The sequence below is a fragment of the Mustela putorius genome, unplaced genomic scaffold, assembly GCF_011764305.1.
Source record: "Mustela putorius furo isolate JIRA1106 unplaced genomic scaffold, ASM1176430v1.1 tig00003898_pilon_pilon_pilon, whole genome shotgun sequence".
Taxonomy (NCBI): Eukaryota; Metazoa; Chordata; class Mammalia; order Carnivora; family Mustelidae; genus Mustela; species Mustela putorius.
The window spans coordinates 6,974,510-7,261,206 of NW_025422047.1; the positions used below are offsets into that span (position 1 = coordinate 6,974,510).

The following is a 286,697-nucleotide window of genomic DNA, read 5'->3' on the forward strand; positions in this document are numbered from 1 at the left end:
TTAAAAAACCCATTTCCAGTGTTTAAAATTAGTTCTTAGTGTCCAAACATATTTTTCAAACCCTTTGCACTATAATCATTACAAAACAAAATGTAGTAGTCATTCACCAACACCCAGGACATTCCTTTAGGAAAGGTTGAGGAAGAATGTGCGTAAATGAGTTGTTTAATAACAGTTGTAAAAATACCTCTTTACCTGCCACTGCTTATTTAAAACTGCTACGAAGAGCTGGAATAATGATTTAGGAAGCAGGGATGCCTGGTTGGCTAAGTCAGTTAATCATCTGCCTTCTGCTCAGGTCACATATCTGGCTCCTTGCTCCCGGAGGGGGCTGCTTCTCCTTCTGCCTGCAGCTCCCCCTGCTTGTATACTCTCCCCACCCACCCCCCAACCAACAAATAAATTTTAAAAATCTTAACCAAAAAGAAATGCAGAAAATAGTCAATTTTGTAGATGTAAAGGGTTTAATAAAGCAAGAAATCTTTCATTTTTTTATTCTAAAAGAGATACCAGTAAATTCTCTACAACCCCTAGATTGGTATTATAACCAAACTAACCTGAGTTAGTTCCTTGGTGAGTCACAGATAGGAACTGATGTGGGAAACAAAGGCAGAAAAAAAATTATTAGATTTCCTGACTACCTACAGCCCACTGACAAGTCCTTAAAACAGGCAGAATGACATTTTGACTTTGCTAAGGACAAAAGACAATCCTAGCCCAATTTCCCCCACCCCAGAATCCTGTAAGTCTATTTTAACTTATAAAAATTCCTTTAAAATTTTTCTTTATCCCCAAACCCCCAAAGATACATGTTGGCAATCACCCGCCAAGCATATGAACCAGTGACATATATCTGAAAGTTCTCATTACTAAGGCTTTATTACACAGTAATAAATGACATTTTCCCAATAATTGGCTAGACCCCTCAAGGTCCCCGAAACCTTGCTTCCAAATTCCTTAGAGACTTAGGCTATCCCCAACTCCCTCCCAACTTGAAAGTATATAATGGTCCACTTCTCTTGAGCCCAGTATGGCTCTATCTGCCCATAGATCCCGTCCCCGTGCTTTAATAAAACCACCTTTTTACACCAAAAAGGTCTCAAGAAAGAACCCTGAGGTTCTTTCTGCATCAGGAGCTATACCAGGTGAGTTGTCACACAAAGGAAACTTTATTTGCTGCAAATAAGGAAATCATGGGGAATAACTTCCAAAGCCATGGCTCCCAAGCAAGGAAGAATGGGTTCCTTGTATCTAGGGTTAGGATAAATATTTAGATAAGGGTGCCTTAGTGTTACATGTAGAGGTGGGCATAAGATCTCACATGCACCTCAAGAAAACACACCTATACATACACTGTATGTTATTTAAATGAGGCTTGTGCTGCTCCTTGGGTGGAGATTTTAGTATTAAAATGAGGTAAGCGTAAATAATAATAATAATAAGATGATGATGATGATGATGATAAAGGTAACTATTGGTCACTCTGTGGGTCACATCATGGTCCATTTCCACAGGAATGAGTCGCGGTTAAGCTCAAACAGGTCTGGGTGGTCTAGGCCCGCTCTTTGTCAGGGCAGTTATTATTGCTTGAGGGGTAGTTTCGGTTTCCATCACAGGATGCTATGTGTATAGGGTCTTTTGCCTGAGTTAAGAGCTTAAGGAAAACTACAGGACAAAGGTTGGTGGTTAAAAACAGGTGAGCAGGGGCGCCTGGGTGGCTCAGTGGGTTAAGCCGCTGCCTTCGGCTCAGGTCATGATCTCAGGGTCCTGGGATCGAGTCCCACATCAGGCTCTCTGCTCGGCGGGGAGCCTGCTTCCCTTCCTCTCTCTCTCTGCCTGCCTCTCTGTCTACTTGTGATCGCTCTCTGTCAAATAAATAAATAAATAAATCTTAAAAAAAAAAAAAAAAAAACAGGTGAGCAGTGAAGATCAGGTCTTAGGATCTAGGTGATGACACTGTTAGGGTATAGAGTTAGTAGAATCAAGAATTGACTTGAGGGGGGCGCCTGGGTGGCTCAGTGGGTTAAGCCTCTGCCTTCGGCTCGGGTCATGATCTCAGGGTCCTGGGATCGAGTCCTGCATCGGGCTCTCTGCTCAGCAGGGAGTCTGCTTCCTCCTCTCTCTCTCTGCCTGCCTCTCTGCCTATTTGTTATCTCTCTCTGTCAAATAAATAAATAAAATCTTTAAAAAAATTTTTTTATCTGCTATAATGCCTATTTTACCTTTGTCCAAAAGAAAAATAAAACTCCATCAAAAGGAGTTTTAGATATATCGATATATCATTTTCCTGGAATTAAACCTGAAAAGGTGAAAAAAACACAAAACATTAAGGGGCATCAGGGTGGCTCAGTCTGTTAAATGTCTGCGTTAGGCTCAGGTCATGATCCTGGGGGCTGCTCCCCTGCTCTGCCTACTTGTGCTCTTGCTCTCTCAGTCAAATAAAAAAATAAAATCTTTTTTCTTTTTTAAAGATTTTGTTTACATGACAGAGAGAGACATAGCGAAAGAGGGAACACAAGCAGGGAGAGTGGGAGAGGGAGAAGTAGGCTTCTTGCCAAGCAGGGAGCCCAATGTGGAGCTCGATTCCAGGACCCTGAGTAGAAGGCATACGCTTAACAACTGAGCCATCCAGGTGCCCAAAAGAAATAAAATCTTAAAAAAAAAATTAATTGGAGTCTGTCCCTGTTGTTTATCATGTATAGGTATTTCGTGTATTTTAGCTGAAGGCAGGTGGTAGGACTACCAACCTACATTTATGTGCTAGTTTATTTTTTCCCCCAAATTTCTGGAACTACAGTAAAATGTAATGATGATGCAGGCTGGCTGAGTCTGAGGACCTAGAGGGATTCCCAGAGAATGAGCCAGGAGGATCCTCGGCTTCAAGCAGGGTAGAAATCAAACACAGGCCGAGAGGAAGTGAGAGCAGAGTTTATTGGAGATATATACTGAGAGAGAAGATACAGGTAGAATTTCTGGGAGACTCTGGGAGAAAAGAGAGAGCCTTGTCTTTGCTTGGGGTCTTTTTTTTTTTTTTTTTTTTTTTTAATTAAGAACAGGGCCCTAAAGAGAGAGCCTTGTCTTTGCTTGGGGTCTTTTTTTTTTTTTTTTAATTAAGAACAGGGCCCTCCCAGCCATACCACGCCCTGGGCAAAACAAGGATGAGGGCTCACGTATCCTCCATAAGTCACTTATACCCTGGAGCTAGGGGTCTTGGCATCACGTTACGAGGCGAGGTGTCAGGGGTCTTGGAAAACTTTCATAATGACCTCACCCAGTCACTTTAGATGCTTTCTATTGTGCCAGAAGTCTCCAAAGTAATCATTAACTCCTTGACCTTTACAAGGAGGAAATACATTAAGGTCTGTGTGAGGCGGTAGGCAAGTCCTAGCAAAAACAGAGGCAGCAAGGGGCTCCTGGGTGGTACCATCTGTTAGACATCTGATTCTTGGTTTCAGCTCAGGTTGCGATCACAGCATCATGTGAGTCTGCTTGGGGTTCTCTCCCCATCTCTGTCTGCCCCCACCTCACTCCACCCCATCCTCCACCTCCATGCTCTCTCTCTACTACCTCGCTCTCTTAAATAAATAAATAAGTCTTAAAAAAAAAAAAAAAAAAAGGAGGGACCTGGGTGGCTCAGTCAGTTGCGTGTCTACCTTCCACTCAGGTCACGATCCCAGGGTCCTGGGCTGGAGCCCCATGTTGGGCTCCCTGCTCAGTGAGAGGCTTACTCGTCCCTCTCCCCCATGCTCCTGCTTTCTCTCTCTCTCTCAAATAAATAAGTAAGATCTTGAAAAAGGAGTAGAGGTAGCAAAAAAAATCAGTCTTTTATGGGGATTTCAGTTTCCCTATCTCAATGGGAAATGGAGTAGAAAATAAGCAGCCTCTGGCTCTTAGAAAATGCTATTACAAGGAACATTCTTCTCCTGTAATGAATAATATAAGAAAGCCTTTTCCCAGTTTAAAAACTCCCATGTTCCCAAAGTTTTTAAGTCCTTTTTTAGCATGCAGGGGCCATTCTCTTTTTGAAATAATAAACAGGATGATAGGGTTCTTAGGCAGAATTGGGACAGAAAGAGGGAGTAAGGTTCTCTGGGGATTAAAGACTCACAGGGAGGTCCTAGTTGGTCTTTCTGTCTTCCTCCTTAAGTCTCTACAGCATTTAAAAGAGCTACTCTTCTTTTGCCAGTAATTCACTTATTTAATAAAGGTTAATACCTTTGTGCTAGGAAGGCAGAAAATACAGTAGTGTGAAAGAGAACAGATTCTCATAGCTTTCTCCATTTAACTCTCTTAATCATATACCAACTGGGATTTGCTTAGGGATTTTCCTTATTGTAACCATGGGAAAATAAATATGATGGTTAATTTTATGTGTCAACTTGACTAAGCCACTGGGGTTATGCAGATATTTGGCCCAACACTATTCTGGGTTTTTCTATGAAGGTATTTCTGGATGAGATTAACATTTGAATCTGCAGACTGAGTAAAGAAAATTCTCTTCCTTACTATGGGCAGGTTTCATCCAATTAAAGTCTGACAAAAAGGTAACAGGTAATTTTTAAAAGCCTATTATCTCCTCTGTGTTTTTCTCTTATACTACCGTGGTGTGGTGATAGGCAAAATTTACATACAGGTGCTAATATCAAATCTTTCAATATTTACAGAATATAGTAAGATTCATCTATGTTCAAAAGAGCCCTAGATTCCAACTTTCTTGGGCATTTATTAAAGAGCAGGGGTGCGGGGGGTGGCACCTGGGTGGCTCAGTGGGTTATGTGTCTGCCTTTTGGCTCAGGTCATGATGCCAAGATCCTGGATGAAGCCCTGTGTCAAGCCCTCTGCTCAATGGAGAGTCTGCCTCTCCTCTCCCTCTGCCTGCTGCTCCCCCTATTTGTGCTCTCTCTTTCTCTGTCAAATAAATAAATAAAATTAAAAAAAGAAAAAGAATAAAGAGCAAGAGGGGGCTTGGGTCAGGGGAAGAAGAAATGGAATAGGATTTAGGATACTTGAAAAGCCCAAGGTTGGGGGAGTGAAAAGGAGCCTCTGGGTTTTATTTCTCCCTTCCTTCTTTCCTTTCTTCATTGAGGGTGTCCTCTTCCTTCCTGTCCCCTAGACCACACCCTCACATTCTCCTGTATGGCCCCTCACTAAAGGTGAAGAGAAAAGAAAACCTGGAGCAATGGGAGCATTTTGCCTTGGTAAACCCAAAGAGCAGCATGTTGAGGGAAGATGGCTCCTGATGCCCTCCGCCCGCACCGTTACCTATCTGGAACAAGTGGTTCTATCTCCAAATGGCTGTTTCTATGCCTATATAAGACACAGATAATGCAGATTTATTATGTAGCTATTGTAAGCATTCAACAATATCTTGTTCTCTTCTGTCAGATACACAGATGACTTTTTCTCAGATGCCCTTGCAAGTGGGCAGGGTCATGTGATGATTATGACTAATGCTATGTGGGCAAAAGTGACAAATCATTTCTGGGCTGCAGCAGTGTAAAGCTGTTTATGATTCTCAAATCTCTCTGGTGCCTGATCACCGCAATAGTGGAAGGCGCTTTAGGTTGAACTGGAAGAGCTAAAACATGGGCTCAGAAGTAGACTATGTTTCTGAGTCACTACAGTGGATTGGGGTAGGAGGAAGGAGGGGAGGGAAGTCCTGGTGAGCCACCCAGACCCATAACAAATTTCGTGTGAGCAAGAAATAAACCTTAATTGTACCAAACAACCAAGATTTTTGGAGCTTCTCATTATCACAGCATAAACCAGAGTATCCTGCCAGATGTAATTACGAAAAGTGGGGCCTGTGTATTTAAAAAAGCACAGACTTGTGCTTGCTTCAGCAGCACATATACTGAAATTGGAACAATATGGAGAAGATTAGCATGGACCCCGTGCAAAAATGACACACACATTTGTGAAGTGTCCCATATTTAAAAAAAAAAAAAAAAAAAGCACAGACTTGACTTTATTTCTAGGGAATGGAAGCTACTGAGTCAGGACTTTAAAAAATCTTTGTGTACACTGGTAGTGGCAACAGGATATCCTACATCCTTGTAAAATAAAAATGGTGGCTGATAATAAAAACCTCTGGGTATCTTTGAATCGAGCTATTGGCCTTATTCATGTCAAAAAACATATTGGCCTCTGATAAATTTATGTCATTTAAATGACTTTTTTGGAGAGATCTTAAGCTTAACATAAGTGATTTCTTTTTTCCCTAGAAACCAGATTATCTCTTTACATTGGCAAACCTACCAATTCCCTCAAGATAAAAGATTCTAATATAGTGAGGATCAAGGGGGCAGCATGAATGTTGGGGTCAGCAGGACCTGGGTTTGAATGCCTGCTCCACCATTTCCATTTGTGACACTGGGCAGTTACATGACCTAAGTTTAATTTCCTCCTCTACCAAATATGGATAAAAATGCCTATTTAGGGAGTATCTGGCTGGCTCAGTTGGTAGAGCATGTGACTCTTGATCTCCAGGTCTTAAGTTCAAGCCCAACACTGGTTAGAGAGATATACTTTTTTTTTTTAAGATTTTTTTAAATGTTTTTTTTTAAAGATTTTATTTATTTATTTGACAGAGAGAAATCACAAGTAGGCAGAGAGGCAGGCAGAGAGAGGGAGAGAGGAGGAAGCAGGCTCCCTGCTGAGCAGAGAGCCCGATTCGGGACTTGATCCCAGGACCCTGAGATCATGACCTGAGCCGAAGGCAGTGGCTCAACCCATTGAGCCACCCAGGCGCCCCGAGATTTACTTTTTTAAAAAATGCCTATTTTGGGGGCACCTGGGTGGCTCAATGGGTTGGGCCTCTGCCTTCGGCTCGGGTCATGATCCCAGGGTCCTGGGGTCGAGTCCCGCATCGGGCTTTCTGCTCTGCGGGTAGCCTGCTTCCTCCTCTCTCTCTGCCTGCCTCTCTGCCTACTTGTGATCTCTGTCAGATAAATAAAGAAAAAATTTAAAAAAAAAATGCCTATTTTGTAAGGTTGTTTTAAGGACAATAAAATACTGAAATAATGAAAACTTCTAACAGGGGGCCTCCTGGGTGGCTCAGCTGATTAAGCATCTGCCTTTGGCTCAGGTCATGATGTCAGGGTCCTAGGATTGAGCCCTGTGTTGGGTTCCCTGTTCAGTGGGGAGTCTGCTTCTCCTTCTGCTTCTCCCCCTATCTCACAAATAAATAAAATCTTAAAAGAAAAAAGGAAACCTCTAACAATATCTGGCGCACTGGAGGAAATCAATAAAGGGTAACTATATAAGATATATTTCTGTTCTGCTCATTTACAATTAAAAGACACAAATATCAAAGGGAATATAGTTTCACCTTTCAACAAAGAATTCTCTGTATATTTAAATAAAACAGTATCTATCAAGCCTTGTATTTCAAAAAATGTGTAAGAACTACTTAATTTACAATTAGCAAAAAACAACGTAGCTTTTGGAAAATTTTACTTGAAGATTTAGAAGTCCAGAATTTAGCCTTTACATTACGGGGCTCAGTATGTTTACTTTCTGGTTCTTAGTTTTTACTATGCTAAGTTACCACCAAAGCAATTATCTGCTTAAAAGATTCTAACACAGTCTTTCCATGTATCCTAAATTATCTCAATATGTCGTTTGGGAAATGTCATTTCCTTCTGACATGAATCTATGAATATATCTATGAATATATCTCCTCATTCAGTTTCCCAATTTGTAATAGTGACCCAGAACTCCCCACCTATGGAAAATAATCTTTAGGAATGAAGGGAAAGAGGATTGTGGTTTTTAAGATTTGGAGTACAACAGTAAATCTGGGAGTTTTTCCTTGGGAAATTGAGGGTAAACAGATCAGGAGATGTACTTTGGGGAAGCAGGGAGTACACAAGGGAATAGAGGCTCTTCCTCACAGAATTGATCTAAGGGTTTAGAGAGGGGTTGGAGAATAAGAAGATCTTGGGGTATCCTGTAAAGTTCTTTGTAAACTCCACTTATACAATGATACTCTTATCAGGATGGATGCTCCAATGGCTTGGAGGTTGTCTCCCAGGGGCCACTTATGGGCCAGTCTTTCCTTGAAAGGTACAGAGTTTGTATGTCCACAGCCTGCTGAGCTGACGCTTTATTTGACATAGAGCAACCAAATGCGATGTATGGACTTTGTTTCGACCTTGATTTGAAAAAAGCCACTGTAAAACAAAACAACACAACTTTTGTCTTTTAACAACCTATTAAGGTATAATTGGCATATAATAAATTTCATATACTCAAATTGCAGTTTCATAAATTTTAATATATGCATACACCTGTGAAACTATACCACAATGATTCAAATTTTAGTATATGTGCTACCAAAGACAGCATACCATCATCACAATCAGTATTTTTTTTTAAAGATTTTATTTATTTATTTGACAGACAGAGATCACAAGTAGGCAGAGAGGCAGGCAGAGAGAGAGAGAGGGAAGCAGGCTTCCTGCTGAGCAGAGAGTCCAATTTGGGGCTCAATCCCAGGACCCTGAGATCATTACCTGAGCAGAAGGCAGAGGCTTTAGCCCACTAAGCCATGCAGGTGCCCCATCACAATCAGTATTAAAGCATATTCTTCAGCCCCATGAGTTTCTTCTTGTCCCTCTAGAATCGCTCCCTCAGGCCTATCCCTATTCTCACTATCCCAACTGATCATTTATCTTCTATTACTAAGTTTGTACTCTTTAGAATTTATATAAATGGAATCATATAAAAAAAAGTAAATGGAGGGGTGCCTGGGTGGCTCAGTTGATTAAGCAGCTGCCTTTAGCTCAGGTCATGATCCCAGACTCCCTGCTCAGCTCATGTGAGTTCTCGCTCTCTCTCAAATAAATAAAATATTTAAAAAAAAATTAATGGAATCATAAGGTATGTACTCTTTTGTCAGGCTTCTTTTAGCATAATTACTTTGAAATCCATCTATTTTATTACTCCATGGATAATGTGTTTCTTTTTTTTTTTTTTAAGATTTTATTTGTTTGACACACAGAGACAGCAAGAGAGGGAACACAAGCAGGGGAAGTGGGAGGAGAAGCAGGCTTCCTGCTGAGCAGGGAGCCCAATTTGGAGTTCGAACCCAGGACCCTGGGATCATGACCTGAACTGAAGGGAGATGCTTAACAATTAAGTCACCCAGGTGCCCCAGTGTATTTCTTTTTATTGCTGAGTGTATTGCACTGTATTGATATATCTCAATTTATTTTTACCTCAACTTTTCCAGCAGATGACATGATACCATAAATAGAAAACTAAAGACTCCACCAAAAAACTGCTAGAACCGATAAACAAATTCAGTAAAGCTGTACAGAAATCTGTTTTATTTCTATGCATTAGTAATGAAGCATCAGAAGGAAATTAAGAAAACAATCTGATTTGCAATCACACCAAAAATACTAAGATACCTAGGAATAAACCTAACCGAAAGGTGATTCGTTACTCTTGGTTAAATATGTAAGAGTGGAATAGCTGTGTCATATGGTAGGTACGTATATAATTTTTAAACTAAAATCGCATAATAGAACCTCAGTGTAAAACCCCAATTATAGAACTTCTAGAAGAAAACATAGGGAAAAATCTTTGTGATCTTGGGTTAGCCAAAATTTCTTGGATATCATAACAAAACATGATTCATAGAAGAAAACACTGAGGAACTGAATTTCCTCAAAAGTAAGAACTATATGGGAGGAGAAGACATTAAAAAAAAAAAAGAACTGTGCTCTTTGTAAAACACTATTAAGAGAATGAAAAGGCAGGATCAAGCCCCATATCCAGGGGAGCTTGGGAGCAGGGAGCTTATGTCTCCTCCTGCTTCTCCTGTTTCCCCTGCTTATGCTCTCTCTCTAATAAATAAATAAAATCCTATATATATAATATATATATAAATAATTTATATATATATAATATATATACATTTATATATAATATATATACATTTATTTATATTTACATTATATATATTTTTATTTATTTATATTTACATTATATATTTATATATATTTATAAATATAAATGTATATATATTATATATATAAATGTATATATATATATGACTGAGAATATCAATTACTGGTAAGGATATAGAATACCCAGAACTCTCATAAACTGGTGGGAATATAAAATGGCACAACCACTTTGGAAAAGTTTGTCAGTTTCTTTTATTGTGACATTTAGACTTTGAAATATCTTCAAACTTATGTAAAAGTTACAAGAATCATCCAAAGAACTTTCATATATCCTTCAACTAACTTCTCTAATAGTCAATATTCTACATTTGACTTATCATAATTTCTCCCTTCATTTTCTGAACTATTTGGGAGCTTATCACATACTGCTATTACCCCTTAAAACTGAAGTGGAAATTTCCTATGATCTTTGCCTGTTAGAGATACATCCTTAAGTATTTATAGAAAAAAATGATATTTGAGATTCTTTGAGATTCACTCTTACAGAGGTGGGGTGGAGGGTGAGAAATGAAATACTGTCAAGATATCTATAATTGTTGAAGTTTGGTAATGAGTACAGGAGGGTTTACTTATTTATTTAAATTTATTTGTTTGTTTGTTTAAGTAGGCTCCAGACCCAATGTGGGGCTTGAACTCACCACCCTGAGACCCAGAGTCAGATGCTCTACTGACTGAACCACCAAGACACCCCAAGTATAGGAGGGTTTATTAAAATATTTCTTCTATTTTGACATATGTTTCAAGTTTTCTGTAATCAGAGTTTTTAAATAAAAGACCATTGGAGAAATTGAAGGATTTAAAGATTGGTGTGAGATCATATTTGTGATCATTAGTGATCCTATCATATTTGTGATCAGAGTAACATTACTCTGACTGCAATAGAAAAAATGGCTTCAAGTGGATCAAGAGTGAAGACACCATTTTTCAAGCTGTTAAGGTCACCCAATGAAGAGATGATTGTGATGTGAAGTAAGTTAGTGATAATGGGATGGAGGGAAATGGATAGATTGAAGAAATGGACTACCTGAATGTGAAAGCTGAGAGAAAAGGAATCCAGGCAGAGTGGCACCATTCACCTAGAGAGAGATCGCTGGGTAAAGGACAGGACCCAGGGGAACAAAGGAAGGAAGAGGACAGTTTGAAGTGTCCTTGGGTCAAACTAATGCATTTGTGTTATCATATTATCTGGGCCAGATTATCTTCTGTTAACTGGGCCAGCACTGAGTGAATGGATGATAGCCAGATACTTAAGGATCATTATTTAGCAAATAGTATAGGTGTAGGAAAAGTAAATAAAGAAAAAGTCATTTGAAAAATATGCTTGGAGGAAAAAAAAGAAAGAAAAATATGCCTGGAGGGCACCTGGGTGGCTCAGTTGGTTAAGCACCTGCCTTTAACTCAGGTTATGAAGCCAGGGTTCTGGATATCGTCTTGCATTGGGCTCTCTGCTCAAAAGGGAGCCTGCTTCTTCTCTCTCCCTCTTCCCCTCCTCCCTGCTTATGCTCTCTGTCTCACTTTCTCTCTCAAATAAACAAAATCTTAAAAAAAAAAAAAAAAAGAAAGAAAGAAAGAAAAAGAAAGACATGCATGGAGGCAGGATTATAACAGAAAGACCTCCTAAATTCACATTAAGTAAACATGCATGAAACATACTTCTCTTCATGGAACAAGTGTTACAGGACTTCTCCTTTGGTGCCAGTGGGTCTTGATCACAATGCTTTCGAGAATGAAGAAGTGGACCAGATGAAGAGTGGTGGGCAGCCAAGCAAAGTTTATTGAGGGACAGTACAGTTTACTGAGCAACAGTACAAAGCTCCCCAACAAGATGCGGACCAGAGAGGGTTGCCAATTTGCCCTTTCGATCTAGGGGTTTTTTTGGGCTTCTTGGCCCATATTATGGGCTGTTTTAATCTGATTAACCCTCCTGTCACCTGTCACCCAATAAGGTTTTTGTCATCTACCTATCACATAGGAAAGGGTGGAGGGCTCCTTCCAGGATGGTGTAAAATCCTTTTAAGGGTGGTTTCCTCTTGGCAGGACCATGCGGCACCAGCTTGTCTCTGACTGCTTTTCTTCCAGCTCTTCTTCACTAGTAGTTCATACAGCTAGCTGACGGGAAGACATCCTTCATTTGCACTTTTTTTTTTTTTAAAGATTTATTTATTTATTTGACAGAGAGAGATTACAAGTAGGCAGAGAGGCAGGCAGAGAGAGAGAGGAGGAAGCAGGCTCCCTGCTGAGCAGATAGCCCGATGCGGGACTCGATCCCAGGACAGATCATGACCTGAGCCGAAGGCAGCGGCTTAACCCACTGAGCCACCCAGGCGCCCCCCCCCTTTTTTTTAAGATTTTATTTGTCAGAGAGGGAGAGAGTACAAGCAGGAGGTGGCAGAGGGAGAAGCACGCTCCCTGCTGAGCAAGGAGTCCGATAAGGGGCTAGACTGAGCTGAGGGCAGATGCTTAACTGACTGAGCTACCCAGGCATGCCAGCATTTTTCAGTTTGATTTTCAGGGTGATAATGGAGATTCTTAAAGGTGGGAAGGTAGGAACAAAGAGCAGGTGAATCCATCCTTAAAGGGATGAGTTTGGGGCCACAAAGCTGAGGGGACGCGGAATAAAAGTCAAGATCTTTACTCCTAGTAGTCTTGTGGGAAGCTTCAAGGTTAGAACCTAAACGAGTTGAAAACCCATCCAAGTCTGCCCTTTTGAGTTTCCTCTCACGATCTGTGCTGGAGTAAAGAAGTCCCATGCACTTCGTGAAAACATCTGGCGTTATCATTCCATTCTGACTGATTTATTTTCCCACGTCCCTGCAGATTTCTTTGCTCTAGTTCGCCCGCAAGAAATCGGCAAACCCAAAACCTGGCCTCATTGCCCTGTTTCCGCGAGCGGGTCCTCGCGTCAATGAAGCCAATTCTGGGCGCTCCGGTCCGCCCCCGGGACCCGCCCCCCTGGACCCGCCCCCGGCGCGCAGTCCCGCCCCCGGTACGCAGCCCCGCCCCGGCGCGCGGCCCCTACCCACGGACCTACCCCCGGCGCGCGGCCCCGCCTACGGGCCAGTCAAGAGAGAGGAGCCCGGACCCGGAGCCCGCGGTTTGCCCACCACCGCCACCGCAAGGCCGTCCGCCCTGGGCTACCGCGTCGCCATGGCTGGGGGCCGTGGGGGCCCCGGGCGCGGCCGGGACGAGCCGCCGGAGAGCTACCCACAGCGTCAGGAGCACGAGCTGCAGGCTCTGGAGGCCATCTACGGCGCCGACTTCCAGGACCTGCGACCGGCCGCGGGCAAATCGGTAGGAACGTGGCTGGCCCGGGCGGTGCTGGGGTGGTGCGGCCCAGGCTTTCCTCTGTGCGACTTCCCCCCGGCCAGGCCCGGCCTGGCCTTGCCGACGCCGAGCCACCGGGCTCTTTTTACTATTCTTCAGTCCTGTAGTCCCTCCCGGTTCCACCCACGCTTACTTTTTGTCCTTGCACCGGCTCTGCGGGGTCTCCGGAACCCCCACCTCGGCCGGATTCTCTCCCAGCCTTTCGTCCAGGTCGGCTCCTCCGTCCTAACCAACACTTCTCATTTCCACTGACACGCCGAAACATCCTTACCTCCTCCCAGTCTTCCCTTCCGACCCCCAGCCCCCGCCCCAGCTGAAAGCCCTTGAATCTGACACAACAGTGCAATGAGAGATCCCATTGCAACTTTGTTCGGACAAGGCTTTGCGGGTGTTTGCACCGACCTTACTGATTCCCCCGCCCCCCCCCCTTCCCTATTCCCTGCAAATCTCACCTTCCCTTATGTTCAGGACTAGAAACCACGTAAACCTCGCTGTACTCTCCAGGTGTCCTCACTGTTTTGCGCATGGAGGAACTTCTTTAAGGCACGTGGACAGTATAGAATACGTTCATCTTCGCCATAATGGAGGAGAGTGCTGCGTTTAGACCTTTTAAATGACATGAGATTTAAAGTATTACTTTCCATTTTGTCTGGGAGTAAAGAAAGGCTCCTTATAAGCAGTTGACACTGACGGTTTGTTTCTCCCCCACTCTTGAAGAATTATCTCTGAATAGTAACATTTAAAAAGTCGTCTCTTCCTTCACCTGTCATTCCTGCATTTCACATTTCCTCAACAGATAGGATTTTCTGCAGCTGTGAGAGCAGCTGTCTCCCTCTCACTCATAGTGCTTCTTCGTTAAATATTTATTGTTCTAGGCATCAGGAGCATAGTCCACGGCAAAGCATATCAAACCTCTAGCCCTCAGGGAGCTTTCTTTTCTAGTGCCTAATTTCAAGAGTTTTTTTGTTTGTTTTTTACCTGAACTAGTAAAAATGTGAACATTCCCCTTCTACATCCTGACACTAAAAGTAATATAACTTTCTGGTGGTCTGGTAACTTGTCTTTCTAAACATTGAGAACCAGGAAGTAGACCCATTAAGCAGCCAAAATGGGAGTTGGAGTGTACCCATGGACTCAAGGCAGAGTCTGTAAGACCTCCTTCAGAGCCACTTAATGAAAAAAATATTTATTTATTTATTTATTTATTTGACACACAGAGTACAAGCAGGGGGTGGGGTGGGTCAGAGGGACCAGGAGAAGCAGGCTCCCTGCTGAGCAGAGAGTCCAGCCTGAGGCTCCATCCCAGAACTCCCGGATCATGACCCAGGCTGAAGACACTTAACTGAGTGAGCCACCCACACGCCCCCAGAACCACTTTTATTTATTTTATACATGCTTAGCGATCTAGTTCCAAGGCTACAGAAAGACAAAGTAAAAAGGAGCTGCTGCAGGTAAGGATATCAATAATGGCAGAATTTATAGTTGGTGACCTTTCTAACAGAGAGAAGATGGACAAAAGCAAACAAAAACTATAAACAGGAGGCAGAAGAACTCTAATAGCTGTCTGGGGTTCCTAGCACGGGGTGGATAGCCTGAACACTTTCATCGGCCTTACAGGCAGGTAACTGCTGGCCATTAGCAATGAATCAGACTGTGGTCATTCAACAAGTACTTATTATCACCTGTGTGCCTGTCTGCAGGGAAGAAGGATCGTGCAGGTTCACAACTTTCTATCCAGAACCCTAGAGACCTGTCCAGTTGCAAAATTCAGAAGTGTTTGTGTTCATGTTCATGTGTGCACATTCCATACCTTACCTAACACCTCACTTGGTGTAGGGGGTGAGGGAAGCGGCATCGAAAATAAAATGCAGTGAAACCTGTATGTTCAAATATTCACAAGGCTGGGTTAAATAAAAGCTATTAATAGCTCCTTGTCAGGTTAAGCCAAATTTGTTGTCCAGGTCAGAATTTATTGACCTGAATAAACTCCAGGTTTCTTTGACTTCTTTTAGGGGATGCATTAGCATGTAGGTTTCAGAGGTCACAGTTTACTAGCATTTGTAATATTTGTAAATAATAAAACGTTTTGGGAATGAATGCTAATTATGTACTAAACAAGTTTGGACACTACTAGGTTAAAATATAATTTACTCTAGAGTTATGCATGTATTACTAATTATCTTGGCTTATCTTTCATGTCAGCAAAGAGTCTCTTAAAAATTAATTTGATATCTATTACAAAATTCACTCCCAAAGCTTGATTCTTCTGTGTCTGGGCGCAGTGGTAGTGTATGAGAGTCCCTATTTTCCTCTCTCTTCACCAACATTGTAAACAGCAGACTTTTCATCTTTCCAGTAAATGAATGAAGCACTTTTTCCTTCTATGTTGTCCGTTTTCTTCTTCCTACTTTTTTTTTTTTTTAAGTAATTTCTATTCCCAGCATGGGGCTCAAACTCAAAACTCTGAGATGAAGAGTAGCATGCTCCATCAACTGAGCCAGCCAGGTATCCCATATATTATCTGTTTTTCTTTGTTATTTGTCAGTTATTTTATATTTTAAAAAATTAGCATTATGGGTCATATGTTGCAGATGTTTTTCCCTGTTAAACCATGTGCACTTTGATACTTACATAATTTATGCAATTAAAAAAACTTAATGTAGTTAAAATGACCTATTTTTTTTTGTTTTGTATTTCCCCCCTTTTTTTCCTAGCAAAGATATCCCTACTTGAGTATTACTAAAAAATGAAGTCTTTAAGGTTTTCTTTTAATTCTTTAATGACTTTGTTTCCAACCTTTAAAAAACTTAAAAAAAATTTTTTTTAAAGATTTTATTTACACATTCGACAGAGAAGGAGAACACAAGCGGGAAGGAGGGGCAGAGGAAGAGGGACAAGCAGACTTGATTGAGTAGGGAGCTCAACATGGGGCTCGATCCCAGGATCTTGAGATGATGACCCAAGCGGAAGGCAGATGCCTAACTGACTGAGCCACCCAGGCACCCCTGTTTTCAAACCATAACCAAATAAATACAGAAATATTTTTTAAAAGATTTTTATTTATTAGGGAGAGAGAGCACAAGTAGGGGGAGAGGAAGGCTCCCTGCTAAGCAGGGAGCCCAACCTGGGGCTCAATCCCAGGACTCCAAGTCGTGTCCTGAGCTGAAGGCAGTTGCTTAACCAAATGAGCCACCAGGCATCCCTCTTTTTTTTTTTTTTTTAAGATTTTTATTTAATTCCGCTAGCTTTTTTTTTCTTTTAAGATTTTATTTATTTATTTGACAGATAGAGATCACAAGGAGGCAGAGAGGCAGGCAGAGAGAGAGGGGGAAGCAGGGTCCCCGCTGAGCAGAGAGCCTGATTCAGGGCATGATCCCAGGACCCTGAGACCATGACCTGAGCCGAAGGCAGAGGCTTAACCCGCTGAGCCACCCAGGCTCCCCTATTCTGATAGCTTTTTAACAAAAAGTTCTTAGCTCCATCTAAGTATGTATCTAGCCTGCCTTCTTCCACCCCCCAGCTAGCTAGTTAGACTAACACAACTTTTTTCAATTTTTCCCACTATTAATTTGAAGTACCACCTTTACATTATATGAAACCATCTAGTTTCATAAGGACAGGGTCCCTGTATTTGTTCATGACTACATGTCTCTCCTTGGTAAAAGCTCTCAACATTTTTCTTTGCATGAAATAATTCCCAAGTGTACTTAGATCTATTGTTGATTCTTTATTCTACCCCATTAATCTGTTGAAGCAGTACTGCCACATTGCTTTAATTACCAGAGATTTGTAACAAGCCTTCTTTGGTATTCAGTATGGTCACCATTTACTTTACAGAAGTTTCCTGGCTACTTTTACTGTAGTCTTTCTTTTTTTCTTTCTTTCTTCCTTCTTCCCTTTAAGATTTCATTTTATTTGTCAGAGGGGGAGCAGCAGGCAGGGAGAGAAGCAGGCTCCGTGCTGAGCAGGGAGCCTGACATGGGCCTCAATCTTAGGACCCTGAGATCATGACCTGAGCTGAAGGCAGGTATTTAACCAACTGCACCCCCTGGGCGTCCCTGTATTTTTTCCCTTATGAATTTTAGAATCAGCCTGCCTAGTTCAGAAACTTACGGTGACATTCTTAGTGGAATAACATCACATATATTTAATTTGAGGTGAGTTCAGATTCTCAATATTTTCATGTTCATTTTTTTCATTGAAAGATAATTGACACAATGTTACATTAGTTTCAAGTGTACAACACTGATTCTGCACTTCCCTGCATTATGCCATGCTCACCACAAGTGTAGCTACTATCTGTTACCATCTAACCTACTAGAATATCATTCACTATATTCACTATGCTGTACTTTTTTTTTTTTTAAACTAGGCTGAATGCCCAGCATGGAGCCCAATCTGGGCCTTGAACTCATGACCCTGATATCAAGGCCTGAGCTGAGATCAGGAGTCAGATGCTTAACAGACTAAGCCACCCAGGCACCTAGGTATACTGTACTTTTGATCCTCTTTTATTCCTGTATTCTTTCCATACCTGGAAGCCTGTATTTCCTACTTCCTTTCACTCAGTCTGTCCATTCCCCTACTTTCTTTCTTTCTTTTTTTTTTTTTTAAGATTTTATTTATTTATTTGACAGAGAGAAATCACAAGTAGATGGAGAGGCAGGCAGAGAGAGAGAGAGAGGGAAGCAGGCTCCCTGCTGAGCAGAGAGCCCGATGCGGGACTCGATCCCAGGACCCTGAGATCATGACCTGAGCCGAAGGCAGCGGCTTAACCCACTGAGCCACCCAGGCGCCCCATTCCCCTACTTTCAACCCCTCTGCCAACAACAGTTTATTTTCTGTATTTATGAGTCTGTTTCTGCTTTTTGTTTATTATGTTGTTTTTTAGATTCCACATATAAGTGAAATGATAGGGTTTTGTCCTTCTCTGTCAGACTTTACTTAGCATAAGGTCATCTATATATTGTCGCAAATGGCAAGATCTTGTTCTTTTTTATAGCTAAGTAATACTCCTGTGTGTGTTATGCACATCTCCTTTTGTATCCAGTCATCTGTGGATGGACACATGGGTTGCTTCCATATCTTGGCTACTCTAAATAATGCTCTGGTAAACATAGGGGTGTGTATATCTTTTTAAATTAATGTTTTCGGGGCACCTGGGTGGCTCAGTGGGTTAAAGCCTCTGCCTTCGGCTCAGGTCATGGTCCCAGGGTCCTGGGATCGAGCCCTGCATCGGACTCTCTGCTCTGCAGGGAGTCTGCTTCTTCCTCTCTCTCCCTCTCTCTCCCTGCCTGCCTCTCTGCCTACTTGTGATCTGTCTCTCAAATAAATAAATAAATAAAAATCTTAAAAAAAAAATGTTTTCATTTTCTTTGGACAAATACCCAGGTACTGAAATTACTAGGTCAAACGGAATTTCTTTTTTTAATTTTAGGAGGAACCTCAAAAAATACTGTTTTCTGCAGTGGCTGCACCAGTTTGCATTCCCACTGACAGAGCACAGGGTTTCCTTTTCTCCATATCCTTGCCAACAGTTGTTATCTCTTATGATTTTTATTTTAGCCATTCTGACAGGTATAAAGTGATATCTTGTGGTTTCAGTTTGTATTTCCATGATAACTAGTGATATTGAGCACCTTTTCATGTGTCTGTTGGCCATTTTCCTTTTTTTTTTTTTTAAAAAGTAGACTTCATGATCAGCGTGGAGCCCAGTGTGGGACTTGAACTCACAACCCTGAGATCAAGACCTGAGGTGAGATCAGGAGTTGGATGCTTAACCAACTGGGCCACCCAGGCACCCCTTCCATTTATACGTCTTTGGGAAAATGTCTGTTCAGGTCCTCTGCCCATTTGTAATTGGATTATTTATGGGTTTTTGTTATTGTTGGTGTTGTTGAGTTGCTTAAGTTCTTTATATATATTTCAGATATTAATCCCTGTTTGATGTATCACTTGCAAATACCTTCTCCCAGTTAGTAGACTGTCTTTTTGTTTCATTTTTCACTGTGCAAAAGCTTTTTTTTTTTTTTTAATTTTAATTTTTTAAGTGATCTCTGTTCCCAACGTGGGGCTTGAACTCACAACCCCAAGATCAAGAGTTCTGTGCTCCACCAACTGAGCCAGCCCGCTGCCCCTGAGCAAAAAGCTCTTTGTTTTGATATAATCCCAGTAGTTTATTTTTGCCTTTGTTTACCTTGCCTGAGGAGACATATCTAGAAAAATGTTGCTAAGGACCTCTCACATTTAGGTCTTTAATCTGTTTTCACATATTCTTACAATGGAGCTGTAGGTTATTAAATTCTAACACTGTTTAAAAATGCTTTCCCAACCAGACAGATAAGGCAAATACTTAAGAGAGAAGGTGAATGAACTTGGTGATTTTTAGAGTTAGTTACAGAAAATCCTCATTTTTAGAAAAGGAGATATGGGAGAAATCAGTGAAAGACAGATACTGTCTTATATGTGGAATCTAAAAATACTTAAAAATTTAAAAATAAGCCAAGCTCATAGATGCAGAGAACAGATTGGTATTTGCTTGCAAGGTGGAGAGGAGGATGGATGAACTGTTTTTTGTTTTTAGTTTTTTTAGGTTTAAATAAATCAAATTTAAAAAACATAAAATATAGAAGAATGTTACCTAATTTCCTTTTTCTGAGCTTTTACTATCATTTTTATTTTTGACTTCTTTGCAGACTTAAAACCAGAAACTTACTCAGATTATCTTGCTTGCACTTGTTACTTTATTTCTAGATCTATTTTCACACAGAATAGTTTCTTTCCACTTTACAGATTGAGATCTAAAGCATGTGAGGAAGAGGCCACATTGAGCCAAGTCTGGCCATCAAAATTTTAAGGAGGATGTGATTAGCAGAGTCCTAGGTAACAGTTCTAGGCCAAACACCTGAAATTGGTTTGAATCATGTAACTTTTTAATATATAATTGTAGTAGATAACACGTAGCATAGAATTTATCATCTTAGGGCGCCTGGGTGGCTCAGTTGGTTGGACGACTGCCTTCGGCTCAGGTCATGATCCTGGAGTCCCGGGATCGAGTCCCGCATCGGGCTCCCAGCTCCATGGGGAGTCTGCTTCTCCCTCTGACCTTCTCCTCGCTCATGCTCTCTCTCACTGTCTCTCTCTCAAATAAATAAATAAAATCTTTAAAAAAAAAAAAAAAAAGAATTTATCATCTTAACCATTCCTCAGAGTACAGTTCAGTAGTGTTAAGTGTATTTATGTTGTTATGTGACAGAAAACTTAGTAGTTTTTATTAATTTCCCAAACCTTGTCATCGTCTGCTGTTTGTCTTATAATCCAGTGAATTTTTGTAAAGATTTATTTATTTGTTAGAGAGAGAGAATAAGCATACAGGAGAGGGAGAAGCAGACTCCCTGCTAAGCAGGGAGCCTGATGCTGGACTCGATCCCAGGACTCTAGGATCATGACCTGAGCTGAAGGCAGATGCTTAACGGATTGAGCCACTGAGCCGCGCTGCCCCCCCCCCCCAACCAAGCCAGTGAAATTTAAATCATGGACTGCCATTACCCTCATGCTTGAGCCTTGGAACCAAAAGGTTTACTGCTATGTGGCATCACTAACAAAATTCTCAAGGTTTTTTTTTTTTAAAGATTTTATTTATTTATTTTTAACAGACAGAGATCACAAGTAGGCAGAGAAGCAGGCAGAGAGAGAGGGAGGAAACAGGCTTCCTGCTGAGCAGAGAGCCTGATGTGGAGCTCGATCCCAGGACCCTGGGATCATGACCTGAGCCGAAGGCAGAGGCTTAACCCACTGAGCCACCCAGGTGCCCCAAAATTCTCAATTTTTAATAGTCTTCTTATTCCAGTACTTTTTTTTTTTTTAAAGGATTTATTTATTTATTTATTTATTTAAATGTCAGAGAGAGAGAGAGAGAGCACGCAGGCACACGCACAGACAGGAAGAGAGGCAGGCAGAGGTGGAGAGAGAAGCAGGCTCCCAGCAGAGCAAGGAGCCCGATGTAGGACTTAATCCCAGGACCCTGGGATCATGATCTAAGCCAAAGGCAGTGGCTTAACCAACTGAGCCACCCAGATGTCCCAATTCTAGTACTTTTAACAGAAACAGACAATTCCTTAAACCAGTTTATTTTGTTGGGCCTGAGTGTTAAGGAAATGTCCAGAGAAAAACAGGTTCAGACTGAATAGCAGGCATGTCTGACGGCACTGGCAGGGGTCTCTTTTGGGAGGCATGCGTGCGTTGTGCTGGGAAGACACACTTGAGGTTATTGTTCATTACTTTGGGGTATTTTAAGATCCTTTGGTTTTGTTTCTTGAAGAGTGAGCGTTTGTTTCGATGAGTCCAAATGAGCATTATCTGTCTTACTTTTTAGAATTGAGTTTGCATCACTTTTTCCCATCTTTTTACATCACAGTCCAGGAACGTATCCAGCTTCATGATCCCAAGAAGAACACATACAGGTCACATCTTATTGTAGTAATCGGTGATATTACATAGATTACTTCTTGCCGTGACTTCTCTTTATGCTGCCTTTGTGTCACTTGCTTCTTCAAAACAAATTTATTTTTGTATGAATTTAGTCACAATTTTTTAAATTTATTTTCATTAACATGTATTATTTGTTGCAAGGGTACAGGTCTGTGAATCATCAGTCTTAGACAAGTCATAGCACTCCCCATAGCACATGCCCTTCCCAATTCCCTCACCCAGCCACTCTATTCCAGCCCCGCCATCTCCCTTCCAACAACCCTCAGTTAGTTTCCTGAGATTAAGAGTGTTATAAGGATGCCTGGGTGGCTCAGTGGATTAAGGCCCCTGCCTTCAGCTCGGGTCACGGTCCTGGGATCGAGCCCGGAGTTGGGTCCTCTGCTTGCTAGGGAACCTGCTTCCCCCTCTCTCTCTCTGCCTGCCTCTCTGACTACTTGTGAACTCTGTCAAATAAAAAATTAAAAATCCCCCCAAAAAAAGTCTGTTATGGTTTGTCTCCTTCTCTGGTTTCATCTTTCATTTTTCGTCCTTTTCCCTGTGATCCTTTGTCTTGTTTCTCAAATTCCTACTTTTAGTGAGGTTATATGATAACTCTTTTTTTGATTGACTTAATTCACTTAGCATAATATTCTCTAGTTCCATCCACATCGTTGCAAATGGCAAGATTTTTTTTTTTTTTTGATGGCTGCATAATATCCACTGTATATATATACCACATCTTTATATATTCACCTGTTGATGAACATCTAGGCTTTTTCCATAGTTTGGCTGTTGTGGACATTGCTGCGATAAACGTTGGGGTGCCAAATTGGTTTTATTAAGGTCAATTTTGTAATATGTACATTTTGTACTGCATTGTGTTTTCTTCTTTAGTGCTCTCAAAAAAAAAATTTTTTTTTTGTTATCCCTTACCTTGTAAATACTTGCCTGTAGGTATTCTAGGAATTCATTCTTTCCTTGTATAAAGTCAGAATTTTATCGACACTGTTCTGATGACCATTTATCTTCTGAACGCATGAAGGAGGCCCTACCCACTCCACTCCCCAGCAAATCTTGGTTGTTACCATCATTTTTAATCAAGTCTTGTTCAGCTCCAGGACTCCTTGAATGCCCTAATGTAAGCTCATGCATGGTATCCTAAATATGGCTTGCACAGAAGCCTCTCCTATTGAGAAGCCCCTCAGAGCCCCTGCAGACTCTGCAGGCTCAAGGAAAGCTGACAAGTATTCTGCTCTTATCTTAAGTCCTTATCTCCTAACTGTCCTTTTTTTTCTTTCTTTCTTTCTTCTCTTTTTTTTTTCCCTCCATGTGTCTATATTGGTTAGTATCAAGTTTGGCTACATATTACAGAAAATGTGACAACTAAGTTTCTTTTTCTGCATGCAGAAGTCTGGAATCTAGGGCTTTTTCTGATTTATTGTTCCACCATCCTTAATGTGCCCTTCATGGTCCAAAATGGCTGTCTGAATGCCAGCCATCATATCTGCATTCCAGTCAGCAGAAAGGAGAAAGGGACGAAGTTGCATGTGTTAGTTCTTTCCTCTTTTTTTTTTTTTTTTTTTTAAGATTTTCTGTATTTATTTGAGAGAGAGCACGCACATGAGCATGAGCAAGCAGGGAAAAGGAGAGAAACAAGCACTTCCTCTGAGTGTGGAGCCTGACGTGGAGCTTGATCCCACGACCCTGAAATCTTGATCTGAGCTGAAGTCAAGCCAGAGGCTCAACCGTCTGAGCCACCCAGGTGCCCATGGTTCATCTTATTAGCCAGAAATTTGGTGGCCAGAGTTAGCTGCGAAGGAGTTGTATCCAGCTTAAAAAAAAAAAAAAAAAAAAAAAATCAGGGGTTCTGTTGGCTAAGAAATAAGGGGAGAGTGGATATTGGGGGAGCAGCAGTCTGCTGAGAAATGCCCTGACGTTTATACCCTGTGGAGAAGAATATCCTGCTGGTCCAATTAAATTGTCAGCCAGAGATAAAGGCCTTGAAAGTAGCAGACACCCACTTCCTCACTGTGCTGTTCTTTTGAGTTAGTTCCCCCTGGTACTCAGATCCAGACAAGCTCTTAGTTTTTTGTCCAAGAGTATGTCCTTCCTCAGTGGCCTTGGGTCTCTTCCTTCCTCCAAGCTGCCATCACTGGGCCCCTGCACCTCCTAGAGCTGAAACCTTCATGTATCCAGGAATCTCTTCACTTTGCTTCAGAACTCCTTCCTCCTTCCTAGAAGTTTTGGCATTACCTGGGCTTATTACTCTTATTGCTTTTCCCCTGCTGTCATTTCCATGTTGTGGAAATAACCGGAACACTAGACGTACATGGTGTTATATGGCTGGCCCAGCCTAGGAGCGTTTGTGGAGTGCTTGGTACTTCTTTAGGCCCCAGTGTTCCTACCTATGCATGTTCCCTATGGTGGTCCTGGGGACTGGCCCAGAGGCCTTTTTCCCTGAGGCTGGCCAGCCATCCTTTACTGGATTCATTGTGGTTTATTAGGCATTCTCTTGAGTGAAGAGATCTTCAAGATGTGTAATCCCCCAGTTGGCCTCTATTTTCTGAAGCTTGTTTTCTGTTCCCAAGACTCTGGACATCTGATAAAGAGCTCTCTGTACCCTTTCCCTGTAAAGTCTACTTACATTCAGATACACGCTTCACTTCCTACAGAAAGACAAAAGGGAAGGTGAAACTGGATTCTCTGTCTTGCCTCTGCAGGGATAACTCACTTCATGTGGTGTATGTTGTCTGTATGTTAAAAGTTGGTTTCCATCCTGGGCCTAGGAAAGATATCTCCTTTGGTTGATATTTGTAGTTTCTACTTATACGGCTTGTTGATAATTTTATTTATTTATTAGTTTTTAATTTTTTTAGAAAAGATTTTGTTTATTTATTAGAAAGTGAGAGAGGAGTATAAGCTGGTGAAGGGACAGGCAGAGGGAGAAGCAGACTCTCTGCTGAGCAGGGAGGCCGACGTGGGGCTCAATCCCAGGATCCTGGGATCATGACCTGAGCCAAAGGCAGACACCTAACCAACTGAGCTACCCAGGCATCCCTTTTTTTTCTTTTTTTCTAAATTAAGTTCCACACCCAATGTGGGGCTTGAACTCAACAACCCTGAGATCAAGAATCCCATTCTTTACTGATTGAGCCTACCAGGCATCCCCCAGAATTATTTTCTTGATAAAGTTATAAGTTGTGATGCATAAGATTTGCAACCTGTGAGATGAAAAAGCCTGTAAAGGTTTGAGCTGGTGGGGAAAGCATTGGTAAAATTTTGAGTCTAGCTAGCCTTTCTTTTAGTGTTTACATCTGTAAAATGGACATATATAACTTTCCTATGGAGCTGGATTCTTGTTAGAAAATGAGTAACAGGCACCTGGGTGGCTCAGTCCTTAAGCACCTGCTTAAGGTGCTCTGCAGGACCTGCTCAGTGGGGAGCCTGCTTCTCCCTTTCCTTTCCCTCTGCCTGCCACTCCCCCTGCTTATGCTTGCTCTCTTTCTCACAAGTAAATAAATAAAATCTTCAAAAAAAGAAAAGAAAACAAAATGAATAACACAGCAAAAATGGGTTGGTAGGATTTATTTCAAAATAATTTCAGGTGATGTTTGGGAGTAGAGGTAATATAGATACACAATATTGGCCGTAAGTGGGTGATTGTTGAAACTGAATGGTGAGTGCATGCAGTTCATTATGTCATTATCTACTTTTGTTTGAAAAAAATTTTTTATGATTTCATTATTGAAAATTTTTATAATAAAAAGTTCTTCTAAAAGAGAGAGTGTTTGAGACTGGTCAAGGTCATAGTCTTTATTTTTCTTCCTAGTGAATACCTGTTTCAACTGGTTTTAGCTAGATGTTTCTTATGCAGAATTCTGTCTTGGATATAAAGCAGAGAACAGCTGGCCTGCCCTGGTTGGAGGGGGACAGGAGGCCGGGGACCCTGTTAGTTCATTCTCATGCTCAAACCTTGGAGGCTCCTTGGAGGAAACCCACCAGCCTCTATGTGCTTTTTCTTCTCATGTCCTCTGTCTTTCTGGAAAAGGGCCCCTCCTCCTATGTGTCTCTCTGTGCCCATTGCTGTCTGTCCTCCAACAGAGCCTAATTTTGTCTCTTTCCTCCTCTTCCATAAAATTCCCATCAGCATCCTTACATGCTCTAGTGTCACCCATCTTGAAGACACAACAAGAGCTTTCTCTCTTGATCTCACATCCTCCTCCATCTGTGGCCCCCGTTCTCTGTCCCCTTAATGCCCAAACCTTCCAAAGGACTTGTCCAGATGAGGCGAGTCCTTCTCCCTTAGTGTTCCCTCCTCATCACACCAGGGTCTGTGTTCAGTGCCCTCAGAGCCAGCTCTTGGCAAGGTCACCTGCAGTCCACATAACTCCAGCAGTGGATGCTCTCTGTCCTCCACCTCCTGAGCCTCAGAAGCATCAGTAACAAGACACTTTTCCTTTTGTTTCCTTCCATTGAGGCCAGTCTCTTTGTCCACTTTATCTCAGACACACCTTTCTCCTGCTTTACTTGGTGTCCCCCCTCCCTCCTGTGTTCCAGAAAAACACTGGCCTCCCTTGGGCTTTTTGGAACACATCAACCTCTTGTTCATTTCGAACCTCCTCATGTGCTCTTCCCTCCTGGAATGCTTGGTCTCTGGCTTCTGTTGGCTTTAGGGCAGCGTGCTCAGGTCTGCCTGATGACCACGTCCAAGGATGTTCCCTCATACCTGCTGCAAGTTATTCTTGAAGTAGAGCGTAGGGAGACAAGATGTTACTCTAGGTCTCTGGCTAGAATTAAAAGGGTCTCTGGCTAGAATTAAGGTGACATGAGACAGACTGACAGGAGAAGAGCATGCAGATTTTTACATGTATGTTGGAAACCCCATATGGAGAATAAGACCTGAAGAATTGGCCAGGCCTAAGTGTTTACAGGGTAGGTTGAACAAAGAGGCAGTTGTGAAAAAGTGATGAACATATGGGGAAACTGAAGAAAGATCAGAATTATTTGGCGGAGTTCTGTTTGCACAGAATTCTCTTGGCCTCGGTGTTCTCTGATAATATTTATTTTATTTTTGAATATTTCATTTATTTGACAGAGCATGAACAGGGGTAAGGAGCAGGGGAGAGAGAGAAGCAGGCGCCCTCCTGAGCAGGGAGCTTGACTCAGGACTCGATCCCGGCACCCTAGGATCATGACCTAGCCAGAGGCAGATGCTTAAACCACTGAGCCACGAAGGCATCCTAGGCTATTTCTTTCTTTCCAGTGTAGGTGAGCATCTTTCACACAGGTGTTTTATCTCCTGTTTTCAGGAAGGAAAGAGGGTTAGAGGGCCCTTCTCGTACCTTCTGTTTTTAAGTACCCTTAGCTTAAAAGAGTCCTTACACCAAAGTGGCATATCTTGGGGCAGCTGATTCTGTCATGTCATGTATTCTCTTTGGTAGTACTTTTTGAACTTAGGTATTAATTGTCCACACACACCACCCCATGAGACTGGAAGTTCCATGACACCTGGAACCACATCTGTTTTCTTACTTCTTGGTGCTCACAGTGCCTGACAAAGTCTGTGCCCATCACTGTGGGCGATGACGTGAGACGGCTGAATGAGTACATGGAAGACCTCGTGGGTTACTGGACGTTTCTCTACATTCACAGAACTGTGCTTCCCTGGAGCCTGACTCCACGGCTTCGAGGAAGCATTAGGATAAAGCCCTATGAAAACCGAGCTTCCATAGATTACACACATCGTTGATGAGAATTTTGTTTGTTATATAATTCAGGGTACTGTAGGTTGTAAATACGTGTTAGAATTTAGTATTGCTGTGTACTTCGTTGCCCCCTCCCCCAATTTTTTTGATACTTTTCCTTTTCTGTGAAATGTGAAAGAAATAACAGTCACATTTCCCTTTTTGCTTTGGCCACCTGGATGTTCCAAGATAAAGTCAAACAAAGCCCAATCACAGCCCCTCAGAGTTGGCAGTAAGTAACAAGGGAGCGGGGATGAAAAAGACACAGGTTGGGAGCCAGAGTTGGATCTGAAATCCAGCCTTGTCACCTGTGTCTTTGGACAAACAGCTGAAAGGTTCTGAGCTTGAACTGCTTCGTCTGTAAAACAAACAGTGTCCACCTATAGGGTTGATAAAGTGCCTGGACCATGAGAGTGAATATTTCTTCCCTCAGCCTCCCTTCTCTCATGATATACAGATAATATAAACTGCCTCGAAGCTTTTAAAAAAAAAAAAATATTTAATAAAGAGCAGTAGAGGGGCGCCTGGGTGGCTCAGTGGGTTAAGCCACTGCCTTCGGCTCAGGTCATGATCTCGGGGTCCTGGGATCGAGTCCCGCATCGGGGTCTCTGCTCAGTGGGGAGCCTGCTTCCTCTCTCTCTCTCTGCCTGCCTCTCTGCCTACTTGTGATCTCTCTCTGTCAAATAAATAAATAAAATCTTTAAAAAAAAAAAAAGCAGTAGATGGAATATTTTGTTTTTTTGGTGAAAAGCAGTCAACTGAGAGTGTACCTACGTTTAGAAGAGCCTTGGGTTTCCATGTGGTTGTCACTTGTCATTATCTCAGTAGTCATATTTCAACTGAAGTTTCCTCTACTCAAGAGGTGCCTGACCCACCTGTCTGAAAAATCTCCCTTACCACTCTGTTCCATCATTCTGCCTGATTTTCTTTATGGCACTCCTCACTATGGAGAATACTCCCTTGTCTTCTCGTGTGTTGGCTAGTTGGGCCTGTGTTTGTCCAACTGACCCCTGTACTCCCAGCCTCTAGAACGTACCCATGCATAACCACGTGATTGGTACGCTGTAACATATACTCAGACAGAAGCTCCGTGGAACGTTTTGCTTCACCTCTTAGATAACTTCGAAAAGGAAGATGCAATCTCTCTGGCATAGGCCTTGTTTTTATTTTTTAAAAGAGTTTATTTGGGGCGCCTGGGTGGCTCAGTGGGTTAAGGCCTCTGCCTTCGGCTTGGGTCATGATCCCAGGGTCCAGGATTGAGCCCTGCATTGGGCTCTCTGCTCAGCGGGGTGTCTGCTTCCTCCCTTCTCTGCCTGCCTCTCTGCCTACTTGTGATCTCTGTCTGTCAAATAACTAAATAAAAACTTAAAATAAAAGAAAAGAGTTTATTTATTTATTTGGCAAGGGACACACACTCAGAGAGAGAGAGAGAGAGAGAGCACAAGCAGGGGGAGAATGTAAGGCAGAAGAAGGCTTCCCGCTGAGCAGGGAGCCTGATGCGGGGCTCCATTCCATGACCCCGGCATCATGAGCTGAGCCAAAGGCAGACACTTAACAACTGAGCCACCCAGGTGCCCCTAGGCTTTGTTTTAAAACCGTGCTTTAGGAAAAGATGACCAAATACCTGTATAAAAGCACAATTGCACGGAATATTTAGAAAGTAGAACATTGCCGCTAAGATGCTCATTATCTTAATTGCTAACAATTGACGCTCTAGGTGGGAAAAAAAAAGTCTTTTTTTTTCTTTTAGGTCACCGAGCCCCCTGAAATCAATTTAGTTCTGTACCCTCAGGGCCTGACTGGTGAAGAAGTATACGTGCAAGTGGATTTGAGGGTTAGATGCCCACCGACCTACCCAGACGTGTGAGTACATTTATGAATACCTTCCATGTGATACCACTTCTGTTTTCACAGCATAGAAACAGACACGTTAATGGTATTTTCCCCTTCCTGCCTCTGTTTCCCTTAAAACTTTATGTCCTATCCCATATATCATTGAAACCCACATCAGCAGTAGATATTTTCATGAAACCTCATGGTCTCATGGTAAGTCTGCTTATTGTTGTAGAATAGTCACTCCAGATACTAATAATTTCTTCGTGATTAAGTATTTGCTTTCTCTACTTTGTTTAGATTTTATTTATTTGAGAAAGAGAGCATGAGCAGGGGGAGGAGCAGAGGGAGAAGGAGACTCCCAGCTGAGAAGGGAGCCCAGTGTGGGACTTGATCCTAGGACCCTGGGATCATGACCTGAGCCGAAGGCTAATGCTTAACAGACAGCCACGCAGGTGTCCAACCCAACACATTTTCAGATCTCCACCCACCTCCCCACCACCCTATCCCTGTACTGCCTCCAGATGAGAACCACCGACAGCAAACGCATTGTCAGTCTGTAGTCAAGGATTGTCTCTTTGAAGTCTGTGTGTATTCCGGGGAATCTTGCCTCAGACATTCCACATGGAAAGGCAGATGGGCTTGGATGATGTTCTGTGGTTCGAGCTTACTGTGCAGGGAACAAGTGAAGGAAAAAGACACAGAAAAGGAAGCCATGCCTTACAGAGTGGGTAGGAAATTTACAGAATTTGTTATCCTAACAGCTGCTGGAAAAGGTGAAAGTCCAGATAGGTCAAGGTGAGTTTCTTGAATTTAGTAACCCTCTTTACCTATAACGCTGTGCCTGGAGTAGATACAATAGGTGTTTAGTATTTAATTACTGAATTGGTTAAAGGGTAATTAAGTTTATGAAAGAAAAATAAGGCCACGCCTCTTTGGGTTTTATTTTTCCTGACACCAAATAGGTGGTATGTTTTCGGACTGCTGGGTGCGTAGCAATTCACTTCCTTTTGGACATGAAATAGCATAGTTACTGTAGATCTCATGTGTTAAGGGCTCAGTTACGCAATATTGCAAGTGCCAGTTGCATGTACCATATTTCTGATCAGTTGACCAAGAATTTGTGAGCTCCTGCAACCCCCTCAGTGGGTTTGATGCTGTGTTAGAAGAGCCTATAGAACTCAGGAAGGCACTTGACTTATAATTACCAGGTTACTATAAGGGATATAATGCAGGACCAGCCTAATGAAAGAGGCATGTTGGGAAGGAATGTGGTGAGAGTTATGGAATTCCTTTCCCCTGTTGCCATTGAATGGTATCCCCTGGGGGCACAGTCACCCCTGGTTGGGAACCACTGGCTGGAGGGCCATTCTGGTGAAACCCTGATGTGTCCAATTGGTAAAAATAATATGGGATTTTTTTTTAACACCATGGAAATGATTATGAAAAGCTACAAAGCAGTCATTATAATATCAGCTACATAAAATTACAAATTTTGTGGCATGGGCATCAAGAGAAAGCTGGAAAAAATTTTTTAAGTCTAATTAGTATTGTAGATGGATTTTTCATCATTCTGTTGATATTGCTATGTAATGACTGCTGAATTAAATTATGTAAGGCTTGCCTTGGGGAGAACATTCTTACCCTTTGAGAAGACATGGTATAGGAAAACTTTCTTTTTCTACAGAATAGTCCTTCATGTCACCATGTGAGAGTCCTGGGTTAGATCACATGTAGACTCACGACTCTATGGCACTTCTGTTCTTTTTCTCACATATATATACTTCATTCTCTCAGATTGCCATCTGTTTGAGTAGATCATGATGGTGGTAATCTGTGACACTGGAACATTGAGAGAATGCAGAGACCTGATTTGTAAAGGCTTTGCTCAGATAAAAATACCATCAGTTTCTCAGAAATGCTTGTAGGACATAGAGTCATATTCTCTTCTATAAAATTAAGCAAAGCCTATTTGATCTCTTGATTTGTTACTGGATACTATTAACTGGGAACCAAGGGGGTCCTGAAGACCGGCTGTTTGAGCTTTAAATGGAGGGTGTTGAGTGTCAGTTGTGCTGGGTGAGGAGAAGTGGGGTGTGCCGGGCATCCTTCTTCTTTTTTTTTTTTTTTAATATTTTATTCATTTATCAGAGAGAGAGAGAGAGGGAAGAGAGCGAGCACAGGCAGACAGAACGGCAGGCAGAGGCAGAGGGAGAAGCAGGCTCTCTGCTGAGCAAGGAGCCCGATGTGGGACTCGATCCCAGGACGCTGGGATCATGACCTGAGCCGAAGGCAGCTGCTTAACCAACTGAGCCACCCAGGCGTCCCCCTTCTAAGAACAGAATGGGCAGAGCTTGCCCAGATAGATTCTGCTGTGAGTGGGTGAGCAAGCATTTCCACCTTGTTGACAATCAGGAGTGATGTGATGGAGCACATAGTGGGAATGCTTGAAAGGATCACTGAGGCTTCATTTTTCTTTTTTTTTAAACCTTAAAGATTTTAGGTCCTCTCTACACCCACCATGCGGCTCCACCCACAACCCTGAGATCAAGAGTCACATGCTCTACTGAGTTAGCCAGGTGCCCCATCCAAGGCTTCCTCTTGCCTGGTTGTCTTGCTTTATGCTGGAGCACAGGAGTGAGTCCAGAGCACATGGACTCTTGTGGGTGAATTGTGAAAGTTGGGTTAATTGATGTTGGGGGCAAGCCAGGATCAAGCCCACTAAATCTGGTCATCTGGGGGACTGGATTCTCCCCCAGGGGCTGCAGGTGACCCCACGTGAAGCACTGTGTTGACAGAGTTGCTGGGTCGCAGTTGAAATCCTTGGAAATGGAGGAATATGGTACTAGGGGTGTAGAGGCCTGTATGAAATCCCTGTGTTCAGTGCTTGGACTTAACAAATATTTATTAATACAAAGAAGCCATACTTCTTGGAGTAACTCCTTTTTGTCTTTCTTTTCCAGAGTCCCTGAAATAGAGTTAAAGAATGCCAAAGGTCTGTCAAATGAAAGTGTTAATTTATTAAAATCCCATCTAGAGAAAGTGGCCAAAAAACATTGTGGAGAGGTAAGATATGTTTAACTGGAGTTGTAAGAGGACAGTGGAAACCTCATCCCCCTCACCTGTGTTTGCCTTCCTGCCTTCTCTTGGGCTTAGAGGCTGTTCTGTGGCACTTCCAACCTAATGTTGACTAGAATGTTTTGTTTCTTTAATGTACAGTTTTTATGAATGACAAATTGTAGAGTATATATGGAGGGTACATTGCTGATTCATAATTTTTCCATTAAGAGTCCATGTGACCCTGGCCATACTGTTGGCCCAGTTTGGATTGGGCATCGTAACCTGATCTTGACCTGAACCTTGACGTTGGAAAATGTGTGTGGGCAAATGATTTTGGATTGAATTTTGCCACCTCTCCCTGTTGCATATCAGAAGAGCTCACCGTTTCCCTTCTCAGTGATTAGTGACATACTCCACTCCTTCAACGTCCATTTTGTACTTGAGCATTTCCATTTAGTTCAGCATTCTTTTGTAGTCCTCTGCACATCAGGGTATATGTGAGTTCTCCCTTGGGTGACAGAACTCTCTGGAAAGCTAGACTAGGTGACTTCCTGGGGCAGCAGGTTACTGTGGGCTTCTTAGGTCAAACCAGTTCTCTTCAAATATGAGCCATCTTTCCTCACTCAGGCAGCTCATGCTTAAGGATCCCATCCTGTAAAAACAGAGAAGAGTTAAGTAATGACTTACCCCAGGTCTCCATGTCTCTTTTGGACCTCTATGAAAGTGACTGGACTGTTTTTTGGTTGCATTCTGGAACACAGGAGTCACAGCAGGACCTACCCCTTGGTTACTGTTTCCAAGATTTCTGGTAATTTCTTGAGCTACAGAGGGACTGAGGAACAGCCTGAACAAAAAGCTAGGCCCTGGGGATTACTGCAGAGTTCTTTCTCATGCAGTCTGCTATTCTCAATGAAAAATAATATGGAGTTATACTGAAAATTCAACTATAGAATCCTTTGGTTTCTTGGATTCATGATGTGTGATTTTTTTTTTTTTTAAGATTTTCTTTATTTATTTGACAGATCACAAGTAGGCAGAGAGAGAGAGGAAGGGAAGCAGGCTCCCTGCTGAGCAGAGAGCCCGATGTGGGGCTCGATCCCAGGACCCTGGGATCATGACCTGAGCTGAAGGCAGAGGCTTTAACCCACTGAGCCACCCAGGCGCCCCTTGATGTGTGATTTTTTTTTTTTTTTAAAGATTTTATTTATTTATTTGACAGAGAGAGATGACAAGTAGGCAGAGAGGCAGGCAGAGAGAGAGAGGAGGAAGCAGGCTCCCCGCTGAGCAGAGAGCCCCATGCGGGACTCGATCCCAGGACCCTGAGATCATGACCTGAGCCGAAGGCAGCGGCTTAACCCACTGAGCCACCCAGGCGCCCTGATGTGTGATTTTTTAAAAAATATTTTTGCCTTATTTATTTTTCATAATTCAGTGTTAACTATAATCACTGAGCTGTACATTAGATCCCCAGAACTTAGTCTTTTTTTTTTTTTTAAGATTTTATTTATTTATTTGACAGACAGAAATCACAAGTAGGTAGAGAGAGAGAGCGAGGAGGAAGCAGGCTCCCTGCCGAGCACAGAGCCCAATGCGGAACTTGATCCCAGGATCCTGGGATGATGACCTGAGCCGAAGGCAGAGGCTTTAACCCACTGAGCCACCCAGGCGCCCCCCAGAACTTAGTCTTACTCTTTGTACACTTTGACCAGGATCCCCTCTTTTCTCCAACCCCCTGGCTCCTGGTAACCACCACTCCAGTCTCTGTTTTTATGGGTTTGGTTTTTTTCAATTAAGTGAGATCATACAGTATTAGTCTTTCTCAGTCTGACTTATTTCACTTAGCGTAATGCCCTCAGGATCCATCCATGTAATTGGAACAGCGGGGCATCCTTTCTTATGGCCAAATAATGTTCCATTGCATTGATATACCACATCTTCATTCATTCATCTATTGACAGATACTGTATTGCTTTCATAACTTGGCTATTTTAAATAATGCTGCAATAACATGGGAATGCAGGGATCTCTTCAAGATCCTGGGGGTGCCTGGGTGGCTTAGTGGTTAAATCCTCTGCCTTCAGCTCAGGTCATGATCTCAGAGTCCTGGGATCAAGCCCCACATCGGGCTCTCTGCTCAGCGGGGAACCTGCTTCCTCCTCTCTCTCTGCCTGCATCTCTGCTACTTGTGATCTCTGCCTGTCAAATAAATAAAATCTTAAAAAAAAAAAAAAAAGGTCCTGTATTCACCTCGTTTGCATATGTACCCAGAAGTGCGAGTTGCTGGATCATATCATAGTTGTTTTTGCTATTGGTTTTTTTTTTTTGGAGGATCCTCCATATTGTTTTCCATAGTGGTTGAACCAGTTTCATTCCCACCAACAGTGCATACGGGTTCCCTTTTTGCCACATCCTTGCCAGTATCTGCTATTCCTCGTCTTTTTGATGACAGCCATTCTGACTGGTGTGAGGTGATAGCTTATTGTGGTTTTGATTTCCATTTCCCCAATGATGAGTGATGTTCAGCATCTTTTCATGTGTCTCTTGGCCATCTTAATATCTTCTTTGGAAAAATGTCTATTCAGATCCTCTGCCTGTTTTCTATTTGGATCATTTGGGGGGGTTTGCTGTTAAAGTTCTGAGTTCGTTCTATATTTTGGATGTTAGCTCTCTCTTTTTTTTTTTTTTAAAGATTTTATTTATTTATTTGACAGAGAGAAATCACAAGTAGACAGAGAGGCAGGCAGAGAGAGAGAGGAGGAAGCAGACTCCCTGCTGAGCAGAGAGCCCGATGCGGGACTCGATCCCAGGACCCTGAGATCACGACCTGAGCCGAAGGCAGCGGCTTAACCCACTGAGCCACCCAGGCGCCCCGGATGTTAGCTCTTTATCAGAAACATGTTTTGCAAATATTTTCCCCCATTCCATAGGTTGTCTTTTCATTTTGTGGATGGTTTCCTAAAATTTGATGAAGTCCCACTTGTTTACTTTCACTTTTGATGCCTGTTCTTGGGCGTTATTTTAAATTATATTTTTTATTTTGAGCTAATTACAGATTCATATGCAGTTTTAAGAAATAATACTAAGAGATTCCATGGAGTCTGTACTGAGCTTCAAGGCTGTTATATAAGTGGAATCATGTATTATGTAACTCTTGGGACCAGCTTTCTCTTCACCCGGCATAATGCTCTGGAGACCCATCCAGATTGTTGGAATGTAACTTCCTGTTACTAGGTAGTATTCTGTGGTATAGATACACCGCTGCTGATTTATCCATCTACCAGGTGAAAGATATCAGTTGTTTCTAGTTTTTGGCTATTAAAAATAAAGCTGTGGGGGCACCTGGGTGGCTCAGTCAGTTAAACGTCTGACTCCTGATTTCAGCTCAGGTTACGATCTCAGGGTCTGTGAGATCAAGCCCCGCACTGAGCGTGGAGTCTGTTGGAGATTCTCTCTCCCTCTGCCCCCTCTCTCACATTCTGTCTCTTAAATAAAAAAGAAAAAAGAAAAGATGCCTGGGTGGCTCAGAAGCCTCTGCCTTCAGCTCAGGTCATGATCTCAGGGTCTCTGGGATGAGAGCCTGCTTCCACCTCTCCCTCTGACTGCCTCTCTGCCTACTTGTGATGTTTCTGTAAAATAAATAAAATCTTGAAAGAAAAAAAAATCATTATAATCATTCACATATGTTTTTATGGGAACATAAGTTTTCAATTCTCCTCAGAATAAATGCCCAGAAGTGCAGTTGTTGGTATACGGAAGCTGCATGTTAAATTTTTGAAGCAGCTGTCACACTTTTCCAATACTACCTTACATTCCCAGCAGCAATATGTGAGTGATCCAGTTTCTCCACACCCTTGCCAGCATTTGATGTTGTTACTTTTTTTTAAATCTTTTTTTTTTAAGATTTTATTTATTTATTTGATAGACAGAGATCACAAGCAGGCAGAGAGAGGAGGAAGCAGGCTCCCTGCTGAGCAGAGAACCCGATGTGGGCCTCGATCCCAGGACCCTGGGACCGTGACCTGAGCCAAAAGCAGAGGCTTTAACCCACTGAGCCACCCAGGCGCCCCATTGTTGTCACTTTGTAATTTCAGCTGTGTTCTAATAGATGCGGTGGGTGGTTATTTATTTATTTTTGATGGTGGTTATTTTTATGTGTCAAACTTGCTAGACTGTGGTACCCACAGCATTGCCCTAGATGTTTTTCTTTTTGTTCTTTATTTTTAAAGATTTTATTTATCTGATGAGAGAGAGAGAGCCAGAGAGCACCAGCAGGTGGGGAGGGGTGGAGGGAGAAGCAGATTCCCTTGTGAGCAGGGAGCCCTATTCGGGTCTCCATCCCAGGCCCCTGGGATTATGACCTGAGCCAAAGACAGACACCCAACCACCTAACCCACTTAACCCACCCCTCTAGATGTTTCTACGAAGGTATTTTTTAGATGAGGTTAACCTTTAAATCTGTAGACTTTGGGTTAAGCAGATTATCCTCCATAATGTGGGTGGGCCTCATCTAATCAATTGTGGGTTTTAACTGAGAAAGACTGGCTTTTCTGGAAGCAGGGTAACTACCAGAGGATGGCTGTTAGATGGGACCTGCTGGGTCCCCAGCCTGCTGGTCTACTCCAAATATTCTGGACTCTCCACCCTCTATAATTGCATGAGTCAGTTCCTTAAAATCAGTCTCTCCCTGTGTGAATGGCATGCGAGTGAGCGTGTGTGCGCACGCCCCCCCCCCCATCCTATTGGTTCTGTTTCTCTGGAGAACCCTGGCTAATACAGATGCATATCCTGAGGCGATGGTGGAGTGAGGTCACATTTGAACAGGGTGCTGAGAGGAGCAGGACAATCAGCTGGGTAGCTACACAGGGAGAGAAGGACAAGAGCCAGTTTGGAAAGTAGTTCTTACTTTCATCTAGTCTCACATATTGTATCTGATGTGTTTGTACGAAAATGCTAGTCATTTAAATCAATTGACAAAAGAAGAACCCTCCACTGTGTGGCTCCTGTCTCCTTTCTGGTATAGAAGTGGTTTCTCCGACAGAATAGGAACTGCCTACTTACCCCAGCTTTTCTTTCTTTCTTTTTTTTTTTTTTTTAAGATTTCATTTATTTATTTCACAGAGATCACAGGTAGGCAGAGGCAGGCGGGGTGGAGGACAGGGGGGAGCAGGCTCCCCGCTGAGCAGAGAGCTGATGTGGGGCTCAGTCCCAGGACCCTGAGATCATGACCTGAGCCGAAGGCAGAGGCTTAGCCCACTGAGCCACCCAGGTGCCCCTCCCCAGCTTTTCTTAGAAGAGCTCTTTGAAGAACTTGGCCTCGTAGACTCTGGCTTAGTGTTTGTCAACTGTCAAGTGAAGTTCATCCAGTGATTGGCACAGCTTCTGCTACAATTAAAAAACATACGAACTTCCCCCAATAATAGCTGTAGTGTCTTTGCATGTACTCTTTGAGAGAAAGGTGGCATGAACACCATGTGAACGAACTTCATATTCTTGTGCATAGTGACCTTTATTACTAATTATCACCCTCTTTTAAGTCCTTTTAGAAATAAGACTTTTTAAACTACTTTATTGTGATTGAGGAAAAAGACATTTCAGAATGGTGGTCATCATCTGTGGAAGGAAGGAGCTTGGCACTCTTGACCTCTCTGGGGTTGGGGCAGTCAGTGTAGGGTCCCAGAAACCTTTGTTTTATGAGTTTACCAGCCCAGATAAGATTTATGACTCCTCCAGGTATGAGAAAGTGGCTCTAGTGTTCCCATAAACAAAGTCTGAGACGGGGGCATTTTTTCCTTCTGGTGGTGTCCATGAATGCTTCCCTCGGTGGAAATGGAATGTTTGCTTAGTAGTTATTGATCAGCTTCTACTCTTGTTACTCACAGGGAGCTAGTGAGGCCTTTACGTATTTGCCTCTGTACCCCAAAGAATGTTTTCAGTACACTGTATGGAGCGATGAAAGTTCTCACTGTGGCAATGATTCTTCTGCTATCATTTCTTAGACGGGTCTTCTAGTTGGCAAAGTACTTTATTTTTATGCCGTGTTAAATATTTTATCAGATTTATTTGTACACTAAATACTTGTCCAGAAAAATAGTTTGTCAGATTTACGGTACAGAAGATGCCAGTAAAGTTGAATAGGACCGTAAAAGAAGAAGGAAGCTTTTTATTTAGCTAGGTAGTGATTTGTCTTGATAGCAGCACAATGGGGTAAGTCTTATAAAAGCTTTTTCCTGCTGTGATTGCATCAGATATGGAATTCAGCAAAGGTCCTTTCCAAGTTGAGTATCACTGTTGTAAGTGGGCCTCTGACTGCCTGCATCCTTTCCTGAAGTCTCCTTTGGGCCCTGTCTTCCCATTACTTGACCAGTTGTGGTTGACTTTCCTCTGTATGTTTAGGTGATGATATTTGAACTGGCCGACCACGTGCAGTCATTTCTCAGCGAGCATAACAAGCCCCCTCCCAAGTCTTTCCATGAAGAAATGCTAGAAAGGCGGGCTCAGGAAGAGCAGCGGAGGCTGTTGGAGGCCAAGCAGAAGGTGGAACAGGAGGTGAGACCCTGGTCACTACCAGTGGCCAGGCCCAGAAGTCGACAGGCTTCTGTCAGTTTTAACTCTGTCTCTGCCCACACACTAATCTGTATTTCAGTTTTGCTCAGCATGTGCTTCGAGCAGTGGAGATTCATGTGAGAGGAGGCCCAGAGAGTAACTGAGAAATATGGTGGTGGTTTCCTCCCCCACAGATACCAGTGTTGCTCCTAGAACCCTCCATCTAGTCCAGGTCTTTAAAGAAAAGAAAGAAAAAACGTTTGTTTCACTAAACTTCTTGTGGTCTCTCTGAGCTTGTGAAGCTGTGCAGGAATTCACTGAGCTTTACAGGCTGTTTTCTTCCCTCGGTGACATACGAACCTACTGTCCAAATGAGTAGCAAAAGCCAGAGATAGAACTCTTTTTACGTGCCCTAACCATTTGTATTTTTATTTCAATCTCTTTTTGTATTTTTTCTTCAATCTCTTTGCACGAGGATGTGCACTCCTATATTATATTTTTAAAATCCTTTAATGAAAGATAAAAATACATATCCAAGGTTTTTTCTTTTTTCTTTCCTAAGTTTCCTTCTTGATTTTAAAAATTTTTTTAAAAGATTGTATTTGTTTAACAGAGAGAGACACAGCGAGAGAGGGAACACAAGGAGGGGGAGAGGGAGATGGAGAAGCAGGCTCCCACCTGAGTAAGGAGTCCTATGCGGGGCTCAATCCCAGGACCCTGGGATCATGACCTGGGCCGAAGGCAGAGGCTTAGTGAGTCTGTCACCCAGGTGCTCTGTCCCTCTTGATTTTTAACTTATTCTCTGTTCATTCTTTTAATCAACTTACCTAGAACTTTTTGGGGGGTGGTTTATTAAAATGAGCATCTGAAGTGGCCCCCACCCAGACATTTCCTAGTACAATAAATAATCCTTTATCCTTACTTAATTTGTAATACTTCCTGAAAGGTGTATTTTAACTATATATTCATTTGTGAATTACCCATTTTGTTTAGTTCATCTTTTTTTCTTGAGTCCCTACCACATTCTGAATCAATGTATCTTTTTTGCTGTTTTAAGATGTGGAAAGTCGGGGACCCTGGGTGGCTCAGTGGGTTGAAACCTCTGCCTTCGGCTCAGGTCATGATACTGGGGTCGTGGGATCGAGCCCCGTGTCGGGCTCTCTGCTCAGCAGGGAGCCTGCTTTCTCCTCTCTCTCTGCCTGCCTCTCTGTCTGCTTGTGATCTCTCTCTGTCAAATAAATAAATAAAATATTTTTAAAAGAAGATGTGGAAAGTCAAGTCCCCTTCCCTTCACCTTCCATTATACTTTTCTTTTTCCCCTCAGCCATTCTCACCATTTATTCTTACAGATGAGCTGCCGGATCGCTCTCTCAAATTCAAACCAAACTCTGCCCTAGACTTACACATTCACTTAGGAAGAATTGACACCTTGGCAATACTTGGACTCTATCCAGGATTGTTGGTCTGCTTATTCTTAGCTCTTGGTGAGGCTTTCTAGTTTTCTTCCTGTAGATGTTACTGTTTCTTAGTTACTTCCAAGGTTTTGTTATTCTGCCTTTCTTAGGTTCTTGCTCTTGGTTCTTCCTCACCACCCCCCACTTCATTTTGTTCATGGTAACACATGTCTCGTTGTGGGCGCCATTCATGTGTTACTTCTGATCTTCTAGTTAATCCTGTAGCCTAGATAGATCATTTAGAGTTTAAAGTTCCTTATTTTCATTGTTTTCAGGAAGACATGTTTTTATTAGCTAGTGAGTATTTAGCCAGCTCTCTTGTTTTGGTATATTGTTTACTTATAATTTGGGGGTATTTTTTTTATTTTGTATTATTGCTGATACAGTTTTCGGTGAGTCTCTTAATGGTTTTGATATCTACAAACTAGAATTTTAGGGGACTCATAAAAAAACAAAACAAAACAAAAAAAACAAAATCCCCCCCAACTATTTTTCCCAACCTAAATTCAGTCTCACTTGAGGAATAGATACGTGAGGCAAACGGATGCAAATCAAAATACCACTTTTATTTTATTTATTTTTTAAAGATTTTATTTATTTATTTGACAGAAAGAGACAGGAAGAGAGAGAACACAAGCAGGGGGCGTGGGAGAGGGAGAAGCAGGCTTCCTGCCAATCAGGGAGCCGGATGCAGGGCTCGATCCTAGGACCCTGGGATTATGACCTGAGCCTAAGGCAGACGCCTAGTGACTGAGCCACACACACATCCCCAAAGTACCACTTTTTTGTTTGTTTGTTTTGTTTTGTTTTGTTTCCAAAGTACCACTTTTAATACTGAGAAAACTAGAGCATCGAGCTGAGGGTCTGTGGCATGTGGGGATGGTGCCTAAGCCACTGCCACCCCAGGTCCTGGCACTGATGACAGCTCAGCCCACCTGCAACAAGGGGACCTCACCCTCTGTGGTGGGGGGAGCAGACCCCAGCGCTTGTTCTCCACAGACAGGGAGACATGGAGGAGGAGGGGCAAGGTCAGGATGGGAGGCTGCTGTAGGGGAAGTCTCTCCAGGTGGAAGCATGAGAAGTGCTGAGTCCCTCCCCCACACAGTCCAGAGACCTCACTAACCAGGAGCAAGTAGTGCATAAGAGCTGATGAAACTGCGTAACTACAGTTTGTTGTAAGATTCTGTATAATCAGGCCCTTTTGGAAGGGAGGGCTTGAATCCTAGAGACGCAGAAGGTTTTGGGGGTGCTCAGTGGGTTGGGTGTCCAACTCTTGCTCTTGGCTCAGGTCATGATCTCAGAGATGAGGTCTGTGTCAGGCTCCGTGTTTGTCATCGAGTGCGTTTGTCTTGAGCTCGCTCTCTCTCTCATAAATGGGTAAATACAATCTTAGGGGTGCCTGGGTGGCTCAGATGGTTGAGTGTCTGCCTTCGGCTGATGTCATGTCCTGGGGTGGAGACCCACGTCAGGCTCCTGGCTCGGTCTTCTTCTCCCTCTCCCTATGCCTCTCCTCCTGCACATGCTCTCTCTCTCTCTCTCAAAACAAAAACAAAAACAAAACTTAAACAGAAGTGCTAAAGGTTTTTTGTGATTGTAGGATTTATATGTTGTCTGGGTTTCAGAGATTGGCATTTGATGCACTGTGATTTATTTCAGCAACGTGAGATCCTTCATGAGATTCAGAGAAGGAAAGAAGAGATCAAAGAAGAGAGAAAAAGAAAAGAAATGGCTAAGCAGGTACTCTGTGAATTGTACCACACTAAAATAGTCTACATTTTGCAAAACATAAAATGTTTTTTCCATCGATGATGTTTTCCTCTCCTGTGTTATTACCAATAGTAAAGCTGGAAATGAAGCACTAAAAAAAATCCCCCAAATACCATTCATTGTGTATTTCAGATTCCCCAAATGGAAGTAAAATTTAGAGTTGTATGTTATCTGTAGATGACACAGGCTGAGAGAATGACAGTTGTTTATCAAATGAATCGGGGAGAACAGAGATGGAAGCTTTGATAATTAACCCAGATCGGAATTCTTAGAGCATACTTGGAAAATACAACTATTTGTTCAGCTGAAGAGTGAATGGAAATCCTATGGATATGCTGGCGATTTCATTCAATCATGGAAAAGAAGGATCCAACAGGGGAGGTTTAAAAAGCAGTGATGGAAAAAGATAAAGTCCTTTTTCTGTATTTTTCCTGAGTCCGGCTTGGTCAAAACACCAGTTAGAATTATGCCATTTAACTTAAGGGCAACTCTGAGGGGTGGTGGGAGGCACTGATGTCTGAGTAAGCAGTATCTGGCTTAAAGCTTTGGTGTTTTGACTGCCAGCTCTGTGACTTTGACAGGTGACACTAAATGTGACTCATTTTCCTCATCCCTTAAAATGGTTATGCCAACTGTTGATGCCTCCCTTCCCTCTCTTGTAGTTATTCCCATAGATAAATGTCCTGTCCTCAGTGAAAGTACAGAGCCATACACAAATGTAAGGTGATCTAGGACTGCTTCCACCAGCCCTGTCTTACTCTGATCCCACCCACCCAGCTATATGCTCCCTCTTTCAATGCCTCCTCCCTCTGTTCACCCCCTCTTGCACTTTTCCCTGACTTGTCACGCATCTTGTAAGATTCTAAGCATTTTTCATTTATAAAATTCACATTCTCTTCATACTGTGACCTGGTCTTCAGTTCTTGAAGCAGTACATGTCTGGACGTTAAATTTTTAAAAGTTCAAGTTTATTACACCTGAAAGCATTCAGCTTAAAAAGAGTCACACTCCCTACTGAATTAATGTTTAGGTACCATGATTTTCTTTGACTTATGACTTGTATTTTAAGTAGGTTTTACTTTTCTTTCTTCTAGGAGCGTTTGGAAATTGCTAATTTATCAAACCAAGATCAGAACTCTAGGAAAGACCCAGGAGGACACAGACCGTCTGCCATTCTACATGGAGGCTCTCCGGACTTTGTGGGAAATGGCAAACATCGGACCAACTCTTCCGGAAGGTCAAGGTACGTCCCTGGGATTTCTGATTTCTTTAGAAGGATGAAGGCTATGGTACAGATAAAACGGCTTGCAATGACATGTGATGGAATTTTCAGGGAATAGATTTAGTAACTTTTTCAAAGCCTCTACGTCTTAATGTATTGGCAATATAAAATAAAATTTTCATTTGTTCTAACTCATTCCAAGTATCCTTCTTAAAAAAATTTTTAAGTTTTTATTTTAATTCTAGTTAGTTAACATACAGTGTTATATTCATTTCAGGTGTGCAATATAGTGGTTCAGCAGTTCCATACATCACCTGGTGCTCAACACCAGTGCCCTCCTTAATCCCCATCACCTATTTTATCCATGCCCCCACCCACTCTCCTCTAATTACCATCAGTTTGTTCTACGTAGCTAAGATTCCTTTCCTTCTTTTTCTTTTTCCTTCCTTCCTTCCCTCCTTTCAAGATTTTATTTATTTGAGAGAGAGAGAGCACAAGTAGGGGGAGCAGCAGTGGGAGGGGGAGAAACAGGATCCTTGCTGAGTGGGGATCCCGACACAGGGCTTGATCCCAGGACTCTAGCATCATGACCTGAACCAAAGGCAGACGCTGAACTGACTGAGCCACCTGGGCACCCTTAAGATTCCTCTTCTTGATTTGTTCTCTTACTTTTTTCCTTTTGCTTGTCTTGTTTCATAAATTGCACATATGAGTGAAATGGTTTCTATCTTTCTCTGACTAATTTCGCTAAGCATTGTATTCTCTAGCTTCATCCATTTGTTACAAATGGCAGGATTTCATTCTTTTTTTAATGGCTGAATAGTTTTTCATTTTGTATACATACCACATTTTCTTTATCCGTTTGTCAACTGGTGGACACTGGGCTGCTCCCTTATGTTGGCTGTTGTAAATAATGCTGCAGTAAACATAGGGGTACATGTATTCCTTTGAATTAGTGTTCTTGTATTTTTGGGGTAAATACCCAGTAGTATGATTGCTAGATTATAAGGTTGTTCTATTTTTAACTTTTTAGGGAACCTCCATACTGTTTTCCAGTGTGGTTACACCAGTTGGGTCTTCCCAGTGCATGAGGGTTCCCTACTCCACATCCTTGGCAACACTTGTTTCCTGTGTTGTTGATTTCAGCCATTCTGACAGGTGTGAGGTGATATCTCACTGTGGTTTTGATTTGCATTTCCCTGGGGGGGGGGAGTGATGTTGAGCATCTTCTCATGTGTCTGTTGGCCCTCTGGATGTCTTTGGAGAAATGCTGTTCATTCGTGTCTTGTCTTGTGACCATTTTTTAAGTGGATTATTCTTTTGGGGGGTATTGAGTTGTAGAAGTTCTTTATATATTTTGGATACGAACTCTTTATTAGGTATGTCATTTGTCAATCTCTTCTCCCATTTAGGAAGTTGCCTTTTATTTAGTTCTGTTGATTGTTCCCTTTGCTGTGCATGAGGTTTTTATTTTTGATGTAGTCCCAAAGACCCTGGGATCATGACCTGAGCCAAAGGCAGACACTTAACCAACTGAGTCACCCCCAGGCACCTCCCAGTAGTTTGTTTTTGCTTTTGTTTCCCTTGCCTCCAGAGACATATCTAGAAAAATGTTGCTGTGGATGGTGTCAGAGGACTACTGGCTGTGAGCCCTCCTGTGATTTTTAGAATTTCAGGAATCACATTTAGGGCTTTAATCCATTTTGAAATTATTTTTGTGGATGGTGTGAGAAAGTGATCCAGTTTCATTCTTTCGCATGTAGCTGTCCAGTTTTCCCAACACCATTTGTTGAAGAGACTGTCCTTTTCCCTTTAGGTGTTCTTTCCTGCTTTGTCAAAGATTGACCATATAATTGTGGGTTTATTTCTGGATTTTCTCTTCTGTTCCTCTGATTTATTGTCTGTTCTTGTGCCAGTACTGTACTATCTTGATTACTACAGTTTTGTACTATAACTTTAAGTCCAGAACTGTGATGCCTCCAACTCATTATACATATCTTTAATTAAACTAGTTTTATAGCTCATTCCTCTTTATAATGGCCTATAACGCTCCAGTCTTGCCCCCAGTGCAGCTCCATCTGACTTCTAATGATCTAACTGCTCAGTAAGTGAGTTTTAAAATTTTCTTCCGTTGGAATCATCATCCAGTGAAATTTTCACACTGTATGTGTTTTCAGTCTGTAACTCAGTAGGTCCCACCACAGATATTCCAAAATGGGCACAGGTATAGAAGATCCTCTACATGAGAATGGGAACCCCAGTTTGCTGCCATGGCGCCCCTCTCTGACTGCTGAGGACACTGGGCTTCCCCCTTGTCACAGGTGTATACTGGGTTTCTTTCCTTTTACCAGAGATCCCATGAAAGATACTACATCTTCCTCTACATCCTTTTCTACTGAAGAATGAAGCTTCTTTGTTTATTGTAACCCCTGTGGGCAGGAGGGAATTTTAGTGCAGAACCCATTTATAAGTGGTGGGGGATTAAAACCATGTAGTTACTATAAATCAGCTTCTTTATGTGTTTATCTCTCACGAGACTCTACGCAGCACTTAAAACTAACATGTTTCTTCAGTGAAAAGAAACATTTAGGTACCAACGAAAGACTTGAATAAACTTATAGTCTATTTATAAGAAAAAACTATTTCAGTTCTTTCCCTAATTACCTACTTTATAATTTCTTTCCTAATTATCTACTTTTAAAAAATCACCTTAGAAGTAATTTTGGTATTGTTTAACCACCTGCTGTTAAGGTAAACTAAATGTTTTCTTGAGTACTGTTTCTGGAGTCCATTCCATTTTAAGATTGTAACTCCTTATACCAATTTAGAGTATTTTTGCTTGCAACTGGGCTTCCAGTAGGCAACATAGTTGGAAGTTGTCAGAGTGATTCACTAGGAAGTATTTGACCAATTCCTATTGTGTTAGGAATGGGAATAAATCAGTACTACGGAGAAGTCTTTCTGGCTATACAAAAAGCAGTCTTTTAAGGTTGAAACATTTCCATTTTTGTGGCAGTTACTGGGTCTGAGATTGGACTTGCTTTTGAAATCAAAGATCATTAGCACGTTTATTTAAGAAAGGATGGGAAAATCTCTCTCCTTGACATAGGTAAAATAACTTTTTACATAATGCTTTGGAAACATTTGTATGTCTTAGATAGAAGCATATTCCATGAGCATCCAAGAAGGAACATGAGAAGATATTTTTTTTTAATTTTTTTAAAGTTTTTTTGAGAGATTGTTTTCATCTATGATTTGCCAAAATTGTTGCACATACCTGCATAGAACTCAGTCACTGTGTTGGCTACTGAGTAGGGAAGGAGGAATCCTTTCTTTCAAGTTCAGTTGAGTTGCTTTTTTTGGTTACAAAATAGAAAGCCCTAGATGAACAAAAGTACTTCATGATGTACTCTTGATTCTCCTTCTTCTTGCTATTCATTGGTCTCTTGTGGTTGAAAAGCCAAAGGAAATAAGCAAAGCGTTCCATTTTATTCTTTCAGTTAGTGGATACATTTAGTAGAGATGGTAGAGAAGACCTTGTCATCAATACTGTCAGTAGGGCAGTACTTGAATTGGCTATGACTAAAGGCAATAACATCTAGAACCATGTTTGTCCATTCATTGAATAGATAATGAGCACCTACTAAATGCCAGACACTGTTGCGAATCCTGGACATTCAGTAAACAAGATCAAGAAGGACTCAGGCTTCATGGAGCTTCTATTCCGGTTGGAGGAGACTGTCCAGAAGCGACAAAGAAAATGTCAGATAGTGACTAGTGCTCTGCAGAGAAATAGAGTAGTCCATGTTGAAGAAAAGCTGCATAGCTACTTTAGATTGGGAGTTGGGAGGAAAGAGTACATGAGTGACTACAGGAAAATGGTTTTAGGTTGGGGGGTACCAGAGCTGGATGATGAGGAGGCAGCCAGAGTTGGAGGGCAGCCACTGTAGAAGACTGGAGGCTGGCATGGGCTTGTTGTGCACAGAGCTCATCAAATAGCAGAACAGTGTGGATAAAAGTAGGGCGCATGGGGCAAGCAGGTCCCAGAGGGCTTTGTTGGCCAGGTCAGGAGTTCAGGTGTAATGAGAAGCTTTGGGGGTTTTTACGTAGGAATAAGATCTCATCAGAGTCATAGTGTGGGAAGTTCTTCCTGGCTATAAGCAGAGAGTGAATAACACAGAAGCAGTGGTGGAGGAGTGGTTTTCACATCTTGCTCCATCCTGCTGTGTCCTAGTCCTCTCCCTCTGCATTGCAGTCATGTTCATCTCTCATCCTTTGAGCACACTGGAATCCTTCCCATCTCAGGGCCCCTCTTTGTCACTGCCTGGGACACTGGCCCACTGTACTTCATGGGACTGGCTCCCTTTTATCCTTCAGTTCTCCCCACAAATGTGACCTCAAGAGACCCCACTTCCCTGGTTAGGCACTTGTTCTGTGGTCCTGTTTTTCTCCATGGCACTTAGCACTAGCTGAACATCTCCATTTGATAGCTTTTTTTGTGTCTTTCTCCTTTCATAAGAGCCTAAGTTCACAAGAGCAAGGGCCTTATCTGTGTTTTCCTGGAACAGACCCTGGCAGGCACACAGTAGGTGCTCACTAAACATCTGATGAAGGAAGGCAAGATTGGAAGGAGGGCAGATACTGTGTTTTTGGCACTTTGAGAGTCTCCAGCCTCTTTAACCAGGGCAACTCTGCTTTTCCTTTTCTATGGGTTATATAAAACAAACAAACAAACAAAAAAAAAAACAGTAACAAAAGGTTTCTGTTGATTAAAACAAAGGACAGAACAGAAAACCACTCACTATTCTAGTAGAAAGAACTTAAAGGCTAAAAAAACAAAAGCCCCCCAAAACAAAAAACTTAAAGGCTTCAGGGGCACCTAGGTGGCTCAGTTGTTAAGCATCTGCCTTCAGCTCAGGTCATGATCCCAGGGTCCTGGGATCTGGCCCCACATTGGGCTCCCTGCTCAGTGGGAAGCCTGCTTCTGCCTCTCCCACTCCCCCTGCTTATGTTCCCTGTCTTTGCTCTCTCTCTCTCTGTCAAATAAATAAATAAAATGTTTTAAGAAAACAGACGTAAAGGCTTGATACTCAAGGGCCTGGCCTTTTTTTTTTTTTTTTTAAGATTTTATTTTTAAGCAATCTCTACACCCAGTGTGGGGCTTGAGCTCACAACCCTGAGATGGAGAGTCGCACACTCCGCTGACTGAGCCAAGCTAGCGCCCCAAGGATTAGTCAGCACTTTTGTGGAAGAACTTCATTTTTTGTGTGCTTTAAGTTGTCTTTTTCCCCCCTTGAAAGATTGAGTTTAAAAAAAAAATCGAATAACATAAAACTAAACATGTTCAAGTATACAGTTCAGTGTCAGAGCCCCACATCGGGCTCCCTGCTCAGTGGGAAGCCTGCCTCTCCTTCTCCCACTCTCCCTGCTTATGTTGCCTCTCTTGTTGTGTCTCTCTCTGTCAAATAAATCTTATAAAAAAGAGAGAGAGAGAGAGAGAGAGAGGGAGTGGGGCGGGGATAGAAGGAGGAGAGTGAGGGAATCTTTTTTTTTTTTTATCATTTTTTAAAGATTTTATTTATTTATTTGACAGAGAGCACAAGCAGGGGGACAGGCAGAGGGAGAGGGAGAAGCAGGCTCCCTGCTTACGGGACTTGATTCCAGGACCCTAGGATCATGTCCTGAGCTGAAGGCAATGGCTTAACCAACTGAGCCACCAAGGTGCCCCCGGGATGGCTATTTCTGATGGAGCTCAGAAGCTGTTTTACTCATGAATGAATTAGGTTCCTAAAGCTTGTTCTAAACTCCATTCTGGGTGAGTCCAAAATAGATGATATGAGCATCCAGTATATCTACATTTCTTATGTGGAAATAGGAAACATCAGTAACATTGGATTTTGTCTCTTCATTCCTTCTCCTCAAACTTCCGTGAGATTTACTTTTTATCCTTCAAAATGATTACTACTATTATTAATCAGAATTATTACTACTATTGTAATGTAATGATTACATTTTATTCTTGTTGGTACCACTTTGTTCGTTTTCTTGATACTTTCACTTTTAAAATTCTCTTGATTTTTATTTCACTCTTGATGGTAATATATCTTTTCATACCAGAACTCTTGAAACTCTCATTGTGTTTGTACTTAACAGTCATCCTATGGTGATTGATTTTCTAAAACATTGTTAAGAAATGTCTGTTAGCACCATGTTTGGAGAGAGCAGAGTGGCTATGGAGGTGCTTCTGGATAATTTATGTTATTAAGCCTCCATATCCTTTTAAACCTTTGCTTTTATGTTTTTCTTCAAAAATTTTAGTGTCTCCTTGGTTTCACAAAGAACTTTAGAAGCAGAAGTTTAAATAGAACTACAGTACATTAGTCATTCCCTAGTGTTTCTTTTTTTCTTTTTTTTTTTTTTAAAGATTTCATTTATTTATTTGATAGAGAGACAGCAAGAGAGGGAATACAGGGGGATTGGGAGAGGGAGAAGCAGGCTTCCTGCTGAGCAGGGAGCCTGATGTGGGGCTTGATCCTAGGATCCTGGGATCATGACCTGAGCCGAAGGCAGACGTCTACCAACTGAGCCACCCAGGTACCCCTCCCTGGTGTTTCAAATACGTAGACACATGTATGATACGAGACACTCAAATCATAATAGGTCTTGTCAAGAGCGTGGGAGGGGTTTGGGGTAGGGGAAGACTCATAGGGCTGGAGGTGGAGAGAGTAGTGAATAATGGAGTATTGCTTGTGTCCAGGAGAAAGTCGGTGATGACCCAAAGAGGGCAAGGGAATTGGAGAGGAGAGGGTGGTGCTTGGGGATCAACTATATGGAGATCTGGTTGCTCAGGGAGGTGCACTTGTTTCTGACCGCGGACAGAATGGATGTCTGAGCCACCAACCGAAATAAAAGAAGCCAAGGGGGGAACCAGATTGAGAGTGGGTGGGAGGGTGGTGGTGATTTTATTGACATTGCAGCAGAATGAGGAATCAGGAGAAGGCACAGAAGTAGAGACAGCAAGTAAAGAAGTTTGAAAATGGAAAATAAAAGGGGGTTTGAGCACAAGATTGAGGAAAGGGAGTGGGAGAGAGCTGTAGTCTGAGGGCCTGGAGCCTAGATGGAGGGTCAGATTGAACATACAGGAGGCAGGGCATAGCTGATGGACCAAGAAGATCTCAAGGAGGCTGTAGGGAATGGAAATGAGGACAGGATCACGGTCCTCCTTCAGAGTCTAGGAAAAAGAAAGAATGGTGCAGATGCCAAGAAACGTTAAAGGGGAAACAATAGAAAGTGTGGACTTGGGCACCTGGGTAGCTCCGTTGGTTAAGCGACTGCCTTCAGCTCAGGTCATGATCCCAGAGTCCTGAATCAGGGCCCCTGCTCAGCAGGGAGTCTGCTTCTCCCTCTGACCTTCCCCCGTCTCATGCTCTCTCTTTCACTCTCTCTCTCTCAAATATATAAATAAAATAAAACAAAACAAAAAAAGTGTGGGCTTCAGTGCCCACTGCTCCATGTTCTCAGGGAAAGTAGAAGGCAAGATCAGGCTTAGAGTGAGGAGTCTGTTTTCTAGAGATCTCTCCCTGTGCCTCATCAAAACATTTTGTAGAGGTGTCCATTCCTGACCATCAGGAGCTCTCTCTTTTGCCTCTTCCCTGCATCCTCTGCCAATTTATTCTCTTATATTCATAATCTCCTGAGTATTTTTGCATTATCATCTAGCTTCCCAGCTACTGCTTCTCACAAAGAAAAAAAAGCAGAAAATGGGGAAGAGGGGAGGACAGGGTGGACTTTGAGTATTATGGAGAAGTCATAAAGGGGAATGGCAGCTTTCTTTACATGTGCAGGTGCACGGGAACTCAGAGATGTGGAATCGCTGTGGGACTGAACTAAATCACTGCCATAGGATTGTGGAAATGGTCCTTATCAGTGCTGTCCAATAGGGTGCTCTCTAGTCACTTGTGGCTGTTGAGTACTAAAATTTTGGCTACTGCTATTGAAGAACGGAACTTTTAATTTCTTTTCTTTTCTTTTCTTTTTTTTTTTTTTAAGTAGTATTTGCCAGAGAGAGAGAGAAAGAGCAAGAGCACACAAGCAGGGGGAATAACAGGCAGAAGGAGAAGCAGGCTCCCCACCAAGCAAGGAGCCCAATGTGGGACTTGAACCTAGGACCCTGGAATCATGCATGGTCTGAGCCAAAGGCTGGCGAGATGCTCTGAGCCACCCAGGCATCCCTGAACTTTTCATTTCATTTTAATTAAATCTGAATAGCCTCATGTGGCTAGGGCTCCCCTTTTGGACAGCACCAATATAGAATTAGGGGGTTTGTAGAGTTCATATGGAGAAGACCTCCACAAAGTAGAGTGCTAATGATCCCATTAGCGCTTCAACTCCATTCCTAGTGGAGATGGTGAATGGGCTGGTAAACAGGAGAAAATGGAGGGGCAAGAATTTCCTGCATTAATCGTTAGTTTAAAAAAAAAATAAAATCATGTCCAAATTTGTTTTTAAGGCGAGAACGTCAGTATTCTGTATGTAGTAGTGAAGATTCTCCCGGGTCTTGTGAAGTCCTGTATTTCTCCCTGGGTAGTCCTGATCAGCTCATGGTTTACAAGGGGAAATGCATTGGTGAGTAAACTAGCTAAATTGATTTAAGCTATTCTAACAACAAAAGTTAAATCATGAAGGAGGACGGTGGTACGGACACTGCATTGTCTGATGCAGGGAGAACTATTAAGTCCATGAGTCGTTCTGGTTCCCATTGCCTGAGGACCAGAATGAGAAAGCGCTCAGGTTTTCCCTTCTGTGAGATGGAAATAAAAACCTAAGCCCTTGGAAATACCATTAGTGTAAAGATAATTTAACATTTGTCCTTATTCTCATTAGTAGAGCTTTTGGAAACCAAAATGGTTGACATTGCTGATAGAATGTGTGTAATGAAATGAGTTCTAATGCCTGTAATCTCTAATGACCAAGTCTAATTTTCTTATATTGATACTCATCTGAATAGCATTTTCCTGCTTGGCATTCCCGACCAGGAAAAGCACTTTGTTTTCTGTATGTCTTCCTCAGCAATTTTGTCTCCTGATGGCTATTTGGAGTAAAGCTGGTTTAGTTATTTGTGATTTGAATTGTTTATGTCAAAATCAGGTTTTCAGTATCTACCTCTTTTGTACGTGTAAATGTACATCTTTTATCAGCCACACAGATACATCTGCTACTTGGTGTAGGGATCACTTGCATGTAGTGAATTGGACAATTTAATTTTCAGCCCATGACTGTTCTTACCAAAGCTAACAGCCAAATTATCTAAATTGAATTTACTTTCTTTTGGTGTCTTTTTCCCATCTCCTTTAAGGAGATACAGATTGGCAGGGGCGTTGCCAGGGAGCAGCAGATAAGAGGGAAACCAAATATTTGAATAGTCCATGAACCAGACAGTTAACCTTGGCTGATGGAAAGCAGCCTGAACAGTACAGGACCATGTGTACAGAGTGTGTCGTATGCAGACAAAGCAGCCATTCGAACAGCCTCACAACCTTGAACCTGAGACTGTCCTTGACTCAGAGACATTTCAGACTCCCAAATTGGCAACCTAAAACTCAATGGTTTCAATAATATGGGGAAACCAGGAAGGCAAATTAATTCAGCTGCTTATTACCTTTGCTCGGTCTCTTATTCCCACTGGTACGCGTTAGATCAATTTACCTAAGTTAGTGCACTCATTAGGGACACATTGGCAGTTGGAACGTTTTTTAATAAAACCATCAAGTAAATTACTTATTTTGCTTTCTCACAACAGGTCTGAATTTTTAAAATATGCACTCCTACGAAATGTTTTTGTAAAAGATGAACTCATTAACATTTGTTTTTCAACTCAGAGCTGCCATAGAAGCAGAGAAAGCTGATGGGCAAGCATGTAGACCATTGGTGCAAATGATCATTAGCACATAATAGAGGCTCAATCAGAAATCTCCTGGGAACACACTTCCTTCAGTCTCATTGCAGTGTGTTCTTTTGTCCCTTTTATTATCGCATCACAAAAAAGTGACAAGAGGAGGTTGGTGATAAAATGACAATACCAAAAAACCTTGCAGTCAGCAATTAGGAGACCCCCACCGGGTTCCAATTAAGGAGACACATATTGCAAGACCTTGTACTGTGTAATGCACACATTTATTAGGCTTTCTATAAATAACATCACATTCCATCCCATAAACATTAAAATCAGGTGTCTCCACGTGTGTACTGCATAGACCCCCCCCCACCTTCCACAGGTGGAATTGGGTTGACAAATTTTCACATATGAAGGTTTTTTTCCCCTTAGGCTAAGAATGTCAGGAATTATTTAAAACTAGCGTAAGAGATCATTTGCATTAAAATTTCTTATATTGCCAGCATTTCTAGGAGGGTAAAAACTGCTATTCAGTTAAAAAGTCTTTGAGCTGTTTCAGCCACATTCCCTCAATGTCTTTTTTACTCTAACTCTGTCTTATAAATATGGGTTACGTTTTGTTTTTAAATGGAAAAAATGTTATTTGTTTTAGAACTTTTTTTGTTATGAAGACAGTGTAGCAACGTGGAAAACAATTATTTATATACTAAGAGAAAAAGACCAAATACTGTATAACAGTGGTTCTCAGTTGGGGGCGGTTTTGTCCCCTGGGGGATATTTGTGGATGTAAGGACATATTTTCCGTGTTTAAGATCAGGGTAGGGGTACTGCTGGCACCTAGTGGGTAGAGACCAGAGGTGCTGCCAGATATCCTACAGTGGACACGGCAGCCCTTTTCAACAAAACATTTTAGTCTAAACTGTCCCTAGCATCAAGGGTGAGAAAGGCTGTTATATATGCTATGAGTTGGTAAATTAGAATAAAAGTAGAGGGATCTGGAAGAGAAATAAAAGAACGATATCGTGGGTGATACTTTTCTCCATTTCTAATTTTTTGGTCATTTCTATCCTAGTCTTTAATGAAAATTGGTGTTAAAGAAATTTTGCTCTCCCAGGTACAAGTGGAAACCATATGCCCATCACTGAATGAATGTGTTGGTCTTTTTAGCTTCAAATTGAAACGGTCATTTCTGGTTCCTTACCCCAGAACCATTGGGCAGTTTGTATTTGGTGAACCTACTGAAATTTTGGAGTCAGAAGATCATTGATCTATTCAGATTTCTAGGTTATTTATTAAGACTTGTTTTTAATACTCACCTTCGTGGATGGAAAGATCTTGATGGATTGGTCCCATTTCCAAATTCCTTTCATCACAGTGGTTGGTATTTAGCTCCATGAGGGTGGGCAGCGTCATCAGAAGTGAGCCAGTTATGGAAGGAAGATCGTGAATAATGGCTCGTAGAGGAAAACACCGATCTGAGACTAAAACCTCATGGTTGATTATTGTCCCTTTGTAAAAATGAATACTTGAGGGTTCAGAATATGTTGTTAAATACTAAAAAATTTGGTTACAAAAGAGCATGTATTACATCCAGTCGTATTTTTTATAGGTAGCATATGGTATCCACTGTTGAATGGATGCATGAAGATACAGACCCTCTTTCTTTACCCCCACAGAAAATAGACCAGTGAGATTTCATCACATTTTCTTTAAATGTGCAGGCAGTGATGAGCCCCTTGGAAAGTTAGTTTACAATGCTTTGGAAACAGCCACTGGCAGCTTTGTCTTGTTGCACGAGTGGGTCCTTCAGTGGCAGAAGAAAATGGGTCCGTTCCTCACCAGTCAAGAAAAGGAGAAGATCGATAAGTGCAAAAAGCAGGTGGGCATCCAAGGTGGCCCCTGAGCAGAGCCCCCACCTTGAACTTGACAAGATGACAGGACAAAAGAGCTGTGCATTTGATTGGCTAGCAAAGATGATCCAGAGTGGTAGGAGATCTGTTTAACCAGAGGGATGGTGGGGGGCCGCTCCCCTTTCCAGAGTTTTCTCAGCCCCTTGCTGCTCCTATCATAACACTCACAAAACATGGTCAGACTGTTGTGTGCACCGCCTTTCTCTGCCTCTTTTGTGACATGAATAGCTGTCCCCAGCTGGGGCTGAATATTCTTCATTCTCATGTTTTCTGTAATCTTTTGGATTCTTTGCATCAGAACTGAATTTTAGGGGACTAGACAGTTTTTTGTTTGTTTGTTTGTTTGTTTGTTTTTAAAGATTTTTATTTATTTATTTGATAGATCACAAATAGTTGGAGAGGCAATGAGAGAGGAAAGCAGGTTCTCCGCTGAGCAGAGAACTTAATGCAGGGCTCGATCCTAGGACCCTGGTATCATGACCTGAGCCAAAGGTAGAGGCTTTAACCCACTGAGCCACCCAGGTGCCCCAGGACTGGACAGTTTTAACGTTAATCTATAATTCTGAGTTTAAGAAGAACATTGAACATTGTATATCACACAGTGACATAAAGAGGTTACAAACAGTAGGAAAGCACTGTGTTTAGAAATGTGTATTTATGATAGAAAAACTGGAAGTAAATACACTGAAATCATAATGGTTGTCTTTGGGTAGTGACTGTATAGGTCATTTGTGGGTTTTTTTCCATTTGTGTTAGAACTTACTAAAAAGATTAATGCTGATGCTTTATAATCAGGAAAGGATTTTCTTAAGATCTTTTTTATTATTTTTAAGTAATCTGTATATCCAACATGGGGCTTAAACCCACGCAACCCTGAAATCAAGAGCTTTACGCTGTGGCAACCAGGTACCCCATCAGGAAAGTTTGTTTAAAAAATTGTTTTTTTCTTTTTTTTCTTGTTTTGGTTTGGAATAGTTTTGTTTTTGTTTTTTGCTGACCTTACAGCAAGAGAAATTGCTTTTAAAAGCCGTTGACACAGGCTCCTGGGTGACTCTGTAGGTTAAGCATCTGACACTTAAGTCTCAGGTCTTGATCTCAGGGTCTTGGGTTCAAGCCCCATATTAGGCTTCATGCTGGGCATATAGCCTACTTAAACAGAGAAAAGTGATCAATTTTGGGGTGTCCAGGTGGCTGAGTTGGCTAAACGTCTGCCTTCAGTTTAGCTCACGATCCTTGGGAAGGAGCCTGGCATCAGGCTCCCTGCTCAGTCGGGAGCCTCTTCTCCCTCTTCCTCTGTAGCTCCCCCTGCTTATGTTCTCTCGTACTCTTTCTTTCTCTGTCAAATAAATAGGTAAAATCTTTAAAAAAAAAAAAACAACTGTTCATCAATTTTATAGTATTTGTATGCTAGATTTTGAGATCACAGTAGTAGAGAAATAATTAAATTGCTTTGATCTTTATGAACCATTAGGTTGGCCTTATAATTTAGGGGGGGATACAGTTCAGAACATATTCCTTCTCCTTTGAAAGTACATTTTCTATTAAATATTTTACATTTTTTTTAAGATTTTATTTATTTTTTTGACAGAGAGAGACAGCAAGAGAGGAAATATAAGCATGGGGAGTGGGAGAGGGAGAAGCAGGCTCCCTACTGAGCAGGGAGCCTGATGCAGGGCTCAATCCCAGGACATTGTTCCAACTGAGCCAGCCAGATGCCCTTAAATATTTTACTTTTGAAATGAAATACCAGTGAATGCTGATCAATGCAGTATTATTTGGTGATTTTTTCCTCATCAGATTCAAGGGGCAGAGACGGAATTCAGCTCACTGGTAAAACTGAGCCACCCAAATGTCATACGCTACTTTGCAATGAATCTCAAAGAGCAAGATGACTCCATCATAGTGGACATTTTATCAGAGCACGTGAATGGGGTCTCCCTCACCGCACACCTGAGCCACTCTGGCCCCATCCCCGTGCATCAGCTCCGCAGGTATGCAGCTCAGCTCTTGTCGGGCCTCGAGTATTTGCACAGCAATGACGTGGTGCACAAGGATCTGCGTGCATCAAATGTGCTGGTGGACGCAGACGGCAATGTCAAGGTTACGGACTACAGCATTTCTAAGCGCCTAGCAGACATTTGCAAGGAAGACGTGTTTGAACAAAGCCGAGTTAGTTTTAGTGATAGTGCCTTACCTTATAAAACGGGCAAGAAAGGGGATGTTTGGTGTCTTGGTCTTCTGCTGCTCTTCCTCAGCCAAGGACAAGAATGTGGAGCGTACCCCGTGACCATCCCTCATGACTTACCAGCTGACTTTCGAGATTTTCTGAAGAAGTGAGTATCCTTAAGATTCTCCCTAATTGCACTTTATTCTTGAACTTTTTAAAAAAAAATTTATTTATTTGAGAGAGAGCAGGTGCATGAACAGGGGGAGGGGCAGAGGGAGAGGAACAAACCAGTTCCGTGCTCAGAGTGGAGCCTGAAGCTGGGCTTGATCCTAGGACCCCAAGATCATGACCTAAGACCAAGGCAGATGCTTAACCGTCTGAGCCACACAGGCGCCCCTACTCTGGAACTTGTAATTGTGCTTAAATGTGCTCAGCATCTAAGTGATGTGTTCGAGCTTAAAAGTGAGGAACAGGATTGAAGTTTATTCTTCATTCTTCCAACCCTTTCTCTGCCATGTAGGTTCTGATTTCTTGCTGACTGGCTGACCATTATCATTCCCTTCACTTGCACATCTCCTAAATTCCCCCAGGCTTAGTAGTAGCTTTTCAGACTGCTTCTGGGGAGTGCCTGGTAAATCTAGGAAGTTAACAGGAATTGCTACAGGGAGAAATACCCCAGGTACTCCAAATGGAAACCCTCTCTGTCTACCTTACCTGCTGGGTCCTTGTCCAAAGACAAGACCTCCTATCTAAAAACAGCTCTAAGAGAATCACCGTTCTGCCCCTTGTTCTTCTAAACCATTCTTGATTAGCCATGTCTTCTTCAGCCAGCTGATAGAATGCAGTGACTTCCAAGCACCAGCCATAGGACTTTTGACACCTGTAAATTCCAGGTGCACATTTTATTACAGAGCCACATCTGACTGCTTTGAGAGACTCCTTACTGAAAGGTTCACGCGGGGCCTAAAGTTTTTGTCCAGGTCCTTCCCTTCAGTGCTTTTCCGCTTAGCCCTGCCTCTCAGCTCTGTCCAAGCCAGACCTCGGTTCTCTCAGTTTCTCTGTTAAAGAAGAAGTAAGATCCTTCAGTGTGGGTTTCTTCAGGCACTGCCCTGGTCCAGCCTTCCTGTGGAAGGTGAGCTGGACTGGTTTCCTCCCTTCCCAGCGCTCATGTCTTCTTTCTTACTTTCTTTTTCCCAGCCATTCACTTTTATCCACTTCCTACATCTTTTACCCTTTACATTGTTTTTCCTATTCCCAGCCATCCCAAATGCCACTTGACCCGAGCCAGAGTGTTATTTGCTGTCCCTCATGACCTATTACAGAAAGTAGTTGCACTTCTGTTTAAATAAGATAGTTTCTGTGTAAAATAAAAGCAGCCGTGATACACATACAGTCATGGAAAGAGGGCAACTTTGATTCTTTATACTGTGTTCTCTCCTTTGAGTATATAAATATAAGATTTCTAAGGAGAAAAAAAAAAAGATTTCTAAGGAAATCTTTTTCAATTTCTTCTAAATGCAAAAGAACTTTAAAAATATTTATTTAGGGGCGCCTTAGTGACTCAGTCATGAAGTGTCTGCCTGTGGCTTAGGTGGTGATCCCGGCGTCCTGGGATCAAGCCCCGCATCAGGCTCTCTGTTCAGCGGGAAGCCTGCTTCTTCCTCTCCCACTCCCCATGCTTGTGTTTCTTCTCCTGCTGTGTCTCTCTCTGTCAAATAAATGAGAAAAGTGTTTAAAAAGATTTTTTTTATTTAAATGCACGGATGAAGTTGACTAAAAGGAAACCAATAGAAATACAGTAATAGAACCAAAGATAGGCACATTTCATTCTTCAAAATGTCACCTTTGGCTTCTTTATTGGTCAAAGGTAATTTAGCAGATAGCATTATGTATTTTTAAAAAACAACACTAGGAAGTTGATGTGCAACGTATCTCTTACATTTAGCCGAAAAGTGACAGATTCCGTAGCTCATTTTCTTCTTAGAGAATTGCTCAGCCCTCGGGCTGTTGAACCTGAGATTGGCACTATTTCTCACTCTGTGTAACATGGTTGTCCTTTAGACTTTTTTGTATATTCCTGTCTCATCCTAGACTGATTCGATGGATGACTAGGTGAAGGAGGGGCACATATGGTATTATTTTACTGCCTTTGCTGTCCAGCCCCAATAAAAAAAGAAAAAAAAATCATTCACCAACAACATAAGCATAGCAACATTTCATTTGTTGTTGCCTTTTTACTTCTTGGTGACTATCCTCTGGAAAAAGGTTTTGCTCCGTCATCAGTCTCTGACAGGAAGGACCCCAGCCTGGAAGCAGACAGCTGGTTTCAGGTCCCACCCTCACCCCTTCCTAGCTGAGTACTTCAGCTCTCTACCTTGAGGTTTGTCCTTATAAAATGGATCATTTTACTTATTTATCTATTTATTTGAAAGAGAATGAGGCGGGGAGGGGCAGCGGGAGAAGCAGACTCCCCGCTGATTCCATCTAGAGACTCCAGGGTCATGACCCGAGCCTGGAAATAATCTAAATGACCAACGGTAGGAGAATGTGTATATAATGTGAGTAAATTCTGGTAAGCTCAAAAAGATCTTGAAGTACTGGCTTGGAAAGATCTCTAAGACACATAGTATAATACCGTGATTTATAGTGAGAAATATATATTTGGTCTTCATCCCTGTTTCAAGCACAGAGCTCTTTTTTTCTTTTTTTTCCGGTTGGCTCGGAAACTTGAGGCCAATAAAAACCTCAGTGCCTTTTTTTTTTCTTTTCTTTTTTTAAGTTTTTATTTAAATTCCAGTTAGTTAACATATAGTGTAGTATAGAACTTAGTTCTAGGTATAGAACTTAGTGATTCATCACACTTATAATGCCCAGTGGTTGTCACAAGTACCTCCTTAATACCCTTCACCCATGTAGCCCATCCCCCACGCACCTCCCACCAACCCTGGATTTTTTTCTCTATATGCTGTTCTTAGTAACATTTTGCAATTGACACAACTGAGACAACTGAGACACAGAACTTAATGACTGACTTTGTTAAAGCTCTTAAAACCATTGTCTCTTGTTAAGTTAATGAGGTGAATTTTGGAACTCACCTGAGGACCAGGGCTAGTTGCCCGGACTGCTGACAGAGAACCAACCCATCACTAGAGCGGTTGAACTTCCAGTCCCTCTTCCCGACCTGTCGGGTAGAGAGAAGGGCTGGACATTGAATCGATCACCAGTGGTGATTTCTTCAGTGATGCCTATATAATGAAGCCTCCATAAAAACCCCTCCAGAAGGGTGGGGTTTGGAGAGTTTCCCGTTGGCGAACACAGAGGCGCTACCTTTCTTCTGTCTGGCTGTTCCTGAGCCATATATCCTTCCATAAGAAACTGGTACTCTGGTAAATAAAATGTTCCTCCGACTTCTGTGAAGCACACTATCAGACCAGTTGAACCCAAGGAGGAGGGGGTTGTTGGAATCTCCAGTCTCTAGCTGGTTAGTTGAAAGCAAGGTTGTGATTGGCATCTGCAAGGGGTTGAGAGTCAGTCCTAAGGGACCGAGCCCTCAAGTTGGGGGTCTGATGGTCTGATGCTATCTCCAGGTAGATTGCGTCAGATTGAGTAGAATTGTAGGACACCCAACTGGCGTTGGAGGATTGCTTGGTGGTTTGGTGGTTCCCCCCCACCGCCACAGCCCCTCCAACGTGGAATTGTGTACAGAACTTTTGCATGATAAATGAAAAAAGCAAGTTGAGGATAATGTAAGATGATGTAGTTTAAAAAAAAAAAAAAAAGATATCCACAAAGCAATTCTGTTATTTTTTATAAGATTGTGTTAAATGCATAGAAAAATGTCTGGAATGACAAGACATGAGAGGAGAGGAATTGGAGAGAGATGGGGGGTTATCATTATCAGTAATATTTTAATATTTGCACAGAGAAGGTTTTTTGTTTTACTGGTGGAGTTAAAATTAATCTTAAATTTTTGGGGGGACCATATCTTACACAAATGCTTTTACTGTGGTCTTTTCCATTTCAAGGTATGCAATTAGGAGTGCTTTGCAGTGGTAACTGCCATCACTTTATAGGTGATAAGTACAGAATTCACAGTGATAATTGGTTCTTTGAAATACACTAATTGATAATTAGGGTCAGGTGCTACCGGGTGGTGCTACTTGGGTCATTGTCATAAGAGACAAACAGTTTAGGTTAGTTAGAAAAGTGGTTCCCAGACTTGAGCTTGGATTGAAACCATCTGGACACCTTGGTAAAGCACAGATTACTGCCCCGACCACCAGAGTTGCTGATTTCCTAGGATAGGTTTGGAATAGAATTTTTAAGAAATTTCCAGGTCCTACTGGTACTGATGCGCCTGGTCAGGGACCCCACCTTGAGAACCACTGGGTTAAAGGTGTGGCTTGTCTTCATTAGAAGGCAAAAGTGATTTAATAGAATAACAAACAAGGTTCAAGGAATGAGGTATATGATAAAATGTGGGGCTTTTTAAAAGTAGTCCTTAACTGTTAACAAGTTACATCCTATCATGATGTTAAGTTTCTCATTTTGGGGCCCAAACCTGTATCAGCCGTCAGATTTGCTTTCCTTTTGGAAAGCTTTGTTTTTCACTGGTCCCTGGAGAGGCTTAATGTAGGATGGGAGGTCATTACACTATTCAGTGGGCGTGCAAATTCCTAACTTGTGCTTTTTTTTTTTTTTTTTAAGGTTTTATTTATTTATTTGACAGAGATCACAAGTAGACAGAGAGGCAGGCAGAGAGAGAGGGGGAAGCAGGCTCCCTGCCAGGCAGAGAGCCTGGTATGGGGCTTGATCCCAGGACCCTGAGATCATGACCCAAGCTGAAGGCAAAGGCTTAACTCACTGAGCCACCCAGGTGCCCCTATAAGTTGGGCTATATTAAACCTGTAAAAAAAAAAAACCTATTCCACAAGGTAAGTCTTCCTGCTTCTAAAGACTATATATTTTTTGATACCCCACTTACTCCCAGTGGTCAGCATGTATTCGCTTAGGAGTGCATTTTGGTCTGTAAGCAACAGGTGTTCTCTAATGTATACTTAACCTTAAAATAAACCTATAAATCAAAAAATAAACCCTTGGATTAACGAATCCAGTGATTATTTTCTGCATCGCTGAGATACTCTCTGCCCTCTCACTGAGGTGTGTGTGCTTGGACGACAAGGAGAGATGGAGTGCCCAGCAGCTGTTGAAACACAGCTTTATCAATCCTCAGCCAAAAATGTCTTTGTTGGAACAAAGTCCTGAAGGTGAGTCTGTTACCGCTCTTTCCGTGAACGCCTGTTTGACCTAAATTATTTTGAAAGTATGCAGAAACCTAAGACTGGAACGGACTGCCTGGATCATTTATTTTAACTATTTTATGCCAAGCTGTACATAAATCCATTCATTGAATGTGTACTGTGTGCACGGAACCGTTTTTGCCATCCTGGTTTCCAGCCTTGACCATTGGATTGTCCGTTGGATTGTCCGCCGGGATAGCCTCTTTCGGTGTTGGGTACCCTTCGTGTCCTGTCACCTTCTTGCCATGGAACTAGATTTCCCTGTTGCTACTCACGAACAGATTAAGGAACCCCAGTAGAGCTGGTTGGGTTCTGGCTCTCCTGTGCAGTCATTCCCTTACTGGAGATCTCACTCAGCACCTACTGTATGTTCTACCTCCTTGAAGGAGAACCAGGTGAAGAAAAGGCTTGAAGGGTCTGTGCTGGGTGGGAGGTCCCTGTTCTAACTACGGGTTGGGTCGCCTCCTTCCAGCGCCGGCTTTGTTGTTGAGTTCTGCACCTCTTGCTATTTTTCTCATGCCTTGTTGCCTCTCGTTTTATCTCAGATTCTGGAGGACAGGATTATGTTGAGACTGTTATTCCTAGGAAGCAGCTACCCAGCGCAGCATTCTTCACTGAGACCCAGAGACAGTTCTCCCGGTATTTCATTGAGTTTGAAGAACTACAGCTTCTCGGCAAAGGAGCCTTTGGAGCTGTCATCAAGGTGAGCTACAGAGTTGTGCCCCGGCCCTTTCTGCAGACTCAGAGCTCTCTTTTGAGCACGGGTAGAGACATACATAGGATCATTTGAAACCACAATGCTCATCACCTTCGCAGAGTTAAAGGCTTTACTTTGAGTCTCAGTGGACATGTGACCATACATCATCTCCTCCCCCTTGCTCCAGGCAGCACATTAACATGCACATTAACATGAAAACCCCACAATTACACCGGCTTCAAGTGGAGCCAAGCCCTTGGTGTGAAAACTATCTTTCTGTGCTTTGGTTCAGAAAGCAAATTGTCCTTTTTGTCCCATTTTCTTTCAGAGGTGCTGTAGATTAAAGGACTGCGAGGTTAGAGCTAGGGTGGACCTCACTAGGAAATGGCCCCAGATGGTCTCAGTGGCTTTTATTTTCCATCTGTTACTGAGAAAGAAAATGAGTGGTGCATTATGAAGGCATGCTATCATTAGGTCTTCTCTTCTGCTTTCTGGTCTCTTTGGGTGACTTATGATTACCTGCCCCTTGAGAAAGAGATTTCAGCTGTTCTTGTGTAATTTTAAGTATTTTGACCTCAGGAGGTCCAGGCTAATCATGTATTATTAAATCCATATAAGACATGTTACCTCTCACAGAATAAAATGGCCTACCATCAAGAGGGCATATGCCTGTTTAGGATTTGAGAGTGTTATTAGGGAGAGTTAGTGGGATTATTGTGGAAGTCCTTTTATAGCAACTCCCCCAAATAAAAAGATTTTCTATGGTAATCAGAGACAGAAAGATAATCTTAAGTTTGCTGAGAGGAAGTTAGAGGATTATGGAAGATTTTCAACTCTCTTCATGAAAGTATAGACATTATTGTTAGATGGCTAAAGAGACCTACTGTGGGCAGATAGTCCTGATTAGAGGATCCCAGTGCTGTACAGAGGAGTGGGTGACTGATGTATATGTTACTGCTTTAACTCACACCATAATTTTGATCAAGTCCTTTAACTTGTTTGTGTTTTCATCCTTGAATGTGAGACAGTGTCAAACTCCATTTCCTTACAAGTACTTAAAAATAATGAGAAGGCTCATATAATAAAAACAACTAGTAATTTAAGCCCCTGAATTTTCCTGTGTTTTTTCCCTCTGAGAGGCTACAGCCCTCACACTCCCATCTCTCTTTCTGGGTTAGGGTCGGGCATTTCTGTTCAGTCATCTGGCATTGCCTATGCACTTGGCCCCATTATGGTTCAGGCACCTTTCCACTGTCATCAGTGAATCCCTGGGACGTTGCAGTGTAGTGAGCTCCACACCCCAGTCAGTGACTCCAGGCCTTCATGATGTGTTCTGAGACTCAAGGTCAAAGGCAATGTCAAGACTTCCCACTATTTCCTACTCTATTAATGATGTAGCAGAAAGAGAACACAGGGCCATAGCTTTTTGGAGCACATTCCATATTTCAGGTTCTGTGCCAGATGGCTCACAAACCTTGTCTTTCAGTTTCGTGACATTGTTATGAAATAAGTATTATCCTCATTTTTCCAATGAGGTTACTGACCTTCAGAGAAGTTACATAATTTGTATGAGGTTACATCCATGCAATAAGAGAGGAAACCAGCATTCAGACTTCTATCTATTCTACTCAAAAGCGTATTTCTTACCACTGTTCCCACACAACAGTAATCTGAAACTCAATTTTATAGTACTCCCTTTTCATTCTAATTGGAACCTATGAGAATGATGCTTTATTTTGTATTTTATAATCAACTGGTTGTTCCCTCTGCCCGTGGGAGGTTGCTTTTCATCACTTCAGTTGACTTGCACCTTGGGTCCAGAATGTTCTGTTGAACAAAATTTGGTAAAAGTTAACTTCAGTCAACCGAGTGGCATCCTGTGACTGCCCAAGAAAAAGTGTCTCTAATGCAGAATGTGGAGACTTTGAAACTTTCTCTTGTCTTTATTTTTTGTGTTCTTAATCACATTGTTCTGGTCTTAAAACATACCATCAATCATAAATTTTTTTTAAGATCTATTTTATTTAATTTAATCTTTAAAAAATTTATGACTGATGGTATGTTCTAAATATTTATTTTATTTTATTTATTAGAGAGAGAGAGCATGAGAGGGGAAAGGTCAGAGGGAGAAGCAGACTCCCCGCTGAGCAGGAGCCCCATTTAGGACTCAATCCCGGGACTCTAGGATCACAACCCGAGCCGAGGGTAGTTGCCTAACCAACTGAGCCCCCCAGGTGCCCCAGTTAGTATATTTTTAAAGATTTATTTATTTGACATAGAGGGAGACACAGCATAAGTAGGAGGGGCAGAAGGAGAGGGAGAGAGAGAATCTCAAGCAGATTCCCTGCTGAGCATAGAGCCCCACATAGGTCTCGAGCTCACAACCCTGAGATGATGACCTGAGTGAAAACCAAAAGTCCTCACTTAAGGAACTGTATCACCCAGGTGCCCTCAAAATAATTAGCATTTTACAAAAAAAAAATTTTTTTTTGAAGATTTTATTTATTTATTTGACAGAGAGAGATCACAAGTAGGCAGAGAGACAGGCCGGCAGGGGGGAGGAAGCAGGCTCTGTGCTGAGCAGAGAGCCCGATGTGGGGCTCGATCCCAGGACCCTGGGATCATGACCTGAGCCGAAAGCAGAGGCCTTAACCCACTGAGCCACCCAGGCACCCCAATAATTAGCATTAAAAAAAAATATTTTGCTTATTTATTTGACAGAGACACAGCGAGAGAGAGAACACAAGCAGGGGGAGTGAAAGAGGGAGAAGCAGGCTTCCTGCTGAGCAAGGAGCCCTATGTGGGGCTTAATCCCACTGCCCTGGGATCATGACCTGAGCGGAAGGCAGACGCTTAATCTGCTGAGCCACCTAGGCGCCCTCTCCAGGTCCTAATTAAGCTAAATATACATGTTGTTTGGGGTGAGATGTTTTCTAGGGATTTCGGCAGTCAAGACTTTGTTCAGCTTAAGAGACTAAAATATGTGGCTCTCTACTGTAGTAACTGTTGCTTCTCCCTGAGAATTCAGGGCTCCCCAGGGACGGCTTGGGGTCATGGGCTACAAATACCAGTCCGCGAGGCTCATAGCAGCTGACGGGCACCTGTTTCCTTCCTCTCCCGTGCTCCACGGCAGGTGCAGAACAAGCTGGATGGCTGCTGCTACGCAGTGAAGCGCATCCCCATCAACCCGGCCAGCAGGCACTTCCGCAGGATCAAGGGCGAGGTGACACTGCTGTCGCGCCTGCATCATGAGAACATCGTGCGCTACTACAATGCCTGGATTGAGAGATATGAGCGGCCGGTGGGCTCGGCGATGCTGCCCCCGGACTCGGACTCGGACTCACGGCCCCAAACATGGGATGCGCCAGCTCCGTCCCAGCAGCCGGTGTGCTGCGGCGGGCCTAATGGCCCCGGCAGCGTGGAGGCGGCCGCGCCCCCGCCCATCCTCAGCTCGGTGGAGTGGAGCACGTCGGGCGAGCGCTCGGCCAGCGCCCGCTTCCAGCCCGCCGGCCCGGGCTCCAGCAGCGACGAGGAGGACGACGACGATGAGGACGACGACGAGGACGAGCACGAGGGCATGTTCCGGCAACCATTCCTGTAAGAGCACCCGTGGGGGTGCCAGGCCCACGCCCCGGGAGAGGGGATTCAGTTAGAAACCCAGGCTGTCACCATGTTGAAGTGCAGAATTGTGTGTTTAGAGGGGAACCAGATTCAATCCAAAGGTTTTATTCCCTGTTGGCGTCTTCAAAAGCGCTCTAAAACCCAAGCCCCGAAGAAAGGATAAATAGAAATTCCTTTCAATACTTCGTCTTCTTAGTACCATTGACAGCAAGTTTTTAAAAGAGCATTCTTTTGGATAGGGGCTTCCAACTCCGGGATATTTAAAAACTAACCTGGAAGCTTGACATAGGGCCAACTGCGGTTCTGACAAGTCAGGAATTGTGATCCTAAAAGTTGGTGCATCTCAGAAGACACCCTGATCCATCTTGTTTTTCCTGGTTTGATTTCATTCTGTCCAGTGAGAGACAGTCAATCATGACTCTTAGCTGTGGAATTCTAACAGAGAATTTGATTTCTTTAGTATTTCTCTGTTTCTCTTTTTAAGACCTGCTTCAGATTCTGACAGCGATATCATCTTTGAAGATGAGAACAGTAAGAGTCAGAATCAGGTAAATATATAAATAGAAATTACACCTTTTTCTCAGGGATGGCCATGTAAGAAAACTAGTGCTTGATGTTAAAAACCCTGGGTGGAACAGTAAAGCCTCACTCTAATAGGCCGATATAGAAATTATCAATTTTAAAACACGATAGTTTAATTTATTATTCATGGGCCTTATATTTTAGATTGTCCACATAACCACACATACCTGTTTTTAGAGGGGAGGAGTAAATTGACATGCTGGGTTTTGTTTTGTCTTGCTTTTTTGAATGAACACCATTTCCTAGAAGATTTGGGGAAACTTGATGTGGTTGGAGATAGGGATCGATTTAAGTAATTAAAGAGCCTATTAGAGTTATGTTGGTCTCTATGACCAGTTAATCTGGATTACTGTCTAGCACAGTGTTTTAGCACTGAGTCATGATCCTGAACCGGCAATGAAAGAGGTTTTCAGGCCTGCAGCCAGCTTTATTTAATTTTTAGTGCTGTAGGGAAGAGTGGAGACCATGCATCACACTAGGAAAAGTAACCTGTGTGTATACCATGTCTCACATGAGTCTGTGAATTGGGTATGATATAAAATATATTTCTTCATGTGGGTCACGGTCTGAAAAGTCTTTTGAAAAACACCGTTTGAGGCCTTGGACCCCACGCAGTCCTGCATCCTCCTCTGCCCAGACTAGCAGAGCCCCCGATCGCCGCTGCGTGGCACTGACAACTAGGACTGGCCGTTGTTAATGCAGAGGAAACTTCCATGAGAGGGGGTAGAGTGCCACGACTTCATTTCTAGGAATAAAAATAGAATTGTAAGCCATTATAAGGGTACATTTGTAGTAGATAAAAGTCTACATGTGGGCCCTGATAAGCAGCTAAATTGATTTGAAGGAGGTTTGAATGCATTCTCTGGCATTTTTTAGAAATGTTTTTTTAAATTAAAAGAACCTTAAAGTCTTCTTAGTTTAAATTTATAAATTATAGAGGCATCTGCTTGACTCCGTCAGTTAAGTGTCTGCCTTGGGCTCAGATCATGATCCTGCAGTGCCAGGATCAAGCCCTACATCTGGCTCCCTGCTCAGGGGGGAGTCTGCTTCTCTCTCTGCCCCTCCCCTGCTCATACTCTGTGTGCTCGCTCTCTTTCAAATAAATAAATAAAATCTTTAAAAAATATATAAATTACAACCTACTGCTTTTATTTGAGCATTAGCTATACGTTTAATTATTACAGGAGCACCAAATTTACAATCCTGGTTTTGCTTCTTAAGGGCAACATCCCATGAGCATTCTAATTGATGAGTAGAAGCCTCCAAGAGATTAACAGTCTTCTACAGATAATCTCCAGGGTATATAAATGATTCAAGAGTAGAACTTGACTGTTTGCAGAACAGAGCTGCCTTTTCTTTTTCTTTGCTAAAGGAAAAATGTTGAAAAATGCTTCCACAAACTAAATCATAAACCGTCAAATAAGATCTAATGCTTTTTCCTTAGCCAATCCTTTTCCCCCAGGTGGTTGTGTTGAGGGGAAATGCTTAAATACATTTATGAGAAGAATAAAAGAACTTTTTTTTTTTTTTTAAGTTTTTATTTGTCGGAGAGCACGATCAGGGGGAGCAGCAGGCAGAGGGAGAAGCACGTTCTCCGTTGAGCTAGGAACCCGATGTGGGACTTGATCCCCAAACCCTGAGATCATGACCTGAGCCCAAGGCAGAGGCTCAACCAACTGAGCCACCCAGGCATCCCTAAAAGAACTTTAAAAAAGGGGGTGGGGCACAAGAGTTAGAAATGACCTGTAGGGGAAGAATAGAGTGGAAAAGCATTCTGGACGATCGGTCACAGTGAGTGGCAGCCGAGTGCCGGTTCCTCAGTGGCACTGCCCAGAGGGCAGTGTGCCTTTCAGTAATATCTTCCCATTTAAGTTGATTGAGCTGAAGATAGATCTCTCTTCTTCCCAAAGTAAGCCTACCATCAAAGAAAGGTATTCCATTTCATCTGAAACCTTTAAAATACTAGCCTGTAGACAACAGTTGACTTGGAATCTTTCTGTCGATCACACAACCGTAATAGGTACCTACTTCCTATTTTCCCCCATCATTATTCTATATAGTGACATACCTGTAAACTCTACAGTAGATTCTGGTAATAGCACAGTTGCCTTTGAAGTGCTGGTGGTGTCTAAAGGACAGAGGCTGCGTCCTGCTTGGTCCTCCTCTCTGAGGCGATAGGATGTTGGCCTGTCGGGTGAGGGTGGGCACAAAGAGCCTGAGGAGGGTGATGATCGTGTTACCATTTTTTTTTTTAAATATTTTATTTATTTATTTATTTGACAGAGAGAGAGAGAGATCACAAGTAGTCAGAGAGGCAGGAAGGAGGGGCAGGCTCCCCGCCAAACAGAGAGCCTGATGTAGGGCTCAATTCCAGGACCCTGGGATCATGACCTGAGCCAAAGGCAGAGGCTTAACCCACTCAGCCACCCAGGTGCCCCCCTGTTCCCATTTTTTGAGTTCTCCCGTGTTCCTCTTGGATTAGAATGAAGACTGCAATGGGAAGAACAGTTGCCATGAAAGTGAGCCATCAGCTGTTGTTGAAGCTGTGCATTATCTGTATATCCAGGTGAGATCCTGTGCGCCGCGCTCGTTCACACAGCGCCTCCCGGTGGTCGCTGGTGGGAATGTTGTGGGAGGCTAGAGCAAGACACAAGGCAGAGGAGGGATCAGTGGCACGGCCAAAGGTGAATTGAGGGGAGATAGTTGCAGCCCAGACGCCCTGACCCCCAGCCTTGAACTCGTGTTTTCTGTACCATAGCAGGGGATGGTATAGGGCGGTGGGTACAGGCTCTGGACTCAGTCTGAGTAAGTTCTCCTTCTGGATCCCCCAGTCACAGCTGTGGGAGCTCAGGCAAGTTTCTTTTGCATTCTGTGCCCATCTAGCTATTCAGTGACTTGTGAAGAATAAGAAAAGTAACACTTTTAAGGTCACAAAACCATGTCTGAGTTCTGTAAGCGCTAGACTTGCACGTACCGAAGTTCCACTCTAACAAGCTGGATCTGGACAAGTAAGGTGTGATGCAGACATATCCTGCATGTGCAGAAGAAACCCCAGGGTAGCCTCAGGCCAAGTGCCTAAAGTCCTAGAACCTCTGGGTGACAGGAACCCTGGGTAAGCCACTTCCAATGGGGCTTTACTAAAAGGAAGCAGACTTCTCTGCCTGAGGGCCAGAGTCCCAGACCCTGGTGAGCCCTGCTAGCAGAGGCACAATTGCAGACCCATGAGGAACATTCTGCCTCTGCCCCAAGTGAATAGGACTGTGGGGCCTTATTAGTATTTGCAGTCCTATCGGTAAGTAGGCAGATCTGAAATGTCAGATGCAGTAGTGTGTTCCAGAAGGGAAGCCTCAGACAAGTAGATGTTTCAAAAGACACTAATTAGGTGGCTGCTTTTAATTTTTCCCTAATATAAACATCGCCAATGTACCACTCACACGCAGAATAAAGCATTTGTCCTCTAAACCACTAACTGAAGTCTGTACTCTGTGCGTTCAGTCTCTAGACAGTTATGAGTCAGAGGTACGCAGGGGAGGTGTGTCTGGAGGTGTGATAAGATCACAGTCTGAGAGTCCCAAGCCCTCGTGAGGGCTCAGCGATGAGTCAGAATCTCGAGGTGGTTATTCAGAGCATGAAGCACTGGTTTGAAACCCATAGGCCAGTTGCATAAATCAAAGGCTACATGCTGATTGAAGATTTAAATGATACTGCATTGTTTTCTGATCCATTAATATTTAAGAAGGGATGAGAAAGACCCTTGTCCTGGATGTTTGGATATTTACAGCATTTTACTCTGGACTTGAAGGTCACTGTCACTAGTTCAAAGTACAAATGAGGAAGGCTCATGATGTCGTTAGATTTTTAATTAGCCTTTCTTGGAAATTTGGGTTTGGAAATGGTCATGTGAAACAAGTTTACTTAATTCTCAGTTTTTTCATTATTTGAAAAAGAATGAAATCATTTATGACAAGGACTTTAAACAAGTCTTATTTTTTAATGAATGATAATAAAAATTAAAAGGGTTATGTTGAGGTGCTGTGATAATGTCTCTCTCTCCCCCCCCCCCAAATTTTTTTAAATAGTTGGATTCTTTCCTCAAAAAAAAATTTAAGCCTTGCCTTTAAGTACTTAAAATCCACAGCACATGTTTTAAAATGGAAGATTACGTTAATCGCCATTGTCTGCCTTAATTGAAACCGTATACAATCAAATGCTGCCTGGTTTGTTCTTGTCCCCAGATGGAGTACTGTGAGAAGAGCACTTTGCGTGACACCATTGACCAGGGGCTATATCTGGACACTGTCAGACTCTGGAGGCTTTTTCGAGAGATTCTGGATGGATTGGCATATATCCATGAGAAAGTAAACTTTACAACATTTCATACCTGAAAACTTATGCTTGTATAAAACTGATGACAAAAAAAATATTGTGAGATTAGAGAAAAACAGAAACAGAGGGAAAATTATGGGTATATTGAAATTTATTTTTATAGGTCAGACATATCAAAAGACATGTATATAGTATAAGGTATCAGAGTTCAAAGAAAAGATTGAGGGTTAGGACAGGGGTCAGCAAACTGTGGCCATGGGGTCAAATCCAACCTCCATCTGCTTTTATATGAACTGTAAGCTAAGAATGTCTTTTATAATTTTTTTGTTAAAAGATGTTATTTATTTATTTAACAGACAGAGCACAGGGAGGAGAAGAGGCAGAAGGAGAAGGTAGAATCAGGCTTCCCACCAAGCAGGGAGTGGAATTCCATCCCAGGACCCTGGGATCATGACCTGAGCTGAAGGCAGACGCTTAACCACTGAGCCACCCAGGCGCCCCTACATTTTTTTTTTCTTTTTTTAAGTAGACTCCTACACCTAGCATGGAGTCCAGTGCAGGGCTTGAATTCACAATCCTGAGATCAAGATCTGAGCTGAGCTCAAGAGTCAAGTACTTAACTAACTGAGCCACCAAGGTGCCCAGCTTTTACATGTGTAAAGGATTATTTAAAAAAAAAAAAAAAAATCAGAAGAAGAATATTCCATGACACATGAAAATTCTGTGAAATTCAAGTTTTAGTGTCCACAATAAAGTTTTACTCAAACAGGGCCATGCTCATTTGTTTACATATTGCCTATGGCTGTGTTTGTGTTACAGCTGTGGGGCTGAATAGTTGTGACAGAGACTGTGAGGCCTGTAACGTGTAAGATATTTATCTGACCCTTTAGAAAGAGTTCTCCAACCTCTGGATTAAGCAAAAATGTTTCAACATACACGAAAAGCAAGGGTGGTTACTTCAGTTACTTAGAATAAAGTGAGTGTGGTGAATACAGACCCAGTCATTTGATTCTACTTGGCTTATTGCGGTCCTTCCTAGGACCATGGCGAAATCCAGAAGTCATCTAACAAGGGTAGAGATGAGACTGGAGACACAGCCCACCACATAGTATAAAATGTCATTTTATAAAGCTAGATATTGTCATGACAATGCAAATGCTAATGGACTTAGCTTCAGGATGAAACACTGCTTACATTTTAAAAATGGGATTATCTACCGCATTGGGCAGTGTACATGTGTTTTTTTCCTTTGCATAATTTTCTTTAATCTAAAATGTTTAGACTGTTGTATATTTATACTGAAAAGCCAGGACTGTGATTTACATATGTTAAGTTTATAAATGAGTTGGTGGAGTAAGGTTTGCAGGGTTGGAAATCAAAATGAATTTTAATGACAGCCATTGGAGCTCTTTGATATCTCCCGGGATCCTAGAACTGTGCCCCACATGCACTCTTCTCTACATCTCATTTGCTCAGCTTCTGCTAATGATCTTCTGGGTATCTTATGCTCTGCCACACCTAGAAATGCAAATAGTCACAAGCATATAACAGACCCCATACTTGAGAGGGACTTGTTCTTTTTTTGAAGGAACCCAAATTCATCTTCGTGTAACAGTAAGATGATACCATAAGGTGTTTTTATTATTTTTTAAATTGTTTCCTGTATTATAGTACCTGAAACAGTAAGCATCATGAGGCTGCCATCAGGAAGGGGAGAAAGCCAAGTTCACGTAACAGTTAATCATTGAGCACTTAGGTGTGTGCTAGGGATGCAGATTGAATTAGATTCGCTGTGGAAGGCATTGAAGGCAAGTTGGTACTTGGAAGTGTTGGCACAATTCAGATGAGAGGAGAAAACAAGAATTTATAAGGCAGGGGAATAGGGTGAAGAGAAGAATAGGAGAAGGAAGGAAAATGGTGTGTGTCTTCTCGGCATGGATACAGCTGAGGGTTGATACAGCAGCGTTTTGTGATTCCACAGAGAGATTGGGAACCCGGTGGAGGGAGCCCTTGGATGCCCCCAGGGAACAATTTGGGTTTGACCTCCTCCAGGACCACCAGCAGGTAGACTGGGAGATGTTGGGAAGGTCATTGGCAGGACGGTCAGGAGACAGTGCAGAGGCCAAAACAGCCTGGACCAGTCTGAGGGAGAGGATCTCCTCTGCATCTTGACATTAGGTTGGCCTTTGAGATTAGGAAACAGGTAAACTATAAACTATGCTTGGGAAACAGTTCTTTTTTCTCTTCCATCAGGGAATGATTCACCGGGATTTAAAGCCTGTCAACATTTTTTTAGATTCCGATGACCATGTCAAAATAGGTGATTTTGGTTTAGCAACAGACCATCTGGCCTTCACTGTGAGTATTTTTCAGATTGGACTATGCCTAAAAAAATGAACCTGCATGTCGATTATCCTGTCTTGCAATACTTTCATGGTTATGAGTTGATTAAACTCTGCTCTGTAATCCCCAGGAAATTCTGCAAGTCTGAAGGGGTGAGCCACAAATGATCCCTTAGGCTTAGAAAGGAAAAATACACTATAGTGAGGATGTTCCACCTGAGAGACATAAAATTACTGGTTTCTGGATGATACTGAGGTCAAAGGCATATAATACTTTTTGAAATAATTTGGTCATTTGGCCCACCATTGCCAGGCACTGGGCTTGATGCTTTACCCTTGAGGGGCTTTTCGTTAATTTAAGGAAATAGAGCTCAAAATACCATGGAACACCTGAAGATCCAGTCTTAGTCATCATTATAGAATAGTTGTTCAACATGCAAAGCTAAAATAATGTGAAGAGAAATAGCGATATAAGAGCAAAAGGCAAGAGAAACTTGACATGTGGTTATGAGGACCCAGAAAGGTGGTATAAAGAAACAAAAGAAACAAGCATTTCGGATGGGACTTTAAGGATGGGTGAGAGTCCAGAAGGCTGAGATTGAAGGCAGATCAGGGCAAGAGATCCGAGAGAGAAGGAATAGCATAAGCAAAGGCCGTGGGGTGAATAGATATGACTGTTGGGAGGCCAGCATGTTGTCTGTGACAACACATGACTGTGACAACACATGACTGTGAAGCCTTAGGGGAGACGAGATGATGCTGGAAAGTTGGGGGTTTTTGTAGGTGGCAGGCCTTAAGTGCCCGAGGAAGAGTCTTTTCATAAGATGAAGTTAATAGGCACAAAATCTCTAGTACATGCAATTAATTCCAAGAGTGGTCAGAGATTTAGATCAGTCATAGAACAACCATAGGGACAAAACTAGAAGGTGAGGTTAGGAGTGGAGAGGGAGGAAACAGAAGGGGAACAATGAGAGTGTGGTCCTAAGCAGAACAGCGGGGCATTTTGAAGAGCGCTGATCCCAAGCAAGGAAGGGCCTGATGGTGCGGTCTTGATCCCCAAACGGAAGAATTTAACCTAATATCAGAGGCTGTAATATAGTGAGTAGACAGAGGCACAGGCTGCGGAGGCTCCCTGACCAGGGCTACACACAGTCCTTTCCCTGCCCCTTTATGGCAGTGTGACCTGGGGCAGGTTAAACTCTCCGTACTTCAACTGTACAGCGTGCCTAATGCTAGAACCTACTTCCGAGAGTTGTTGGGTAGATAAAATGAGAGGACAAGGCAAGCCCTCGGAACAGTGCCTGCTGCTGAGAACATGAGAGATGCTGGTATGTGTGATGGTGCCTGTGACAGGACCCTGTGGAGTGGTGACTCAGGGTGGTCTGTGAGATGGTGTCGGCACGGATACAGCTGAGAAAGGCGGGGCTACCTGAGAGGGGCTCATGGTGACAGTGGAGAAGCTGTGGTGACCAGCCTCTAGGAATGAGGAGTAAACATGGCCCCACATGAGGGAACAGCAGCGGGGAAGTTAGAGAGGGAGTTTGTAGTGGTTGTTAATATGCTCTGAACTTTCCTTGTCAGTGGATTTCTGCTTTGGCATTTGCAAACGTGAAAATAAATGGGTTTCTCTTTCGGGGCTTTCTGCCCTGAAGGAGGAGTTCCTCAGCAATGAGCCCTTCTCCTTCTTGGTCTCGGGGGTTTCCAGGGAGTCCCACTTTAGCAGGCTAAATAAACAGACACTATTTAGAGCACAGAAAAAACATTATTGTAGTTAATTCTGTTTTCTGTGGGTAAGTTCTCTGTCGGTCTTGATTTAGAAATGGAGAGGCCATTTCTGTGGAATAACATAACATTTTAAAAGTGGTATTTGACTGGCTTGTATTTTTTTAGGCTGATGGCAAGCAAGATGATACGGCAGATCACTCGATTAAATCAGACCCCTCAGGTAAATCCAGAAGACTGTATGTTTAATTAGTGGATTAAAAAGCAGACCACAGGGGTTTTCTTCTCTGATTCTCTCTCTCTCCTTTACATATAAAAAGCTGTGCAAATATAATGTATACCCCTGAGGAGCTTGGAGATACATATATACCCATGAAACCATCCATCTCAACCTATGTTATAAACATATCCATAACCTCCAGGGTTCCTCCTGCCTTCCTAATTATTAAATTTTGTGGTAAGAACACTCACCATAAGATCTGCTCTCTTAGAAAATTTTTAATATGCCATACAATACAGGTTTCTTAATCTGAAACCTGTTTTTCATCCATAAAGATTTTATTCTAAAGCAAATTACAATTACTCATTAAATTGACAAAACCGTGAGCATGCTTCAGTTATTTTTTTCCCTCTTCACTATCTTAACTAAATTAGAGCTATAGTTAGATAATTGGCTGTCATGGGTAGACGGTTACACTTTGACCCCACAAGCTAATGTGAGGTTACCTCATGACCTGGGATGTCTGGGGTCTTCTCTCTGCACCACCCCTCTGCAAGAGCAGAGACCTCCCATGTGGAACAGAGTCTGTGGCCATACGTGACTTCTGGTTAAACCCTCGGTGAAGTGTGTACTTCGCCTTCCTCTGAAGGCAGTGAAGAGTTAACAGATCATGCCTCATTCCTAAGAAGCTCCCTCTCCTCCTTTTTTCTTTTAAATAAAAATTTGTCTTACCTCCTTAGTCCTCTTATTAGAAAAGTTTCACTTTGTCTTTTTCCATGCAGGCCATCTGACTGGAATGGTTGGTACTGCTTTATATGTAAGCCCAGAGATCCAAGGAAGCAGTAGACCCACGTACAACCAGGTAAAGGGGAAGGTTTCTGGAGCGAAGGGGAGGTCTCAAGGGTAAGATCGTAGGAAGAACATCGTGATCGAGATCATAGCGTTTGGTGTTAATTGCCGCTGCAATGGGAACATTCGTTCATTCATTTATACGACATATCCACATGTATGTCGAGTTGATGACTCCCCTGAAGCTGGCACTGTTGCTGCTAAGGACCTTACTGTCCATCCATCCAGAAAGGATTTTCACTAACCTCGTCCTAAGCTGGGCCCCAGAAATACAGAGAACAGGACAGCTGACTGATAAGACAGGTGTCTTATTCCAGCCCTGGAAGAGCTTAGCCTTTGGTGGATGAAACAGACAATAAATAGGTGAAAACATAAAATAATCACAAATGGTTAAGAAAAGAAATCGACTCCAGAGAGCAGTAGAGGGGCATCATGTCCAGATAAACTGACCAGAGAAGGCTTCCCCAAGAGGATGGCTTTAAGGATAGAGAAGGGACAAGCCACATGAAGTTGGGAGCTGAGAGGAAAAAAGGGTAAGCAAAAGAAATAGCATGCATAAGGAGAAAACCGAGCCAGCACTGGCTTGCCCATTGGAGACCATCAAAAAGAACATCCATGCAGATACAGCCTGGTGAGCGCTGGGGGAGAAAGGCATGAAGCTGGAAAGGAAGATCAAGGTCAAATGATGTAGAGCCAGCTTGGCCTTGAAAAAGGGGTGTGCACAGGGAGCCACTGCAGGGTCTTGAGCAAGAGAGTTCACTCCAGCTGCTGCTGGAGGCTTTGCAGAAGTCAGGTTGGGTGGCTGCTAGCTGGAACCGAGTGGTGGCGGCTGCTGTGGGGAGAAGTGTGCTCAAATAAGACACGTGGTCAAGGGGAGGTTGGGTGGAGATAAGGTAGGGTGATAGGACAGTGCCCAGGTTTCTGCTGGAGCAGTTGGGGGCGGGCTAGTTGTCCAAGATGGGAGAGACAGGAGAGGACAGCAGCAAAATTCTGTTTGGGGGTCATGTTAATTTGGAAATGCCTGATGAGAGATCTACTTATAGATGTTCAGTAGGTTATTGAAGACTCGGGACTTGAGTTCAGTGGAAAGGTTGGAATCAGGTATAAATCCAAGAGTCATCCTCATGGGATTTAAAGCCATGCAGCTGGATGGGATCCCTTAGGGTGAGTGTAGAGCAAAATTTCAAAAATATATTGGGCAGGCAATTCACATCAGAGCATATTTTCAAGCTTACAGTGAACCCCAAACCTGGGTTTCCATTCTGATAAGGAGCACCAGGCAGTGACAGTGGAATTCTATACAGATAGCCAAATACCCAGCGGGGCTGTGGCATGGCGCAGACTCCCTTAGTGCAGCCTCTCCAGAGTTCAGTTTGCCACATGTAATGAAATGCAAGAGGCTCTTTCCACCCTTTGTCCCAGCAATTACCCTTCTTGAAATCTACCCAGAGGAAACAACAACATCCAAAAAGATGGATATAAAAGGGGATTGTCACAGCATTATTTAGAACAGTGGAAAAAAAACTGGTGTTTAAAAATGAATGGCTAAATAAATTACAGGACTTCTGTATAATTGAATACAATATGTCATTAAAATCATGTTTTAGAAGCCTGGTTTGGAAAAATAATACACTAGCTGGAAAATATTCATGCTCTCTTAAGGGAATAAAAATTACAAAATGTATGGTTCTAGTTTTATAGAGTGTGTGTGTGTGTGTGTTTAAAGATTTTATTTATTTATTTGACAGAGAGATTGTAGGTAGGCAGAGAGGCAGGCAGAGAAAGAGAGAGGGGAGAAGCAAGCTCCCTGCCGATCTGGAAACCTGATGCGGGGCTTGATCCCAGGACCCTGAGATCATAACCTGAACCGAAGGCAGAGGCTTAACCCACTGAGCCACCCAAGTGACCCTATTGTGTTTATTTTTAAAAAACGTGAAGGGGGCAGCTCTCTGATATGAGTAGGAAATATACTGGAGCAGTGGGATGATGAGTGAGTGCTGTTTTTCTTGGTGCTCTTCTGGATGTTCACATTTTCTACAACCAATGTGTAGGAAATGCTACAGCATTTAAAACTTGGGAGGTCACTTGGTGATAATTAGTCTGTCCTCCTAATCCTTGAGTCCAGATTCATGCCAGAGTCGCCCCTGAATGTGGCGTGTGTGCCTGTGAGCAGTTTGCTGTGAACAGCCTGCCCCTCGGGAGGACCGTGCTGGCTGCCACACTGCCTTCTGCAGATGGTCCTCTCATCGGCAGCTCCCCGCCTGACCTTCTGCGCTGACTCGCCCCACTTCTTTTTTAGTTGCATTTCCATATTCTGTTAGGATTAGTCACGTCATCTTTCTGTGGTGCCATTATTCTGTCTTCATTGATGGGGCTCTGCAGTCAGTAGCTGACCTTTGCTGTCAACTGCAGATTTTGGTCTGTGTTCCACTATTGAGATGGTTTGTAAAGGTGCAAAGCAAAGCAGATTCCTTTGACAGATCGCAGTTGTCCTTTAGTGATTACTCTCATTGTTTGGCCAGTGATTTTCTATGTCTGTATATAGCTAAACCAGTGACCATGAGTTTTCAAGGAGAGTGTTGGGACATCATATCAAATATTTTATCAGTACTCTAGATCTATTTCTTTTTTTTTTAAAGAAGAAATCAAGTTTTTTCCTAGTATGGCCTATTTTTCCCTTAGGCAGACTTTTTTCCCCAGCTAATAGTGCTTGTCCTGTAATTCCCTGATAAATGACATATTCAAGGCTGTCTAAATACAGTTTCTTCTCCCTAGAAAGTGGATCTCTTCAGCCTGGGAATTATCTTCTTTGAGATGTCCTATCACCCCATGGTCACGGCCTCAGAAAGGATCTTTGTCCTCAACCAACTCAGAGATGTACGTATCAGATATTTTAACGCCTCAATTTTGAGCAACCAAGATCTTAGCGTGGACACCAGAACTTAATGCAGGGTATTTTTCTGGTATTTGTAATATGAAAGAGTCAGTCTTACTATTACCTATAGTTCTATTTTTTTTTTGTAAGATTTTATTTATTCATTTTAGAGAAGGAGTACCTGCCCGAGCAAGTGCAGGGACGAGCAAAGGGAGAGAGAGAGAGACTCTCCATGTGCGGTGCAGAGCCCAATGTGGGGTTCGATCTCAGGACCCTGAGATCACAACCTGAGCCGAAATCAAGAGCCGGATACTTAACTGTGCCACCCAGGTGTGCCACCCCCACCTTGGTTTTAAAACAAAGGAGCGATCCCAAAACTTTGCACGTATCAGTATAGTTGCAACAGTGGAAATAGGTTATAAGAATAATGGATATTTAGTTCTAGAAATTAAAGGTTCCAACTGAGTTGACCTAGTGGTTTGCCTTAACAGTACCCCCATGGCCAGAAGTTAAAAAGGGTCTGAGGAAGATAACAACCCCTTGACTTTTTTATTCCCCCAGTGAAACCTCCCTCTATGCTCTTGGGATTAATCCTTGCCTCAGTTATTGCCCAAACTAAAAGCACGTGAGGCCAAGGATGCCCACTGGAAAGGGCACTAGGATGAAAGTGGAGAAAAAGGTTTGGGTGAGGGTGATGGAGACTTGTGATGCATGAGCCAGAGATGCGAAGAGCCTTCCATTTTCCTGAGCTACAGTCCTCTACACCGTCACTGAAGATGCTGCTCTAGATATTTTTGAAAACTGTTGAATTCTTTTATACCCAGTACAGCATGGACTGTGGTGTTCACAAAGTTTGGAGATAAATGAAGTGATTACCATGTCCTTGCCTTGGCTTGGAATGCTCTTAAAAGATTATATCCTGGATGAAGTACCTTTCTTTAGTCTAAAATTCATGTTTGTTCCCTCATTTCAAGAGTATCTAAACTGTAACAACAAACAAACAAACAAAACAAAAAAACAAACTGGCAAGTTAATGTTCTGATTGTGATCTTATTGACCAGGAAGGTGAGAGCTTTTCAGCAAGTAGAGGTTTCAGGATTAATGTTTTTCTTTTGCTCTTTGTTGGTGCTCTGGTGGGGGGTTTTTTGGCTTCTTTTCCTCTGTGTGTTTACTAAAGCTACTTTGTCTTCCTCTAAAACCATTGGATCTTAAAATACTTTGTCCTCAGCTGAGATGCTTTCTGTCTCCTAGGCAGTCATTGGGGTCAAGCTTGTATGAAAATAACATGTATGTACTTGGAACAATGGGTGTTGGGTTTCAAGAAGGTATCACTCTGAGTCTTAACTTGTTTTCATTTCTGTCCTTGATTTTCTTACCTCTGGGAAATAAATGTTTTCACTGTGGCAGCTTGCCAAGCATGTGCTGATTTTAATATTGTATTCTTTCAGCCCACTTCGCCTAAGTTTCCAGAAGACTTCGATGATGGAGAGCATACAAAGCAGGTAATTTTCTCCAATGCTTTCATTACAGTGTCTTCACTCTTGGATTTTAATTACTGTTTTTCTTCTTTTTCGATTAGTCATCTTCTGCCACTCATTGTCTTGTGCCCTGAGAACAGTTTGGGAAAAAATATCAAAAGATGAAATGCTTAAAATGTTATTAGACTTGAAACACACCAAAAAAAATGCCAGGGACTGGCACAGAAAATAAGCAAACTCCAGGGTTCTTCTGCGTGGTTCATTGTGTTTTTGAAGTGCTGCTTGGAACCTTGGCTTAGCTACTGGAAAAAAAGAATGCTTTTAGATTTCATTATTTTAGAGAAACTTTGGAACTTTTTAAGAAAAGAAAAGAAAGAGCTTGGGACTTTTTAAGAAAAGAAAAATCCAATTTAAAACTATAATCTTGTTCCATTTTGTAGTTAAAGTAGCTCAGATTGTAAAGGGGAAGACTGGACAGTCTGATGTTAACAGTATTTTTTTTTTTTTAAGATTTTATCTATTTATTTGACAGAGATCACAAGCAGGCAGTGAAGCAGGCGAGAGAGAGGGGGAAGCAGGCTCCCTGCTGAGCAGAGAGCCCGATGCGGGGCTCAATTCCAGGACCCTGGGATCATGACCTGAGCCGAAGGCAGAGGCTTTAACCCACTGAGCCACCCAGGCGCTCCTGGTATTATCAGTATTTTAAAGTAAAACACTTTCTTCTCCGTACTAGAAATATCTGAGTGTGCGTGTCTGTAACTCATGTCAGGGATCTGTGGCACCCAGCTGATTGGAATGAACAATGATCAGTGGATTTGTGTCTTGTGCCTTTGGTGTGCGTTGCTTCTTCAGGCTTGACAGTTTGTCATGGTGAAGCCTTCTGTGGTTGATACTCTGGGCATATAGAAGTTTATTCCTGAAACTAACTTTTCTTTCTTTCCTTTATATTTATTTATTTATTTATTTATTTTAGTATACAGACAATGTACTTTTTTTACTAACATATAATGTATTATTTGTTTCAGGAGTACAGGTCTGTGATTCATCAGTCTTAAACAATTCACAGCTCTCACCATAGCACGTACCCTCCCAGTGGCCATCACCCAGCCACCCTCTCCCTTAACCCCCCACCTGTCAGCCATCCTCAGTTTGTTTCCTGAGATTGAGAGTCTCTTATTTGTCTCCCTCTCTGGTTTCATCTTGTTTCATTTTTCCCTCCCTTCCCTTATGATCCTCTGTCTTGTTTCTCAGATTCATTGTATCAGTGAGATCATACGATAATTGTCTTTCTCTGATTGACTTATTTTGCTTAGCATAATAGCCTCTAGTTCCATCCACATCATTGCAAATGGCAAGATTTCTGGGGGTTTTTGGATGGCTACATAATATTTTGTTTTATATATATATATATATCATATCTTCTTTATCCATTCATCTGTTGATGGATATGTAGGTTCTTTCCATAGTTTGGCTATTGTGGACATTGCTGGTATAAACATTCAGGGGGCACGTGCCCCTTCGGATCACTACATTTGTATCTTGGGGTAAATACGTAGTAGTGCAGTTGCTGAGTTGTAGGGTAGCTCTATTCTTAACATCTTGAGGAACCTCCATGGTGTTTTCCAGAGTGACTGCACCAGCTTGCATTCCCACCAACAGTATAGGAGGGTTCCCCTTTCTCTGCATCCTTGCTAGCACCTTTCGTTTCCTGACTGATTAATTTTAGCCATTCTGACTGGTGTGAGGTGGTATCTCACTGTGGTTTTGATCTGTATTTCCCTGATGCTGAGTGATGTTGAACACTTTCTTATGTGTCTCTTGGGCATCTGGATGTCTCTTTGCAGAAATGCCTGTTCATGTCTTCTGCCCATTTCTTGATTGGATTCTTTGTTCTTTGGGTGTTGAGAAACTGACTTTTCTGAATTATAATCAAGGCATACTACCTTATTTAAATCATTAATGTTGAGGACAGAAACCTAGCTAGAGCATGACATTAGTTTGCGATTTCTTGCTTATGGGTGATATATCTGGTTGGATGAGTCACTAAACTTATCAAGACTTTAACTTTCATCACCTGTCAAATAAAAGGATTAAGTGCTCTTTATTTATGTCAGCACGGGCATCCTATGATTTAGTAGTATTTAACATGACGTTTATTGATGGTGAAAGGGACCTGTTCTGCCTCGACTGTCCTATTAGTGAGGGACTACTGGACAATACACTGTGTTACGTTTCTGCTTCTTGAGTTAGCTGTTACTGCTGATTTGTATGGAGTCGTTTCCTGTGTTTTCGAATGTCACAAGTAAGTGTTCATTTCAGAGTCTCTCCCTGTGACAAGGGCGGTCTTCCTCAGCATTCCCACATGTTGGCAGCTGTGGGGTCTGTTTTATTAAACTACAGACGCAAGAGCAACCATATAAACCATTTCTCTGGACGACGCTGGCCTCTCATAGATGTGCACTCAGTGTGTTTGAGCTGGAACAACTTGGTCCATGGACCATAGCCCCTTCTACCCCCCACATCACAGTTGTTGCTTTTTATCTGCAAGGAGGCAGAGTAGAAGGTGCTCTGTACTGAATATAACACAATTGCTGCCCTACAACAAAAATGGAGTAGTGGAACAGGATCTTTATTGCCGAATAGGGTATCATTTTTACTAGTTTTAATTTAATACAGCTTTTCACAAAAGTTGTATCTTGTCAGTTCCTTTCTTTGCATGTGTGTTCATTTTAGCTGAAGACAGAGGTAGGCGTTGGGAGGCCCACTAGGAGAACGTGTATTAAAAATACATAATTAGAAAATACTTAATAAGATTCGTCTAAAAGTTGAGATGTTTCTGATCCTAGGTATTCCTCTCTTTGTAAGTCCTTACTGTAAACGAGAGAGTTAAGGACACATGAAGAGACGTTTCAAGATTAGGGGTTATGAAGCCATGGTAAATGAGAAACATAAATCAAGGCACTTCCAGGGAGTGGTATTAATTCAAATAGCATAATGGAGAAGAAAAAATTAAAACAAGATGCCATCAGCTACTATGCATTATGATTTTTACTAAAATTAGTCATGTAGAGGTAATTGTTTTATGTTCCGGCACCTTTTTTTGAAACAGTATTTTGTGTGTTTATAAGGCCAAATTCTGCCTATATGTAGTTATTGAGTTGAGGGTTTTTTTAGTTGTTTATAACAGTAAGATATAAAAAGGGCAGCTGTCATATATTTATTGATTTGAGAGAGAGAGAGAGCTCATGAGGCGGGGGAGGAGGAATACAGGGAGAGAGACGACTCTCTCCACTGAGCATGGAGCCTGACGGGGGCTCGATCCCATGACTCCGAGATCATGACCTGATCAGGAGTCAAGACATTCAACTGACTGAGCCACGCCGGTACCCCAGCATCTCTGCCTTTTAAGAAACACTACTATTACAGTGTTGCACTGCTGTGTGGCCATAGTGAAATATGGGGAGGGGGAAATGACCGATGCAGAGATTTCAGAAGTACTAATTAAAATGCACCAACTTTGTGCAAGAAGTGTGGTATCTCTTCTTTGGCTGGAGCCAGCCACCAGTTTCTCAGAATTCCGGAGTGTCATCTGTCACGTCGGGTCACCAGCGTGCCTGGCTTTCATTCCAGAAATCGGTCATCTCCTGGCTATTGAACCACGATCCCGCCAAGCGGCCTACAGCCACAGAACTGCTCAAGAGCGAGCTGCTGCCCCCACCCCAGATGGAGGAGTCGGAGCTACACGAAGTTCTGCACCACACCCTAGCCAACGTGGATGGGAAGGCCTACCGCACCATGATGGCCCACATCTTCTCTCAACGCATCTCCCCAGCCATCGACTACACCTATGACAGCAACATGCCAAAGGTGGGCTTACACCTCAGGAGAGGGCGCGGCTCTGTTCACAGAAGGGTCAAGTCAGGAGTCCTTTAATGCCTCCAACATGTATCTGAGGTCCATGTATGCAGAATGTGTGCCGTATGCATTATGCTGGGAAGAGCCATGATTTTATTTTTATTTTTATTTTTAATTAAAAAAAAAAGATTTTAATTATTTGAGACAGAGAAAGAGAGAGCAAGTGGTGGGAAGGGGCAGAGGGAAGAGAGAAGCAGACCCCCTACTAGCAGGAAGCCCAATGCAGGGCTGGATCCTAGGACCTGGAGACCATGACCTGAGCGGAAGGCCCACACTCAGCCGACTGAGCCAGCCAGGCACCCCCAGAGCCATGATTCTAATCATGTAACTCTAAGGCGTTCCCAACCCACCCCCTTCTCCATCCACCTAAGAGTTTAAGGAGCTGTGCTTTTGGAGACCAAGCCCTGGCCCTGCTGCCCAGAGCTGAAACCATCAAACTGGCTGAGATTCAGACCATCTGGTCAGTAGTTCCCAAAGCTGGCTGCCCCTGGAGGTCCACCTGGGAAGCCTTTGGACCATTCCGACACTCAGGCCCTCCTCTGATCTAATGACCTGAAATGTCCAGGTGTGAGAGGCTCTCCGAGGGTCTCTGTTTAAAAGCACCCAGATGGTTTTTGAGGCATACCCAGGTTTAGCAGCCTGCAACTTTTTCTTCCTTTTTTCTTTTTTCCTCCTCTTCCTTCTTTCCTTCCTTCTTTCTTTTTTTTTCTTTTCAAACAAAAGCAGTCTGAAACAATATAGCAAATTGTTAAAATTTGGAAAAGATGGGTGAATGACAGGTATTTGTCCTATTCCTTGTGTGTTTCCATGTGCTTAAAATAATGATGTAATTTTAAAAGAGTAGTGGAGAAGGTGGTGGTACGATTTGTGCAAGATCAGGAGAGTTCTCAAGGACCAAACCAGTTTTTGCTGGCTGGCGATAGTAGAAAGATCCTTACAGGATTTTAGGTGACTTTAATTTATGTCTTTGTACTTGTCTCTTGTTTTCTAAATTTCTTCAAGTGAAATGGTATTCCTTCCTTCGTATACTAAGAAACAAATGGAAAATGGAAAAGAGAGGTCTTTACAAAATTTGTAAATGCCATGTAACTTTCAAACCCACCCCCCCTCACCCCCATACTCGTGGATCACCTTAGTATGTGAGCAGAGGCCTAATGCCATCAGCTGGTTGGTTGCTCCACAGTATCCCTGGGAAGGCTTGGGGGAGAATGTGCATATTGACAAGCTCTCCCTGAATGGCATACATCACCATGGTAAAAAGTCTGGGCTTGGAGCTTTAGGTCCCCTTCCTCAGGTGGGATGTCCTGCAGGATGTGCCATTGTCTTCTCTCCCTACACCTATTCTAAGAGGGACTCACTGCGGACCTCTCCTTTAACTCTCCTTTAAGGTCTTGGGAGTAAGTAATGTGATGCTTACTGCAAGCTACAGATGCATGTTTTAGGGGATCCCTTCGATTTGGCTTTGATGACATGTTAATTGGTCATATTTTAGAGCTTCTCAATCCGAACATCCAAGATACAGCAACACGTGTGTGACACCATCGTCCGTGTTTTTAAAAGACATGGTATGTCCTTTTTAAAAAAAATCATAGCCATCTTAAAAAGTGTTTTGTTTCATCATTAAAAAGTACTCTTAATAGATTTGGCTGCAACGATATTTTACCTTTATTTCTATATAAGAGTTTATTTATTTGTCAGAGCAGGGGCAAGGGAGGGGGCAGAAAGGGAGTGGGAGAAGCAGGCACCCCATGGAGTAAGGAGCCTGATGTGGGGGGTTGATCCCAGGACCCTGGGATGATGATGACGTGAGCCGAAGGCAGAAGCTTAATTGACTGAACCACCCAGGCACCCCTTAAGCATATTTTTAACACTCAGCTTGTTGAGGAGAACCATTTTGAGTATTATGATTGGAATATTAGAGCCTTGCTACTAAAATACAGTCGGGTTGTGGAGACAGAAATGAGACTGGTTAACAGACTTGACCTCAGATGAGCTGTCCATTAGTGGAGTCAGAGCTGAAGACTGCTTGCTCGTGATTTCAGCGGCCAGAAGCAGATGACTTCACCATCGGATCTGTGTTCATTTTCAGTTGCCTTCTAGGAATGGTGGTTCTATGTAATAACTGGATGCTCAGTTATTTTTTTCTGACTTGGTGTAGGAGCTGTCCAGTTGTGTACCCCACTGCTGCTTCCACAGAATAGGCAAATATACGAACACAATGAAGCTGCCTTATTCGTGGACCACAGCGGAATGCTGGTGATGCTTCCTTTCGACCTGCGGGTGAGTCTGGGAGCACCCCGGGCAGGCCAGATGCTGGGTCTGGCCACGGATGGATTACCTTAGCCATCAGTTTTTCCCCTGGGCTTATATACTAAATATCAACTTTAGGAGACACATTGGTTTTTTGGTTTTGGGGGATTTTTAAAAGATTTTATGTATTTATTTGACAGAGAGAACGATCACAAGTAGGCAGAGAGGCAGGCGGGGGAGAGGGGGAGACACTGGCTCCCTGATGAGCAGAAAACCCAATGTGGAGCTCTATCCCAGAACCCTGAGATCATGATTTGAGCCAAAGGCAGAGGCGTAACCCACTGAGCCATGCAGGCGCCCTTAGGAGACACATCGTTGAGGGAGTTACTAGGGTGAGAGCATCACTGGAATTTAGTGAATGTCTGACCTTGTATACATCCACCTTCCTCATAGCACAGGTGCTTATGACCCTAGAAACTGGCCCCCTGCATTGCCAATGCCACATCTGTGCCCCATTATTGAGCTCTGCCGAGTGACCGCCACGACTTGATCTGGCTGACTCAAGACAGACGAACACAGTTGTTTTCTTTACCTCCTGGCTAGATTTTCACTGACTTCCTAACGTGTTAATGCAGAGAACAATTAAATTCTTCTGACAGCAAGTGCCTCTGCTAATGAGGTGTGCTGAATTCTGCTTGTGCTGGCCTGCTTCTGATCCACAGGGTTCCTTTTGACGGCAGCGCTCTGATGCGGGTTATCCGCTCGCATAGTGTGGCCTACCAGTGAGCCCATCTGCAGCCCTGTCCATGCATGAGACAGACATGAGCTTCATTCCTCTCATGTACAGAAAACACTGACATGTGGAGAGATCAGCAAAGGGTATAACCAGGCAGTTCTCAGAGAGAGAATGCACAGGGCTGATAAACTCCTGAAGCGATGTTCAGCCTCATGCATAATAAAGAAGGTCAAAGAAAAGGTATCTCAACTTCACCCATTGGATTGATAAAAGTATTTAAGTTGCTATACTTAAAACTGGCTGTTTATTCTTTAGACATTAGATTGAAGTGCAGGTATTTTTAAGATACATTTATTGGAGAGAGAGAGAGCACTAATGGAAGGGTGGAGCAGAGAGCGCAAGGGAGTGGGGAGATCATCTCAGGCAGACTCCTGCTGAGCACTGAGCCCGATGCCCACAGGCCTGGATCTCATGACCTGACGTGAGCTGAGCTGAAGTCAAGAGTCGGATGCTCAGCCTTCTGAGCCACCCAGGCAGCCCTAAAGCGCGGATTTTTAAATACCCGCTTGCTTTCCGAGCTAATAGCCATTCCCCCCAAATAAAAAGTACACTTTCAGAATTTGATCCATCATTAATGGTATGATGCTAGATAATCTGACAATTTCATAAATTGTGGTTATTATTAGTGGGTGGCTAGAAGATAGTGGGAAATCCGGGAAGTCACCACAAGCGAGAAGATGCATTTGGATTGGATTATCATAAATGACACTTGAAAAGACATTTCAGCTATTTACATAATTACATTATTTACAGTAGCCAAGGTGGGGAAACAGTCCAAGTATCCTTTGATAGATGAATGAGTGAAGATGTGGTATATACATACAGTGCAGCATTATTCAGCCAAAAAAAGAATGAAATCTTGCTATTTGCAACAACATGGGTGGAGCTAGAGGGTATTATACTAAATACAGTAAATCTGAGAAAGATAACTACTGTAGGATTCCACTTCTGTTTGGAATCTGGAAAACAAAAAAACCCAGACTCTTAAATACAAAGAACAACCCGGTAAGGAGGTGGGGTGGGGGGGGGGGGTGGACAAAAATAGATAAAGGGAGAGAAGAGTTACAGTTAACCAGATAACTGGCACTGATTTTAACTTGGCATAATAAAACTGGACAGAGCACATTTAATTAGAAGCAAATTTTTCTCAAATTTAAAATCCCAAGAAATGCCATAGTAAGTAAGGTCAGCGGCGCTCCCAGCAGTGGGGTCGGCTGCTGACTGACCACCTCAGGAACGTTTCAGGGCCCACAAATGGCAAGCCATCCACTACTCTGTGAATTTCCAAGGTACCACAGAGTTGTACCTTGTAAAAGGGTAGACTCTATGCTCTGTGAGTTCTAGCTCAACAAAGCTGTTAATTAAAAAACCCAAAGGAGAGGTTGTTGGCACATTTTGAGGTTGACCTTTGAAACTTTGTGTTGCAGATTCCTTTTGCAAGATACGTGGCAAGAAATAATATATTGAATTTGAAACGGTACGAAACTCGGGGTGTTTCATCTAGTGGATGTGGGAGAGAAACTAAGGAAGGATGTTTTATCATTTGGGGTTTGAATTTTGGGTTTAAAGTAGTGAGTTTGGAACAACAGTCCTGATGCCCAGCCGCAGTCCCCCTCTCAGGGGTGACAGAGACTCATAGCCTTCCCTTTAGTGGACATGCAGCTGTTAGGTAGGTTCCCTGAAGCCCCTTTGGTCTGTTCTCTGCCTTCTAACGTTCCCAACCAACAGAACTAATTATTTTGCAAGTGGTTGTTGGACAAAAACTGAGGGCTCTTTTTGATCACGGATGGCCCCTTTTAAAACTTAATTAGAGGGACAAATGGCCAGCTGTCTCCGTCTAAAGCCTGCCTCCACAGGTACTGAACAAAAGCCACCTGTAGAGAAAACGAAGTGAACCCAGCAGGTGTGCGTGCGGCGCGCCCTGGACCTGTGGGCGCTTAGCAGCGGAGAATTCTCTACGTTTAGATCCCTCAGCGGTCTAGCAGCGAGAGCTTCATAAATGGAAGCTGTATTGTTGTCAACAAGGCACCCTCCTTTTTTTTTTTTTTTTAAATATTTTATTTATTTATTTGATAGAGAACACAAGTAGGCAGAGAGGCAGGCAGAGAGAGAGAGAGAGAAGCAGGCTCTGCACTGAGCAGAGAGCCCGATGCGGGGCTCGATCCCAGGGTCCTGGGATCATGACCTGGGCCGAAGGCAGAGGCTTTAACCTGCTGAGCCACCCAGGCACCCCAACAAGGCACCCTCCTTAAAAGGGCCTTTCTTAGAGCGAAGTCAGAGCTCTTCCTGTCCTTTCTCTTCTCAGCTGCCAGTGACAGTTAATTAATAGTCCTAAGGTGTGTCCCTGTGTAGAGAGCGAGCACTACAGGTAAAATTATTTCTTGTATGCAATTTCATCTCTATTTCAAACATTAAAAAAAAAAATGAAGCCCCATTATTTAATAGTGGCTGCCTCTCCCCCCGCCCCCCAGACCCTGAGGAATTGGCAGCTAAATCTGTCTTTAAGGTCTCTAGCTCACACCACTGATTCATTTTCTTCTGTTTCTTTTCTCTTGTTCAGTAGCCTCTTACACGTTTATGATTCCAGGAAGCAGTGACCTGGGTTTTTGGGTTTCTCTCTCCAGGTACTGCATAGAGCGTGTGTTCAGGCCTCGCAAGTTAGACCGATTTCATCCCAAAGAGCTTCTGGAATGTGCATTCGATATCGTCACGTCTGCTGCCAACAGCTCTCTGCCCACTGCCGAAGTCATCTACACGATCTGTGAGATCATCCAGGAGTTCCCGGCGCTTCAGGTTACTTTCCAGGGTCTGATGTTCCGAGGTTACCCTGCTAGAGTCCTTGACCTGGGGAGGGGTGGGGGGTGTGACCACAACAGAACTGCCCCCCGACTTGGTACTAGCAGCAGGCCACATTTTGCTAGGATAATGGAGAAGAGTTTGATGACGTTACTTGGAGGTTTCTGTCAGGCTCTCGCCTCTGCCTTGACAGGAGTGGGTTTTGTTTTCATCTGTTCTGGGGGAAGGGTGTTGCTGCACTGCCCGTTCTTCCACAGTGCAAGAAATTAGCTAAGATTCCTAGAACGCTTTTAGCACGTCCATCTTGTTCAGCACCCTCTGTGGACCCCTCCCACTCTCTGCCCTGGCTCTCAGCTCCCCAACTTCACTTTCCGTCGAGCCGGCATCTGGTGTCGCTTCTAGCGACTGGCTTTCCTCAGCCCTTGCCTCTGGGTCCATGCCCTCCACTGCCGTGCCTCTCACAGGGTTCCTCCTCTAGAAAGGCTGCCTTCCCAGCCAACGTGGGCACCCCATCTGCCCCAGGAGCCTGCCCCTCTGCCCTCACCGCCGTCGAGGGGAGACGACACATGCTTGCTGAGGGCAGAGCCCACTGCACCCAGCCCAGCGCTCTGCTCACTAGTCTGAATGCTTGCCCATTAGCCAGTCGTCCCTCCGGCCCATCGTCAACAGCAGTAACTGATGAACCAGCTCCGCTCCCTTGCTGTTATCTGTGTGAACTCGTTCAGGTTTTCACCACAGCTGGACACCAGAGTGGTTTAGATACATATAATAAAGGGTTTGAGGAGTGCCTGGGTGGCTCATTCAGTTAAGCCTCTGCCTTCGGCTCAGGTCCTGATCTCAGAGTCCTTGGATTGAGTCCCACATCGGGCTCTCTGCTCAGCAGGGAGCCTGCTTCTCCCTCTGCCTGCTGTTCCCCCTGCTTGTGGTCTCTCTGACAAATAAATAATCTTTTTTTAAAAAAGAAAGGTTTGATTATATTCTATAGTGTTTGATTATGACAATGTAAAAGGAATGCTTATGAAAAAAAACTAGAAGGCAATATGCCAAAATTCAGTCCTGCCACAATCGCCTGCCTGGATGGTAAGTGCGTGATAAGATGCCAGCTTTGGTGCTATACTGTTTTTACGATGAAACTAATTAATTTCTCTGTTGTATCCTAGGAAAAAAATTATAGTATTTACTTGAACCATACCATGTTATTGAAAGCAATCCTCTTACACTGTGGAATCCCAGAAGATAAACTCAGTCAAGTCTATGTTATTCTGTATGATGCCGTGGTAAGCGTTTAATTACTTTCACTTGATATTGAAGAATGATAATAGTTCATAAGTGTTTTCTTAGTGATGTCACCATAGAACTGAATTGGGAGTTTTATCTCCTTCCCTCATTTCTCTAAAGTAAAAAAAGAAGCCAATTGGAGGGAGTGATTGTATTGAGAATAAAGGGCTTAGGTCCTCCCCTTAATTCTTCCAGTCCACCTGTGCTTATGCATAAAGTCATTTATAGATGTTGTCATTGGGCTTTTCGGTGGAATCGGGAGAGAGTGGTTTGGACCCCGGTTGGAGCCTCCATTAGCTCCTGTTCCCTGTGGTGCTGGGCAGCAGCCCTTCGGTTACTCTTCCTAACTGAGCCTCGTCGTAGTACTCCCTGCTCTCCAGTATGTGTACAGGTCCTCTGCGGTAAGTGCACAGAGCCTGGAGGGGAACCACTGAAAATTTTCAGTAGTGTTATGGTGCTGGGATGAAGGTGAATATGTATCTTTCCTGATTTCTTTTCATGTTAAATATTGTGTTTATAATAAATAAGGGGCATCCAGGAGGTTCAATCACCTATAGTGCCAAATGGTCTATGATTAAGGCAGAACAGATAGTGGAAGTCTGCTGGCTTACTGTTCTCCTTTTTTTAAGATTTTTTTAAAAGATTTTATTTATTTATTTGATAGAGATCACAAGTAGACAGAGAGGCAGGCAGAGAGAGAGGGGGAAGGAGGCTCCCTGCTGAGCGGACAGCCTGATGCAGGGCTCCATCCCAGGACACTGAGACCATGACCCAAGCCAAATGCAGAGGCTTAACCCACTGAGCCACCTAGGTGCCCCATTTTTTAAAGATTTTATTTATTTACTTAGCACATGAGAGTGAGCATAAGCAGGGGGAGCAGCAGACAGAGGGAGAAGCTCCCCACTGAGCAGGGAGCCTGATGCAGGACTCGATCCCAGGACCCCAGGAACATGACCTGAGCTGAAGGCAAACACTAAACTGACCAACCCACCGAGGCACCCCAGGCCTACTGTTTTCTGGACCTCAAAAAGCCGAAATAGCTTCTTTCTCCTCTGGCAGATGCACATCAAGGGCCCCAGTTTTACTGTTTCTTCATGGTGCTTTTCTCCCCGAAGTGCAGCTTCTGCTCGGCAGTAGCAGACACACTGTGTCCATCAGACGCTGGCAGGAACCCCAGGGATTATGCACAGGGGCATCACGTAATCCTTGCTCATACCTCGCAGCCAAAGCCTATCTGCTGGCGTGGGACAAAGTGCTCAGAGGCTGTCAGCACGTGGCTTTTGGTAGAAGGACATGAATCCATTACTTCCTCGCCATCCAGACAGAAACCCCCTGGTTCAACCTGTCCAGTTCTAGATTGCCTCACTGAATGGTTTTAGCTGAATAGCAAGGGCATCCTCCCCCTTTTAATTCTTTATGTCAGGAATTTTTGTATTTTAAGACACATGTCTTAAAATGTGTCTGACTGGCACAGTCAGTAGAGTGTACAACGCTTGGTCTTGGGGTTGTGGGTTCAAGTCCCAACATTGGGTGTAGAAATTACTTAAATATAAAATCTTTAAAAAAAAAATGTTTGTTTTATGTGAATTGGAAGAAAAAAAATTTCTTTAGTCACAGTATTAATCCATCCTTCATGATTTGGAGCAGTTTCTCCAAAATGGAGGGTATATACTTGTTGGAAGTGGCCTGGAGATCGTATCTTTACATTCAGTGCCAAATTTGGTGACTCTTGTTGTTCCCTTTCTTTTCCACGGTAGACAGAAAAGCTGACGAGGAGAGAAATGGAAGCCAAGTTTTGTAATCTGTCTTTGTCGTCTAATAGTGTAAGTACCCAGTGATGGCGCTATCGCAGCTTTCTCTGAAACTCTGGACAACACTGATCTCCAAGGCAGTGAGGCGGGGCTGCTCCCCAGTGCCTTACAAACAGGTTTCCCTTGAGGGTTCATAGGTTCCATGGCAGCCTCAGAGGATCAGGGGAAGAGGGCCCAGTGCTGGCTTCAAAGCCTGCCTCCCCACACTGCTGTTCACCGTGGGATCATCAGCCTGTTCTTTCTTGATCACCAGCTGCTCTGCCCTCCAGAGCCACCTGCTGAGCAGGCGGGTCTAGTACTAGTTGTTCTCTTCTGAAATAGATCCTAGGGGCCTGGGATGAGGCACCAAACTCTGCAGATCCATCTGGGTTTCCCCCATTACCCAACCCCCGCTGAACTTCCAGCATGTCAGAGTTGAATTAAAGCTCCTGCTTTTCCGGTACATTTCCCACTCCTAAAATCTGGCTTTGATCCCAGTGGCAGTGAGGACTATCTCGTGGTATAAACAAGTTTGTCCTGTTCTCTGAGCAGGCATCACATTAGTCTCTGATCTTGGGCACGGTGACCCAAACTTCACAGAGTCACTAGATAGCAGAAGACAGCAGAGATTTCTGACATTTCCCTGAATATTTATATAAGAAAACTACTTCTTTAAAACTTCCCCACAACCTCTCTAACCCTGCTGGGGCACTCCATTACATGACCTGTGATGATCAGCAAATGGATGTATAGGATAGGTTAAAATATGACTGCACAGGGCCGGGCAGAGGCACTCTTTCTTTTGGACACCTACAGTGTGGCTGGCACAGTGCTAAGGCACATAAAGGAGTCAGCTGAAGAGTCCATGGGCTGCTTTCAACTTAATTCATATTGGCCTTTAAAAAGCCCTGGGGGGATCCGTGCAGCATCTGTCTACCCTTGGCTCTCTAACCAAACTTGCACACACAGACTGCAGCCCAGAGCAGTCAACCTGCAGTCAGGCAGGGAAGGTAAACCAGATCACACAGCCTAGGAGTTCTAGAAGTTAAGCCAGGTTAAAAGATGTTAAATATTGGAGGAGATATTAATGGTACCCAAAGTGTCCAGTGATAAAATATTTTGATAGGAAGCACAGTATTTACGTAATCCTCTAGACATTTACATAGCACATAGCTGTGAGCAGAAATAGTTCCGTGTAAAAATAGCACAAAGAATCTGCTCCAGAAACTGCCCAGTCTGGTGATTCCTTACCTGAAGGTTCAAGCCCAGAAGGTTCTTTGAACTAATGTTGCATTTCAGATATATTTCACACTTGTACATGATAGCTGCCTCAGCTGCATTTTCAAATGTCAGCTTCTTTTTGTTGAATCTCTGGTTATCTGATGATGAGCATTGCTTCAAAGTTGTACATTGGATAGCTTAAAGATGCAAGGATTAGCACCTAATAAAGGCATTTAGTGCTGTCATTTTTTAAAAATGGAAACTCTGAAGATACTAGAAAAGGAAGCAGTAATATCGCAAGCCAGTGCCTGGCCCAGTGTTCTGATTTTACAGATGAGGCATCTCAGGCCCAGAGAGATGTCGTGACTTGTCCAGAGTCACCTGGAGTTTGTTGATGATGGGGTGAAGACACAGATCCGGAGATAACGACTCTAGTGCTTCTGGTAGTTTATTAATGGGGTAATTTAATGTTAAAGTTTGAGAAGAAAGAGTTTTTAATTTTAAGAAGAAAACCATTTAATACAGGAAAGATACTGAGATGACATTACTTTTTGGATTTAAAAAAATACATGTGGTGTGTGATTATTAAATTGAATTAAGCTGAGTCTTTATTCAGCTGTTTCCATGCGCCAGCTTATCATTGAACCAGGTTATGCTTATATAGTCTTAAAATAGCTATAATTTTGTTTAACTCCCGGGAGCTCCAGTGGAAATTTCTTTCAGGTCAATGACCATAGTTACTTCCTGTTTCCCCTGCTGTATGCCAGGGACTGGGCCAGGCCCACAGATCGTCTCTAGCCATTGTCCTCATGTGGAAGACGATGGGTGCAGCAGCCAGGAGCTGGGATGGAGGTGTGAGTCCCAGAGGGAGGGAAGGATCAAGGGGCTGACACGTCCAAACAGAAATTATTCAAGCGAAGGGAGGAGAGGGACTTCTGGCTACTTCTGAGTAGAACTAGAACCAGTCAGACTTCGTCTTTCTGCGTGCCCATCCCACTCTATCCTCGAGCCCCATTTCTGTGTCTGCAGGAACAGAGGTTGATGAGAATGAGGAGGGTAAAGAGGACCAATACTGGCTTGGAAATCTCGTCATGGCGCTTCAGCTAGTACAAGGGGCTGCTCTGCTGGGGGCAGCATTCACTGGGAGTAGGTGCCCAAAGCACTCCAGTGAGGTACTAACTGGAAATTGCTGGAAAAGGATAACCCATAGTCAGGTTCCCAGTGAAGGTTAAAATGGCCTCTGAGCAGAAAATCCCTGCTCTTCCCTGCCGTGGATCCAAAGCTAAATGTGCTTCTTGCTTTCCAGCTGTGTCGACTCTACAAATTTATTGAGCAGAAGGGAGATTTGCAGGATCTAACGCCAGCAATAAATTCATTAATAAAACAGAAAACAGGCATTGCCCAACTGGTGAAGTATGGCTTAAAAGACCTAGAAGAGATTGTTGGGCTGTTGAAGAAACTTGGCATCAAGTTGCAGGTTCGGCAACCGCTGGATTCTCCTGGTGGGGGGGTGGTCAGTGCTGCCGGCCCAGTGGGAGATGGGGTTTTGGAGTTAATGCTGGGACGCATTTTCTTCCCCCAGAACACTGCTTTCTCCATTTTGGAACTTCTGATTTCTAGTAACAGTTTTGGCTTTAATCACAATGTCCTTGCAAGCATCGTGATTTCCTGTAGTACAGTGAATCTGATGATGCCAGTTATCTCCAGCCAAGGGATGATTCCTGAAGAGAGCAGAGTTTCTTCACCTGGCAGGCTGTCCTTAGACATCTTCCCAATTGCTCTGATGCTACTGATGTAAAGCTGTGTCCTTGACCTGTTTGCGTGGGCTTGCACTTCACAGGTCTTGATCAATCTGGGCCTGGTATACAAGGTACAGCAGCACAATGGAGTCATCTTCCAGTTTGCGGCAGTCATCAGACGCAGGCAGAGGGCTGTATCGGAAATCCTGGCAGCTGGTGGCAGATACGACCTGCTGGTGAGGGCTCACCCTGTGTTTGTTGGTTGATTTATTCTGGTTTAATTTCCTTTCTTCCTCAGCCTGGGTGGCTCAGTTGTTGAGCATCTGCCTTCAGCTCAGGTCATGATCCCAGTGTCCTGGAATCGAGCCCCACATCGGGCTCCCTGCTTAGTGGGAAACCTGCATCTCCCTCTCCTGCTCCCCTTGGTTGGGTTCCCTTGCTCACTCACTATCTGTCAAATAAATAAAATCTTGGGGAAAACAAAATTACAGGTTTATAGGAAGTTGCAAAGATAGTACAAAGAGATGTTATGTACCTTTCCGTTTCCTTGAATGGTTAAATCTGGCATAACTGTAATAAAATAGCAGAACCAGGGCACAGACAGGACAACCGGGTACACTCTGTGTGTACCTCTTTGCCATCGTATCGTGTGTGGAGTCTCGTCACCACCACCACAATCATGATACAGAGCTCTTCACTAACCATAAAGACCCATGGATGCTGACCTTTACTACTTCAAATGAAGTATGGAACCTTTCCCTGCTGGAAGTCCTTATACCCATCCTGCCATTTGTAATATAATTGTCTTAAATATTTCCTCTCCATACATTGAGGTCCACATCAGACAGTGTTAGGCTTTTTGCTTCAACTGTCCAAATCTGAGTGTAGTTCACTCAGATTTCTGGTTTCTGATGAGAAATGTGTGTTGTTTGAATTTTCATCTGTAGGAAAGTTGATTTTCACTCAATGCTCTTAAGATTTTTTTCCTTTGGGGGCGCCTGGGTGGCTCAGTGGTTTAAGTCAGTGCCTTTGGCTCAGGTCATGATCTCAGGGTCCTGGGATTGAGTCCCACATCGGGCTCTCTGCTCAGCGGGGAGCCTGCTTCCTCCTCTCTCTCTCTGCCTGCCTCTCTGCCTACTTATGATCTCTCTCTGTCAAATAAATAAATAAAATCTTTAAAAAAAAAAAGATTTTTTTCCTTTGTCTTTAGTTTGACATTTGATCATGACCTGTCTTGGTGTGACTTTCTTTGGATATATGCTCTTCAGGATTATCTCAGCTTATTGAATCTAGAGGTTTATGTCCTTCTCCAGTGGGGACCCCCCACCAAGCCCTAGCACGGTGGCATCTGAGAACACTGAGTGGAAGCTAAGACTTTGATACCTGCCTGGGGTAGTGCCCTCCAACCCCCAAGCAGTGTCAGTGGAGGAGCCAGAGGATTACAGACCCTCACCTCCACCCAAACAGTAACGAGACCACCCTCCCCACAGACCAGTAAAGGCATGTTTCAGGCATTTTATTCTAATACCTCTCCTGTCTCACCCTCTTTTTTGCTCTCACCGTCTAGGACTCTGATGACAAATGTTTAAGTTTTTATATCCTTGAGGTTCTGGGGCCTTTTGCTTTACAGTCTGTTTTCTCTCTCCTTCAGACTGAATAGTTTCTCTTGTTTAATCTTCAGTTCCACCGTTTTCCCCATTCTGCTATTGAGCCCATCCAGAGGTTTTTTAATCTTCCACTTTTCCGCTGAGCCTTTCTTTTTGGGGGGCTGGGACTCAAGCCTGTTCGTCATGCTTGTTTCTGAAGCATTTTTGTGATGGTGGCTTTAAAATCCTTGTCAGAGGTTTCCAACATCTGTGTCATCCTGTTTTTGTTATCTGTTGATTGTCTTTTCTTAAACATTTTGAGATCTTCTTGGTAGCTGCCATGATGTGTGATTTTCACTGTGTACCCTGGGTATGTTTTTTTTTTAAGATTATTTATTTATTTATTTGACAGAGATCACAAGTAGGCAGAGAGGCAGAGGGGGTGGGGAGAGCAGGCTTCCCGCTGAGCAGAGGACCTGATGTGGGGCTCGATCCCAGGACCCTGAGATCATGACCTCAGAGGCTTTAACCCACTCAGCCACCCAGGCGCCCCTACCCTGGGTATTTTAAGTATTAGGAGACTCCAGAGCTTAGCTAGATCTTTTGGTTTAGCAGGCCTCCCCTGAGAGCACACCAGTAGGGGGTGGGGGGTGCCATCTTGCTACTGTTGGTTGAGGGTAAAGATTCAGTTTCCTTACCCTGCTTGCTTCAACACTGGGAGGGGTGCCTTGTTCCTGTTTCCTGCACAGTACTGGTACTATGGTGAGTTGGGGGAGAGAAGTAGCAGGAGACTGCTGGAGAGCGGGGAAAGTTCCAGCCTCCCACTCAGCCAGCCATCTTGGACACCATCCCCACAGGGAGGGTGGCCTCATTACTTCTTAGGCGGAGGTGAGGGTCTGTCATCCTTCAGTTCCTGGCCTCCAATTACACTGTTTGGGTGGAGAGGGGTAGGGGGCACTACTCTAGGCAGGTAAGAAAGTCCTGGTTCCCGTATGGTCTATAGAGGGGGGTCCCTTACATCTGGGTAAAGGTGTGGGCCCCCACTCAGCCTTGGCTGGTGGGTGTAGGCCTGTGCTTCTTCCTGTGGTGTTTGGCTGGAGCATGGCAGGGGTGTTATAAACATTTTCGGCCCTGCCAGGTTGCCCCTCTCTTGGTCTTCTGGCCAGAGAGAGCAGATTTCCTGGGGGCCTTTTGTTGGTTCTCCTTGGCATTTCTAGCTTGTCAGCATGTGCTTCCCTCCGATTCTACAGTTCCTGTACCCGTGTGTACCCGCTCTTCACTTCATAGTCTAATTTGTTGGATTTATAAATAATGTCCAGGATTTCTAGCTGTACTTAGAGGGAGGAGTAGAGAAAAGCATTCCTACCTATCTTGGTCCAGAATCAGAACGTACCTATGTAATTTTTTTTTTTTTTTAAAGATTGATTTATTTGACACAGAGAGCACAAGTAGGCAGAGCGGGAGGGAGAGGGAGAAGCAGGCTCCCCACTGAGCAGGGAACCCAATGCGGGGCTCAGTCCCAGGACCCTGGGATCATGACCTGAGCCGAAGGCAGATGCTTAACCAAGCCACCCAGGAGCCCCCCTCCCATGTAATTTTAAATTATCTAGGGACATAAAGCAAATAAAAAGGTATTTTAATGATTTATTTGACCCAAGTATCTAAAATGTTGTTTCAGCATACAGTCCAAATTTTTAAAAAGGTTTTGTTTTTGTTTCTGCTTCTGTTTTTTTAAGATTGTGTTTATTTGTCAGAGTGCAAGAGCGTGAGCAGAGGGAACAGCAGGCAGAGGGAGAAGCATGCTCCCTGCTGAGCAAGGAGCCCAATGCAGGACTCGATCCCTGGGATCAAGACCTGAGCCAAAGGCAAACACTTAACCAACTGAGACACATAGGAGCCCCGAAATTTTCAAAATTTTTGAGCTATTTCACATTTTTTTTCTAAGCCTTTGCAATCAGTGTATATTTAACCCAATATACCCCAAATACTACTTGAGCATGTAATCCTACATCTCAGTATGATTAGTGAGCTATTTTGTATCCTCTTTTTTTTCCATTCTGAGTCTTCGTGACCTCTGTGTATTTAATACCCAGCACATGTCAGTTTGGCTTAGACGGATTTCAGATATCCAAACCACATGTGACTAGGTGGCTGCCGTGGTCGGCAGTGCAGCTCTAGGTGCAGCATTTGTTCATTTTTCCCAAGTCGGCACGTGTGCGTACTTCCATCTCGCCCTCCCTCGCCCCTCATTCTCTTCTCTCACTGGCACTCTCCCTACTGCACACGTACGTAGTTTTGGTTGAACCCTTTGATGGTAAGTTGCTGACAAGTGTGTGCACCCTCCAGTCATCACTTTGCTTGTGAGGACGGTTTCTTCTCTCTTTCATAACCATAGCTGTGCCTCTCTTCCCAGATTCCCCAGTTTAGAGGACCACAGGCTCTGGGACCAGTCCCCACTGCTGTTGGGGTGAGCATAGCTATAGACAAGATCTCTGTGGCGATCCTCAACATGGAAGAACCTGTAAGTTCCAGTTTGGCTGCCCGCTTTCCAGTGGGCTCTGGGTGGCCTTTCATTTTAGAGTCCTGTATGTGGAGCCCTGGATGTGACAATGGACTGAGGCTTTGGGAGGTTATCTTGGTCGTAATAGACAAGTCTAGGACTTGGCGTCCACCCTTGCATAGAAGTCCTTCGCTTTTCACTGGGGGACCTCAGACAGCTCATCTGTCTTTGCCTGGCCTCGCTCACCTCATCTTTGATGTACCCTTTAAACGTGAAGTGAAGCTGTTGGCAGAGGTCTTTCAAAGCCCCTTGTTCGGAAATCCAGCTGTGCTCTACAGAGCTGTAAATGGTTCTTTATCCTTTTTGTTTCAGACAAGAGCAGTTTTCTCAGAGGAAAAGGGTATCTTCCTCATGGCTTAGGATAGCTGAAGTCTAAAAAGACTAACATAAGAGGTTTCTGTCATTTTTTCTATGATGATGTTGACGATGTCATTTTGAAGCCCAGACTTCTGTTGCTTACAAGATTTTGAGCTGCCTGTCTTCACTGAGTGCTGCCTCCCTCCTGGTGCCGGAGCCACCTACAGGCCCACAGTCTTGCTCCTCTAAATGTCACCACTCTCTTTCTGATCCAGGTTACAATCAGCTCTTGTGACCTCCTAATTGTAAGTGTTGGCCAGATGTCCATGTCCCGGGCCATCAACCTCACCCAGAAGCTCTGGTCTGCAGGAATCACGGCACAAATCATGTATGACTGGTCACAGGTAATGAGACACAGAGTGCCCCTGAGTGGAGTGGGTACAGTCCCGGCTGCAGTGACAGGTGGGCCTCTCCAGCCTTAGAGTACGGTTCCCTCAGACTCGACTACTTCCTGTGTTAGTTTCTGATTGTTTCAGGAGCAAAAGACCACAACCTCAGTGGTTTAAAATAATACATACTGGTTGTCTTGCATTTCTGGGGTTCAGAAGTCTGCTACTGGTCCCGCTGGGCTCCAGTCAGGGTGTCTGCCAGAGCCAGTTGCTTCTGAAGGCCTGAGGGGCAGAATCCATTTCCTTGCCTTTTCCAGCTCCCAGAGGCCTCCAGCATCCCTCTGTTCGTAGGCCCTTCCTCCACCCTCAGACTCAGCAGTGTAGCATCTTCTTTCCTCTCTGACCTCTGTTTTTGTCTTTCCACCTCTGACCCTCCTGTCTCCTCTCACAAGGATCCTTGAGATTACACTGATCCCAACCAGATGATCCACATCATCTCCGTGTCTCAAGATCCATAACTCAGAGTTCCTTTGACCATAGAAGCAAACATAGAGGTTCCAGGGATGAGGCTGGGATGTCTTTGCAGGGCTAGTATCTAGGCTTGTACATTTCCCAAAGGCATTTCGTGTTGAGCCTCTGTGGGTGGCTGCCTCTCCTCAGACCTCCCACAGCAGCCTGCTCTGCAGATGGAAGTGAGGAAAGCAGCAGCCGTGAACCCACCAGTCCTTCAGAAAGGTAGGGAGGGTTTGGGGAGACTGTCTCCCCTGCCACCAGCAGATCACAGAAGGGCATACACTCCAGTTCACTCATACCCAGGCACCCCAGAGCAGGAAGAGCCTCCCAGGGAAATAGAACCTTCCCCTGCCCCCCTTCTCCTTCCATATCACCTGCCAGAAGGTTTCAGAAGCTGCTGCTGTCCGTCTTTGTGTGTCGGTTAGAGAAAACCTCCTGGCACCAGCATGCTGGGCAAAGATTTTCAGTCATTTGACAGAACAGCATCCTCTTTCATTGGTGTCCTTGTTTCATAAATTGTTAGAGCAGTGTTTTCCAGAAACCGTGACTTCAGTCCTGCCCAGCAGCAGACATCTCTGCTCCTCTGCTTGGTGGCTTGATGCTTCACTTGAACTTTATACCGTCCACTGTTTGTGTTTTCTTGGCTTTCCTCAAAGGCCTTCTCGTTGTATGTGTGTATACCCTACAATTTCTGGCACCTTCCACCAAGATTTGAAGGTTGTGTTTTTTTAAGTTTTATTTATTTACTTTAGGGAGAGAGAGTTGGAAAGCACGAGAGTGGGGAGGGTCAGAGGGAGAAGCAGACTCTCCATTGAGCAGGGAGCCCCATATGGGACTCGATCCTGGGACTCTGAGATCATAACCTGAACTGAAGGCAGTCGCCCAACCAACTGAGCCACCCAGGTGCCCAAAAGATTTTGAAAACCTGTTACTGTGTCCCATGCACTTTGACTGTCCATGGTCCCTGAGGACAGTAGTGAAAGTAAGAAAAACAAGGTCTTATTAAACCTCCTTTGAAGTCTTACTCTTCTGGCTTAATACTTACAGCTCTTACAGTCAGCATGTTTAGTAAGTGACTTTGAAAATACCGTTGGACACCATGTTTTCAGTCTCCTTAATTATTTGAAGCTGCTCTAGGCGTTCTGTGTTTACCTCACATGTTGTGTTTGTTTCAGTCCCAAGAGGAACTACAAGAATATTGCAGACACCACGAAATCACGTGCGTGGCCCTCGTCTCAGATAAAGGAGGAAGCTATGTCAAGGTACAGACCCAAGGAAATCTTTCACAGTTCAGCAGACAGCTTTCCCAAACTGTGTATTAACTGTGGAGCACCCAGCTTCCCACTGTCCCCTGGCTTGGGTATGGGTAGAAATCCATTCTTACATTTGCTGGGCCTGTTCTTGGAGAAAGGCTATAGAGTAAGAGAGAATCTGAATCAGAACACTTGCCTTCAAGCTTAAAAAATAAAAAATAGTGGCAATAGGTTTTTCCTGCTTTTCTCCCTCTGTTCCCTTTCCCCATTTAAGAAAATGAGAATAATAACTATACTGATACCTGGTGGTTGGCATATCCTGTGGCTGTTTCCTAACCAGTTTTACTCTGTTGCATTTAACTTATGAAAGCTCATAAATATACCACCTTCTTACCTTTATTTCTATTTTTTAAGGAAGAAAATCAACTTATTTTTCCCTTTTTATGTCTTTGGCAGGTTTTAATATCTGGGTAATGTTGGCCTCATAAATGAGTTGGACAGTGTTCTCTCCTCTTCCATTCTCTGAAGGATTCTGTGTACAGTTGGTATTATTTCATCCTCCACTGTTTGGTCAGACTCACCAGGGGCCACAGGGGCCTAGACAGAGACATTCAGGTTGTCTCTTTCTGAGTAAGTGAGTTTAGGTAGTTGATATCTTCCCTAGAAAGTTTCTACTTCATCTAAATTTTCAAATATTCTCTTTTACTCTCTGTAGGGTCTGTAATGATAATCCCCTCTTTCATTCCTGATAATTGGTAATTTATGTCTCCCATCCTCCCCCTTTTTTCACTTCACTAGGCTGGCTAGAGGTTTATTGATGCTGTTTGTCTTGTCAGAAAACTGGTGTTTGAAGTCATTGGTTTTTCTGGGGTGTTTTTTTGTTGTTCATTTGTTTTCTATTTCACTGATTTCCATTTGTCTTCGTTCTGCTAATTTTGGATTTAGTTTATTCCTTTTCTGGTTTCTTCAGGTAGAAGTGGATTAAACACAGCCCGTAGGCCAAATCTGGTACACAGCCTATTTTTGTATGGCCTGTGACCTACAATTATTTTTTACATTCTTTGTTTAAAAAGAAAAAAAAAAGTGACAGTGTATGGCCTGTAAAGCCTAAGATAGTATCTGAGCCTTTACAGGAAGAAAAAAAAAAGGCACCTGGCATGGATTACTGAGTTTAGACTTTACTTTTTTATGTATAAACATTTAATGCTGTAAATTTCACTCTTAAGTACTGCATCAGTTGTATCCCACACATTTGTGTATGTAGAGCCTTCATTTTCATTTAGTTCAGAATAACTTTCTAGTTTCTTTGATTTCTTCTTTGAAAGGTTATTTAGAAGTCTGTGGTTTAATTTCCAAATATTTGGGTATTTTCCAGTTATCTTTCTTAGATAATTTCTTTCTTATTTTTTTATTTAAATTCAGTTAACATATATAACCTATAATGTATTACTAGTTTCAGAGGTAGAGAGGGTCAGAGCTTCATCAAGTCGTGTAATACCCAGTGCTCATTACATCATCTTTAATAATTTCTCATGATTTAATTCCTTTGTGATCAAAGAACATACTCTGATTTCAATTCTTTTTAATTTTACTGAGCTGTGATTTAAAGTAAAAAATAATTGTCTATTACTGTGAATGTTTCATGTGCACTTGAGAAGAATGTGTATTTTGCATTGTTAGGAGGAGTGTTTGATAAATACCAATTAGGTCACATTAGATCATGGTGTTGCCGAAGCTGTCTGTATCTTTCCTAAGCATTTTGTCTACTTGATCAGTTAGTTAGTTGCTGAGAGAGGAGTGTCAGAATCTCTGGCTATCATTGTAGATTTATCTGTTTTTCCTTTTAGTTCTATCAGTTTTGCTTCGTGCATTTTGAAGCTCTGTTATTTGGTGAATACACATTTAGAATTTTATACCTGTTTGATGAATTGACCTCTTTATGGTTATGAAATGTTCTTCTTTATTTCTTTTTAAAGATTTTATTTATTTATTTGACAGAGAGAGAGATCACAAGCAGGTAGAGTCAGGCAGAGTGGGGGAAGCAAGCTCTCTGCTGAGCTTAGAGCCTGATGTGGGGCTCGATCCCAGGATGCTGAGATCATGACTGAGCCGAAAGCAGAGGCTTAACCCGCTGAGCCATCCAGGCGCCCTGAAATGTTTTTCTTTATCCCTGATAATATTTCTTGTTCTCTGAGGTCTTTCAATTGGTGTTTGCATGTCATGTGAAAGTGAGTTCTTAGAGACACTCAGTATTTGAGTTTTGCTTTTTTGATCTACCCAGACAGTCCCCCTCTTTTAGACCATTTATATGTAATGCAGTTATTGAAATGGCTGGTAGTAAAAAGTCTACCATTTTACTATTTGTTTTCTAATTATTCCATCTGTTCTTTTTTCCATTTTCTTTTCACACCTTCTTTTTAGATCTCTACTATTGGTTTGCTAACCATTACTCCTGTTTTTGGTGAAATTTTTGGTGACTTCTTAGGGTTTACAGTATACACTTTTAACTTAATACATTCCACCTTCAAAATATAGTATATGTTTTACATACAGTGTAAGAACCTTACAACAGAATACTTCCATTTCCCTTCTCTCATTCTTTGTGCTATTGTTGCACATAACATATTGGATGTTAAAACTCCACAATACATTATTTTTATTTCAGCTTTAATTAGTTATTTTTTTTAAAGAGGTTTTTAAAGTAAGGGGGGAAATGTCCTTTATATTTGCCATCTCTGGAACTGTTGACTCCTGTGTTGAGGCAGATATCATTCTGATTTCGTTTTACTTCTGCCTGAAGAATTTCCTTTAATATTTCTAGTCTGTACAGGTCTGCTGGTCATGAGTTTTCTCAGTGGTTATTGGTCTGAGAAAGTCTTCATTTCACCATTTTTTTTTTAAGATTTATTTATTTTAGGGATGCCTGGATGGCTCAGTTGATTAAGCACCTGCCTTTAGCTTGGGTCATGATCCCAGGGTCTTGGGATTGAGCCCTCTATCAGGCTCCCTCTCTGCCTGTTGCTCCCCATGCTTGTGCGCTCTCTCTCTCTGACAAATAAATAAAATCTTAAAAAAAAAAATCATTTACTTTATAGAGTGAGCAAGCAGAAGGAAGGACTGAGGGAAAGGGGGAGAATCTCAAGCAACTGTGGAGCCCGACACAGAGCTCAATCCCCAACCCTGAGATCATGACCTGAGCTGAAACCAAGAGTCCAATGCCCAGCCAACCCTTCCAAATATCTTTTGAAAGATATTTTTGCTAGATATAAAATTCAGGATTTACATTTTTTCTTTTTGCATTTTGAAGATGTGTTTTATTTTCTTCTGACATGATGGTGGTTTGTTAGAAGTCTGGTTTGATGCTCTGTATGATCTTCCTTTATTTTCTGGCACCTTCTAAGATTTTCTTCTGTCATTGATTTTCTACAGTTTGAATATGATATACTTCAATGTGGTATTCTCTATATTTAAATACCTGGTATTCATAGCTAGGACTTCTTTGAACCGTAAACTCATAGTTTTCATAAAGTTTAGAAATTCTTCAGGAGCACCTATTGGCTCAGTCGGTTAAGCATCTGCCTTGGGCTCAGGTTATGATCCCAGGGTGCCAGGATCAAGTCCCACATCAGGCTCCCTTCTCAGTGGGGAGCCTGAATCTCCCTCTGCCTTTCCCCCTGCTTGTGCTCTTTCTCTCTGTGTCAGATAAATAAATTTTTAAAATTTTAGAAAAATTTCAGACATTATTTCTTCAAATATTTTTCTGTTCCTTCTTTTCCTTGTAGGACTCTGATTATAGGATGTTAATCGTTTGCTATTGACCCACAACTCATTAAGACTCCATTTTTGTTTTGTTTTGTTTTTTTTCCCCCTCTATGCTTTATTTGGGACCATTCACTGATCTTTTTGCAGTATCTTATCTGCTATTAATCCCATTGAATTTCTTATGTATTTTTTCATCTCTGTAAGTTTCATTTGTATCTTTATATGTCTTCCATTTCTCTCAGAGTTTTTGTTTCCTTTACATTTTTTACAAAATTTAGAATAGTCATTTTAGGGGCACTTAGCTGGCTCAGTCAGTAGAGCATGTGACTTTTGATCTTGGGATTGTGAGTGTAAGCCCCATGTTGAGTGTAGAAACAACTTAAAAATCTTCCCCAAAAATAGTCGTTTTAAGGTGCTTGCCTACTAATTCCATCATTTCTGACACTTCTCAGTCTGTTTCTATCATTTCTTGAGGTTATGAGTCATATTTTCATACCACTTTGCATGCCAGTAAATTTTTTTAAAAGATTTTATTTATTTATTTGACAGAGAAAGAGAGAACAAGCAGGGGGAGCTGCATGCAGAGGGAGAGTAAAGGGAGAAGCAGATTCCCCACTGAGCAGGGAGCCTGGCACAGAGCTAGATCCCAGGACCCTGGAATCATGACCTGAATCAAAGGCAGATGCTTAACTGACTGAGCCACCCAAACCCTCCTGCCAGTAATTTCTGATTGGTTGTTAGACATTCCTGGATGCTAGGTTTTATGTCCCTATAAATACTGTTGGGCTTTATTCTGGGGTGTAGTTAAGATTCTTGAATTGCTTGATCTTTTCCAGGCTTCATTTTATACATTGTTAGGGCAGATCCAGGGCAGCTGTTGGTCTAAGCCTGAGTTAACCCCATTGGTACAAAGCAATACCCTTAGGAGGATTCTGCCTGTGTATTCTGAGGTCTTCTACCCTGATAAGAGTAACAACTCTTCCCAGCCCTATGAATTCCAGAAATTACTCTGCCTACTCGTTTCTGATGGTTGTTGCCCCAGTCTCAGAGAGTTTTCTTTCACTAATGCCCAGATCAGTTCTCTGGCAAGAATTGAGGGGACTGCTCCGCAGAGCTTCAGAAATTGTTCTTTCTTTGAGTGTGGAGCACTCTTCTCTTCAGTCCTCTGCCTTACAATCTCTAGCTGTCTGGGTCTACCTAAACTGTCTCCCCACCTGGGCAAGGCTCCGGGTTTTTTGGGTTCCATGTTCCTGTGCTGCAGTCTGCAGGCTTCTTCATCACAATAAAGGGGCATGGATATGGCACTCACTTTTTTTCCCTTCTCTTGAAAGATAGTTCTCACTGCTTGTTATCTAAGGTCTGAGAAACCATTGTTTTATGTGTTTTGTCTGACTTTCTAATTGTTTAAGGAAGGCAGTTCTTGCAGTAGTTATTCCTTTAAGATTTGGAAGTCCCCTCTATTAGTCTGCTTATTAGTCACAAAATCATAAATGACCCTAAGAACAGGCCTCTTCCAGAACAGTGATTGCCATCAAGCCTCTGCTGGTTAATTTGTGCCATAACACACTGCTATAATTAGCGAATTTTAAAAACTTAACTCAGTCTCCTTCCCAAAATTTATACTCTGTGGTCTTAATTCTGCCTTCTGGAGTAGTCAGCATAGTAAGTCTAATTTTTCATCCTCTCAGCTATCTTCAAATAAATTGTAGACCACTGCCATGTCTCTCTGCCCTCTTTCTGGTTCAGACATTCTGGTTATTTAAGCCATTCCTCTTAACATGATTTCTCAACTCCTTGACCCTCCTAGTTAACCTCCTCTGGACATTCCTTGTCAATGTCTGTCTTCAAATGTGGCACTAGAATTCTGCAGAGAATTCTAGCAGATTCTGACTAAATGAGAATGCTCTCTGACCCCTCGACCCAGATACTGTATTTCTCCTCATACAGCTTACTACTGAACTCTTAGCAACCATGTGGCTCTTTGGCTTGTACTGAACTTAGCAACTAAAACCCATTGGCCCTTTCACAGTTACCACCATGTCTGGCTGGCCAGCTACAATGAGGGCTTTAATTATAGGACTTCATATTTATCTCCGTTAAATGTGATCTTGTTCATTCTAGCACATTGTTTCATCCAGTCTCTCTTTTGAATCTTGCATCATCTTCATACTTGAAGGGCAAGACATCAGTTCATTCATCCAGTCAGCAAGTGCATTTTAAGTGTTCACAGTGTGGGAGGGATACACTTTAAGATCCTAAAGGATACAGGGACACTAAAGTGTCAGGCCCTGCTGTCAAGGATCCTATAATCTGGTAGGAAACATAACACAATCGTTCATGATTATGAGTTAGAAAATGCTAAATGCCATGAGAGTCCTACAGTGCAAGTTCTCTGAGGGTTTTAACAGTCTGGGAGATTACCTCAGAGGTAGCAGGGAAGTCTTCAGGGTGGAGGTGGGGTTTATGGGGAACCCTCGTGAATGGGCAGAATAGAGATAGGTGCTGATAGGAACTTTTAGGCAGAAGGAATGGCAAAGGTAATGGTAATTCTTCGAATAGCCTGTTCCGAAGTCAAGAGGGAGGCCAATAGAAAACTACTGTGAGTATTACCCTGAGTTAAGTCTACTCTGGGTGCAAAGAAGGATACTTCAGCAGGAGAGAATGGTTTTAGCTAGCTCCTAGACAACAAACTGCCAACCAAGGAATTTGGACTTTATGTAGCAGTGAGTGGGGAGCCAGCATGTGTTTTGGACAGAAGGGGACATCAGAGTGCTATGTGAGGAAAATTAATATGCAGGGGTGTGTAGCATGGAACGGAGTGAGAGGAAAATAGAGTGGGAAGAATATAAGGCTGCTAGAAGCCAAGATTGAGTGCTGGCCATGGAGTGAAGATGAAAGAACAGATACCATAGAAGTGGATGACAGCACTTGAATTTGGAATGGAGAAGGGGGAGTGCTCTGGAAACTGGTGACTGGTGATGGGATGTTTAAGGAGAAGAATATGTGGAAGTATAAAATGAAATAGGAGCTGGTTAGTCTTGGCCTTTTAAAAAATCCAATCATTAGTGATAATCTTTTCTTCTCTATACCAGAGTTTCTCAACAGCCACAGTGACTTTTAGGGCCAGAGAATTGTGGGGGCTGCTGTCCTAGGCACTATAAGAAGTTGAGCAGCACCCCAGGCCTCTACCCATGAGATGCTGGTAGCACCCCCCTATAGCTATCACAACAAGAAAGCTCTCCAAACATTGCCAAATGCCCTGTGATGAGGAAAATTGCCCCTGGTTAGAACCACCAACCTGAAATGTTGACTTCGTTTTGTACTCTGATTCAGCCTGTTGGCTTCAAAAATTGATGGTTCTGTTTTATTCTTTTTAAGGTTAAGTCTTTTGAGAAGGAAAGGCAAACAGAGAAACATGTGCAGGAGTCTGATCTTATAGACCACGTTTTGCAGAAACTCAGAACTAAAGTCAGTGATGAAAGAACTATCAGGTAACAAAAGCCCAGAAAACCAGTTGTGACTACTTGTAGAACTTCTGTACCTTTATCTTAAACATCAGTTTGATCCTTTTGGGAAAAAAGATACATCAAAATAACTTTTAATGGATCATTCTGTTGCTTTTGAATAGCTCAGCAGTTTAAATATGTAACCCCTGCATAAGAATAATCATAGTTTCAGGGTTTGTTCTTCATAACATATCAGAGAATATTTTATCAATTTGAAAGGCCCAATGGGCCAAAATTATCCTATTTGGCTTTTTAATCAGTACATTTTGGTAGTGTTATGTCAAAGTATTTGAAAGACCTAATATATCCTGGGAGAATGTCATATACTCAAGATGGAAATATAAATTGTTTCAACTCTCTGGATAGGAATTTAACAGAGTTAAAATTGCCTTAAAACTAAAAATTAAAAAGAAATGCCCAGTAATTCTACTTTTAGGAATTTATAGTAAAAATTATTCCATGAGGGTACATATAAAGATGCCTAGCAAGACATTGTTTAATAACAGTTTCAATTTTTTTGGTCTCAGAACCACCTTACACCCTTACAAATTATTTGAGGACACCAAAGAACTTTGTTTATATGGATTATATCTATCAGTAATTTTTTAGAAATTAAAACATTTTTAAAATACTTATTTGAAAATAACAGTAAACTCGAGGCACCTGGGTAGCTCAAGTCAGTAGCTCCAGTCATGATCTTGGGGTCCTGGGATCCAGCCTGTCCTGCTCAGTGGGGAATCTGCTTCTTCTTCTCCCTTTGCCCCTCCCTCCCCCCTCATATGTGCTCTCTCTCTCACACACACAAATAAGTTAAAAATCTTTAAAAAAATAAAATAAATCCATTTTCCAAAACAAAAATGTTGGAAGAGTGACAATTTGACATTTTACAGATAATGCATTGTTCTACATTTTTGTAATTTCTTTAACACTTCAGTAGAAAAAAACAAGATTATCACTATCTGCGTCTGCATTCAGTATGCTTTACTATCATCCATCATACAGTCTCTGGAAAATTCTGTAACCCATTTGTGAAAGGATGACCCAAAAAAGGTAGAGGTTTGGAAGAGGCTTTTTAAATCTGTAAAAAAAGATAAATAACATTTTATATTATGGTGAAAATTGTTTTGACCTTGCAGACCTGTGCAAGGACCTCAGGAACTTCAGAGCTCCCTAGACAACACTTGGAGAATCTCCAACAGTATTACAACACTGATGGGTAGAAAATTGTTTGGATTATAGTTAATACGATGAAATGGTGTATAGCCTTTAAAAAACATGATTCTAGGGGTGCCTGGCTGGCTCTGTCACTAGAGCATGTAGCTCTTGATCTCAGGGTCATGAGTTTGAGGGCCACATTGGGTGTAGAATTTACTTTAAAAAAAAAAAAAAAAAGATTCTTACATAGCTGAATTTATTATTGAAATCTGTCCACGGGTAAGATAAATGATCCTGGTTTTTTCAACCAAAATACATAGCCTACTGTCTGGAATGATATATCAGATTTTTTTAAAAGATTTTTATTTATTTGAGAGAGAGCACAGAGAGAGAGTGAGAGGGAGAAGCAGACTCCACACTGAGCAGAGAACCCGATCCCAGGACCCTGGGATCATGACCTGAGCTGAAGGCAGATGCTTAACTGACTAAGCCACCCAGGTGCCCCCCCAATTTTTAACTATTTTTAACCAGAAATAACTATAGTTCTGGTTAGTGGGATTACAAGGGATCTTAATTATCTTTAAATTTCTATAATTTTCTATAAATGTACAACTTTTAAAAATGTATTTGCTTTATATTTTTATAATATATATGCTTATTTACTATTTACATAATTTTTATATATGCTTATAATCAACAATACTTTTTTTTTTTTGCTTGTATCAATGATTCTTAATCGGGGGACATTTGGCACTGTTTGCAGGTATTTGGGGTAGTTAGAACTGGGGGTGCTACTAGTATCTAGTAGAGACCAGGGATACTGCTAATCATCCTACAGTACACATGAGTGACCCCCCCCAATACCCCCAGCCAAAAATTATCTGGCCCCAAATGCCATAGTGCCAATAGTGAAAAACCTTGGCTTATATAAAATAAACATTCTTACTTTCTTCTCCCTCCCTCACCCCAGGCTCCTTCCCATCTGCACCTAGCTTGAATAAATTCACTGTCAGGCTTTTTCTGAGGAAATAAAATGTTCTAGAAGAACCAGGTATTAGGATTACTGACCTCCAAAAAAGGTAGAGGTTTAGAAGAGAAAACATAAAATACTCCACTAAATTAATAGTACAGACAAACATTATTAAGACACTTAAAAGGCCCAGATGGGATTCAGTTTTAGCAGGGAAAAGTTTAAGATCTCTCTTCCATGTGCATGATTACTTCCCTGTTTTCCCAAGATAGAGTGCTATTGTGTCTCTCAAAGGCTGTAAGCTAATTCAATCTTTAAAGAAATATCCATTCACAGCTTTTGAAAGAATCTTCCATTACTAAATGTTCTCTTGTGGGTGATCACCAAGGTTGCTGCCATAATAAAGGGGCATGCCGATGCTAATATTTCCTTGTATTGTGAGCAGAGCGGAAAGAACACCCATTATAGTTCATTGAAATTAGCCTCTTATGTTGAGCTAGCATTTCAAACATAGCTGAATAAATACAAATGTTGTCTTTGGGCATTTAATTTGAAATGACATTCTTTGTAATTCTTAATGGCTCCTGACCAAAAGCATAATTAAGTTCAAATTTTATTTCTCCCACTAATAACCAATATTTAATTTCTACATTGAATAGGAAAAAAGGGCTCACTTTAAGTTATCTTGTGTTGCTCTACTGACTGTTTTCTAATTGTTTTTTTTTTTGCTTGTTTTTAGAGAAGCTTCTGATAATCTTGCAGTGCAAAATCTGAAGGGGTCCTTTTCTAATGCTTCAGGTATTGACTAATTATAATCTAAACATAATAATGCTCTGTGTGTGTGTGTGTGTTTGCTGCTCTAACTCCTTGTTGCATCAGAAATATATCTTTAAAGTAACAGATAAAATTAATTGTACCAAACAAATGGAATTTCTCTCTATGCTTTTAAACTCACATCCTAGAAGAGGACTAGGAGTTTAGTGATTACTCTAATTGCAGTACAGCTCTGTCTTCCTGCCTTATTTTCACAACCAGTTTAATCTTCCTTTGACTCAGTTTACTGTACAAATTAAATGTGGTTAATTTTCCTGGGAATTTTCCCCACACATAAGATTGAAAGCCAAGAGGGGACAGTGGTGATAGTTAAGTCTTTAGTTTCATCACATCTGCTAGTCTTACTGAAAAAGAAATGTCCCACTTATGTCCACAGGAAGACATATTTGCCTTTTAACAAAGAACTGGGTCTTTTTGGTTTGTTAGCACTAACTTTCTGCCACTGTTAGATTTCAAATACTTTGAGGAATTTAAAGTATTAGAGTTTGAGAGATAGTAAGTTTTATTTTATTTTATTTTTGCTTTAGGTTCATGAGGTTTGGGTGACTTGTATAGAATCCCTGTCTTTGTCCTTTTCTGCTCCCACTCCTACCTGAGAATCTTGACAGAAGCACTGAAACTTCTGGGGGTTAGGGTTCTGGGTTCCTCCAGGTCACGAGCAGCTAGTTGCAGAGATGGAAAACAAAGCCCAGATAGAAATCTAGCCCATAGAATCACAGTAGAGTGGTATTCCTCTATCTCTGCCATCTCTGTGGTGTGTTACAGAAAGTGGGACCAGATAAGACCATAAATTTGGCAACTCTGTTTCAGGTTTGTTTGAAATCCATGGAGCTGCAGTTGTACCCATTGTGAGTGTGATAGCCCCAGAGAAGCTGTCAGCCAGCACTCGGAGGCGATATGAAACTCAGGTACATATACTTTCCTCAGCTTTCTAATGTAAACTACAAAGGAGGAAGAAAACTGGAAAGGACGATAAGAAATGGTTTCCTGGAAAGAGTTTTCTTTGCACTCCCTTAACTTGATAGCTTCTGAAAATTTCATCAACAAGGCATCTCTCTGGTGTTAGGATTCTGCTCCATTTGTCCTCCCGAAGAGGCATCCATGTACATTATAGGCACCTACAAGTATCGTCACTAGAAGCACTGTCAGAATTACTTCATCTAAACAAAGACTTTGTGATTTGGATATAATGACAGAGGGGTTGCCTTGTTTCTGTTCTAAGTAACAGAGCAGGGATGCCTGGGTGGCTCAGTTGGTTGTCTGTCTGTCTTCGGCCCAGGTCCAGATCCTGGGGTAGAGTCCCACATTGGGCTGCTTGCTTAGAAGGGAGGCTGTTTATCTCTCTGCCCGTTGCTCCCCTCGCTTGTATGCTCTTTCTGACAAATATATAAGTAAATAAAATATTTATTGGAAAAAAGAAGTAACAAAGCAGAAGAGAACTATTCCAAGACTTTGGAATGTTTTTGGTATTTGCTATCTGCCTAATTCTGTGTGAAATGCTGCATAAAATTTAAAAGACATGGCATGACCCCAATCCTCAAAGAGTTTGTAACCTTAGAAGCACAGGCATTATATACTTAGAGAACAACAAAAGAGAAGTAACAGAATGCTGCATTAGATACACTGAAAGTGAGTGTTGGACATGGGAACATTGTAGAGATCAGTGTCTGCTTGGATGATAGATGAAGGCTTCCTGGAGCAGGGAATCCCTGAAGTATTTAAATAGGTGGGGAGGAAAGATAGGGCAGTCCTCCGGTTAATGAGCTAAGTCAGGACACTGGCCTCACTTGGGAAGTGGGTATTAGAGAGCAGTCATTATTTAGAAATATGATTAGAGGGGCACCTGGGTGGCTCAGTTAAGTTTTCTGACTCTTGATTTCAGGTCAAGTCATGATCTAAGCGTTGTGAGATCAAGCCCCAAGTCAGGCACCATGCTCAGGGTGGAGTCTCCTCTTTCTTTCAGCCTCTCTGCTTGCTCATGCTCGTTCTCTCAAATACTTTTTTTAATTAACATATAATGTATTATTTGCCCCAGGGGTACAGGTCTGTGGACCATCAGGCTTACACATTTCACAGCACTCACCATAGTCCATACCCTCCCCAATGTCCATAACCCAGCTGCCCTATCCCTGCCTTCTATATCCCCCTAGCAACCCTCACTTTAAGAGTCTCTTATGGTCTGTCTTCAAATAAATGAATCTTAAAAAAAAAAAAATGACTAGATCAAAATAGAAAAGATTAAGTTAGCTCACTTTTATAGCGCACTCTTAGCTGTTTCTCAGTATAGTGGACCGGCAACTCATTTTCACATCTTTGTTCTATGCTCATCCCCTACCATATTTCAGTTCCATGTCCTTATTGCTATCATCTTCCCCTTTTTCCAAATTTAGCTTAATACCAAAATCCCCTTACTTCCACATGCAGTTTCAATGCCCTGAGCTTCTAGGGGTCATTTCAAAGTTATAAAGAAATAAGTAAGTGGATTATTATCAAAACAGGCTTTAGGGGGTGCCTGGGGGGCTCAGTTGTTAAACAGCTGCCTTTGGCTCAGGTCATGATCCCAGGGTCCTGGGATAGAGCCCTGCATTGGGCTCCCTGCTGGGCAGGAAGCCTGCTTCTCTCTCTACCACTCCTCCCTGCTTGTGTTCCTTTTCTTGCTGTCAATTACAAATCTTAAAAAAAAAAACAAAACTATAAAATCTCAGTTGTCCCGAGATCCAGATAGGCTGGGCATTCATCTTTCCAAGTCGTAGATAATCTTTGGAAGCCCTGCTAGGCCTTAGTTTGTCCCTCATGGTTGTTTACTACAATAGGAAATAAAATGGCAAGAACAATGATTTGTGTTGACAGGCTCTGAATTCTGACATGTCTTCTTGTTTAGGTACAAACACGACTTCAGACCTCCCTTGCCAACTTACATCAGAAAAGCAGTGAAATTGAAATTTTGGCTGTAAGTTGCTCTAACGTTTTGAAAACTGCCTGTGTCCCTGTCATCAAAGTCATTTCCTCAGAGGTCAGGGCATTTTTGCTCCCCACGCACAGTTTGGGGATGCAGGCCTTTCATCACTGATGTGAACCACATGTAATCTAAATCTGTAAAAACTGGGGAGAAAATGAAAGGTTTTGTGTTTGTCCTGTATTCTTCATCTGGAAGATGGGGGGGCAGGGGAAGTAAAAACAAGAATCACGATTTTTCTAAAATGTTTCAGACCTTTGCCTTATTAACACATGGAGTATAAGCAGCAGCATGAAGCCTTTGGGGTGTACTGTGAGGACTGGGGCTATCTGTTTGCCAGTGCTGACATCTTACTACTCAATGGTTCATTTATATGTGCTTGATTTGATACAGCACAGTAGCATCCCAGATTGTGTAATCCTGACTCATGTTGCTCCATCCAAAGTGACACCATTGTGACAAGTCAGTATGTGCTGCCTAGGGTCCCCTGACAGATGACATTTTTGTGTATCAACAGGTGGATCTACCCAAAGAAACAATCTTACAGTTTTTATCATTAGAGGTAAGCAAGATGAATTCTTGTGCATTGTGGCCTTTAAAATTCCGAAGCTTTGCTATTATTTTGCCAAAACATAGTTGAAAATGGCATTACTGGGCGCCTGGGTGGCTCAGTGGGTTAAAGCCTCTGCCTTCGGCTCAGGTCATGATCCCAGGGTCCTTGGATCGAGCCCCGCATCAGGCTCTCTGCTCAGGAGGGAGCCTGCTTCCCTTTCTCTCTCTCTCTCTGCCTCTCTGCCTACTTGTGATGTCTGTCTTTAAAATAAATAAATAAAATCTCAAGAAAGAAAGAAAATGGCATTACTTTCTTAGTGATACTAAATATTTTTCGAGCAGTTCCAGAAATTTACTTAACATTGTTCCTTTTATGTGACATAGATATTACTAAACAACTAAATCAGATTTTGAGAGAATCATAATTTTCTAGTGACTTTCAAATTTCAGAGATTAACATCTTACACATTTACTTTATGTCAGGCTCTGGCAGGCCTTACTCTAAGCATTTTTCAAATATTAATTCATTTAACCATAACAAGCTCAAGAGGTAGGTACTGTTATCCCCATTATATAAACAAACAGAAGCAGAAGGATTTTACATTTTATGGAGAATGGAAGAAGAGATATTAAGTATCTTGTTCAACGTCAACCTACTAGTAACGCTAACAGAGCCAAGATTTGAACTTAGGCTAGGGGAATCTATATTCCTAACCACCATACAATGCTGCCTCAAGACCTTCATTTCAACTAGGGAAGGATATATAGAACTAGAACTACATGAAAAATATTTTTGTAAAAATTAAGTTAAGTCATTAGATATATTTAAAACTTTTATGGGTAGCACAGAAAACAAATAATCCAATTAAAAAATGGGCAGAATATATGGACAGACGTTCTTCTAAAGAATAAATACAGATGGCCAACAGACAGATGTATAGATGTTCAACATCAGGGAGATACAAACTAAAACTACAGTGGGATATCACTTCATATCTGTTAGAATGGCTAAAATCAACAAGGCAAGAAACAACAAGTGTTGGAGAGGATGTGGAGAAATAGGAACCCTAATGCAGTTGGTAGGAATACAAACTGGAAAGTTAAAAATGGGGCGCATAGGTGGCTCAGTCCGTTAAGCATCTGCCTTCAGCTCAGGTCATAGCCCTGAGACTGAGCCCTGCATCAGGATCCCTGCTCAATGGGGAGCCTGCTTCTCCTGGTCCCTCCGCCTGCTGCTCCCCCTGTGTGTGCTCCCCGCCTCCGTCAAATAAAATCTTAAAAAAAAAAAAGTTAAAAATGGAGCTACTCTGCAGTCCAGTAAATGCACTACTAGGTATTTATCCAAAAAATACAAAACACTAATTCAAAGAGATACATGCACCCTTATGTTTATAGCAGCTTTATTTACAATAGCCTAATTACAGAAGCAGCCCAATGTCTACCAATAAATGAATGACAAAGATGTGGAGGGATGGGTGTGTGTGTGTGTGTGTGTATGTGCGCGCGTGCGAGCAGAACATAATGGAAAATTCAGCCATAAAAAAAAAAAAAGAAAGAAATCGTGCCATTTCAACAACATGGATAAAGCTAGAGAGCAGAATGCTAAGTGGAATAAACCAGAGAAAGACAAATACCAAATGATTCCCCTTTTATGTGGATTTTAAGAAACAAAGAAAATGAGCAAAGAAAAAAAGACAAACCAAGAAACACTCTTAATTATAGAGACTAAACTCTATAATTTAGAGGGGGGGATGGGTAAAATAGGTGATGGGGATTAAGGAGTACACTTCTCATGATGAATATGGAGTAATGTACAAAAAACTGTTGAATCACTCTATTGTACAGCTGAAACTAATGATACTATATGTTAACCATAATGGATTTAAGAAGTTTTTAGTGGGTAACCTTTTTATCAAATAGCCTAGTAACTTTAAAAAATCTGAGTAAGTATTCTTAATAGCAAAGATAACGAATTATAATTACAGCTATAGATGATTTTTTTTAATATCCTATTAAATACCTTTTTTGCTTATCTGGAGCATTTAGTCAGATTTGCTCCAGAACTGACATTTTATACACCTTCTGATGTCATCTTATAAATGGGCATATATGCCACTGTGCTTGCAATTACGACTTTATGATCCACTCAGGTGGAGGTGCACATAGATGGTACTTCCGTTTTCCACAAAATAAATGGGCAGAAATAACTGGTCTAAAGGTACAGTAGCACACTGTGGCTGAAGCACTGAGCTAATTGGGATCAAATAAGGAATCTTGTTGTAAAAAAAATTGATGCTTCAAAGGAAGAACCCCAGCAGTCGACCCACTGGTTCTGTCTATAACTGGTATTTTTTTCAGTACACTTAAAGGGGGAATGGCAGTGGCATTTCATCAGTGACCCAGGAAAAGCCAGTTAATAAACGTTAGTAGCTGTATTAAGTCTTATCTATTTTTCCTAGTGGGATGCTGATGAACAGGCATTTAACACAACTGTGAAGCAGCTGCTGTCACGCCTGCCAAAGCAGAGATACCTCAAATTAGTCTGTGATGAAATTTATAACATCAAAGTGGAAAAAAAGTAAGTTATTGCTAAGGTATTACAGGTGTCAGTATGGGTTAAAACTCAAGGGATTTAAAGTGACACATTTTATTGTCTTGTTGAGGGTTGATGGCTGATAAACCATTGTTAGAACTGCACCTGATAATCAGTAAATCTTGTTCAGGACTGCAATCACAGTCACAATTTGTCAATAACAAAACTCAGTACTGCCAGGAGTAGCTGTCCCAATTACAATTTTCGTCACCCAGGCAACTTCAAGCAGTGTCTACATTAAAGGGAACTGCTGTGACTGCTTTGCTGTAGGTCCTCACGTGGGAATGCCAGTCATTCATGTTACCATCTGCTTAAAAGGCAACAAGAAAACCTGTGAAGTGTTTTATGTAGGGCCTTACATACAGACCCATGCCACTCAAAGCTTCTGTAACATATCATTTTTTTAATCACTAGCCTTCCATCTTTTTTTTAAACAAAACTTACAGTTAAGTGTTCTAAAAAAATTTTAAGTTTGTTCTTCATCCATTATATTGATCCTACCTTTTCTCTTTTGCAGGGTATCTGTATTATTCCTGTATAGCTACAGAGACGACTACTACCGAATCTTATTTTAATCCTAAAGAATGGTCATTATCTTGTTCTAAGATAGGAGCTTATCCTATGAAATGTTGTACATTCATTGTAATTTTAACTTTACATTGTAAGAAGCTGCCCTACAAAGTTGAGCTTTGTAAGTTTTTCATATGTAATATATAAATTTATCTTTTTTAATATAATAAATGCTTTCATATACCTGCTGCTTTTGAGTTGCAAATCTGTTAACACTGAAGGCTTTGTGGCACTAGAACACAAAATAGCCCTGTTTTTTCCCCTTAATTCTAATTACTAAGGAAGTGCCCAAGCCACCCCCAATAAATCAACCCCAAAGGTCCAAATCAAGACACACAGTAATTAAAGCAGCAAAAAGTAGTAGTGAAGAGAATTTTAAAGTAGCAAGAAAAAACAGTTACTACAGGGAAACCCTGTAAGGCCATCAGCTAATTTCTCAGCAGAAACTTTCAGCAGGAAGGAGTGCCATGATAAATTCAAACTGCTGAAAGAAAAAAGCCTGCAGCCAAAAATACTCTATCCAGCAAACCTAACACTCAGAAGAGAAGGATACAGAGTTTCTCAAATAAAAGTTAAACACATGACCACTAAATCAGCCCTATAAAAAGTGTTAAAGATCTTTGACTCAGTGGACAGAAAAAAATCATAGTAGCCACAAGAAAAGTACAAAGCACCAAAGCAATAAAATTAAGTATATCTGTAAAAATTAGTCAAGGAAGAACAAACAACAAAAAGGATGTAAAGTATGACACCATACACTTAGAAATGCAGTCGGGAGAAAAGAAAAGAACAGGTCAATCTTAAGTGAACATCAACTTTTAGACTGCTATATACTTATGAAGTTAGATACTAACCTAATGGCTAACACAAATTAAAAATCAGTAATGGATATCCAAAAAATAGAGAAAAGAATACCACTAAGGAAAGCCTGCAAACCATGAGAGCAGAGAGCAAGAGAGGAAAGAAACCAAGAACTACAAAAACAACCATAAAATAAGTAACAAAACCATACACAAAAATAAATTCAAAATGGTTGAAAAGACCTAAATGTAAGACAGGAAACCATCAAAATACTAAAGGAGAAAACAGGCAGCATTTCTGACCTCAGCCATAGCAACTTCTTCCTAGACACATCTCCAGAGGCAAGGGAAACAAGCAAAAGTGAACTATTGGAACATCATCAGAATAAAAAGCTGTATAGTGAAGGAAACAAACTAAAAGGCAACCAACAGATTGGGAGCATAAGACATACTGGATAAAGGGCTAATATCCAGAAATATAAAGAATTTAACAAAACACCCCAAAAGTAATCCAGTAAAAAAAGGTGCAGAAGACATAAACAGACGTTTCTTCAAAGATCTACAAATGGCTAACAGATGCATGAAAAAATGTTCAACATCGCTCATCATCAGGGAAATAAAACCACAATGAGATACTACCTCACACCAGTCAAATGGCTAAAATTAACAACTTAGGAAACAACGGATGTTGGCAAGGATGCAGAAAAAGGAGAACCCTTTTGCACCGTTGGTGGGAATGCAAACTTGTGCAGCCACTCTGGAAAACAGTATGGAGGTTCCTCAAAAAAGTTAAAAACAGAACTATACTATGAACCAGCAATTGCACTACTAGGTATTTATCCAAAGGATACAAAAATGCTGATTTGAAGGGGCACATGCTCCCCAATGTTTAAAATAGCTTTATCAACAACAGCCAAATTATGGAAAGAGCCCAAATTTCCATCGACTGATGAATGGATAAAGAAGATGTGATATATATACACAATAGAGTATTATTTAGTCATCAAAAAATGAAATCTTGCCATTTGCAACACTGTGGATGGAACTAGAATGTATGATGCTAAGCAAAGTCAAAGACATATATCATGATCTTACTCATACATGGGATTTAAGAAACCAAACAAATGAACATAGGAGAAGAGAAGGAGAAATAAAAACAGAGAGGCAGGGAAACCCTAAGTGACATTTTAAAAAAAGATTTGAGAGTGAGAGAGCATGGACACAAGTTGGGGGAAGGGCAGAAGAGGAAGAAGCAGACTCCCTGGTCAACCGGGAGCCTGACGTGGGGCTGAATCCCTGGACTCCAGGATCATGACCTGAGCCAAAGGCAGATGCTTAACGGACTGAGCCACCTAAGTGTCCCAAACCATAAGTAACTCTCAACTATAAAGAACAAACTGAGGGTTGTGGGTGGGGAGGGGAGTGGGGGGGTGGACTAAATGGGTGGTGGGCATTAAGGAGGGCACTTATGATGAGCACTGGGTATTATATGTGAGTAATGAATCACTAAATTCTCCTGAAACCAATACTACACTATATGTTATCTAACAAATTTAAATAAAAGTAAGTCACAAAATGACACTAAGTACAAAACTATCAAAAATTACTTTGCAAATGGACTAAATGCTCCAATCAAAAGACAAAAGGTGATGGATAAAAAAGTAAGACCCATCTACATGTTGACTATAAGACACTCATTTCAGTCCCAAAGACACCTGCAAACAAAGTGAAAGGATGAGAAAGCATTTATGCAAATGGAAGTGAAAAGAAAGGAGGGGCGGGGTGTTGCAATCCTTATATGGGACAAAATAGACTTTAAAATAGAGTATTATGGTACCTGGGTTACACCTGTGTTATTAATTGTCTGACTCTTGGTCTCGGCTCAGTTCATGATCTCAGGGTCATTAGATGGAGCCCCACACTGAGCACTGCATTAGATGGACTAAATGCATCTGGGGTCTGTGCTTAGCACATAGTCTTCTTGGTATTCTTGCTCTCTCTCTCTCTGCCTCAGTCCCTCCCCACAATCCCACAGTCTCTCTCTCTCAAATAAATCCTGGGGTGCCTGGGTGGCTCAGTTGGTTAAGTGTATGCTTTTGCCTCAGGTCATGATCCCAGGATTCTGGGATCAAGCCCTGCATCAGGCTCCCCATACCTGCTTCTCTCTCTCCCTCTGCTGCTCCCCTGCTTGTGCTCCCTCTGTCAAATAAATAAATAAAATCGTAAAAAAAAAAAGTCTTTAAAAAAATAAAAATAAATGAAAGACTTTAACAAGAGATGAAGAAGGGCACTACATAATAATAAAGGGACAATCCAACAAGAGAACATAACAATTAAAACTCTTTATGCACCCAACATGGAAGCACCCAAATACTTAAAGCAGGCAGTAAATAAAGGAAGTAATCAAGAATAAATAATACAGTAACAGTCGGGGACTTTAACACCCCACTTATATCAAAAGATATATCATCTTAGGAGAAAATCAAGGAAACTGGTTTTCAATGATACACTGGACAAGACGGATCTAACAGATATATTCTGAACATTCCATTATAAAATAGCAAAATACACATTCCATTCAAGTGCACATGGAACACTCTCCAGAAGAGATCACAAATCAGTCCACTAAGCAAGCCTCAAGTAAGTTATACCATGCATCTTTTCCAATCACAATGCTATGGTACTAGAACTCAACCACAAGGAAAAAATCTTCCTGGAAAGAGGGACACCTGGGTGGCTCAGTAGGTTAAACATCTGCCTTTGGCTTAGGTCATGATCCCAGGGTGCTGGGATTAATACCCACATCGGAATTCTTGCTCCGTGGGGAGCCTGCTTCTCCCTCTGCCTGCTGCTGCCTGCTTGTGCTTGCTCTCTGGCAAATAAATAAATAAAATCTTAAAAAAAAAAAAAAAAAGTCTGGAAAGAGCACAAATACACAGAGGTTAAATAAGATGTTACTCAACAGTGACTGGGTCAACCACAAAAATCAAAAAGGAAATAAAAAAAATACATGGAAACAAATGAAAGTGAAAATACAATGGTTCAAAATCTTCAGGATGTGGCAAAAGCAGTTCTAAGAGGGAAGTTTATAGCAAGAGGTCTACATCGAGAAGCAAGAAAAATCTCAAATATAAGCTTATACCTAAAGGAGCTAGAGAGAATCAACAAAACCCCAAAGTAGTATTAAAGGGAAATAATAAAGATTAGAGCAGAAATAAACAGAAACAAACAATAGAAGGAATTAATGAAATCAGGAGCTTATTCTTTGAAAAGATAACAAAATTGATAAACATTTCGCCAGACTCACAAAAGAGAGACTCCAAAAGCAGAAATGAAAGGAGAAATAACAACTGACGCCACAGAAATACAAAGAATTATAAGGCAATACTATGAAAATTAAATGCCAACCAATTAAGACAACTTAGAAGAAATGTATACATTTCTAGAAACATATAACCTCCCAAACTGAATCAGGAAGAAACAGAAAATTCAAACAGGTCAATTACCAACAATGAAATTAAATCAGTAATCAAAAAAACTGAATGTGGGGCACCTTGGTGGCTCAGTTGGTTAAGCATCTGACTCTTGATCTCAGTCAGGTCTTGATCTTGTTTTGAGTTCAAGCCCCCATTGGGCTCCCTGTTAGGCGTGGAGCATACTTAAAATGAAACAAACAGAACACTACAAATAAAGAGAACTACAGGCCAATATCTCTAATGAACACAGATGTTAACATCCTCAACAAAATATTAGCAAACTGAATCCAACAATATATATATTTTTAAATATTTTATTTATTTATTTGTCAGAGAGAGAGAGAGAGAGCGCGCGAGAGCACATGCACAAGCAGGCAGAGTGGCAGGCAGAGGCAGAGAGAGAAGCAGGCTCCTTACCGAGCAAGGAGCCCGATGCGGAACTCAATCCCAGGACCCTGGGATCATGACCTGAGCTGAAAGCAGCAGCTTAACCAACTGAGCCACCCAGGCATCCCTAACAACATATTTTAAAAAATCATTCACCACAATTAATGGGATTTATCCCTTGGATGCAAGAGTGGTTCAGTATGCATAAATCAACCAATGTGATACATCACATCAACAAGAGAATGAATAAAAAACGCATGATCATTTCAACAAATGCAGAAAAAGCATTTGACAAAGTACAACATCCATTTATGATAAAAATTCTCAACAGATTCAACAGACTACATTGAGGGAACATACTTCAACATAATGAAGGCCATATATGAAAAACCCACAGCAAACATCATGCTCAATTGTTGAAAACATGAGAGATTTCCTCTAAGGCCAGGAAAAAGACAAGGATGTCTGCTCTCACCACTTTTATTCAACTTAGTACTGGAAGTCCCAGTTACAGCAATGAGACAGAAAAAGAAATAAAAGGCATCCAAATTTGTAAGAAAGTAAAACTTTTTTAAGAAGCTATTTTATTTATTTAGAGAAAAGCATACAAGCAGGGGATGGGTTTAAGGGGAGAGGGAGAAGCTGACTGCTGAGGAGGGAACCCGATGTGGGGCTCAATTCCAGAACCCCAGAATCATGACCTGAGCTAAAGGTAGACATTAATGAACTGAGCCACCCAGGAACTCCAAGAAAATAAAACCTTATACACTACTTGCAGATGTCATGATACTACTATATAAAGAAAATGATAAAGACTCCACAAAAAAAAGCTATTAAAACTGATTAATGAATTCAGTAGGTAGCAGAATACAAAAGCAACATACAGAAATCCATTGCATTTCTATTACCTTTATACTAACAATGAAGTAGCAGAAAGAGAAACTTAAAAAAAAATCCCATTTACAATTGCACCAAAAATTACAAAATACCTAGAAATAAACTTAACCAAGGAGATCAAAGACCTATACTCTGAAAACTATAGAACACTAATGAAAACTGAAGATGACATACAAAAAAATTTAAAGATATTCTGTTTATGGATTGGAAGAACAAATATTAAGATGTCCACACTACCCAAAGCAATTAATGCCATCTCTATCAGAATACCAACAACATTCTTCCCAGAACTAGAACAAATAATCCTAAAATTTGAATGGAACCATAAAAGAAACCAAAATAGCCAAAGCAATATGGAAAAGAACAAAAACAAATGGGACATACCACAATCTCAGATTTCAAGATACACTTACAGAGCTGTAGTAATCAAAACAGTATAGTACAGACACTACAGACATACAGATCAATGGAACAGAAGAGAGAGCCCATTAATAAACCCATGACTATATAGTCAATTAATCTTTGACAAAGGAGGCAAGAATATGCAATGGGGAAGTCTCTTCAGCAAATGGTATTAAGAAAAATGGCCACTTTCTTACATCTTCCAAAAATAAACTCAAAATGGATTAAGAACCCTAACTATAAGACGTGAAACCACAGAAGTCCTAGATGAGAGCACAGCTAGTAATTTCTCTGACATCTGCCATAGCAACGTTTTTTTAGATGTCTCCTGAGGCAAAGGAAACAAAAGCAAAAAGAAACTATTGAGACTACATCAAAATATAAAGCTTCTGCACAGCAAAGGTAACAATTAACACTACTAACAAGAGAACCTATGGAATGGGAGAAGGTATTTGTAAATGACATATCAGATAAAGGATTAGTATCCAAAATATATAAAGAGCTTACATAACACCAAAAACCCAAATAATCCAATTAAAAATGGACATAAAACAGGAACAGACATTTCTCCAAAGAACAGATGGCCAACAGACATATTAAAAATGCTCAACATCAGTGGCACCTGGGTGGTTCAGTTGGTTAAGTGTCTGCCTTTGATTCAGGTCATGATGTTGGGGTCCTGGGATTGAGCCCCACATCGGGCTCCCTGCTCTGCCGGGAGTGTGGTTTTTCCCTCTCACTCCCTCTCTGTGCTGTTTCTCTCAAATAAATAAAATCTTAAAAAACAAAACAAAACAAAAAAAACCCTCAACATCACTCATCATCAGGGAAATGCACATTAAAACCACAATGAGATATGTTATCACCTCCAACCTGTCAGAATGGTTAAAATCAAAACCACATTGTGTTGGGCAATGATGTGGAGAAAAAAAACCCTCATGCACTGTTGGTGGGAATGTAAAGTTTTCTACACTGTAGAAAACAGTATGAAGTTTCCTCAAAAAATTAAAAAGAACTGCCATATGATCCAGTAATTCACTACTGGGAATTTACCCAGAGAATACAAAAACACTAATTTGAAAAGATAGAAAAGATAGATGAACCCCTAGGCTTATTGCAGCATTATTTACAATAGGCAATTATGGAAGCAGCCCAAGTGTCCATTGGTAGATGAATGGATAAAGTGGTATAAATATACACCATGGAATATTACTCAGCCATAAAAAAGAATGAAATCCTATCATTTGCAACATGGATGGAGCTAAAGAGTATAATGCTAAGTGAAATAAGTCAAAGAAAGATATATACCATATTCTTTTTTTTTTTTTAAAGATTTTATTTATTTTTATGGCGACAGAGATCACAAGCACGCAGAGAGGCAGGCAGAGAGAGAGGAGGAAGCAAGCTCCCCACTGAGCAGAGAGCCCAATTCGGGGCTGATCCCAGGACGCTGGGATCGTGACATGGGCTGAAGGCAGAGGCTTTAACCTGCTGAGCCACCCAGGTGCCCCAGCCATATTTTTATACTCCCATGCAGAATTTAAGAAACAAAACAGACCAAAAAGAAAAAGAAAAGAAAAACCAAAGAGACTTAACTATATGAACAAACTGATGGTTACCAGAGGAGAGGTTGGTGGGGAGATGGGTGAAATAGTTGAAGGGGATTAAAAATTCACTTATCCTGATGAGCACTGATAGAATTGCTGAATCACTATGTTGTACACCTAAAATTACTGTAACACTGTATGTTAACTATACTGGCATTTAAAAAAATGTATCATTTGGAAGCAGGATACCGGCACTTAAAAAAAATTTCAATAACCCATTTTGCAAACCTGCTCTCTTGAAAAAAGTAAAATATTCTTTTTCCCCCTCCCACAAAAAAAAATACCCAAATCAAAGGGCTTATCAGCACCACAATCTAACCAACTGAGCTAAGGGGGGGGGCCTTTTAATCAAAGGGCTTAAAGAAATGCAGTATTATATTTAACTTGGAATCATTATTTCTGCTGATTCTGTAATGGGCTTATCCTTAAGGTGATTAAGCAAAGTCTCACTTGGCTACGTGACTCATTCAAATCTGCAAAAGAAACGATGTTAAATTACACAGCCAGTTGGGAAGAATACAACTTTTTATAAAAGTGTGGGTTGTTTTTTTTTAAAGATTTTATTTGAGGGGCACCTGAGTGGTTCAGTCGGCTAAGCATCTGCCTTTGGCTCAGGTCATGATCCTGGGGTCCTGGGATCGAGCCCCACATAAGGATCCCTCTCCTCCCTGCTTGTGCTCTCTCAAATAAATAAAATCTTAAAAAAAAAAAAATTTATTTGAGAGACAGAGTGCATGAGTTGGGGAGAGGGCTACGCGGAGAGGGAGAGGCACAGAATATCAAGCAGATTCTGCACTAAGTGCAGAGCCCACCATGGGGCTCAATCTCACAAGCCTGAGATCACAACCTGAGCTGAAACCAAGAGTCTGACACTTAAACTAAGCCACCCATGCACCCTAAACTGTCAGGTTTTAATACCAATAACCTAGAACATAGGGTAAAGGCTATTCATAATCCTAACACTCCAGAATGAGTAATTATTACCAGAAACTATTCACAGAGGGTAGGAAAAGTAATAAATAACAAATGGTCACTGCAGATAAATACAGGTTTAATGATCCATTGTTCTTCACACAGATGGCTACAGAGACTTTATAATCCCAGGATACACAACCATACAACAAAGACCAATCAGCCAATTCTCAAATAAACTCGGCTTCTTACAACTATCCTATAAACACTGCAGCCTTTCTTCCATCCAAAATGACACTCATCTCACATGAAAAGTTATTATGGGGGAACCAGAAACCTAGATTTGTGGCCAAAAGTAAAAACCAAAGAAAAAATAGTAATTCGGTGGTTAGTTGGTGAAAGATGGATATCTGGTGCCCTTCACTGTGCTGCTTTGCTCTTCTTACTCTTGCTCTTTTTGTCCCTCTTCTTCAGCCCATCCATGTTAGCTCTCAATAGATTTGAGTAAGCCTAAAAGACACACAGCACGAACTTAGTGGGAAGAATTGTAAATTGTGGAGCAGCCGCCCCATTTCCATAATAAGTTTAGAGTAGTCAATATCACAAAGCCTACCAACCTGATAAAGCATATAATACGATGGAACGATTGTATCCTATGCATAATGGTGTAAAAGGAAAACAAACTCACATTACAGCGGCTTCTGACATTCTTCAACCAAAAAGGGAAAACTATAGGCAACTTCTTGTTTAACTATACTGTAGGAAGAATGTACCTGAAGCCGAATGCAAAATCTACCTTAAAATACCAGTGTTGAAAGTAAAACTCGGACCCTGGCAGCTTTTACTCAATGTATCAGCAAAACATAAGAAATACCATACTTAACCCAGTGTTCAATTTTGTGCTCACTCTTACTTGAGAAAGGGCATATAAGGAACACCAGAAACTCACCATCTGAAACTTGTTCACTTCTTTGGAGCTCACCTGGAAAAGGGAAAGAAAAGAAAGGTGCACCCCTATTACGCATATAGGAATCCTCTGTCTCACCCCAGGAATAACTCAAAAGCCTCATTAAACATCATAATCTTTAAAATATATCTTTCCAACTTTAGGGATCATAATATACTAACAGCTATTCTTCTACTCCACTTTACTTGGAGGAAGAAGCAGAGCAACTCAGCACTTTTTTCCACATGAGAATTGTACCAAGAAGGGAAAGAGGCAGAAAGGGGCTCCTAAAGCTAAGTTTCTCACCTCTGCAGTTTTTTGACACACATGGCACTTTTCTTCCTGGATTCCAGAGATTTCAGAAAACTTCATTTTAATCTTTTGTGCAAGATATATTTAAACTACTCCCACCCCATTTTATTTTAAACCCACCTTCTATTAATTCAAGCCTATTTAAGCAAAATGCAAGCCACCACAAGAGAAATTCTATCTACTTCTGAAGATTCCTAAGGTTTCCACATTTCATAATACCCAAGTTCGTTTTTTAAAAACCACATAAATTTGGGGTGCCTGGGTGGCTCAGTCAGTTAAGCACCTGCCTTTGGCTCAGGTCATGATCCCTGGGTCCTGGGGATTGGCCCTGCGTCGGGCTCCCTGCTCAGTGGGTACCCTCGTTCCCCTGCTACTCTGCCTACTTGTATTCTCTATCTCTCTGTCAAAAAAAAAAAAAAAAAAAAAAAAAAATCTTAAAAAAAAAATAAATAAAACCACCTAAGTTTGCTTTATTTTAAAAGTCCTCTCAAGATAACTGGCAAAGGGAGACTTATCAACTAATTACGGTCTACATTCTCATGAATGTCCTGTCCTGATGTGATTGAAGAGCAGTCTGGTTCTGCCCCAGAAAAGTAAAGAAGTATTCACTCAGAATCCAGAAAGTCTATTGCTTTGCCACATTCAACCTCCACCTTGAAAGAGACCACTAGGGCCATTGACTAAATCCATATGCTCTCTGTTAGTAGCAAGCCTAACATACAGCTACATGTTTGCTGTTGTCAACCACAAATTCAAGCCAATTATCAGCTTACAAGTAAAATCATCTGGTACCAAGAAACTGTTCATTGAAGGCCCAATACAGTTAAGAGAATTAGGAATCAACTATTTATGCCAAATGCTCCTTACAATGCCACTGTGTATAAGGATTGATATGTTCATTTTATTTCCACAAAAACTTCAGTAGAACCAAAGAGTATTTGACTTCAATTTAATTTTGCTTTAATTTCCTACTACTGGGGTCACAAAAGGTGGCCCTGATCCTGAAACATGTGGGGAGCTACACTAGCCTTTATTCAAAGCAAAAGCAAAAACCTGGTTCAGATATGCCTATCCTAAGTTCAGTTCAAATCTTCTAACTTCAAAATTGTACTGTCAGGACTCCAACTCACCACAGTGCTGATCTTCTTTTTCCCATCAGTAGCTCTTAACAGACACTTGTTGTCTGAGGGCTCAAAGCCCTCTACAGAACCCTTCCTTGGAATGGGTTTAGTTCGACCATCATCTGCATGAAAAACACATCCTGATGAACACAGCCACTAAACGCTAACAGGTAGACAGGATGTTAATAAGTAGTAGATAAAACCTAAAATTCATCTCCACTGCTCTAGATCTGTTAACTACATCACACTTGGCCAAACCTTGGGAAACTACTTGTTATTTCAATGACGGGAACATCGTAACTGCAAAGCAGATGATAGCTCATTAATGGCGTGGGTTTGGGACCCTTGACATCCCCCCCCCCCTCAAAAAGTCCCCTCTGACTGGAGCACACTGTAACCAGAATCAGCCTGGGTGGCTACATGCTGGGGGTCGACAAGCACCACAATCCCTAATGCTCCGGTTACCCAGCCCTGAATGCGCCCAGTACAGGAGGAGGAAGGTTGGGGAAGGCGGGGAAGCGCCTCAAACAGACTCCACCCTCGGCTCCCGACACTGGGCACCCTGGGACACCGGGCACCCCGGCCGAGGCCTCGCTCGGCCTCCCAAATTCCTTCTGGCCTTCCCGCGTCGACAGCTGCTTACACTTCTTCAGGGTGATGAACACGCTGCCCGACAACCGGCACTTCTGAAACAGTCTGGTCAGCTCCGTCAGGAACTGGAACACAAGCCGGGACCCGTTAGGCAGTCCCAAATCCTCGCCCCGTCAAGTCCCAGTCCCTCCCACAGCAGGCGGCAGAGGTCCCCAGCTAAGCCCCAAACATCCGTCCCTCAGCCGGCCCGCTCCGGCTCTACCTGCTCGCTCTCCAGGAGCACCATCCCGGCGTCGCTAGCTCCCCGCCGTCAGCATAAGGCCCAAGTAATTGGAGCCGGAAGCTCCGCCCAAAGTGGGCGGGACTTCCGGTATTAGATTGACACTCTCTTCCACCAGTCCCTACCTCCACCCTCTCCTCTCCCTCCTCCAACGCCTGCGCTCTGGGACGCCCCCGCCTCCCACACAGACTACCCAGCTGTAGGGCCCTCGAGCCGCCAGATATTTCAACAACTTAGAAGTTGTTTTACGCGGGTCAGTGTCAGGGAGCGAGAGGGCGCGAAAGAGGGCTTTGATGGAGACCTGTGGTATATTCCGCTGCATGTTGGGCAAATTACCTAACAGCGCAGTGCTCCCATTTCCTCAGCCTGTGATAACGGTATCCGATGCAGAGTATGGTTGTAAAGAGAAAATGAATTTAACACCTGGAATAGTGCCTGGCACACAGAAGGTACTCCATAAGCATCAACTGTCTTTGTTATTGTTGTTTCCATTTTCATGTCATCATTATACAAAGTTCCCATGGCGGTTCTTTGAACTATCTCCTCTGACCAGGCCAGGTCTCCTAAATAAAGGGTGACCCCCAGCTCTAGCAATAGGAACTGGAGCCCGGTCGTTTCACCTCTGCATTCAGGCAGGAGACCTGCATTCCAGGCCCTGCTCTGCCAGTAGCCATCGTGAACCGCTAACCGTAAACCCTAGGACCCCTGGAAAGTCAAGCATTAAGCGTGCAAGGGGTTTTTACTGAGGGTCTCTTGGCTTAAGCCAGACACTGTTGTAGAGACCGGATACAGCAGGCTAAGCGAAGTTCCTGGTTTCCTGGAACTTGGGTTAGAGAAATGGGCAGGAAATAATGATAGCTTCAGATAATGATGAACGCTGTGAAGACAACTGGGTGATACAAATGAGAGAGAGAGGTTGCCGTCTGGGAAGGTCTCTTAGAGGAGAACTTGGAGCCAAAAGCTAAAGGGACCAGCCATTCAAAGATTTGGGGATGGAGTTTCGGACACAGGAAATGCCTAGAACAAAGGCCCCAAAGGGGAAACAAGTTGCTCTGGGTCCACAAGGAGGAGTGAAGGACTGTGGAGAGGTTGGAGAGGTAGCGGATATCCAGCTCATCTGAAGGGCACGTGGGTAGGGTAAGTAAGAGAAGCTTCTTGTTACGGAAGTTTTAAAGAGGACAGTGACAATCTAATTTACATTTTAAAAGTGCCCCTCCCCTCCAATCTGTGGTGTGGAGAATGCACTGTAGAATGACAAAGCAGGAAATGGGGAAACCAATTAGAGGGTTGTATACCTATTGCTAATCACCACAAACTTAATGGCTTAAAACAGCATGAATTTGTCCTTTTGTATGTCTGGAAGTCAGAAATCTAAAATCAATGTGTCTGCAGGTTTTCACTGTGTCTGAAAGCTTCCGAGTAAAAATCTGTTTCATTGTCCTAGAAGAAGTCACTTTCATTCATTTGTTTTTGGCCCCTTCTTTCCATCATTACAACCTCTTCTAGTCCATCTCCTACTACTGTGATTCTACTGCCTCCCTCTTATAGGGACCTTGTGATTACACTGGGGTTAGATGATTTCCCCATCTCAAGATCCTTAATTTTATCATAACTGCAAATTCCTCTCTCTCTTTTTTTTTTCTAAGATTTTATTTATTTCTTTGACAGGGCAAGAGAGCACAAGCAGGGGGAGTAGAAGAGGGGGGAGGGAGAGGGAGAAGCAGGGAGCCAGCCCTAGGGATGATCCTTGGATCTGCTCAGATCATGTGCAGAGCCAAAGGCAGATGCTTTACTGACTGAGCTACCCAGGCGCCCCTGCAAATTCCTTTAAACATGTAAGGCAGCATATTCATAGATTCCCTGTATTGATACATAGACACCTTGGCTGGGTGGGAGGGGCTACCACAGAGGTTACTGCAGAAGTCCAGGTGCTAGCACCTTTGCAATCAGAATAGGGTGTACTTTGATGTAGCATCAAGAGGACTCATGCAAAATTGGATGTGAACATTAAAAGGAAAAAAAAAATCGGGAATGACTCAAAGGTTTTTGATTTGAACCACTGGGTGGATGGTCGTGCCATCTAAGATAGGAAAGACCTGGGAAGTAAAAAGCTTTGGAAGAAGACTAAAAGTTTTGTTTTCGTCATGTAATATCTGAAATGCATGTTACATATTCTTTTAGGATTCCCAGACCCAATTCCAGTGTCAATAGGGCAATGGAAGGTTGCCACATACACAACACCAAGAAATTCTGACACTACCCAAAGATAGTATCAGAATCCACAGGTTACGGCTTTAGTCATGTAAGACTGCCCCCTGACCTCCCACTTCCAGTGCTAATCACTAGCCCAAAGGTTCCAACGATCTCCATCTTAGATTGGATTAATTTGCTATAGCAGGTCACAGAACTCGGGGAAACACATTTATCAGTTTATTAAAGGATATGATAAATGTTAATAACAAGATATCCTGTTTACCTTTATGGCTCTGAGGTATTTTCAGTAATTGTGGATGAAGAGCAAATCTGTCTGAGAAATATATTTTGGTCATCTGAATGACCAAATATATATTTCTTTTAAATCATTACATTGTACATGTCCAAGTGGGATTATCAAATGAGTGGCTGAATATACAAGTTTGTAATTCAGCAAAGAGGTCAAAGTTATACATAAAAACTGGGGAGTATGGGGTGCCTGGGTGGCTCAGTCATTAAGCGTCTTCCTTCTGCTCAGTTCATGATCCCAGGGTCCTGGGATCAAGCCCCACACCAGGCTCCCTGCTTGACAGGAAGCCTGCTTCTCCTTCTCCCACTCCCTCTGCTTGTGTTTCCTTTCTTGCTGTGTCAAATAATAAATAAAATCTTTTAAAAAAATAGAAATTTAAAAAAACAAACAAACTGGGGAGTCATCTTCATTTGTCATGAGACTAGAACAGATGGGAAGAGTCTGGTGAATTCCCCCCACCCCCCGCCATAGGCCTGCCAGCACAAAACCACTCTACGATGACAACCACTATGAACAGCCTCTAGAAAGCCCTGGTTTCTGGTATCCCTGGCTCAGAAATCAGTGTCCTAGCTGGAATCTCCAATTTGGCCAACCCTAGGTCTATGCTTGAGCCCAGGTCCTGGGGGCAGATGAGAGAATGACTCTCTGATGCTTTTATTTTACTTGCTTTTCACCAAGACCTATGCAATGGGGGCATTACAAAAAGGTTCAGATACCACAGAACCAAAAGCCGCATAGGTCTCCTTCACAAAATCAACGACCTAGAGCAAGAAGTGGGCAAAGGGTGCACTGGACATTTGAAAAAAAGTGTGAAATCATCAGAGTGAATATATTTGAGATGTGTTGTCAGATTACCAGGAAATATGAGGGCCCCCTTGATCATTTGTGTCACGAATTTAGGTAGAACTAGTTACAGTGTTGTATTGGCCTAAATGATGACCACTGTACTCTGAACTTCTATCATTCATAGAACATTGAGCAATGTTCTGTAGAGCCATGAGGTTGGTGCTGGGGGCACCAGAGTAAAGGAAATGGTCCTGCCCTTAAGGAACACTGGAGACCGCTATTCATGTGGGGCCTTATCAGGATTAGCCTTCAATGTGGACATATCTCACTGCTTCCCGTGGGCTCAGTCACACCTCAGTTCCACTTGAGAGTCAGTAGTCCTGCCAGCCAACCCGCATGACATCTCAAGCCTATCCCATGACAGAACAAACCACTCCAGTAATAGAAATATCCAAGTCTGCCAGTTTTAGTATCACACTTGGCCCAGTACAATTCAACAACCAACAGAGTGTTCTTTGGGCTCTATTTTTCTGTGGGAAGTGACGAAGAGCACCTCTTCTGAAGTCCAGTGGGTCTGGGTTCAGATCCTGCCTCTGCTACCTATTGTGTGACTTCAGGTAACCTCTCAAGGTTCCAAATCTCTTCATCAACAAAAGGACAATAATAATACTTACTCACAGATGCTGAAAAGATTTTATAAAATACTAAATTTAAGACCCTTAGGCTTCTTTTGTTTCATATGGTAAATATGGATGAAAAAATGCAATTCTTTAGTTTCTCTAGCCACATTTTAAGGATTTGATAGCCACATGTGGCTTGGATAGTGAAGATACAGAACATTTCTATTATCATAGATTCTATTGGAGAGCACTACAGAATATGTCAATAGCACTGATGCTGGCATCAGTGAATGCTTGAATGCTCAAGGGGTGCTTGGGAGGCTCAGTTGGTTAGGCATCTGCCTTCTGCTCAGGTCATGGTCCCAGGGTCCTGGGATCCATCCCCACATCTGGCTCCCTGCTCAGTGGGGAGTTTGCTTATCCCTCTCCCTCTGCGCAGTTCCCCTGCTTGTGCACTCCCCCTAATTATAAATAAATAAATAAATAAATATTTTTAAAAGAATGAATGCTTAATAACAGTAATAAACAACAGTGTTATTATATAGACCAGCCACCTTCTGTCATTTGGACACCACCTTGATTTCTGCCATTATCCTAATATCACTTGTATTATTAGCTGAATTTTTTCTTTAAATTGACTCATTTTATACTTAAACAGATTTATATAATATCATCTTCATAAGTGGAAAACCAATATCATTAAATAATAAAAATCACAATATAAGTACTATAAAAACAGTAAATTAAAAATTTTTAGATTAAAACATTTAAAACAATGAATGAAAGCAATAATTGCTTTTATACTGCAATAAAAGTGAATTGCTTTATAAAAATATTTATCTGAAAAGAAATTCCTCAATGAGAAAAAAAATGGAAATGTTTATGGTCAATCAGAAATGAAGTTAGCCCAGTGAACAATAAAATTAAGAGACTATGTCAATAAGACATGGTTAAATTTCAGTGTTTTCAAACACCCAAAATCCTACCTTGCTGTTAAGTTATTGGCTTTTGGCCCTCGAAACAGAGGAATATGTGAGGCAGGGAGCTGTGTCACTGTCTCCGTGTCATGTGGCCAGACGCCTTCCTACTCCTTCTCCCTCACCCCCAGGAGAACTGGGAATTAAATATGGCTCCTGAGTCCCGTCCCACATCCTGGGGCCTTCAGCAAAGGCCCAAGCAGCACCGAGAGCAACATGGAGCCTCTTGGCATAGAACATCCGCATCTACATGACCCACCTTAGCTGCTATGGAAACCTGGGGGAGAAAAATCCCGAGTTCCTTGGCAGCATCGGGGGCCCAAGGGCCTGAAGGAATATCTGTCCTGCTTGTGCCACCAGAGATCATCTCTCCCACATGCTCTGGTCACACGTGTCCTTTCCTCAGACAGACTATAACTTTATTTATTGGGTTTTATTTAGGGCTAGGGTTTGAAGTAGGTAGGGCCAAGGGTCTTATTTAGGTTAAGGTTGATTAATTTACAGCTGCAGCTACTTAATGCAATTAAGCTTTGTGGCACCTGGAGTATAGATTGAGGGTGATAAACACAGATGCCGTGTTCTGGATGCCTGGGTTTGAATCCCAGCTCTATCTCTTTTGTCTAAGTGACTAGAGGCAAATTACATGACCCCTGTTAAAAGGTAATTTAAAAAAAAAGAAGTGGAGTCATGACTCTCATACACATATTCAAGATCGCTTTACCTTATTATTATTTTTATTTAAAAATTTGAGAGAAAGAGAGAGAGAGCAGGAGTTGGAGGAAGGGCAGAGAAAAGGAGAAGCAGAGTCCCTGCAGAACTGGGAACCCGATGTGAAGCTTTATCCCGGGATCCTAGGATCCTGATCCAACCTGAAGGCAGATGCTTAACCAATTGAGCCACGCAGGCGCCCCTACTTTATTATTATTTTTAGAGAGAGAGAGCTTGTGTGTATAAGCAGCCAGGGATTGGGGGTGTGCGTAAAGGGAGAGAATCTCAAGCAGACTCCCTGCTGAGTGCAGAAACTGGCTCAGGGCTCCATCTCACAACCTGGAGATCAGGACCTGCGTGGAAATCAAGAATTGGATGGGGGCACCTGGGTGGCTCAGCTGGTTCGGCATCTGCCTTCGGCTTGGGTTGTGATTTCAGGGTCCTGGGATGGAGTCCCACATTGGGCTCCCTTGCTCAGCAGGGAGCTGGCTTCTCTATCTCCCTCTGCCCCTCCCCCTTCCTGTGCTTGCACTCTCTCTCTCTCTCGTCAAATAAATAAATAGATAAAATCTTAAAAAAAAATAGAGTTGGATGTCCAATTGACTGAGCTACCCAGGCACCCTTATTTACCCTATTTTTAATGAGGGAACTGGGTAGATATTACAAGGCATTCAAAGGAGAATCTGAAAAGCAGGAATACTTATAGAACAGAAATACTGAAATAAATTTGTAATGGAAAAAAATTGAATTTTCCACAAAAGAGGACAGTTGAGCAGAATTAATTTGCATATCTATAGGCAAGAATTTATATTTCTATTTATTTATTTATTTTGCTTATTCCACATTTACTTAAATTCTTCTGTGCCTCAATTTCCTCTCCAGTAAATAGGGATGTAATTCCAATTCACCTCATTGGGCCACGAGGAGGAGTAAATGAGCTAAGGCATGCATTATTATACCCCAGTCACTTAGATGGGAACTGACTCTTCCTCCTTTCTATTTGTCAAGGTGGATTCATTCCACCAACGCAGATCATAACACAGCACTTGTGGGTCAGTGCCCACCTTGCCAGACGTTGTGTTAATTTGCCTGTTTCCTGTTACACTCTGAGGAAGCCCCCATGTTCTGCACTGCCTCACTGTAAACCCACTGCGCTGGCCTGAAGGTCAGCCCAGGTTAAGGGAAGAAGACAGGGAGTCACAACAATGCGGCAGGGAATGGTGTTGGGCGGGTTTGAGTCGGGGTGACGGGAATGGGGTCCTAAGGCCTAGAGACCCCCTGAATCTGTTGGACATGTTTAGCTCTGGAAGAAACTCCCTAGAGATGGCCATAGGGGTAGCTGGGGGGAGATGAGGGTGTATCCTGGGAGTCTGTGTGCCCAGTGTCAGCAAATATCCTCCCAGTAGCCTTGGCAATCATATTCCCTAGACTGAATCCAACCAGACACCTGGAGCTACCATTCCTTTATTCCTTCTACCAGTCAGCCAATCACTAGGTACCTTCTTGAGAGACTGGGCTCCAGGAACTTCTGCCTCTGCCTGTGCCACTCCAGTGCCACGCCAGTGAAAGCATGAGAGCACTGGACTGGAAGCCAGGACATCTGGGTCAGCCGCTGGCCCCTTACCTTGTGTGGGACCTTGAGCAAGTTACTCATCTTCAGTTTCCTCTGCATAGTACCTACCCCAAAGTGTTGTTTCTGGTTTCAGTGGGATAATCCATATAAAGGACTGACTCAGGAAGCACCCAAAATATGCATTAAAAAAATTTTTTTACCATTAGTTAAGGACTTAGACTAGATTGTGATGGTCACTTCCACTTCCAAAATTGTGAGAGCTACTGCTTCTCACCTGAGGGCCCGAGGGAAGTTTTCAGAGCTCATGACTGTCAGCTGTTAGCACAGGACTTCCTCTTACTCCCCATGAGATAGGAGAAGTAAGCAATGCCACCATGCCCTCCTCTCTCCAGGCGGGCATCTCAGGGGCTCGAGAGCCCCACTGGGCCCTGCATGCAGCGGCAATCTGGGGCCAGCAGGGGACGCCCTGATCTTGTCAGACAAGCGCAGCCACGGCCATCCTGGCTTTCCCAGTCCTTGTCCCATCACCTCAGACCATAAGAACACCCAAGACTCATTATTTTTCAAAATCACTTCTGCTGAGGCTAGAAGTTTCTGTGTAATGGATAGAAACTTCTATTAACCATTGAGCAAGGACTAAATCAGCACCCATTCATGCCAGGTGCTATTCTAGGTACTGGGGTCACTGGAAGCAGACTGAGTTCTGTATTAGGGGAGGGATTATTTTTCTCAAATAATAGCTCACTTCTATTTATTGAGAATTTATTAAGTGCCAGGTTCATTTCCAGGTGCTTTAAATATATTCTCTCTTGAGCCCTGATAATAATCCTGTGACGTGAGTGTTGTTTTATGCTCATTTTTCTGTCTGAGGTGAAATGACATGCCTTGGTCACACACTAGTAAGGGGTGGAATGGAGATTTGAACCTGGGCCAGCTGCCTTCAGAGAAGGCAGGAGAAGAGTAGGCAAATGAGCGCAGCCTGAAGGCAGCTCAGTACAGATAAGGTTTTTCAGATATCCAAAGAGGTGCTAGAAGAGTACAGGAGACGGTGAGAGGGAAGGAAGTTGGGAAAGGAGCCAATCCTGGCAGAATTTTAAAAGAAAGAAAGAAAGAAAGAAAAAGAAACACAAACCTGAGTCTTCACGCTCTATCTCACCATCTCCTCCTTTCTTGCTGGAGAAAGGTAACGTAGGAGAAACCCTGTCCCAACCTCACCCCACCCCACCACCATATGCTTTGGCAAAATCCTACCATCTGGTCCTCCATCCTTAGATTCTAGGCCCAACACAACATTTTCTAGGTCCAACACAACATTTCCTTTCTGAAGGAAAGCCCCATCTTTGAACCTTATGGGCCTCCATTTCCTCAACTGTAAAATGGGAATACTGTCCTCACACTGCTATGGAAGGGTTAAAAGTGATAATGTATTTAAAAGCACTTATGTATATTAAAGTGAGAAAGCATGGTAGGAAGGCTGGGTTTCGTCATTATCTCCCCCCTCCTACTCAAGCAGCGTCCTAAGTACAAATAGTCCTCTAAAACACCCTTTGCTCTACCCCCACCAAACCCCTAGTCTCTCACTGACCTCAGCTAGCCAAGCAGAGGCAACCCATCTGGAGGCTTAATCATGCTAACAGGTTCATGACAAACGGTCACATACATCACACTCCATTTTTTTAAGAAACTTAGGCAACATTAAACAAAGAAAAGACTCTAATGGTGGGATTTCAGGTGCTGGGATTTTGGAGACATACAAAGGAACTCCCAATACCCCCACAGACTATACCCCTGGTCCGTGTGCCTGGAAGGTCCGCTGTGTACAGAAACAAGTGGTGGGACTCATGAAACAGTGACCTTTAACAGGTTCTCCCCTTCTCTTTGATAATTTCCTTCCTTGCTAAAACTCAGGAAGGAGAGGGCCAACACATCCCATACTACACAAGGGGAAACCAAGACCAAGAAAAGCAGGCATGGTTATTGCTCAGTCAATCCCAGCCGGGCTCCCTCCTCCCACTACCTTCGTGGGTTTAGTGTGTGGGAGGAGGAGCCCTTGTATTCACAATGATTAGGGGTCCCAACATTTTTAATTTCCTGCCTTGGAAGTCAAGGACAGATAATTACATAGCAAGAGTTTCTGCACAAATTACCCAGGTGTCCTAACTCCCAAAAGTAACAGATGCTGTTCATCTCTTGGCCTCTGCCATCATTCATCCTTGATTGTCCAGGGAAGCCCCCTCCACTGCTCTGAGAGACCACCAGATGCAGATTTATATAAGGAAACCTAGACATACACAATGAACAGACTCCCTGTCCGATCCGAGCCAAGTCCTGCTAATAACATCAATGAATCACTGACTTTAGTGAGTCACAGTATCAAACTGCAAGAGGTTCCAAGACATTTCTAGTCCAACCCACTGCTGTCCATTTGTTCACAAGTAAGAAAACTGACTGAGGCCCAGAGAAGGAAAGTGGCTTGCCCATGATCACAAAGCTTGGTAATGGCAGAGTAGAGCCCCAGTAGAGCCCACTGTGCACTGCCCTTTATACCCCTCTGATACCCCCGGGGCTGGAACAGAGGGCAGAAGGGAAAGCATGGGTCCCTCTGATCAGCCAAGGGCAGCTCAGGTGGTCTCCTGGAAGGTGGGCTCAGTGTTAGCCTAGGCCCTCCCTTGGGAAGGGAAGAGTCTGGGGCCCATCCTCACACCCCCGGCGCCAGGCCTCGGATTAGAGGCCATAGTAGGCGGCTTCCTGTTTGGCCCTCATCCAAGGCCATTTCACAATGGGGGGAAGAGCGCTGAGCTGAGAGTCCCGGGTGACTGCTCACTCCACCCCTAACTCAGCCCCTCTTAGACCCCCTGGGGAGAATAATCCAGGCCCTTGTGAGATTTGGGGTGAAGGAAGACCAAGGCTGGAGAGCCCCCATTGATAGTGTTCTGGGAGTGGGGCCCTGGGGTTGGACAATGGGGGCCACCTGGCAGGTGCCCACCCCTTTTTCTTCTTCCACACACCCACAAGCAGTCACAGTGGGGAAATTCTTCATAGGGCAGGAGGTGCTCTGTTTAGGCCAGCCCCATAACACATTCCTTATTAGTTACAGGGGAACCTGGAAGCAAGCTGGGAGAGGGAAAAGGCCTTGGTCAGCTTCCTGTAATGAAGGGTCATGACTAACAGGCAGAAAATTCTGGGGAGGGGAGCCCAAGCCGTCCTTCTTCTCCCAACATACCCTAGTCTGGGGTGACTGTGATTCAGGTGGGAATCAAGTCAGAGACATTGAGACCTTCAGTGGGGATTTATTGTGCCCTGAGGGTAGGGTTGGTTGGCTCTGAGCTCAGCTCTCTAAGGGATCCTGTTTAAAGAATGAGGCAGCGGTTAGGGACCCAAATTCTGTCTTTTTTTTTTTTTTAAAGATTTTATTTATTTATTTGACAGACAGAGATCACAAGTAGGCAGAGAGGCAGGCAGAGAGAGAGAGGAGGAAGCAGGCTCCCTGCTGAGCAGAGAGCCCGATGCGGGGCTCTATCCCAGGACCCTGGGATCACGACCCGAGCCGAAGGCAGAGGCTTTAACCCACTGAACCACCCAGGTGCCCCCCAAATTCTGTCTTTAAGTCTTAAAGAAGAGACAGAACTAACCCAGGTAAAATGTCAAACCACAGAACAAGGTAGTGTGAGGTTGGGGCCCACATTCTCATGCTGGACGGTCCAATGTGGCTGTTGGGAAGGCAGGGACAGTCACCATGGACAAGGCAGAGGGGGCCCAAGGATGGGGAGGATGGTTCTGCAGAGAAGGCAGGAAAGGTCTCTGCGACAGGAAGAGGACGGGAGGCAGGAATGCACGTGTACGTTCGTTCAAGAGGCAGGACTCTGTCGACACAGGAATGGGACTGGAGATGTCTGGCCACGAGCTTCTTCCTTCCTCTGTCTTCTCACTTCTTGAACTCGGTCTTTCTCTGTGTCCGTGGGATGCAGCTGGCCCACCGAGGCAGGTGACCACATGGAGCGCTAGGCCAGGGTGTGGGGGTGCCCAGGAGCTCAGCCCCTGAGTCAGGGAGCCCTCTGACAACAGGAAGCAGCTGCAGCAGGCCCCAGGGCTGTGCTAGTGTCTGTCACTCTCCTTCCACCCCGGCTGCAGAACAAACTGTTCTTTGAGAAGCTCTGGGGACAGAGGGCCCACACCTGCTCCCAGGTCGGTTTGGACAAACCCCCATCAGCTCAGGCTGGGCGCCCAGCAGAGCCATGACACGGCTCAGCAGCCCCCCTCCACCCTCACCCCTGCCTCCTCCTCTTTCTCTGGAGCCCCGCTGCAGTTCACTGAGGCAACAAAACCCAAAACTAGGGTTCTGGGGGGGAAACGGGACTGATTCTTAATAAGAACCTCATCCTGAGCTTGCGAGGGACATCTCTAAAATTAGGACCTAAGAAACCTCAACACCATTAGGTCCCCAACTCTGAATGGAATGTCTGCAGAAAGAACACCGGCTAAATAAAAGTTCTAATCTTAATCCTGCCGCTTTATGGCTCTGTGACCATGGACACGTCGCTGCCCCTGGCTGGACTTCAGTTTCCTCCCTGTAACATGGGGCGTTGCCATTGGTGAGCTCTGGGGTCCATCCAGGTTTAGAGAGTGAGAATCGAGGCTCTGAGGCAGCTGTGTGCTTGCTGTAGTGACTGTGTGGGGCTTGTGGGGGGTCGGGGGACGCCAGGTTGTGAGGCTGATTGAGGCCTACAGAAAATGGAATGGGATTCAATTTAGGACTTGAGATGGGATGCTTTGGGGTTCCCCAGATCCCCATGATAAAGAGACGTGGGTCACTGGACTAAGAATACCTCAAGAAGAACTCATTTTATAGAGGATTCCCCCCTGCTTGGTGAAGGGCTCGGCTCCTTCGGGGATAGTCTGAGTTCATTCCTCAGTCACAGCTCCTCTCCCTGAAGTCGGAGTGAGCTGGGAGAAGAGGCACACTTGAAAATAGACGGTGGGATGTGGGGATATCAGGAAGGAAAGATCCCAGACTTCCCAGTGCTCTTCCCCACATAAGCTACTCCTTAAAATTCATTCAACTGGGGATCCATCCTTTCAGGACACAGTGATAGCTAAATCTTGCCACAAACATTTAAATCCTCATGATGGTATAACAGGTAAAAGCCTCCCTTTCTCAGAACCTGGGTAGGCTGGGAGAGGCTTTACAAGGCTGTGCGGACTGGAAGAGGGAGAGAAAGTGGAGATCCAAATATCACTGAAGTCACGCTTTTTCTGAAGCCTCTGGGCCTGCTGGCTCAGACCAGTTCCGTGTGGCGGCCGTGTGGCAAGAGGCCTTGGACTTCTTAAATGCATCTGGCTTACTTTCTGACCTTCCACACTGACCTCCCAGGCCCCAGCAGCCCCGAGTTTAGCTCTCACAGACCTGCTACCTGTTCCTCTTCCAGGGGTGGTGGGGAAAGGCGGGTAACACTGCTCTCTGGCCTCCCACCAGATTACCTGTGTGGCTTAGGTGACAGAGACTGTGTCTGAGGCTGTTGAAAAGGAACCACAAGCTCTTGGAGGCAGCTTCAGCCCAGGGTGGAGTGTGTGGAGTAGAAGGGAGGGGGCAAGGGTGTGTGAGAGGGGAACACGCCAGGCTCTATTGGCCTTAATCTACAAGGCCTCATGCTGCCAAGACCAATGCTGGCAACAAGCAAAGGGAGAGAGGAGGAAAGCCAAACCCAGATGATGTGTGTATGGTGCTTCTCAGCCGCAGCCCAGAGCAATGTAGACACGAGCTTGGCATCCTCCCACCTGTGTTTGTGTGTGTGCGCACGTACGTGTGTGCATCCATATACACGCACATAGGCGCATACACACACACCCCAAGAGGGGGTGTGTTTGTCGACCTGGGTGTGCACTGGCAATCACAAAAGACAAGATGCCAAAACTCTATATTTACCATCAAGGCCAACGATGCCGAGAGTGCCAGAGCCAGAACCTTCTACCGCCTAGCCCTGGCCCATCCCGAGACACTGCTGCTCACAGAAACAGAGGAAGGAGAGAGGTGGAGAAGCCTGCAGTAGAGACCTTCATCTTCCAGGACTGCTTGGCCAGGCTAGCCGCCATCCTCACTCCAGGCCAGCCCACTCTCATCTGGCCAAGGAGCATTTACTGGGCCACTCCTTGACCTGAGGCACTCATCAAGCACCACAGCAAAATATTGGCTGTCTAAGGGGAAGGGAAGACCTCTGCCTGCAAGGGTGGGCTTCAGGGCAAGCACCGCTGGTACCAAGTTGTGAAGGAACTGGGCTCTGAAGGAAAGAAAGGCTTTGGAAAAACAAAGGCTCCCTGAGTAGCCCATGAGGGAAGTGAGAGCAACATGTCAGGCCGGAGGAGGGGTTAGGAGTGCATGTGATTTAGGGGAAGGTTATAAGGAGGCCCCTTTGGTTGTACTGACACAACTCTGACACCAACTGAATGTCCCGCAATTCCATTCAGGGTTCATTGTGACACTTAGGGGGGTTGGCTACAAATTCAGGATTCCCACTACCCCACTTCATGTTTGGTAATTTGCTAGAATGACTCACAGAACTCACTAGAAGTGCTATACTTATAATTAGAGCTTTATTACAAAATACAGTTTGGGAACAGCCAAAGGAAAGAGACCTTTAGGGAAAGGGTGGGGGTGGGGAGGGCAGGGTGCCCTGTCCTCTCCCTGTGTAATCAGGTATGGGCCCCTCCCAGCATCTCAATGTGCTCACCAACCAGGAAGCTCTCTGGGTTTCAGCGTCCAGAGTTTTTGGATGGGGTTTCGTTTCATAGACACACTTAATTAAATCATTGACCACAGGAGGGAACTCCAAGTCCAGTCCCATCCTCTTCCCTGAGGGAGGTCGGGGAGTGGGGTAGGCGTGAAATCTCCCGCCCTCCAATCACACCCTCCTCCTTCGTCCTTCCCACTATGTTTCCGGCAGGGCCAGCCCCTCCCTTCAAACTATCTGAGAGCCCATCATGAGTCATCTTATTAGCACAAACAGGTAAGGTGAAAAAGGCTCATTATGAATAACAAAAGACATTCCTATTACTCAGAATATAACAAGGGTTTTTGAAGCTCTGTGCCAGGAAAGGGGGAAAAGACCACTTTTTTTTTTTTTTTTTTTTACTTATACCACAGTTATAAAGGACTGTTCCTATAGGGCAAATAAAGTGGAGCTGAGGATGGAAAGGTAGGAAGGGGCAAATTTATGTCAGAAAATGATGGGTAAGAGAATTAGGAATCGCCTCCTCCCTCCTAAGGAAGTGGAGGCAGAAGAAAAGCAGGAGAGACAACTCCCTGATTTTAGTATCTTGATAGAATCTTTCATCTTGTTTAATTAATATAGTTAACTTAACCTGAGGTGTTTCATGAAGAAGGAAGAGGCATCCCCTAGCCTCTGAATCTGCACTAACACTTCTATGCCTGAGGTCTGCCTTCCCTCAATTTAGCCTATTGTTGTTCTACCCAACTCAAATGCCACCTCCTTCTAGAAGTCTTCCCTGATTACCCCAATAGGAAGTTAGCCTGCTTTGAATTCCAAACTCCCTTTGGCTCAGTCAGTCCCCTATTGCCTTGTATTGTGACTCAATTCTTATCTCCCCAGTTTGATCCCAAGCCCTTTGTGCTTGCTTTACCTCTTTCTGCTTCAACCCACCCTGTGAGTTCTGTATAACATTTATGAGCTCTCTACAGACTTTCGTCACTGACCCCTCTTTTGTCCCTGAAGACTTGGTGCCTTCCCTTGAGAGTCTCTCTGAATAGAGTGTGAGTGTCTATCTCTCTGAATAGAGTATGACCATTGATCTCTCCGAATACAGTGTGAATGTCTACTCCACCAGACCGTAAGCTCCTCCAGGGCAAGGACAGGCCTACATTCCGAGTCTCAGCACAACCTTCATTCCAAGCCTTAACACAATCTTCAAGTAGTGGGTGCTCAGACTTGTGTGCCGAACTAATTCACTTCCTCCTGGAAAAGGTCACCTTTCTCACATTTAGGGAAGATTACGAGAGTAGTTGGATGAGTTATACCAGGAAGAAGGAGGGGGGCTTCCAAAATAGGTAAGGCTGGCCTTTCGCACAGGATCCTACACCCCCTGGGCCTCTTGCCAGAAGACAGCTCTTGCTGGGCACCAGCAAGATGAGAAGTCAGACTAACCTGGGCAAGCAGGCAGACAGATGGACAGCATTAAGCCCCACACGAACCTCTGGGGACAGGCAGAGCTGTAAGGAGCCATTCTGGGAACCATGTGAAAGCTTTCCCCTTGAATGGCTTCCAGCCCCTGCAACAACCCCAGAGCAGTGTCCAAACCATGGTTTACTCTACTCTAATGGTTACCACTGGGAGCCCTGGGCTGTGCAGTAGTAGCCCCACTCAGCCACCAGCCCCTCCTATGAGGCCAGGCCTGAAGTTCCCTGAGGCAGCCCTAGGAGGCGTCCTCAGTGGGCAGACCAAGGGACCGGGAACAGCAACAGCAGGGTGTGGTGTGTTCTGCGCTCTGAGGATGAGGCTCCCCTTCACCTCTCCCCAGGCAAGGGAGTCCCACAACATGGGAAGGCAGTCATGAAAGGGACATGGTACCCAAGGTTTCTTGGTGGCCTCCGAAGCTGGGCTGGAATCAGTGATGTGGCCTTGGCCTCTGTCTGCCAGCTTCAGGAACTCTCAGGCAGGGGCTTTTCCTCTCACATCTCTGGATCACAAGTTCTTTGACTTTTGTGTGGTCTTGTACCCAGCCCATGCTCCAGAGCATGGTAGCCAGCGTCTTCAGGAAGCCACAGTTAGGGAATGGAAGGAATGGAGAAAGCCTGCTCCCAAGAAATAGTTAATCCTCTCCCCTTCCCCCAGGCCCCTTGCACCTGCAGGCTGCGGTGTGTGGTTTCCCACAGCTGCAGCTGGCTCTGCAGCAGCCCCCTCCCTTGCAGGGAACCTGAGAGGCCCCTGGCCTGAGGCGCCTGGGAGGGGCTCCTCACCCTGGGTCAGGCTTCTGGGCTGGCGTGGGAGGGTCTTGCAGCCCTCTGACCTGGACAGGCCACAGGGAGTGCTCCGGTTGAGTGACCAAAGCCTGGAGGGGTCTGCTGGGCTTTCTGCTAAAGCCGAAAGCAGGGACTCGGTTTGGGAGGTGGCCAAGACCCTCTCCACGGGGCCTTTCAGCCTCTCCCTTGCTCCAGTTCCACTGACTTCTGGAAGAAGCTGATGGCCTCTTGAGTGTGGGCCAGACATTCTCCCTGGGGGAGGGGAGGAGCCGAGCTCTTGAAGGAGAGGGTGAGTGGAGTATGAGAGGTGAGAGGGAAGGACAGGAAGGAAGAGGAGGAAGTGAGATTTGGCAGAGCCAGGCCTCTGCTGGTCAAGACAGCCTTGAACCCACCGCTCAAGGACCCTGGCTGTCTCTGTTCTCTGTCTAGCCTAGGAAAGGGCAGGCTGCCGCAGAGCCCAGGCTGATACCTGGTTGGCCTCTGGGCCGGACAGATGTGCTCAAGGGATACCTCTGAACACTACTCAAGAGACAAGAAAGCCAAAAGCATAGGATCTTTCATGCTAGGACATTTCCCCAGGACTGGTAAGGAGGATCCTGAGACTCAGCCCATAGCTAATAGCCTCCTCAACTGTCAGTGCCCCACCCACGGCCTCTGGGCATGCGTCCAAACCCCAGGGGGACATCTGGCTGATGCTGTATGGAGCACTCCACCCCAGGTAACAGCTGAGAGTTGTTCACTTGGATCCAGAGCCAAGACTTAGGAGCTGGAAGAATGGGAAGGTAGGAATCTGATAGGCCCCAGCGGTGACAGGGCCCAGGGTTCTGGCTTATCTCACATCCAGCTTCGGGCAAATTGCTTCAAGTCAACACTTTCCCTGTGACGCCCTGTGGCCTCTGGTTCAGGCCTTCAGTGGCCTCCAGTCTGCAGAAAAAGCCCAGCTCCCCCTCAGAGACAACTCCCCCACCCAGGATGGAAAGAGGGAGGGCGATTTGGCAAAGGAAGCTTGAAAGGAAACAGAGCTACCCATCTGCAGAAACCCCTGAGTCAGATGTGGGGAGGAGGGGGAGAGAGGGCTCAACAGAAGCCCGGATCTGGTCCTCAGTCCCCTGCCTCAGGAAGATACCTGCTGCAAGGTGGCAGCCGGGCCCGGAGGAGGGGAGGGTGTGTGCTGGTCAGATACCAGGCAAGCTTTGCTCTTGGCTCCCTCATAACCTGACACTCCTGAGGGGGTATAACTGGTGCCAACCACCTATGCCAGTGCCAGGAGGCCTCTGTGTGTTTCAGACTTGTGCTTGGCCGATTCGCTACCCCGCCACGTGGGAGTTCTGGCTGAGAGTCAGAGGCCCACTATGGTTTGCCCTCAGGCATATGGAGGCAAAGCCCTGTGAGACAACTCTGAGCTGAAAAGAGGGAGCTAGAATGAGAAGGCCCAGGATGAGGTGATCCTGACTATACAGGTCATTTTAATTAATTAATTAACTAATTAATTAATGTTTTCAGGGCTGTTATTACATGATATTTGGCATTTACTCATTATAGTTGTCCAGAGCACAGGTGTCAAGAACATTCCAGAAAATCTTAGGGTGGGAGAGCTATGGCACACATCTGGAGTGCTACCTTCTGGCTTCCGATTTAAATAGCATGGCTTTGGGGGCACTTGGGTAACTCAGTCGGTTGAGCAGCTGCCTTCCCCCTAGGTTATGGTCCCAGGGTCCTGGGATTGAGCCCCGCATCAGGATCCCTGCTCAGCGGGGAGTTTGCTTCTCCTTCTGCCCTTTCCCACCCCACCACTTATGCTCTCTCTCTCTCAAATAAAGAAATAAAACCTAAAAATAAATGTATAAACAGCATGGTTTTTCACCTTGTTCAGATTCATTCATTTTTACCATTTTATATCAGTAGGGGCCCTTTGCCAAGAACAAAATGCTCCACTATTGATTGGCTTAGGGATCTTTCTATTCACCCCTTTACTTTTTATTTCCTTCAACAAGTATTTAGTGAGTACCTACTGTGTGCCAACTGGTGGGCTGCTGCTGGGAACGCATTGATGAATCCACGAGGCTGGTTCCTGGTGAGCTTGTCTCACACTCAGCATCCTAGGAGGCTACTATTGGTACCAAAACATGACTACTAAACACTTCCAATTTCTTTTTTCTTTTCCTTCCTTTCTTTCTTTTTCTTTTTAAGATTTTACTTATTTGTCAGAGAGAGAGAGCAAGAGAGAGCACAAGCAGGGGGAGTGGCAGGCAGAGGAAGAAGCAGACTCTCCACTGAGCAAGTAGCAGGATGTGGGACTCGATCCCAGGACCCTGAGATCATGACCTGAGCTGAAGGCAGATGCTTAACCTACTGAGCCACCCAGGATCCCAAGCACTTGTAGTTTCTTGAAAAAAAGATCTTAAAGTCCTTAGAAAATGAGAACCCCTTGAATAGGACTGTGATTCTTTTGATATATTCTTATATATTTACTTTGTTTTAAAATATGTAATACAGTCACATGGTTCCAATATGATATAAAACTCTCAGTCGTTTGAGCATCAAACTCTTGATCTCAGCTCAGGTCTTGAACTCAGGGTCATGAGTGCAAGCCCGGCGCTGGGTTCCATGCTTGGTGTGGAGTCTACTTAAAAACAAACAGAAGCAGGTGCACCTGGGTGGCTCAGTGGGTTAAAGCCTCGCCTTCAACTCAGGTCATGATCCCAGGGTCCTGGGATTGAGCCCCGCATCGGGCTCTCTGCTCAGCGGGGAACCTGCTTCCTCCTCTCTCTCTCTGCCTGCCTCTGCCTATTTGCGATCTCTGTCAAATAAATAAATAAATAAATCTTAAAAAAAAAAAAAAAAGTGTGTGCCCATCAGGAGCACATTTGTTAAAAACAAACAGAAGCAAAAAATAATAGTAATTATAAAAATGATAATGAGAAGCTAGCGGAGGGCTGGTTTAATCAGGAGAGTAACACTATAAGGAGAATAAACTGTAAGGGAGCAAGGCAGAGATGGGAGAGAGCTGGGAGGCCACTGCAGTGGGCCAGACAGAGGGCGTGACTTGGCCTGGGCTGGTTGCCTTGTGACAGAAGTTAATGAGCCATTCAGACTGGGATATATTTTGGTGCTATGATTTGTGATAAATTGGATGTGCGAGGTCAGGGAGAGAGAATCCAGGCCATTGATCTGCAGTGGAGGAGACTGGAAGAAAAGGTGGGTTGGGGGACAGACCGGGAATCAGAGCTCTCTTTTGGACAAGCTAGGCCTCAGAGTCACCAGTACGGAGATCACCAGATCTCCAGCAGCCCTGTGAAGAGGGTTCCATCATTATTCCTGTCTGTACCGGGCACGTCCCAGGTACAACTTCAGATGCCCCCCATCTCACTTCTGGTTCTAGCCACTGCTGCGGTTCAGTTTTGTGTAGGCCTTGACCAGTGTCGTGCAAATGCAGCCTTACCATGTCCCTCTACATGCCTCTTACCTCCTGAAACCATGGCATGAGGGACGTCCATGAAACACACTTGGCATTGACACATGAACCACCAAGAAGTATAGGGTAGTTCGCGTCCACGGGGTAACTTGGCAGGAGCCAATGGATAAGTGCCCCTCCTTCTTCCCATAGGATCTGAACCATTTCATAAAGCTTCTCGAAGATCCTGTAGGATTGAGCAACAGTCACCTATAGATGGCCAACTTGTTCCAACACCTTTGATCAGCAGCCGTCCATTGCTATTTCACTCTTCCTCTCCCTCACTCCTCCTCCCTGGGTCAGTTCCCCCCAGAAAACTACTCACACTTAAGCCTTTGTCTCAGACTCTGCTCTGGGGACAGCCTATGTAAGGTACCATCTTACCGAGGCACAGAGGATTACTTACCGACTATGTCACACGGCAAATCGGGGCAGCACAGGAATTCACACCCAGGCAGCAGCTCCAGACCTAGAGCTGCTGTTCCGTTCGCTACTCTGCTCCCCATTGCCTCTGAAAGATTCCAACATCTCGATGGCATTTAAAAACACAGACCTAGATGGCATCTAACGAGGGAGAGACTGTAAATAGGAAAGAAGTCCCTGTTCCATGCTAACAGAGATATCAAGGAGAGGAGGAACCCGGGAAGGAGCCCGAGAAAGAGGGGCCATCAAGGCAGGAGGAAGGCAGACCCATGTGGCATGTTGGACGCCAGTGTTTCAAGGAGGAGCCATTTCTCTGTGGTTCCAATGGGGCTGACCAGCTGAATAAGACAACAGGACACTGACCTTTGGATGTGCTGACCAGGAGGCCACTGAGGACTTGGACAAGTGCAGTTTCAATGGCATGGCAGAGACAGAAGTTTAGCTGGGGTGGGCTAAGCGGGAATGGGGGTAAGGACATTGGGAGGAAGGAAACGGGGCAGGATCTAAAGCAAGTCAAAAGAGAGTTTCCTAAAGTGTGAGAGATGACAGCATGTGTCTATGCTGATGAGAAAGATCTGATAGAGAGGAGCAGCCCTGTAGCAGAGGTGGGAGAAGGATGATTTGGGAGCGAAGTCATTGACTAATGAAGGCATCGGAATCTAGTGCATGAGTGGAGTGGCTGGCCCAGACTCAGAGGGGAGACCATCCATGGTAAGAAAGGAAGGCGGGGACGAGGGTTCAGAAACAGTGACGGTGAGAAGACAGGCACTTTTCCTAAGGTTGAATCTATTTCCTCAGCAAAATAAAAAGCGAGGTGGTGGGTGCCTGGGTGGCTCAATGGGTTAAAGCCTCTGCCTTTGGGTCAGGACATGATCCCAGGGTCCAGGGTCCTCAGCAGGGAGCCTGCTACCTCCAGATCTCTGCCTGCCTCTCTGTCTACTTGTGATCTCTGTCTGTCAAATAAATAAATAAATAATCTTAAAAAAAAAAAAAAGGTGAGGTGGTTAGCCAACAGTGGGGAACAGGGAGGAGGTATTGAGGGTTGGCGAAGAGAGAAGAAGATGTGAAACACTCATCTGGAAAGTGGGGCAGTGAATTTAGTAGAGAAACACAATAGGATCTCTGGGCAAGCTGAGTGCCCACTTGAGATTTGTGGTCAGAAATGTAAAGTGTGGCTAGTCAGTACGGCTGAGAAGTTTCCCTGGCGATATTCGGGTACTTGGTGCAGGTGCAGTGTAGGTAGGGCTTTGGGGTTAAGCAAGGTGGAGGTGTGTCAGGAGAGTCCAATGGAAGGGAAGGAGAGGGGAGGGCTGGTGCAAAGGGTCGGTACTGTCACAGGCCATAGAATCCAAGCTGGAGAGGAAGGTTCATGAGGAGGTGAAGGAGGTAAAGGACAGACTGTGAAAGAGGGTGAGTTCAATGGAATGGAGGTCCCAAAGGGGGCCAAGAATAGAGTAAATGAACTAAAACCCAAGAGGTGGTAGTCAGAGAGTGGGAATTCAGCAGTGCCCAGTTCTAGGCTATAGCCACAGGACTGAGTGGCAGAGGAAGGAAAGAGTCTGACGGGGAGAGGTGGTCAAAGACCATGCACAGGTGTGCCTGGGTGGCTCAGTGGGTTAAGCCTTTGCCTTCGGCTAGGTCATGATATCAGTGTCCTGGGATTGAGTCCCGCATTGGGCTCTCTGCTCAGTGGGAAGCTTGCTTCCCTTTCTCTCTTTCTCTGCCTGCCTACTTGTGATCTGTCTGTCAAATAAATAAAATCTTAAAAAAAAAAAAAAAGAGACCATGCACAGGAGGTATAGGTGTTTGGGTGGGTCATCCATGTCAATGACCTTCTTTTCCACCATCTCTAAGACAGCTCCTTCATCCCCTGCCACTGTGCCTTTATCTGCTTCTTTCCCTTTTGTAGCTTCTCTGCCTCTCATGTATTAAGCACTGCTTATTTATTTGTGAATTGTCCTTGCTCCTGTGGGAATGTAGGGACCTCGAGGGCTGGGACATTGTCGCTCTGGTTTACTCCTATGCCCTCAACTCTAAGAACTGTATCTGCTGCAATGAACAGGTACTCAACAACATTTTTTGAATGAAAGAATAAAGTTTAACATCTTGAAGGGAAGGAAGGAGCAGAAGTGGAGAGGAAGATCATGAACCTGGCACTAGAATATTCTGTGAATGAGTGGGAATGGTTTAGATTATGGTAAATGTCTATAACTAGAAGGGATGGTGGCTGGTTTGGTCTAACGGTATGGCCTTCAAAGGGGTTGGAATTTTTAAAGTAGGAGGAAGAAGGAGAAAAATCTTAGAAATTGCTATCAGGAACAACTCTCCACCTCTGGGCACACTGGTGTGAGGAAGGTAGGGGAAGACGTAGACACCACAGGGGAGTGGCTGCAAGGAAATTGTCTTTTGGGGACCAGGGAGGTTTCTGTTAGAGCAAGAATGTGTAAGAATTTTCAGAGCAAAGGTGAATATAGGGGGAGATTTTGCTGATAATCAACTATGAGTTCCAGGAAGCAAAGTGAAAGGATTTGGGACATGGAGTCAGCTTAGGGAATTAACGAGTCATACGGGCATGAGAGTCTGGAGGATGAGAATCTCCAAGATTTTCAAGCTTCTGGTGGTGATGGGGGTCATAAGAAGTGCAAGTGATGATGTGATGATCCCGATAATCCTTCAAGGGAAGGTGGGTAAACAGGTCTCATCTTAGCCTCCTCCTCTAGGCCAGGCCCTGCGGTGGCAATAAAGCAGCCATGTTGGGAAGGGGGGAAGGCTTGCCAGACACCATCTGTTCTGAATGGGTGGTGAGTGGGCACTGAGTACTGCAAGGAAAGCTAAGTGGGCACTCGACAGACAGTAATTGTCCCAACCTTTCTTCCAAGCAGTTATATAACATGGGCAAAATGGATGTCATTTTCCTTATCTACGAAATGGAAAGGAGAGGGGGTCCCTACTACCTGTGAAAAATCTTGGTCTTTTCTTCTCTTCCTGATGTCCAGTCTCAGCCTCCCCACCACACAGTCAAGGCTTAATTCTTCTCAGGCCCTCACTTTATATTCATCACACTCCTGCTGTCAGGGTAGCTGGGACCCAGAGTCAAGGTCTACCACCACACCCCCAACCCCGACCCCAAGTGCTCCTTGCACTGTCCTATGCTGCTCTAATCCCAAGCAACCAAGGGGGTTAGGCATGCCCTCCCTTGGGCATTGAAGTGAGCCTCAAGCATGAGTAAGGAGAGGAAACTCCCCACAGGCAGTGAGGAAGACTCTAGCAGGGACAAAGCCACAGACTGACATGGAGAGCCTCCTCAGGACCTCTAAGAGGGAACAAAACCAGCAACCATGGCTCAGGAATGAGCAGTTCACAATCTAGCAGGTCTAAGAGCCTGGGGCGGGGCCCAGGGAACCAGCCAGCACAAGGTCTTGACCAGGGGCTTGATTTGAAGCCAGACTAGAATGTGGGGGAGCTGGATTCTCATTCAGGTCTCCCAACAGCCAGTAGGTGATCCTACCTGATCCACTGGGCAGGGATAGTAATAACAACCTTGCTTACCTCACCTGTTGGAAATAAGAGATCATAAATGCCAACACTCACTGGACTCTCAGCACATGTCAGACACTAAGTAATCCTTGCAACAACCCTCTAAATTCAGCTCTCCTATGGTGCCCCTACTACAGAGGTGCAGAACATCTAGGTAACTTGCCTAAAGTCCCATGTCCAATAAGTGACAGAGCCAGAATCTCAACTTCTAAACCACACCTTAGAGACTTCTTGTCATTTAGGTCCCTCAACAACATGTGAAGTAGGTACTAGTGTCCATTTTACAAATAAAGAAAAAAGGGCTCGTATAGGGTTGAGTTATTTGCCCATGGATCACTGGGCTGACTGAGTACTGCCCACTGAGTCAGTACTGGCAGAATCAGAATCTGAACCCAGGTCCAACTCCAAAACTGATTCTCTTCTCACTGGGCCATCGCATCTCCAACGCCCATGCCAGGACAAGTCTTCGGGCTGCCCCGCATGAGGCCCCTGCTGTGAAAATAGGAGAAGAAATGACCGTCTAATTCTGGGCAGGTTCTGCAGGTTGGTGGGAGGGCGGGATGCTGCTGGCCAGAGGTTTGCAGGAAGTATTTTGCTGAGATACATCTCTATGACTCCAGAACTCTGACGGCAGGTTTCTACCCCTCCTGGCACTCACCCAGAAGAGGGGATTTTCTGATGCGTGGAAGAGTGAGACCAGCCCATGTCTCTGTCTTCTGGAAGAGCTAGGCTGTGTGGGAGGCTGTTTATGTTCCAGCTTCTTTAGAGACTCCCTAGAGACTTCACGGGAGGCTTAGCCTCACCCTTTCTCAAGTTGGATAATTGAGGCACGGAAAGATAGATTCCTTTAATAAGTCTTTTTCTTGGTGTCTTTGATGTGTGACACAAGGTGGGAAAGTGGGTCAAGGCAGGTCAGGCACAGGTAGGAGAAGTCACAGATTAGGGGAGGAGTATGTGCTCAATAAATGTTAATTAGGCCCCAAAAGGGCTCAAGGAAGACTTTGGGGAGCATGGAGGTGGTGTTCTACCCAGGCCATGAAGGGTATTTAGTTGGTGGGGAGATGGGAGAGAGACTGAGAAAACAGCATGAAAAGCTGCTTGATACATTGGCAGGTGATGAGATTAGACCACAACTTGGAGTTCCCAAGTCTTTTACCTCTGGGGACCTGGTAACACACGGTAATCTGCACTTCCTTCTAGAGAAACTAGACTTCTCTTAGGCCCAGGACTGCACTCTGCACCACAAGTCTTATCCCTGGCATGGGCTGCACCAGCCCAGAGGGAACACCTTTCACAAATCGCTACCAAGGCACCAAAGAGGCTGACAAGGTCCTGACCTGCTAAGCTGACTCATCCTAGCCATGGCAGTGACCACACTCAGGGTTTTAGGGCTGTCTGCAATTCTGGAACATTCTCTAGCTACACTGGCCAGCAGAGTAGCACTAGCTGGCTGTGGCTATCAAGAACTTGACATTCAACTAGTGAGACTGGTGTTTGAATGTGACATTTTATTTTATTTCAATTCATTTTAACAGCCACATGTGGTGAGTAGTTACTGTTTGTGGCAGTGTGGGTGCCCATTCCTGCTGGGTCATGGATGGTCGGCTCCCTAAGAGACTGACGGTGCCTGGGTTTTGCTTATAGGCTTCTCCCCAGCACCTGCACAGGGCCTCGGACATGATTGGCACTCTATTAATTAAAAGTTGCCAGATAAACCAGTGAGTGAATTCCATTCCCCTCACTATGCCATAATCTCTTTAAGAGCAGAGACTCTTTTCTGTGTGTGGGAAAAACGACATAACATAAAATTTTCCATCTTTACCATTTTTAACTGTATAGTTCAGTTGCATTAACTATATTCGAACTATTGTGTAACAAGAGATTGTATCATTTTGTATTCTCAGAACCTGCACAGTGCCTGGCACAGAATCTTCATAAATATGGGCTGGAGGATGATGGAATGTCATGCTTTGGAGAGGGCCAGAAGGAAGGTTCCAGTACCACCTCCTGCCCTTCCCCCACACGTTTCCTGGGGTTTTGAGAGGAACCCTGAGCCAAAGCTCTTAGGGCATCCAGTTCCAAAGAAGTTTCAGGAGGCAATCCATGGGGCTAGGGAATAAAATAAACTGTATTTTATTTTATTGATATATTTTTGTTTGCAAAATCTCAACGTTCAAACCACACAATAAATGGGTTGACAGCGGTACATGTACATGATTTATAATTATACAAATATATGGGAGGGATACATCTTTTTTTTTTTTTAAGATTTTATTTATTTATTTGACAGAGAGAGACACAGCAAGAGAGGGAACACAAGCAGAGAGAGAGGGAGAAGCAGGCTTCCCACCAATCAGGGAGCCTGATGTGGAGCTCAATCCCAAGACCCTGGGATCATGACCTGAGCTGAAGGCAGATATTTAACGACTAAGCCACCCAGGCACCCCGTGAGGGACACCTCTTAAAATTTTGCCAGTTTGGGGGCGTCTGGGTGGCTCAGTGGGTTAAGCCTCTGCCTTCGGCTTGGGTCATGATCTCAGGGTCCTGGGATCGAGCCCCACATCGGGCTCTCTGCTTGGAGGGGAGCCTGCTTCCCCCTCTCTCTGCCTGTCTCTCTGCCTACTTGTGATCTCTCTTTCTGTCAAATAAATAAATAAAATCTTAAAAAAAAATTGCCAGTTTGTTAGAAACTACCTTGCTAGGACCCTGAGAGAGACAAATGTTTTTAACTTAGATGGACAGGGTCTCTCCTAGGCTCCAGCTGCTTTCTCCTCCCTTAGTTCAGGGAACCCTCAGTAAATGGTAATTATGAGTAGCAAGTTGAAGGTAGGAGCCTGAGGAAGGGAAGTTAGCTCTGCCAAGGGCAGTCTGAAGGCAGGAAGAACTGGAGTAGTGACCACAGGCACCTGCATATTTAAATCATACTGGTTTTTGAGCTCACTCCTAGCAGAGAAATCAAAATATAAGTTCTGGTCCTCAAGTAAACTTTCAGTCTTATTCATAAAATTGGGGTATCATACCCCAGGAGTTGTGACTCGAGATAGTTGGAAGAGACCATTTTCTGATTCTCCATTTCCTATGCTTTTTCCTAAAAGTGATCTTCCTGCAAAGGCACCTAAGAGAAGGCATGCCCCCCCACTTCCATGCAAGTGGGGGGAACAGGGCTTTCCAAGAGAGAGCTGCATCTCTCACTCATTGTAACCCCATTGGGAGCACTGCATTGTGGAGCAGGTATGAGACCTTGAGGGACTCTAAGGATGGGGTAACAAGTCTTTTTACAAGTCAGGTGGTTTCTAGTTATTTGCTTCCAACAAAATGAAAGGAGATGCTAATCGCATTGTCAGCAGATCATTAAAAAAGATGTGATAATAATATGAAGTAAATAAGTTGGAAGTTCAGAGAATCGAATGGCATTCTATAACAAAGCTCACTGGTTTCCATCTATTATGTATTTGTTTGTTTGCTTGTGTGAACAAGGTTTCTCAGTGTTTAAATCTCAGTGTTTTAATCCTGGGGATGAAATAGACATTGAACCTTCAGTCTAGCAATAAGAAGTTGTCATCCACATATATGCACACTAATGTGGATGATGAGAACCTTCCCTTCCCATCTCATTAAGAGTTGCACTTCTGATAAAAGTTTACTTTTTATGTTTAATAGGTGTCAAATTTGACAATTATTTACATTGTTCTCATCGATAGACTATTAGTCCTTGTAACAACTAAAATCAAAACAAAAATTCTTTTTTTTTTTTTAAAGATTTTATTTATTTATTTGTCATAGAGAGAGAAGTGAGAGCGAGCATAGGCAGACAGAGTGGCAGACAGAGGCAGAGGGAGAAGCAGGCTCCCTGCCAAGCAAGGAGCCCGATGTGGGACTCGATCCCAGGACGCTGGGATCATGACCTGAGCCGAAGGCAGCCGCTTAACCAACAGAGCCACCCAGGCGTCCTAAAACAAAAATTCTTTTTTTTTTTTTTTTTTTTTTTTTTAAGATTATTTATTTATTTATTTGACAGAGAGAGATCACAGGTAGGTAGAGAGGCTGGCAGAGAGAGAGGGGGAGGGGAGCAGGCTCCCTGCTGAGCAGAGAGCCCGACGCGGGACTCGATCCCAGGACCCCGAGATCATGACCTGAGCCGAAGGCAGCGGCCCAACCCACTGAGCCACCCAGGCGCCCCAAACAAAAATTCTTAATACAGCTTTTCGAACAAAGGAAGTTTTAACTTAAACATTTTCATTGCTGTATTACTCAGTAAAAGATTGTCAATCATAAAAAATATATTACCTGTGGAGAAAATCCTCATAACATAGTGGAATGGAAATACAAGCTCATGGAAGGAAGGGAACAATGTAAATTTCCAGCTGTTAAAGAATTAGAACGTTTCTCCATTTCTTTAAATGGATAATGGAGGCTATCAAATGGCCATGAGATTTAGATACCACTGGACATTTCAAAGAGATTAAGAATTTTTATTCTATAATATCAATATTGATTTTTCTTTGAATTTTCCTAATGGCTGTCATATAGATTACATAGGCAAACAGAAGGATGTGGAAGGTGAAAAAAAAAACCAGTGTTTATAAAATGCTAGAAAGCATATCCTTTATAACTATTTAAACTTGGGATGAAAAGTTTAAATGCCAACTTAGAAAAGTGGAAGAGCGTATGTAATGTTAAAAATTCTTGTAGAGGATTCGAAAGCCACTGTTGGGGAGTTACGGATCCCGTGTCTACTGCATGTGTCCCGCTCTGCCTTTACTGGGAATCTTTGATGTGGCTTTAAAAAAAAAAAACAAAAACAAAAAAAACCACCCTCCCATCGTGCCCTGCCCTGGGGCTCTGGATGCCGCCGTCCTGTCCACCGGGCCCACAGGGCTCCCCGGCTGGCCCCTCCCCACAAGCAGCCTGGAGCCCCACTCCCCCTGCCCGCCGCCACCTCCTCCCAGCCCGGCCGGCCGGCTGTCCAGCCAGCCCGGAGTAAATAAACCACGTAAATAAACCACCGGGCAGGGACCCAGACAATGGGCCTTGGCGAGGAGTTAATGGGCTGGGCCTCTCGCGCTAGCCGAGTGTGACCGGAGCTGGCAGGGGGCCTGGCCTGGCGCCAGCATCCATTACGACTAGACGGAGCCAGGGCAGACTTGGCACGGGTGGGCCCCACAGCTGGCAGATTCAGTCACCCTGGCCATGAGGGCATGAGGCCTGCCCCTGGGGCCCGCTGCCACCCTCTGGCCTCACTCCCACCGCTGGCTGCCGTCACTGCCAGTGGAGAAGAGCCTCCCGTTGGGTCCCCAGACCCCTGGCCCTGACCTTTGGTCCTCCCTGGGGGACTGTCCCTGATAGGGCCTCTTCCTGTTCCAGGCTGTTACGTGGCCCCACAGGCTAGGGGTAGAGAGTAGGGGGTGGGGCAGTGGCAAGGAATGAGGGAGGCTGCTAAGCTTGGCTGGTGTCTGTCAGCAGGAAGAGCAGGTGAGGCAGGCCTCATTTCTGGCCTTCAGATTGAGGCCCCAGTGGGCCTTTCTCTTCTTATCCCTCCAAAACTCTTCAGGGCCATTGGGTCTAGACCACCTCAGCAATGCCACCCTGAAGAGAGAGTGGAAAGGATTGTCAGGGGAGCCAACCTGAGGGCTTTCCTAAGTCTCTTTGCTAGGAAGCTATTCCTGTTGGTGATAGAAACAGGGCTTGGCTGGGTAGAAAGGAAATTCTTGGCTTTTTTTAAGTTGACTTCTAGCTCCCAGACTCTCCTCAGACACTCTCCCCCAGGCAATGAAGTAGAGTAGCAGCGCACGTGTCTCCTCAAGTTGACCCCTCATCCTATTCTGAGAAGGTCCACGGTCTCACAGTGTTGCTGAGCCAAGGTTTCGCTGGTTTGGCCTGACATTAGGGGAGACAGATCCCTCCACTGGACAGAGTCTCCAAATCTTAGGGGATGGTCAGTGCATCTCTCCTCGGAGAGGTCCCACTGAGGAGCAAAAACATGTGTTTTTCTAGAACTAGATTTTTCACTTTTCCATCACTCTGTTCTCAGAAGGAGTTTGCTATATGGAATAACTGCCCATCTGAGGGTGGGGAGACTATGGGGTCCACCAAGTGACACCAGCTCTAACCACACTGGAGAGTCAGGGTCTCCAAATCACGAGAGAAGACACAGTGACAAGTCACAAACAAAACTGGTCTGGACCAGGGATGAGAAATGTCCTGACATTTTGGACAAAAGGAGGAATGGGAGGAAGGAGAAGGATGAACTTTTTCTATATAAGAAATATGGTCATTTGATGGAGAAATAAAAATACGCACGATTCTCTTTTTCCTCCACTGTGCTTACTTTTTAAGTGTCCTTTAAGGACCTACAAAAATCACTTAGGTCGTTTAGGAACATAAAATGTGCTATGCATAGCTTGGCTCATAAAATTGTCACCTTTGTTATATGGACTTAGAGATGTGAAGGCCTGTTAAAAAGTTAAAAACGTGTTGTTAATGGAGAGTCTTTATTTTTCCCCATATTTTTTAAAACCAAAAGACTCCTGAGGGAGTGTGACTTTCCCCTCACTCCTGGACTTCACTTCTACAGCCTGGACTCATCTTTTTGGTGCTCGTTTACACAGGAGCTTGCAGGATTTCCACTCTGGACACCTCACACTTGGGGCTGGCTTCATGGGGACCCCACTGGAACCAGGTGCATAGGGACCTGAACTCACAAGGACCCTGCCCTTGGTTTCATATCTGCTGTTGCCATCTTTAAATTCTTCGTAATTTGGTTGGATGTCTGCCTTCAGCTCATATCATGGTCCTGGGGTCCAGAGATTGAGCCCCGCATCTGGCTTCCTGCTCAGAGGGGACCCTACTTCTCCCTCTCCCACTCCCCCTGCTTGTTCTGTCAAATAAATAAATGAAATCTTTTTTTTTTTAATGTATTTATTTGACAGAGATCACAAGCAGGCAGGCAGAGAGAGAGAGAGGAGCAAGCAGGCTCCCCGCTGAGGGGGGAGCCCGATGCGGGACTCGATCCCAGGACCCTGAGATCATGATCTGAGCCGAAGACAGAGGCTTTAACCCACTGAGCCACCCAGGCACCCCTGAAATCTTTTTTTTTTTAAAGTCTTCATCATTGAAGAATTGGTGCTGCATTTGCATTTTGCGCTGTGTCCCACAAATGACTTAGAGCATTCGGCTCACACCCCCCACCCCTCCAATCCCCCTTGCCTAGGCCAATGATGACCTTCCCAGTCCTAGTCCCTCTGGGCCATTACTGGGACTCACTGGCACAGTCTCTACAGGACCCAGGATGGCCCTTGTCCTTGCTTAACTCCCCTTTCTCTCTGCAGATGCCTGTGTTCCTCACCTGGTCCTTGCCTGATCTTCCCTGGTTCCCTGGGGGCAGGGGTGGGGGGTTAACTCATCAGCCTCTACTTTGCTTTGCATGCATCTTTGCTCTGGCTCTGGCTCTGGGGACTGTGGGGGAGTCTCCAAAAACACCACTGAGCCTGTTTCCAGTGTGGGGTCAGTAGGAGCAGCCAGGTTTGTGCCTCACTGCAGCTGGTGTTCCCTTCCAGAAGCTGTACCTCATGCAGAGCGGGAAACCTTCAAAGGAGCCATGGCTTCCTGGTTGCTCCCTTGCATCCTGATCCAGTCTGATGGTGTTTTTGCAATTTTCCCGTCAGCTCGGTGGGAGAAGTTCAAAGAGACTCAGTCTTCCTTTCTGGCTTCCTTTCCAGACAGAGAGCTTTCTCTCGGCTGCTCCCCTACCCCAGCTCTCTCGAAGAAATTGGTGTCTTTCCTTTTCCCTCCCCCACCCCCAGCCAAAAAAAGTTCCTGAGGGTTGTCCTGAAAGCAGGTGGGGGAGTATCTGAAGTATGAAGCAGGTCAGAAATCAGCCAAGCCCTAGCTGTGGCATCTCTTTGCCAATGCCCTGCGTGAAGTTAGACTCTCAGAGGCTTTTCCAAGGGAGAAGCTCAGAAAGGGAGGGACTGGAAGAATGTTAGCATCTCTCCTTAGAGCAACTGCAAGTGGCCAATTCTGAGAGAAAGTGACAGATTTTTCACAACTTGCTCCCGGGTACACTTCCTGGCGGCCAGTGACCAAGTGGAACTTGCTCACCTGCGGCCTTCCTGTGGGTGAAGCTTAGTAGCTTCCCTGGGAAGAGCCCTGGATCCCAGGGGTCTTGGAAGAGGTCTTCAAGCTGAGAATGTGGGGCAATCCCTTGTGGCCCAAATCAGGAGTTTTCCAGTTCTCCCAAGGCATTTGCGCTGCTCCGCACTGTCCTCCGTCAATTCTAACTACCCCAGAAAACCTAGTGCAGGGCCCAGGACAGTGCACAGACACAGGTAACATGACCCCTGTGTCCCTGCTCTCCCTCTTTCCTCTCTACTAAAATGAGTCAACAAGACCTGGGGTTGGGGCTGCGTGGCTAGAAGTACCAGGTCAGACACAACCACTTACTTTAGCAGCACCTGGCAGGCCCAAGGATGAGCTCTGAGCTCCAAGTCTTCCTTTTAAGATCAGCACTGAAGCTGCCAAAGACAGAATGTGCAACCATCCCTGGATCTGGGGATAGGACTAAATAAGTGAAACCATACAGGAGACAAGGTGAACTGTAGGCCCAGAGCCAGCAGGAACACGCTCTGAAAATTGAAATCCCAAAGGATTGCGAAGGGGATGGTTTCCAGGGAGGTCCCAAAGCATAATCCCTGTAGAGAAGGCTCAAATGGCAGAGGGTTATCTGCTCAGCTTCTGGAGAAAGGGGGAAGGTACCCTGGAGCAGGAGAAGGACAGAACTGCAAATGAGAGCAGTCAGCAAAAATTACTTCTTGTCCCGCAAAAGGGAGGAGGAGTCAGGATGGAAATTTCCACTAAGCAAGACTGTCAAGACACTGGGTAAAAGTGGAAGGGGAAAGATGTTCACAGGGCAGGAATTCACACCATCGGAATCAAAGTGATTCACTTTGAGCCTAGTGATGGGAGAAGGAAGGGAATCAAGTAAGTGGTGAAACTGTGACCACATTAGTCAATCGCGTGACCTAAAAGTGTGTGGGACTTTCCTTGCAGAATTAATACACAAGGACTTGGAAGGCCTTTTGTGGCCAGAGATGGTTAGCTGAGCAACAATTCTGTGCCCTTCCATAGGGTGTGGATGATGCTGGGGAGTGTCCACTCAGCCAGGGACTCTATTCCCCAGGTCCCCTAACAGTAAGCACAGTCCCGTGTGACAAGGACTCACTCATGGGAAATGAATGGGGGTGGTGTGTATCATTTCCAAGCAGACGTGCTTTCTCCACCCTCTTTTCCCCCCATTTGTAATGACTTTGAAGGTACATGCTAAAGTTGGCCAAGTGACAAATTAGAAGGAACCTGGGTTCCTGAATCACCATGTTGAAGGCCACTCCACCAAACATTCACATTAGACAGATGTGTGAGTGAGAAAACTTTTTTGTGTTAAACCTTTGAGATTTGGATGGGGTGGGCGGGTTTTAATATACTAGTTATCATTCCTTCCATCTCCAACCCAGAAATTGAACTTCTAGGAAGGTTTCCTTAAAAAAAAAAAAAAGAAAAAAAAATCAGAGATGCAAAGATTTATCGAACCTAAGAACAAGGAGCAAAACCTTAAATGGCTACGATCACTGTGAATGTTGCACAGGCCTCAGAAGTATGGGGATGGGCAGTGGCCCAGGCAGAGGGAGAATAGATTGGGCAATTGCACAGTAGTGCAAATATTCATTGTTGTGGTGGGAAGAAGGAAGAATAGCAGTTGAGAAGAAAAGCAAAAAATGTATCAATAAGTCCTGTGTTTAAAAAGTATATAAACCAAACCATCTGAAAAAACATTCTGGCAAAGTTTGGTGAATAGATCCTGGCATGGAAATACTTTGTTAATTGTGATTGAGGATAATCGGCACTTTTCCCTAAGATATCCTTCAACATAAGGTTAAATTGCCATGGTCTCTTTTACCTTTTCTATCTAGATTTCTCCAGCCCTAGTACCCTAGTACCCTAGTACCCTAACATGAGCGTTAGGGTACTGGGGCTATCATCTGAAGCCTTTTTTCCTTCTTTCTGCAATTGATCCTTCTGGCCATCCCATCTGGCCCCAGGTGGTCATACTGGTGTAGTAAGTACCAGTACTGGAAGTTATGTTTAAAATATACTATATTTGGGGATGCCTGGGTGGCTCTGTGGGTTAAAGCCTCTGCCTTTGGCTCAGGTCATGATGCCAGGATCCTGGGATCGAGCCCCACATCAGGCTCTCTGCTCAGCAGGGAGCCTGCTACCTCCTCTCTCTCCCTTCCTGCCTCTCTGCCTACTTGTGATCTCTGTCTGTCAAATAAATAAATAAAATAAACAAAAATAAATAAAATATACTATATTTATATTTTGTTTATGTGTTCAAATTACTTTCACTATTTTGCAGAATTTGAATCCCTATTTCACAACTGGTGTCTTTTGGACTGGCGACTCTCACATATGCCAGAGTTGATTTTCAAGGTGTTTTTGCTTTTCTTTTGTTTTTTAAGATTTTTTTTTATTTATTCATTTGACACAGAGAGATCACAAGTAAGCAGAGAGGCAGGCAGAGAGGGAGGAAGGGAAACAGGCTCCCTGCTGAGCAGAGAGCCCGACACGGGACTCGATCCCAGGACCCTGAGATCATGACCTGAGCCGAAGGCAGCGGCTTAACCCACTGAGCCACCCAGGCGCCCCTGTTTTGTTTTGTTTTAAATAGTGATCTCCAGTATGGGGAGGAAAAAAAAGAGAGAGAGAAAGAAGGGCACCTGGGTGGCTCAGTGTGTTAAAGCCTCTGCCTTTGACTCAGGTAGTGATCCTGGGGTCCTGGGATTGCACTCCCGCATCAGGCTCTTTGCTCAGCAGGGAGTCTGCTTCCTCCTCTCTCTGCCGGCCTCTTTGCCTACTTGTGATTTCCGTCCGTCAAATAAATAAATAAATCTTAAAAGAAAAAGAGAGAAAGAAAAGAAAAAACTGTCCTCTCTGGTAGGTATGTTAGCGGGGATAGGGCAGCGTATCCTGCAGTAATATAGTAACTCTAAAATTCCAGTGGACACAAAAAAGGTTTATTTCTCTCTTAGGTGGGGTGTTCATTTCAGGTTGGCCAAGGGCTCTACTCCACATAGTCCTCAGAGACCCGAGGTGACAGTTGACACCATGCTGTAGCTGTCCTATCTGGAGCAAGGTGCCTCCCCAATCACAGAACACGGAAAAAGAGAGTAAAGAATGGCACAAGGGCATTTTCTGCCCCTGCCTGGAGGTGACACACATCATTTCTGCTTTTATTTCATTGCTCTTTCGTATTTTATTGTCACATGGCCCACCTACTATGCAGGACCACATATAATGTTTTACAAGCATCACTGTTTCTGCCATAGCTATGTCTTCTCTCATCTTACCATCTCCTCCTGCGCGGTTTGCTACTTATCTTTATGTATATACCATAATCTAACTTTCCAAGAGGGCACTAGGAAGGACAGAGGTAGCAGATGTATACTGTTAATTCCTCTTCCCATGCCCAGCAGACATTGTTCATTAGTCATGGTGCTCTTTTTTGCTAAGCCTAGATAGAGCATCAGAATCCTTCTTAACACTGCTGGCTGCCGGTTTCTCACTCCAGATGATACTCATTTGCCATTCCCTGCCTAGTGAATTTCATTGACCCCGAGGATGAGGACGAGTCAGTGAAACTGGCTTGCTCGGCCCCACCCCCGCTCCCTAATCTGGAGTCTCCAATGTTACCAGCATTTTTGGGCTCTGGTGTTTTCCCTTCAACTTCTACCACTTTGATTGGGGATAAGAACAATCAAAGGAAACTTGACTTCCTTCACAACTCACATGGGCTACCACATAGACTGAAAGAAAAGGAATCTTCAGGGGAAAACAGAAAAGCAAGTTCTTCTGACCCAAAACTTTGAAGTGGATCAGTCCAGACCTCCTCTCCAGAGCCTCCAGAGCTTCACAGGTTACTCCTCAAAATCAAGGAAGGAAATTTTTCTTTCATATCTCCAGTGACATGGAACAAAGAGAAAAAAGCCTTTTTTCATAAAAATATCCTCCTTAAGGGTTAAACAAAGTAGGATCTCAATGAGAAAATCTGGACGGTTTTCCCCCTCAGCCGTGAAAACCCTGCTCACCATTTTCTGTTTATTTCGAGCTTTATCCTGCACCCGCTTCTCCCTCCCCCTCTCACCCAGGTCTCTGGTAAGAGACACTCTAAAAAACAGAGGAGTTGGGGCGGGCTGCTGGCTTTCTCTCTCTCTCTCTCTCTCCCTTTTTTTTTTTTCCCTTCTAAGTCATTTCCCAAAACTTCTTAAAGACCTCACATTATACAAAGTGAAGATTTGCTTTCTCACACCAAGAGCCGAGAAGTTTCTCCTGACAGAAGTTTTCCCTACTGTTGCTGTTTGCCATTGGCTCAGCAGACGTAAACAGGGTCATCTGGGGCCAAAGAGGGTGGGTGTTTAGTTTTAAAGCTCTGGGGTTAAGAGTGAAAGCATGTGACTCCAGCCTGGCCCGAAACAGAGAAGCCTTTGTGCGCAGGGAGCCAGCGACTGGCAGTCCCGAGGCGACACGCAGGGGGAGCGGGAAGGAGCGCTGACACAGGTTTCAAGGGTCTGAGAGGAGACCACTGGAGAGAGGCTACCTCTTTGTGTCAGGCTCCCAGGAGGCTCCCAATGAGGGGAGCTTCTGGCTGGGGCTCATGGTGGAGCAGAGAACTTCTAAATAAATAAATAAATAAATAAATACAAATTTTTTAAAAACAGAGCTGCCGTGGTTTGCGAAGGGACACATGTGCTCCTGGGCCAGTGCTGGGAAGAGGCAGACGGAAGACACTGGAAGCAAGAGCAGTGTCCAAGGGGGAGTTTATTGGACAGAACTTCCTTGGACTCCCAACATCGAAACACTGCAGGCTGTTTCTGTGTCAGTGCTCTCTGAAGCCCCTCCCCTTCTCATCCCAGATTGTGGAGGTGGGCGGTAAGCAGGAGAAAAGACCAGAGCAGCCTAGACCACATCTCCCCCTCATGGCCCCTGTTCAGGAAAGGGAGGGTTGTGGCTGGCAGAGCAGTGCCAGAGGGAAGCTGGCAGGCTGCTGACTCAGCCCACCCTGGTTGCACCCTCAGGCACCCACAGCCGTTGGCAGCACCTTCACCACGGTGCTGGGGACCCACAGATGTTTGGGGAGCTTGAGCTCCCCTCAAGGCCAACACTCAGTAAGGCAGGTGGCCCTCAGCCCGGTCCACTGTGCTAAACTGCTCCCCACCGACCTGTTATAATGCGGGCATGGGGTGGGGGTCGGGGTGTTGTCTTTTCCCCAATCCCGCCCCCAAACTGCTGCTTTGAATCTCACTGAAGTGAGCAAATTTCTCGAAAGTATGCAGAATCTGACTTCCAGACTTTGGCTGGGGGAGAAAAAGGAAACAAGGTTGATTTTACCATTCAAAGCCTGGGTCCACTGGGACTCCTCAGGGGGAGTTCAGAGATGAATATGGTGGCAGAGAGCCTATCTGGCTGAACATCCCATCGATACTCACCTCATTCCTCTGCGATTCTCCACTCCTTCCTTCTACAAAGCTTTCTGGGCATCTCGCAAATGTCAGGTTATTTGCTGGATAGTGAGGATCTTCTGGGGAATGGGACAGATCAGTTCCTACCACCGGGAGGAAGCATGTGGTCTATCTAGACGTGCACAGAGACATTCACGTACCATTGCCCATTGGTGGTCAGGGCAATGAGTATGAGGTGATTGCCAGTGATGAGAGGTGGTACTGAGGGTGTGAGATCCAATCTTCCAGGTGGATTTCAGTTTCTCTAGTCAATGAAATGTCACTGGCTCTTCTCTGCATTTCAAGGAGGGATCTGAAGTTATGTATCTGGATTGGCAATAAACAACAACACATTGAGGTGGTACCAAGCCCTACGGCTCAGGCAAGGGGACCCTGGACCCCTTGATCTATCAGACTTGGGGGCTCACGGGTTTTTCTGTGGTCACTGTTTAAAGCAGTGCCCAGGCCACCTGAGCCTGTGTGTGTGTGTGTGTGTGTACATTGTCTATGAAGTTTGCACCCTGTGCTCAAGGGCACTTGGCAAATGTAATGATGTATTAGAAATGAGGTTGCCACCAGCCACTGAACCCTCTCCACTTCAAAGATAGAATCACTGAGCAGAACCCTGGGCTCACTCAGGTGAAAAACAAGAACCTTTTATCTGGGGTGCACAGAGCTCTCAGGCCTTTGCCCTTGACAGCTTCTGGGTCTCCCACAGCCACAGGCCATGTTCTCCTTCACCTTCAACGTCTGATTGCTTCCTACCAGCTCATTCAACATGGACATCTGAGCCAGAAGCCCCTTTCCTCCCTGAGTTTATAGAAAGGCACCAGGCTCGGGACGCCTGGGTGGCTCAGTTGGTTAAGCAGCTGCCTTCGGCTCAGGTCATGATCCCAGCGTCCTGGGATTGAGTCCCACATCGGGCTCCTTGCTCAGCAGGGAGCCTGCTTCTCCCTCTGCCTCTGCCTGCCATTCTGTCTGCCTGTGCTCGCTCTCTCCCCCCACCCTCTCTGATAAATAAATAAAATCTTTAAAAAAAATAATAAAATAAAATAATTAAAAAAAAAAAAAAAGAAAGGCACCAGGCTCATCGCCCCCACTTCAAGGTAGATAAGCTAGACAGTGTGCAAAGACAGCTGTGGCCACAGATACCCTGTCTGGGCTGGGCTGGGGTGGTGGTCTCCCAAAGGCCAGACCGTGGTCACAGCTTTAGTCTCTGGGTGTGTTGACAATGGAGAAGGGTGCATCTCTGGAATCAAGCATGTGGCACAAGGAACACAAGTGCCTCCAGGAACTGTGTCACCCTCCTTCATGGTATAGGCGAGGATGAGCTGTGCAGGAGGGAGACGTACCCTTGGGTATTACCCAAGAAATACCACTTCCTGTGGTAGGAGCAAAGTCAGGGACAGAATGAGGAAAGGGCTGGCTTTGGTTTCTAAGTTTCTGCCGTACTCATTCTTTTGTTTTTCCTTTACGACGAAATTAAGAGTTCCTAAACCTGGGGACCAAGTGACAGATAAAGAGACTCAGTAAATTTCCTGGAATCCCAGATTCTTAGAAATTCTATATTCTGTGTCATCTCCCGAGGAGAAGATTCCTAGATGGTTTCCAGCAGAATCTCAAGAGTTCAAGACCCAACACAGAAACTGCTGAATAAAAATGCTGGGTGGGTCATAGATATGCAGTCTGGTTCCACCCCAATTTATAGATGAGGAAGGACACCAAGGACCAAGTGAAGTCAGGTCCCTGCCCAAAGTCATTGAGGCAGTTAGGGACAAAGTTAGCTTAAAAACCTAGTCTCCTTAATCCTAGTCAAGTAGGGTTTCCACTGCTTCATAGCAACTGGATTTCTTTTGAGACCTAATTTTGAGGGCAGGGATCACGTGGCCTGTTTCTTTTAAAGCTGTGCATGGGCTTGAAGTGGGTTGTCACTCATGGTGAGGGCCTCAGGCAGTACCATGGACTTGCTCAGCTGATCTCGTCTTCTCCAGTGAGCAGGGCTTGACCTGAGTTCAAATGCTAGTGACAGACCCACCTGCAGAGGAGAATGGAAGCCGAGGACTTTGAATGGCAGGAAAAGCAGCAGCTGGACAGGACACCACTTCCATCATTCTCCTCTCGCTCTTCAGGGCAATCGCAATTCCAGCTCCAAGTTGAGTCTGCCCATTCTAGAGGGCAAAAACTTCTCCTGGGAAGCAGGGGATGAAGGGCAGGGTAGCCGGGTTGAGTGGTCAGATTGAGTCTCATTTTCTATTTTCAAGATTTTTATTTACTATTTATTTATTTATTTGGGAGAGAGAGAGAGAAAGCAAGAGACAGAACACAGAGGGAGAGGGAGAAGCAGACCCCCTGCTGAGCAGGGCGCACGATCCCAGCCCCCAGGATCATGACCCAAGCCAAAGGCAGATGCTTAACCAACTGAGCCACCCAGGTCCCCCTCTTTTTTTTTTTTTTTTTAATTTCTATAGTCTCATTTTCCACAGGAACCGGCCGTAAGACCTCCCGTAAGGCAAAAAACACATGAAGCAGAAAGTGCCCTTGGAAATCCATTCTGACACCTGTGAAGGGCCACAAGCAGACACATCACTTCTCAGGAAATTCCAGCCAGCCAGCCTCTCCTTCAGGTTGGAAGACAGTTCTGTTGCTTCCGTGGAGCGGTGGAGGAAACCACTGACATTTAGGGCTATCCTGAACCAGGAAAACGTATCTCTGGGTATGATAAGATGCTGGTGTGATATGAGGCCAGGAAAAGGCTGCCATGCATTTTCCTGTGTCACACTCAGTCCAGGCACATGCTCGCTGATTGGAGGGTAGGAGACCCACCTGCTGCACTGTATCCTTACTACATTTCCCTTTGCCTCCCCATGCCCCGCCGCTGGGCTTGTACAGTTGACTTCATGGAAATTAAAGGGGTGCTCTGGAATCTGGGAATCCCCACCTTAATATTAGCCTCTCAACACAAAGCTGTCACTTTGAGTGTTGAAGCCCTGACCCGCAAAAGCTGTGAAATAATATGTTAGTGGTTAAGCTGCTGACTGTTAGGATAATTTGTTGTGCAGAATGCAAATACAAGAAGACAAATACAGAATATTAATACAAGGGAGTAGCTGGAGAGGCAGTCTAAGGAATGTGGACTTGATCCCTTACGGCAGCTTTTCCAGTGGGGAGCGGTAGGATTGGGTCTGTCTTGTAGAAAGTTCTCCTGGTAGCCGAGGACATGCTGTGGGAGGGACGGGGTTGGCAAAGAGACCCGTTAGGGGACTCTGAAGTTGTCCAGGTGAAGAGGTATGTGAAGATGATGTGGAGAGATGGTAAGAGGATTGGTGCAAAAGACCATTCTGAGGGGCATTTGGTGGCTCAGTCCATTGAGCTTCTTCTGCCTTTGCCTCAGGTCATGATCTTGGGGGCCTGGGATCGAGCCCCACATTGGGCTCCCTGCACAGTGGGAAGTCTGTTTCTCCCTCTCTACCAGTTGTGCTCACACACACACACACACACTCTTTCTCTCAAACAAACAAATAAATAAAAATTTTTTAAAAATAGAGAGACCCTTCTAAGTAGAATGCTCGAAGCTTATGGATCAACTGCCTACAGATAAAAATAATAAAAGCAATAATATTATTAGTAAGATTCACAGTGAACATTTATGGAAAACTCAATATGTACCAAGCACTACCGCAAGCCCCCTATATGTAGTCACACGTTTAATGCTCACAGCAACCTGATGAGGTAGGTACTAATCTCCTTTTACAGATGAGGAAACTGAGGCACAGGGAGACTATGACCTGCCCAGTGCCACTTAGCCGGTAAGCTGCGGAGTTCAGCCGGTAAGCTGGGTTCAGACTTAGGCAGTTGTGCCTTTACCATCTCAAGGGACTTCCTCTGGAGGGATCAGAGAGGGACAGAGGGAGGGAGAGGTGGGACAAGGGTGAGCTCTGAGGTTTCTAACCTGGGCAACTGAGTGCAGCCTTGCCCTAAGTAGCGGCGGATGACTTGAAAGACATTCCTCTCACCAATTACCTACTAATTCCCCACGTACCTCAGAGGAGCTGCTTAATGGGCTCGACTACAACCCAGCACGTGCAATGTACAATAACACCCGGATGTGGCACCAGGCCCCGCTTCTACCGCACTCCAGTAAAAATAAATCTCTCTGTCCAAATATAGAGTGGTCAGAAGTGCCATGTTTTACAGGACAAGAGGCAGTTATTTGGCATTAAAAATAGACAAGTTTTGGCTTCCCTGCAGATCTGGGCAAGAGCACTGCTATTTCCAGATGGAAACCTAGGCGGATGGAGTTAGCCCCCCTCTGACTGACTCAGCTATTTAAAAATCCTGAAGAGAAAATTACATCCCCTCTCTGGGCCTCAGTTTACTCATGCATAAAATGAAGTGGTAAGGGGCACCTGGGTGGCTCAGTCGGTTAAGCATCTGCCCTCTGCTCAGGTCATGATCCTGGGGTCCTGGATTGTTCCCTACTCAGGGGTGAGCCTGCTTCTCCCTCTCCCTCTGCCACCCCGCAACTCACACACACACACACACTCTCTCTCTCTCTCTCAAATCAATAAAATCAATAAACTATTTTAAAAAATGAAGAGGCCAGGCACAGCAATTGACATGAAAGCTCCCACTATCTGTGAGGGTAGGAACTGGAGTCCAAAGCTGGCCCTTGGAGAGCAGAAGGCCTCCTAAATCACAGGAAACCCACATGGATAAGGTGACCTGGCCCTTCAGCTCGCAGTTCACTGCTCATAGGACCAGAAGTGGGGCTTTTTCCAAGGATTTTCAGAATTCTGTCAAGGGATTTTAATGACCCTTTTGAGTCAGACACCTTGTTAATCCACAAGGAAATTCAAGTCCCCCTCCAACCAGCACACCTCCTGAGATGCTGCCTTGATAAAAGAAATCAAAGACCAGCTAGACACAGGACAGGAGAGGGGTAGAGGGCGGTAGAGGGGCTCCTAGGCATTTTGGGGGTCACCAAGCCTGCTCCCACTGAGGGCCTCTGCCCTTCCCCTCTGTTCTGCAGACCAGCGTTGCTTACACATCCTCATGGAAAAGCAGTAGGCTCAGAGAGGGGACATCATTTGCCCAAGATTGTTCAGCTGGTGGACACTGAAACCGGATCCAAATCCAAGTCTGGATTCAAAGCCCCAGTCTTTCCACCTCATGGAGCCTCTCCGGTGCTGCTAACTGTGAGGTCAGCACAGCTCCTCTCCACTCCCAGAGGGGACAGGAAGTCCCGACAAAAGCAGGGAGCCTGGGGCTAACTCAGAACAGCAGCCAGAAACAAGTGAGGAGTCTCTAATTCCCTAAGGGATCCCCTTGGAGTTTTATCACACCTTGAAAAAGAAAGACCAGCTTTGCTTAAAAAGTTTTTTTAAAAATTGTACCAATCGATGGGGGAGAGTATACACACACATACATGCATGTGAAGAACAGAAAGCCAAATATTCTATACAGGTTAATGGATCCCCACTCCCCTCCCTCTCTTTCCCTGTCTCTCTCCAGAGGCAGTGCCTAGAACCCAGGACAGCTAATCTGGGCTGAACAAAATGCTACATTCTCACTGGGTCTCCCCCTGACAGTCCCTGTGGACCCAGGGAGGGGGTGGCCCGCTGGGCAATGCTCACAGAGCAGGGAGAGGCACTGGCTACTTGTGCAGAGACGGGGTGGGGAAGACCCGGCTGCTGGCTCCCAGTTCCCATGGCCTGGGAGGCTTATCTGTGGAAGAGCTTGGCTTTCTGTGTTATTCCTGTGAAGCTCCAAGTCCCCACAGGCTGAGGTGCCCCCTGCCCACAGTGTGCCCAGGAGGCTTCGAAGGGCTGACAAGTTAACCCCTTCCTGGACCAAGTCCAGCCAAGGTCCAGCATCCCACCAAGGACCTGCCTGTACCCAGAGGGCCTTGCAGCTTCTTGCAGCCTAGGCTGAATGCTGATTCCCAAAAGCCCCGCAGAGTAGTGGAGGCAGAAGTCTTTTTGTTTTTGCTGCTCTCCACTCTCCATAGCCCCTCTTCATCAAGTCCACCAAATGACACAAGCTTGCCAGCTCAGTGTGCTTGCTCCTTGCTGACCGCGGCAGGCGCAGTGGCTCCCCAGCCCCCACTGGAGACGGTGGCTGGACCATCCCAAATAATACTGCCCCTCCCCCACCCGCCACTGCCTTCTATGCCCAGGCTGGAACCTGGATGAGCCTGGGCCACAGTGAGACAAGTCAGTTGGGCCCCTCTGAGCGTTTGGAGAACCCCTCTGGAAAAGGACTCACACCCCTCAGGGCTTGGGGAGGTCACTGGGAGGTGATCTTTCTCTCTCTTGCACTAAGCAAGGCCACAGGGACAGCTCTCCAGCAGCCCAACATCTGAAGCAGGCAAAGGCAAAGGCCACCCCAGGTCCTCCAACTCACTAAGGGAGTCAGATGTCTGGCCTGGGGGTGGGGGTTCTCTCCCCAGTTCTGTCTACCAGCTTCCAGAAACTCTAGGGTTCTGAGTTAGAAGGGCTGAATATCAGGCTTCCTCCCTCCAGGGCTTTTCTATAATGAGAGGGAGGTTTCCAGCCCCTCACCCACCCCTCACCCTCAGCAAACCACAAAAACTCCACAAGTCTTCAGCTGGTTACAGGTCAGGAGCTGGGTCAGAGTCTCCCTCCCTCCAAATCTGATTCTCCACCCCCTAACTAGAGACGGCCAAGCTCTGGGGGATGGGGGAATGGGGGGTGGGGGCTGGAGATGAGGGAAGGGGGCCCAGAGGGAGGGATGTGTCTCCTGAGGCTGGACTTGAGGAATGTTCAGACCAAGTCGCCAGGCAGAGGGGGAAGGGGCCAGTCTAGATCACTAGGCCAATTAAAACCAGCCAGCCAGGAGGAACCTCTCTCCTTCCAGGGGCTGTTTACCTCCTGTGTGTTTTGGGGGCAAGAGAGAAGGAGGGGGGTTTTAAATTGTGCCCCAGCTTGCTTAGGACAGTGAGTTAGTTCCTGGCTTCCCATAAGATGGAGACAGTGCAGTCAGATCACCGTCCACCTGGCCCCAGGCTCAGTGTTCAGGTGGGCTTGTCAAACTCTGGGCTCAGTTTCTTAGGGCAGGCCACAGGACATCTTACCTGGGCCTGCCAAGATCTCTGAAGCTGATGGCTTTGGCTTTGTCTCTGCCCTGAGGCCCCAGACCATATATTTGTTCTCTCACTCAGCTCCAGTGGGAAGTTTGCTAAGTGGGGTTCAAAGTGGCTAGCAGAAATCATCCTGGTTTTCTTGTGTGCCATTTGGAATACACCAGCAGCCTGCCTGTCACTGCCTTGGTCCAGGAGAGGGGAAAAATGGCACATGTCCAATGCACATCCAAAAACAGAGCGGAGACACGCAAAGAAGGCTGGATTTCACAACAGTCAGCGTGTCCCGGAGCTGGTCTTCACCTGTTCCCTGGGCTCCTCCTTGTAAGCAGGAACCCTTCTTCTTAGCAGACAAACCATGGTATACACCCTGAGAATAGAATTCTAGCCAAGAAGAGGTAATACCTCCAGAACATCCAAGCAAAAGAAAACAAAGGCTGATATACAGTCCGAGGTCCTGCACCTCAGGGCCACTGGGAGCCCATATGGCACCTTTGTGCAAATTAGGAAAGGCACCCCTTCTTCTGAGCAGACATAGCTCCAAACTAGGGCATATAGCCTGGAGGGTAGAGCATGAGCTGAATTTTAGCTTCCATTACCTTCTTCTGCAGGTGCCCTTATGCAGTGAACAACCTGCCCAACTGTACATCCAGTAGATGAATGCTTCCTGAAGACCTCTTCTCTGTAGAACTGGAGAAGCTTGGGCTTGTTTAGATTTGAGAGTCTACTTGGACTCCTCTGATTTCCTTGGGTAGCCCTGAGGTCTTCTCTGCCCACGGAAGCCACCTTTTCTTTGGGCCTTGCTTCATGTTAGCACCAATGTTACCTTTTTTTACATAGGCAAAAATTATAATTTAATTTCTACGTGTCTGGTTAACAGATTCCCTGTGTCTTTTCAGATTCCCCGCATCTGCTATCAGAGCTGCTGGCCTGGCTGCTTTCAATTCTCTCCATTAGTGCCACAGCAGGTTGAGAAGGGAAGTTCAGAGGCAGTTATGAGCCCACTGAGCTCCAGAGCACGCCCTTCTGGCCTCCCGGGAAGCTGAAGGAAGCCAGGAAACGTGTACCCAGCTTTGACGGTTCCACACTCTAACCATTGTCTGTTACTCTAAAAGACACATTTCAGCTGACAAAGCCATGGAGCTGGCTTCTTCCTGTATCCCACTAGGTGTGGAAAAGGAATGGGGAGAAGCGGGAGGAGGTATGTTGTTTCCAAGGAAACCAAGGGCTCTGGGTTCCTCTCGGGCTGGTTTTCACAGGTGGGATGGCCCCCACGTTCCCCAGCTCCACTGTAATCCTGCCCTTCGTGCCCCAGAGTGCGCAGATAGAGGGGAGAAAACCAGTTTGTTGGCTGGGTCTTTTGAAAGAAGAGCTGACGAAGGCACAAGCTGCTAGTTATGGCACGTTCCTTGGCTATTTGGCTCATCCGTGGTGGACACCCAACCATCCTCAGGCAGCCAGAGGTAGCAGGGGTCCAGCACCTCGGGCCCAACGCTGGGCCTCTGAGCGGGAGCAAGTAAGACTCGAGGCCTACCCAGAAGTGTGGTTCATTTTGCGGCACGTTTGAGGGGTCCTTGGAGAAACCCAACCCTCCCTGAGGTCTGCTGGAGATGACAGGGGCTGGGCCAGAATCCCTGAGCCCTTGGGGCTGGCACTGGCTGGGCCAAAGGAGAACCCAGATATGGAGCTGGCTGACTGGCCTCGTGGAAGTTGCCATGCTCAGCTGGAAAGCCCCTGGCCGAGGCCCTGGGGAATGAAAGCAGTGTGACTGGCAGATCTCGGGCCTGTCCATGGTGGAAGGCTGATAGCATTAGACCAGGAGTCTAATCCAGTCTCCTATTTCTTAACCAAGCCCCTGTAGGAAAAGTACATCCACTGGCTGGAGAACATCACTACCTGGTTATCTTTAACAACCGCTCACTGAAGACGTGACTTGTCAGAGCCCTTGGGAGGTCCCACACTACAGACCCATCAGCCTCCGCTTCAACAGTGTTTGACAAAGGCCCTCATTCCTGGTCGAGGTCCTGAACGGGGAAAGAAGTCCCGTGTAGGGTATGTCTTATGTACACGGAAGAGAAACTTGGCAAATGCAAATGCAAAACATCAACAATCAACTTCACATGACACAGTGTCAGTCCTTGCTGAAGTCCTTCCTGTGGTGCCCCGGACAAAGAGGGCGGCCCAGCCTCACCTGGGACCCGCCCCATTCCTGTTCTCGTCTGCGTTCAAAGCAAGGTTGTGTAGGAAGAGAAGGATCTGCCACCACACCCGATTTTGGTTTTGCTGGTGCTGAAAAGGCAAAAAAAAAAAAAAAAAGAAGTTAATTCCTAAAAGTAGCCTGTAGCCTCCACAACTCCCAAGTCCTTATCATTCCCAATAAAAGTTTAGATCGAGGTTGTCTGGGGGCAGCACTTTAATCCTATCAGGACAGCAACCTGGGGAGAGGAGGGGGGAATTGGAGTAGGAGGGTGATGAGAAGAGTGGCGATGAGGGAGAGATAGTTGAGTTCTCCAAAAACAATGGCAGTTTTAACATTAAAAAGAAAAGACCAAGCTCTTTATGCACTGTGCACAAGAGGATTAAACTTTTTCCCCTGCTTGCTGGATTTTCCAGAGTTTAGCCAAGTGCTGCTTTTAATCAGATTGGCTCCTGAGCCCCTCAAACCTCAGCTGCATGAACAACAAACTTTCTTCAGAAAGAAAGAGAAGAGGTGCCCCCCTCGCTCCCCCAACTCCAAAGTAACACAGAGAACAAGGGGGAAAGGGGGGGAGCCTCCATCTGCAAGTGATTTGACACTGTGAAGGTCAAAGGGTTAATCTTCAATTTAAACCACACTGCTGAGGCAGCAAAAATCTGATTTCATCCAGTGCAAACACGCGCATACACAGACACACACACACACACACACTTGTGCGCCCGCCCTCTCTCCCTTCCCAGCATCTCCAGCTTGCTGCTGCCCTTTTTATAGCTGCTCTTGACAGTAAGCCATAAATAATCCCTCTTGGAGCACTTTCCTACTGACTGGAGCCAATTAAACGTTAAGCAAGAACATACTTGAAAACAAAACAAAAACAAAGAATGCACACTACTCTCTGGAGGTTATCCCAGGTCCTACTGTCAGGCAGGGAAGCTGGGGGCAAAGGTCAGGGGTCAGGGGCTCACAGGATTGGGGCTGGGGCCCCGCCCACACAGGTACCCTTTCCCAGGGGCCAGTGGAGCCCCTCCCCCCCCACCAGAGAGGACTGGGGTGCTGGAAGAGGCGGTCTTTGTTCTCTCTTTGTCTGCCAGGGCAGGAGGACTGGATTGGGGCCCTCTCCACGGGGTCCTCAGTGGATAGGGGAATAAAAAGCCAGCATGCCAGAAGAAGCCAGCACAGGCTGGACCGGGCTCATTGCAGCTTCCCGGTGAACTGACAGCAGAGCCGGGCCCTCTTTGTGCTCTCTTTAACCACTGCCCCAGCCCTTGCCTCTCCGATGAAGAGGACAGGCTAAGTCAGGGGCAGAATGAAAGTGAGCCCAGGTCACCTGCACCCTTGGAGCTTTGTGGGGGCAGCTGGCCTTGGCCTCCTGGACTTTGCCCCAGGCAACCATGCAGGTTCTGTGTTCCTGCCACCCCCACCCCAATCCCCAGCTGGACTTGGGCCACTAAGTGGGGAGAGGTGACCTGCAGACTGAGGCTGACGTCAGGGCCATGCTGAGGCAGGTGAACAGAATGCCCTTCTCTGTCTGGGGCAATATCGAGCCTCTGACCCCTGAGGAAGGGAGGCTGGAAAACCACCCAGAAAGCTGGAGCCCAGGCCACTGCCAGGAGGGGAAATCGGGGTGTGCCACAGAGGAGTCCTGGCAGACTGCAGCAGGAGACTGATGGCTTCCTTGTGTTTTGTAAACAAAGATGAGTAAAAAGAGGAAACACAGCCGGCTTAACAAAATCTGGTTAGAGTAAAGCAGCGTGAAAAAGGACTCAGCTGCAAAACCTGAAGGCTCTCAGGCCTGCCTGCAGCAGCTGAGCAGGGCACCCCTCCTCCTGCTTCCCACCCCCAGCTGCTGCCCAGGACAGGTGGAAAGGTCATGTGGCGGAAAATCCAGGAAAAGACTGGTCCCCCGAGAGGCCCGTCTGCTGGAATTCCAAGTCTTCTCAGGTGCCTGTTTGAAAAGACCAAGCAACAATAACAACCACAATCATACAAGAATAGTAACACTGAGTTACTATTCTGCCAGGCTCTGTTCTGTTCTACATCCTTGCTTCTCAAAGTGGGGTCCGTGGACCAGTAGCCTCGCCATCCCCAGGGAATTTACTAGAAATGAGGATCTACTGAATTGGAATGTGCATTTTTAACAAGATCCCAAAATGACTTGGAGACATATTAAACTCGTTTGGCCATTCTCAACAGCCCTATGAGATTGTTCTATACCATCATCCCCATTTTACAATGAGAACATTGAAAGAGTTCAATAACTCAGCTACAAGGCTACCAAGTGGCCAGGACTGGAAGAATTCCAACCTGGCCCTAGAGCAATGGCTTTACCCATTATCATTATTCTCTGAGTACCACCATACACCTTTCTTTATGCCAAAGCAGACCCTCTCCCCTCCCCTTCTCTAAATTGCATCAAAATGGCCCAATAGCCAAGGAAGGGAGATCATAATTCTATGATTTGTGGCCTGGGCCAATCCCACTTCTGGTCTTGTTGGGAGACAAAGGCAGGCCACATAGGCCCACCGTTGGGAAGGACCCAAGCCCCATGCATCTGTCTGTGACAGGCCTTCGGGTACATGGATCAGCAAGGAAGGCTCCCTGTGCCAGGAATCAGAGTACCTGGCTGTAGGCAGGGGCTTCCCACCAGCCTGTTAGTGAGTCCTCACTTCCCTTATAGGAGAAATGCAGGCACGGTATGAGATCAGTTGTTCCCAAACCTGACCGCGTCACAGAATCTGCGGACATGCTATTATAAATATGGAGTCCCAGGGTTCCACCCAGACCAACTGGGCCAGAATCTCCGGGGAAGCAGCCCAGGAATTTGTACGTTGAACAAGTGCTCTGGGTGACATTTAAAAATTTTATCTGTTTATTTATTTTTAAGGTTTTTTTTTTTTTTAAAGTAATTTCTACACCTACAATGGGGCTCGAACTCACAATCCAGAGATCAAGAGTCACACGCTCCACTGACTGAGACAGCCAGGCGCCCCACGGTGCCATTTTAAAAATCAGAAGTAACATTTATGGTATATTTTAGTCATCAAAGTAATACATGTTAACAGTAGAAAAAACTGGAAAACACAAGAAATGAGAGAGAAGAAAATAAAATCACTTGTGAGCCTAGAGGAAAATATTTTGTGACTGGGTCTTTTTTTTTTTCCTCAGTCTCTTTCGATCTCTTCCCAACAGAATGATGACTTGGCCAAGCCCGAGGTAAACCCTGCCCAGGTGGTTCTGAAGCAGCCAGGCCACAGACAGGTATTTGGAAACCACTGAGGTGCTTCCCAACCTTATGGTTTGTGATGTGAAGTCTGTCATCCACAATTACCCTCAGGATTACAACTCCGAGCTCCAATGGCTGAATCCAGCCAGCCTACTGGAGGGTCTGGCTGGGCTGGGAGACCAGGCTGTCCCATCAGGAGTCAAGCTGGCTGTGCGGCAGCCACGAGACCAGCAAGCACACAGCCTGGTAACCGGTCCTCAGCCTTAGGAGCCCCTGCTCTGGGCACAAGCAGATGCCACACAAATTCCACTCAGCCTTCTCTTGCCACAGGACAGCCCCCAAAAGGCCCTCTTTCTCAACCGAGGTGCCTCATACCAAAACTATCAACAAATGCCCTGATTACGAGAAACAACAATAAATACAATACTGAAAAAAAAAAAAATTAAACAAAAGGGCCTGACCAGAAAGGAAAGAAAAAGGACATGAAGGGAGGCCTATGAGAGAAACAGTAAGGAGGAAGGAAATCAACATTCAGTGAACAGGATGAGGTACACAAAGACACCCAATCGCCATGGAACATGGATGCTTCTAGCAGAAGGTGCAGAGGAACAGGGGAGGAGAAGGGAAGCGGAAAAGAGTAGGCTTGGCCTCGATCTTAGGTGCTTGGCAAAGCACAGGGCACAGAACCTGAGCTGAGGGAGTGCAAACCCCCAGAGCAGTGCCCAGCTCTCCTAGACTCAGCTTGAGCAGACTTCTAAGTCTGGGAACCTGCAAAAAGTGGGGGTTCTAGGAATGCAGAGTCAGGGTGCCCTTCGGGATCAGGAGGTTGAGGTACAGGGGATGGGAAATTGCTGGGAATTGAAGGTTACACCAGAAGGCCTCCAACTGAGAGTTGAGAGGGTAGGACCAAGGCATGGGGGAAAAATAGAGGTGAATGCCCCAAGAGAATGGGATCCAACATGGTGGATAAGAATATCCTCTTCATGGGCACCTGGGTGCCTCAGTCATTAAGCGTCTGCCTTCAGCTCAGGTCATGACCTCGGGATGTTGGGATCAAGCCCCGAGGAGGGCTCTCTGCTCAGCAGGAGACCTGCTTCTCCCTCTCCCACTTCCCCTGCTTGTGTTCCCTCTCTCGCTGATTCTGTCAAACAAAAAAATAAAATCTTCAAAAAAAAAAAAAAGTATCCTCTTCAGTTAAGAGAGCACAGACAGGCATTGGAGACCTCAGGCTCTTCTTTCTCCATCTCACTTTCTTGCTATGGTCAGGGCACAAAGGTGATCCAGCTAACAAGGGCTCGAGTCACCCCCACTGTGTACAAGGCATGGCAACTGAATAGACAGCCACACGTCCTGTGTAACAGGGAGCATGCAGGGGCACACAGTAGGTACTCATCAAGTGTACACTGGGCCAACTACAGAAAACTCAGCCCTGCAAGATAACCCACTTGTCTGAGGCCAGCAACGACTGATGTCTGGCCAGGTCTAAAGATGTACTTGATGTGATAGGATCAGCCTCTTGCCTAGGGAGAGGCCCAACTAGTAAAAGGCTTTTTTTCTTCTTCTTTTTCTTTTCTTTTCTTTTTCTTCTTTTTTCTTTTTTCTTTCTTTTTTTTTTTGTTTTAAAGAGCTGGCTGTGGTGTCTGACAAGGTTGGATTACACAAATCAAACTCTGTTTCATCCCACATGGCCTCTACCCTCAGCACAAAGACTGTTCCCTCCCTTCACTGGATAAGAATCTCCCTCTGCCTCTCTCCCCTTGGATCCAATTCACACCTTCTGGGGGCTTTTGTGTGTCACCCGTGTTCCAGATGCTCCAGCGAAAGCTAATTCACCCCCGAAGAACTAGAGCAAAGAGCAAGCCTACACTGTGGCCAGGCTTAAAAAGAACCCTGCCAGTTTACCAAAAACAGGCAGCAATTTACAATATTTCATACCTTCCTATCTTCCTATTTCCCTTCACAAAGATCTGGAACCCAGGAAGTACACGTTCTGTCGATCCCATTGTACAGATGGGGAGGTGAAGGCTCAGAAACATTCCCCCAAGCACGTTAGATGGGGGGGAGGTTATTCTGACTTCTGACTCCAGAGTTAGGTTTTTCCAGTAAAGTGTTACAGTGTGTTCATTCACATCAAGGCAAGTAGCTCTAACTCTTCAAAGAGAATAGTCACTGAGCCACTCCCCCAATATGTTTAAAGACATTGTTTCCAGATCATTAACTATTTAGTAAGGATGCTATGGACCAGAAAAAAATAAACTTTCCAGAGGCAGAGCTAACTGAAAATCAAACAGAAATAAAGCAGAAACTGCTCTAAAATTATAACTTCAGATCATGTTCTGAAACTACACTTGGTTTCTTTCAAATGAAGAATTTCCTATCCCCTGTTTTGCACCGGAGTTGTTTTCCCGCCCCTTTCCCTTAGCCATCATAGTCCAAAACCACCCTGGCCGAGGCTGAGGGAGAAAGTCTCACCACCGAGAACAGGAACACAGAGATAAGAGAGACGTCAGGAAAATTCCACTTGAAAGAAGTTGAGAAGATGTTTTTGTTCAATTCAGCAAGCTCTTATCAAGCACCCAAATAAGCACTTTTATCAAGGACCCAAGCTAAGACTCACGAAGAATACAAAGAGGAGCAAGATGTCAACTGTCCTCAATTATCGTACAGTCTGAACGGAAGGCAACAAGAGCACAGAAGTAAGTTTTATGGGAGACAGAGGCAGGTCAGGGCAGTGAGTGGGTGCTCCCTCATGCTCCTATCTTCCAGGGGGTGCCTGGAAGCAGAGACAGGTTGTGGGAAAACCAAAGTCTGAGGATCAGTCAGATCCGCATGGCTCTTAGCATAGCCACTTAGAGCATAACTTGGGCATGGTGTCTCCTCTGTGTGCCTCAGTGTCCTACAAAATGGGGATAACAGGATCCAGAGGCATGAGATTACTGTGGTGATCTAATGAGAGACATCCACGTAAAGCAATGTGCCTGGTTACTGCTAGGAGCAGATCACTTCCCATGGGGAGGACAAGGAAACCTGTGCTCCACTTAACCTCGCTGAGAGATTCCCTCAACATCTTCTCCCTCAGAGCGCCTGCCCCAGGAGTGCTAACTTCTAAACAGACTTATGAAGTCCTAGGGAAATCCCTGACTTTTCACTCTGAGATGGGCCAAGACAGCTAGAGGTTGCTGGGCTTAGAATTCCAGGCTGCCAAGCAGAGCAAGGGATTCTGAAACTCACAGGGCAGCCTCTTGATTTCAGTGGCCCACTGAAAGGCTTCTGACCCAGATGCTAGAGGAACAAGTGATATGGCAAAATGGAAAAGAAAAAAAATATCCCTGGCCAAGAGCTTCCTCAGGGCAGCCAGCAGTGCTAACAGAATCTGGAGGCCACTGGCTGCCATGATGGTAACACCCATCTCTTTCTCACGGAAGAAAGGGTAGCTCAGGGCCGGCTGGGTGTCAGTGGAAGACAGGACAGTTTCCTCTAATGCAACTGCAGGCCACTGGCTCCAGCCACGGGGGGCTGGGAGACAGGGCTGTGTGCACCAACCATATCTTCAGAGCCTCTGGAGGCTAGAACTCCTGGGGCCCTTCCCCAACCTTCCACAGGGATGGCTCTGGCTCCATCAGCCTGACAATTGCTCCACCGAGCTACTAGACAACTTCTTCAGAACTCAGGAAGGAATCCTGGTGTGTGTGCTCTGGTGGAAGGTAAAGGAGACCGGAGATTGAGGAGCAGCAGATCTGCCATGGGGCTCCAAGACTGTGGAAAAGGAGCCCCCAAAACTCTGACTCCCAAATCGGGGCCTTGGCAGCTGGTTGTTCTTGTCCTGCCCAGGGCCAGGACAAGGTAAGCTAAGCATGGACGAAGGCTGGACCCTCCTTCCTACCACATATACTGACTGCTCTCATTCTGGTCATGGAACATGCCCTCTCAGTTACCAGACACGATCAAAAGACAAACAAGAAGGCTTTCTTCATCCTTCTTTTCTAGTGCCTCTCTCAACTCCTCCTCCCATCACCCCCCTTCTCCCCTAAGGAGAAAAAAACAAAACAAAACAAAACCCACTCCCATCCCCAAGGCCTAGCTTGGTGAGGAGGGAATGAACTATCCGGAACTACAAGGCCCTTCTCCTGGAAGAGAGAGTAGTCAGGTGCAAAGTTGTGTGGGGAACTCGGCCTCCAGTCAGCCACGCTGATGACTCAGAAGCTAAATATAGTGAGCGATATAAACAGAGCCAGCCACAGAGCAAACACAGGGCCCCCAAGCCCAGGCCTGGCTCTCACGCACAGCGGCCCTCCACAACCCCGCCCCCAGCCTCACTCTTCCCCAGGCACCCTCCTAGGTAGATCTCCCACTGCTGGAACAGAGGCTGGCCCCACAGGGACCTTCTCACTCTGAGGTGAATCTCTGGGGCTCCTGCCCAGGGCTGCCACTTCTAGGGCCTCAACAACCTCATTAGCCACAGTCTGAGCCCCCAAAACCACTCAGCAACAAGGAAGGGAGCCCAAAGGGTCAGGAAGCAGTCAAGGGCCCCCTAAACAAAGGATCCAGGCTGTTGGCAGATGTAAACACCACTCTGGGTACAACTTCCAAGCAAGCTCCCTAAGAACTATAAAGGCAGGTCCAAGCAAAATCCTAAAATCATCTTTTGGCACATTTCTCCAAGTGTTAAGCTGCCCACACCTTAATAGTTATATATGTTATAATCTCCACTGGGCTTTTATATCTGCTCTGCTAGGTAACTATTAGAAATTGAGGCTCAGAGAAGTTAAATGATTTGCCTGTAGACAGAGAACTCGTAAGTGACAAAGGTGGAAATTTGAACCCAGATCTGCCTTTAAGTCTAGGATCCTTTCTGTGATATTGCCACAAAAAATAGTTTTTAGTGAGTGGCTAACGTTTTCCTCAGATTTCATTTTCCAGAAAGTCTAATTACTACTCAGGGAATTTCCAAATCTGACTATTCAGAATGAAGCCACTCCTGGTCCAAGTGAAAAAGTCATTTCCAACTCAAAGAATTCCAATGTTCTTGTGGCATTTTTTTTTTTTTTTTTGACGATTCTTGGCTTCTTAACATTGCCCCATCAATTTCAAGATGGTGCCATTGGGATAGGAGACATTTCTAAGAGAAGGGGATAGCAGCTACTGTCCATTCTTAGGCCCATGTTGGAGGAGACCCTGGCAAGGGGAATGGAGTTTCTCGAACCCACACCTTCTGACCCGAGCAACCCAGAAACACAGTGAGAAAGCAAACTTGCACCTGCTCTTCACTGTAGAAGCTGGACAGACACAGAAATACCAGGGTGCCTTCACAGAGCCTGAGTGAAGGTAGGCTGTGATCAGCAGATCACCACAGATCACCCGCTGCAGAGGAACCAAGAGGAGAACATTCCAGGGGCATCTGGGTGGCTCAGTCAGTTGAGTGTCCGACTCTTGATTTCGGCTCAGGTCATGATCTCGGGTCATGAGAGATCTGAGAGAGACTGAGCCCTACATTGGGCTTGGTGCCCAGAGCAGAGTCTGCTTGTCCCTCTCCCTCCACCACTGCCCCTCCACTCTTTCTCTCTCTAAAATAAACAAATAAAATGTATGTATTAAAAAAAAGAGGGGAACATTCCATTCCCAACCCCATCAAGGGAAGATGGGTTGGGAAGGGCTTTCATCTCAAAGCGCTCAGCCTCTGACTCTCTTGCTGCTTTGGAGACCCACAGAACCAACAAAAAGCACCTCACGGACATTGATCTTCTTCCTTCAAATTCTTGCCTTTCCACCCAGAGGAGCCAGCCTGAACTGATCACTAAGTATGTGGTTGGCAAAAAATTGAGGTCCAACATCCAGTGGTATCTGCAACATTTTGAATTAAGGGTCATGCTGGTGTACTCGGTTTGCTATAATGCCATCCTACAATGCACTACCCCATCACAGTACCCCACACCCCCTTGGCTCCTCATCTCCTAGGAAGAAGTTTTCCCCTGACACAGAAAAAGAGTAACTGAGGTCCATAACTAGGGACCAAAAGCAGACACTCACAATCCCTACAGGACTCAGGGACCAATGGCCATTGTCTGGCCCTGGGACACCATCCCAGGTCTGAAGAGAAAGGAAATAGCCAAGCCCTCTCAACACCTTACTGGCTCTTGGGTTGTGTTTCCTGGCTCCCTAAACTCGGCCTCTAACGATAGGGGATGACCGTCCTTCTTTAAGGAGAAATATACAAGGCCAAGGCCCACAAGTGAACAGCTTGGACACTGATTTCTCTGTGCAGGGCAGGTGGAGGGGAGCTCAGGCAAGGCAGTGCTGCTAAGGAGCAGCCTGACGGGAAGCATGGGAAATGCACAGTGAACCGATAAGAACAAATATGAGGGATGATCAGGCTTCCAAACAGACAACAGGAGACCCACATTAAAGAATACCTACTGTGTTACACCTGGAACTTTCAGTGGTATTTTCTCACTTAATCTTCACGATAATGTTCCGGGGTGTTAGCTCAAATTTACAGAGAAGGAGTTAGATAGAGTTCACAAGGCCAAGGGCCTTCCTGATGGCTAGTGGGTGGTAGAGCTGGTGTTTAAAACTGGGCTTTGGGATTTTGGACTCAAAGCCTAGAGACTTCATCCTAAACCACTTTCTTCCTAGCACCTTGGTGTCCCTGCCTACAGAGGAAGGGACTAGGAAAAGAAAAAAAAAGGATATAGGAGCCACAACAATACTTTCTAGATATGAAATATTAGACTGTGGTTTATGTCATAATCAGGGTCAGAAAATGACTCACTTCTTAAAGCTAGCTGCTGAAAGTTCCTCTGCGTGCCAGTAACCTGTGGCCATTATCCTAGCCCTTCCTGCAGGATGAGCTCCTGGAGAAGGTCTGTGAGCAGGGTTAGTGGGGAGGATAGGGTTAAAAGCCAGAGGATTCCACAGACAAAAAGCCTGGTTCTCTGTAATGGAAAATTTGGTAAAACTGGCTCTGGGCTCGAAAGGCTTAGCCAACAGGCCTCCTGAGACTGTGAGACAGGAGTAGACAGCAGGCAGGAGGGTAAGGGACATAGGGACACAGGGAACTCAGGAGCCAGCAGGGGGGAGGTGTAGACCACCACAGGGGAGATTCTCTGTGCTTCTCCTTTGGTTGCTGTTCTGCCCCTCCTCCCAGGCTGGGATAGCTCTAGCTGATAGCTTGAAAGATACCCTCAAAAAGGGAGCCCGGGACTGGGGGAAATGGTGCCAAGCAGCAAAGAGCAGGTCAGCTCTTCAAATGAGGGCTGCCTCCTCCTCTTCAGGACTGAGTCATCAAGAAAGGGCGCTGGGCTATGTTCTAGTCCTGTCTTCCCAGCCTGCTCCCAAGCCTATGGAGGGCTCACCAATGGATGTACGAATATTCTGAGAAACAACTGTTGAGAGACATCAGGTCTACTGGGAATGACAGCCCTCTAGATGGATCTGGGAGAACCACAGCCGTGCCCTCCAGCAGCTCCAGCATGGGGACTGGAAGCTTTGAGCTGGTCTCAACCATAGGCCTGTACAACCAGGCTAGAGTGAAAGGGGGAGGGAGGAGGCCAAGAGACGGAAATCTAGAATCAGTGAGCCCACACATGGAATGCAGAGGAGATCTGAAGCCATGTTTCCAGAAAACAATCAAAGGAGGGACTAGGGACTGGAGAGAGGGGCGAACGGAGGAAGCCAGGCTGCCTTATCACCTAAGCATAGGGCCCCCCTCTCTTCCAGATCACTAAGGGACTGGGAGTGCCAGCCAGGACCAGGTCTAGCCCCAGATTTCCCTCAGAACTCCTTGGCAGAAGGCGTTAATCATATGTAACCCCCAATGGTCTGTTCTCAGGTGGTCAAAAGATAACTCTCCCTTGGCGTTGGCAATGGTTTGGCCTTTTAGTCAAACCCACTCTGATCGCCTGAAGTTACCCATCTAAACTCAGGGTCTGCCCAATCGTGATGAGTTATTCATTCTCTTGACTCCAGACACATACACACAAACACACAACCCGCTAGCCAGGACGGCTGCCGAGGCAGGGATTGTGTTCCTCTCCAGGTGGCGTGCCTTTGCTTCTGTGGTGGTTGTCCAAGCACGGATTCAGCCTTGGGCCCCCTCCCTGCCTTGGCAGCCATCCAGAAAGCCAGCCCAGAGAGGAAGGGTTAAGTGCCCAGAGGCTGGCCCAGACAGCGGCTGGCTGCAGAGTGGGGCAGCCTCCAGCCGTGGCACGGAGGGCTCCCCCAGCACGAGCCTGCCAGCCGCCGCCTTTGTTGATGGACTGCCACATGCTTTGCAGACACGCGATGCTCCACCCCGGCGGGGCCAGTGCCAGGCTGCCGGCCAAGTGCCCCGGCCGCCAATCTGGAGAGACTCTCCGAGGTACTGCTCTCCAGAGTCCCAGGTCCCCGTTCCCAGACAGAGACAATGAGGAGCAGCCTCCCCAGCTGGAAAGTGTCAGGTTACAACCGGTTCCACCACTTTCCCCCTTTCAAGCCCATCCCTCAGCCTTAGTTGGCCTTGGTTACCCGGTTCCCACCGCACCTCAAGTCAGGCACCACCCCCCACCAACTGTCCGACTGTCTGTCTGCACTGCAGCAGCCTGAAAATCTTCCCCTTGGGTCTGGGAGGGACAGTCTCCCAACCTGGCCTCCAGCAGACACACTGCGTCACACAAGGCTGGCTGTAGCAAGCCACCCCATTTCCCCAGGAGAGATGGTAGCGCTTCCTGACAAACCGCTGGACAAACCGCTCTTAGGAAAGCCTGAGCTCAGAGAGGACAGAGAACCAACCTGGAGCTCAGAGATGGCAAGAGTGCTCAGCCCATTGGGCCCAGCTGGTTCATGGGACTCACAGTGGCCAAGGCCAAAACTCTGGCACCATCTCCATGGGGCCTGGCAGAGATGAGTTGTTGAGGCAGGTCCTAGCCCCCAGCCCCAGCAGACTCTCCTCCCAACCCCGCCCCAAGGCCCCATGCCTACTTGCTGCATGTGAAGTCGATGGAACTGGTCTGCAATGCACTGAAGCTTTCGGGCAATCTGTACCTCTGCTCGATGCTGCCACTGCCCTTCAGGGGGCTGGTCCCCGAGAGGCAAGCCTGCAGGGAAGCTGGCAGGGAGAGGGAGCCGGTAGCCAGCGTTGCCTGCAAAGACAGAGGGCCCACATCTCAGCATTCTCCACAACTGCACCATCCACCCCGTGCCTACCACTCCTGACTGAGGCTTGGGGCGGAGGGCCTGAGGCCTTGATCAGACACACTTCCAGACGTGGACAGCCCAACCTGCCTGCTGCCCAAGCATCTAAAAGCCGATGCTCAGAGGGAGGGAAAGGTCCTAGCTTTCTCCACTCCCAGGAAGTGCCAGGGCAAAAGGACTATGTGTGTGGGAGCCCGCCAGCCTTCTGTCTTTATTTACCAAACTATGCTGGACCACAATTTATTTTTCATGCAGTAGCAGGTTGAAGCTCTTCTCTGGAAAAGCTCCGGAGGCAGCTCTCCAGAGTTCCTGGGTTGAGCAAAGCAAGGCAGGAGAAAGAGAAAACCAAAATGTGCCTTCACTTTTTCCTCCTGGCTGGTCCCAGGTCCTGAAGCTCTGGGCAGTGGTGCTAAAACTACGGAGAGAAAACTCCTCGGACCCACTGGATAGCCAAGTTCCTCTCTGGAGGAGCCCCAGGCCAGACCGCAAGACCTCGAGACCAGTGCTGCGCCCTACCCAAATGCTGGCAAGCGAGCTGCCGCTAGGGGTGCCCGCCCGCCTCCTCCCTCTGTTCCCTCTTCCCCGCAGCCCGCTGTATCCATCTTCCCCGCCTCCCCAAAGTACTACTGGGCAGCTCCCTTGGGAATAACTGCAGCGTCTTCTTGATAGGCTCCCTCAGACCTAGCAAGGCAGCCTCCGAACCTTTCCCCTCCCTCCGTAAGCTATTGTGCTAAAAGAAGAAAGCGGACTGAGTGTCTGACCCTATTCCTTCACCAGAGGAGGGCACGTTACTCATAAAACAAACCACTTAAGCCCACAAATGAAGGGGTCTTGTCTGATTGAGCCTTGCAAACTGTTCTTGTGCTGGCACTGAGCCCCAGCAAGCCCAACCTCTTTCTCTAGTTCCCCTTCCAAGCACAGAAAGTCCCAAGTGACACCTTCTGCCTTCAGGAACCTTCCCTTCCAGAAAGGGCTGGGTTTTTCCCTTCAGTGTCATCAGCGAGTCACAGATCCCCCAACCTTCTCTGGGGTCACATTGGCCAATGTATGGAAGACATATCACTCCCAGGAACACAAAAGGATGTCAAGCCCAAGGCCTAGGTACCCTCTCTCCAACCCCAAAAGACACCATGGCCCCAAAGATCCCTGCAGAAAGGGACATAAAGGCAGAAATGATGGCATTGCCACTTGCCTTTCTTGGTGCCCGAGGAGCACAAGTGAAAAGCAATACCAAGCAGAGAAGCAGAGTGACAAGAGTCGAGGAATCCATAGCCCCTGTTGTTCAATTTGGGGAAGGAAATAACAAAGTGCAGGTCTGAGGAGGGGAAGTCCCCTCTTTTCCCCCAATCTCTATGGGAGGAGTCTTGAGGCTAAGAGCACTTACCATAAAAGAGTCGCTGGGGTTCTTCGGTCACCCCACAAGGCAGCATGACACCCTGACTCGGGGAGGCTGGACTGAGGGTCTGGGTGGCCTTGTCCTCCTGGCTGGTGGGTCGAAGCCCAGGGCCACAGCAGTGGGTGAGAGGGAAGAGATGCAGACGGCTAAGAGGGCAGTCCAGCTGGCTCTGGGCAAACAGGTCAGCAGAGAGCAAGCTCCCAGGCTGGGTCCCCGGCTCCCCATCCTCTGGCTGGAACACGTCATCCTCCAGCTCCTCCACACACTGAGGCGGCTCCATCTCCCCTGTTAGGGTGCAAGGCAGGCCTCTGGGATGCTGCTCCTCCCTGGGCCAAGCCTGAAGGATTCTCCTCCCCTTTCTTCTTTCCTGCTTCCCCTTCTTATCTGGGGAAGTGGGGCCAGGTACTGAGGACAGACAACCGGTAATAAAGTACTACCATGGTCTCATGTCCAAGGGTGTGGCCTCATGTCCAAGGGTGCGCCATACCTCAGCCCTGGGCCCTCCCAGAGCCACCACCACCCCCCCCCCCCGCCCGGGGCCTTTTCTTCTGACCCAGGCTGGTTCGGGTCACGAAGTCTAACTGCTGTTGACTCTGAGCAATAGCAGGGGTATGATCAACTGCTCCAAGCATGCAGGACACCTGGGGAAATGTCAACAAGACTAGACCCTGTGAGTGGCTGTGGGAGGGCAGAGGGTGCTGCGACGGGCAGTACACACCACGCTCACAACACACACACACACACACACACACACTCTCTCTCTCTCTCTCTCTCTCTCACTCACTCACTTCCCTGAAGAGTAACCACCCAAGCACTCATCTCAGTCTGAGCTGAGCTCTGGCTGGGCAGCAAAAAAACAAAAGCCAGCAATCCTAGGGCTGTCCCGGGTTCCCTCCAAACCCACTAAGCCCCGCCCACCTGCCCATCTACTCTGGTCTCCACCCCCTGCTTGCTCAACACAACAAACAGGCTCCACGGTGTGGTAAGCCTGTGTCCTGGGAGAGAGGGCAGAAAGACCCAAGTTAGTCACTGCCCTCCCAGCATAGCAGCAGCTTGGCCTAGAGGGGAGGTCCAACACCCGGCAGTGAGGCCAGCCTCCCCAGCTCAGCCTACTCACTAGGACCCATGACTTCAATCTTCTTTCCCTACAGCCTACCATTCCTGTCAGCGCTGAACCTGAGACTGGTATAACCTTCCTCACAGAAGGAAGTGAAATTCACCCCTCTTTCTGTGACCTCACTCACTGCCTCTATACTACTCAGGTTGTCGAGAGGGGTTTCTTGGTGATAAAGAAGTTCCTCTTGCTCCACCTGACGGCTTTTGGAAATATGAGCTGGGAGCCACCCAGCATCTTGAGCTCCCAACACAGCTATACACACACACACACACACACACACACACACTCTGTTATGGTCCCTGGGGCAACAGAAGCAGCAGCTACCTGAATGGTTAAGGATATAGAGATACTGTTTGTCGCTGCCAGATTCAATTAGAGAGCCCATGGGAATTCTGTCTCCCAGTCCCTTGCCTTTGAAGAACAAGCCAAATGGTCTGTGGGTTGGTAAAGTACTTAAAGGAATCTCACTTAAATTCAGAATCTTGGCTTCCCTAAATTCGAGCGGTCTCTGAGGTGCTTGCTTCAACCCTCTCTCCATCCCAACAAGCCCGTTAGCTATCTCTGATCCCATCTCTCCCCTCTTCCCTGGTGAGTGAGGAGACGCTGGCTGGGATGGCAAAACAGGCACATGGTGTTCTTTGGAAAGTGTTTCCCAAAAGAGGGGAGGAGATCTTCAGCTCATCAGCACCAGGAAACGAAGTTTCCGGTTAAAAGGACCAAGAGCTGTCTTGCCAGTTACCTGGCAGGGGCTCCCCTCCTGCCCTTCAGCCTTTTCTCTGCAAGCTGGCAATCCCAGCCTAAAAAGGGGCCCACCAAAGCAAATCACAAGCAGCAGTCATTGTCTTGGTTTTTCCTTTGAAGCCTGTCACCTCCCCCTCCCCCTCCCAGCAAAGCCCCAAAGTTCAGCCCTTGCCTGGACTGGACTGGACTGGACTGTGGGGGACATGTAGCCATAGGGTGTGTCTCTGCAAGCCCTGGGACCCTACCCATTCTCCACAGGAACTGCAGGTGGCTCTTCTGTAGGTGGGAGCCTCCCAAAGGGTCCGGGGCAAAGTCAAAGGTAAACTGGGGTAAGGCAAGGAGACCCACTTCTCCCCTTTGCCTGAGCTGAGGCGGTCATGTCCAAACTGGTAGGAGGAGCACACTTCTTGAGAGCACAGCCTGGGAGGGCTTTATTCCTAGCAAGGGGAACCAAAGCCCGCTGGAGCCATTCCAGCCCCCAACGGCTGTAACAAGGATGCTGAACTTAAGACTCCTCCTCCCAGGAGAAGACAGGAGCCAGGCACTCTGAACCTCTATAGGAGTTAAAATCTGGGAACGCACACATACATGCATACACACGCACCCACACGACACACAGCAGACCTGGGTGACTCCAGGAGAGAGTCTCAGCCTCCGAATCGTGATGCCAGGGCTCCGCGCCAGGGTCCAGCGTGACGAGCACTCAGGGGCTTGGCGCCCAGACGCAATTGGGAAGGAGGGAAAGAGCCCAGCTGATAAGGAGAAGAGCCTTCAGACTCCGCACGGAGGCTGGCCGCCCCACAACTCCCTGTCCTACCCCAAAGTCAGATCCAGAGGCCCGGCCGTTCTCCGGAGCCCAGGTCTGCTCAGCAGTGAACCGCAGGTTCCCCTGCCCACCTGGACCCAACTCCTTGCTGTCTGAAATGCTGCTACCCCCAAGTTCCCTCGTGGAGCACTGCACCTAGATGAGGGTTCTGCACCCCGTTCCCGCACCCCAGCGCTCCAGTCCTTCATGGTCACCCCAGACGCCTGCAGCCCAACCCTTCCCGGGCCCCCATGCGCAGCACGACTCCTCTCCCCACTTCCCCGAGGAGGTGCGATCCAACTCCGCCCGGTCCCCGGCCTCCCGCGCGCTCACCGGGCTGAGGCGGGTGGCGGGAGGCGCGGGCAGGGGCGGCGGCGGCAGCTGGCTGGCTGGCGCGGGAGGAGGCCACTGCGCACCGCGCGGTATTGTTTCCAAAATACGCCCGCTCGGGGCATCCCGCAAACAGCTGATGAGGCCCCGCCTCCTGCGCGTCACGCCCACGGCTGGCCAATGGCGAGTGGAGCCCCAAGTCCCGGGCTGGGCGGCTGCCAGGGACTGTCACGAATGTACGAACCTTCCCTTGGAAACGTTGCAAGGGGCCGAGCGAAATTCCGGCTTCCGTCAGAAACGCAATTGGAGCGCCGTAGTCCGCGCAGATTCTGTTCCAATTGCAAGCTCGGGAAGCGGCCGAGAGTCCCTGAGTCCTAATAGAAGGTAGAGAGGGGGCGCCAAAGTGACTTTTGTCTTCTCTTTCTCCGGAATGGACCGAATAATTACGGAGCGTCCAGAAAGGGAGGGGAGGAGGAGCCCGGAAGCATTAGACGCGGCTGGCGGCGTCCAACGAGTGCAAGGTGCGGGCCCTTGGGGATCCTGGCCTGGTGGCAAAGCACCCTCCCGCCTGCTTAGCGCGTCAGAAATAAACTCCAGGCGCAAATCTGTAGGAAGCGTGAGAACACGTGCGTCTGGCGCCGTTGATGAGTGACAATCAGATCAAACACATCCGAAGGGAATCTCATGTCCTCTTCTTGAGTGGGCGTGGACACTTACAGATTAAGTATCTGGCTGAGGAGAGGAAAGATAAAAAATACAGGGGCTGCTTGAGCAGCTGACACCCATCCTGTTTATGGCAGCATCCAGAGATGTGTCCCGAAGATCGCGTACTATCAGTAAAGGAGTCTCCAGGCCATTTCACAAACATTTACTGAATACCTACATTGTGCCAGATAACTGGGTTAGAAGCCCAAAACCCGGTGCCTGTCCTCAGAAAGCTTACAGTTTCCTCCCGGAGGAAGACTTGAAAATAACCGAATGCTTGCCGAATGCCGCATGAAATGTGTTAATTCTTAGGAACAATGACCGCTGGAAGGTGGAGAAAAATTGAGAAAGCATTCCATTGGGGAAAGCTTCAGGGAGATCGCTTTTGAGTTGGGCCTTGAAGGATGGGGGAATTTTTCAATAAGGAAGACCAGATAAAGCAGCCCAGGCCAGAGGCAGCAGAATAAAGAGCTGAACTGGACAATCTGTCTTGGGAGCAGGGCAGGCTGGAGGAGGGGTGTTTGGGTGCACCCCAGGATTCAGGTGGATTCAGGTCTGAATACATAGGTGTCCCTGCAATGCCAGGCTGGAGAATCCGTACTGGAGGCAAAAGGGAGCCAGCAAAGATTTTTATAGAGGATGAGCGACTTGACCAAGTCTGCATTTTAGGAAAGATAAAAGAAGCCAGAAATCAATGAGAGCAAGCCAGTCCCTGTAACAGACTAGGTGGTCAATGATGGGCCTGACCCCAGGGATTGTAGAGACAGACATTCCTCTGACCACCAAACTGCTCTCTCTGGTTGTAAACTCAGACAGATTTAAGTTAAGTGGGCCTGGGACTCTTACCCCAGAGGAGCCTGAAATCTCCTTGCACCTTTCCCCCTACCCATTCTTTCCTTAGCTCCCTCAAAGTGCACCTGAAAGAGAGCCAACCAGGCATATAGAGGGTTGGGATTAGTAGGGCAGGAAAACACTATCTCCGAAGTCCAGAGAAGAGGGAAAAGGGAAAGAGGGGAGAGTCAAGGTTGGCCAGCAGCCCAGTTCCCCAGGAGTTGACGGATGTCCAGAAAGGAGGTATATTATTTTACCAGGAGACTTGGCCAAGAGGGAGTGTCACCAGGTCAGGGTGACCTCACATTCATGCCACATGTGGGGAAATGAGGAAACCAAGCCCAGCCTCCCTACAGGGCACTGGGGAGCCCTCACCACATTCACCATGCACAGACCTCTTTCCCCACCTTCCTACCATCCTTCTCTTCCTAATGGCTTTCCTCCTTGGCCAATATCTCAAGCTAGCCGGTGATGACTATGGGTATTACCTAGGCTCAAGAATGGAACTGAAGGACAGAGCAGCTCTGAACCTCTCTTCTCAGGCAGCACAGGCCCTAGAGGACAGTTGTCATACTCATTTTCTTTACCCACCCCAATCCCCACCTCTCCATCCCCATGTCTCCACCCCCGAGTCCCCACCCCCACTCCAAGCTGCTATTGCTCTGTCTGCTTCATCACAGCAGAATTAGGTCCACAAGGCAAGGATGATGGTAGAGCAGAATTTTTACCTGGGATCCATGTACTTGCCAGACTCACCAGAGTGTCTTCAGTTTTAGGGGCTATGAACCCCTGAAACTGGCTGAACTGTGTACATGGGCTCACACAAACATTTTGAGGGGTGACTCCATAGCTTACTTACAACAGTTTCCCAAAGGGGCCCGTGACCCTATAAAGGGTTAAAAATCACCAGTGTAGGGGAATGGGGCATCTTGGTGGGTCTGAATAGCTGGGAGGAAGGTCACACCCTCCAGTGACATTTCTTCTAAGACCTCTCTCCCAGGCCTTCCCAGCCTCTCTCTCAGGCTGGTTCTGAAGGACACCCAGTGGCCTGGCCTCCTGCGCTATTGGCCTCTAAGGTCAAGCAGCAGGGGCCCAGCCTCCTGAGCTGCAGGGACCAGAAAAGACTGTCTGGGATAAAGGGGTCAGAGAGGTCAGGAACCTCACTCCCCACCTCTCATCACTGTCAAAGCAGACCCTTCCCTCTGTACCGTTCCTCCCCTTCTAGTACAGGCTATCAGGACCTGCTTGGCTGGAGATCTGGGCTCTGAACCCGGTGACCAACTGACTAACAGCGGCACTCTAGTTGAGGCAGCAGAAATCTATTTTGGAGAATTTTCTCTCTCTCTCTCTTCCCACCCCTTTAGGCCATTTGTTTTCTCCTCTGCTGACTGATGCTGGCTGTAGGAGGAGGGTCCCTGGAGAAAGGCAAAGTTGCTCGGAAAGGGGCCAGCCAACAATCTGGGAGGGATGCAAAGAGTTAAGGGGAGGCTGCTTTCAACAGAAGAGAAAACCCAGCTCCCTATAGAAAGCAGGCAGCGGCCCTCTCCATTGTTTTACCTGGCTATAGGATTTCTCTCTAAGACAAGGAATGGGCTCTAAAACTCTGGTAACTGGATCACTGGGAAGGGAGGTTTTTAAAAAACCAGCTGACAGCTGAATAATAGGAATTACCAGGCAGACTGCCCTGGGGTTGCTGAGGTTTGTAACTCAACCCCCAAGGAGGGGTTCGATTGGAAACTGATTTATGGGTATGGTGGGGGTCTTGGTGGGGGTAGTGCTTGACCCCCCCCCTTGCCTCTTACCTCCCTCCAGGAGGTATCGTACCCATAAGAAAGACCAGGGACCCAGAAGATTTGAGTGTCCTTCTCTTGCTGGAATGGCTCTAACAATGAATTTATCTCTCAGAGCATCATTCCATCTGTCTGCAAAGGAACAGTTGCTCTCTTCTGAGTTGCAATGTGTGTGTGTGTGTGTGTGTGTGTGTGTGTGTGTGTGTGTGTGTGTGAAAGAGAGAAAGACAGAGAGAGAGAGAGAGAGAGAGAGAGGAGAATATATTTGAATAGACAGACTGGTTTCTGCTAATTAGGTAAGCAAGTGGAGAGACTTGATTTCCCAGTCAATGAGCTCACTTCTTGCTCATCTCTGGTTCAGTGGGATGCAAAGAGAAAAAGCAGGTGCTAAAGAGAAAACATTTAGAGCTCCAGACGTGGGTGGAAAGGAAGAGGCAGAGCGAGGCTGCCATGCGAAAGCTCAGTGGAACCTAAAAGACAAGGTGAAGTCCAGGATCCCATGATTTATGACATTTAGCACACATTCAGTTTCAGTTTGCAGTGAATGAATAAATATACACTTCCAGATTTAAAAAATATGAATAGTGTCATGTTGGGGAGTGGGGAAAAAAAAACCCTGCAGTGGAGGATTTCCATAAATGTCCTCTCTCCATTGTGTTTGTCACTAGGGATGGCTGACCTTCCCTGAGTCTCACCTCACCAGCTGAGCCTCCTCCTAGAAGACAAAGGTGATGCTGCCAGGTCTTTGGTACCCTCAGACCACCCTCCTCCTGGCTGAACCTGACAGAACATCTGTGGAGACACATTTATAGGAAAGCTAGAAGCATGGCCCTCAGGGCAGTGTCCTCAGCTCCCCTCCCCAACCCCCAAACTGCTCCCCAGCTCACCGAAAAGATGTAGGCTTTATCTTGCCAAGGAATGAAGAAGTCCAATCAAAATACTCTCCTTTTACTCTACTTCACCCAGGACACCCCCATTTTCCTGGGCAAAGGTACACCAGGACATTAGTACATTCTACTCCTTGGGCTTGTCAGGGAAACCTCAGAAATGTTCGGCTGAGGCTAGAATGTTCTGCTGATTGCTATCAAGGAAACCTGCCACCTGGAAGAGCTGGGAAGCAGTCTTCTCTGGGTCTAGAGCCTCCTGGGTTTTGAATCTGGTGCTCGAAAGGATCAGGACCAAGAAGATGAGTTGGATCATCTCTTTCCCAGCCAAGCCCTTAGTCCTACTATCCTGGAGTGGGAGAAAAGTCACTATCAGGCAATGACAGAGGGGTTCCATCTCCCAGGTGTGAGTTCATCACACACCTACTGAGCATACACCCTGTTCTAGGCTCCACATCAGAGGCTGGAAATACAGATATCCCTGGGGGAATCCTTGAGCCCATCTGTACCCTCCCTCCCAAACACAAACCCTCATATATACATCTCAAAGGGAAACTGGGGACAGGAGGAAGGTCTTTCAGGGAGTGCTGCAACTGAAAAAGCTAAAGGTAGACAGATTTCCCAGGGAGCCTCAGCCTCCCCGGAAGCAGTCCTGCCTTCTTTCACACAGAGTTATCCTGGAAATGTCCGAGGCCCCATTTCTTCCCTGTTTCCAAGGCTCACCTGTCCTCAGGTGGAGTAGAAAGATGCAAGGAGATTTGAGCTCTGTTCCCAGCTCTACCATCAATAGGTGCCCTCCACCACTCTTGTGTCCTCATTCAGAGGGACATGCCTTCCGTAAACAGGCTGGCTTGGTGGGGCTTAGGACTTTGGGGTCAACATGAGCCTCTTATCCTAATTCTGCCAGAGGTCCCTGAGTTATAACCCAAACAAGTCCCACTGGGTAAGCACCTATGGAATGCTAGAGACTAGACAAAAGGCAGCTCATTTAATCCTGAACGAACCCAAGAGGGAGCTGTTGCCATCCGTGCCATTTTACACTCAAGGAAACTAAGGTCCCTTCTCCACAAAGACAGGCAGGAAACAGCACAATGATCGGAGGCCCACCTGTGATACCTTGAAAGCCAGGGCTCCAGTCCCCTATATCTATTGCCTTAAAGGCACATCCAGTCCTTCCCCCAAAGATGGAATTCACTCCCCTTCCCCATCAATAGCACCCTGGCCCCTGTGCCCCCAGAACAGGAAGGCCAAGCCTGAGGCAGTCAGTCTAGCAAGGTAAATTCCAGCCTCTCTCAGTTGCTACCACTCCCACCACCACCTGCGGCAGAAGCGATTGCATCACCCTGCAGGAAGTGGTCCAGTAGCGGGCATGGGCCCTGGGGCACATTTTCAGTTCCTACTTCTATCCTTGCCTACACTCAGCACAGGGCCTTATCTTTTGCCCCCTACACCGGCCCTGTGGGTTAAGGCTAAGGTGCGTGCCTGGATGGAGAACTATGGTCTGTTGCTTGGATAGGATTTGTACCGGACCAACGGGAGCCCCTTGTCTCATTTCCAAATGCTGCCCGATGGGGGAGGGAAGCCCTGCCAGCCAAAGCGATCAACCAGAGATCCCAGGGCTCAGACAAAAAGTCCTCTTGGATGCAGGAGACAAGTCCCCCCGCAGCCACCATTACCCTGCACCTGCCTTTCAAAGACAAGTACCTGCGTGTCTGGGCCAAGGTGCCAAAGAGCCTGCCAGCACAGCCAGGATGTCTGTTGTGGTGTCTCGAGCCTATTAGATTGGCAGACACATTGCACTTGGCTTGGTTTCCCTTCCTACATTCACCATGAGATCTTCTGGAACGGGGGATAGATCCTCAGCCCTGAACTTCTGCTCCCGCTCGTCCTGGACTTCCTGTCCCTCTCTGCCAACTTCCTTCTCTCTCTCTCTCCCCCTTGCAGCACTATTCCTTTATTTCCTTAATCTCTCTTCCTACCCTGGTTTCCTCCTGCACTGGGCACTTCTGTCTGGCCTCTCTCTTCTGAAGCAGCCACCTGCAGCTCAGAAAAGAGAGAGAGAGAGAGAGAGCGCGTGCGAGCGGACTGTGCCAAATGGATCTCTCCAGCTCTCAGATGCTCTTTGCACCACCAACCTGACTTACTCCTTGGCAGGGGTTAGGGCACCTGAAACAATGCTTTAGATAAATGCCAAGCTGTTTTGGGACCAGCTTGGCCTGAAATGACCAATACTGGTTTACTTTGTTTAAAAAAAAAAAAGGTCAAACTGCAACGTGGAAGGGTGTAATGATAGGGCCAGTCAGGCTCTCTCTCCCAAGGCTTGGTGTGTGCATGTGTGTGGGGGGGGTAGTTCACTAAACCTGTTCTAGATGTAATTCACCTCTAAGAAATGAAGGAGGACCTCTACTCTGAGCTCTCCCCGCAGATCAGACCTGGTTATGGAGACTATTCCAGGTTTCATAGACTCCTAAGCATTATCTAGGGCTATGTAAACACTTCATGGAGAAATTAAATGTCACGATCAATCCTGGACTTCACAGCTTGAGAAAAATATCAAAAATTCCCAGATGCTTCAGAGTAGAATCAGTTTTCAATCCTAACCCCTCTTACGAAACTGACCTCTGTATAAGCCCCTGGCATAAATTCTTATTAACTTCAGGGAGAAACTATTTCCCCAGCTTATATCCACTCTGAGACAGGGTCATAGACTACGAACTTCACTGCCCCTTGGACTAAGTAAACTCTCAGAAGGGAGGAAAAAAAAAAGAATCTCAATGTGGCTTTGGGTTTAGAATGTAGTTCCCTGAAAAGCAGTCTACCACTTTCCTTGTCTGCAGGAAGGAAGTTTTTGCTTAAATGTTTATTGCTCAAATATTCCTTGAAGGCAGAGACCTTCTGTATTCCATTTCTTTGGTACTGAAACAAAAGAGTGTGTGTCATTATCTTTGAAATGTGATTTCTTTTTTTTTTTTAAGATTTTATTTATTTGACAGACAGAGATCACAAGTAGGTAGAGAGGCAGGCAGAGAGAGAGAAAGGGAAAGCAGGCTCCCTGCTGAGCAGAGAGCCCGATGCGGGACTCGATCTCAGGACCCCGAGATCATGACCTGAGCCGAAGGCAGCGGCTTAACCCACTGAGCCACCCAGGTGCCCCGAAATGTGATTTCTAAGAAATAATTTAGTCTTATATTTGGGGCACATCATTTTATTTGATCTTTTTTGGTTCCTTGGCAATGGGGATCTCTTGCTATTTCTACATGTCTCCAGTAAGTTTAACCAAAATCATGATTACTTCTTCTCTGAAAAGAAACTATTTACTTTACACTATTAATTGAGCACATACTATGTGCCCCAAGCTATAATAGGAGTATTAAGAAGCCAAGACGTATAATCTCCTGTCTATCTTTCCCACTGCCTGCCATGTAATTTGCTTACTATAAAATGCGCCTATTTGAAGTATGCAAACTTGGGGTGCCTGGGTGGCTCAGTGGGTTAAAGCCTCTGCCTTTGGGTTAAGCATCTGCCTTCAGCTCAGATCATGATTCCAGGGTCCTGGGATCAAGCCCCACATTGGGCTCCCTGCTCAGCAGAGAGTCTGCTTCTCTCTCTGCCTACCTCTCTAGTTAGTTATGCTCTCTCTCTATCTCTCTGTCAAATAAATAAATAAAATCTTAAAAAAAAAAAAAAAGCATGGGGGGGCGCCTGGGTGGCTCAGTGGGTTAAGCCGCTGCCTTCGGCTCAGGTCATGATCTCAGGGTCCTGGGATCGAGTCCCGCATCGGGCTCTCTGCTTAGCACGGGGCCTGCTTCCCTTCTTCTCTCTCTGCCTGCCTCTCTGCCTACTTGTGATCTCTCTCTGTCAAATAAATAAATAAAATCTTAAAAAAAAAAAAAGCATGGGAAACATGCTTAAACAAAAACTTAAACACAAATGTTCGGGGGCTCGATCCCAGGACCCTGGGACCATGACCTGAGTTGAAGGCAGAGGCTTTAACCCACTGAGCCACCCAGGTGCCCCAAAATAAGTCATTTTAAAATAATAAATTAAATTAAATAAATATTTATTGTGCATCAACTATGTGCCAAGTATTTTGGTTTGGGGAAATAAAAACTGCAGAGGTCAAGGTGTCTTGTTTAGCGCCCTCCCCCTCCATTCTAGCCAGCATCATCAAGTCATCAAGACACCTCCCTCCACCCCTGCAAACACCTCTCCATTCGCACCCAGGGGCCATTGAAAAAGGAGCCAGGATTCCTTGGGGATTTAATTAGATGGCCAGACATAATGCTGTGAATCAGTTAAGAAGCCAGAATAACAGGATCAGAACAGGGCTTCGGAGACAGACAAATGGGGATTCAAATCCCAGCATTGACACCTACCAGTAATTTGGGAATAATAAATTAATTTCTTTGAACTTAGTTACAGTAACTGTCAGGTGGAAATAATTATAGTACCCTCTTCACATGGTTGCCGGGGAGTAGAAATTGCAAAACACTATACAAGTCACCCTAGTAGAGTGCTTTGGAACATAACAGATGCTCAATAAGCTATAGCTATTACTATGTGTTCAGCACTGTGTGGCAGCCACGGGATAAGGAAAGAAAGTCCAAAAAAAGAATGAAAAAACAGGGGCACCGAGTGGCTCAGTCGGTTGAGCATCAGCCTTTGACTCAGGTCATACATGATCCCAGGGTCCTGGGATGGAGCCCCTAGCAAGGCTCCCTGCTTCTCCCTCTGCCCCTCCCCCCAACTCTCTTTCTCTGTCTCTCTCTCAAATAAATAAATAAAATCTTACAAAATATATTTAAAAAAAAGAATGACTCCTGCTCAGCGGAAAGCCTGCTTCCCCCCTACTTGCCTCTGCTCCCCCTGCTCATGCTCTCTCTCTCTCTCTCTCTCAGACAAATAAATAAATAAAAACTTTAAAACCAATAAAAAAAAATGGAAAAAAAAAAGTTGGCCAAATTTTCAGAATGTTCATGTTCTAGTTGGTGAATCAAACCTAACACATATAAAATATCTGTAGCATTATAAAAAGTAGCATGTAATTTGTCTAAAAATCATATACAGAATATGGTTACTATAGGAATAAATAAAACTATAACATATAAATGTTTGACACCAAAGTGCCTGACATATAGTGAGCACTTGATAAATGCTAGTAGTTATTATTAACGGTTGCTTTTGCCTCAGGAGTCTTTCTAAACAGTGGTTTTCAAAGTGTGGTTCCTGATCCAACAGTTTAGCAAAGTATGAAGTCAAATGGAAGCCACGGTGACCTAGTGCCTATATGCCACCCTGTATAAGTGGTTGTACAAAATGAGACCTTTGGAAGAAGTAGATTTTCACCCCTAACCCTGCCTGCAATTAGGGAAAAGAGCCAGCAGGCTCCTCAGTTGGGCTTGCTGGTAAAGCAGGAGCTTCCTCTGCTATAGGCTGTTTCAAGGAAGTAGTTAGTAGTGAAAGAAGGGTGAGGTTTGGAATCCTTCCGCACAGAAATCCTGCTGTGCCCCCTTGTCAATTACTTAACTTGTTAGAGTCCCAGTTTCTTCATCTGTTTATAAAAAACAGGGATTAAACAAGAGGACAAACATGCAAGTCCTTAGCATGTTGCCAACCACATAGATGCTCAGGAAATGTTTGTTTCCCTTCCCTTTCCCAGAAAAGGGAAGGAATGGCAGGGGTATGAACGGTCAGCTGTCCGAGTCTCCTCTGTGACCCCCCAGAACCAGTGTCCCTCTGACTCAGTGTCTGTATCTTTCAGAGCTTTTACTAATTAAGAACAGAGTAAGATTTACATGTTAAGTAAATCTTCTCTGATAATTCCCCAGCGGGGGGGCTGCAGCAAACTGGTGGTTTAACTCACTTTCAAATACAATCTACAGTCCCAGTCCATAACTTAGAATTTTAAGTAACAGAACATAAGTTTTGTCGTTGGTTTTTTTTTTTTTTTTGAGATTTTATTTATTTATTTGACAGACACAGTGAGAGAGGGAACACAAGCGGGGGCCGGGGGGCGGGCAGGGAGTGGGAGAGGGAAAGGCAGGCTCCCTGCTGAGCAGGGAGCCTAACGCAGGGCTCCATCCCAGGACCCTGGGATCATGACCTGAGCTGAAGGCAGAAACTTAATGACTGAGCCACCCAGGTGCCCCCGAACATGAAATTTATTTTAATTCTAGAATTATTAATGTAAAAAATAATATGACAGTCTTGTGATACTGTTGCTTCACAGGGGAGACAGTGCCTCCCAGGCTGGACCCATTCCCATGTGAGGTTGGGGCTTTCTTCTGTGCTTTCATTTTTGGGTTTGGGTTCACATTTCTCCATTCTCTCACAGAGTCTAGAGCTGAATTTCTAAAACAAAGAAGAAAAGGAAGTAGAAGGAAAATGAGCTGTTTTCTTTTAAAAAAGGAAACGGTCCCATCTTTTAAATCCCCCTAGCCCACACGGATGCCCACATGAACCCCACATTCCCAGCCTGGGAATCTGAACAAAAATAACACCAGGACTCTTGGGATCGCCACATATGTTGCACTTATTTGCATACACTTAGATGCAAACATACACAACGAATTAACTGGGGTGCCCAGTGGTGATTGCAATCAACCCCAATATTAAAAACTGGCCTGTGGGAAACAGGTGACATGACCACAGGCAGACCATGCTGCTGGCTGTGCTCCAGGGAGGACCAGAATCCTAGTGCAAGAGAGACCTAGTGTCCTCCCTTGATCTCTCTGCTCTCCCAACTTTCTCCCCTTTTCTCCCCTTCCAGATCCAGATCCAACTGCCCTTCCTTCTCCCTTAAGATCCAGGGGAAACCATGGCTCAATGATTCCCTCTTAAGAGCATGGAGTTAAGGTGGGCCTGAGCCCCACAGGATTCCCAGGCTGCAGAGAGCACACCAGTGTGGGAAGAGGGGGCACCCCATAGGCAGTGCCCACCCCCCAAGAGAATCTGCATGACAGTTACACTGGTGGCATGCAAGAGCATGTCAACAGCATGGGACCTTGCAAGGAAATCTCCACGGAGGTGGGCAGAGGCCCAGATTTGGGAATGTGGGGAAATCTGGCCCTGATCTAGAACACCAACCTTTACAGCACACCGTTGAAGTTTCACACTGTCTCCCAGAGCCGCAGAGCCCTTTCTTCTCTGGCCATTGCTGACCAGTGTGACTCCTGGAAAGAGCCAGACAGATAGTTCTAAAGTCTAGATTTCTACTGGCTCCCTGCATCCAATAGGCTGTCACTCAGAACCCTGCCCCACAAGCCTGGAGGAAGTGGGAGGGGACAGCATGTAAGGCAGGATCCACAGCTGGGCCTGTGCTTCCCCTGGGTTACGGGGAAATCTTGACTGCCCTGAACTCTCGCCCCAAATTTCACTTTCAAGGAACTCAGTGCCTTTAAACTTTGAGTTACTTGGTCTTCCCAGGGCAGAGCCCTGGGGGCAAGGTCTCCAGATCCTGTGTGATCCTCAGGCCAGCATCACCCACATGGCGTTGCTACAGGTGCCTTCTCTCCTCACAGGATTGCCCACACTGGGCCCAAGATGGCAGCTGCCAATCTGGAATGCTATGGAAAGGTCCTTTTCCCTCTGGGTTCCTACAGCTTGCCCTGAGGCCTGCAGGTCCACACCTGGAAACCTTTTGGCGTAACCAGAAGGCCCTGTTAGGATCAGCTGTTGATTCGAGAAAGGAGCTGTGGCCTTCCCTACAGGAGGAGCTCCAGCTTCTCTGGGGTAACATTCAACCACAACCTCTTCCCAAGGACCAAGGGGCTTTTCCTCCTATAACCAAAGCCATGGGCCCAAAGCTCTCTCTTTACTGCCCTTCATCCCCTCTCCTGCAAGGGGCTTCACACAGCACATGTTTGGTTGGCCATCGTGGGAAATACTGCTTCAGTGGAGTGCAGCTCCTAAGTGATTAAGTACAATTGGCAAATAGAACATAAAACCGAAGGACAGTTACAGCCACAGGGAAGAGAACTCTAGGCGCATGTCCATAATCTCTTATCTGAAATCCAAAGGCCAAAATCTAAGCAATAAAAACAAAAACAAAACCCAAGAACAAAAAACAAAACAAAACCAAAAATTGCCACATGTGTAACGTATTTGGCATCAAAGCCTATGAAAATGATGTGACGCTATCTGTGATTTCTATCTCATTTGGGTGATTATTACTACGTTTTCCTGCCAGATCAGTACTTGCTTATGGAGTGCTGGCCCAGATCCTGCTGAAGGCGGTAGCAAAATAACATGGAATGTGACCCATAGTATATGTCTCTGACGGTTCAGATAAGGGATTGGAAACACACAGAGTAGGCTATTACGGGCGAAGAATAAATTATACCAAGGTATGAACAGCATTGCTCAGGAGACTATTTAGACTGTGTGGAGTAAGTTGGCTACGAGTCAGACCTGCTGAATTCAGATCCTAGTTCCAACATTGACCAGCTGACCTTGTAAACATTGCCCAATCTCTCTATACCTCCTATTATGAACTGAATTGTTTCCACCCTCAAATTCCTACATCGATGCCCTAACTCCCAGCACCCCAGAATATGACTGTAAGTGGAAAGAGGTAATTAAATTAAAGCGAGGTCATTCGGATGACCCTCTAATCCCATCTGACCCGTGTCCCTGTATAAAGAGGGGATTAAGACATACGGAAGACACTGGGAATGCACGTGTATGAAGAAAAAGCCATCTGCATCCAAGTGGAGAAGCCTCAGAGGAACCAAAGTGACAGCCAGCGAATTGCTTGACTGACACCTCGGTCTTGGACTTCCAACCTCTAAAAGCGTGAGAAAAGAGTTTCTCTTGTCTAAGGCACTCGGTCTGTGGCATTTTATAAGACAGCCCTAGTGGACTGACTAATACACCTCCTTTTTGTGGATGATAGTAATAGAACCCAACTGTAAGGGTTGTTATGAGGATTGAATGAGTAAGAATGTAAGAATTATGTCCAATGCCTGGCAAAGTAAATATCATCTATTATTACGTTGAAACAAAGACGTGTCACATTTACTCATTCACTTATACAAAAAAAAAAAAAAAAAAAAAAAGTATAAGCCCAGCCCATTTCTTGTCCGTGAACTGTAGACCAAAGGCCTACTCAGCATCTCTGTTTAGATGATGAAAGGGTACTTCCCACAGACCGGCCCCTCCTCAATCTTCCCCATTGCAACCGGCCACTCCATCCTTCTGGTCTCTCAGGCCAAAACTTTGATGTCATCCTCACCTCCTCTTTTTCTCATATTTCACATCCAATCTGTCAGTAAACCCCATTGGCCGTGCCTTCAAAATGTATCCAGATTTTGGAACTTCTCACTATATCACTGCTACCCCCCAAACCACCATTATCCCTTGCCTGGGTTGTTGCAACAACCGGCCTCCCAATTCCCTCTCTTGCCCCTTTTGGTCTATTCTCGTCCCAGCAGCCAGAGCAATCCTGTGAACACCCACACCAGATGGTGTCATTGCCCTGCTCAAAACCATGCAACTGTTTCCCATCTCACTCAAATTAAAAGCCAAAGCCTGCAGTGGCCTACAACAGTGAGTGTAAGTGACTCCTGATTACCTCGAGAATCCATCTCCTCCTTCTCTCCTCATTCCCTCTGCTTCAGCCCAGTCAGCCTCCTTGCTGTTCTTCTAAACTGTATTTCAAGAAATACTAAAGGAAGTTCTTCAGGCTGAAGAGAAGTGATATCAGTTGGAAACTTAGATCTACCAGAAGGAATGAAGAGCACTAGAAATGGTAAATACCATGGGTAAATAGAAAAGATCATTTTCTTAATTTATTTAAGAAGAAAATAATAACCATGTATTATGGGACTTTTTTTTCAAATTCACAGAAGTAAAGTAGATGAGAGGAATAGCCAAAAGATGGGAAAGGGTGAATGGAAGGTATAGTAAGTTTCTCACATTATTTGTGAAGTGATATAATGTAAACCCAAAGTAGCCTGTACGAAGTTAAAGATGCACATCGTGATCCATAGAGAAATCATTAAAGATAAAACAGATATCCAGCTACAAAGTAAAAAAAGCAACAAAATGAGATAGTACCAAGTAATCAGTCCAGAAGCAAGCATAAAAGGAGGAACAAAGAAACAATGAACATATGGGACAAGTAAAAATTAATAGCAAAATGGGAGACATGAAACTAACCATATGAATAACTGCATTAAATAAAGATGGACTAAGCATGCCACAGAAAAGGCAGAACTTGTCTAACTAGTCTAAAATGTAAGATGTAACCAAGTTTGTTTACAAGAGATGTACTTTAAACAGTGGACAAAGTAAAGGCCATGACAGTAAAAGGATGGAAAAAAAGATGCTACACAAACACTAATCGTGAATAACCTGATTGTATTAATATCAAATAAAGTAGACTTTAGAACAAGGAGTATTGCCAAAGGTAAATAGGAATATTTCATAAAGATGAAAGGATCGGGCCACTTGGGGGACTCAATGCAGAGTCTGCTTAAACTCTGTCCGCTTCTCCCCACACTTTTGTGCACTGGCTTTCTCTCTTCCTCTCAAATTAAAAAATCTTAAAAAAAGGATGAAAGTATCAGTTCATCAAAAGAAATAACTATCAAAAATGTGTATGCACCTAAATAACAGGGATTCAAAATACACGAAGCAAAAGTTGACAGAACTAAAGGGAAAAATAAACAAATCCATAATTATAGTAGGAGATTTTAACACCCGGTAGAACCAACAGACAAAACTCAGTAAGGATGTAGAATATTTGAACAATAGTATCAGCCAACCTAATCTTTCTGACATTTATTGATCACTATATAGAAAATATATTCTTTTCAAGTATACATGGAATACACATCAAGATAATCTATATGCTGGACCTCTAATATCTAGACATGCTCAGGACCTTTGTACTTGCTATTTCCTAGCACTGGAATAATTTTCCTTTCAGCTATCTACATGGCTTATTTCCTCACAACCTTTATGTCTTTACTCAAATGTTACTTTCTTAGGGGATCTTACTTTATTTTCTACCTTCTCTCCAGAGCAACTCCTATTTTCCTTTATTGTGGCCTCAATGCCATTGTCCATCCTTGCATGCCAGATCTGGGATGTGCTTACTCTTCCCTGGCTTGAGCCTGAGGCCCAAGACCTCTGGAAGGCCTTTGCCCAAACAGTGCATCTTGTCGAGAGCAGTAACAAAACCAAGTGCTAGTTGGTGCCTTATCATGGTCCTTTCTATTTACTAAAAAGCCACAACTAGTATGGAATGTGTAATGAAGGGTTCAGGTGTCACCAAGAACTTGACCATGTAGCCAGCAGAGCTGGTGAGTAAAAGAGGAGAAGATGGATGATGGACAGAGACTAGGAAGGAGAGGAGTAGGAGCTACCATCTCTATAAATTATCATAAAGATTCTTCCTGAACTGAGCTCCCCTGCTTCTGGGGGCTGTTGGTCCTCCGTGTCACCTGTATCTCTCTCCTCCTCTGCTGGTCACCTACTAGAGGCAGAAGACAAGGTCACTGGAGCCAAACAGGTTCCCGAGGCCACATACCAGCCCCCGTCCTCCCTGGGTAATGGCCACTGAATATGAGCTGAGAGAAATGTGTGGAATCCAGAGAGTCCCCACCCTGAAGACTTTATGGTAAAACAGTAAAACTGGCCCACAGTAAAACAGTATGGGGGGCAGTAAAACAGGCCCACAAAATATGTCATTTCAAAAGTTCATTGCTTCTAGCCACTATAGCTGTACATGCCCACTTCTTGGCTCAAGCCAACAGTTAAAGAGTACTGGGCTGGGTGTCTAGGATGGTGCTGCTCGAACCTTACGGAGTCTCCTGGACTTCTTATTACAGTGCAAACCACACTCTGATTAGCAAAGCTGCAGAGGATTCAAAGATGAAGAAGTCAAGGCTCTTGCCCTCGCTTTACTTAAAATCCAGACAACACAGCATGGTTGGGGGGTGGGGGGCAGAAGTGCCATGATAGAAGCATAGCAGAGAGGACAGCAGAACGATGATTTCATGGGTTTCCACCAAAAAGTGCAAGGTTAGGGTAGATAGCAAATCTCAAGCTACTAGACAGATTTAACGTCTAAGAGCTTTTGGCAAGAGAGAGCTGGGGGTACACAAAAACTTGGAATAGTATGACTGAAACCAACTTCTGTATGACCAGGGCGAATACACTGATGGGCTCCTCACTTCTGTCCACTCTGATGGAAATTGCTGGAGGAGAAGAGACCACCATTGTGACGTGGCCAGTGTGAATGTCTTCCCATAGGTAAAGAAGGCTCAGGATTAGCTGTGGGGAGCTTCTAGGAAATGAGCCAGAAGTACATCAGAAGGGAGACGCAAGCAGAGAGGACAGGCAGGGAGAGTATAGCCCATTGTGGGCTGGTCCTGAATTCTTGTCATTTCTAAACATGGAGCCCTGCCTGCTTCTTTCAGATTGGCCCTGCTTGGAGGGGTGCGTACTTGGGTAAAGCCTGAAGTTTAATACCCACAGTGGCCACATAGGGCTAAGCCTGCCTCAGACTCTTCACTCAGGCTTATCTAGGCAAGGCAGGAACCTTCACAGAATCGTGGGATTTTAGAGCTGGAAGTTCTTCCCTCAGGCCCAACGCTTTCCCTTTAACACCAAACTCACAAGCAGACCAGGTACTTCTTAGAATAGCCCATGGTTCTACCTTTTCCCTGGAGCTGAGATTCTTACCCCCCACCCCACCCCCATCAGGATAGCCCCACAGTTCCCATAGAATCCTCCCTGGGCCCCTCAGCAAAGCATGAGGAATGCAGAGAAATGGGGCTTGTCCTCTGCCTGGGGTGGAAGGTCAGGAGGGAGGAAGGCCAGTTTGTCAGCTTTGGAGCCATCATCAGGGACCAGCTGGCAAGACTGCATGCTTGCTGATTCAGCCCCAAGAGGCAGAACAAGCAGGAGGACCCACCACTTGGCTGCTGAGGACAGTGGCTGTTAACACAGCAGTCTGGAGGGCCAGTGGGAGGAGGATTCCAACTGGTACTATGCTCAAAGTTAGAAAGGCTTTTGTGCAGATTTGACCAGGACAGTCCCAGCACATAATATATGACTGCCATGCAAGCAAAATTTTTAAAATTACCCCCTTTCACTACCCATCACTACTACTCTTTTAGATACCAATTTCTGTGGTTACCTGGTATATATAGTTCCTAGTCTGACAGCAAAGGCTGAAGGGTGGGGTTTCTGAGGCACTGCCCTGGCCCTATGGGGCCTTCCTTCTCTGCCCCTGCTCCCCGCTGATTGATCTGGACACACCTCTAGTACCCAGCACAGGAAAGAGTAGGGGTCTGGGCTCTGGACTCTTTGGGGAACCTGGGAGGCTCAGCCTGGCCTCTAGATACCTCCAGAAGGGTAGCGAGAGGGCCAGGAAGCCCCCTGGGGCTGATCCAAGTTAAAAGACAATGCCAAGCCCCAGCCAGGCCTGTCCTAAAGCAGACTTGAAGCTGCTTGCTGGGTAAGAGCCGGCCTTGGGACAGGGCACACACTTCTTAAATAGTTGCCGTGTAGTATTGAACTTTCCCCTCTTAGGTGGGCCAGGGAGACAGCAGGGACTGTAGAGTGGAGAATCCAGGAAGCAGGACATACGCCAAGGCAAGGTAACTCATTAATAATCATTAAAACTACAACGACACTGTTCATCAACTACTAATATCATTGCGGGCTGTCTCCTTACACGTGGGGACTGGCTCCAGCACAATCCAGCTACAGTCCTCTGAGGATGTTACATTCCAAGGAATGACATACCAGACTTGCCTTCCCCTGGGAGCCAAAGGACCCCCAAAAAAGGTCCAAAGACCTTTGCCTTTGAAGGAGCCCTCCTTCCATGGCGGCTAATGGGGACCCTGATTCAACTCTCTCCTCCCTTCCTCTACTATCACATGCTATTCCCCACGGTAGAATGCAAACTCCATGCAAGCCCCAAGAGTTCCTGGAGCCCAGGTGTCCAGAGGGTTCCTGGGCCAAGGGGCGGGACCTCTCTAGAGCCTGGGCAGTGGAGCCCGAGTGAGGATTAGCTAAGGGGTTGAAGCCTGGAGCTGGTGCCTCCACTCCACTGAAGGGCCCTTCATCTAGTTCCTGGCAAATGATTAACAGAAAGGCCCAGCAGCCAAGCACCCTAGGCCTGTGCTCCTGAGAACTTTGTGGAGTAGAGCCACCATGCCCAACCCCCAGGCCGATCCTTTAGAGAACAATAGCCTCCATCTTGTTCAAGCCATGCTTATTTTGAATATCTGTCACCCACAACCAAACCCAATCTCCACCGGTAGAAGTATGTGAATACTTCTTGTTGCCGCTCCACTTACTTCCAAAAGTAATTTGAGACAACTTATGGTCAATGACAAATAAATGATGGAAGCATGCAGGCAAGGATAAAGAAATCAGAGGCATATCATAAAAACAGGGTAACAGTTTTTCCAGAAAATATGCACTGAAGGAAATTATTATACCTGCATACATTATTTTGCATCTAACTTCTGCGCTGCGGAGTCAAATAAGGACCACCTGCTGACTTAATGTACCTCTCATCATCAGTGTGGGTGGTTGGGAGAGGAGGGGTCCACCAGGGTTGCCACTGGTAGATTACAAAGCAAACTCTTTGTTTCCAACAGCATTATCCCACAAGGACCAAGTAAATCACAAACCTGCCTTGGAGGGGCAGCAGGCTGGCTCAGTCGTTAGAGTATGCAACTCCCGATTTCTGGGTTGTGAGTTTGAGCCCCGTGCTGGGAGTAGAGATCACCTAAAAATAAAATCAGGGGGCATCTGGGGGGCCCAGTCACTTAAGTGTCTGACTTTTGCTTTCAGTTCAGGTCGTGATCGCAGGGTCGTGGGATTGAGCCACAGAGGGCTCTGCGCTCAGTAGGGAGTCTGCTTGTCTCTCTCCTTCTCCCTCTGCCCCTCCCCCTGCTCACACACACTCTCTTTCTCAGATAAATAAATAAATCTTTAAAACATAAAAGAAAACGGAAAAACTGGTAAAAACCCCCAAACAAACCTGCATGGGATTACATGCTCTATATGGCCCACTTATCCCATCTTCTCTCTCTACTGTTTTCCCAGCAGTGTCCTAGAGGGACTGTATCCTACAGTGCTCTTGAACTCTGCCTGCCAGTGGGTTTGGCTATTGGGAGGCCCTAGTTAGGGGGCCATGAGGTGAGAAGAGAGAGATGCTAGAGTATTTATTCTTCAATACCATCATGGAGGTCAGTGGTTACATCCCTTTATCTTCAGCCCCATTTCCTGTCAGGCTCTCTCATTGCTGTAATTCTCGATGGGCTCCAGGAACAAATCCAATCCCCATCCCATCAGAAGCAGGGATAACAGCTTTCCCACGATTGCTGGTCCTTGAGTACTTCACCATCCTATATCGGTCCCTTTTAATCCTGTCCCTGCCATCATAAATTATCCCTCCATTAAGTCTCATTTACGGTCACTGGTCTCCTGCTAGGAACCCAACTGATTAACAGATGATATCTCTGTTAGGAATGAACTTTGCTTCAAGTAACAGAAAGCCTGACAAACAGTGGCTTAAACAAGACAGGGATTTTTGTTTGTTTGTTTGTTTGTTTCACATAATGAGAATTCTGGGGGTAGCAGTTCCAGGTTGGTGAGGTCATTTTTCCCCCTTTTTTAACGAAACCATCATTTTCCTTTATTTAACCTCTCCCAAGCAAAAATAAAACAAAACTGTGTGTTCTTTACATTTTTCTTAAGTCAAATCAAGCTTTTAACAGGGTGAAGAGTCAATGTACAAAGTATTCAGTGAAAATTATATGAAGCCACTCTAAAAATATCATTAGTGTGAATCCATTTGGAGTCACGTTCTTAAGAACAAATAGCTGGTGAAACTCAAAGATCAGCTCTTCAGTCACCTTCAGCTTCCTCACAACCATAGTAAGATTAGAATTTTGGGGAGCTGGTTGATGATCATGAGATGTGATAATATGGTGGATTTTTGGAATGGTATAGTCACCAGCTTCCCCATGATGGCTGCTTTTCCTTGGAACTGTTTTCCCTCCCAGGAAAAAACTGTGTATGATGCTGTCATACAGCCAGGCTCTTCTTGCATTTCTGTTCTGCTTTCCCTTAGCATATTAACTCTTATCTTTCTGTTTTCACTTCATGGTCACAGGAGGCTGCCCAGATCCAGACATCACATCTATCTCTAACTTAGGAAGCAAGGCAAAAGGCCTAGGCCAACTGTGTCTCTCCCACCTCCATCTTCTCTAGACTTCTGTTTGGGTCACGACCAGATCAAATGACCACTCTCAGATGCAAGGGAAGCTGTCATGACTGGGCTGAGAAAAGTGTGAGGCACTGCTTGGGGCAGGGCACATAGCCATCGCAGGAAATCATCTTGTTAGCAAAGGAAAGCAGGAGTCATTAGCATTCGGTAAGCCATGAGTCCTGATGGCTGCAGTGAAGTTAATTCGGCCTGAAATTCCCCAGCCCAAGATGACTGGTAACAGGTAACTGAGACAAGCTGGCCCACAGTAGTTTCTGCAATTAAAGGTGAGGATATGGATGGAAGATAGTTAAAAACCCAGTGTCCCTAAGACGGCCTGGGGCCCTGTTTCCCCCTTCAGTGAGAGTCATGGGGAAAAGCCCTAGATACAGTCAGAAAACTGCTCTGGAAATTTGGAAATTTCTTGATGGCCCTCTCAAAGCTTCCCCCCGCCTCCGTGTGGCCAAGCTGCACTTAGTACTTCTGTGGACCCACTCAGTCCCACTGTGGGTACTGCCGTTTTCTTTCCCTCCCAGCTGTCTTCACCCACTTGGTGGGGGATGACTGGGGACAAGAATCTCATCTTATTTGTGACCCCACTGACCAGTTAGTGCCTGGCTTATAATAGCAAACACTCAATAAAGGTTTATTGGCTGAGTCACTATGTGAAGGACTAAAATAGAGACGAAGGGCTGGAGTAGTGTTCTCTCTCAATCTTCCCCCAGTCTCCCTCCCAGGACGCTGTGTGACTCTGGGCAAAGAACTTCTCTGAACCTTGGTTCCTGGTCTGTCACCTGAGGAGCTGCCCTGGAAGATCTCCAAGATGTCTTCTCATTCTGACATTCAGTGATTCATTTTTTTTAAATGATTTTATTTATTAATTTGACAGAGAGAGACACAGCAAGAGAGGGAACACAAGCAAAAGGAGTGGGAGAGGGAGAAGCAGGCTTTCTGCAGAGCAGAGAGCCGGATGTGGGTCTCAATCCCAGGACTCTGGGATCATGACCTGAGCCGAAGGCAGACGCCTAACAACTGAGCCACCCAGGTGCCCCAGCATCGGTGATTCTTAACTCCCACCACAGACGAAGGAACACCTCTGGACTTATTTCTTTGGACTGAGACATTAGCTATCTAGATCTCTCCCGTCAAAGTGCATAGACAGCAGATGGGGAAGTTACCATAATAAAAAACCCACTGGCATTACTGAGGAAAGTTCTCTGATGTTTACAATTAGCTGCTCTCTGAGAGAAGTTTCTGGGGAGGGGGCACACAGGACAGGTAGGAAAGAAAGTCTGAAACAGAGCATACAGTCCAGGTACTTTGGGACTGCTTGAGATTCTACGAGAAATAGAGAGGGGGCGAGGAGTCTGGATAACTGGGAGAGAGGGGACATAGAGACAGTGAGGAATTATGGGGACACAGAAAGCCACCAGAGAATATATCAGTTGCCCTTGGGGGTCTAGCAGAATAACTGAGCAAGAGGAGCCAGACTGTGGATTGCAGAGAGAAAGAGGGGCAGGGATGGGGTCAGCACCCTGACTAGTGGCCTGATGGGAGGTGGCTCTGCACAGCAGCTTGTCAGTATCCTACCTGGAGCCATTGGCCTTCGGCTGTGACACCCAAGGGGATGGTCTTCAGGGTCCCTGCACGACTGAAGCTGAACAGAAGAGAAAAGGGCCTATCCTCTCCATGCTTTCCAAATCCCCCCTCCACTAGACCTGTGCAGAGAGTCAGACCCGAGGCAAGTGGCATTCTTCCCAAGATGCCTACTTTTGTCTTTTTGCATAATCTGTCATGTTCTCTCCCCCTCACAGATATTTTTGCTCTGAGTATAATGGCATTACTTTATTATTAGTCACCCTTCCTAAGTGATCCACTTTTTTTTTAACCCCAGGTACATTGGATTAATCACAATCCTGGGTCTATAGCCCTCTCTCCTCTTTGATCCAGGCAGGGCCCACCTTTGTGGCTATTTGTGTTTAGTTAATTATTTATTTCAAAACAATATAAGTAACGCCCATGAACACCCAGGGCTAAGAAATGAAATACAGGCAGACCCATATTCACCTATGAGTTCTTCCTATGTCCTATCCCTCACCTGCCACCCCACTACCTGCCCTTGATTTTCTAAAATTTGATCTCCAAGTCTTCTAAAGTATCACGACAACGACCAGAGTGGGTTCTCCGGGAGCACACCCAGCCAGTCCTTCTGATGCATTCATGCTCACAGAGGCCTGAGTCTCAGGCAATGACATGTGTTTATGGCACTGTGGCCGGGGCCACCCACTTGCAGTGAAGTCACGTAACACACACATATATTTCACATTGTTTTAAAATTTTGTCTAAGCCAGGATTTCCCAACCTTGGCACTACTGACACTTTGGGCTGGATCCTTCTTTGTTGTGAGGGGGCTGTCCTGTCTGTTGTAGGATATTTAGTGGTGTACCTCTACCAACCAGATGCCGGGAGCTGCCCTGTCCCTGCCCCCCAACCCCCCATTGTGACAGTCAAAAATGTCTCCTGGGGGAGGAGACAAAAACCACTCCTGCTTGAAAGCCACCAGTCTGAGCAAATATTTGGCAATACTCAGTTGAACAAATTCTGCAGCTCAAATGCCCTAAGACAACACCCATGCCCATTTGTGCTGTGCGCCTGGCTGCGCGGTGTGGTCCTGAAGCCAGCAACCTGCACACCTGGAAGCCCGTTAGAAATGCTGAATCTCAGGCGCCTGGGTGGCTCAGTGGGTTAAGCCGCTGCCTTCGGCTCGGGTCATGATCTCAGGGTCCTGGGGTCGAGTTCTGCATCGGGCTCTCTGCTCAGCAGGGAGTCTGCTTCCTCTTCTCTCTCTCTCTGCCTGCCTCTCTGCCTGCTTGTGATCTCTCTCTGTCAAATAAATGAATAAAATCTTAAAAAAAAAAAAAATGCTGAATCTCAGGCCCCACCCTGGTCCTGCTGAATTGGGATCTGCATTTCAACAAGATCCCCAGACCATTCCTAAAATTTGAGAAACTGACACAGAGATGACACAAATTCTGCTTCTCTGAAGAAAGTCACCCAGATGCAGTGTCTCTCAGTGGGGAGTTTTGGGTTGGGACAATCCTATTGTTGTGTGGGGTTGTCCTTCGTTTTGCAGGACATCCCTGCCCCATCCTTATTAAATGTCCACAGCACTCCCAGAGTGCTCCCCAGACAATCAGCAATACGCTCATCTTCCAGACACCCTCTGGGGAGCAGGAGAGTGTTTTCTTACAGTGAGAGCACTTTGACAGTGGCGCTGCCTCAGTCTGCAGACATCCAGGAGGCAAGGAGAGAGGCAGAAGTGAAAACAGCTCCAGGGCCTTTCCGTCACATCTTCAAGGTGGGAGGGCTATGGTGCCAAGGGCTGAGCACTGGCCCCCTGGGGCCAAGAGGAAAGCGTCAGAGCTGGGCACAGGGAGGGGAGCAGGGAAGCCAGAGCTGTGACCCGCAGCCCAACCAGTTAGACCAGCCAGGGCAGTTCCCCCTGGTCCTGGCAGCCTTGATAGATAGCCTCATCAGGATAAAGCAAATGAGTGAAAATAGCTTGGCATCTGAGAGGTGTGTCTGAGGTACTGAAGGGAATGCATCCAGGTGGGATGAGGGAGGTACCCATTCTGAGCCCTGCCCCCTTCTCACCTGGGACAATCTTCAGGATTTCCCCCAGCCCAGAAGATAGCTAACTCCATGCACGTCTGGGAAACTTGAGACCCCAGTGGGGAGAGACCTAGCTTCCAGGCTGCAGCTGGACACTGACCTACACTGGGAGCAGAAGGAGCTGGGCTTGCCCTCCAACCTTCCTGTTGGCCAGGCACTTGAATCAGGGGCTCCCCGGCCCTCCCCCAAACTTCTACCATTATGACTCTCTGCAGCCCCACAGACCCCAAGAATACTTACTCTCTTGCCCACCTGCATTAGAAGTGCTGTTCCTTCTGGCTAGAAAGCCCTTCCTTACCTTCCAGTAACTCCCAGTCATTTTCCAAGACCTCTCTTGGAAGCACTTTCTGACAAGGTCATGAGTTGGCTGTTCTCTTTTCCACATTTCAGTCAGTCAGTCAGTCAGTCAGCTAACCGGTGTTTGTTGAGCACCTGCCTTGGGCCAGGTCCTGAGAATTTTTTTTTTAAGACTTTATTTATTTATTTGACAGAGAGAGAGACACAGCAAAAGAGAGAACACAAGCAGGGGTAGAGGGAGAGGGAGAAGCAGGCTCCCCACTGAGTGGAGAGCCCAGTGTGGGACTCCATCCCAACATCCTGGGATCAGACGCTTAATAGACAATAATGCCCCAAGTACTGAGAATCTGATGAGGAGCAAGAACTGCCACATCTAGCCTTGTGGCTCTTACACATTCCTGGGAGGAACTCAGTGGATGGTGGGAGGCAGAGAAGGCAGATGTGATCTCTTTGTTTGCAGCTGAGGAGGAAACTGCAGCCTGTAGACTGGAGGGATAAACCTCTCTCAGACCTGTGTGATCGGTCTGCCCCATGACAGCCCTGTAGCTAATGCTGTGCACTGTCCGTCCCCTGCAAACACCTCCTCCCCACCTCCACCCCTGCCACCCCTCAAATGCCACAGCTGGTGAAAGAGACCACCCATAGCACATCTCCCTGTCTCCATCCTGAGGATGCCCATCACCTTCCCTAATTCCTCCCAAGGGGCCTGGATGGAGACTCAGAAACAGGATCAGGTTGATCCACATCTGTCTTTTGGCTTTTAGGGGAAGATGTTTTTCTAACTTGGCTGTTTCTGGACTCTCTTCTCCCTGCCTCAGTTTGGAAGCCTGTGTTGGAAGAAAGGCCCTGAAACTTCCTAGAGGCAATGTGTCCTGAAGTCCTCTGTGAAGAAGGGAAGCTTGTGTGGTTTTGTCCTGGCCCAAGAGACTGGGCTTCGCATCACGGGCAAGTTCAAGTCCAGCAGTGAGTCTCGGATTCGGAAATGGGAAGAATTCTTCCAATGTTGCTCGAGAAGGGTCCCAAATTCATATCTCCTGCTGGCTCTCAGGTTCAGAACTGTTTTAAGAAAGGAAAAATGTTGGCCAATTCTAGGGAGGACCCACACCTTCAGACAAGGTCAACAACAACAACAAAAAGCTGGAAGGGAGGAGGGTAGAGTTGGGAACAGAGGCCTCGCTTAGCTCTTCTCTGAATCATCCCACTTCTGGCCACAGTCAGCTTCTCACGGTGCGATCCAAACAGCTCCATGTTGGCTCCCACATCTAGCCAAACTAAGTTGTTTCCCAACATCCCATCCTCTCCCAGCCGGAGCCTGTGGGCCCCTGACCTCTGGCCTTTCCTTGGAAGAGCCTTGCAGAGCCCAGGAATGCCTCCCATGGCTGGGCCCCTCAGAATGTCAGAAGGGAACTTTCTATAGTCTGCCCTAGGACCCAGGAGGCAAATCTGGGAGAGGGAGCAAGGAAGCCTGACTGGCAGAGAACCAATGAGAGCAGGAACATACCCACCCGCAGCCATGCCGTCGCCCTGTCAGCTTTCCCACATTGCTTGACCCAGCCAAGAACCATCCCAAATATTGTTCTCCTATCATGGGATCACCTCCTCCTCGCATAAGGACAAAGAGGCCTCACCGCTGTGGGGCCTCATGAACACAAGTGATGGAGACTCTACCCGCTCCTCCATCAAAACCTCTAGGCCCAGGGCCACAGCCAGCAGACACCGTGCTTTCTGTGACTTAGAAAAAGGAGGCTCCTCTGAACAGAAGGACTTTAGAAGGATCTCCCCTGAGTGATCCAAGCAGGAAAAAGTGTCCCATCTGTGCCTCTGGACTGGCTCTCTTGGGCATAGCATAATTTGTTCAACTATATATGTGGCCCTGGTTCAGCACCCCCTTCCAAAGCCTCCCCTAGGTGGTCTGGGAATCTTCCAGAGTGCTTGTACTCACCAATGAGTCTTACCCACAGCTACCCCCCAGCCTCCACCACGCTCTTCCTTTCCTGCTTCAGTTCCCTGATTGATGGCTCTACCTCTGAGGCCACTGGAGGATATTTCCCCTCTGCTGGAGCTTGCTGGGAGGGTGCTGATGTCCAGGCACAGAGTAGCCCCAAGGCCTTCCTAGAGCACAAAACTCTGGTCAGGATAATGGCAGGGCAAAACAGCCCAAATGTGTTCTTAATAGCTACAGTTTATTTAGCTCTGTGTCTACCCAGTTTCTCAACAGCACTGCCATATGATTACTTCTGTTCTCAGCTTGTGGTCCATTCTGAACTTTTGTTTTTGTTGTTGTTTCTTCGTTTTTTTTTTTTTTTTTCCTGCCTGATGCATTGAAGTTGATAACTGGTATTGTTTTATTCAGCATGTATTTTTTTGCATATATCAGCATGGAAATTCGGGGTCAGGAAATTTCTAATGGTTTGAGAAGACCTATGAAAAGTAAGGTAGTTCTGCAGAAGAGCAGAAACATCATTCAGAAAAGAATTTCCACGGAATTGAAGAGAGAGAAGTCCTGCTCCTTGGAGCTTTCCCTAATACCCTGTCAGCAACAGCTACTGTGAGATGCAACTGGGTAGCAGCCAGTAGTCTCCAGCCCTGGGCTAATGCATCTTTTCACCCTTCACCTCCCTTCCTCCTGCAAACACAAGATGGTTTGGATTAATATGCTCCCTTCTCATTGGCCCTTCTACCTCAAGACACCTCATCACTGGTAAAGACAAGATGCAGCTGCTGCCCTGATTGGCTGATCTGTTGCTGGGGTAAAGGCCAGCAGGGTGATTCTGCTTTCCCAGATGTGGTCTCCTTCAGGCCCTGAAGATACACACCCCCATTCAGTCTCTCTTGACCTTCCTCCTACCCCCAGATAGTCCCTCCTTCCTCTTGTGGTTGCACAGTAAACAATCACGCCATCCAAGGGTTCCCTGGGGAGATCCAGAGGTTTTCGTCTTTGCAGTGGTTAGTGTGCAAAAGTAGGATTTCATATAATCCATGAAGGCAAAATTGGGGGAAATCAGCCTTTGATAATCAAGAACACATACACTTCCACAATACCAAACAAGAGGTCATAGATTTTCTGACAACTAAATACCTCTGACAGCCACTAACGCAGATTAAGTAGGGCTTTTGCACGTAAAGCGAATGTGTAAAAACACAGGGCATCCTAGTCCCCAGCTGCTACCAGTAGCCACTGTGCCTGAAATTCCACCACTAAGACTTATTCCTTTATAAATTTTCTTCTCCTGGGGCCAACTGTTAAAATACAAAGAGCCCAAAGTCTTTTCTGAAAGATGTGTGAAAAGCATGAACTCAAGTGAGTTCAAAGACACCAATATGTTTTAGGACCCCCTGTGATAGGCAGAATTGGGGCCCCTAAAGATGTCCATATCCTAATCCATGGAACCGGTGGCAAAAGGGACATGGCAGATGTGATTAACATTCAGGACTTTGGGATAGAAAGGTTAGACTGGATTATCTGGATGGGTCCAAAATAATTACATGAACCCTTAAAGGCAGAAAGATTTTCCTGACGGTGGTCAGAGAAAGAGACATGGTAATATAGAAGCCAAATCAGACTGATGCTTTGTTGCTAGCTTGAAGATGTAGGAAGGGGGCTACCAGTGAAGGAATACTTGTGAATGCTTCTAAAAATAGGAAAAAAAGGAAACAAATTCTCCCAAAGGGCTTCTAGAAACACAGTCCTACCAACACCTTGTTTAACCCAGTGAGGCTTGAGGCAGACTTCTGACCTGCCAAACTGTAAGATGATAAATTTGTGTTGTTTTAAGCTACTAAGTTTATGGTATTTTGCAGCAATAGGAAATGAAAATAACCCTTCCTTAGAGATTCAAAATACACGTTGGCATATTAAAGAGACGAGGGAGACTTTCAGTAAAGATACCAGTTTAAGTCGGCATTTCAGAAACTTATTTGAAAACCTGGGGAGATCCAGAGGTTTTCATCTTTGCAGTGGTTAGTGTGCGAAAGTAGGATTTCATATAAATCCTGGGATGCCTGGGTGGCTCAGTCAGTTAAGCATCTGCCTTCAGCTCAGGTCATGGTCCCTTGGTCCTGGGATGGAGTCCCACGTCGGGCTCCTTGCTCCTCAGGGAACCTGCTTCTCCCTCTGCCTGCTGCTCCCCCTGCTTATGCTCTCCCTCTCTTTCTCTCTCTGACAAAGAAATAAATAAAATATTTTAAAAAAAAATAAAAGGAAACTACACCTTTAGTCCCCTGTAACATCTACTAAGCATCTTAGAACATGATATGGAAAATACTGCTGTAAAGCATTAACTGTTACTAACATCTTAGTGTGACTTAGTTCCTGTTTTCAGTGTGATAGCTAGGTGAGAGAGAACAGGACACAGGACAGGCAAGTTTTAGCAAGCCGACATGGAGCCCTAAAGGGGTGAACTCTGGTACAGGAAGTCAAGGGAGAGAGTGGGGAATAAAAAGGAAGTGGACACAGACTAGAGAGAAACTTCAGCTATGACAAGCCTGTGTTGACATGCTCAATAGTTTGTGCCAAATCTTCCCTACCTTTCAGGTTGACCATCTTCGCTACAAAATCTGCCCTGACTTCCTCCTCTCCCCCAGGCCTGGGCTGGAAGGTCCTTCATGAGCCTCCATGGCCCCCTGTGTTTGTTCAGCTCTGGCCGTGGCAGCCATATAGTGAAATTGCCTGTTTATTTGTCTGTCTCTCCCACTAGCCTAAAGTTGCTGGAAGACAAAGGCTGTGTCTGGTTCACTGTTCACATCTTCTGTGTCCCACTCATGCTCGGCACATGGAAGTACTCAGGCTGAGCCTCTGTCCTCCCCTTTTTGGACCAGAACTGTATATGAGATTATTCCTTTCTTTATGACCAGTGAGTACTGTTGAGACCTGTATCACCACTCAGTCACAGTCCAGCCCAACAAGAACTAACCTTCCCAGTAAGACCACAGAGCACCTTCTGTCATACCTTTTTAAAAAAAAAAAAAAAAGAAAACCTGTCTCCCTTCTCTGGTGAAACAGAGTTTAGTCTGAAAGTGTTCCACGTTGGACCACAGTTTGTGGAGCTTCTGTAGAGGCTATAAGGAAGGCAGGTCAAAAGAGCACATGCTACATCTTCCAAGATGGTTTATAGGAAGCAAACGGAATTAAGGGTTGTATGTGTTGAACAGGACACTCCGGGGAAAGGAAACAAGGGCTAGGTCAGTACTGGTGTGAGGTGAGAGATAAAGCAAGCCAGAGAGAGAATCCCCTACACCACCTCTCCCACAATCCCGGAAGTCTTCTTGGACGTGAAACACTTAGAAGTAAAGAGAAACCAAAATTTCCTGTGGGGAACCACGCCTTCCCCTCTCCCCCCACCAAGAAGAAACACATGATTTGGGCCTGGATGGTTAGAGCCCTGAATCTGCTAGTTCCAGGAAGGGGGCGGGTTGGAGGGATAGAGGGAAGTAGGCAGATGAGAGTGACTTCTGAGTCTGAACTTGAACCTGGAAGGACAAAGTCCTGTAGCTGTCACTCAGTGGAGAATGACAATAAACTACCATAAAGAAGAGCAGAGGTGAGAAACAGAAAGGGTCCCAGTTCTGGTGCCACCACATGAGTCCTGGGTTAAGTGTCATCTGAAGTCTTTTATATATGAGTCAATAAACTCCCCCCCCCCTTTTAGATTTTATTTATTTGAGAGAGAGAGAAAGAGAGAGCGCGAGCACACAAGCAGGGGGAATGGCAGTTAGAAGGAGAGGCATAGGAAGAACTGGCTCCCCACAGATATGGAGCCTGATGAGGGACTCCGTCCCAGGATCCCAGGGATCATGACCTGAGCCAAAAGCAGATCTTAACCAACTGAGCCACCCAGGTGCCCCTAAACTCCCTTTTCTGAGGAAGTCAGTTTAAGTTGGATTCCCATTCCATTGCAATCAAGAGTCCTGATGATGTAGAAGAAAGAAGAGCTTACATAGTATGAGAAAATAGTGGAAGGGCACTCAGGTGGCTCAGTCGGTAAAGCCTGCAACTCGGGGTTTTACGTTTGAGCCCCATGTTGGGTGTAGAGATTACTTAAAAATAAAATCTTTTTTAAAAATGGTGAAGAAACCTGAAAACCAAGAGGCAAGGGGTAGTGAACACCTACTTCCAGCTCTCCTCTCTGGGAACTGCCACCTCTCCCCACCCCCAAGTTCACAGGAGGAGGGCTCCCTTGTAACTGGGTTTTGTTCAAAAGACCCTGCTCCCCCGACCTCAACTGAGCCCACCATATTTTCTTTCTCAGGAAACTGGAGCTGGGACTTAGAGTGCAGTGCCAATGGAGGCTGGTATCCCGAAGATGAAAAGACGCCAGGCATAGCTGGGACGCGAGGCATAGCTGTATTTTCTGCCTGTGGACTGTGCAGTAGAGAGAAAGGCAATACATCACATTACAGATGAGAAATTTGAAAAGTCAGAGAGTCTATATAGCTTTGCCTAAGGTTGCACACTTGGTACGTTTTTCACAGAACTAGAGTCTAGCTTTTCTGATTCAAAAGTTAGGCAGGGGGGCGCCTGAGTGGCTCAGTGGGTTAAAGACTCTGCCTTCAGCTCAGGTCATGATCCCAGGGTCCTGGGATCTAGCCCCGCATCGCGCTCTCTGCTCAGCAGGGAGCCTGCTTCCTCCTCTCTCTCTGCCTGCCTCTCTGTCTACTTGTGATCTCTGAGTGTCAAATAAATAAATAAAATCTTAAAAAAAAAAAAAAGTTAGGCAGGAAACAGCGGGATGGGGGCGCCCCAAGAACTCTAGACCTGTGAGCAACTTGCCTTGCTTTACAGAACTTCCCGAGAATTTACACCGCCTCAACCTCAGCGGTCCGAGCAGCCACTAACTCCCCGAAACTCCAACTCCCGTTATGCATCGCGACTGCACGGACTAAACCCGGGATAAACTACAAGCCCCAGAATTCTTTGGGAGAGAGCTACGCTAGAACGAAGGGGCGGAGGCGCGTATTCACGTCGGCCGCGCGGGACCGTTAAATTTGAAACTTGGAGGGTTTGAGGTGGCTGGTTTGCCAAGGAGTCGGTGCAAACTTTTGTCCCTCTGGTCGCTTTGTTACTTCTAAGGGCAGGTTGCGGAAGGAATTCCAGGCGGTCTGCGGCCCTGAAGAAAGGCCTGCGGCAGGAAGAGGGCTTGAACCGGGAATGCAGGATGGCGGCGACGAAGAAGGAAGGGGGTGCTCTGAGGTGGGTACCGGAGAAAGGCTGCCGGGAACTGTGCCTGGGAGACCCGAGGATGTAGCCGGTGACAGTCTCTGCTCAGTGCAGTCCAGAGGAACACGGTCGGGAGAAGAGTGGGCCTGGCTGGAGCCTCCTTCCTGCTGGAGTCGGGGGCGCAAGTGTTGGAGGTGAAGACAGGGTTAGTTAGCATCGACCTCACTGGGGTGAGGGCACGGGAGAACGCAGCTGCATCAAAGCAAAGGAGGCTGTGCGATCCCAATGTACAAAGAACTGGGAATTTGTAGTGTGGTCTATGTATCTCCGCTCAGCCATTTTCTAGCTCTTTGATCTTGGACTCACTCGTCTTAGGATGGAAAATGCTGGTGGGTGGGGGACGGCCCTAACGGGGTGATGGGCATTAAGGAGAGCACTTGAGGTAGTGAGCACTGGGTGTTATATGCAACGGATGAATCACTGAATTCTACCTCTGAAAGTAGTAATACTGTGTATGTTAAGTGACTCTAGATAAAAAAAGGATAGCCGAGATATAATAAATTGCTACTTAAATATGAAAATCATACTGTAATCTTATAAATAAAATCACACTGTTATCTTTTTAAAAAATATGGAAAATGCTGATGAATTCAAAGTATGTGTAAGGTAAATGCCTCCAAATAAGTGCCAAATGGTAGGTGTTTCCATGTCAATGGCATAATTAAAAATATAAAAAGCCCTTCTCTGCATGCTTGCTGCTTTTCTATATATATATATATATATATATATATATATATATATATATATATCAGTTCTTCTAGGTTGGAAATCTGTATGCATTTTCTTTTTAAAGATTTATTTATTTATTTGACAGAGAGAGATTACAAGTAGGCAGAGAGGCAGGCAGAGAGAGAGAGGAGGAAGCAGGCTCCCTGCTGAGCAGAGAGCCCGATGCGGGACTCGATCCCAGGACCCTGAGATCATGACCTGAGCCGAAGGCAGCAGCTTAACCCACTGAGCCACCCAGGCGCCCTGTATGCATTTTTTAAAAAGATTTTATTTATTTATTTGAGAGACAGTGAGATAGAGCATGAGAAGGGGGAGGGGCAGAGGGACAAACAGACTCCTCGCTGAGTGGGGCACCCTAGGTGGGGCTCCACCCCAGCACCCTGAGATCATGACCTGAGCCAAGTCAGATGCTTAAACTACTGAGCTACTCAGGTGCCCTAAGATATGCATTTTCATTATGGGGTACACCATACTTAGATAAATGCTATATGGAGAACTCTTTAGCTTATGCAACAAATATTTATTGATTACCTACTAAGTGCTAAATATGGCAAATAAAAGACACAAAAATCCCTACCCTTGTGAAATTTAAGTTCTGGAGTGGGGTGAGGGTGGGTGCAGCAGACAAGAAACAAGATCAATAAACTTAAGTTAAATGGTCAGTACGAAAAGAACTAAAACAGTGGGGATTAGGGGCATTGATGCAATTTTAGATATTTTTGAACAGGGGGCCTCACTGAGAAGGTGTCTTTTGGGTCAAGACTTGAAGGAAACTGCTCTGAGTTGGATTCCCTGCTCACCATGGAGTCTGCTTCTCCCTCTCCCTCTGCTGGGCCCCCTGCTTCTCTCTCTCTCTCTCAAATAAATAAAATCTTTAAAAAAAAGACTTGAAGGAAACTCAAGAGTCAGTCAAGCACATATCTGGGGGAAGTACAGAGATTTGAAGGGTGAGGGTTGGGGGAGGGAGCTGCATCTGGCAAGTAGTTGGAGTCAAGTGAACCAGAAGAGCAAAAGGAAATGAAGGATGAGGTAGAGGTGAGGATGCAAAGATTGTAAGGACTTGGCTTTTACTCTGGTTCAAAAGTCAGTGGAAGGTTTTGAGCAGAGGAAAGACAGGATCTGATATTAGTTTCAATAGGATCACTAGCTGCAGTGTTGAAAAGACTAAGGCAGAAGAGGATGAAAGCAGTTATGAGGTTACTGAAATAATCCAGGCAAGAGAAGATGGTAGCTTGAGCCAGACTAGAAACAATGGAGATGATAGAAGGTTGATTTCTGAATCTGTTTTGAAGGTAGAGCCGACAGAATTTGCCAGGTAACTGGAGGTGGGGGATAAGGAAAGGGGTGTCAAGGTTGGCACTGAAGATTTTTGGCTTGAGCAACTGGAAAAATGAAATTGCCATTTATTTGAGATGGAGGAACACTGGGAGGAGCAGGTCTGGAAGGAGACCAGACAAGCAAGGAGGGAGGGGAGCAGTCCCAGCTCAGTTTGGGACATTAGGTGAGGTAGTTTAATTGCTATTTCAAGATTAAGAAAAGAAATTCAGATGAACTCAGCAGACATTTATTCAGTGCTTCCTGGAGACAGAGTCTATAATATTAGACCATGAGGTTGTAAAAATAAATGACATGGCCCTTACATTTATAAGATTCACACATATAGTTAAAAAGATGTGAGTAGTTACAACCTAAATTATTAATCACTTATAGTTAATCTTGAGAGTTTTCAGCTCTCATCTAAACTAAGGTCACATGTAACTTTCACTTTATTTCAAAGATTAGTGCCTATCTGTTTCTCTGTTTTAAACCCAGAGATGGTGTCTCTCATAGTTACAGAGCTCTGAAGTTCAGAGCACATACCCCATAAGGTATGGGGTGCCTCCAAAAAACTTGTGGGAATTTCCCCATCCACAGGCTGGGGGCAGTTGTAACCAATAAATCGTATTTTTGTCTGCTTGTGCTCTGGGCTACCTGTATATACATATAAACTTCAGTTTTAAGTCATCAGTTGAAGCATGGTGTGTTGGTCTGACAAACTGCTAATTTTTTTTTTTTTTAAGATTTTATTTATTTATTTATTTATTTGAGCCTAAGAGAGAGAGAAAGCACACACAAGCAAAGGGAGGAGCAGAGGGAGAGGGTTAAGCAGACTCCATACTGAGCGCAGAGCCCAACGTGGGGCTCAATCCCACAACTCTGAGCTGAAATCAAGAGTCAAATGCTTAACCAACTCAGCCACCCAAGTGCCCCTGTTTGCTAATTTAAAACTAAATGAGATGATGCATTTAGTGCTTTTTATCTACTTTGCCAAATTTATAATTTTTCTCCTTCTTTTCTTCCTTAAATTTTATTCTTATAACTGTCTTCAGTACCCTAGTTACATTCTCTCTTCTGTTAGGCAATACTACAGCCATAAACTTGGAAACCAGGTTACAGAAAGGCCCAGACACTTAGGAGTATAAGAACACTACTAATGTGCCAGCCCACCATATTCAGCCCAAAGATCATGAATAATCACTTATTTGAAAACATTTGTAATAATCTATATATACATAGAAGTATGAAACTTACTTTCATTTCTCTTCACAGTGAAGCCATGTCCTTGGAAGGAGATGAGTGGGAACTGAGTAAAGAAAATGTCCAACCGTTACGGCAAGGGCGGATCATGTCCACACTTCAGGGAGCATTGGCACAGCAAGAATCTGCCTCTAACACTACTCTTCAGCAACAGAAACGGTGTGTAGAATGGTGGGGGGTGAACCTGTCATCATTCATCTCCAACTGTAGTTGGTAATGAAGATGTGGATCCATGCCTACTGGCATTAAGAAGTACTTTTCAAAATTTGATAGTGTGAGAATCTGTTCCCCACCTGCTTTTTCATCACACAACAGCTACTTAAAGATCTGCTCAGGGGCGCCTGGGTGGCTCAGTGGGTTAAGCCGCTGCCTTCGGCTCAGGTCATGATCTCAGGGTCCTGGGATCGAGCCCCACATCGGGCTCTCTGCTCAGCAGGGAGTCTGCTTCCCTCTCTCTCTCTCTCTGCCTGCCTCTCCATCTACTTGTGATTTCTCTCTGTAAAATAAATAAATAAAATCTTTAAAAAAAAAAAAAAAAAAAAAAGATCTGCTCAAGTATGATTAAGAACAAGAGCTATAGGATTTCATTTAATTATGGAGCAGTCAAACTCTTGTATCAATAGAAATAGATCTTATACAGAACAGTGAGAAACAAGGGAAAGTAAGTATCATATTAAACAATATTTATCAAAAGTGTTATATCATGCTGGATCCCTAAATAGAATTAACTCTTGAATAGTAATCAGTTAAAAGAAATTGCTTCCTTGGATTCTGAGTACTGAGAGAGTAAAATCTTCTTTTTTTTTTTAAGATTTTATTTATTTAGGCAAAGAGGCCAGCAGAGAGAGAGGGGGAAGCAGGCTCCTTGCTGAGCAGAGAACCCAATGTGGGGCTCAATCCCAGGACCCTGGGATCACGACCTGAGCTAAAGGCAGAGGCTTTAACCCACTGAGCCACCCAGGTGCCCCTGAAATCTTCTATCTTGTGTATGCATTCAATTTTTAACTTTCCAGGAAAGCATTTTTGAGAGTACGCCAAAAAGAAATAGTGATCTCTAAAGAAAATATAAACCTGAGAGAAATTAACCCACTGAGCCACCCAGGCGCCCCAAGGACTGCTGATTTTTTTTTTTTAAGATTTTATTTATTTATTTGACAAGAGATCACAAGTAGGCAGAGAGGCAGACAGAGAGAGAGGAGGAAGCAGGCCCCCTGCTGAGTAGAGAGCCTGATGAGGGGCTTGATCCCAGGGTCCTGGGATCATGACCTGAGCCGAAGGCAGAGGCTTTAACCCACTGAGCCACCCAGCGCCCCGGACTGCTGATTTTTATCAGTAGTGTCTTAGATTTTAGTTTTCCACCATTTCTGCAGGTAATGGCCTCATTATCTCATACCTAAATCACCATATTAACTTCATAATGGTGTTTCCTTTTCTAATTTCTTTTATTCTTAAAATGTTACTTAATTGATCTTTTAAATCTTTACTTAACATATTCAAGATACTCTCCAATTAAAGAACCAGTAGTGGCTTGAGCAGATGGAATCCAAAGTCTTTTAGTTTAGTTATATTTCTTTTAAGTAATCTCTGTGCCCAGTGTGGAGCTTGAACTCATAACCCTGAAATAAAGAGATGCATGCTCCACAGACTAAGGCAGCCAGGCTCTCCAAGTTTTTAAATTTACATTTAAAACAAGCCCTTCTTCTCCAGTAGACATTCTAACGTAGTGTTAGACTACTACTGACTTCCTGACAATATGTCAGAAGGAAGATCTTTTGCTCCTAGACCATGGTTGTGTGTTTGTATGTATATCATGGTAAGGTTAATCCCTTACTCTGCCTATCTCCGTTTATTCCTGATACAGTTAGTGTCAGGAGCTAGTGTTAGTAACTCTCCCACTTTTACAACTTTATTCAACATTGATTTCTTGGAAATCTTGGAAAAATCCCCCCCTCCTTTTTATTTTCCCCAAATTTTATGGTTCCTTCAGAATCCCACCTTCTGAAGCTGCTTCTGTGATACCTCCTTTTGACTTATCAAAACCTTTATGATCCATTCTTGGCAACTGTGATATACTATCCTGCTTTGTATTGTTAGTTAATTTTCCCTTTGTATACTTTGTCTTTCTTATTATAGATGCCTTTGCATCAGTAATTATTGTATAGTTCTTTGTATCAGATATAACCTTTTATATGGTTTTTATAAATTTTTTATTTTAATTTTGCTTTATTAATTTCTATTAATGTAAATTGTTTATTACCTAGTACTTCCTATCATTTATGGAGTACTTATTATGTCTAAACACTTTATAGTAAGAGTAATCAACCTAAATAATTAGATGGGTACTACAGTAGTCCTGCCTGATCTGTGGTTTCACTTTCCTCAATTTCATTTACCTGCTGTCACCTGTGGTCCAGGAGCAGATGATAGTCCTTCTGACATTTTGTCAGGACGTCAGTAGTAGTCTAACTCTGTGCTAGAATGTCTACATCATTCACCTCATTTCATCTCATCATGTAGGCAATTTATCATCTCACATCATCACAAGAAAAAGATGAAAGATGAGTAGAGTACAATAAGATAGTTAGAGAGAGAGACCACATTCACATAACTCTTACTATAGTATATTGTTACAGTTTTTCTATTTTATTGTTGTAAATTCCTTACCATGCCTAATATATAAATTAAAGTTTATCATAGGTATGTATGTACAGGAATAAAACATAGTATATATAGGTTTAAGAAGTATCCTCAAATTCAGGCATCCATTGGGGATCTTGGAAATTATCTTCCTGCAGATAAAGGAGGGACTTCTTTATTTTTATTCCCAATTTACAGATGAGGAGACTGAAAACAGAATTTGAACTGGTTGTCTAATGTCACTGTGCTATTGATTAGTAGAACTGCTAATTTGAACCTAGGGAGTTTTTTTCCAGAGTTCTAAACTGCTGTGTAATTCTGTTTTTCTGTATGTTGTTTTGGAATTTATCTAATTTCCCCATGTTTTGTCCTTTCTGTTATATTATCAGGCAGAATCTTGATTATTTCTATTTTTCTTCCTGTTTAACAAACCCTCAAGCTCCAGTGAAGTTATTTGGATTGATGCTAAAAAATGAATAAAATTAAATGAATTATGAATGAATATGAATAAAATTCATATTAATAAAATTGAATAAATAAAAATAAATGAAATGAATAATAAATGAAATAAATAATAAATAATAATATAATAAATAAATATAATAATAATAAATGAAGTGAATAAATGAAAAATGAATAAAATTAAAAAATGAATAAAATGGAAGTGATGCTTGTTTATTTGGCTATTTATTTATTTTGCTAATGCTAACATTTTCTGTTTAAATTTCAGGGCATTTGAATCTGAAATTCGGTTTTACACTGGAAATGACCCTCTGGATGTTTGGGATAGGTACGTCTTTTATTTCACAAGGGCACTAGAAACTTTTTTTTTTTCTCATAAAATCAGTTTATTTACAGTTTGCCACCTTACTCTAAAAGGATATGATAAAGGACACAGATGAACATCCAGATGGATGAGATGCATAGGGCAAGGATTGTAGAGCTTCTGTCAGTCTCTTTGAGGGCCGTTCTCCCAGCACCTCCACCCACGTGCTCCAGCCACCTGGTGGAGGCTCTCTAGGCCTTGTACTTGTGGAGTCTTAGGGAGGTTTCATCGAGTTGGCATGACAGTCATTAACTCCATTTCTCCCCTCTCCCCTCTTCGGAGAGTGGGCTTAGGGCTGACTTCCAAGCTTCTAACCATGACCAGCTCCCATCCAGGAGTCACCACATTAGAACAAGAGACCTTGCTCTCATCCAGGAAGTAAGGGCACTAGAAACTTAACAGATGAGTCCTTAGGGCCATGCCTCTCAAATTAGGGTGTACGGAGCAGTGTGTCAGTATACAAAGTGGTATCTCCCTCTCTCTTTTCTTTTTTTTTTTTTAAGATTTTATTTATTTATTTATTTGACAGACAGAGATCACAGGCAGAGAGGCAGGCAGAGAGAAGGAGAAGCAGTCTCCCTGCTGAGCAGGGAGCTCAATGCAGGACTCAATCCCAGGACCCCAGGATAATGACCTGAGCTGAAGGCAGATGCCCAACCATCTGAGGCACCCAGGTGCCCTAAAGTGATATCTTTGAGAGAGACAGTGTTTCTTCCTGAGGTGTTCATAACTGAAGAAATTTCAAATTTGTGGCATGCAGCTGAGAGCTACACCCTTTTATCCCCATACCCATTATTTCCCAGAGGCACATGTTAGCAAAATTTAAGAAATATAGGCTTAGGACATGTCATTGAGGGCCTCTAAATAAACATACTTTCAAATTAGATATTTTTGCTTAAGAAAGTCAAGAATGGGTCTTGGTACAAGAATAAAAGTACACATTAAACTTTAAAATTCTTTTTGAGCGCCTGGGTTGCCCAAAAAGTGGCTCAATTGGTTGGGTGTCTGTCTTCAGCTCAGGTCATGATCCCGGAGTCACAGGATTGAGTCCCATGGCTAGCTCCCCGCCCAGTAGGAAGTCTGCTTCTCCCGCTCCCCCTGCTCTTTTTCTTGCTCACTCTCTCAAATAAAATCTTTAAAAATCAATCAATCAATAAATAAAACTTTTCTTTTCCATTCAGGTATATTAATTGGACAGAGCAGAACTATCCTCAGGGGGGGAAAGAGAGTAATATGTCAACATTATTAGAAAGAGCTGTTGAAGCACTACAAGGAGAAAAACGATACTATAACGATCCACGATTTCTTAGTCTTTGGCTCAAATTGGTAAGTCTTTCTCAAGTCTGTTTGAGTTTAAAGTATTACGCCAGGTGATTTTCTCTAGAGCTTTCTGGTACATACCAAAAAAAGAAAGGCAAAACCTGAGCTATTTAGTAGGTACTAAACTAAACAATTAATATATACTCAATATTTGTCAAATTGGCTCTATTTAAAGATGGATTTTAATGGAAGTTGGGTTTTTTTTGGCCCCTTTAAAAGTGATCATAAGGCCTGTATACCTCCTCATGGGAGTGGATTATTTATTTCAAATATAACTGGGCCATGCAACTGTACTGGGAGAGGATCTGTAGGAGCCAACACATGGCAGTAGTATGATTGTTAGTGAAAAAGTTTTCCAGGTGATTCTGGTATCCCTTTGTCCCCTTTCTGAGAATCAATACCATGAAAAGATAGTGTTTTTTATGTAGTATACTGCTACATCCAAAAATATCTGCCTGTCCACTTTATATTATCTCATTTGACATGTAGTTCTTTTATTTCTAGAACACTCTTTAGGCTTTTTTTTTTGAATGAAAATATCTTCAAATAAGATAATGACCAGAATTTCTTAGGTATTAATTTCATTGCCTTTATCCTAAAAGAGATAAGAAAAAGTAAGTGATTTAAAAAAAAGAGAGAGAAAAGAAAGATAAAGTAAGTGATAAATATTTAGAATAGAATGTTAGATAATAGATAATTAGATAATGGATAACTGGATACTTATAAAAATAAATTATTTTTATTAAAAAACCAATAAAAATAGATAATTTTATATTTTTAAATTATTCTAAATAATAGCATATTTACAATAGCCATTGTAATATAAAATATTGACATTTGAAATTGATAAAATTTTTGGCTAAAATATATCTCTTGAGACCTTATTTTAAACTTCAAATATCACTAATAAAGGGAATTAGGTGAGTCCTGAAGGCATAAGCTATCTTGGTTTCCATAGGACATTTGACATATCTTGGCATCATTATTGACAATTTGGAAAAATTATCTTTGGAGCATTAGTGGTAAGGATGTCAAAGGATGGTACCCAAGGAATGCTAAACAGATTTGTTAGCATGGAGACTATGGTCCCTGGTAGCTTACAAATAGATTTTTTTTCTTCATTCCATCCTATATAATATTCTTATCCTAAATAATGTTCTTATATGTGATTTACCTAACATTTGGACTAGATAAATCTCTAAAGTAATTCTTTATCTCAGGATTAGATGATAATATTTAGTTGGAACTATTGAAAGTAACAATTAATTGGAATAATTTTGCTGTTCACAAAAGCTGACCTGGTGCTGGTATTGAAGAATAGTGATATTATTATAACATAAAAAGCATAGTCTAGACCAAAACTACTGGAAGAATGGTCGGCAGACTGTTCAACATATGTAAAAGTTCAGAGCAAGCATTTCGAAGTTTTGTTAAGTTTTGTTAACAAATTTGACTTTCCCGCAACATCCAAACACATCATCGTATTTCTAGTAATTTGTTTTTATTATATTTTTTTAAAAATACCAATCAACAATAGGAAAAAAAAAAATACCAGTCAACAGGGTGCCTGGGTGGCTCGGTGGGTTAAGCCTCTGCCTTCAGCTCAGGTCATGATCTAAGGGTCCTGGGATTGAGCCCCACATTGGGCTCTTTGCTCAGCGGGCAGCCTGCTCTGCCTGCCTCTCTACCTACTTGTGATCTCTGTCTGTCAAATAAATACTTAAAATCTTTAAAAAACAAAACCAAAAAACAGTCAACAATGGAATGGAAACTTGAAACTCTCACACACCAAAACTAGCTTCTTTCCCATGGACAGTCTGAGAAGTGCTGTTCTAGACAACTCTCAGAGTCAAATGATCAGCCCTAGAATGATCAGCAATAATCTGAACTTTGTAGATGGTTAACAGGATGCATGATGAACTATTTTGCTGGTTTTTTTTTTTCTTTATGTAATGGTCAAGAAGAGTAACAGTTGGCTTCCTCACACTACTTTCTTTGCTTTGCAGAAAAATTTCTCTAAGAATTATTTTTGTAAGGGGTAACTACAATCTAGCTAAGGAAAAAATTGTTCTTAGGCAGTATCCAGGATTTCTAGTTAAAAGTGTAAAATAAAATTGTTGGGCGCCTGGGTGGCTCAGTGGGTTAAGCCGCTGCCTTCGGCTCAGGTCATGATCTCAGGGTCCTGGGATCGAGTCCCGCATCGGGCTCTCTGCTCAGCAGGGAGCCTGCTTCCTCCTCTCTCTCTGCCTATGTGTGATCTCTCTCTGTCAAATAAATAAATAAAATCTTTAAAAAAAAAAAAGTGTAAAATTGTTTTAGTTGGCTTGTTAGGGATTACCAGAAAGATTTGTTTAACTCTTGGATATATTAATCTAACCATGTGGTCCTTTTATTTATGTTATTTCTTAAGTAATCTCATTCAGCACTCTAGAATAACCTGATCTTTTTTGGCTTTTTCAGGTTGAACCAGAGCTATTTAGAAAGCCATTAACAAGTGCAGTCAATGTTAACCTTTATTTATATAGTAATAGATGTCGAGGACTATATCTGATACTGATAACATGTTCAGAATTAGAACTTGAATTGCTGTCACAAAGGGGAAAACATCACTCATTTGGATAAGCAGAAAACTCCATTTATTGTATTACTATACAATTAAATTATAAAATACTATTTGTTTTTGTTAAAGATAGAAATGGAGTATTTCATTTATTCAGTTTTCTACCAGACCCTATCTAGAGATTGGGATATAGTGGATAGTAATATTTTGTGCCTTTGTGGAGCTTACTTTATTGGGAAAGACAGATGTTAAGCATTTAATTGTCACAAAAGAGAAAGCAGGAAAGTATTGAGTTGTGTAGGAGTGAATACATACAAGGAGGACTTAACCTAGGCTAGACAATCAGGGACAGATATAGAGGAGAGAAAATGTATCAAGTAAATAAATAGGAGAAAATGTTAGTCTCCTTTGTGGTATAAGAACTCCTAATTAGAACACTGAAATGCCATTTTTGTATGAAATTAAAATTGGGTATTTTCTGTGAAATAAGTATTTGGGAATAACTACTAGCATTTTAAATTTGTACAACACTTAGAAAGCAAGTTGTTGCTTTTTAGAGTGATTTAGGGTGATTCAGTCCATTAGGCGTCTGCCTTAGGCTCAGGTCTTGATCCCTCGGTCCTGCGATTGAGCCCTGCATCAGGCTCCCTGCTTCTCCCTCTGCCCCCTGCTGCTCCTCCTGCTCATGCTCTTTCTCTCTTTCTCTCTCTCTCTCTGTCAAATAAATATATAAATAAAAATCTTCTAATAAAAGGGCAATTTTTTACTGTTTAACATAGTTCTATTTCTAGGACTTTATTTAAGGGAGTAATATGAAACATGAAAGGTTGTGTGCATGAAGATATTTGTTATAAAAATTATTGTAATGGGGCAAAGTAGAAGCTGTCTATCCAAAAAATAGGGAGTAGCTAAATGATGGAAGATTTCTGGGTGGAATATTTTTTACTTATCTAAAAATAATAACGAATAACCAGCAACATGGAAAAATGAATGATGGACAATTAAGTGGAATAAAAGCAAATTTTCTTGTGATTAAAACTTTATAAAATGATAAAAACCCCTTTATCTGTGTAAGATGATATATGTTCTTTTTTTTCCTTAAGGAAAAAATATATGTTGCACTGTTAATGATGTGGGATTTTTTTTTTTAAAGATTTTATTTATTTATTTGACAGAGAGAAAGATCAAGATAGGCAGAGAGGCAGGCGGGGGGGGGGTAGCAGGCTCCCTGCTGAGCAGAGAACCTGGTGCGGGGCTTGATCCCAGAACCCTGAGATCATGACCTGAGCCAAAGGCAGAGGCCCAACCCATTGGGCCACCCAGGTGCCCCTGATGTGGGATTTTTATTGAGCCATTCCCCTACCTTCTTACTACTAGAATTATCTACATTATATCTGGTCTTATAAGACCCTCCTAAAATACAAATACAGATTTGACCATGTCATTCCCTTGCTTACAGCTCTCCCACCCAACACACATACATTTACTATCAGGTAGATTTAAAATTAATTATCTTAACATTTAAGACCTGTTAAACCCTTTTTTCCAAGCTCCTGTCTTGTCTGCATCCCTATAAACTTTAAGTCTCTGTCTTTGCTTAAACCATTTTCTCTGTCTAGAATGTCCTTCCTTTCCCATTCTCTACCGGATATGTCTATTCCTCCTTCAACGCCACACTCAAATGTCATACTTTCTTGAGATCTTTCCTTCTCATCCCTTTTCCTTTTTTTTTTTTTTTTTAAAGATTTTATTTATTTGACAGAGAGAGAGAGAGATCACAAGTAGGCAGAGAGGCAGGCAGAGAGAGAGGGGAAGAAGCAGGCTCCCTGCGGAGCAAAGAACCTGATGCAGGGCTCAATCCCAGGACCCCGGGATCATGACCTGAGCCGAAGGCAGAGGCTTTAAACCACAGAGCCACCCAGGCGCCCCTCTCATCCCTTTTCTTACAAATTAATTTCTTTTGCTTACTTTTTAAGTCTTCCCAGTAAAGTCCTTATAACATTGTATTATAACAGATACATATTTTTTCAATGCAGAAACTACATAAAACTCCAGTGATTTTTCTGGCACATAAAAGACAGTAAGTGAATAGAAATTGGTTAACTGTTAATGCTTTTAATTTGTTACAGGGACATTTATGCAATGAGCCTTTGGATATGTACAGTTATTTACACAGCCAAGGGATTGGTGTTTCACTTGCTCAGTTCTATATCTCATGGGCTGAAGAATATGAAGCTAGAGAAAACTTTAAGAAGGCAGATAAGATATTTCAGGAAGGAATTCAACAGAAGGCGGAACCACTGGAACGACTACAGTCACAGCACCGGTAAACTTCTCTAGAGCTTATCTTCACTCTTTAAAACTAATAGATATAAATCATTGGTTTTGCATCTGAATAAAATGTTCTCCATGGATTGGCAAGTTTCCTTAGTTTTAATTTTTAATTTTTTTAAATTAAATTTTTTAAAAGACCAATTTATATTTAGCATATAGTAAAATCTACTCTTTGTTGTACAATTCTGTAAGTTTTCACAAATGAATGGAGACCTGTAACCATTACCATGATCAAGTTCCGTCACTCCATAGAATTTCCTTATGCTCTCTGCCTTTGTAGTTTAACACATACTCTCATTCCCAAACCTTGGCAACCATTGATCCTATTCTCCACCTCTATAGTTTTGCCTTTTCCATAATATCACATAAATAGCATCATTCACTGTAGCTTTTTGAATCTGACTGCTTTCATTTTAGCATAATGCATTTTGGTTGTTAAATTGATTCTGCTTTAAAGATAGATATTCTGAATTCAAGTCTTTGTCAGGTATGTGACTTGTAAATCTTCTCCCAGTTTCCCTATGGTCTATTTGTTCTATTAATAGTGTGATTATAGAACAAAATGTTTTAATTTCGCAGAAGTCTAACTTATTTACTTTTGCATGGATCATGAGAACTCTGTGTAGTGGAAGGTTGCCAAAAGTTTCTCCTATGTTTTTATCTTGAAATTTCAAGAAAAAAAATTTGAGTATAGTTTATACACAACATTGCATTAGTTTCAGGTGTATAGTATAAGGATTGGCTAAGTTGATAAATTAAGCTGTGCTCATCACAAGTGTAGCGCCCATCTGTCACCATACAAAGCCCTTACAGTATCAATAACTTTCTTATGCTATTATTCTTATGCTTTTATTCCCATGACTTATTAATTCCATAACTGGAAGCCTGTGTCTTCTCTTTTTCACTCATTTGTCCAGCCAACCCACCCCTGTCCTCTCTGGCAATCAACAGTTTGTTCTCTGTATTTATAGGTCTTATTCTGCTTTTTGTTTGTTTAAGTCTGACTTATTTCACTTAGCATAATAGGCTCTAGGTACATCCATGTTGTCACCAGTGGCACCAATTTATGCTTTTTTATAGCTGCATAATATTCCATCGTACACGTGTGTGTGTGTGTGTGTGTGTGTGAGAGAGAGAGAGAGAGAGAGAGAGAGAGACATACACACATAAGCACACAATATCTTCCTTATCTATTGAGAGGCACTTAGGTTGCTTCTATATCTTAGCTGTTGTAAATAATGCTGCAGTAAACATAGGTGTTAGGTGTGCATATATCTTTTTGAATTAGTGTTTTTGGGTTTTTTTGGGTAGATACCAGATAGTGGAATTATTGGATTATATGGTATTTCTATGTTTCTATGTTTAATTAAAAAAAAAAAAGATTTATTTATTTACTTTAGAGAGTATGGGTAGGGGCAGAGGGAGAGAATCTTTAAGCAGACTCCCCACTGAGCACGGAGTCCGATATGGGGCTCAGTCCCATGATCCATGAGGTCACAATCTGAGTTAAAACCAAGAGCTGGATGCCCAAACAACTGATCCACCCAGGCGCCCCAGTCTTCAAGTCTTTGTCGTTTTACTTTTATATTTAGCTCTCTGATCCACTTTGAGTTAATTTTTGTAGAAAGTATTGATCAAAGTTTTGTTTTTGTTTTTGCATACAAACTTCCATTTGTTCTTGTACCACTTGTTGAAAAGATTTTCTTCATTGAACTGACTTTGCACCTTTGTCGAAAATCATACTCGACATTAAAAAAAAGTATTTGTGTAGGTTTATTTCTGTTATTCTGTTCTTATCTGTATATCTGTTAATTAGTGTATATACCACAGTATCTAGATTACTGTAGCTTTATAGTGAGTCTAGAAATCAGGTAAATAGGAGGCCTCTAACTTTGTTCTTCTTTTTAGGTCTTCTAGTTCCTTGGACTTTCTGTAAAAGTTTTAGAATTAGCTTCTGGGATTTTGATTAGTATTGTGCATAAACTTGGTATATTTCTCCATTTATTTAGATCTTTGATTTCTTTGAGTATGCTTTTATAGTATTTGTCTTTTGAGGAATTGACTCATTTCATCTATGAGTTTAGGAGCATAGAGTTATTTATAGTGTTTATTTTCCTTTTAATGTCTGTATGTTATATAGGTACCTCTCCCCTTTCATTCCTGATATTCGTAATTTGTGTTTTCTCTTTTTTCCCTCAGTCTAGCTAAAAGTTTATTGATTTTATTCATCTTTTTTTTTAAGACTTTATTTATTTATTTGATAAAGACACAGTGAGAGAGGAAACACAAGCAGAGCGAGTGGGAGAGGGAGAAGCAGGATTCCAGCTGAGCAGGGAGCCCTATGTGGGGCTCGATCCCACAACCCTGGGATCATGAGTTGAGCCGAAGGCAGACGCTTAACGACTGAGCCACCCATTCGCCCAGATTTTATCGATCTTTTTAGAGAACCAGCTTTTGGTTTCATTGCTTTTTCTTAATTGACTTTTTCTTCTTATTTTTATTAATTTCTGCTCTTTATTATTTCCTTCTTTTAATTATTTTTTAATTATTATTTCCTTCTTTGTGTTTGCTTTAAGTTTAACTCTGGTATAATTTCCCTTTAGCCCGAAGAGGTTCGTTTAGCCATTCATTTAGAGTGAGCCTATGGCTAATAAACTGCCTTAGTTTTTCTTCTTCTTCTTCTTCTTTTTATTTTTATTTTTATTTATTTGACAGAGAGATCACAAATAGGCAGAGAGGCAGGCAGAGAGAGAGGAAGGGAAGCAGGCTCCCTGCTGAGCAGAGAGCCTGATTCGGGGCTTGATCCCAGGAATGACCTGAGCCAAAAGCAGAGGCTTAACCCACTGAGCCACCCTGGTGCCCCCTTAGTTTTTTTTCATCTGAGAATGTCTTCATTTCATCCTCATTCCTAAAGGATATTTTTGCTGGATGTAGAATTCTGGGTCCACAGTTCTTTTGTTGTTGTTGTTGTATTTTATATTAAATTTTATTTATTTGGGAGAGAGAGAGCACAAGTGGTGGGGAGGGGCAGAGGGAGAGGGAGAAGCAGATTCCCCAATGAGCAGAGAGCCTGACACAAGGCTCGATCCCAGGAGCCTGTGATCATGATCTGAGCTGAAGCCAGCTGCTTAACCGTCGGAGCCATCCAGGTGCCCCTCAACAGTTCTTTTCTTTCAGTACTTTAAAGATGTTGTACTGTTTTCTGGACTCTGTGATTTCTGATGAGAATGGTTCCTTCTCTATATGTAATATGTTGATTTTCTCTGGGTGCATTTAAGATTTTTTTTTAAGATTTTATTTATTTGACAGAGAGAGAGTGCATAAGCAGGGTGGAGGGGTAAAGGGAAAAGCAGACTCCCCGCTGAGCAGAGTGCCCTCCATGGGACTGGATCCCAGAACCCTGGAATCATGACCTGAGATGAAGCAGACATTTAACCGACTGAGCCACCCAGTCACCTCTAAGATTTTTTTCTTTAACATTATTATTCAGAAGTTTGATTATGATGTGTCTCTGTGTGATTACCTTTGCATTGAATCCATTTGGGGTTTACTGAGCTTTTTGAATTTGTAAATGTGTGCCTTTCCCAAAATTTGAGAAGTTTTCAGCCATTATTTATTTCTGCACTTATATGTCTTTTTCTGAGACTTCAGTTACACATGTTAGACTTTTTGATATTATTCCATAGGTCCTTGAAGCTCTTTTTTATTGTTTTCTTTTTGTTTTTATTTTTTTAATTTACTTTTTTTAAAAAAGATTTTTATTTATTTATTTGTCAGAGCACAACCAGGGCGAGCAGCAGGCAGAAGCAGAGGGAGAAGCAATCTCCCTGCTGAGCAAGGAGCCCAAAACGGGCTCGATCCTAAGACCCTGGGATCATGACCTGAGCTGAAGGCAGATGCTTAACCAACTGAGCCACCCAGGCACTGCCCTTGCTTTTTTTTTTTTTTTTTTTTTTTTTTTTTTTTTACTTTTTTAACTTTTCTTTTTTCTCTTCTTCAGAGTGACTAATTTTTGTTGATTTGTCCTGAGGTTTATTTACTCCTTCCTTAGCCATCTCCATTCTGATCCAGTAATTTTTTATTTCAGATTATGTGTCTTTCGGTCTAAATTTTCCATTTGATTCTTTTTTATAGTTTTTGTGTCTCTGCTGAGAACTTCTGTCTCTCTATTCATTTCAGATATTTTTACCTTTATCTCCTGGAGTGTAGTTATAATAGCTGCTTTTAAATTTCTGTCTGGAAATTCCCAATACCTAGCTCATCTTGATTTTGATATGTGTTGATAGCCTTTTTCTTTGAGAATTGATCACATTTTCCTGGCTCTTTTTCTGTCAAGTCGTTTTAGATTATATCCTGGACATTTATCCCGTTACTATGTTATTAGACTGAGTCCTGTTGGCTAATATTCTCTGGGGAATCTGATATTTTTGTCTTAGCAGGCAACCAACCTTCAGATATCATAAGTTCTTTTTCATGTGGGTGGTGGTTCCATTGGCAGTTCAATTTTCAAGACCTTTGGGTCTATCCCATGTGTAGGCTGCTCAGTGGTTAGTCTAGGACTTGGCCAATGGTTTATATCATAGTTCAGTTCTCAAAGCCTTTTCTGTGCTGCTTTGGGCCTGCCTTCTGTATGCATAGCTCAGGAGTGAGTCCAAGGCTTGTGCCCATTCATGCAGAGAGTTAGGAGATCCCCTGCTTCAGCTCATCCTCTCCAGTATCTTTCCCACATTGGTTGGCCCTCAGAGTCCCCTTTTCCCAGTACTCTGGCCAGAAAGATGAGGTTTTAGCTTCCCACACCATTGTTGCAACAATTTAAAACCACAACAGAAAAGAGAAGAAGAAAAAAAAAAACAGGAAACAACCCTGTGTGGGTTGTTTCTTCAAGTTTGACTCCTCTCTACAGTCTACTTGCTTTTGTTTACTTTTCAGAGGCCTCAGTTGCTTTTTTTGTATTTTGTTTAGAATTTTTAATTCTACCCAGTGAGAGAGAGGCGATCACAGGCTTACTTCTTGGCCAGCATTTGCAGTTTATTCTGCTTTTTTACCCTTTTGATAATATGTAAAACTTCAGCAGCAGCACAGAAAATTTAATCTTCAAACTTCTGCGAGCTTTGCTAAAGTAAAATGACATGTGGAATACAACTTCATTTCAGATGGGTTGGGAAAAAATGATATGGGGGTGAGCAATGTGCCTAAAGAGAACAAGAGACATAGGCGGTGATAGAATAGATGTGGCAAGACATTAACAGTTGCTGAATCTAGGTGAAGAGTATATGGATGCTCATTTACTCTTCCAACTTATTTTGTAAGTTTAAAAAGTTGGTGGGAACTCTGACCTTAATACATTCTTTAACCTTAGTCACCCCAGTCTGATCCTGAGATCAGCCTAATGGTGCTCTTCAGAGTATGCCAATTGGTTGAGCCTTGGATATTAAAGGGGAATTAAATCATCCTATTCCAAACTTTCTCTGAATTCAAGGTAGCTTTGTTTATTCCTGAGAGAATAAACACTTTCTTTGGGCTATTTGTCTATATTTCTTCTCCCTTGTTTTAATAAATCAGAAATTTTTATTCCAATGAGTAGTCTTCATCTCCTCCAAAAGTTAATTATCCATTCTCTTAGACAATTCCAAGCTCGAGTGTCTCGGCAAACTGTGTTGGCCCTTGAGAAAGAAGAGGAGGAGGAAGTTTTTGGATCTTCTGTACCACAACGAAGCACACTGGCAGAACTAAAGAGCAAAGGGAAAAGGACAGCAAGAGCTCCAATCAGCCGTGTAGGAGGTGCTCTTAAGGGTAAGTTTGTTAAGTGTTATTATGGGAAACTCTTAGTCGCAGGCGGTAGGCAAATTATGTAAAGAGATAATGTATAAATATATATGTGGACACTGTCCTAGTTTTCTGAATACTAGGTAGCAAAAAGAAGGAAGTCTTCAGAGAGCTGAGATTACAGTATGCAGTAAAAGCAAAACATGTCAGCAATTTTGTGTCTTAATTAAGAAAAACCTAATATATAGGGAGCATTGAGAGTTTCTGAGTTTGAGTTGTTCGGCTAATTTATCTTCTTTAAATTCAGCACATTTCAGCTGATATCCATTGAGAGAAAATTTTAAGTTGACAAATGAAGATTTAGGTTAGGGTAGTCTCTGAGAAAACTAGACAACGTTAGAATGATGATTGAAGGAAGATGTAGAATTTTTTTTTTCCTGAAGATTTTATTTATTTATTTGTCATAGAGAGATAGAGAGAGTAAGCACAAGCAGGGGGAGTGGCAGGCAGAGGGAAAAGCAGGTTCTCTGCTGAGCAAGGAGACCAATGTGGGGCTCTACCCTAGGACCTTGGGATCATGAACTGAGCTGAATGCAGACATTTAACCATCTGAGCCACCTAGGCGTCCCTCTTTTTTTTTTTTTAACATATCTATAAATAAAAGACTGTAGGTGAGAGAAAGGAGGGGGAGAGTATAACAAACGAATAGATTAAAAAGTTAGTAATTTGATTCATGTAAGGTTTTAAAAAAATTATTGTTTTAAAAAATCTCTTTGGGTGCCTGGGTGGCTCAGTGGGTTGAACCTCTGCCTTCAGCTCAGGTCATGATCTCAGGTTCCTAGGGTAGAGCCCCTCTGCTCAGCAGGGAGCCTGCTTCTCCCCACTCCCTCTCTGCCTGCCTCTCTGCGTACTTGTGATCTCTATCTGTCAAATAAATAAATAAATAAAATCTTAAAAAAAGAAAAACTTTGTTTCTATGGTAGTAGGGGTAATCTCCTTGGCTTTAGGAAGAATTAGGTATACCTTACTAGCACCGCAGTTGATAATTAAAGATTTTACATGAAGTTTTAATATTTTTCTCCTAGCTCCAAACCAGAACAGAGGACTCCAAAATCCAGTTCCTCAACAGAGGCAAAGTAATTCCAGAATTACTATTTTTGATGAAAATGCTGATGAGGCTTCTAGAACAGAGTTGTCTAAGCCTACAGTTCAGCCATGGATAGCACCCCCTGTGTCCAGGGCCAAAGAAAATGAGCTGCAGCCTGGCCCTTGGAACACAGGCAGACCTTTGGAATACAGGGTAAGGACTATTATAGCCAGTGTACTTGCCAACATAACAAAGACTTCAGATTTAGTGTAGAGGAGTATTTTTAGTGTCTCTTTTAATTCCTCCTGAATGATTAGGCATGGTCTGCATATACTTTGTCAGAATGGTAATTATCATTTTCTTCTTCATCGCCAGCCTCGTGGTGGTACAGCTTCTGTGACCACTGTACCCCCTCTGCTTCCCAGTTTTACTCCATATGTTGAAGAAACTGCACAACAGCCAGTTATGTGAGTTTAATTTCCTGATGTTTTGAGGGGGTAATTATTAAGAGTGAGCAGGGGCCCCTTTATTCTGGTTCCCAAAGGCATTTCCTTCTTTACAGTGATGAAAGTAACAAAGAGAGTGTGTGTGTGTGTGTGTGTGTGTGTTTTAATGTCTTTATTCTTTAGAGTATATTAGGACTAAAAGACCATTTGGTAAATTCTTTTTAAGAAATAAACTTTATAGGTTAAATTTAGATTGCTATAGTCAAAGATAATCCCTTTGATTTAAGTGAGATGTTCTATTTTTGTTTTGACAGTAATTAGAGATTATGATAGTTTTTCCTCTTACCCTGCTCTTTCCTTCTGAATATCTTTTTCTTTTTCTTCCTAACCCTTAGTATTTCTGTTATAGGAAAAAGAATGATAGGTGATACTTAAATCATTAGGCAGTGTGAGATCTAGTCTAATACACACTGCAGAGCTTATAATACTAGGTTCAGATTCTGTGTCCCAGTTCTCAGTGCAAGAGTTTTCTCATAACTTATCTGTAACCCATCATCCCTACATGCTAGGTACGGTAGGAAGACAAAAATAGATAAGATTCATAACAAAAATTTCTGCCTAATAAGAGCTCAACACAGGGGAGGATATTATTAGGAAATTTCTATGAGGGGCACCTGGGCGGTGCAGTCAATTAGGTGTCTGACTCTTGGGTTTGGCTCAGGTTATGATCTCAGGGTCATGGGATCATCTGAGTACAGAGTCTGCTTGAGACTCTCCCACTGTGCTCACTCGCTCTCTCAAGCAGATGAATAAATCTTTTAAAAAAAGAACAAAAGAAAAAAAATCCCATGAGCCTTTAAAAAAGATTACCTGAAGAAATTGCTAGCACACATTTGTGGATATTTAATTTTTCTAATGTTTCAGATCACCTGTAAGTACAATTATGGCAAAATAAATATAGTATAGAAAATGTTGAACTTTATTTTTATTTGAACTCTTCTTCATGGCTGTCTTATTTGACCTATCTGCAACACTTTTCTTTAGTTTGTGTTTTCTTAATGATGTGTTCCAGGGTCTCTTCATAGATTAAAATAATCAGCGAAAATCTTTAATAGGAGTTGCAAATATCTCCCCCTAATTTGTTGCTGCTTTCGATCTTGTTAAGCAATAACCATTACCAATATATTTCTAATTCCTATATAGATTTAACAGTCTTCTTTATGGTGTCTGTGTCTCCATCATTCTTTGCTGGGATTACTACAACCTACCTAATCTTTCTACTTCTACTGTGACTCATCCCATTCATTCTTTATGCTGTCACAGGTCTGCATTGCAAATCTGATTGATTCATTTTCCTGATCAGAATCCTCGCTAGGTCCCCATAACCTTTGTGATGAAACCAGAACTCCTTAAGATTAATTATGAGACTGTTCTTGATGTGGCCTCTGCTAACATCTCCAGTTTCCTCCCCAACATATAGTCAAACCAGATTGTTTGCAAGTCCCTGAACTTGTCTAGAGCAGCTACCATTTGGACGTTTGGGTTGTTTTTAACTTTTTGGCTAATTATGAATAATGCTTCTGTGAAAATTTGTGTATATGGGTTTTTTTGTGGACATATGTTTTTGTATTCTATGAGTATATACCTCGGAAGGGAATTGCAGAGTCATATAGTAACTCCATATTTAACATTTTCAGGAACTCTCCAATTGTTTTCCAAAGAGGAAAACAATTTGTTTCCAAATTGCCATAATGAATAAGGGCTCCAGTTTCCCTACATGCTCACCAACACTTGCTATTTTTGGTTTGTTTGTTTGTTTGTTTGTTTGTTTTTTGTTATTGCCATCCTAGTGGGTGTGAAGTGGTATCTCATTGTGGTTTTGATTTGCTTTTTTCTAATGATTAATGATGTTGAACATCTTTTCATGGGCTTATTGGCCATTTGTATTTCTTTGAAGAAATGCCTTTTCAAATCCTTTGCCTATTTTTCAATTGGATTATTTGTCTTTTTATTTATTTTTTATTTTTATTTAATTTTATTTTATTTGTTTTGTTTTGTTTTAAAGATTTTATTTATTTATTTGGCAGACAGAGATCACAAATAGACAGAGAGGCAGGCAGAGAGAGAGCAGGGGAATCAGGCTCTCTGCTGAGCAGAGAGCCCGATGCAGGGCTCCATCCCAGAACCCTGGGATCATGACTTAAGCCGAAGGCAGAGGCTTTAACCCACTGAGCCACCCAGGAGCCCCTCTTTTTATTTTTTTAATAGATTTTATTTATTTATTTGAGAGAGAGCATGAGTGTGAGTGGGGGGTGGGGCAGAGGGAGAGTGAGAAAATCCCAAGCGGACTCCCCACTGATGTCTTAGCCTAAGGCAGGGCTTGATCCCATGACCCTGAGATCACACCCTGAGCTGAAATCAAGAGTTTGTCACCCAACCCACTGAGCCACCCAGGTGCCCCTGTCTTTATTTTTGAGTTGTAAGGATTTATATATTCTGAGTACAAGTCTTATCAGATATATCATTTACAAATATTGTTTCCCATTCTATCAGGTGTCTTTTCACTTTCTTTGTTTTTCTTTTCAGTTTCTTGGTGTTACCTTTTGAAGCCCAAAAGGTTTAAAAATTTTGATGAAGGGGCGCCTGGGTGTCTCAGTCATTAAGTGTCTGCCTTCGGCTCGGGTCATAATCCCAGGGTCCTGGGATGGAGCCCCACCTTGGGCTCCCTGCTCAGCAGGAAGCCTGCTTCCCCGTCCCCCACTCCCCTTGCTTGTGTTCCCTCTCTCGCTCTGTAACTCTCAAATAAATAAATAAAATCTTTTTTTTTTTTTTAAAGATTTATTTATTCATTTGACAGACAGAGATCACAAGTAGGCAGAGAGGCAGGCAGAGAGAGAGAGGAGGAAGCAGGCTCCCTGCCGAGCAGAGAGCCCGATGCGGGGCTCGATCCCAGGATCCTGGGACCATGACCCGAGCTGAAGGCAGAGGCTTTAACCCACTGAGCCACCCAGGCGCCCCAAATAAATAAAATCTTTTAAAAAAATTATTTTTGATGAAGTGCAATTTATTCTTTTCTTTTTTTTTCTTGTATATTTGGTGTTGCCTAGCTCAAGATCATGAAGATTTACTCCTGTGTTTTCTTCTGAAAGTTCTATAGTTCTAGCTCTTACATTTAGGTCTGTAATCCATTCTTAGCTAATGTTTGTGTCTGATATAAGGAAGGAGTCCTACTTCATTCTTCTGCATGTGGATATACAGTTGTTGTTTGAAAAAACTTCTTTCCTCATTAGATGGTCTTGGTACTCTTCTTTTCATTTCTTTTTTTTTTTCCAGAGAGGGGTTCAGGAGGGACAGAGGTAGAGAGAGAGAATCTCAAACAGGCTCCATACCCAGCACAGAGCCTGATGGAGAGCTCAATCTGACAACCCAGCATGACCCAAGCTGAAGTCAAGAGTCAGATGCTTAACTCTCTGAGACACCCAGATGCTTAACTGTCACAAATGGTCTTCGTACTCCTGTTGAAAATCAACTGACCATAATATATTCTTGAGACTTTTCTATCGCATTGATCTACTTGTGTATCCTTATGCCATATCCTTGATTAATGTAGATTTGTTGTAACTTTTGAAATCTAGAAATTTGAGTCTCCCAACTCTCCCAACTTAGTTCTTCCATTTAGACTGTTTTGACCATTCTGGCCCTTTGCAATTCCATCTGAATTTTAGGATCATTTTGGTAATTTGTGCAAAATAACCAGCTGGGATTATGTTACAGATTGTGCTCTAAATTTGGTGTTCAATTTAATAAATATTGCCATCTTAATAATACTAAATCTTTTGATACATGGACATGGAGTATCTTTAATTTATATCTTCTTTAATTTCTTCCAACAGTTTATCATAGTTTTTAGAATATAAGTTGTGCACTTTTTTAAAAAAACAAGTAGATGTTGTTTTTTTGAGTTATTTTAAGTTTATAGAAAAAGTGTACAGAAAGTACAGAGTGTTCCCATATACTTCCTCCTCCCCCACCCTTTACACAGTTCTCCCTATTAACATCTTGCCACCAGTGGTTCTTTTGTTGTAATTGATGCACCAGTACTGATACATTATTAACCAATGTTCATAGTTTACATTCGGGTTCATTCCAATGTGTTTTACAGTTCTATGGGTTTTTCAGGTGTCCATCATTACTTTGTCACATAAATAGTTTCAGTGCCTTAAAACTTAATTCCACCTGTTCATTATCCTTTCCTCAAGTCCCTGGCAACCACTGATCCTTTTATGTCTTTTTATTTCTACATTTTCCAGAAGTCCTAGAGTTGGAAATAAACAGTGTGTAAGCTTTTCAGACTGGCTTTTCTCAGTAATATGCACTTAAGCTTTTTTCATATCTTTTTTGTGGCTTAATAGCTCATTTATTTTTAGACTGAATGATATTCCATTGTGTGGATGATCATCCATTTATAGGAGGACATCTTAATTGCTTCCAATTTTAGCAATTATGAACAAAGTTGCTCTAAACCCTTGTGTGCAGGGTTTTATGTGGACATAAGTTTTCAACTCATATAGCTGGATTATATCAGAAGATTCAGTTTTGTGAGAAAGTGCCAAACTCTCTTCCAAAGTGGCTATACCATTTTTCATTCATTCATACCTCCACATCCTTGTCAACACTTGGTGTTGTCAATATTTTAGATCTTAAAGATGTATGGTGGTATCTCATTATTTTAATTTGTAATTTCTTGATAACATGTGATATTAAATATCTTTTATATGCTCATTTGCCTTCTGTATATCTTCTTTGGTGTTTGTCTATTCACACTTTTAAAAATTTATTCTGAAGTACTTCACTCTTTTTGGTGCTGCTGCCAATAGAAATGTTTTCTCAATTTCTTTTCCATTCATTACAAGTGTATAAAGCACAATTGCTTTTCATATATTGGTTTTATATCCTTCTTTTTTGGTGAACTCATTATTTGCCCTTGTCATTTTTATAGATTTTTAGGATTTTCTGTATATAAGATCATGTCATCTACAAGTAGAGATCATTTTACTTCTTTTCCCACCTGGATGTTGTGTTTCTTTTTTTAGTTATGCTTTATTTCTTTTTTTTTTTCTGATTGTCCTGGCTAGAAATTCAAGTACAGTTTTGAGTAGAAGTGGCAAGGGTGGCACAGTGGGTTAAAGCCTCTGCCTTCGGCTTGGGTCATGATCCCAGGAGTCCTGAGATGAAGCCTCAGTCCCACATCGGGCTCCCCTCAGCAGGGAGCCCGCTTCCTTCTCTCTCTCTGCCTGCCTCTCTGCCTTCTTGTGATCCTGTCTGTCAAATAAATAAAATCTTAAAAAAAAAAAAGGACATTCTTATCTTGTTCCTGATCTTAGAAGAAAAGCATTCAGTCTTTCATCATTAAATAATATGTTTGTGTGTGTTTTTTGTAGATGTCCTTTATTAGGTTGAACAAGTTGAGGAAGGCTTTTAGGTATGTAGATGTTTGGTCCCTACCATTAAAAGTTCTGATTTAGTAGATCTGGGGTAGGGACCAGATGTCTGGGCTTTTTGTTTGTTTGTTTGTGTAGATTGTATTTGTTTATTTAGAGGGGGTGTGAGCAGAGGCAGAGGGAGAGAGAGAGAATCTGAAGCCAACTCTGCACTGAGTGTGGAGCCCGATGTGGAGCTCCGTTTCAGGACCTGAGATCATGACATGAGCTGAAATCAAGAGTCAGATGCTTAACTGACTTAACCAGGTGACCTGGGACCAGATATCTTTAGCTGTGAAAAGGCACATAAGAAAATAAAAGGTAGGGGCGCCTGGGTGGCTCAGTGGGTTAAGCCGCTGCCTTCGGCTCAGGTCATGATCCCAGGGTCCTGGGATCGAGCCCCGCATCAGGCTCTCTGCTCAGCCGGGAGCCTGCTTCCTTCTCTCTCTCTCTGCCTGCCTCTCTGCCTGCTTGTGATTTCTCTCTGTCAAATAAATAAATAAAATCTTTTAAAAAAAATAAAAAAGAAAAAAGAAAAGAAAAGGTATATAAGTAATTTTGTCCATTGCCAGGATTGAGAATATCTGCCCTATTTTGCTTGAAGTATTTTATGCTTATTCTTTTCAAACCTGTGTTATCACTTTCATTCTTCCCCTTCAGCTGAGAACCTTGAACTTCACATTCCTGAATGTTGTATTCCTAACTCTAATTGTTTTTGGCAATAAACAGTAGCAAATGGGCTATATTGAGTAGGTTAATTTTTTTTCATACACTGGGTTTGATTAAGATATGATATTCAGATCTGTTTTACCTATAAGGAATATAAGCTATTTGATGACCCTAGCTTATGGCTAATTTCATTCCTCATCATAACAGAGTAATACTCAGAACATAATTGTTGATAATCCACATAAATTATTTTTAGCCTCTTTTCTCCATCTTTTTTATTTTTTTTTGAAATCAATTATACATAGTCTTACTACTGACATTGTCCCTGTGTTCTTTCAAAACATGTAAGAAATAACTCATTTGACCTGTATAGTGAATAATAATTATTTTGTTTCTTTAGGACACCATGTAAAATTGAACCTAGTATAAACCATATTCTAAGCACAAGAAAGCCTGGAAAGGAAGAAGGAGATCCCCTGCAAAGAGTCCAAAGCCATCAGCAAGAGTCTCAGGAGAAGAAGGAGAAGATGATGTATTGTAAGGAGAAGATTTATGCAGGGGTGGGGGAGTTCTCCTTTGAAGAGATCCGGGCTGAAGTTTTCCGGAAGAAATTAAAAGAGCAAAGGGAAGGTATGTGTATTTTTCTAGTTCACAGCAAAATTTCTTGGGAATTGTAATCTTTGTCCCTGCCCATTATTTTCGCAAGCATTCCCTCTAGTCCAGTGAAGCAGCTCTGATCATGGTCACCAGAAACCTCCTTTTTGCCAAATCCAGTGGCCATATTTCAGTCATGATCTTTTTTCCATCTTGGCTTCACTTGACACAGTTGAGGAGATACTTGTTTATGAAATGCTTCTGTTGGCTTTTCCTTTTTGTGCATTCCCTCTCAGTTTCCTTCACTGCTATTCTTATCAAAGACATCTTCCTAAAACCCAGAACAGAGTCTTGGAATATTCCAATTATCTTTTCTTTCAACAACTATCACTAGATAATAGATTAAATACTGTTTACAAGATGGGGATTCTTGAATTTATATCTCTATCCCTGACATTTCACCTGAACTCGAAACTTCTATTTAGTTACCTGTATCTATTGGCTATTCCAACAGATGTTTTTAAAAATTGTTTTTTAATTTTTTTATGTTGTTAATCACCATACAGTACATCATTTGTTTTTGATATAGTGTTCCATGACTCATTGTTTGCATATAACACCAGTGCTCCATGCAATCCGTGCCCTCCTTAATACCCATTACCAGGCTAACCCATTCCCCTCACCCTCCAATAGACATTTTTAAACTCAACGTAGCCAGAATAGAATTATTGATTTCTGCCAAAAACTACACCCCAACACATGCACATACCACAGGCTTCCCCATTTCAGTAAAAGGGAACAATATGCACCCAGTTGATTCAAACCAAAAAAAGCCAGAATTCATCTCTGATCCCTCTTTCTGTACCATTCCCCCATATCTAATGAATAAGCCTATCAACCACACCACCAAAAAATTTCCCAAATCTTTCATTTATACTGTTCTCATTATTAATCCAAACCTCCATCATTTTTTAAAAATATTTTATTTATTTATTTGATAGAGATTACAAGTAGTCAGAGAGGCAGGCAGAGAGAGAGAGAGGAGGAAGGAGGCTCACCGCCGAGCAGAGCCCAATGCGGGGCTTGATCCCAGGACCCTGAGATCATGACCTGAGCCGAAGGCAGAGGCTTTAACCCACTGAGCTGGCCAGGCACTCCCTAAACCGCCATCTTTTAGTTAGACTATTGCAGCTAGACTTTCTGCCTTTAGTCTGGCCTTACTGTAGACCATTTTGCTCATAGAAGATGATTTTTATAAAAAGTCCAGGTCCTGTCATTACTTAAAATTCTTCAATGTTTTCTCATTGTCTTACCATGCAGTACAAACTCTACCCACACATGGTATTAGCCACATAATATTATATATTATATATAATATTATATATATATAATATAATATATAGCTACATAACATGGCTCCTGCCTACCTCTCCAACCTCATCTTTTACTTTTCTCTTCTTACTTTGCTACAGTCATACTGGCTTTCTCTGGAACTCACTTTTGAACATAGTGATCTTGTTCCTGCATTTGGGCCTTTGTGCCAGCTTTGGCCTAGAATCTTTCTCCAGATATTTATATGACTGGCTCCTTGTCATTCAGGTTACAACTTTATGAATGTCGTTCTCTTAAAATGATCTTCCCGACTTACCCATCTTAAGTAGCTCCTGACCTCCATTCTCCTACTCAGTCACACATTCTTTTATCACCTATTTTATTTTTAACACTGATTTCCTTATTAATTTGTGTGTCTGCATGTCTCCCCTAAACTGAATATTAGTGTGACATGGCCAAGGACTTTGTGTTATGTACCAGTGACAAGTAAATGCTCTGAATTGTGCTTGGTACATCATAGATATTCTGGTTCTTATTGATTAAATAAATGAAAGAATAGAGACCTAGACCTCAAGTAGAGGACTTTGGTCCATTTATATTAATCTCAATCTGTAATATTAGCATGCATGTTAAGGCCATGAGCTCCAAAGACATTTTTTGACAGAATAAATTGCTATGAGGACTAATGCATCAGCCAACCTTACTGTTTCTAGCTGAGCTACTGACCAGTGCCGAGAAGAGAGCAGAAATGCAGAAACAGATTGAAGAGATGGAGAAGAAGCTAAAAGAAATTCAAACTTCTCAGCAAGAAAGAACGGGTGATCAGGTCATTTCTCTCTCTCTTTCTCATTTTTTTTTTTTAAAGATTTATTTGTGTATTTTAGAGAGAAAACATGCAAGCAGAGAGAGGGACAGAGGGTGAGAGAAAGGGAAGGCAGATTCCTCACTTAGCGCCGAGCCCCGTGCAGGGCTCTCTCTATCTCACACCCTGAGTTCATGACCTGAGGTGAAATCAAGAGTCACACGCTTAACTGTGCCACCCATATGTCCCCATTTCTCTTTTTTTTAATGTAGAAAACTATGCTTATTGAAACAAATTTAAACAATATCAAAGCATAGAAGATAAAAATCCTTTTAACCCCCATTCAGAGTTTCTGGTAGTTTCATAGCTATTAGTAGCAACAAAGTCCAGCAGGAAAGTAATATAACAGGTGACCTCAAATGGAACTTGAGCCACTAAAAGCAATGCAATTTATTGACTATTGACTTCTTTTTATTCTAGTCATGTTACATGTCACCCAAAGAAATTTGGTATATGCTTGGCACTGCTCAGTTGAGTACAACAGAAACAGCTTATACTAGGAATGTAAATTATTAGAAAGAACTTTTATAGCAGAGATATTTTATATGGTTAGTGGTTATCTACGCAAAGAGTATGGTAAACCTAATTCTGGAACTAAAGCTTGAAAATAGGTAGGATTTTTTAGATAGAGGGACACATTCATTTTGTTTATTTAATGCAAATAGCATGAAGAGAAGATGCCTACAAAGGAGACAGCTGAACTGCAAATTGCTTCAGGGTCTCAGGAAGTACCAGGAATGGCTCTATCCAATTCTGTTTGTCCAATAAACTCTTGTGCCAGGTAAGACCACATTTGGTGAAAGGGATGATGCTTATAGGAGGGCACTTAGAACCAACCTTTTACTCTAATGACTTGGTCTTTTATAATATCAAGACATAATATCTGCAAATCTCTGTCACAGCATAAGTTCTAGTAATGATGAGGGAAGAAAGGGTACTGACTTTTTTTTTTGGTTAAAAAAAAATACATGTTTGGGGTGCCTGGGTGGCTCAGTGGGTTAAAGCCTCTGCCTTCAGCTCAGGTCATAATCCCAGGGTGCTGGGATCGAGCCCCGCATTGGGCTTTCTGCTCAGTGGAGAGCCTGCTTCCCCCTCTCTCTCTGCCTTCCTCTCTGCCTACTTGTGACGCGGGGCTCAATCCCAGGACCCCGAGATCACAACCTGAGCCAAAAGCGAGGCCCAACTCACTGAGCCACCCAGGCGCCCCTCAAATTAAAAACACATTTTTTAAAGTGGGCTCCATGGATCCCAGCATGTGGCTTGACTTGAACTCATGACTCTGAGATTAAGATCATCGCTGAGATTAAGAGTTGGACACTTAACTGACTGAGCCACCCAGGCACCTCTCAAATATAATTTAAAACCACCCATTTCTACCACCAAGAGATTATTGCTATTAACATAAGTATATTCCTATGTGTTCTGTTTTTTGTTTTATTTGATAAAAATGAGAGCTTACCATTTTGTTATCTGCTTATACTGTTAATATTACAACATCTATTATCAAATATACTTCTATAAAGCAATTTTAATGACCGAAGGAAGGTTTTATCTTCTTAAAGAATTTAGATTGACAGTATTAGAATTTTTTTTTTTTTTTTTTTTTAAAAGATTTTATTTATTTATTTGACAGAGAGAGATTACAAGTAGGCAGAGAGGCAGGCAGAGAGAGAGAGAGGAGGAAGCAGGCTCCCTGCTGAGCAGAGAGCCGGATGCGGGACTCGATCCCAGGACCCTGAGATCATGACCCGAGCCGAAGGCAGCGGCTTAACCCACTGAGCCACCCAGGTGCCCTAGAATTTTTTTTTTTTTTTTTTTTTTTTTTTTTTTTTTTTTTTATCTTAGAGAGAAGAAGATTGTATTTAATAAAAAAGCCTCTTGGACTTATAAGAATTAAGTAATTCTTTTTGTGGGTACTTAGGACATGTCTTAAAACAAATTTCTTTACAGAGAGACTTCACCTGAAGAAAACATTTGGCAAGAACCTCATTCTAAAGGTGAGTTGCATTTGAAAATGTCATGAAAAACTTACCAATAACAAACACATTATGTAATATGTGGTAAATATTTTTCTTAATTATGGTAAAGGGAGTTGTAAGAAGGCAGAGGGGAACTAAGGTAGTATCATATCTTTGAGTTATGGAATTCAGTTATAAGCATGTAATTTGAGATAGGGAAGACATTTAAGAGTATTTTTGTTTTTATAAGATTCCTTGGTGCTTTGAAATGTTTAGTTTAAATGTAAATTTAAATTTATATTAACTACTGAATATCATCTTCCACCTTATCAGTGTACACTCAGCTAAACCTATCAGTAGTATTTAGCAGCCAAGAAAGTGGTTTTTCAGAAGAAAGAAAAAGAAATATCTAAAACTGAAGCAATTTAGGGGTACCTGGGTGGACAAGCGCGTAAGTGTTGCCTTTGGCTCAGGTTATGATCCCAGGCTTCTGGGATCAAAGACTGCATCGGGCTCCCTGCTCATCGGGGATCCTCCTTTTCCCTCTGCCTCTCCTCCTGCTTGTGCCCTCTCTCTCTCAAATAAATAAATAAAAATTATTTTTTAAAAAATTATATTCAAACTTATTATCTTTTTAAAAAGATTTTATTTATTTATTTGACAGAGAGAGAAAAAGAGTGAGTAAGCACAAGCAGGGGGAGCGGCAGGCAGAGGGAGAGGGAGAAGCTGACTCTGCATGGAGCAGGGCGCCTGGTGCAGAACTCAGTCCCAGGAATCTAAGATCATGAACTGAGCTAAAGGCAGACACTTAGCCGACTGAACCACCCAGGCGCCCCAAATTTATTCTCTTTTCATTTGAAAATACATTAAACGTGGTAAAACATAACTATCTACCTGTTAGTAGTTTAAAAAATATATAGGATATGATTAAAACCCCAACTCTAACCACCAATTTATAGGAAATACAAAGCCTGGAGGAACATGTTAAGCAACACAGGAAGATGTAATTGGCAAAAAAAAATCCAGGCTTATTGGGCAAACAACCCAGTTTCTTCAACAGAAAATTACTAAAACAACAACAAACCCTAAAGAATCAAAGTGATTTAGGAGACGTTTCAACCAGTCACAATATATGAATCTGCATTCTCAATTCAGACTTTCTAAATAATTTTGGTAAAAAGCGAATCTTCTGATTGGATATATGATACTCAGAAATTACTAATCTTATAGGTATGATTATGTTTTGAGATTATGCTTTTTTGAACGAGCCTCTCTTTTAGAAATACATACTGAAATATTAACAAATGATATGATGTCTTAGATTTGCTTTAAAATAATTCAGAACTGAGTTGGGTTTGGAAAGTAGTAGCAGTGGTGGGGAATAAAGATGAGACACAGTCATTCATGTTTAGGTAACTGTTATTAAATGATCTCTACTTTTATATGTTTTAAATTACTCATTTCATTCATTTATTTATTTTAAAGATTTTATTTATTTATTTGACAGACAGAGATCACAGGTAGGCAGAGAGGCAGGCAGAGAGAGAGAAGGGGAAGCAGACTCACCTCTGAGCAGGGAGCCCGACTCAGGGCTGTCCTGATCTCAGGACTCTGGGACCATGACCCGAGCTGAAGGCAGAGGCCTTAACCCACTGAGCCACCCAGGTGCTCCTGATATTATTCACTTTTTTTTTTCTTTTTTTTTATTTACTTGACAGACAGAGATCACGAGTAGGCAGAGAGGCTGGCAGAGAGAGAGGAGGAAGTAGGCTCCCTGCGGAGCAGAGAGCCCAATGCGGGGCTCAATCCCAGGACCCTGGGATCATGACCCGAGCCAAAGGCAGAGGCTATAACCCACTGAGCCACCTAGGTGCCCCCAAAATTATTCATTTTAAAGAACAGATTACCTTTCTGCTTCCAAATAGCACAAAATATTAATTGACCTAGATGTCTTGAAGAATAGGCATTTACGCTTAAGAGCATAAATCTGTTCTCTTTTTCTATAGGTCCCAGTTTACCTTTCTCCATTTTTGATGAGTTTCTTCTTTCAGAAAAAGAAAACACCAGGTTTGAAGTTTTTTGTTTTGTTTTGATACTTTAAAGTCTTCTATTATTATAAATAAGGATGCATTAAGGGCTACTGTTATCTATATGAACAGAAAAATAAATTAAGTGTTTTTTTTGCAGTCATCCTGCAGCTCCCCCACGGATATTAGCCCAACGAAGACCCCTTGCAGTTCTCAAAACTTCAGAAAGCATCAACTCAAATGAGGATGTGTCTCCAGATATTTGTGTAAGGAACAGTATTCCTAAGTTAATATAAGCAGACTTGTGAATTGTTTCATGCAGTTCTTACAAATTTAGGGTTAAAATTAAAATAATAGGCTTCAAATTTAAGCACATGAAAAGATGCTTAACGTCTTTAGTCATTAGAGAATGTAGACCAAAACCACAGTGAGATAGTACTTCACATGTACTGTGATGACTATAATCAAAGACAGAAAATAACAAGTGTTGGTGAGGATGTGGAGAAATTAGAACCCTCATACAGTGCTGGTAGGATTATAAAATGGTGCAGCCACTTTGGAAAACAGGTTGGTAGTTCCTCAAAATGTTAAACATAGAGTTACCATATGTATGACCTAGCAGTTCTCTCCTAGGTATATTTCCAAGACAATTAAAAACATGTTTACATTTTAAAAAATTGTACGTGAATGTTCATGGCAAGATTATTTATAATAGCCAAAAGATACTAGCATTTATCCTATAATTTCACTTGTTATAAACCCCCTTATTTATTTATATTAATACTATTACTGTTTTTTAAGAGGATCCACATCCAGCATGGACCTTGAACTCACGAGCCCAAGACATAGAGTCACCTGCTCTACCAACTGAGCCAGCCAGATAGCCCTGAAACCCTTTCTTAAGTATATGCGTGTAACCTACCAGGTGTTAAAATAACTGTTCCCTCTGGGGAATAGTAGTTGAAGTGGAGATGAGGGTCAAGTGCAAGAGGGAGACTTTTTCACTATATATCCTTCTCAACTAGTTGACTTTTTAAACCATATACATATATTACTTTGAAAGACAAAAGATGGCACTTGAGTGGCTCATTTGGTTGTGTCTGACTCTTGGTTTCAGCTGAGGTCCTGGAATTGAGCCCTGTGTCAGGTGCCATGTTCAGCTAGCACTTTGCTTGAGATTCTCTCTCTCCCTTTGCCCCTCCCCTCTGCTTGCACATGTACTCTCCCTTAAATAAGTAAATCAATCTTTGAAAGACAAAGGAATATTTTTTAAAATTTTCCATTTTTTAATACTTTATACTCCATCTTTTCTACAATGACTGTGAATTATCTTTAAGAAATAAAATAAAAATTCAACATTTGGCATAGAAGAAGACTTAAAAGCTAGGAGGATAGCAGATTATTAGAACATTTTCTAGGTCAAAGCCAGAAGAAAAATAGAATTACTCCTCTAGTTCTTAGGTGAAATTGGTTGGGAAAAAAATTATCCAGTATTTTTCCTTTGTATGGCAATTCCTCACAGTATACTTTTTGATAATACTTAGTTTGCTATTTTCATGATGTAAAACTTTTTCCCTCAAACGTTATGATGTGCTTTTTAAAATTATCTTTTCTAGAAATTCTTATACTCTACTTCTATACCTTACATCAAAAATCACTTATCTAATGTTTGTCTCTCTGAATAAAAAAGGTAGGTCCTCTAGATGCTCACTGAAATATTTCAGCTAAACTTCACGAATCTTTTTTCAGGATGAATTTACAGGACTTGAACCCTTGAGTGAGGATGCTATTATCACAGGTTTCAGGAATGTAACTCTATGTCCTAATCCAGAAGATACCTGTGACTTCGCCAGAGCAGCACGTTTTGTATCCACTCCTTTTCATGAGATAGTGTCCTTGAAGGATCTCCCTTCTGATCCCGAGAGACTGCTGCAGGAGGAGGATCTAGATGTGAAGATCTCTGAGGACCAGCAGACTGCTTGCGGCACCATCTACAATCCAACTCTCAGCACCAAGAAGCTCAGGTAATTGATTGTAGGTTGCACAAGCCAGACTGTCTGAGTGATCTCGTATTCTGTGTGTGCTTATCAGTTGGAGCAATCATTTATCAAGTTCTCACTACCCGCCAGGTTCCATGCTAAGTGCTTTACATGACAGTGGGATTCCCCCTGACAAAGTGGTAGTGGTATTTGGTAATTGATTTGAGTATGAGGGTTAGAAGAAGTCAATTTTGATGGTTATGAGATTGAGAGCCCCAGGAGGATTCTGGTGTCTTTGAGGAAACTTGGTAAACTCTGCCATGGGGAGATAGGAGGCATTTTGTTTTTCCTTTAATATTGTTTTAAATAATGGTAGAATAGCTTGATACTAATTTCAGATAGGCTAGAAGTGTACTTTTTTTTTCTTTTTAGATTTTATTTATTTGAGAGAGAGAGAGAAAGAGAGAGATCATGATGGGGGTTGGGGCAGAGGGAAAAGTAGACTCCCCGCTGAGCATGGAGCCCTATGTGGGACTCGATCTAGTGATCCTGGAATCATGACCTGAGCTAAAGGAAGGTGCATCACCGACTGAGCCACCTGAGGCACTCAGAGTATACTTTTTTAAAGTATCTTTTAGGGGCGCCTGGGTGGCTCAGTTGGTTAAGTAGCCGACTCTTGATTTTGGCTCAGGTTATGATCTCAGGATCATGAGATAAAGCCCTGGATCGGGCTCTGTGTTTAGCATGGAGTCCGCCTGAGATTCTGCCTCTGCCTCTGTTTCTCCCTCGCTCTCTCTCTCTAAAATAAATGAATATAAATAAATAAATAAATAAAATCTTTTTTCAAAAAGGAGAATCTTTTAATGGGGAGGTGGAAATGAATAAATGGTATGAAGAAATGGTGTAGAGAGCCACAGACAAAACCTTTTGATGTATTTGTATTTAAAAGTTGGCTAAGTTAAACAAATAAATGTTGGTTTTAGGAATATTCTTTAAAATGCCAATTTGTGCTTTTAAAACTGCATTTTAAAAATTTTTGTCCAATAAACTTTATCACATTTTTGTTAGCATGTTTTCATCTTGAGTGATTCAGGTTTCCCTTTTTCTTTCTTGATCTTTTCTTATTAAAGAATAAACTGTCTAGAGAAAGGATAAACAAGAAAAAAGTACCTCAATCAGTGTTTCTCAGTAGTATAGAATAGATTTAGATTAGGCATTTGCTATTGATTAGGTAAATAAAGCATAAATTTAGGAAATCTAATGCTCAGCATTGACTGTCAACCAGGATAGATAAAGTCACCTAAATTCTGATTATAAATCTATATCTGTTTCAGGAAAATAATGGACTTTGAAAATTAGACTAATGAATATTAAATAAAATAACACAGATAAAGTGGTATCTATTATCCCTATGAGAACTGACTCATTTGTGCTTCTTTCAGCCCAATTATCGAAGACAGCCGTGAAGCCACACACTCCTCTGGGTTCTCTGGATCTTCTGCCTCAATTACAAGTTCCTCCTCCATCAAATGTCTTCAGATTTCTGAGAAACTGGAGCTTACTAATGAGACTTCAGGTAGCTTCATACCACTTGTAAGCAAACCTCCATACCTGTGTTTACTGAACACTTACTTATCTCAGCAAACTGAACTATGTGTTTTTTTTTTCTGTAGAAAAAAAGTTCCTATAAATTGTACAGTTTCTGGAATGAATCAGTATTAATTGAACACCATAAAAATCTGAGGTAGATGAATTTTGTTAGGTTAGCCATGTTGATTGTACAATCTGGTGTTTTTTCCTCTCCTCTGTTTATAACACCCATTTTAGGTTTTGGGGGTGATGGGGTTTTTGGTTTGTTTGTTTTCAACCTTTTTTTCCCCCAGACAACCCTACTCAGTCACCCTGGTGTCCCCAGTATCGCAAACAACTACTGAAATCTGTAATGGAGCTGAGGGCCTCTGCAGAGTTTTTTATAGAAGATAGACCAATGCCTAAGTTGGAAATAGAAAAGGAAATTGAACTGGGTAAGTATCATTGAACACATGGGGTTTTTTTGTATGACACTGTAGAAGTAAGTTATTATTTGTACTTGAGCCTGTTGCTTGAGGACAGCAAATATTTTTAGAATCTAAGAACAACATTATAGGGGTACCTGGCTGGCTTATTCAGTAGAACATGCAACTGTTGATCCAGATCATAAGCTGGAGCCCCACACTGGGTTTAGAGTTTACTTAATTAAAACAAAAAACAAGAAAACTCATGTATTAAAAGGAAAAAAAAGAACAAAAAGAAACAACATTATAGAGGTTGACACACTGATAAGTTCATGTTCTAGTAACAGTATGGATTCTGTCTTCCCCTCTTTCAACTTTTAACAATGATTTTGAAAAGTATTCTAACTAGCTGTTAACTGACAAATATAAAGTACCTTTAGCCCTTAAACCAGGAAGTAAAAGCTAAGGGGCTGTACATATTCACAGTGATCTTTAAATGGAATCAAACCTTCTCAACAGGTAATGAGGATTATTGCATTAAACAAGAATACCTAATATGTGATGACTATAAATTATTCTGGGTGACACCAAGAAACTCTGCAGAGTTAACCATAATAAAGGTAGGACTGATTCTTTGTCATTTCAGTTACCTTGTAAAAAATAATGTGGGTTGAAGCAGTAACTTTGGCCCTGTGCCACGTGGTACCATCAACTCCCTTGAATAGTCCATAAGCTTCCTGATAGAAAAGTTGCTGAGAAATAAAAAAAAATCACTCAGCATTGTGTGCCAGGATCAGATGTCAAAAATGAGAGGCAATTGTGTATATCTCTTAGAAGTCCAAACATACTAAATATTCTACCAATTCTATCTTTTTGAGGAAATACCCTGAAATTTTCTGGCCCGCTCCAATCCAGAAAAATTATATCCTGGGCTTCTTTCTTTCTTTCTCTCTCTCTCTCTCTCTCTCTCACACACACACACACACACACACACACACACAAACACAAACTCAGAGTACTACCTTGACATTTCCATTCTCCATTTTCCTAGGGAGTCGCATTACGTCTTTCTTATATTGGATGCCCAGTAGTATTGGCTCCCATTTTTATTTCTTTCTTGATTTAAGCCTTCACATTTTAGTAGTCTCCCGAGAAAGGATGCATGGGTATAAATTTTTTTGAAATGTTTCATGTCAGAAAATTTTTTATTCCACACCTTTACTGTATTGGTAGTTTGAATATTAGAATTCTAGGTTCAAAACTTTTTTCCTTAGAATTTTGACTATAGCTTTATTATCTTTGGGCTTGTGGCTTGGTTTTTAAAGTCTTTTGCCATTTTTTGTGTGAGACTATTTTTCCCTCTCCCTGAATCCTTGTAGGATCCTCTGTTTGTCCCTAGTATTCTGAAATTCCACAAATACATCTTTTGGTAAAAATCTATTATTGCCCATCTGCTAGACACTGAATGGCCATTTCAATGTGGAAACTCCTTCAGTTTTGAGAAATTTCCTTCAAAGAATAAATTACTTCTTGTTTTCAGTCTTCTCTGTTCTCTACTTAGGATATAGGGTCTCTTAGAGATCCTTTAAAAGTCTTACTTTTTTTCTCCTTTTCTCTGTCTTTTTGCTTTACGTTCTGAAATGTTTTGTCAACTTTGTATTCAGACTTGTTATTGGGTTTTTCATTTCTTTTGTCATGTATTTGATTTGCCAGAGCTCTTTTTTATTCTCAAAATTTTCTTCTTTATAACATTCCACTCTTCATTTCAAAGGTGGAATATTCTTTCTCTGAGTGTATTTGCAAGGGTTTAAATTTTTTTTCTCCTTGCATCATCTGTTTCCTTTTGTCTGTTTTGAACTCTGTCTTTCATATTAGAGGATTCTTCAAGACTTTGACTCTATTCATATTTAAGTATGAGACTCTTAAAGCTAACTGAAAACTCTATGTATTTAGGGCCTTAACAGCTTTGGGGCTTCACAGTAAGAAGATCTTGCTTGGCCATTCAATAAAATGCCTCAATTCTTGACACCTTTTCTTTTGAGCTGATCAGATTCTTCACAGAAAACTTCTAATATCCTTCCTGGAGCACATAATCCTGGCTGCTAGCTTCTTAAAAGCTAAGTGGGAAAATTAGTCTGGAGAGTGGAGGGGCGGACAGGTACATCTTAATATTTGAGGTATAAACTTCCCCCACCCCTATCTCCCTTAAACAGTCCCTGGCAACCTCTAGCCCAGAGCCCTTCTGCTTTATACTTTCTAGGGGTAAACTTTTGGTCTTCTAGAATGGAGGAGAGGCAGTTGTTAAGCTGGGCTATAGGAGCAGCAGAGGAGTTTGGGGTTTAACTTCCTCATTAATAGAATTCAACCACTCCTGTGTTTGTTCCTTCTCTACCTTATTTCTCTAGGTAATTGGTGTGATCAGTTTTATACCATGGGGAGATGGTCCTGTGACATAAATTCAGTTGTGCTCAGCTTTCTTTACTGCTAGAATCAGCTTTCCTTGGGTCTGCTAAGTGCATTGTTACCTCTTACTATACTCTTTCCAGCTTTCAGAATTTGTTGCTGCTGTGTTTTTTACTATTGATTTATGACTTTTAAAACATTCCTTTACTACTATTTCTGTTGGGGTATCATAAAGGCTGGAGGGAATGTTTTGAATCTGCCAACCATAATCAGAGATTCTAATAGCTCTTATTTTTAAAATTTCTTGCAGGTATCATCTCAACCTGTCCCATGGGACTTTTATATCAACCTCAAGTTAAAGGAACGTTTAAATGAGGAGTATGATCATCTGTGCAGCTGTTACCAGTACCAAGATGGTTGTATTGTTTGGCACCAATATATAAACTGCTACACCCTTCAGGTTTGAATAATATAAAAGCATTATCATTTAAAGCCCTTAAATAGAGAGATTTGTGCTCCATTTAGCAAAAGAATTTAGTGCAAAATTCCTGTTAATCTTCTAGAAATAGACCAATTAAATTATAAACTTGAAGCATTGATCATTTTCCTTTCCCAAGTTGTTTTGACCAAAAACTTCTTTGGTACGTTTTTTCTTAACTTTTTATTATGTCAGTTTTCTTCTTTTTTCTTAACATTTGTTTATTTACATAATCACTACACCCAAGAAAGATGGGGCTCGAACTCATGACCCCAAGACCAAGAATCCACACTCTACTGACTGTGCCAGCCTGGCCACCCCTATTATGTCAACTTTCAAACAGACAAAAATAGACAGAATTGGACAGTGACCCAGTAATCTAACTATGATCGTCATCAGCTCATGGCCACTCTTAAGTTAAATTCCTGGTGTGATAATTCCAATATTTTTTCCATGTCTGGTTTTGATATTTCTCTGTCTTTTCAGATTGTGTTTTTGGCCTTTTAGTTTATCATATAAATTTTCTCTTTTCTTTTTTAAAGATTTATTTAATTGAGAAAGAGTGCATGTGCGTGTGTGAGGGGGAGGAGGGGCCGAGGGAGAAAATCTCTAGCAGACTTCCTGAGGAGTGCAGACCCCTGTGTGGAGCTCCATCTCACTCACCCATGACCTGAGCCAAAACCAAGAGTCAGCACTTAACTGACTGAGCCATCCAGGCGCCCCTAATTTTTTTGACAGACAGGCATGATATACTGGGTAAAAGGACCTGCTATAAATTGGCCATTAATAATGTGGTGATAAGGTATGAGGGGAAAGAAAGCATTGTATAGTTCTGTGTGTTATGTTCTTTTATAGTGAGCCTATGCCTCTGGACTGTGTTCCTCCCAAGAATTTCTCCTCCCTTAGGTGAGACATGATGGCTAGAGCAGGCTGGTGTTGGGTTATTTCCCTTCCCCAGGTCAAGTAGGCTCAGATAATACTCAAGCAGGTTAGGTCTGGTTAACTGGTTTCTCCTGATGACAGTTTTTAAGAACAGTGCCTGTAGCCTATTTCAAAATGGTTCCTCTTCCCCTCCACCTCTGGAAGCACATGGAGAATTTTTCTCCAACACTTATTGTGAGAACCTGATCTAGCTCCTAGACATAAAACTCACAGAAGTGTGAGGAACCCCCTTTACCACTGCTGCCACCATGCTTATAGATCCTAGAAGAGTTGATTTTTCAGTCTGTGGCAGAGTGACACAGAGTGGCAACTTCTAAACTCTTTACATAAGGAATGGTCTATTTTTGCTACTCTTGGTCTATCTATGCTATCCCCCAGTAGATTATTTTTAGAACCCAAACACAATATATCATTTTATTCTTTGGAGTGTTTTTTGTTTTTTTTTTTTAAGGTTTTATTTATTTATTTGAGAGAGAGTATGTGCAACCCAAGGAAGGGGAGGAGCAGAGAGGGAAGGAGAGGGACAGCATGTGCTGAGGGCAGAGTCCAACTCAGGGCTTAATCCCAGGACCCTGAGATCATGACCTGAGCCAAAACCAAGAGTTGGTCGCTCAACTGACTGAACTACCCAGGTGCCCTTGGAATGTTATTTTGATGGTAATATGAATTTTTTAAAATGGTTAGAATGAGGGTATTTTGAAATTACCATTTATAAAGCACCTATTGTGGGCCTGGCTAATCCTTGATGGTCTTCATCTATTATTATTATTTTTTAAGATTTTATTTATTTATTTGACAGAGATCACAAGTAGGCAGAGAAGCAGGCACAGAAAGGGGAGGAAGCAGGCTCCCTACAGAGCAGAGAGCCCAATGTGGGGCTTGATCCCAGAATTCTGGGATCATGACCTGAGCCGAAGGCAGATGCTTTAACCCACTGAGCCACCCAGGTGCCCCCTCTTCATCTATTATTTCATTAAGTCCTTATAGTATGGGATATATATATATACACTATTTATACTCTATACTATATAGGAGAGCAGTGTTGTTAGAACTGAGACAAAGACCCAACCTATGAAAGCCAGATTCTAGTAGAGAACAACAAGGAGTACAAAGCAGCAACTGATAAGGTATTGAGGGTAAGTACAGTCACCCCAACTTAAGAAATACTGAATTTTCTGTCCTTTGGTTTCTAGGATCTTCTTCAACACAGTGAACTTATTACCCATGAAATAATAGTGTTAGTTATTTATAACCTTTTGACAATAGTGGAGAAATTACACAGAGCAGAAATAGTCCATGGTGACTTGAATCCAAAGAGTCTGATTCTTCGAAACAGGTTGGTCCTTTTCATTCTCTTAAAATTCTGTCAACTTTCTCTTAAAATATGGATAGTTTCCATTTCCTTTTGCCTCTTGACAAATGCTGTATTGAGGAACACAGTATGTTAAAGTATTTGCTATCTAAAAGTAAATAATCAAGGGGAATGGTTTGAAAGAGTTCAAAGAAAATACATTGAGGAAATACATTAATTCAGAAAAAAAATTAACCACTCTGAGTATTGTGATGATTCCTTACAAGAAGAGATATAAAATATGATTCCTTGGAGGAATGTGACTTAGATTGGGTAGTCTTTCTCTGCATGTGGCCAGTATGGATTGAGTGAAGGTGCTAGCAAAACCAAGGCACTTCTTGGTTTCAATACCAAAATTTAAGTCAGGCCAAACTGAGGTCATTGCTAAGAGCAGTGGCTAAACCAGAGTGCAAATGCAAACTCTGCCAAGGAAAGGGGCTTAGAGTTCCAGTTAAACCCAGTTAAGCCATCAAATTCAAGGGTATCATTCTGTGCTGTGGAGGTATGTGATGGGATTAGTCAAAGCCTACACTTAAAAATATAACATCTCTCACTGATACTCATCAGGGATTTGAGGGAACTGAGGAAAGCAGAGACAAAAGGAACACAAAAATAATTCATTTTTTCTCTCACACAAATAGTGTATGTCTTCTTGGAGAGTAGCTTTATTGCATGGAATAGATAAACCCAAGGAAAATATAATTAATAGTGAATTCGTGTTATTAGGTTTTCTTTTATCTGTTTTGGGGGTTAGGAAATAATGGTTGGAATTACAGGTAAGAGTTAGAGAATATGGTGTTAAATAAAAACAGGATAGTTTACAGTAGAGGTGGCATCTTACACAAAAACAGCCTTTTGTTGTTTCAGTTAAACTCTGAGAAGGAGGACTCTGAATGACCCTTGGAAAGCCTAATCTATAGTAGTGAACAAGAAAGGCCATGACATCTATTGAAGCTTCTAATTCTTCCATAGTTCTCATCAGTGTGTAAATCATTGCTATTGTACCTATTAATGTGTCTAATATAAGACACTTCCAGTACTTGTTTTTTATAATAACTATAATATGATAAATGTTCTGTGGTGCCTATACATTATGGTTTAGATATCCTTGTATCACTAGACTAACCTCAACATTCCCCGCTTAGCTGGACACTGCCACTGCCCTTACAGGTGCATTTCCATAGCTAACCACAGGAGGGCGCTGTTGGCATAGCTAAGACCCACCTGCAATACCTTTTTTTCCCTTTTTTTTTTTTTTTTTTTTTTTTTTTTTTTAAAAAGAGCAGCTCTGCAGCTTCTTTCATGGCCTGTTTTTATTATCTCTTTCTCTTAAATCTGGGCTTAGAATCCACGATCCCTATGATTATAATAAGAACAATCAAGCTTTGAAGATAGTGGACTTCTCCTACAGTGTCGACCTTAGGGCACATCCTGATGTTTTTATCCTCAGCGGCTTTCGGACTGTACAGATCCTGGAAGGACAAAAGATCCTGGCTAACTGTTCTTCTCCCTACCAGGTAAGTGTAAAACAAGCCTGAGCAACTATGAGGAGGGTTTCTTAATCTCTTTCTTCCATGGATAAACCATGAAAGATAGTATTTACTGATATTCTCCCCTGGAATAGATGACCTAGTTTTCAGATATCACCAAGTCAAGCAAAATATACCATTTTTGTGTTACAACACTGAAGACTATACACATACACGTGCAGACACATGACTAACTCAGTAACCTAAGTAACAGGGCCATTTCTATCACTCATCTGTGTGATCTTCTGTAAGTAATTTTCTATAATCTTTGTAAAATAAGGCTAAACAATCTGCTCTGTGTGTATCAGAATTGTTGTGAGGGTTAAATGAAACAATGTACATAAAAAGATTACAAGTGTTAAGTGCTTTATGTGATAGTGTTCTATACAAAGTCCCTTCTGACTCATCTCTGGATATTTGGCGTTTGCTGATTGAAAATGTAGCATGAACTTAAATCAGTCATGTGGATCACATTTAGATCACAGCTAGAGTCCATGCACATTAGTAGGTCTACAAATTTGAATTTGACAGTCTGTATAGTTTTGTTCTTCAGGATAATTTTTCCCATCTTTTGTTCTTAAGGGTAATTCCCAGAGTTAGCTTTATAGATCATTTCTTTGGGGAGCTTCTCTCTTCACCGTAGGAGTAGGGAACAGTCTACTAAAATGTATGTCATAAAATAAACTTCAACACTACAATAACTTTCTGCTTTCTACATAAAGAAATTGCCATGATATTAGCAGAGAAATATTTTAGCTGATGGTGCTTTTTGTGATTTCAGGTAGATCTGTTTGGTATAGCAGATTTAGCACATTTACTATTGTTCAAGGAACACCTACAGGTCTTCTGGGATGGGTCCCTCTGGAAACTTAGCCAAAATATATCTGAGTAAGTACTGGTGATTTTAGGGTCTTTGCCTATCCAGATAATTTTCTTTTACTCTTGGGTGCCCTCTGCTCGGGCGGCCTTAGTTTTCTTAGTCCGAATGCCATGATTCCATTAATTTCGAACAGTTTTCGTTAGTGTGTCAGTGGAGCATCTAGTGCAGAAGCAGAACAAAGGAATTGCTAATTAAAAATAAGAATCATACTATTCAGACTTTAGGACATCTTTCTGGACCTAGATATATCATATAGACTGTGACTATGGTATGGAAGCCTCTCATTCTAGAAGTGTTAATAGAAACATTTCATAAGAATAATTTTATAATCAATTGATGTTAGTCTAATAGCACTTTTTAATAGCTATTGTTATCAAAGTTAATAAGCATCTCTTGAAGAGAATTAAATTTCTCAATTATATACTAATTTTAGGCTATTATTTATTTAATGAGTGGGTAGAATCAAAGCAGAGAACTGAATTCTCCTTGGAGAAGTAAATGCTCCCTTAATAAGAACTGCTTGGTCTCAGAACCTTAGTATTCCCTCTAGCCAACTCATAAAACTTATTAAATATCCCATGGTCCACTTTAGCTTATCATAGCTAATAACTTCACAGAATAAGCTTACCATATACCAATTAATTGGTATAGTCTTTGGCTTAAAAAAAAAAAATAAAAAACCACTATTGAGAATTTAACACCCCTTCTCCATTCCCCCTACTCCCAACAAGTGAATTGTATTTTTTCTTTATTTAATTCAGAATTTGGCCAGTCTCATATGTCTCTGAAATATACTTTTTAAATGGGCTTTAAATATAATGTAAGACCTGTAGGATAAATTCAGGTATCTCCACTTGGCTGTGGTCCTCAGTGGGTGTAACACAAACAAATAGGTAGGGACAGCTGGGGTTTCCTAACAACTCTGCCTTGTCTGATAATACAAGCTTCTTTGGTTAAAAGAAAACAAGGAAGTTAAACATCGTAGACATAAGCAGTAGTTAATTTAGTCAAGCTTAGGGTTCTCGGAGGATTGTGAAGATAATGAAACTCTGGGCAGGGGAGAAGGAGAACTGCAGCCTGTTTAACGACCTAGACTTTAGGAAAGTTAGAGGAGAGGAGCAAAATTCACTTTTCTTTTTTGTAGAGCAGTGCTACATCTTAGCACACAGAGGAAATGTGTAGATTCCCAACAGAGACTTATGGGAAGACTCTCCTCTCTTTTTTATTATCGTATTATGGCTCTCCTCTCTTTTATATAGTTCTACCTTGGACTTTGAAAGGATTACTTGAGTTCTAACCCTAGACTTCTAGCCGTTACCTTAAATCAGTCAGTGCATAATGTAGCACTGATTTAAATACAGAATTCTTTTATATGCCTAATCTTGATGGAAATGGTTTTATGTATTTTTAGGCTAAAAGGTGGTGACTTGTGGAATAAATTCTTTGTACGGATTCTGAATGCCGGTGATGAGTCCACAGTGTCTGTTCTAAGGGAACTTGGAGCAGCAATGAGTGGGGTGTTTGATACCACATTCCAAAATCACCTGAACAAAGCTTTGTGGAAGGTAGGGAAGTTAATCAGTCCCGGGGCTTTGCTCTTTCAGCAGGATAGGCAATCAAATCTCTCACAGATTCCTGCCTAAAACCAATGATTGTATTGTGGAACACTGGACCTGTGTATGCTATAATTTAATTTAGGACATGTTTAGATACACTACCAATGCATTGCTACTTTTTAATAGAGCTATATTTCTAGTAACTGGCATTTTTAACATAGTACTATATCTGTTCTTGACTTTGTCTAACAAAGAACTGTTTTATTCTTAATGGACTCCATTTGAATGGGTGCCTTGTTGTCATTTAACACATTTGTCTCTACTTTTCCCTGTACATTTTTCTTTTGTAATTTGTGACATATACCCTTATGATCACTCTGTATTTTTTTTTATCACTCTGTATTTTTAAGTAATAAAATAGTATTTGTTGAATTAATGCTTCTAACATCTCATCTACTTTTTGCCAACTAAGGTAATAAATGGCTTGATTTCACAGACAAGAGCTGTTTTACCATGGAAATTTATATATCCTAGACTTGGAACTGCCATGATAGAATCATAACAAGACAGAATAGCCAGCCATTCCTTTGGGTGTTCCTGACCTTCCACTAATGGTCTAAATTTAAAAGTATATAAAATGATTTAATATAAGGCCAAATTTTCTTAAATTTCAAGTGGCAAAATTGTTCTATTTCTATTTTTATGTTTTCATTTTTTTTATCCACCAAACCCTTTGGACTATTTATATAATCTCGTGGTGTTGCAGCTTCTGGGTCTCTTGATTAGGACTGTGGCTCTAAGAAAGGAAGAGAAAAGGTTTTGAACAGGGTGTAGCAACCTTTCAGAAATAGAACAGTCACCATTCTACTACCTGCAGAATAACTTGGTGGGGCAAGTGTTCGTAAAGGAATGGAAGGAACTTTTGATTGGGAGATTTGAAGAGTTAGATGCCAGGATAAAAAGATAACTTGGAAGCATGTAATAATCTGGGAAAGACTAGATCTAGAAGAAGTATCAGACCCCTCAAACAGAAGCATAAATTATACCTGGCTTTGGACATAGGGAGGAAAACTGAAAGAAAGGGCAATGAAAATGATCAATTCCATATCCAAATATCAAAATTCTCATCTCTGCCTCCCTCCATTGCTGGTGCCTGATATATATATATTTTTTTCCTTTACTCTAGTTGTCACTGTTAGTGCTCTAAGATTGCTGGAAAGCAGAAAATTCTAAGTATATCTCAACTAAAAATATTTAAGCACATATAGTTGATGCACTGAAATATAACTTGAATCTGAAAAATAATCAACTTAGAAAATTTTACTCTTAGCCAAAATACAACTTTTCAAACATTTTCATGTTTGCTTCTCATACAACTGATGATGTAAAATTATAAATCTGTATCTTTGATGTAATTGAGCACTTCTTTCCCCTATGCTCTCATTTCTTTTTCTTTTTTTTTTTAAGATTTTATTTATTTGGGTGCCTGGGTGGCTCAGTGGGTTAAGCCTCTGTCTTCAGCTCAGGTCATGGTCTCAGGGTCCGGGGATCGAGCCCTGCATTGGGCTCTCTGCTCAGCAAGAAGCCTGTCTCCCCGCCCCCACCCCGCCCCGCCTGCCTCTGCCTACTTGTGATCTCTCTCTCTCTCTTTGTTGAATAAATAAAATAAAGAATCTTTTTTAAAAATTTATTTATTTATTTATTTATTTGTCTCAGAGAGAGAGAGAGCACAAGCAGGCGGAGTGGCAGGCAGGTGCAGAGAAAGAATCAAGGATCCCCATGTAAGACTCGATCCCAGGACCCTGGGATCATGACCTGAGCCGAAGCCAGCGGCTTAACGGACTGAGCCACCCAGGCATCCCATGCTCTTCTCATTTCTTAATCCACCATTTTGACACATAAAATCCTTAATCTGAGGATGGACAGTAAATTTAGATTCTTTCTTAACATAGGCTTAGCTACTAATTAGTGACTTCTTCAAGAACTTGGCAGCAAGATGGAAAACCCAAAGCTTTGTCTCTGAAAGTCAACTTTGAGGAGAGGGAAGAGAATCTGGGCAAGTTCCTTTATCAGAGAACTTGCCAATGTTTTGCCACCTCTCCCTCCATTCCCCATCCCCTCCAACCCTGACCGTTCTTTGTAGTGGAAGAAAACAGTAAGGACCTGTGATGCCTTAGTTTTCTCTTTGCCTGGGCATAAAACCACAAAGTGTTTCCATTTCCCTTGTATTTTATGCTTGTTTGTCTTGGAAGAAGGAAGCTTTTGGCAGAAGCTTCAAATGGTTCTTATTTCTTGTCTCACTAAGGCAGAAGTAGCATAACAATGGACCTGGCGGGCGAAACAGCTGAAAAGACTGGATTTTACTTTTCTTTGAAAAGAGACCATGGAATGCGTAGAGCCTCACCATTCACAAAGTCCGCATCCACTTATTTTTACTGCTGTTAGAGCCCTCATCTTCCTGTGCTGCTTGAATAAGAAACTTTCCACCCAACTCAGAGTGCTTTAACTGATGCCAAAGCTGAATCTGGAAATAAAAAGGGTTTTCTATAGCATAGGACTTTAGACTCTTTCTTAGTTGAGCTATTATCTCAAGGTAGATAAGAAAGCCTTCCAGACAGCGCAGGGCTCCCTGGAAAGACCCTTGATGGGTTTAAGCTAAAGTCTTTAAGCAAAGACACCAAAGAAAGGCTTCTTTTTTGTTGCATTGGAAAATGGAATTCTTCCAACTGCACCCTCTCTTCCTAACATGCCAAAATTTGCTGCTAGTCTCTAAAATTAAGACTTCCCTAGTGAGAAAGATGTATTTTAAAAACTTTTTTTAATATAGAAACTTCGACCTTAACGAGGTCCTTGGTTCCACCAAAGACAGAAGAAGCTATGAATACTTAACAGGACAAATGTTTCATTTTCAAATCCGTGTGTGAGAAGATGGGGCATTCAATAACTGGTGCGGAAACAGTGGGTTAGAGTTTGAACTCTGTCACCAGTGCAACCACTGGTTCATACCTTTGTGCAGATTACCAAAAGGCCTCTTCCTCTAGTGGATTCTGTACCTCCTGGTGCACGGTAGCCTTGCTGGATTTCAGCCCCCACACAGCCTGTCAGCCTGCTGCCCTTGTTTGTACAGCCGTATGCAGTGGGCTTGCCTATTTCACTGCCTGTCTGCAAAACCATCTCAGATAGATCTAAAGTGTTAATGTAAGAAAATGAAAAGGTAAAATATTAGGGGCACGTGGCTGCCTCAGTTGGTTAAGACCCCGACTCTTGGTTTTGGCTCAGGTTGTGATCTCAGGGTCCTAAGATCAAGCCCCGCATTGGGCTACACGCGCGCACACACACACGCTCAGTGCAGAGTCTGCTTGAGAGTCTCTCCCTCTCCCTGTGCCCCACCTGTTCGTGCTCTATCTCTAAAATAAGTAAATAAATCTTAAAAAATATATATATATATATAAATGTATATATATAAAATACTAGATGACTTTGTGACCTTTTGTCGCTGTGATGTAAAACCAAGATATAGGCAAGAAGATTGCTGTTTACTACTATAGTAGATAAAAGCCAAAATCGAATATAGCTACCTATCTCCCATCCAAAGAAAAACATAAACTGAAAATAACTTGCAACATATATTTGCATCATCTTTCACTTGCATTATCTCAAGTTCTCATAACTGATCTATATGCTTCCCTACCCATCTCCAGTCATAACAGAAACTTATCACAGCCTGTGAGACCCTAGCAGTCTGTTCCACTACCCCCTAACCTCTTCCTTGACTCTCCTTTTCCTCCTCATGCCTCTTGAACCTGTTCGCCTCCTTGCTCCTCCCTAAACATGTCAACTATTTTCTCTCTTTACGGCCTTTTTGCCTGCCATTTCTTCTGCCTGTATCTTCACGTGGATTACTCTCAAATCTCCACCTTAACAGAGGTCTTCCTTGGCCATTCTGTTTAAGTAGCATCTCCCCTCCCCCCACACATACTGCTGCTTTCTGTCCCTCTTTATCTGCTTTGTTTTTTACAAAGCACCTATCACAACCTCATGTGTGTGTAACTTTCTTTTTTGTTTCTGCAGCCCACTACTAAAATTTAACTTCCTTAAGGGTGGGGATTTACTTTGTTTCCTGTTTTAAGCCCAGCATCTGAATGAATAAAATATGACAAAGCACTATCTAACCCTAAAGTACAAAGAACTCTTTAAAATTTTTTGAAAACCAATAGAAATAGACAAAGGACATGAACAATCCATTAAAAACATTTTAATGGCCCCAACTTACCTGAGCTGTTCACCCTTCATTCCTAATTAAATCGAATGCAAAATAAACCTTAAATTTTTATCATTCACATAGGCTATAATTGAAAATTGTGATTGTGATGGTGAAAGGAAGCAGGTGCTCGTATATTATTTGAATTATTAGCTGGAGTGCAAACTTTACCTTATCAGAAGGTGATTTGGCAATATTTATTAAATAAATATTCCCTCTGGCTGAGAAATTTTTTAAAAAACATATCTTTTTTTTTTTTTTAGATTTTATTTATTTATTTGACAAAGAGAGATTACAAGTAGAGAGGCAGGCAGAGAGAGAGAGAGAGGGAAGCAGGCTCCCCGCTGAGCAGAGAGCCCAATGTGGGACTTGATCCCAGGACCCTGAAATCATGACCTGAGCCGAAGGCAGCGGCTTAACCCACTGAGCCACCCAGGCGCCCTTAAAAACATATCTTAAAGAAACGTTGCCACACTCCCAAGAAAAGCGCCATTTGTATTATTGTCTTCCTGCTTCCAAGGCTCATTAGTCAAAAGGGATGATCAGTATGACAGACCCCAGGAAAACAGGAATTCTGGACTGTGCAGAGGTGACATGGGACCATTTTTGTAAACTGCAGGGGTGCTGAAAGTCTTCCCATTTGGTCCGAGTGCATAGAGACATTCATTAGGCTTGGAGAGAGAAACTCCATTTTCAGCTTCGGCTAAAGACAAAAGAGAAGCTGAAGAGGAAATGTGATTACCTTTGGGGAGAGCCATTGGAGTGGGGAGAGAAAAGAATGAAGGCTTTTACTTTTCATTTTGTGCATTTCTGGACTTCTTGAATTTTCTGATCATGTCCATGGATTATTGCTTTTTTTTTTTTCTTCTTAATCTATGGTCTTAGAAATGATGGGCCATGGTTTTGTGATCTTTTCTTTATATTAAAAAAATAAAAAGCCTAACAACTGTTAGTTTTGTTTTAGTTTTTGTTTTAATAGGGAATTTGGGAAGCTTTATCATTCAAATATCAAAGCAAGATTAATTTGGAATTAAAATGAGACTGAGGGGTGCCTGGGTGGCTCAGTCGGTTAAGCGGTCAAGCGTCTGCCTTCAACTCAGGTTATGATCTCCAGGTTCTGGGACTGGCCTGCATCGGGCTCCCTGCTCAGCGGGGAGTCTGCTTCTATCTACCCCCTGTCTATGCTCTCTCTCTCTCTCTCTCTCTCTCACTGGAATAAATAAAATCTTTTTTAAAAATGAGAGTGAAAATATTTTAAATCATTGAAGAGAATATATCTAACTTCTATTTTTAATATGCTAAAAACTCATATATATTCAAATCTTTTGTAATTTTTCTATAAGATATGCTTTCTAAAATTACCATCTTCCTTATATTTTAATTTCCTATGTCTGTGAACAAAGGATTAAATTACATAAAACTTTTTTCTTTCTTTTTGGTAAAGATTTTTATTTATTTGAGAGAGAGAGAGAACAAGTAGGAAGAAGGGGCAGAGAAAGAAGGAGAAAAGCAGACTCCCTGCTGAGTAGGGAACTCCATGAGGAGATGCGGGGCTCGATCCTGGGACCTGGAGATCATGACCTGAGCCCAAGGCAGATGTTTAATCAACTGAGCCACTTGGATGCCCCAAAACTTGACTTTTTTCAAAACAAAAATGCATTCTTTGGTTTTCATATAAAAACTTGAGTTTCTATAAACTGACATTGATTAAGAAAGGAACAAATAGACTATGATGAACTTAGGCTAAACTTCTATAAACTTAGACCTTTTTTCTAACAAAGCATGCCATTTCCAGTAACCTTGCTCCACAGAGGCCCCGGTGGCAGATTTTCGGCTGCTGAGCAGTATTGTCCCATAAGTTCAGATTGGTGTCTCCATGGGAAAGGAGTGGTTGCCCGAACTGCTAGTTTTCAAACGCCTTGTGAACAAAGGACTCTGCATCTATTAATTTTATATATTCCCAGAAACTAGCACATAGTTGTCAAAAAGAAGTCGTGAATTAAAATGTTGGAAAAGAGCTGCTCTGAGTTCAAAAACTAGTTGAACTGGAGCCTTGACGAGGGGAGTAAATCTATCCTAGGATCTAGATGTGCACAGAATCGTAATCTCACTTTTCTTGTGTGTCTCTTTATGTTTCTGTAATCTTCTGTTGGAACTGATTGCTGACCTCACATTGTGATACATTTCATTGTCCTGTTCACTCCTATCAAAATTAAATGTTATTTCCCCAGGTATATTTACTCCATTGGAATGTGTACTTTATTTCCCACATGTATTTAATCCAGCCTCACATTCATTTGAAAGTTATGCGAATCAGCCTATGCTGCGATTTCAATCTTATTGGCCTGGTCATGTGATGTATTTTTAGTTAACTGCTTCAGTCCTGCAATTAGCAAAGTGAGAATGGCATAAAAACAAATGCCCACTAAAATCTCTGAACAAAATGATGAATATATACATTTGTTTGCTTTTTGCATTTTTTCAGACGAGATTGAAAAATCTGGTAATGTTAGAATCAGGCGATAAAAACATTGAAAAGGTGACACGTGAAGCTTCAGTGAGATTGGCTCATTCAAGGAAATGAGATCGCTAAGGATGAGTGCGTGTGTGGTACAGTGAGTCAAGGAGTCCCAGCAAATCAAGGGGTTAGGTGGGCAGAAATAGGACCTAGGCAGAGTAGATGAAAGTTAACTAGTGTTGCTGGAAGACACCTTCCACCTCAACTGGACTCCTCATTGGGCAGATCGCCAGTGGTTGAGGGTCCATGATATATGCCATTAGGGGGCGCCCCATAGCTCCTACCTGTACCATTTCCCTGCTGCCCTGTAGTCCCGTGTACTTACCCTATCTTTCTCACTCAGATGACCTCTTTGGGGCAAGATCTGTGGGGTTTTTCCTACCTTAGTTATAACTTGCATGGAGTGCTCATATTATAGGGGGTCAACTGCACAGGCCTAGAGCTTTCTAGAATGTCCTCAGTATTGAGGTGGCTCCCTGCCTATGGTGTCAAATCAAATACTAGCATGGTGGTTAGAAATGCCTCCAGAGCCAGAATACCCGGACTTAAGTCCTGGCTGTGTGGCATTGAGCAAATTACTTACCCTTTCTGAGCTAGTGTCCTCTATGAAATGAGGATAGCATGAGTGTCAGCCTTATAGAATATTGTGAATTAAAGTTCTTAGTATGGATAACATGTACATATCTGTATTGATATAGTTCTAATGTTGCTTGAACGGTCTAAAGTTCTCTGGAATCCTCTCAAGTACATTGGGATCCCAGCTAGTTGATCCCTACCTTTACTGTCTTTTGAGTTAATTTATAGTATAGCGTATAGCCAGTCTGTGATATAAAGAAGCATGGTGTATTGTATTCTAAAGATAAGGGAAAGGAATTGTTTCTGTTGGAAGTGACCTTCAGAAAACCAAATCTTTGTCCTTAAGACAGTCTCAAGATCACCAAGCTATCAGGAAGGTCCCCAGTCTTCAGTCCACAAGAGCATTTTCAGTCTGCAGGCTCTCCTCTGCCTTACAGCTCTCTGCAGCTTCTGTGCCATGTTCATAGCACAGGAATCCTTAGAAGACTGCCTCCGGTCAGTTTGTTCTGATACATCAAGCAGGGTCTTGCTGCCCTCGGTGGTGGCCAGCAGGTTGCAGATTTCCTTCCCTCTAGCCATTGACAGATACAGCTTCCCCCACACCAAGGGAAAGATTGTCTGGCTTAGGGAGCAGGGCCTACTTACCCCACTTACGGCCAAGACATTTAGTCTCTTTCTATACTCTTCCTGCTGGAGCTTGGGCTTTTGGAACGATTTCTATTTCATGCTCTGCTATCTCCCTCTCTCGAGCCAATGAGTAAAAGATGACCACTTGCTTAGTAGGAAAAAGAAAAAGGGGAACAGAGGGAACCCTATAAATTCAATTCAAAAACTAGAAAACTTGGGCTCAAACCCTAGGTCTGCTCCTTACCAGCTACTTGAGCTGGGCAGGTCAGTATTCCATCTAGAAACGAGTATCAATGGCTCCTACCCCAAAGGGCCATTGTGAGAATTGAAAATAAGATGTGGTTGCTCAGTATGAAAGTTCCTTGGCTCATGGCAAGCAGCAGATTCCTCTGTCTCCCCAGCAGCCCCCAGAGCTGGGTGCACAGGAGGTGGCTGGAGGTGGCGTCATCCGCTGTGGACTCTAAGCCAAGATGGAGAACGCTGACATTGTGATTGACTCAGGCCTCCAGCTACAACCTGTTGACACCTGTTATATCCTTTGCTGAAATGTGTTCACTTACCCCTCTAGGGCAGCAGATAATCTCTCGGAATGTGTCAAAGAAGATGAGCCAAGAAATATTTATTAAACTCTATTGGAGTTCCATATTAATGACAGGCACCACGAAGGGCAGAAAGAAATATAAGAATGCTAACTCTCTTCAGGGATTTTATGATTTAAAGAAACAGGATATTATAGGTTAAAACCGATAGATGTAGCGAGAAGAAAGTAGGACCTGCCAAGGTAAGCAACCAAAAGCCAAAGGAGCCGAACTGAAGTGTTTTAAGACACTCAGGAAGTGAGGGCCAGATGAGGTTACGGTGCCACGGCATGGCAGGGACTGGAGCTCATTGGTATTAGGTAGTTTTCAACTACAAAAATCAGGAAAATAATCCAAAATTTCATAAGGGTAAGAATATCTGTTCCCTCCCATAACAAGCCCAGAGCTCAGCAGATGTGGAGGGCCCGTTTCCATTCCATCATCTTCAGCATCTTCAGGCTGGTCACCTTATGGAACCCAGCTGGCACCCCAGTTCCCAGATCCACCACTTGGAGCAGCACAAGAAAACATTGCCCAGAAACCCTCCCAGCAACCTTCCCCTCTTGTTACCCACATGGGGATCCCTGGGGCCTAACTAATCCCTGGCAAAAGGAAGGGAATTAAGAAGGTTGGTTCAAACTAGCCAAGATTCACTCATGGGGCTGGGGCTGGGAAGGGGCCCTTCTCTGAGCACACAGGTATGAAAGTGCAAGTCCAAATAAATTGGGAATCTTCCAGCAAGTAAGAAGGGAGATGGATTCCAAGAGGCAACCAACTGTGTCTGCCATGTGAGTGGTGTTGGGAAGAAAAGAAGGAAGCATTTGGTAACAAATAGCATCCTGGACTCTGAAGCAGACAGTTCAGTGCCCTGCCCTGTCACTTAGTGACCTGAGCAAGTAAGTTAAATGCAGGAGGCCTCAGTTTTCTCCTCTCTGGAATGGAATAATAGTTCCTACCTAGATTGTAAACTTGATGAGGACAGCAACTTATCTTGTTCACCGAGCTATGCTCAGCACCTAGCACCTTTGCCCCTAGCAGCTACTCAGTAGATACTTACTGAATAGATTGATAAATTAGATTGTTGTGAGAATTAATTGAGTTATTATATGCAAGGGTTTAGCCCAGTGCATAGCCTATACATTGTGCCCAAGAAAATTAGATTTTCGCCACATGATAGAGACCGTGGGAACCCTCCCCTTTACGTGTCCTTTTGCTGTTTTTGTCCCACCTGGGCTGCCACATTGATTACAAAGGCCTTGCTCGTGCAGAAGCTGAGATGTGTCAAGAAAGCTCTGCTCCTGGTGGACTGGGGCTGGGACAGGGAAGGCACGTCACACCCTCAGTTGGAAAGAGGATAACACTTGTGAGTTCAATACTTGGGACTCTAGTTTGTAGCTCTGACCGGTTTCTGAGCCGGCCTTCACATTGTTGTTAACTCCTCAGGGAGGATCCCCTGAAACCACCACCACCACCACGGGGACCAGCTCAACTCACTTCTAAGGCCAGAATGGGAGGGTGCCTGTTTCACTCTGACAGAAAGCTTCCCACCCCAACCCACTCCCATCTTAAGTGAGGTCCGAGCCAGAAGGGGCCATGCTCCCAGGAAAGGCTCAGCCTGTTTCTCTTGGGGGATCTCCTGCAGGGCAACAGCAGAGTCCCCAAGCAGGGTTATTCCTAATCCTTTTAAGATTCTGATCTGTCCTCCTCTCCCTCATGTCCCCTATAGCATCGTGATAGAGCATAATGGCAAGAAGGGAAGACCATACAAAATGGCGCCCACCTTCTGCCCTCTCAGCTATCTGCTGCCACTGGCCTCTCCTCTGGGTCTCTTTCCCCACTGGCCATGCCCCATCATCCTCTCTTCTGTTCCCCCCCTAGTTGACCCAGAGCAGGGGCACACTATGGGGATGGAAGCATGGGGGACGCTAAACCAGTTTCTCAGGGAATAATCCCAGTCTTCCCAAAACTGCACTATGGTCTCTTGGCCTCCTCCCAGCTTCCCATGTCCATTGGTATCCAGGTAGGTTCTGTGGCCCAGACAGGGCTACCAGGAGGCCTCAGCATTCCCTCTTCACTTTTAGGCAGTACTGCGCCTTCTGATCAAGGCCAGAGGGTCAGAGGCCAGACAGGAAGGCTGTTAGCCCACAGCAACAGTAACTACCCCTGGGCTTTTCCCATCTGCTTTTGTTGAGGAAAAGGGTTCCTGAAGAAATTGCCTAATCTGCAGCCCACAGACATCCCTACTCCACGGAGCATGGTGGAGAAAATTCCCCTGCCATCTGTCTTCCACACACCTTGCCCAGCCCCCAGGGCACTTCATGACCCTGGGCTCCCTTTCCCCCCTTCACAAGATGGACAGAGGAGTAGGGCCAGAGAGAGGGCACAGAAGGGACCCATAGCACCCCTATCGAACAAGGCCCTTAAGCTTCCTTCCCACTGAGGACCTTTATTGACCATCTAACCCTAACCCTTCACTACCAACACCTTGGAGGGTGTGCAGGTATCCCAGAAACCTCTTCTTCCCAAACACCCTACCTGCCATGTAGAAAGCCATCTGGAAAAATCTCTTGAAGGTGGGCCTCTGCCTCTGGTCTGGTTCTCCTGGAGGCCTGAGGCTTAGGGGCCCCTCTAAGGTGAGGCTGGCCTAGAGTATAGGACGCAGAGGCCTCCAGTGGCAACACATGGTCATTAATCCAAGCCCTTCCTTTCCCGGTAGGGGATGAATTTGTCCCTCCCTTCCTGGCCCTGCAGTAGAGCTGTTGACAAGTGTAGGCAGGTGGAGACAGGCCCACACAGCCATTAGGAAGGTCTTCGGAAAGTTTCCTATACACACTCAGCACAAGGGAAAGCCTGGAGAAGAACTTAAAAGTCTAGAATTCGTCCGGAGAGAGGAATTTTTACCACAGACTGGGACCCTCAATGTTGTTTCTGGAAGCTTTTATCCTTTGGGAAAACCTGGGAAGCATTTGTTTATGAATATTTTCGGACTTCCCTGCTGCACGGCCTTTCTGAGCACATCTCCAGTGATTTCTTTAAACCGTGCAGCGGGACACTCCTGATGTAAGCAATCCTTCCAGCTGAACCTGACTTGACCCCAAATGAGGCACATTACCTTTGGGGCTGTTATCTCCATTTTCAAGAACAAAAGAATCAAGTGACAAACTTCTGTTAAATTGTAAGACCACTGTCTTGGCAGATTCTCAAGGCTGCCACTCCCAGGGAGCCAAGACTCAAAGGCAGAAAGGTCCCCCAGTGACAGCACACGCTGCTTCTGACTGAATTACAGAGACATCACACACTCAGGGCTGCAGCCAGAGTGGGTCTGTGTGGGCAGCCAAGGGAACAATCCAGGCCTGTGAGGAGGGAAAGCTGAGTTCCAGTCATGACTCTGCCTCTCATTTCCTCTGTGGCTTTGCTGAGTCACTTAATCTCTCAGAGCTGCAGTTTTCACACTTGTAGAGGGGGGAGGGGGTTGAAGGGGGGAGGAGGTTAGTGATTCTAGAATCCCTTTCAGTTCCATGATTCACCGTATTCTAAGTAAGGCTGGCCAGAGCACAGAACCTCTTCAGATGTTCATTCATTCCACCACATTTCCAGGAGCGTTTACTATGTGCCAAGCCCCATGCTGGCTTTCCTGCCCTGGGGAGCTCAGAGCCTGCTGGAACTAGCAGAGATGTGACTCGGCTGGGATAAAGGAGGGCACAGGGCATAGCCACTGGCCCAGGAACTTCTGGGCATCTGCCCACCCGTCCCTACAATGGGCGGTCAAGCTTGGCAGGGGGTCTCCCAATGGCTGGCAGGTCCCCCTGCCCCTTGCACCACCTGTGAAAGAAATGGATCTCAGTGGGCAGGTATTCTCACCCAATCAGGAAGTCACACCACAGGATGGAGCAGAGGAGGTCTCTGCGTATGGGGGCCATCCGTTTCCAGAAGCTCAGGAAGACAAGAAGAATAAAAGAATCAGCAATTAGCAATCATCAGGCTCAGGAACTGAAAATAAATAGGAAAAAAAAAAAATAACAAAGAGGTGCCTGGGTGGCTCAGTCGGTTAAGTTGCTGCCTTCACCTCAGGCATGATCATGATCTCAGGGTCCCAGGATCAAGCCCTGCATCAGGTTCCCTGCTCAGCGGAGAATCTGCCTCTCCTTCTCCCTCTGCCGTTCCCTCTGCTCTTGGGCACGATCGTGTATACTCTCTCTCTCTCTCTCAAATAAATAAATACAATCTTTAAAAAAAAATAGCAAAGATGCTGTTTGGAGCATCAGCTGGGTTTTGGCCCCCGGCACCCATTCCCCTTTCCTTCAATAACAGCACCCTAGTTTTCTTCCCCACCTCATGGGTGAGAACAAGAGCACTGTGCCCAAGGGGACCCCCCACACATACACGTGACCTGAGCCTGCCAGCCACTCCCCTTGCTCTTGGAGTAGATGCTGGGGTACCCTTGGTGATACACGTGGTAGGGCACCAGCTGCGACCAATCCTGATGCCAGGAGCGCTGGCTTCTGCCCTGGCCTTGATTCTCCAGGCTTCTCATCAGGACTAGGACTCGATTACCTGACAGTCACCAAAACTCTCCTTTCCTGCTTGGGATGGAGCTGGAGTGGGTTCCGTGGCTGGGAGTTGGG

General features: G+C 43.8%; 4 protein-coding genes and 1 non-coding gene across 10 annotated transcripts; 3 read left to right on the top strand and 2 right to left on the bottom strand.

The window, feature by feature from the left end:
• The first annotated feature begins 5,830 nt into the window (after positions 1 to 5,830).
• On the top strand, positions 5,831 to 5,937 carry LOC123388372. The gene has a single exon (XR_006602928.1). It is a non-coding gene; the product is annotated as a U6 spliceosomal RNA (small nuclear RNA).
• Positions 5,938 to 12,999: 7,062 nt separating this feature from the next.
• Positions 13,000 to 120,838, top strand: EIF2AK4 (eukaryotic translation initiation factor 2 alpha kinase 4). 6 transcript variants are annotated; one of them, XM_004751077.3, is made up of 39 exons: positions 13,001 to 13,268; positions 29,265 to 29,377; positions 32,311 to 32,413; positions 38,801 to 38,953; positions 42,061 to 42,141; positions 43,266 to 43,414; positions 51,903 to 52,018; positions 55,007 to 55,164; positions 56,993 to 57,528; positions 62,523 to 62,629; positions 63,208 to 63,365; positions 66,493 to 66,956; positions 67,465 to 67,528; positions 70,045 to 70,128; positions 71,798 to 71,920; positions 74,142 to 74,246; positions 76,121 to 76,175; positions 76,955 to 77,034; positions 79,797 to 79,898; positions 81,345 to 81,398; positions 85,005 to 85,241; positions 86,782 to 86,854; positions 87,448 to 87,569; positions 89,763 to 89,812; positions 90,960 to 91,128; positions 92,292 to 92,408; positions 94,167 to 94,232; positions 96,727 to 96,897; positions 97,261 to 97,395; positions 101,159 to 101,266; positions 101,878 to 102,006; positions 103,680 to 103,766; positions 110,898 to 111,010; positions 113,890 to 113,948; positions 114,795 to 114,892; positions 116,866 to 116,934; positions 117,458 to 117,502; positions 119,952 to 120,070; positions 120,603 to 120,838. In XM_004751077.3, the coding sequence occupies exons 1-39, from the start codon at positions 13,125 to 13,127 to the stop codon at positions 120,658 to 120,660; spliced, it is 4,974 nt and encodes a 1,657-aa protein (XP_004751134.1). In that variant the 5' UTR covers positions 13,001 to 13,124; the 3' UTR covers positions 120,661 to 120,838. The 6 variants fall into 6 exon arrangements, with proteins under 6 accessions (XP_012910860.1, XP_004751134.1, XP_004751135.1 ...); XM_004751078.3 differs by lacking the exon at positions 38,801 to 38,953; XM_004751080.2 differs by lacking the exons at positions 13,001 to 13,268; positions 29,265 to 29,377; positions 38,801 to 38,953; positions 55,007 to 55,164 and having other exon boundaries at positions 32,312 to 32,413.
• An 8,416-nt stretch (positions 120,839 to 129,254) lies between these two features.
• SRP14 (signal recognition particle 14) lies at positions 129,255 to 132,469 on the bottom strand. The gene is made up of 5 exons (XM_004751082.2): positions 132,369 to 132,469; positions 132,159 to 132,231; positions 131,525 to 131,637; positions 130,086 to 130,118; positions 129,255 to 129,646 (listed from the first exon to the last, which is right to left on the bottom strand). Exons 1-5 carry the CDS (start codon positions 132,390 to 132,392, stop codon positions 129,557 to 129,559), a joined length of 333 nt encoding a protein of 110 aa, XP_004751139.1. The 5' UTR covers positions 132,393 to 132,469; the 3' UTR covers positions 129,255 to 129,556.
• A 42,381-nt stretch (positions 132,470 to 174,850) lies between these two features.
• BMF (Bcl2 modifying factor) lies at positions 174,851 to 195,704 on the bottom strand. Its single transcript, XM_004751083.3, is given in 7 exon segments — positions 174,851 to 178,876; positions 190,963 to 191,123; positions 192,560 to 192,856; positions 195,054 to 195,134; positions 195,137 to 195,181; positions 195,568 to 195,623; positions 195,625 to 195,704. Coding segments are annotated over 7 exon segments (807 nt in total). The 5' UTR covers positions 195,690 to 195,704; the 3' UTR covers positions 174,851 to 178,774.
• Positions 195,705 to 226,933: 31,229 nt separating this feature from the next.
• BUB1B (BUB1 mitotic checkpoint serine/threonine kinase B) lies at positions 226,934 to 273,948 on the top strand. The gene is made up of 23 exons (XM_004751084.2): positions 226,934 to 227,169; positions 230,515 to 230,661; positions 233,870 to 233,929; positions 235,147 to 235,291; positions 239,975 to 240,171; positions 245,803 to 245,972; positions 247,031 to 247,245; positions 247,408 to 247,499; positions 254,028 to 254,257; positions 256,267 to 256,379; positions 257,081 to 257,196; positions 258,366 to 258,412; positions 260,380 to 260,440; positions 260,561 to 260,666; positions 262,150 to 262,424; positions 263,822 to 263,955; positions 264,263 to 264,403; positions 264,893 to 264,993; positions 267,087 to 267,236; positions 269,390 to 269,532; positions 270,893 to 271,064; positions 271,858 to 271,964; positions 273,368 to 273,948. The coding sequence occupies exons 1-23, from the start codon at positions 227,135 to 227,137 to the stop codon at positions 273,597 to 273,599; spliced, it is 3,189 nt and encodes a 1,062-aa protein (XP_004751141.1). The 5' UTR covers positions 226,934 to 227,134; the 3' UTR covers positions 273,600 to 273,948.
• The last annotated feature ends 12,749 nt before the right edge of the window (positions 273,949 to 286,697 follow it).

Excerpts from the sequence above, each read along its gene's own strand:
- EIF2AK4 (XM_004751077.3), top strand. The coding sequence starts at position 13,125 with ATGGCTGGGGGCCGTGGGGGCCCCGGGCGCGGCCGGGACGAGCCGCCG. Across the intron at positions 43,415-51,902 it reads AACTCTTCCGGAAGGTCAAG|GCGAGAACGTCAGTATTCTG; the intron begins GTACGTCCCTGG and ends TTTGTTTTTAAG. Across the intron at positions 77,035-79,796 it reads GTAGACCCACGTACAACCAG|AAAGTGGATCTCTTCAGCCT; the intron begins GTAAAGGGGAAG and ends TCTTCTCCCTAG.
- SRP14 (XM_004751082.2), bottom strand. The coding sequence starts at position 132,392 with ATGGTGCTCCTGGAGAGCGAGCAG. Across the intron at positions 131,638-132,158 it reads GTTCATCACCCTGAAGAAGT|ATGATGGTCGAACTAAACCC; the intron begins GTAAGCAGCTGT and ends TTTTTCATGCAG. Across the intron at positions 130,119-131,524 it reads AAAAGAAGATCAGCACTGTG|GTGAGCTCCAAAGAAGTGAA; the intron begins GTGAGTTGGAGT and ends TCCCTTTTCCAG.
- BUB1B (XM_004751084.2), top strand. The coding sequence starts at position 227,135 with ATGGCGGCGACGAAGAAGGAAGGGGGTGCTCTGAG. Across the intron at positions 254,258-256,266 it reads ATTAAAAGAGCAAAGGGAAG|CTGAGCTACTGACCAGTGCC; the intron begins GTATGTGTATTT and ends TACTGTTTCTAG. Across the intron at positions 258,413-260,379 it reads GCAAGAACCTCATTCTAAAG|GTCCCAGTTTACCTTTCTCC; the intron begins GTGAGTTGCATT and ends CTTTTTCTATAG.